The following is a 269987-nucleotide window of genomic DNA, read 5'->3' as shown; positions in this document are numbered from 1 at the left end:
GTCACGTGTTTTGCAGTGTATATAAAAGCTGTGTTTACACTACACTCTAGTTTATTAAGTGTACAATAGTATTATGTCTGGAGAACAATGGACAAACCTGAGTAAAAATACTTTATTGCTAAAAAATGCTCAACAGCATCTGAACGTTCAGAGAGTCATAATCTTTTTGCAGGTGGAGTGTCTTACCTCAATATTGAGGGCAGTAGACTGATCTGGATAATGGTTGCTGAAGACTGGGGCTTCTGGAGTAATTTCCTAAAATAAGAAAGAATGAAGTTTGCCACACTGATTGACTCTGTCTTTCATCAATCATTTCTCTGTAGCATGCAGTGTTGCTTGATAGTATTTTACCCACAGTAAAACTTCTTTCAAAATCGGAATCAATTGTCTTGAACCCTGCCACTGTTTTATCAACTAAGTTTATGTTACATCTGAATCCTTTGCTGTCATTTCAGCAATCTTCATAGCATCATCTTGAAGAGTAGATTCTATTTCAAGAAACTACTTTCCTTGCTCATCCAGAAGAAGCAACTCCTCATCCATTTTATCATGAAATCGCAGCAATTCAGTCTCATCTTCAGTCTCTACTTCTAGTTCTTCTGCTATTTCCACCACATATGCAGCTACTTCCTTCACTGAAGTCTTGAACCTCTCAAATTCATCCATAAAGATTGGAATCAACTTCTTTCAAACTTTCATTAATATTGATATTTAGGCCTTTTCTAATGAATCACAAATGTTCTTAATGGCATTTAGAATTGTGAATCCTTTTCAGAAGACTTTCAATTTACTCTGCCCAAATCCATCAGAGGAATCACTATTGATGGCAGCTATAGCCTTACAAAATGTATTTCTTAAATAATAAGATTTAAATGTTAAAATCACTTCTTGATCAATGGGCTACAGAATGGATTTTGTGTTAGCAGGCACAAAAACATCATTTATTTCATTGTATATTGCCATCAATGTTCTTGGGTGACCAGATGCTTTGTCAATAAGCAATAATATTTTGAAAGGAATCTTTTTCTCTGAGCAATAGTTTTCAACAGTGTGCTTAAAATATTCAGTAAACCATGTTATAAATAGGTCAACAGGCTCTTGACCTATCATCCAGGCTTTGAGGTTTCATTTATAAAGGAGAAGCAGTGGAGATTTAATATAATTCTTTTTTTAATTTAGTTTTTTATTGAAGGATAATTGCTTTATAGAATTTGTTGTTTTCTGTCAAACCTCAACATGAGTCAGCCATTGGTATACATATGTCCCCTCCCTTTTGAACCTCCCTCCCATCTCCCTCCCCATCCCACACCTCTAGATTGATACAGAGCCCCTGTTTGAGTTTTCTGAGCCATACAGCAAATTCCCATTGGCTATCTATTTTACATACAGTAATGTAAGTTTTCGTGTTACTCTTTCCATACATATCACCATCTCCTCCCCTCTCCCCATGTCCATAAGTCTATTCTCTATATCTGTTTCTCCATTGCTGCCCTGTAAATAAATTATTCAATACCATTTTTCTAGATTCTGTATATGTGCGTTAGAATATGATATTTATCTTTCTGTTTGACTCACTTCAATTTGTATAATAGGTTGTAGGTTCATCCACCTCATCAGAACCAGCTCAAATGCACTTTGTTTTATGGCTGTAATATTCCATTGTGTGTATGTACCACAACTTCTTAATCCATTCATGTGTCAGTGGGCATCTAGGTTGCTTCCATTTTCTAGCTATTGTACATAGTGCTGCAATGAACAATGGGATACATGTGTTTTTTTTCAACCCTGGTTTCTTCAGGGTATATGCCTAGGAGTGGGATTGCTGGGTCATATGATGGTTTTATTCCTAGCTTTTTAAGGAATCTCCATGCCATCTTCCATAGTAGCTATATCAGTTTACATTCCCACCAACAGTGCAAGAGCGTTCCCTTTTCTCCACACCCTCTCCAGCATTTAGTGTTTGTAGACTTTTTGATGAGGGCCATTCTGATTGGTGTGAGGTGATATCTCATTGTGGTTTTGATTTGCATTTCTCTAATAATAAGCAATGTTGAGCATTTTTTCATGTGTTTGTTAGCCACCTGTATGTCTTCTTTGGAGAAATATCTGTTTAGGTCTTTTTCTCACTTTTTGATTGGGTGGTTTGTTCTTCTGGCATTGAGTTGTATGAGCTACTTGTATATTTTGGAAATTAATCCTTTGTCAGTTGTTTCATTTGCTATTATTTTCTACCATTCCAAGGGTTGTCTTTTCACCTTGCTTATAGTTTCCTTTGCTGTGCAAAAGCTTTTAAGTTTAATCAGGCCCCACCTGTTTACTTTTGTTTTTATTTCCATTACTCTAGGAGGTGGTTCATAGAGGATCTTGCTTTGATTTATGTAATTGAGTGTTCTGCCTATGTTTTCCTCTAAGAGTTTTATAGTTTTCAGTCTTACATTTAGGTCTTTAATCCATTTTCAGTTTATCATTGTGTATGGTGTTAAGAAGTGTTCTAATTTCGTTCTTTTACATGTAGCTGTTCAGTTTTCCCAGCACCATTTATTGAAGAGGCTGTGTTTGCCCCATTGTATATTCTTGCCTCTTTTATCAAAAATAAGGTACCCATTGGTGCATGGGTTTATTTCCGGGCTTTCCATCTTGTTTCGTTGGTCTATATATCTGTTTTTGTGCCAGTACCATACTGTCTTGATGACTGTAGGTTTGTAGTATAACCTGAAGTCAGGAAAGTTGATTCCTCCAGTTCCATTCTTCTTTTTCAAGACTGCTTTGGCTATTCGGGGTCGTTTGTGTTTCCATATGAATTATGAAATTTTTTCTTCTAGTTCTGTGAAAAATGCCATTGGTAATTTGGTAGGGATCACATTGACTCTGTAGACTGTGTTTGGTAATACAGTCATTTTCACAATATTGATTCTTCTTACCCAGGAACATGGAATATCTCTCTGTCTATTTATGTTGTCTTTGATTTCTTTCCTCAGTGTCTTTTAATTTTCTGTGTACAGTTCTTTTGTCTCCTTAGGTAAGTTTATTCCTAGATATTTAATTCTTCTTGTTGCAATGGTGAATGGGATTGATTCCTTAATTTCTCTTTCTGAGTTTTCATTGTTAGTATATAGAAATGCAAGTGATTTCTGTGTATTGATTTTGTATCTGGCAACTTTGCTAAATTCACTTATAAGCTCTAGTAATTTTCTGATACTTTCTTTAGGGTTTCCTCTGTATTGTATCATGTCATCTGCAAACAGTGAGGGCTTTATTTTTTCTTTTCTGATCTGAATTCCTTTTATTTCTTTTTCTTCTCTGATTGCTGTAGCTAGGACTTCTAGAAACTATGTTGAATAATAGTGGGGAAAATGGACACCCTTGTCTTGTTCCTGATGTTAGGGGGAATGCCATCAGTTTTTTACCATTGAGGATAATCTTTGCTATAGGCTAATCATATATGGCTTTTACGATGTTGAGGTAGGTTCCTTCTATGCCCTTTTTTCTGAAGAGTTTTAATCATAAATAGGTGCTGAATTTTGTCAAAGGCTTTTTCTGCATCTATTGAGATCATCAGATGGCTTTTATCTTTCAATTCATTAATATGATAGATCACACTGATTGATTTGCCTATATTGAAGAATCCTTGCATTCCTGGAATAAATCTAACTTGATCATGGTGTATGAGCTTTTTGATGTGTTGCTGAATTCTGTTTGCTAAAATTTTGTTGAGGATTTTTGCATCTATGTTCATCAGTGATGTTGGCCTATAGTTTTCTTTTTTGTGTTGCCTTTGTCTGGTTTTGGTATCATGTGACGGTGGCCTGATAGAATGAGTTTGGAAGTGTTCCTTCCTCTGCAATTTTTTGAAAGAGTTTTAGAAAGATAGGCAATAGCTCTTCTCTAAATGCTTGATAGAATTCTCCTGTGAAGCCATCTGGTCCTGGGCTTTTGTTATTGGGGAGATTTTTCATCACAGCTTCAATTTCAGTGCTTGTAATTGGGTTGTTCACAATTTCTATTTCTTCCTGGTTCAGTCTTGGAAGATTGAACTTTTCTAAGAATCTGTCCATTTCTTCCAGGTTATCCATTTTATTGCCATATAATTATTCATAATGGGCTCTTATAATCCTTTGTATTTCTGCATTGTCTGTTGTAACCTCTCCTTTTTCATTTCTAATTTTGTTGATTTGATTCTTCTCTCTTTTTTTCTTGATGAGTCTGGCTAAAGGTTTGTCAATTTTGATTATCTTCTCAAAGAACCAGATTTTAGTTTTAGTAATCTTTACTACTGTTTCTTTCATTTCTTTTTCATTTATTTCTGCTTGGATCTTTATGATTTCTTGCCTTCTACTAATTTTGTTTTTTTTTTTTTTAATTCTTCTTTTAACAGTTGTTTTAGGTGTAAAGTTAGCTGTCTATTTGATGTTTTTCTTGTTTTTTGAGGTAGAATTGTATTGCTATAATCTTCCCTCTTAGGACTGCTTTTGCTGCATCCCACAAGTTTTGAGTGGAGTATATCTCTCTCCACAGATACATCAGGAACACACCTTCAGACACAGAAGTGCTTGCAGAACACCAGCTTAGAGCAGACAGGAGTGACTGACCAGCAGAAAAAAATATATAGACCCAGGCAAAATTTGACGGAATCTTCGTTCCTGACCAGAGATCAAGCCCTGAGCCTTTGGAGTGGAAGCACTGACTCCAAGACCCTAGACTGCCAGAGAACCAACACTAGGGGGTATCAAATAGTGAGAACTTTTTGATAGGAAGAGTTCTTTGATATGTTTCCACAAAGGAAACCACCGGAATACAAGACCTGGTATTACCCAATCACCAATAGCTCCCTGTGCAGGATGTCTCATCTAAACAGCAAACAAAACAAAAATACAAACCCAATCATTAGCAGACAGGATTAGTACCTCACTCAGCCTTGCTCATTAGAGGAAAAACAAACAAAAGAAAACTCAGAACAAATCTCACCCTATAAGAAGCATACGCAAACCATTGGACCAACCATAGAAGGCAGAAAGCAAAAGGAAGAAAGAATTCAACCTCGAAGCCTGGGAAAAGGGGACCTCAAACACAATAAGTTAAAAAAAAATAATGAAAAGGCAGAGAAATAGTACACATATGAAGGAACAAACTAGAAATACAGAAGTCCAAATAAATGAAGAGGAAATAGGCAAACTACCTGAAAAAGAATTCAGAATAATGATAGTAAAGATTATCAAAAATGTTGAAAACAAAATGGAGGAAACACAAGAATCAATTAACAAAGACCTAGAAGAATTAAAGAATAAACATGCAGAGACAAACAACACAATTACTGAAATTAAAAATACTATAGAAGGAATCAATAACAGAATATCTGAAGCAGAAGAACAAATCAGTGAGCTGGAAAATAAAATGGTGGAAATAACTTCTGAAGAGCAGAATAAAGTAAAAGGAATGTAAAGAACTGAGGATAGTCTCAGAGACCTCTGGGACAATATCAAGTGCACCAACATTTGAATTATAGAGGTCGCAGAAGAAGAAGAGAAAAAAGAAAGTGTATGAGAAAATTTTTGAAGAGATTATTGTTGAAAATTTCCCCAACATGGAAAAGGAAATAGTCAATCAAATCCAAGAGGTACAAAGAATCCCATACAGGATAAACCCAAGGAGAAACAGGCCAAGACACATACTAATCAAACTAACAAAGACTAAACACAATGAAAGAATATTAAAAGCAGCAAGGGAGAAGCAACAAGTAACACACAAGGGAAACCCCATATAATTAACAGCTGATCTTTCAGAGAAACTCTGCAGGCCAGAGGGGAATGGCAGGATGTATTTAAAGTACTGAAAGGGAAAAATCTACAACCAACATTACTGTACCCAGCAAGGATCTCATTCAAAACTGATGGAGAAATAAAAAGTTTTTCAGACAAGCAAAAGTTAAGAGAATTCAGTACCAGCAAATCAGCTTTACAACAAATGTTAAATGGACCTATATAGTCAAGAAATAGAAGAGAAGAAAAAAGATCTACAAAATCAACCCCAAACAATTAAGAAAATGGCAATAGGAACATATATATCAATAATTACTTTAAATGTAAATGGATTAAATGCTCCAACCAAAAGACACAGACTGGCTGAATGGATAGAATGAGAAGACCCATATACATTCTATCTACCAGAAACCCACTTCAGACCAAAGACACATATAGACTGAAAGTGAGAGGATGGAAAGATATATTCCATGCAAATGAGAAGCAAGAGAAAGCTGGAGTAGTAATCTTCACATTAGACAAAATAGACCTTAAAATAAAGAAGATTACAAGTGATAAGGAAGGATACTACACAATGATCGAAGGATCACTCCAAGACAAAGACATAACAATTGTAAATGTCTATGCACCCAACATAGGAGCACCTCAATACATCAGACAAACACTAACAGACATAAAAGGAGGAATTGACAATAACACCCCACTCACACCAATGGACAGATCATCAAAACAGAAAATTAATAAGGAATCACAAGTCTTAAATGATACATTAGATGAGATGGATCTCATTGATGTCTTCAGGACATTCCTTCCAAATGCAGAAGAATACACCTTCTTCTCAAGTGCACATGGAACATTCTCCAGGATAGACCACATCTTGGGTCACAAGTCAAACCTCAGTGAATTTAAGAAAATTGAAATCATATCAAGCATCTTCTCTGACCACAACACTATAAGACTAGATATCAATTACAAGAAAAAAAGTATAAGAAACACAAACACATGGATATTAAACAACACGTTTCTAAATAACCAATAGGTTACTGAAGAAGTCCAAAGAGAAATAAAAATATTTCTAGAAACAAATGACAATGAAAACACAATATAATTCTTAAGGGCCATAGGACTTTTTGAATGATAAATGAGTATTAGCTTCAACTTAAAGTCATCAGCTTCATTAGCCCCTAACAAGATTGAACTTATCCTTTGACGCTTTGGAGGCAGGCATTGACTTTTCCTCTGTAGCTATTAAAGTCCTATGTGGCATCTTTTTCCAATACAAGAAGATACAAATACAAATACAATACAAATCTTAATTGAAAACCTCCTGTTTAGTGTAGCCACCTTTATTAATGATCTTTTGCTAGATAACTTCTGGGTAACTTGTTGCAGCTTCTACGTCAGCACTTGCTGCTTCACCTTGCACTTTTATGTTATACAAATAGCTTCTTTCCTTAAACCTCATGAACCCACCTCTGCTTCAAACTTTTCTTTTGCAGAGAAGAAGGGAACATAGTTTTCTGTGCACGGCTTTGGCATGGGAGATTCAGGATCTCATTGGGCTCTGCTTTTGTATCAGCTGAGGGTCTTTGGGTAGGTACTTAGTCTCAAGAATACTGTTTTTTATTTAAAAAATAAGATATGAATTGTATATCTACCATAAGAAAGCTTTGAACATTAAATGAGATAAAGAATGCAAAGAGTATTGCACAGTGCTTGGTACATGGTAAGAACTTAACAAATATCAGATTTTTTTTTTAATGAACACCTTGTAAAATGTGTTCTGGGTGAGAATTATCTAATGAACAGTCAGTCCTTAGTGTGGCTGGCATGATGTGGATGGCAGTTTCCCTCATTGAGGGATCTCCAAACAATTGAAATACCTCACTATCACAAACTATTTCAAACATAAAACAAAGTGAAAGACTTTTACAAAGGTGGTATATTTCTACCAGCATGCTCATCACTTAGATTCTATCATTAGCATTTTACTAGTGGCTCAGTGTTAAAAAAAAAAAAAATCCCCCTGCAATGCAGGAGACACAGGTTCGATCCCTGGGCTGGGAAGAATCCCTTGAGAAGGAAATGCCAACCCACTCCAGTGTTCTTGCCTGGGAAATCCCATGGACTGAGCAGCCTGGTGCACTATAGTCCATGAGGTCACGAAGAGTTGGACATGACTTAGACACTAAACAACAACAACAACAAAAAAATTAAAGAAAAACCCTTGCTTTATCATATAGCTATACATTTATACATCTCCCAATTTAGCTATCAATTCACGGGTCTTTTGGGGTATATTTCACATCATTTTGCCAACAAAGGTTCGTATAGTCCAATCTAAGGTTTTTCTAGTAGCCATGTATGGATGTGAGAGTTGGACCATAAAGAAAGCTGAGCACTAAAGAATTGATGCTTTCGAACTGTGGTGTTGGAGAAGACTCTTGACAGTCCCTTGACTGCAAGGAGATCTAACCAGTCAATCCTAAAGGAAATCAATCCTGAATATTCATTGGAAGGACTGATGCTGAAGCTGAAGCTCTAATACTTTGGCCATCTGTTGTGAAGAACTGACTCATTGGAAAAGACCCTGATGCTGGGAAAGATTGAAGGCAGGAGGAGAAGGGGACAACAGAGGATGAGATGGTTGGATGGCATCACTGACTCAATATACATGAGTTTGAGCAAGCTCTGGGAGTTGGTGATGGACAGGGAAGACTGGATGGTGCAGTCCATGTGGTCACAGAGTCAGACATGGTTGAGTGTCTGAACTGAACTGAACAAAGTAGTTTGTAGACATCTGTATGCTTCCCTCTAAATATTTCAACATACATGATCAGTTACTAAAGTTTAATATTTATTTACATTTTTAAAAATTTTGAGGGAAAATTTATACACAACAAAGTGCACAAATATCTAGTGCACATTTGCAGAGTTTTGACAAGTGCATACAAACGTGAAAATCAAATCCCTCTGAAGCTCTAGAATATTTCCATCATCCTGGAAATTTCCTTGTGTCCCTTCCAAATCAATTCCTAACCCCATCCATAGGCAACTGTTGTTCCAATTTTTTTCCATCAAAGATCAATTTTAAATTCCAGAATTTCTATCAATGGAATTAAAGAGTATATATTCTTTTGTGAATGACTTTTTCAGCTCAATAAAATGCTAAGGTACATCCTTGTTGTTTTGTATAACTTATTCCTTTTTAGTATTCCATAGAATGAATGTATCATAGTTTATCTATCCTATTGATAGATAACAATGTTTTTAGTTTTTGTTATAATAATAAAGCTGCTATGAACATTCTCATATAAGTCATTTTGTGGGCATTTGTTTTAATTTTTCTTGTATAAATACCTAGGAATTATTGAGTCATAGAATCGGGAGTTATTTAGTTTTATAAGAAATCTTTCAAACTTCTTCCTGTAGAAGTTATATCATTTTACCTTCCTACCAATAATGTATGAATAGAAGGAAAGTTTTTGCTACTCTTGAAGGGATTTCTCTATGTATATGTGTGAATTTTTCTGTCTGGGGACATGGCTAGTGACTTCAGAGGCATAAGTATGGAATACAGGGTCACTTTCACCACCACCATCATCCTGGACTCCAAGGAGGAGGTCACTTGGATAAGAATCCAAGGACCAGCATGGGTTCCGGTCAAACCAAACAGCATTCAAGTGATTAGCACATAGGAGACCCTAGAGTCACTGGCACGGAAGCGTCTCAGGATAAATCATAATATCTGTGCCTATCAGGGCAGGTACACACAGTCTCTGTCCCTTCTTGGTGATCCTTGAAGATAATGATGGTCAAACAAAATAACATCATATCTGAAGAAACTCAGGTCTTGGGAAGATTTAAAAGAGGAATGTTTTTCCCCCCAGTTACATTTAAAAAAATAGAAGAGAAGAATGCAGGCTTAATGCCAAGAAGCAATGAATTGGCACCAAATTTAAGCCTCAAGGTCACAGTGTAGAGTCAGAAGGAGTGCTTTGGAAAAGGCCATCAGTTGTTTTTCCAGAGAAAATATAAGTTCTTTGTTTATTTTTCTCCCTGATATAGCCCATATGCTCACTTCAAACCCCTGAATGAGGTCCTTTGTTCAACCATTCCCTTAACATTCTTTAGATAAGAATTTTATGGCCATCCTTCATAGGGTTTGGCCTTAAAATCGATAAATCTATGGTTTTATTGCAATGTCTTGCCTTTGTTTCCTTTTTGTATGACAAAATCTATAATATGCACGTTTGCTATCTGCCTCCTCCCTTTATGCACACGTCAAATGAGCAAACATTTGGTCATAACACAGATGGTCATGGAGTTGCTTCAATGTTTGTGAGTACAGCAACCTGAGAACCTCCTATCTGAAACAGCCCTAGGAATGCCTGGGCACAGTAGAGAGAAGGTGTTCAACTGGCTACTTTAGGATATGCGCTTCCAAAATCAAAGTGATTGAAAAGGAACCAAACTTACAGAATGTCAAGGCCATAGGGGAATTTAGAGGTCATTGTTCCCTCCTCCTCATTTTATAAGGGAGATAGTGGAATCAAAGCAGGGATCAGACTTGATTCCTGCAGTCACAGTTCATTGGAGACTGTGTACAGTTGACGTTTTATTTATGATGGAGAAATCACCTCCAGCCAGTTCAAATTCAAGTGGGCTTATTGAAAGTACAGAGAGTATCTTGCATAAATAAAGCATGGCTAGGCCTTGTGGTGGAGAAGGCAATGGCACCCCACTCCAGTACTCTTGCCTGGAAAATCACATGGACGGAGGAGCCTGGTAGGCTGTAGTCCATGGGGTCGCTAAGGGTCAGACATGACTGAGCGACTTCACTTTCACTTTTCACTTTCATGCATTGGAGAAGGAAATGGCAACCCACTCCAGTGTTCTTGCCTGGAGAATCCCAGGGACGGCGGAGCCTGGTGGGCTGCTGTCTATGGGGTTGCACAGAGTCAGACACGACTGAAGTGACTTAGTAGCAGCAGCAGCAGCAGCAGGCCTTGTGGGCTCGCTGGGGAAATGAGGAGCCATTAGTGGCTGATGCAGATACTGACTCCAGGGTCGTCCAATGGTCTGCGGTTCCTTTGGGCATCTTTTGCTTCTTCTCTTAGCTTGACACTCTTTGTATGCTCCTCAACACATAATTGAACATGACTGCCCCAGGCCCAATGCTACCTGACCCTTCAGGGTCAAATCTGAAAATGGCTTGCATTTTATAACATGTCTGTTGGAATGACCATTGCAAACCCCAACACCCTGACTCCTGATTAGTGATTTATGCTGAATTTTCTTTTCTGAATGTGAGCACAGATGGTGGGAGAAATTGGACTCAGTCTTCTCAATGCTAAGTCAGGGATAGTACTCGTTCTACCCTACAGGGTTTGCTGATGACTAAACCCATCCAACACATGTAAAATGCATAGAACAATGCCTAGAACGTATATTAGTACTACCTAATGTATTAGCTGGTATTCTTCTGTTGTTTCACTCTCATCATCACCACCATTTGCTCTCCATGCATCTCTGTCCTGCTTTGTGACACTGAAGTCTGCTCTCCTTCAGGATGCATGCCCTGGACTCCCTTGTTTGCAGGCTCTCAGTTAGGTTTGGCCAATGGAAGGCACCAGAGGGAGGCTGGAAAGTGAGAAGAGAGTGAAATCAGTTTACCCCTCTCTTTCCCTGCTCTGGTACTGAGCATCTGACAGTAGCTGCATCCTTCTGTTATTACAGTGGCCCCTCTTCCCCAATCCCAACTCTCAGGAGGTCTGTGTAGCGGTATTTATCTGTTTCTTCGCCTCCCACCAGGGCATTAAGACATGCATGGATGAGAAGAGCACTGGTATCCAGAACAAGGCCTTGTGGTTGTATTGTCCGTAGTCTGGAGGTGATGGTGGGAGATGCTAGCACAGATCTGGCTTCCAACATCCATGATGTTGATGGGAATAATAGGGTTCTAGAGGAACACAAGACAGGTGGAGGCACTTAACTCCCTAGAGACAAGGTGGGAGTACCTGCCTGCAGGGACAGGGATATGTGGTGGTGATTAATCATCATACAGTCTCTAGGAGCAAAATAGACAAGAAGCCTGCTTCCAGGTAGCACTAGTTGTAAAGAACCCTCCTGCTAATGCAGGAGACATAAGAGATGTGGGTTGGATTCCTGGGCGGGGAAGATCCCCTAAAAGAGGGCATGGCAAACCACCTCAGTATTCTTGCCTGAGAATCCTGTGGACAGAGGAGCCTGGTGGGCTACTGGAGATCTATAGGGTCACAAAGAGTCAGACACAACTGAAGTGCCTAAGCAGGCAGGCACTACTTCAAAATGGTTTGATTTACATAATAATTAGAAAAACTCTGGCTGAGGAACAGCAACCTGATTGAGTCACTAAAGGGGAATCTGTGACCTCTCTTCCTGTTCTTGGACTTGGAACTCCTTGACTGAGAGGAGACAGTTTCTCTGAGAAGGAATGAACTCCATAATGCAGCCACAAATGTACGCTGTAAATCTTCCTCCAGGCCTTCTGCCGAGGGCTGTGGCTGTTTAGTTGCTCAGTCACGTCCAACTCTTTGCGACCTCATGGACTGTAGCCGGCCAGGTTCCTCTGTCCATGGGGTTGTCTGGGCAATATTACTGAAGTGGGTTGCCATTTCCTCCTCCAGGGGATCTTTCCGACACAGGGATAGAACCTGCATCTCCACTTCTCCAGCGTTGTAGATGGATTCTTTACCGCTGAACCACCAGGGAAGTCCATCTGCGGCCATTTCCTGAGGTGAGTGAGGAAAGACAAATACCCAGACCTTCTAGGGTTTATTCAATTCTGGCTTTCAGTAATGCAAGCATAGGAGGATATGTGGTGGCTATGAAAATAAGCCACTCATGTTTCAAGCTGCAGAAAACATAACTAATCAGCAAGCCCAGCAAATGTCCTCTAAATCCAGAGCCCTGACGTCTTCCCAGGTTCAGCACTAGCCCGTGGAAAGAAAGCATTTTACTTCTCTCCAACCGAGCACACATGATGAAGCTGTAAACTGTTTTCCTACGGTAACTCTGACTTTTCTCTCCAATCTCTTTTGTTTCTGTATATTAACTTATTAAGAAGAGAATAAATATTTAGACTCCCATGAATCTTTTATTGACTCTTGCAGTAAGAGAGTGATGTCAAACTTAAGGTGTTCCTATCTACTCTATATCATGTGATTGATTTTTCCACAGGAGCCACATGGTGCCAAATCTGTGTATACTTTCTCATCTTAATAAACCACACTAATTAGCTGAGGAAGAAACAGACCCAATTCAACTCAGCATAAAGGCATCCCTTCCCCATCATCTAGTACTTGTCACCACTCTAAGGTCTTTTTTATTTTATATTTGCTTCATTTCCTATTGTTGCATAACAAATTACCACAAACTTAAAGCTTAAGCAAAACTATTTATTATCTCACAGTTTTGATGGGTAAAAAGTCCAGAAATGGGTTAGCTGAGCCCTCTGCCTAAGGTCTCATAGGTTAAAACTAGGTTGTTATTCAGGTGTTGTTTCTTTCTGGATTTCTGGGAAAGAACTCATTCCCAAGATCATTTAGGTTGTCAGCTGAGTTTAATTCTTTGTGATTATGGAACTGAGATTTCCATTTTTATACTGGCCACCAGCCGGAGGCCTCTCTCAGCTCCTGGAAGCCTCCCACACCCTTTGCCGCATGCCCCCTCCCTCCAGCAAAGAAGGGGCCAAGAGGCTGTGCAGAGAGGTGGCCTCAAAATTCCATGCGGCTGTTTCGTGTAAATAGTTCACTGAGGGTTAGGCTGCCCCTGTACAGGAAAAGATGGGCTGAGGCTTAGCAGAGAGTGGCTGAGTATAGATCAGAGGTATTTGAGGTCCAGCAGTGTTGGTAAATAATTATTGGAGTTCCTGCCCATCCAGGGTGTGGGGAGATCTCATTAATACCTCATTTACACACCAGGTCGGAGAAGGCAATGGCACCCCACTCCAGTACTCTTGCCTGGAAAATCCCATGGACGGAGGAGCCTGGTGGGCTGCAGTCTATGGGGTCGCGAAGGGTCAGACATGACTGAGTGATCACTTTCACTTTTCACATTCATGCATTGGAGAAGGAAATGGCAACCCACTCCAGTATTCTTGCCTGGAGAATCCCAGGGACAGAGGAGCCTGGTGGGCTGCTGTCTGTGGGGTCGCACAGAGTCGGACACGACTGAAGCGACTTAGCGGCAGCAACAGCAGCACACCAGGTACTCACCAGAAAGGCTGTACCTTAGTAATAAGCACCATGCTTTAGAATAAAACCCATTCTAGATTAGCCTTATCAAAGCTTAAAATAATATTCTGCTAAATTATACACTAGTCAAACAACAAATCACAAAAAAACTGAAAAATAATTCAAATTTAATGAAAATAAAAACACAATATACAAAAATTTGTGGGATCAACTAAAGAGGCACCTAGAAGGAAATATATAGCTTTAAATGTTTATGTTAAATATAAAAAATATAAACATAAATAAGAAAGCTTTAAAGACAGTGATGTAAATTTCCATCGTAAGAACATAGAAAAAGACAGTCAAGTTAAACACAAAGAGAGTGGAGCAAAAGAGATAATAAAGAGCAAAAATCAATGAAATCAGAAATAAACAATGGAAAAATCAAAAGTTTGGTTTTGGAAAAGATGAACAAAAGCTGGTAAACAGCTAGCAAATTAATCAAGAATTTAAAAGGTGATAGATTCTGTATATACTAAAAGGATAAAAATTACAATGAACAACTTTATGCCCATAAATGCAACAACAGATAAAATGGGCAAATCTCTTGAAAAATATAATTCACCAAAAATGACCAGAGAAATATATAATAATAATTTTCCTCTGTATATGAAAGAGGTTACATTTATAATAAGTAAAAACCTAAAACAAAATGAAATCCATGCCCAGATGATTTCTTGTTGAATTCTCCCATTTATTTAAGGAAGAAATGATATAAATATTATATAAATTATTTCAGAGAATAGAGAGAGAAGAAACTTCCTAACTCATCTATAAGAAAAAACATTATACACAATTATTTCTCAAACACACATATGAAAAATCCTTTACAATTATTAGCAAATCAAATCCAGACATATATGAGGGGTATAATAAGTACATCCAGAACAAGCCTGATTTATCCACTATTGCAAAGTTTGTTCAACATTTGAAAACTAATCAATATTATTCACTCTATTAACATAATGAAGTAAAATGTTACACAAATCATTTCAATAGATGAAGAAAAAGCATTCAAGAACATCAGAACTCATTGATACTTTTAGAAAGATACTCTCCACAACTAGGAATAAGGTGAACTTTCTTCAATCTGACAAAATGTACCTATGAAGAACATACAGATAATACCATGGCTAAAGATAAAGTGCTGCAAGCTTTCCACCAAAGACAGTGAACAATGTAAGGATGTCTGTGATCATCACATCTACTCAATACTATTCTGGGGACCTTAGCCAATGGGGAAAAGTAAAGAGAAATAAAGGGCTTCCCTGGTGGCTCAGATGGTAAAGAATCTGCCTGCAATGCAGGAGACCTGGATTTGATCCCTGGGTAGGGAAGATCCCTGGAGAAGGGAATGGCAACCTACTCCAGTATTTTTGCTGGAGAATTCCATGGACAAAGGAGCCCAGCAGGCTACAGTCCAGGCTGTTGCAGAGAGTCAGACATGACAGAGTAACTAATGCTTTCAAAGAGAAATAATATGAAATAAAGCGTGGGAAATGAAATAAAATTGTCTGTTTGCAGAAAACAGGTATATAGAAAACTCTAAGAAATCTTAAAATTATTAGTATTAATTTTTAAGTTTATCAAGGTCAGAAGATTCCAAGTCTATGTACAAAAAATAAAAATTCTCAACAAATAAAGAGATATAACATGTAGAATAAATGTAAGGGGACTTTCCTGGTGGTCCAGTGGTTTAGACTTCTCCTTCCAATGCAAGGGGTACAGGTTTGATCTCTGGTCAGGAAAATAAGAATCTAGATGCTTCAGAACCAAAATACCAAAAAATATAAAAGAGAAGCAGTTGTGTAATAAATTCAATAAAGACTTTAAAAATGGTCCACATCAAAAAAACAGAAAAACAAAATTAAACTAAACAAAAAGAAAACTTGAAAGGCTTAATTATTATCAAATTGTTGCTGTTGTTTAGTGGCTAAGTCGTGTCTGACTCTCCCCATGGTCTGCAGCCCAGTCTCCTCTGTCCATGGAATTCTCCAGGCAAGAATATACTAGAGTGCATAGCCATTCCTTTCTTTAGGGGATTTTCCTGACCCAGAAATCGAACCCAGGTCTCCTGCATTGCAGATAGATTCTTTACCCTTGAGCCAACTGTGAAGCCCAGTGTTATCAAATACATCCTTTTATTCTTTACATTTCCTGGGTGTCCAGTGTTAGTTGAAAAATGTGTTCCTAAGTCACCATCATAGATATACTTTCTTAAATTTTCTTGAAAGTTTAAAATTTTTAAATTAAAAAATTTATATTTAAGGTTTAAATCCATTAAGAAATTTTTTTCCTTTTGAGTGTGAAGAGGCAAAGCTCTCACATTATTTCCTTCCAGATAAATAGATATCTAATTGTGCCAGCATTGGTTATTTTTTCTAAATTATATTTTCTTACTGATTTGATATGTCATTATTACATATCAATTTTTATAGACTATGATCTACTTCTGAGTTCTCCATACACTTCCACTTACCTACTTATTTATATGCCAATACCATGCTATTGTTCTTTTTAGAAAACTAAAATATTGTTGATGTACAATATTATGTCACTTTCAGGTACACTACACAATGACTTGACATTTACAAACATAATGAAAAGATCACATGATAAGTCTAGTAACCCTCTGTCCCCGTACAAAGTTAGTACATTGATACAGACAATATTCCTTATGTTGTACATTGTATCCCTGTGACTTATATATTATATAATGGAGCTTTATACTTCTTAATTTCCTTCACCTATACTGTCCATCTCTCATTCCCTTCCTTCTGGCCACTACCATTTGTCCTCTGTATCTATAGGTAATATTTTAATTTTGGTTTGTTCTCATGTTTTGTTTTTTAGACTCCACGTACAAGAGAGATCATGTGGTATTTGTCTTTCTCTGTCTGACTTATATCACTTAGCATATCCTCTATATCTGTCCATGTTGTTGCAAATGGCACGATCTCATTCTTTTTAGGGCTGAGTCATATTCCACTATATACATGTATATACATCTTTTCTTTTTTCCTATTCATCTATTGATGAATACTTAGATTGCTTCCATATCTAGGCTATTGTAAATGATGCTGCAATAAACATTAGAATCTATATATCTTTTTGAATTAGTGTTTTTGTCTTTTTTGGATATATATATATACCCAGAATGAAATTGCTGGATTACATGGCAGTTCAACTTTTAATATTTTGAGGAAGCTCCATCCTGTTTTTCACAGAAGCTGTATCAATTTACAATTCCACCAACAGTGCACAAGAGTACCCTTTTCTTCACATCATCATCATCAATACTTGTTATTTGTTGTCTTCATGATGATGGCCATTCTGATGGGTGTAAGGTGGTATCTCATTGTGGTTTTGATTTGCATTTCCTTGATGATTAGTGATGTTGAGTATCTTTTCTTGTGTCTGTTGGCCATCTTATGTCTTCTCTGTAAAAATGTCTATTTGAGTCCTCTGCCTGTCTTTTAATTGGGTTGTTTATTTTTATGTTGATTTGAATGAGTTCTTTGTATATTTGTTTACGTGTTTGTTTTTACTTGGAGGATAATTGCTTTCAATGCTGTGTTGGTTTTCGCTGTACAACACAAATTAGCTATAATTTTGTATATATACCCTCTCTCTGGAGCCTCTCTCTCTCTCCCTTCCCACCCCTCTAGGTCATTTCAGAGTGCCAGGCTGGGCTCCTTGTGTTATATATAGCAGCTTCCCACTAGCTCTCTATTTTACACATGATAGTGTATATATCGTGCGGTCATCCTCTCCTGCAAGAACACCAAAATCACAACTAGCTGAACAACCATCGACAGGAGGGTGTTGGAACCCACACACACACACACAAAGATATCCCACATCCAAGGACAAAGGAGAAGCTGAAACAAGAGATCTGCAGAGTTCAACAGAATAGCAAGGAGAGATAAGAAAGCTTTCTTAAGCCATATGACCCAGCAATCCCATTCCTGGGCATACACACTGAGGAAACCAGAACTGAAAGAGACACGTGTACCCCAATGTTCATCACAGCACTGTTTATAACAGCCAGGACATGGAAGCAACCTAGATGCCCATCAGCAGATGAATGGATAAGAAAGCTGTGGTACATATACACAATGGAATATTACTCAGCCATTAAAAAGAATACATTTGAATCAGTTCTAATGAGGTGGATGAAACTGGAGCCCATTATACAGAGTGAAGTAAGCCAGAAAGAAAAACACCAATACAGTATACTAACGCATATATATGGAATTTAGAAAGATGGTAACGATAACCCTATATGCAAGACAGAAAAAGAGACACATATATAGAACAGACTTTTGGACTCTATGGGAGAAGGCGAGGGTGGGATGATCTGAGAGAACAGCATCGAAACATGTATATTATCAAGTGTGAAACAGGTCGCCAGTCCAGGTTGGATGCATGAGACAAGTGCTTGGGGCTGGTGCACTGGGGTGACCCAGAGGGATGGGATGGGGAGGGAGGTGGGAGGGGGGTTCAGGATGGGGAACACATGTAAATCCAAGGCTGATTCATGTCAATGTATGGCAAAAATCACTACAATATTGTAATTAGCCTCCAACTAATAAAAATAAATGAAAAAATAAATAAAAATAAAAAAAGAAAGTTTTCTTAAGTGAACAATGCAAAGAAAAACAGAGGAAAACAATAAAATGGGAAAGACTAGAGATCTTTTTAAGAAAATTGGAGATACCAAGGAAACATTTCATGCAAAGATGGGCATGATAAATGACAGAAATGGCAAAGACATAGGAGAAGCAAAGTAGATTAATAATAGGTGGCAAGAATACACAGAAGAACTATACATAAAAGGTATTAATGACCAGAAAACCACTTTGGTGTGGTCGTTCACCTAGAACCGGACATCCTAGAGTGTGAAGTCGAGTTGGCCTTAGGAAGCATTGCTATGAACATAGCCAGTGAATTTCTAGCTGAACTATTTCAAATCCTAAAAGATGATACTGTTAAAGTGCTGCACATAATATGTCAACAAATTTGGAAAACTCAGCAGTAGCCACAGGAATGGAAAAGATCAGTTTTCATTTCAATCCCAAAGAAAAGCAATGCCAAAGAATGTTCAAACTACCATACAGTTGTGCTCATTTCACATGCTAGCAAGGTAATGCTGAAAATCCTTCAAGCCAGGCTTCAGCAGTAAGGGAACTGAGAACTTTAGATGTACAAACTGGATTTAGAAAATGCAGAGGAAACAGAGATCAAATTGCCAACATCTGTTGGATCATAGCAAAAGCAAGGGAGTGCCAAAAAAATCTACTTCTGCTTCATTGATTATGCTAAAGCCTTTGATTGTATAGATCACAACCAACTGTGGAAAATTCTTAAAGAGATGAGAATACCAGACCACCTTACCCGTCTCCTGAGAAACTTGTATGCAGGTCAAGAAGCAACAGTTAGAACCAGACGTGGAACCAGACATGGTTAAAAATTGAGAAAGGAGTATGTCAAGGCTGTATATTATCACCCTGATTATTTAACTTATATGCAGAGTAAATCACGTGAAATGCTAGGCAGGATGACTCACAACCTGGAATCAAGATTGCTGGGAGAAATATCAACAGCCTCAGATATGCAGATGATGCGACTCTAATGGCAGAAAGCGAAGAGGAACTAAGAGAGCCTCTTGATGAAGGTGAAAGAGGAGAGTGAGAAAGCTGACTTAAAACTCAACATTCAAAAAACTGAAATCATGGGATCCAGCCCATCACTTCATGGCAAATAGATGGGGAAAAAATGGGAACAGTGACAGACTTTATTTTCTTGGGCTCCAAAATCACTGTGGACGGCAACTGCAGTCACAAAATTAAAAGACGCTTACTGCTTGGAAGAAAATCTATGACAAACCTAGACAGTATATTCAAAAGCAGAGACATCACTTTGCCAACAAAGGTCCATATAGTCAAATCTACAGTTTTTCCAGTAGTCATGTATGGATGTGAGACTTTGACCATAAAGAAGGCTGAGTGCCAAAGAATTGATGCTTTCAAACTGTGGTGTTGGAGAAGACTCTTGAGAGTCCCTTGGACAGCAAGGAGATCAAACTAGTCAATCCTAAAGGAAATTAACCCTGAATATTCATTGGAAGGACTTCAGCTAAAGCTGAAGCTCCAATACTTTGGTCACCTGATGTGAAGACCTAACTCATTGGAAAAGACCCTGGTGCTGGAAAAGATTAAGGGCAAGAGGAGAAGGGGACGACAGAGGATGAGATGGTTGGATGGCATCACAGACTCAATGGACATGAGTTTGAGAAAACTCTGGGAGATGGTGAAGGACAGGGAAGCCTGGTGTACTGCAGTTCATGGGGGTCACAAAGAGTTGGACACAATTGAACAGCTGAACAACTGCAACAAATACTACTTTGGGAATTGTTTTCCCAATTTGGCAATGTATATATGTATCTCTTACTATATTACTTGTCCTCATACTATAACTTACTATTAACACGATAAACCTCCTTATTTCTTACTTATTAAAGTGCAGATTGCTTATTTTTCCAGCCAATCCTCTGAGCCTGAAACTGAAAGTAAGTCTTTCCGCAGACTATAAATCTCTCAGCAGAACATGCAAATGTCAAATATTCATTTTTTATGGCCAAGCAATATTCTATTCTATCTATCTATATGTCTGTATACATATTATATTTATGTATATGTACCACATCCTCTTTATCTATATATCTGTTGATGGATACTTAAGTTGCTTTCATATATAGGTCCTTTTTAAATTTAAATTTACATTTAATAGCATTCATTCATTATAAATGTATGATTCAATGACTTTTAGTAAATTCATAGAGTTGTGAAACCATCACCATGGTCCAGTTTTATAATATTTTCCTTACCTCCTCAATTTCCCTCATTTGATTCTTCTGCAGTCAATTTCTACTCCTTCCCCAAACCTCAAGCAACCTCTGCTTTCTGTCTATAAATCTTTTCTGTATGTTTTGTATAAATTGAATAAGATAATATAAATTCTATTACAAGTGGCTTCTTTCCCTTAGCATAATGTTTTTGAAGTTCATTTATGTTCTAACTTGTATTAGATTTTGTTGCTTTTTATTACTGAGAGGAATTCCTTTGTATGGAAATACCGTATTTGCTTATCCATTGATCAGTTGATAGGTATTTGAGTTATTTACAGTTTTTGGCTCTTATGAATAATGCTTCTTTGAACATTCCCAAACAAATCTTGTGTGAACCTATATTTTCATTTCTCTTGAAGATATTCATAGGAGTGGAGATACTAGATCATTTGGTAAGGCTACATTTGACTTTTAAGAAACCGTCAAAGTGTTTTCCAAAGTGGATATATCATTTACATTCCAACCAGAAATGTATGAGGGTCCAGTTTCTCACATTCTTAGCTACACCTGGTATTGTCTGTCTGTTTTAAAAAACATAACCCCATTAGTTGATGTAAAGTGATATCTTAGTGTGATTTTAATTTGTACTTTCCTAATAACTAGTGCATCTGCAATGCAGAAGACATGGATTTGATCCTTGGATCAGGAAGATCCCCCGGAGAAGGAAATGGCAACCTGCTCCAGTAGTCTTGCCTGATAAATTCCATGGACAGAAGAGCCTGGCGGGCTACAGTCCATGTGGTTGCAAACGAGTCAGACATGACTTAGTGACTAAACAACAACAACTAATGACATTGAGTACCTTTTCATGTGTTTTTATCCAAGCCTTCTGCTGATCTTTAAAACTGGGTTGCTCCTTATTATTGAGTTAAAATAATTCTTTATATTTTGTACATAGAAGTGCTTTGTCAGATAAATGGTTTGCAAACATTTCCTGCCAGTCTGTCATTTGTATTTTCCTTCTTATAATGTTTTTTTGAAACATAAAAGTTTTTAATTCAATGAAGTTCAATTTTTTTTTCTATTATGGCTTATGCTTTTGGTGTAGTGCCTTACAAATCTTTGCTTAACCCCAAATCACAAAGTTTTTCTCCTTTGTATTTGTTGTTGTTGTTTAGTTGGTAAGTCATGTCAGACTCTTTTCAGACCCCATGGACTGTAGCCCACCAGAATCCTCTGTCCTTGAGATTTCCCAGGCAAGGATACTGGAGTGGGTTGCCATTGCCTTCTCCAGTGTATCTTCCTGACCCAGGGAGCAAACCTGGGTCTCCTGCATTGTGGGTGGATTCTTTACCACCTAGCCACTTGGGATCCCTATTTGTATTTACTGGGACATTTTATACTTCTAAAAAAGAGTTATGTTTCTGTACACCAACAGTAAACTACTGGAAAGAGAAATCCTTCATTTGGAAAAACATGACTGAATCTAGGGGGCATTACACTAGGTGAAAAGAAACACAGAGATATACAAGCACTATACAGTATGACTAATTTGTGAAACATAAAACAAAATACCATAGTCATAGAAACCAAATAGCATGGTGGTTGCCAGGGGCAGGGTAGAGGGGAAAATGGGTAGATATAAGTCAAAGAGTATAATCTTTCAGTTATAATTAAAATAAGTTCTGAAGATCTAATGTACAGCATGGTGAACATACTTCATAATACAGTATTTTATACCTGATATTTGCTGAGTTGCTTGTAGGCATTCAGACTCCCTTAAAACAATTTAACTATGTGAGATGATGGATGTGTTAATTATTTGATCTTGGTAGTTATTCTAAAATGTTTATGCATACAAAAGCATCACATTGTACAACATAAATATATGTTAATATATTTGTCAATTATTCCTCAATATGGTAGGAAAAATGGTTAATATGATATATCACAGTTGAAAAATTTTTTTTAATTTACTAAGGTGTAGTGCTAAAGAATACACCTGCCAATGGCAGATATATGGTTCGATCCCTGAGTTGGGAATGGGGAAGGAACTGGCAACCCACTCCTCTTGCCTGGGAAACTCCATGATCAGAGGAATCTGGTGGGTTATAGTCCATGGTGTCACAAAGAGTCAGATACAACTTAACAATTAAAACAACAGCAATAAAATATCTTTATAGTTTCTAAATAAATCCTTCTCGCTAACTTCAATTTCCTGATATTCACATAATGCTCTTTTGATAATGTCATTACAGATCTGTAATATTTTAAAAAGTTCTTTTTTAAGTTAATTAGTTTATTTTTAATTGAAAGATAATTGCTTTACAAAATTGTGTTGGTTTCAGTCAAACATCAACATTGTTTCCCTCAATTTGTTTTTTGGAAAACTGTAAAATAATAATACCTACCTCACAGAGCTATATTCAGGACTATCCACATTAACACTGATGAAGTGCTAAGAACATTGCCTACCACACAGTCAAGTCACAATAAATGGTAACCACCATTATCAGTATTGCAGCTATAACTAAAAGTGCTTACTTTTTAAGGACAGTTTCTGATGGTCAAACTTGATAAATGTTAAAATTATAATCACAAGAATGGGGTTATCTTGGTCTTTCGCCCCTGAGTAAGAAGAATCCCCAAGTAGTCAGGACTCACTTTTTACCAAGAACCTGCCATGACATCTTTAGTCAGAAGAACTATGTGGCTAAGAAAAGAAGAGTCTGAAGTGGGGTATAGTTGAACTGCAGTGCTGCCTGGGGAAGGATGAGCCCCATGGAAGCTAAGGGAACAGCAGGAGGGTTCAGCCCAAAACAAGATCAAAACACTTCAGCTGTCAACGGGCTGGGATGATGACCAAGAGGTGGTCACTGACTCCTCTGAAGGGGCCACCCAGCCCTCCTCTCCTCCCAACCAAAGCACCAGGCAGAGGGGTGTTTGGAGGCAGACATGGGTGTACCTGGGATGAAAGGTGTTCCTCACTGCCCTCTGCTCTCTTTAGGGGTGTGGAAAACCTAAGGCCAGATATCCCCCAGCACACATTCACAAAAGTCTTGTCCCTGCAAGCAGAAACCCAAAGCACAGACTTCTGTTAAGGGTCTTGCCCATAGGATACTGCCAGGTCTTGTCATCATTTGTAGACTGTGGTACAATGCAGGAGTTATGATAGATTGAGATGTTATGGTTGAGATGTTATGGTTGAGATGTTATGTTATGGTTGAGATGGCCCTCAACCCAACTGAGGCCAACCCAAACACCGAGCCAGAAACCTGATTTCTAAAGAGCTACAGTGAACCACACACTCACTGTAACAGAGGAAGATCCTTAACTGAGGGACTCCCCTTGTAAACTATCACTTTATATATATATATAAAATATGGCAATCAATATTTATAGATCAGTGTGGAGCATAGACACAGATGATTTTTATTGATGACAGTGAGGGAGGCAGAGGGAAAGGGAGACAATGGCTTTGTTTGCTGGGATCTGAGAGACAGGATTTTGCCCTGATATCCACTGTAATTCTATGAAACTCACAATGCGAGTGTTCAGAAAAACTCCTAGGGCATTCTTTTAAGGATATTCAAAACCTGGACAGACACTAAAGGGAAAGTGAAATAGGAAAGCAAAATGCATTGATTTGATTCCAAATGAAGAATACAATTTATTTCCTTATCAAAACCTCAAAAAATTAGATAAGATAACTTGAAAGAGGAATGAAGATTGGTTTGGATAAATGAGAAGCTTGTTCAATTTATGACCATGTATAATAAAGGTAGAGTGTCAATTGCCTGATTACTTTTTTGGTGTTTTTCTCTTTTTCTGTCTTGTTCTACTCCAGGGTTAAAGGGTGGTATTTCTTTCTCTTTGGATTAGATTCATATGATTTTCCTATAGAACACAATAATCATTGAGATAATTAAGAAAATAAGGCGCATTAATATAAGAATCACAACCTGAAGAGAGATGGGCATGTTTGTCCTTAGTGGTCCTGGAGGCCCACTGTCAATGCTTCCTCCATATCCTGCCTCCTCACAGAATGGAGGGGCCCAACCATACATGCAGTGGCAGTTTCTGTTACTGTTGCAAACTCCTCGGCGGTTGCACTTAGCAGGGAAACAGTAAAAATTCAGGACTGAGCTATTCACACAACTTCTATTAAAACATACCCGCTCCTTACCACAGGAGGTACCATCATTTATCACACCCAGGTCAGGTAACCCCATAGGTACCATGGCTAGATGATAGCCAATGCCCCAGCACATGAGATTTTCTTCATGCAGATGAGTGGATATTAGGATAGTATGATCTGGCATATCAGGGAGGGTTTTGACATTTATACACTGGAGCCTGCCACATAAAGACCTTTCTTAGGGACACTGCTCATACTCACGAACTCCTAAAATCCCACAGTTCCCATATTGATCACCTATTACATTAACTGCATCATAGCACTGATGAGGAGCCCCCAAAGCATCAGCCCCCAAAATGTTTTGGCACTGCATAGTCCTGGATCGGCAGCCCTTTCTGACACAACGGGACCTGTACTTGCAAGGGGTTCTGTCCTGCTTATAAGTATCATTTGGACAGAAAGCTGAGGTCCCATTGCAGTACTCTGCAAGGTCACATTCATTTTCTTCCATCCGACACATGTATCCAGATGGACGAAACTGACACTCATGACAGCAAAGTCCAGTGCTACAGTTGGCTCCTTCTTTGAATCTACAATCTGGTTGACAACACCTGTCTTCTTCACACTCCTCTCCTGAACCACAATCACATTCCTCATTCTCTTCCACAATTTTGTTTCCACATCTCTTAACCACAAAGCCTAGGCCTGGGAGATTATTTAGACAGTTTAATCCTGAACTTACATGTGAATAAAATTCGGCATAACTACAATTACTAAACCCAGCTCGTCCAGTGCCCATGATACAACTATGCCTACCCTTACACTGGCAGTATTCATAATCATGGGTCATTCCCACACTATGGCCCAGAACATGAGCAGTCCAAGTGGCGGGTCCAAGGATGTTTCTATCTAGCATAGAACTTGTAGATCCTGAAGGCATCATACTACATACACTTCCCCAGTGATAAGCAAGTACATCCTTAAATGTTTTGTGAAGGTATAGGTGTGCCCAATCTGCTGGAATCCGAAGACGTAGGTCACGTGATCTGTACTGCACAAACTGGCCTAAAACTTGTGATAGGTGTCCGAAATTAAGTCTTATTTTGTCTCTGTCTGTCCATACTTCAACAGCTAATAGTTGTATTCTCATATGGACTTCTTGAAAGTAAGAGTCTGCAATTGAAGTCAGAAGAATGGCATCATTTATGACTTGAGTAAGATTGGAGTTCAAATATAAATACCTACTGTTATCAAAGACCAGGGCTAATTCCAAGTACTTTTGGTGCACATATGACTCAGTGAAATCTGGAGTCCTAGCCATGTTCTCATGCTGGGCCATCTGCTCTATTGTTTCATCATTAGTTAAGCCACAGATCTGATTAGGAAATTCCTCCTCTTTCTCCAGGAGGTATACCACGTGTTCAAAATTGGAAGAAGCCTTGCGGGGCTCAATTTGGTAATAATTGGCAGCAATTTTCAGGATGCCCCGGAGACCTCCCATGCATGTACTTATCGTAGTTTCAGAATCCTGATTTCCTTCAACCAAGCCCATATAGTTGCAGTCACTGGGTATATAAGGGTGATCTTCCAAGAGTCTCCCCTGTTCTGTGAAGGAGAAAACCTGCAGATTCCGAGGCAACAGAAACCTCTCGGGCCACAGGTGGAGGACGCGGTTCTCGCCTTTTACCTGCAGGAGGTAGGACACGTGCCTGGCCGTCCCCTGCACCCCTCCACTGAAGCTCAGCTTCTTGGGAATGGTGATTTCATAGGAGCCAAAGCCCCACTCCGGGTGAAAAATTAAATCCTTGCCAAGAGAGTCAACCAGGAGCACCGCCAGGAGTAGCGACCGGCCCGGGGAGAGGCAGGGCCTCACTGACCTCATGGCACAGCCTGTCCCCCCGTGAGTCAGTCCCTGCCACTGTGGCCTTGCGAGTCAGCCTTCCAGGGACCTCCGCTAGAGGCGCGGGCAGCAGTGCGTGGCGTGCGGAGCCCGCCGGTGCGTGGGAGCGCAGCCCTGGGCCAAGCTGGGTCAGGCTGAGGCTCGCTGATTTCCCCTGCAGGTGCACGCCCCGCCCAACGCATCTAGTTCGTTTTCTGGGCGGTGCCGTTGGGCGCACGTGGACGAGTCCAAGGAAGGTGCGTGAGAATTACATGAGAAGCCAGGCTGCTTGCAGGCTGGTGGGAGAAGGCAGAGAGCAGCTTGAGAAAGGGAAAGGGACTAAAGAGTAAGAAGAACAACAGAGAACTTGACAAAGGCTCACCATATCTTGGGCTATTTCTTTTGTTTCTATTGGCCTCAGGACACGCCTCATTTTTCCATGGGCTGATTCGGCTGTTTCACAGGTGCTGTGCCCACCTCACCGTTACACCATTTTCAGTGTTCACGGGGAGTCTCTTGCAGCAAAGAGGATATTTGGAGTCAACTAGAGGACCACCAGAGTCTGAGAAAATCAGATCTGACTCATGTCCCCCCTCCCCACCTGGCTTCAGGAAAGTGGATGTTTCTAAGTTCATTTTGCCAGGTGGTTCTTTCTGCTGTGTGTCCTTAGGATGCCAGGGATCGGCATGCTTTTTGGTGTGGGTGTGCTTTGGATATAGAATCTGGGAACAGTCAAATACTAGGAGAATCCGGAAGGACTAAAATCAATTCCAGCTGTATTACAGGGAAAGGTCAAAAAATAGGATGGGGCTTGTATCTGGGAGATTAGTTAAGATTATCTTGTAACAATCCACACAAGTGATGTTGTCTATGGAACAGAAAACGGCATGCAGTTCCATAAAATACACAGTATTTCTGGAAGGCTTATTGTGTACCCTCCACTCTTCTCAGCTCTTTTTATGAATCAGTTCATTAACTCTTCACGAAAATGCCTAGTGTGCACATAATGATAATGCTTATCATCCATACTTCACACATGAGGGAGCTGAAACTCTACTTTTGCTCTGATGGTGTTACTATGTGGCACTGTTCCACACACAGCCCTGTCCGCCTGATCCACACACAACCCGTAATGTTTACCAGTTGCCTTTGCTGTCACTCTGGGGAGGGACAGAAGTGGACAGCTTCAAAAAATAGGAATAAAGCAGCCTCTGCTTGATTTATATGATTGAATGAATTCTCCTAAATGAAAGAAGCAAGAATTAAAAAGAATATTCCCATTTCTGGCTTCTGTATTTTGGTCCTGACACTCAAGGAAGAAGAAAATGTCAAAACAAGTTGACTTACCTATGGAGGAGAAATATGACAAGCTCTTCTCAGGAAATGGAGATTTTTAAGGTGCCATTCTCCTGTGCTGTGAGAAAGCGCCAGAACACAGCCCTGCTTAGCTTCCAGCTGAGGATGGGGAATGCCTTGAAATGGCCTCCCTCAGGGTGTGGCAAAGGAGGAGGCCTGTGTACTGTGGAGATGACCTAGTTGGCAGGCAAAGCCCTGAGTATAATTAGCAGACAGTAAGGGAGGGCCCCTCTAAAGGTTTAGGTTCCCAGTCAAGTCAGTTGCTGAGCTGAGAGGCAGTGGAGGTAAAGGCCATGAAGAAGGGGAGAACTCAGCAGAGAACTGACTTGGGATAAATGAAAGTTTCACCTAGTGTGTTGAGCTCCTAATTCAGGTTGGGAACCAAAAATCACAGTTTCTTCAGCCTGTCAATCTGATTGATGTTCTTAAGTGCGCATCACCCTAAATTTTGGAGGACAGTTGAGATCTATCTTCTATATTCATTCTATTTTATCATTATTTTCATATGTATACCATTTACCTTTAGGCCACTGGAGTATTTCTTGATTGAAACACTAATTCTGAAGCTCCTATTGCTACAGTATTATCTTGGAGCTAAACTCTGAAACATCTGTTAACAAAAAGCTTTGTGGAAATAGCCTGCTTTGTCCTGTTTCTTCTTATTTACAAAATTGTACATATGTATTGTAAAAGGTGGAAACAATCCTAGGTGAAATAGAGTAGAAAATGCAAGCCTTTCCTTTATCTCCAACCTACATGTGATTTCAATAAACTTATTCTTTCCCTACAATACCAAGAAAAGTTGATAGTTGAGGGTTTTCTTCCAAATAGAAGACATCATGTGTATAAGCGTGGGGTTTGGTGTGGGGGCTGAGAATTTTGGAAGGATAAGCCCTCTGATGAGAGAACGTGAATAGTGATGAAACAAATCCCATTTTCATCTTCCATGCAGTTCACTTCATGTTCATTTGGGGAGCAGATGTTTTTAATTGTGTTCTGGAGTCCTCACAGAGGTATTTTGTTGGTTTGTAGTGGGAGAGGCAGTGTCAGGGCTTCCTAGTCTGACATCTCATTTATGACTATGGTCTCTTGGAGGGATCTTTTTGCAATGATAGAAATGTTACGACTGTTCAGTATTGTAGCCACTAACCACCTGTGTTTATTGACCACTTGAAATATGGCTATTGTGGCTGAACAGATGAATTTCAACTCAATTTGAAATTTTAGAGAATTTAAATTTAACTAGCCACATGTGGTTACTGGCTGCCATATTAGCACAGCTCAATAAGGCCTTATTTCTACAACCTTTCCAGTAGTGTTTATTATCCAGTTCATTTGTAGACTCACTTTAGAAAAAGACTATAGCTCAATTGCATTCTGGTTATTAGTGAGGTTGAACATATTATACTATCTCAACCAATCCACTTAAGTTTCTTTAATATTCAGCAAAAACTGCTGTATAACATTATAGTAGTTTCAGGCATACAACATAAAAATTCAATATATGTATATATTGTAAAACCATCACCACAGTAAATACAATTAACATCTATCACCACCCATAATTATAATATTTTGTCTTATGATCAGAACTTTTAAGATTTACTGTCTTAGCCACTTTCAATACACAATACATTATTCAATAATTCTCACATTTTTCTGTTCATATCCATTGCCCATTCTTCTATTACCAACTTTGCTCTGCTTTTCAATTTAATGGAGCTACTTATAAATTAGAAATCAATTCGGCCAATCTGTTATTTATCACTTCACTTTTTAGAGTGTCCTTTACTATACAGAACATTTTAAACTTTTCTAGCTTCTGAGTTTCTTGTCATTTTGCTTTCCTTCCTCACCCTCAGTTCAGTTCAGTTCAATCACTCAGTCATGTCCTACTCTTTGTGACCCAATGGACTGCAGCACGCCAGGCCTCCCTGTCCACCGCCAATTCCCAGAGCTTGTTCAAACTCATGTCCATTGAGTCAATGATGCCATCCAGACATCTCATCCTCTGCTATCCCCTTTCCCATGCTTTCAATCTTTCCTAGCATCAGGTCTTTTCTAATGAGTCAGTTCTTAGATTCAGGTGGCCAAAGTATTGGAGCTTCAGCTTCAATATCAGTCCTTCCAATGAGTATTCAGGACTGATTTCCTTTAGGATTGACTAGTTTGATCTCCTTGCTGTCCAAGGGACTCTCAAGAGTCTTCTCCAGCACCACAGTTCAAAAACATCAATTCTTTGGTGCTCAGCTTGGTTTATGGTCCTACTCTCACTTCTATACTGACTACTGGAAAAACCATAGCTTTTACTAGATGGACCTTTGTTGGCAAAGTAATGTCTCTGCTTTTTCATATGCTGTCTAGGTTTATCTTCCAAGGAGCAAGCATCTTTTAATTTCATGGCTTCAGTCACCATCTGCAGTGATTTTGGAGCCCAAGAAAATAAAGTGTGCCACTATTTGCCATGAAGTGATGGGATCGGATGCCATGATCTTTGTTTTTTGAATGTTGAGTGTCAAGTCAGCTTTTTCATTCCCCTCTTTACTTTCATCAAGAGGCCCTTCAGTCCCTCTTTGCTTTCTGCCACAGGGTGGTGTCATCTGCATGTTGTGTATTGTGTTGTGCTTAGCCACTCAGTCATGTCTGACTCTGTGTGACCACACAGACTGTAGCCCACCAGGATCCTTGGTTCATGGGGATTCTCCAGGCAAGAATACTGGAGTGAGTTGCCATTCCCTCCTCCAGGGGATCTTCCCAACCCAGGGATTGAACCCAGGTCTCCCACATTGCAGGCAGATTCTTTACCATCTGTGCCACCAGGGAAGCCCAAGAATGCTGGAGTGGGTAGCCTATCCCTTCTCTGGGGATCTTCCTGAAATTGAACCAGGGTCTCCTGCATTGCAGGTGGATTCTTTGCCAGCTGAGTCACTAGGGAAGCATATCTGAGGTTACTGACATTTCTCCCATCAATCTTGATTCCAGCTTGTGCTTCATCCAGCCCAGCATTTTGCATGATGTACTCTGCATATAAGTTAAATAAACAAGGTGACAATATATAGCCTTGAAGTACTCCTTTCCCAATTTGGAACCATTGTTTCATGTCCATTTCTAACTGTTGCTTCTTGATTTGCATGCAGATTTCCCAGAAGGCAGGTAAGATAGTCTGGTATTTCCATCTCTTTAAGAATTTTCCAGTTTGTTGTGATCCACACAGTCAAAGGCTTTAGTGTAATCAATTAAGCAGTAGATGTTTTTCTGGAATCCTCTTGCTTTTTCTATTATCCACTGGATGTTTGCAGTTTGATCTCTGGCAATTTCCTCACCCTATGATTGTAAAAATATCTGTGCAATATGCACTTTAAAATTATTGTTTAGTACCTCTCTCTTTTTTGTAGGAAATACAATGCTGTCTTCCAAGTGTGCTATCTTTCTGTCCTATCACTGAATCAAATAGTAAGTAATCCTATAACCAACACAGGGCATTATAAATATTAATACTTCTGACAAATCAATGAGAAAAAGAAGGATAATCTTTTTAAAAAAAATGAGCAGGTAACTTGTATAGATACATCACAGAAAATTCAGGGAGCCAAAAACATAAATGGAAAATTCTCAGCCACATTATTGAAAAGAGTATTGCCAGTTAAAGCTTCTATCTGAGGCTACACCTATCAGGTTAGCAAAGATTTAAGAAATTAATAATACGAAATCTTGATGAGGCTGTAGAATAGTAACTCTCTTACCTAGAGTGGCAATGTAAATCAGTAAAACCACTTTAGAACCATGTTTGTCATTAGCTTACATAGTTTAAAATAAGCACTATGATCCAGAAATTCCATTCCTAGGTATGTATCCAACAGAAATGTATACAATTGTACACAAGTATACATGGACATAGAAATACACTCCAAACTGGAAACAGTTCTAAATTCCACCAGGTGACTGTGGCAATGGAGATAATGAATCAGAGTTATATGCCACATCATGGATGAATATTACAAACAAAACCAAAAGAAAAAGGAAGAAATTAGGTAAAATTGAATTTTATTTTTTAGAGATACATACATAACTGATAAATATAATGAAAGGAAGTGATGATGAGAATTGTCAGGAGAGTTGATATTTCTAGCGTGAAGCCAAGGGGATATAATCAGGAATGGATGGTAGAGGGGAAGGTTATGATTTGTGTAGCTTCCAGGGGACTATGGTGCTGGTAATATAATTTTTAAGCACTAGTTTTGCTGTACATATTTGTTAAGCCATTCCAGGGCCCTTTATGCTCATTTCTGTACATACTATATTTCACAGTCAAAAAAGTAGAATCACAATTTTTTAAATCTATTTCTAAGATAAGACATCTGAACATGTTATGATTGATCTTTAAATTAAGAGATCAGCAGTTTAAAATGATCACATGTATATATAGATTGCTATATATTAACACCATGGTAATGACAAACCAAAAATCTATAACAGGTACATACACAAAACAACAACAATAAAAACCTAATACTAAATACAGTCATTGAATCACAAGACAACAAAAGAAGAAATGAACTAAAAAGACCAATAAGACAATCAAAAAACAATTACCTTCCCCAGTAGCTCAGCTGGTAAAGAATCCACCTGTAATGCAGAAGACGCTGGTTTGATTCCTGGGTCGAGAAGATCCCCTGGAGAAGGAATAGGCTACCCACTCCAGTATTCAATGGCCTTCCCTGGTGGCTCAGATGGTGAAGAATCCACCTGCAATGTGGGAAACCTGGGTTTGATCCCTGGGTTGGGAAGGTCCCCTGGAGGAGGGCCTGGCAACCCACTCCAGTATTTTTGCCTGGAGAATCCCCATGGACAGAGGAACCTGGCAGGCTATAGTCCATGAGTTCATAAAGAGTTGGACACAGCTGAGTGACTAAGCATGGCACAGCAAGATTGCAAGAAAACATACATATTAATAATTAAATAAAAATGAACTAAATCTTCTAATCAAAATCTATATAGTGGCTGAATAGATACAAAATTGAGAGCTGTATATATACCACCTACAGGAGATTCACTTCAGGTCTAAAGAAAGATGCACACACAGATTGAAAGTAGGGGGATGGAAAAGGTATTCCACACACATGGAAATCAAGAGAAAGCCAGATTACTTATATCAGACAAAATAGACTTTCAAATAAATTCTGTTAAAGAGACAAAGAAGGACATAACCTAATGATCAAGGGACCAATAAAAAGAACATACCATATTATGAATATATGAATATACAGTAAAGAAAAGACAATCTCATCAATAAGTGCTATTGGGAAAACTGGACAGTAACCTGTGAAAAAAGTGAAATTAGAGCATTCTCTAATACCATATGCAAAAATAAACTAAAAAAGGATTAAAAACCCCTTTTAATCTAAGGCCAGAAAGCATAAAACTCACAGGCATAACCCTCTTTGATATAAATCAGCAATATTTTTTAGTAACTGTCTCCTAAAGCAAAGACAATAAAAGCAAAAATAAGCAAATGGAATCTAATTAAACTTAGAAGCTTTTGCACAGCAAAGGAAACCATCAACAAGAAGACTACCTACTGAATGGGAGAAAATATTTGCAAATGAGAGACCGAGAAGAAGTTAATATCCAAAATACATAAACAAGTCATAAAATTCAACATCATAAAACCAACAACCCAATCAAAAAATGTCCAGAAGATCTGAACAGACAAATTTTTCCAAAGAAGACATGTAGATGGTCAATAGGCTCATGAAAAGTTACACACTATCATTAATCATCAGAGAAATTTCTTATTAAGACTATGTGAGATATCATGTCACACCTGTCAGATTTTCTGTAATTAGAAAAAGACCACAAATAACAAATATTAGCAAGGATAGGAGAAATGGGAACTCTCCTAAACAGTTGGTGGAAATGTAAATTGGTGCAGTCACTATGGAAAACATATGCAGGGTCTTCCAACAACTAAAAATAGAACTACCATATACTGTAGATTTCTATCCTGGGTATTTATTTTTTAAAAAAGAAGGAAAAGACTGAAGTCAAAAGATACAACCACCCCAATGTTTACAGCAGCAGTATTTACAAATGCCAAGATATGGAAGCAACCCAAGCATTCATCAACAGATGAATGGATAAAGAAGATGTGATGTACATAGTAATTTGGAAAATTCACCAATGGCCATAGGACTAGAAGAGGTCAGTTCTCATCACAATCTCAAAGAAAGGCAATGCCAAAGAATATTCAAACTCCCATACAATTGCACTCATTTCACATGCTAGCAAGGTAATGCTCAAAATCCTTCACCCTAGGCTTCAACAGTACATGAACCGAGAGCTTCCAGATGTACAAGCTGGATTTAGAAAGGTAGAGGAACCAGAGATCAATTGCCAACATCCATTGGATCATAGAAAAAGCAAGGGAATTCCAGAAAATCATCTGCTTCAGTGACTACAGGAAAGCCTTTGATTATGTAGATCACAACAAACTGTGGAAAATTCTTAAAGAGATGGAAATACCAGACCACCTTACTGAAAAAACTGTATGTAGGTCAACAAGCAACAGAATCAGACATAGAACAACAGACTGGTGAAAAATTGAGAAAGGATTACATCTAAGCAGTATATTGTCACCCTGCTTATTTAACTTCTATGCAAAGTACATCATGCAAAATGCTGGGCTAGGTGGATCACAAACTGGAATCAAGATTGATGGGAGAAATATCAATAATCTTAGATATGCAGATGATACCACTCTACTGGCACAAAGCAAAGAGTAACTAAAGAGCCACTTGCTGAGGGTGAAAGAGGAGAGTGAAAAAGATGGCTTGAAACAACTTTCAAAAAAATAAGGTCATGGCATCTGGTCCCATCATTTCATGGCAAACAGATAGGAAGAAAGTGGAAACTGGCAAATTTTATTTTGGGGGACTCCAAAATCACTGCAGATGGTGACTGCAGCCATAAACTTAGAAGACATTTGCTGCTTGGCAGAAAAATTATGACAAACCTAGACAGCATATCAAAAAACAGAGACATCACTTTGCCGACGAAGGTCTGTATAGTTAAAGCTATGGTTTTTCCTGTAGTCATGTATGGATGTGAGAGGTGGACCTTAAAGAAGGCTGAGTGCAGAAGAATTGATGCTTTTCAATTGCGGTGCTAGAGAAGACTCTTAAGAGTCCCTTGGTCTACAAAGAGATCAAATCAGTCAACCCTGATCAACCCTGAATACTCGTCAGAAGGACTGATGGTGAAACTGAAGCTCCAATACTTTGGCTGCCTGATGTGAAGAGCTAACTCATTGGAAAAGACCCTGATGCTGGGAAAGACTGAGGGTAGGAGGAGAAGAGGGTGACAGAGGGTGAGAAGGTTGGCTAGCATCACCAACTCAATGGACATGAGTTCTAGCAAACTCTGGGAGATAGTGAAGGACAGGGAAGCTTGACTTGCTGCAGTCCATGGGGTTGCCAAGAGTTGGACATGCTTAAGACTGAACACCAACAAAAGCAAAAATACATATTAAAATATACAATGGACTACTACTCAGCCATAAAAAGAATAAAATGTCATTTTCAACAACCTGAATAGACTTGGAGGGTAATATGCTAAGTGAAATAAGTCAGAAAAAGATGTTCTCTTATAGGTAGAATCTGAAAAATATACTTAGTGAATAAAACAAAGCAGAAATAGACTCACAGATAAAGAGAACAAACCAGAGGTTATCACTGGGGGAAAGAAAAATTGGTGGTGTGGTGGGGGGTGAGACTGGGGACAGGGATTAAGAGGTAAAAACTACTATATATATAATAAATAAACTACAAGAATATGTAGTACAACAGAAGAAATATAGCCAACCTTTCTAATAACTACAAAAGACTGTAGCCCATGAGGCTCCTTTGTCCACAGAAATCTCCAGGCAAGAGTATTGGAGTGCATGGCCATTCCCTTCTCCAGGGGATCTTCCCAACCCGGGGATTGAATCTGGGTCTCCTGCATTATATAACTGTCTGAACCACCAGGGAAGCCCATAAATGTACTATAACCTTTAAAAATTGTGAATCTCTATGTTGTACACCTGAAACTTGCATAATATTTTAATCAAATACATAGCAGTTAAAAAGAAAGAAAAAAGGAAAAAATAATTACTAACTATAACAGGAGATTGAAATAACAAGAGATTAGCTATTAAAATATAAATAAAATCTAAATATTTTGTAGTAGTGTAAGCAGCTTTTGGTCAGAAAGAGCTCTTTGCAGGAAAGGGTTCTCTGAAAGAGGCCCCTCTCATCTTGTCACTATAACCTTAGCGTATCTTTCCAATCTTTTGATCACAGATTGCTTTGCCTAACCTGTTGGTTCTTTCCATAGATCAAAGAAGTAGAAATAAAGAATAGGTAATTAGCATGACCAGATCTCTTCCCTAGTTTCTCTTCAGCAAACCTGTGAACAAACTGTGTGAACAAGCTCTCATCTAAGGAAAGATCACAAGAAGTCAACAAGCTTGCACGTACAAGGGGCTGGTGAGACTCTGAACCCCTACCTCAACGATTAAATGAGATTACTTCCCTTTTCCTCTTAAAAGCTTTCATGGCTGAGCAGACTCTTTGGAGTTGGTCTTGGGATGTGAATCCATCTTCTCCCAAGACTGCCAGCATTCTGATTAAAAGCAGTGTTCCTTTTTACCACCATTTGCTTCTCTTTCAGGTATTGACTTTTGAGCAGCAAGAAGCTGGACCTGAGTTCAGTAACAGTAGTGGGTACTGTTGATATAAAATGTATGATAAAATATATGATTTATGATATAGCCACCACCCGTAGGGGTGAATTTTAGCATCCATGGCCAGAAAAGTTAACCTCTGCTTAGGACTGAGATCCAGGTCTTCTTGGAGGGCACAGCCCAACTGAACAGCAGAGAAATCACTGAGAACCCCTCCAGTGGGTCTTGCCAGAAGTTCACCATCTAAGGTCCTGGGGAAAGCTGGTCACAGGAAGGTGTCTCACTGAGGCACTGCAGGGCACTAGAGAAAGTTGTTCATGGGAAGGTATATCCCTGGGGCATTCCAACATGCTCTACTACAGAACCACCTGGGGAAATGTGGGTTCCTGGAATTGCTATTAATGCTAGTTGCTGGATGCCTCTGGCTGCCTACACTGCAGACTCCAGACACTTTAGAGGCAGTCTACACTTCAGGTGCCTGGCACTTGGGAAACTACTTACTTGGCCAGAGGAGGCTGTGTAGGGAGTCACTGGAGCACAGAAAGCAAATCTCTCTTAAATTTTCTCTCTAGCACCTTCTCCTGAAAAAGGATAGCATAGTGCCAGCTAATAAAGCTAAGATATTTAAAAGCCCAGATCCATTTGCACAGAATAGGCAGAAAGGGTGATAGTAGAGCTAACTGGTAATAAATTGATAATCTACACAATCTGCTCTAAAGAGTTTTATATTTGCCAGTCAGGACAGGCAAGATTACAGAATTCAAGTTAGAGCTCAATTTGCTCTCACCAAAATATTTGAGGCTGGAATGAGGACTGCATGCTTTCAGGGTAGTTCTTCCTGAGGCACAAGTGGAATAGTTGAAACCCATTTTTTTTCCTCCATCAATGTTCTTCCCTAGGTCAACAGAGATCTCCAAATCCATACCCCTCAAAAACCCAGTTTTTCTCACTTGACATGGGTAGACAGACTCCAGTACTCCACAGCCACATGTAATGTCCTTCAGATCTTACTTAGATTTATCTAAACACCATAAGATCACAATTTTTAAACTTTATCTTCTCCTTGTTAACGGCAGAAAGTTCTAATAGTCTATACTATCTCTTTGACTTTCTGTGTATATGACCAGATGGTCTATAAGTAGTGATTGTCATTGTTGTTGTTTTGTTTTCAGGGCTAAAACTAGGACTTCCAGGTCAAGTTGAATAGAACATATGTGGTTGGCATCTGTTTTATACCTATTTATAAGTTCATCATTATTATTTTGCTGTAGATGGTGGTAGATACCATTTATTAGTTTTGGCAGTTCCTCTCTTTTCTAAATTGATGTGAGATTTAATAATTTTTATCACGAAGATTTAATTTTACCTCTTACTGTCTTGAGTCTATTCACATGATTGTATCAATCTTCCAAAGGTGATGCCATCTATTCATTGATTTACTAATGTTAACCATTCTTATATTCCTGAGGAAGAAAAATCCTGTGGTCATGATGAGTTTATATAATATTCATTGCTAGTTTCAGCTTGGAAATGATTTATACATTTCCCTCTATGTTTATAGATAAGATGATATATAATTTTTCTTACTTGTGCTGTCCCACTAGGAATTTTACTAACAAAGTCATAATAGGTTCATAAATTGAACTGAGATGTATTTTCCTCATTTTTAATTTTCTGGGGGGTTTATGACAGGGACTATCCTATTGGTTCTTTCCAGGTGAGGTGATGGATGTGTTAATTAGCTTGATCTTAGTAGTAATGCTACAATCTATGCATATTAAATTTTCATGTAGTGTACTTTAAATATGTTTGTACATTCTATCACAATTAAAAATTTTAAAACATTTATGTATATTAAATTTCCATGTAGTACACTTTAAATTTATATATTTGTACATTTTTATCACAATTAAAAATTTAAAATTATGTTTAAACAACCTTATGTTTTTAAACAAACTCTCCTCCCTAAATTCAACTTCCTAATATTCATATAAAGCTATACTGAATAATGTCATTATTAGTTATGTGATCTTGAGCATTTTATTTAAATTCATTGTCCTCAAATGTGCTTTGAAAAATGAGAAAATGAAAAGGTAGGTACCTGAGGTAGGTACCTCACAGAGTTACTTTTAGGACTATGCACATTGACACTGGTGAAGTGTGTGGAGTATTGCCTGGCCAGATTGAACATTCAGTAAATGGTAGCCAACATTATCAGTATTATAGCCATAGTTTTATCAGTCCCAAACAGTCAAAGGGGACACTCTTTTTCATGAACCTCCTACAACTTCTTTCCTTAGAAGAACTACGTGGCTAAGAAAAGAGTCTGAAGTGGGGTATAGTTGACCTGCAGTGCTGCCTGGGGAAGGAGGAGCCCTGCAGAAGCTAAAGGAACAGCAGGAGGGCTCAGCCCAGAACAAGGACAAAACACGGGCTGTCACAGGGCTGGGATGATGAACAAGATATGGTCACCGACTCTTCTGAAGGGGCCACTCAGTCCTCTCTTCCAGTGAAAGCACGAGGCAGAAGGGTACTTGGAAGCAGACATGGGTGTACTTGGGATGAATGGTATTCCTCACTGCCTTCTGCTCTCTTTAGGGGTGTGGCAAACCTAAGGCCAGATGTCCCCCAGCACATATTCACAAAAGACTTTTCCCTGCAAGCAGAAACCCAAAGCACAGGATTCTTCCACCAGGACCCTGCTGGGTCTTGTCATCCTTCGTAGACTGTGGTGCACTTCAGGAGTTATGGTAGATCAGAGTGCTGGGCTTAGTCGCTCAGTCATGTCTGACTCTCTGCAATCCCATGGACTGTAGCCTGCCAGGCTCCTCTGTCCATGGAATTTTCCAGATAGAACACTGGAGCAGGTTGCCATTTCCTTCTCGAGGTAATCTTCCCAACCCAGGGATCAAACCCACATCGCCTGCACTGCAGCCAGACTCTTTACCACAAGTGCCACCTGGGAAGCCCCCCACCGAACTGAGGTCAATCCAAACAATAAGTCAGAGACTACATGTAAACGGAGCTGCAGTGAACCACACAGTGACTATAGCAGGGGAAGATCCTGAACTGAGGTCCTTCCCTTGTAAACTGTGTGTGTGTTAGTTGCTCAGCTGTTTCTCTTTGCAACCCCATGGACTGTAGCCTGCCTGGGATTCTCCAGGCAAGAATACTGGAGTAGATAGCCAACCCTTCTCCAGGGGATCTTCCCGACCCAGGGACTGAACCTGGGTCTCCACATTGCAGGCAGATCCCTTACTGTCTGAGCCTTTTGAACTATGGCTTTCTATACATATTTTAAAAATGTGCTAGCCACCATTTATAGATCAGCATGGAGCACAGACACAGATGATGTCACTGATGATCCTGAGGGAGTCAGAGGGAAAGGGAGACTATGACTTTGTTTGCTGAAAACAGACACAGGACTCTACCCTGAAATCCACTGTAACTCTATAAAGCTCACAATACTAATATTCAGAAAGCCACTAGGGTGTTCTTTTCAGAATATTCAAAACTTGATCAAAAACAAGAAAGCTAAGAAAGTAAAATGCACTGATTTGTTTCTAAACTAAAAATACCTTTTATTTGCTGATCAAAACCTCAAAGAAAATTAGGTGAAGGAATAGTAGGAAGAAGGAAGAACTCTATGGATAAAGGAGAAGCTTGTTTCATTTATGACTCTGTGTAATAAATAGTGACTGTGTATTGCCTGAGTACTTTTTTTGTTTCTTGACATGTTTTTGTCTTGAATTATTCTGCTCCAGCATTAATTAGTGATGTTTCTTTTTAGATTCATAAGCTTTATAGGATTTTCCTGTAAAACACAACAATCACTGAGATAATTAAGAAAACAAGGCGTGTTAATATAAGAATCACAACCTCAAGTGAGGCAGACACCTCGTTCCGTAGTGGTCCTGGAGGCCCACTGTCAATGCTTCCTCCATATCCTACCTCCTCACAGAGCGGAGGGGCCCAACCATACATGCAGTGGCAGTTTCTGTTATTGTTGCAAACTCCTCGGCGGTTGCACTTCTCGGGGAAACAGTCAAATTTCAGGACTGAGCTATTCACACATCTTCTATTAAAACATACCCGCTCCTTACCACAGGAGGTACCATCATTTATCACACCCAGGTCAGGTAACCCCATAGGTATCATGGCTAGATGATAGCCAATGCCCCAGCACATGAGATTTTCTTCATGCAGATGAGTGGATATTAGGATAGTATGATCTGGCATATCAGGGAGGGTTTCAACATTTATGCACTGTAGCCTGCCACATATTGAATTTTGCTTGGTACACTTTCGAAATGCACGTAGTCCTGAAATCCCACAGTTCCCATATTGGTCACCTAATAAATTTGCTGCATCATAGCACTGATGAGGAGCATCTTTGGCATCAAGTCCAAAAATTTTTTGGCACTGCATATACCTGGATTGACAACTCTGTTTGAAACAACGGGCTTTGTACTTGCAAGGGGTTCCATCCTGCTTATAAGTATCACTTGGACAGAAAGCTGAGGTCCCATTGCAGTACTCTGCAAGGTCACATTCATTTTCTTCCACCCGACACATGTATCCAGATGGACGAAACTGACACTCATGACAGCAAAGTCCAGTGCTACAATTGGCTCCTTCTTTGAATTTACAATCTGGTTGACAACACCTGTCTTCTTCACACTCCTCTGATGAACCACAATCACATTCCTCATTCCCTTCCACAATTTTGTTTCCACATCTCTCAAGCACGTAGCCTAGGCCTGGGAGATTAGTTAGACACCTTGCACTTGAAGTTTTATATATGTGTGCAAAATAATGGGCATAACTACAATTACTAAACCCATATCGCCCAGTACCCATAATGCAACTATACCTTCCCTTACACTGGCAGTATGCTTCATCATGTAGCATTCCCACACTGTGTCCCAGTACATGAGCTGACCAAGTGGCAGGTGCAAGGATATTTACATCTTGAAAGACACTTACAGAGCCAGCATAAAACTGACTACACACATGTCCCCCAGACTGTGCAAGTAAATCTGAAAAACTTCTTTTAAGATATAGGTGTACCCAGTCTACTGGGATCCGAGTGTTTAGTACACTTGTTCGGTATACCAAAAACTGGCTTAAAACTTGCTCTATCTTTGTAAAATTAACTCTAATTTTGTCCTTATCTGTCCATACTTCAACACTAAATAGATGTATTCTCAGACGGATATCTTGGAAGTAAGAGTCCATAATAGAAGTCAGAAGAATGGCATCATTTATGACTTGAGTAAGATTGGAGTTTGAAAACAAATACCTACTGTTATCAAAGACCAGGGCTAATTCCAAGTACATTTGATGTGTATATAAGTCAGTTAAGTCGGGTGTCCTAGCCATGTTCTCATGCTGGGCCATCTGCTCTATTGTTTCATCATCAGTGAAGCCACAGATCTGATTAGGAAATTCCTCCTCTTTCTCCAGGAGGTATACCACGTGTTCAGAATTGGAAGAAGCCTTGCGGGGCTCGATTTGGTAATAATTGGCATCAATTTTCAGGATGCCCCGGAGACCTCCCATGCATGTACTTATCGTAGCTTCAGAATCCTGATTTCCTTCAACCAAGCCCATATAGTTGCAGTCACTGGGTATATAAGGGTGATCTTCCAAGAGTCTCCCCTGTTCTGTGAAGGAGAAAACCTGCAGATTCCGAGGCAACAGAAACCTCTTGGGCCACAGGTGGAGGACGCGGTTCTCGCCTTTTACCTGCAGGAGGTAGGACACGTGCCTGGCTGTCCCCTGCTCCCCTCCACGGAAGCTCAGCTTCTTGGGAATGGTGATTTCATAGGAGCCAAAGCCCCACTCCGGGTGAAAAATTAAATCCTTGCCAAGAGAGTCAACCAGGAGCACCGCCAGGAGTAGCGACCGGCCCGGGGAGAGGCAGGGCCTCACTGACCTCATGGCACAGCCTGTCCCCCCGTGAGTCAGTCCCTGCCACTGTGGCCTTGCGAGTCAGCCTTCCAGGGACCTCTGCTAGAGGCGCGGGCAGCAGTGCGTGGCGTGCGGAGCCCGCCGGTGCGTGGGAGCGCAGCCCTGGGCCAAGCTGGGTCAGGCTGAGGCTCGCTGATTTCCCCTGCAGGTGCACGCCCCGCCCAACGCATCTAGTTCGTTTTCTGGGCGGTGCCGTTGGGCGCACGTGGACGAGTCCAAGGAAGGTGCGCGAGAATCACATGAAAAGCCAGGCTGCTTGCAGGCTGGTGGGAGAAGGCAGAGAGCAGCTTGAGAAAGGGAAAGGGACTAAAGAGTAAGAACAACAGAGAACTTGACAAAGGCTCACCGTATCTTGGGCTATTTCTTTTGTTTCTATTGGCCTCAGGACACGCCTCATTTTCCCATGGGCTGATTTGGCTGTTTCACAGGTGCTGTGCCCACCTCACCGTTACACCATTTTCAGTGTTCACGGGGAGTCTCTTGCGGCAAAGAGAAGGATCCCTGGAGTCAACTAGAGGACCACCAGAGCCTGAGAAAATCAGAGCTGACTCATGTCCCAACTCATGTCCCACCTGGCTTCAGGCAAGTGAACATTTCTAAGTTCATTTTTGCTGGGTGGTTCTTTCTGCTGTGTGTCCTTAGGGATCAGCGTGATTTTTGGTGTGGGTATGCTATTTGGATGGAGAGTCTAGGAATAGTCAAATACTAGGAGAATCCAGGAAGACTAAAATCAATTCCAGTTGTATTACAGGAAAACGTTAAAAAGTAGGACAGGCTTGCATCTGGGAGACTAGTTAAGATGATCTTGTAACAATTCAGGCAAGTAATGTTGTTTGTGCACCAGAAAAGGACTATGGGCCCATAAAATACATAGTTATTGTGGAAGGTTTACGGTGTATCAGCCACTGTTCTCAGCTCTTTGCATGAATCAGCTCCTTAACTCATCACAGAGAAGCCTAGTTTGCAGATGTTATTGTCATGGATACTCCACACTTGAGAAAAATGAAACTCTACTTTTGTTCATGTGGTGATGTTAGGTGGCACAATTGCCACACACACTTAGGCAGTCACCCCTCCCCACAACCTGTAGTCTTTATCAGTTACCTCTGCCGTCTCTCTGGGGATGGACAGATGTGCACCCTGTGGACATATATGATTGAATGGCTTCTCCCAACATGAAAGAAGCAAGAATTAAAAAGAATATTCACATTTCTGGCTTCTGTATTGTGGTCCAGACACTTAGTGAAGCAGAAACACCAAAACAAGTAGATTTCGCCTACGGAGAATATGGCAAGATCGTCTCAGGAAATGGAGATTTTTAAGGTGCCATTCTCCTGTATTGTGAGAAAGCGCCAGAACACAGCCGTGCTCAGCTTCCAGCAGAGGATGGGGAAATCCCTTCAAATGGTCCCCCTCAGGGGGCAGCGAAGGAAGAGGCCTGGGTACTGTGGAGATGACCTGGTTGGCAGGCAGGAGAAGCCCTGAGTGTAATTAGTAGACAGTAATGGTTAAGGTACTGATTCGTTGGAAAAGACCCTGATGCTGGGAAAGATTGAAGGCAGGAGGAGAAGGGGATGACAGAGGGTGAGATGATTGGATGGCATCACCAACTTGATGGACATGAGTTTGAGTAAGCTCCGGGAGTTGGTGATGGACAGGGAGGCCTGGCGTGCTGCATGGGGTCAGAAAGAGTCAGACACGGCTGAGCAACTGAACTGAACGGAAGGGTTAAGCACCAGTCTGAAGGTTCAGGTTCCCAGTCAAGTCAGTTGCTGAGCTGAGAGGCAGTGGAAGTAAAGAAATGAAAAAGGGGAGAAGTCAGAGAGCTGACTAGGAATAAATGAGAGTTTCAGCAAGTGTGCTGAGCTCATAGTTCAGCTTGAAAACCAGGAATTACAGTTTCCTCAGACTGGAAATCTGGTTGATGTTGTCAGTTCTCCAGCAGCGTAAATTGTAGAGGGCAGTTGGGATCTATCTTCTCCATTCATTCTGTTTTATTAACATTTTCATACCTATACCATTTTCATTTAGGCCATTGAAGTATTTCTTGATTAAAACACTAATTCTATAACTCCTATTGTTATAATATTTTCTTTGGGCTAAACTCTGCAACATCTGTTTGTTAACACAAAGCTTTATGGAAATAGTATGTTTTGATGTATTTTTCCTTATTTACAAAATTATGCATATATATTTTAAAAAGTGGAAATAGCCCTGAGTTACACAGAGTAGAAAATGCAAGCCATTCCTTTATTGTCAACTTGCATATGGCTCCAATAAACTCTTCCCACACTGAGACAGAAATCTTAGGTATGATTATTTTTCCATCTTAGAAAATTCCATGTAATATAAAAAGTAAATCATATTTTAAAATAGTACATACCATTCATATACTTTTGACATTGCCATTTTCATATACAATATATTGTAAATAATTTTCTAAGCCATTGATAACAGATGTAGATAATTGCCCATAACAGATACATAATATTCTATACTATTCACATAATTATTTATTTAAACATTTCCTTTATGTATTCATGATACAACCATTGTTTCACATTTTTACATTTTTCTTGTTGATACATATATTCTATTCTGGTGATTAAGATAAATGATTGTGTAAATATATACAAGCACATACCTTCTTTGCCAGTTCTGATGGATTCTTAGAAATGTTAGATCAAAGAAAATGTGTTTCAATTAATTGAGGTCTCTAAAATCAAACAGAACTTAAAAAGTTCTGTATTGGTTTACCAACTATCTGTAAAGCAGTTTGTTCAATAACACAATTTAAACATCAAGGTTAAAAAAAGTAACATTAAATTTACCATCTTAACTGTTTTAAAATGTACATTTCCATAGTGTTCAGCAGCAGCAGCAGCAGCAACATATATTCACATTTTTGTTTACCAAATCTCTAGATCTTTTCCATCTTGTAACACTGAAACTCTATACTTAAAAATCACTAATGTCATTCCTATTGCCTATTCATAGGAAGAATCTTTCTGTTGCTATGATTGTGATTACTTAAAGTATTGAATATGAGTACTGTCACACTGTGTTTTTTCTTTTGTGAATGGCTTATTGCACTTAGCATAATAGCCTTGAAGTTTCTTCATGTTGTAGCATGTGACAGAATTTTCTTCTTTTTAAGCATGCATGCTCATCTATGTATGTATGTACCACACTTCTTAGTCATTCATCTGTTGGTAGATATTTGGGTGAATAATGCTGTCTTGAAAATGGGTGTCCAACTATCTCCTGGAGATCCTGCTTTGAGTTCTTTAGGACATATACCCAGAAGTTGAATTGCTAGATACATTGTCAGTTCAGTTCAGTCACTCAGTTGTGTCCAACTCTTTGCGACCCCATGGACTGCAGCACGCCAGGATTCCCTGTCCTTCACAATCTTCCGGAGTTTGCTCAAACTCATGTCCATTGAGTCAGTGATGCCATCCAACCATCTCAGTGTCTGTTGCCTCCTCCTCCTCCTGCCCTCAATTTTTCCCAGCTCAATGTCTTTTCCAATGAGTTGACTCTTCACATCAGGTGGCTGAAGTATTGGAGTTTCAGCTTCAGCATCAGTCCTTCCAATGAATATTCAGGGTTGATTTCCTTTAGAATTGACTGGTTTGATCTCCTTGCAGTCCAAGAGTCTTCTCCAGCACCACAATTCAAAAGCACCAATTCTTTGGTGTTCAGCCTTCTTTAAGGTGCAGCTCTATCCATACATGACTGCTGGAAAAAACATAACCTTGACTATACAGATCTTTGTGGACAATGTGATGTCTTTGCTTTTTAATGTGCTGTCTAGGTTTGTCATACTTTTTCTTCCAAGGAGCAAGCTTCTTTTAATTTCATGGCTGCAGTCACTGTCCACAGTGATTCGGAGCCCAATAAAATAAAGTCTGTCACTGTTTGCATTGTTTGCTCATCTGTTTGCCATGAATTGATGGATCCAGATCCATGATCTTAGTTTTTTGAATGTTGAGTTTTAAGCCAGCTTTTTCACTCTCCTCTTTCACCTTTATCAAGAGGCTCTTTAGTTCCTCTTCTCTTTCTGCCGTTAGACTGGTGTCGTCTGCATATCTGAAGTTATTGGCATTTCTCCCAGAAATCTTGATTCCAGTTAAATCATCATCAGTTCAGTCACTCAGTCATGTCCGAATCTTTGCAACCCCATGAATTGCAGCACACCAGGCCTCCCTGTCCATCACCCACTCCCAGAGTTTACTCAAACTCATGTTCATTGAGTAGGTGATGCCATCCAGCCATCTCATCCTCTGTTGATCCCTTCTCCTCCTGCCCCCAATCCCTCCCAGCATCAGAGTCTTTTCCAATGAGTCAACTCTTCGCATGAGGTGGCCAAAGTATTGGAGTTTCAGCTTCAGCATCAGTCCTTCCAATGAACACCCAGACTGATCTCCTTTAGGATGGACTGGTTGGATCTCCTTGCAGTCCAAGGGACTCTCAAGAGTCTTCTCCAACACCACAGTTCAAAAGCACCATTCTTTGGCGCTCATCTTTCTTCACAGTTCAACTGTCACTCCATACATGACCACTGGAAAAACCATAGCCTTGACTAGACGGACCTTTGTTGGCAAAGTTATGTCTCTGCTATTTAATATGCTATCCAGGTTGGTCATAACTTTCCTTCCAAGGAGTAAGTGTCTTTTAATTTCATGGCTGCAATCACCATCTGCAGTGATTTGGAGCCCCCCGAAATAAAGTCTGACACTGTTTCCACTGTTTCCCCATCTATTTCCCATGAAGTGATGGGACCGGATGCCATGATCTTAGTTTTCTGAATGATGAGCTTTAAACCAACTTTTTCACTCTCCTCTTTCACTTTCATCAAGAGGCTTTTTAGTTCCTCTTCACTTTCTGCCATTAAGGGTGGTGTCATCTGCATATCTGAGGTTATTGATATTTCTCCTGGCGATCTTGATTCCAGCTTGTGCTCCCTCCAACCCAGTGTTTCTCATGATGTACTCTGCATATAAGTTAAAGAAGCAGGGTGACAATATACAGCCTTGACGTACTCCTTTTCCTATTGGGAACCAGTCTGCTGTTCCATGCCCAGTTCTAACTGTTGCTTCCTGACCTGCCTATAGGTTTCTCAAGAGGCAGGTCAGGTGGTCTGGTATTCCCATCTCTTTCAGAATTTTCCACAGTTTATTGTGATCCACACAGTCAAAGGCTTTGGCATAGTCAATAAAGCAGAAATAGATGTTTTTCTGGAACTCTCTTGCTTTTTTGATGATCCAGCAGATGTTGGCAATTTGATCCCTGGTTCCTCTGCCTTTTCTAAAACCAGCTTGGACATCTGGAAGTTCACGGTTCACGTATTGCTGAAGCCTGGCTTGGCTGACTATCAATTATTATATCTTAACAACATTAAGTCTTCTATTGCATGACCTTGGTATACACCAAATCAGCTACAGCAATTTGGTATGCCTTTCCATTAATTTGAAGCATCTACAAGTTTTGCTTTTTGGGGGGGAATGTTTTGCAGTTTTCTACTTCTTTTACTGCTTTGGTTCAGAACACTTCTAAGTGTTTTATACTTTTTAAGGCTGAAGTATTATAGTATTTTAGTATAATGGGATTGTCTTCTTAATTTCCATCTGTTTGCTTATTGTTAACATATAGGAATGTCCCTAATTTTTGAGTGTTGATTTTGTATTCTGTATTACCAACTCAATGGACATGAATCTCAGCCAAACCTGGCATGCTGCTGGTCATGGAATATGATCGCTTTAATGTGTCACTGAACTCATGGGGTCGCAAAGATTTGGATACAACTTGGTAACAACAACAACAACTTTGATGAATTGATTTCTTAGTTCTAATAGGTTTTCTTTTCTTTTTTTTTTTTTTTTTGGCAGAATCCTTTGGTTTTTCTGTATATCAGACCATATCATCTGCAAACAGAGTTTATTTTAATTCTTCTTTTCCATTTTTCCATTTTATATGTCTTTTATTTCTTTTTTATGTCTGATTGCTCTGGCTAGAAAGTCGTATACTGTGGTGAATAGTAATGACAAGTGTGAACATCTTTGCTCAATTGTTCTTGATCTTAAAGGAAAAGTTTTTCCCATTGATTATGATGTTAGCTGCCAGCTTTTTATTTATGACTTTTATTATGCTGAGGGAGTCTTTTCCCTTCATAGTCTGCGAGGCATTTTTGTCATAAAAGTGTATTGAATTTTTTCAAATACTTTGTCTGTGTCTCTTGAGATGCTTATATGGGTTTTGTCCTTTGTTCTGTTAATAGGTATAGTACATTGAGTGATTTCTCATGTTTTGTACCATCCTTACATTCAGCATAAATCCCATTTGGTCATGGAATATGGTCTCTTTAATGTGCTGTTGAACTCAGTTTGCTAGTAGTTTCTTTAGGATTATTGTATCAATATTCATGAGAGATATTGCCCTGTGATTCTCTTTCCTTATCTTTCATCTGGTTTTGATATCATGGTAGTGCTGGCCTCATAGAATGAGTTTAAGAATGTCACTACCTCTTCAATTCTTTGAATGAGTTTAAGAAGCCTGAATGTTAATTATTCCTTAAATGTTAGGTAGAATTCTCCAGTGAAACCCAATTTTCTGTGTTGACAGGCTGTTGATTAGTCTTCAGTATCTCACTAGTTATAGATCTGTTTGTATCTTTTATTTCTTTGTTATTCATCCTTGGTAGTTGTCTGTTTCTTTATCTATCTATCAGAAATTTATCTATTTCTGAGGTCATCCAATTTGTTAACATAGAATTATTCGTAGTAGTCTCTTGTAATTCTTTTTTTAAATGTGATGTTAGTTGTAATGTTTCCTCATTCATTTCTATTTTAGATATTTGAGTCTTCCTTTTTCTTACTTAGACTCATTAAAGGTTTGTCAATTTTGTTGATCTTTTATAAATCAACTCGTTCCATTGTTTTTTTTTTTTAAACTATCTTTTGCAACCACCAGTCTGTTCTCTATGTCTGTGAGTCTTTTCTGTCTTGTAGATAAGTTCACTGTGTAATTTTTAGATTCCACATATAAGTGATATTATACAGTTGTCTTTCTCTGACATATCTCATTGTGTTCTCTAGGTCCATCCACTTGTCACAAATAGCAGGATTTCATTTTTTTTTTTTATCAGCTTAGTAATATCCTATCTTCCTAAGCCAATCATCTGTTGCTTGGCAGTGAGTTAATGCCACACCTTGGCTATTGTAAATAGTGAAGTTATCAACATTGATGGGCATGTATCTTTTTTACTTAGTATTTACATTTATCTAGACATATGTCCAGGAGTAGAATTGATGGGTCATATGGTAGTTCTGTTTTTGGTTTATTGAGGTACCGCTATACTGTTTTCCACTGTGGCTATACCAATTTGCATTCCCATCAACACTGTAGGAGGGTACCCATTTCTCTACACCCTCTCCAGCATTTGTTATTTGTAGTCTTTTTAAATGATGGCATTGCTGACCAGTGTGATGTGTTACCTCATAATAGTTTTGATTTGCATTTCTCTAATAATTAGCAATGCTGAGCAGCTTTTCTCATGCCTATTAGTCATCTGTATATTGTCTTTGGAGGCATTTCTATTCAGGTTTTCTGTCAGTTTATTGTTGGTTTTTTGTTGTTTTTTGTTTGTTTGTTTTTGATGTTTGAGACATTGGCAAATTTTGGATATTAACACTTGTCTGTTGCATCATTTACAAATATTTTCTTTCATTTTATAGGTTATCTTTTTGTAAACTGTGCAAAAGCTTTAGGTTTAATTAGATTCTATTTCTTTTTCTTTCTTTCTTTTTTTTTTTTTTTGACTTAGAAGGCCGATCAAAATTAAAAAATGCTAAGATTTATACCAAAGAGTATTCTGCCTATGTTCTATGGTTTCTGGTCTTATAACTAGGTCTTTTTTTTTTTTTTTTTTTTTTTTTTTTTTTTTTTTTTTTTTTTTTTTTTTTTTTTTTTTTTTTTTGGCTTTTCAGATTTTTTTGGATTAGAGTTTTAAAAAGTCACATATTTAAAAATATAGAGTCCTGGTAGATATAGCTATGATAATAATACTAGATTCTTTTTTTTTTTTTTAATTCATCTGTATTTGTTACAACTTTTTAAAGCAGAATGTGACTTGAGCACTGCATTTCCACTCACAAAACTTGCTCCAAGTTACTTTTCCAGCGGCTTTACAACATGCCTGAGCAGGCTTATAAGTTTGCTACTCTAAACAATATTTTTCTTTGGAAAACAAGCCCTATGTACGGACAGCGAATCCAATCAAGTTGGTTCAGCTTAACACACTAACTTCTAGAGGCCTGGCACATGCAGTCATAACTACAGGGGATGGAAGTTTTAAAAAGTATATCCCAGAAGATGAAAACTTGCTTTAACAAGTGTTTCTTTTAAACATCACGGTATATACTTCAGAACACTTCAGTGACAGAAAATTTTGGTCTACTAAAGAATCCGCTTGATAGCTAAACACTTCAGACCACAAAGTTAACACAGGTTACACACACACCTTACAACAAACGTAACTACTTCCATCTGTTAAAATAAGCCAACATGAAACTAGGAAAAAACTAGCTCTGCTTTAGTGCTAAAAGTATCACAGTATCACACTTAGTATAAAGAAATCTTATCCTCCCCTTATGTAGTTACCATGCCATTAGATTCTTATGCTGTTATCTGATAAGAATGTTAATAGGCCCACATTTAGATCTTTAATCCTTTTTGAGCTTGTTTTATATATGGTGTGAGGTAATGTTCTAATCTCATTGTTCTGCATGTAACTGATCATTTTGATTAATAATTTTGACAGTTTGATTATTATATGCCTCAGTATGTCTCCTTGTATTTATCCTTATTAGAGTTTATTGAGCTTCCTAAATTTGTATGTCTATTTTTCTCCTCAGATTTGGGGCACTTTTGGCCATTTTTTTCCTTCAAACAGTTTCTCTGCCCCTACCTCTGTTCTTCACATCCTGGGGCTCCTATTTGGGGACATTGTTTCCATGGATCGTATCTCCTAAGTCCCTTGGACTCTTCATCTTTCTTCATTCTTTTTTTCTTCCTCTGTTTTACTAATGATAAAAGTTCTATCTTTTAATTTGCTGACTTTTGTTTCCTATCTGGTTATGCCCTCTAGTGAACTTTTCAATTAAGTATTGAATTCTTTCTTTCCAGAATTTCTGTTTGGTTTTTCCTCTCATGGTTTTTGTCTCTCTGTTGATATCATTTGTTCACGCATCATTTTCCTGATTTTATATAGCTGTCTATCTGTGATCTCAGTTAATTCATTGATCAGTAAATTTGAATTCTTTGTCTAGTGCCGGGGTCCAGCCCCAGCAGCATCCAGGGGAACCCTCAGGATGAACGGCGTCGGCGAATGAGAGAGAGTGTGAGACAAAGCTCGGGGCTAAGTCTGAAGTTTATGTTTGCACTGCCCCTTTATACCCTTAACAACATCTTTTTGGAGGAAGTGCATATTGCTTACACACAGGTCATCTCAAAACATTACAGCAACTTGACCTTCAACAGAAACAGGATGTCACCCACATACTTTTTCGTTCACAAGAGTCTTTCTTATCATTTGGCCTTCAGGCCTGCTAACATTTTATGGCTTGCACCTGGTGTGACTTAAGCAACTTCAGTAGCCGACCCTGTTTTTCTTATAATTAATCTATTTTCTTTCTAATAAGCATCATCTCTATGGGAACTAGATAGGATTACATTTTTACAGAACAGAAATGCGAAGGACTGCAGAAACAGCAGATATGGCACAAAACAGGCTCTTAGTCTAAAAGTTAACCACCTGCAAGAAATCGCCAGCTAATCTCTATCTAAACTATTTTCTATTAGGCACATTTGTGGCTATCATATTTGTGGAGCTTTTCTCACCCTGTGAAGGGGCCTATGCTTAATAGTTTCTTTTGTTAGCATATTGTGCTTAGGATGTTTAGAACAATCAAGAGCATTTTTTGCAATGAGAGCACATATTTATCACACGAGCCAGAATGCCAGCAAAAGGGTTTGAATTGAAGCATTTCCTTCATCGCTGGCCCCTTCATAGGGTACCAGCATCCAGGAGATTTATTAATTAGGGTTTTAAGTTGGTCCTCATTCAGTGAAAGAGGAACAGGAGAGCTCTCGGCAGGCAACACAAGAATCTGCAACAGGGCAAACAAGAACAACAGCAGAAAAAGGGGGGAGGATACAGGGTGGGGTAGAGGCCGAGGCCAATCTGGAGGGTCCCTTATCCTAGACGGCCTTGCCTGCCCGCTATTTTCTTCATGACCTCGTCACAGGCGGGACCTCCCATAATGGCTCCCGGCAGTCTAGCAATTCATGTATCTCCATTTCTTTAGGTTTACTATCTAGAGATGAAATTCATTCCTTTAAACGTGTTATGGTTGCCTGTGTCTTTGTATGTCTTGTTTTGTTGCTATTGTTATTGTTCTGTTTAAGATTTTGACATCTAAAGCATCAGCCAACTCTCCCAGACTAGTGTTGACATCTAAAGCATCAGCCAACTCTCCCAGACTGGTGTCATACAGATGGATTTTTTTCCACACAGTCAGACAAGACGTTCTGGAGATTTCGTAAGTCTTTTCTCTGTGTGTGTGTTTGATGTATAATGTCTCTGTGCCCTTCTGGGCTTGTGTATGCAATATTGCTGATGAGATCCGGCAGTTTCCGTTTAGGAGCTGCCACTGCAGCACGGAAGCCTGTCTGTTGTGTTGTAGTCAGTGACCAACATGGGCTCCACCCAGTTTCTGCCTGTAGTGCTGCACACCCTGGGGCCTGGTTTATATCTTTGTTTGAACCCCCTTGAACCGGCACCCTTGTTACTGTCGGTATGGAAATACAGGCAAGACAGACATTTGTCCCTTGACCTACCCCCTTGAAAGTCACTTGTACTTACATACGACTCCTTTCCCTGCCCAGGGAGAACACGGGAGTTGAGGGTTTCCTCCGGGTTGTGCTGCGTATGTATGTCTGTGGATCAGGGGATAGTGGGGAGGCTCTCTGGTGAGAGGAAGTGGATCAAGTTGCAAATACTGTAGCCAAATGCCATGAAGATGGCTTCATGCTCACGTGGGGTGATAATCTTTTAACTGGTTTTGGATTTCTCATAGAGGTATTGTATCAGTTTATAGTAGAAGCAGGAGTGTCAGGGCTTCCTAGTCCACCATTTTGCCGATGTCTTTAGTCAGTTCAATGGAACTTTTTGTAATGGTAGAAATGTCATATAGTCTAATACTATAGCCACTAACCTTCTGCAGTTATTGACCTATCAAATGTGACTTTTGTGTCAAACCAACTGATTGTCAAACTTATTTTAATTATGGTTAAATTTAAATAGCCACATGTTCCTACTAGCCGCCATATTAGCCAGCACAGTTATGGAAGGCTCAATTTCCCACATTTCTAGCAGTATTTAATATCCAGCATTTTAATATGGGCTCATTAGAAAAAGATAGCTCATTATTTTAAATGACTTTCTTTGATTACTGAGAATGAACTTACTATAGTAGCTTAATGTCAATCTACTTCTAAACTGAGATATAACTGACAACATTATATAAGTTGTAAGTATGCAAGATATGTGGGTTTCCCAGGTGGCTCAGTAGTAAAGAATCCGCCTGCCAATGCAGGAGACATAAGAGACTCAGGTTCAGTTCCTGGGTCAGGAAGATCCCCTGGAGGAGGGCATGGTAGCCCACTCCAGTGTCCTTGCCTGGAGAATCCCATGGAGAGAGGAACTTGACAGTCTACAGTCCATAGGGTCACAAAGAGTTGGACACAGCTGAAGCAACTAAGCATGCATGCATGCATGCTAAATATGCAAGTTTGTCCTTGAAGTACAAAATGAAGCAGGGCAAAGGCTAATAGAATTTTGCCAAGAGAATGCACTGGTCATAGTAAACACCCTTTTTCAACAACACAAGAGAGGACTTTATACTTGGACATCACCAAATGGTCAGTACCCAAATCAGATTTATTACATTCTTTACAGCCAAAGATGGAGAAGCTCCTGATAATCAGCAAAAACAAGACCTAAAGCTGATTGTTGCTCAGATTATCAGCTCCTTATAGCAAAATTCAGGATTACACTGAAGAAAGCAGGGAAAAACCACTAGGCCAGTCAGTGAAAGTGAAAGTTGCTCAGTTATGTCCAACTCTTTGTGACCCCTTGGACTGTATAGTCCATGGAATTATCCAGGCCAGAATACTGGAGTGGGTAGCCTTTCCCTCCTCCATGGCATCTTCCCAACCCAGGGATTGAACCCAGATCTCCCACGTTGCAGGCAGATTCTTTACCAGCTGAGCCACTAGGCCAGTCTAGTATGACCTAAATCGAATCCCCTATGATTACACAGAGGAGGTGATGAATAGATTCAAGGGATTACATCTAGTAAACAAAGTGCCTGAAGAATTATGGACAGAGGTTCCTAACACTGTACAGGAGTCACTGACAAAAATCATCCCAAAGAAAAAGAAATGCAAGAAAGCAAAGTGGTTGTCTGAGAAGGCTTTACAGATAGCTGAGGAAAGAAGAGAAGCAAAAAGTAAGTGAGAAAGGGAAAGATATACCCAATTGAATGCAGAGTTCCAGAGAATAGCAAGGAGAGATAAGAATGCCTTCTTAAATGAACAATGCAAAAAAATAGAGGCAAACAATAGAATGGGAAAGACTAGAAATTTCTTCAAAAAAATTGGAGATATCAAAGGAACATTTCATGCAAAGATGGGCACAATAAAGGACAGAAACAGTAAAGACCTAATAGAAGCAGAAGAGATCAAGAAGAGATAACAAAAGTACATCAAAGAACTGTACAAAAAAAGATCTTAATGACCCAGACAGCCATGATGGGGTGGTCACTCACCTACAGCCAGACATTCTGGAGTGTGAAGTCAAGTGGGCCTTAGGAAGCACTGCTGCCAATAAAGCTAGGTGATGAAATTCCAGGAGAACTATTTAAGTTCCTAAAAGATGATGCTGTTAAAATGCTGCACTCAATGTGTCAGCAAATTTGGAAAACCCAGCAATGGGCACAGAACTGGAAAAGGTCAAGCTTCATCCCAATTCCCAAGAAGGCAGTACTAAAGAATGTTCAAACTGATAGTTGCACTCACTTTCCATGTTAATAAGGTTATGCTCAGAATCCTTCAAGCTAGGCTTTAGCAGTACATGAACTGAGAACTTCCAGACGTGTAAGCTGGGTTTAGAAAACAGAGGAACCAAAGATCAAATTGCCAACATTTGCTGGATCACAGAAAAAGCAAGGGAATTCCAGAAAAACATCTACTTCTGTTTCATTGACTATGCTAAAGCCTTTGACTATGTGGATCATAAAAAAATGTGGAAAACTCCTAAAGAGATGGGAACACCAGACCATCTTACCTGTCTCCTGAGAAACCTGTATGTGGGTCAAAAAGCAACAGTTAGAACCTTATGCAGAACTGACTGGTTCAAAATTGAAAAAGGAGTATAACAAGGCTGTATATTGTCACCCTGTTTATTTAAATTATATGTAGAGTACAACATGTGAAATGCTGGGCTGGATGAGTTACAAGCTGGAATCAAGATTTCTGAGAGAAATATCAATAACTTCAGATATGCAGATGATACTCTCATGGCAGAAAGTGAAGAGGAACTAAAGAGCCTCATGATGAAGGTGAAATAGGGCAGTGAAAAAGCCTGCTTAAAACTCAGTATTAAAAAACTAATATCAATGACATCCAGTCCCATCACTTCATGACAAATAGAAGGGGAAAAGGTGGAAACAGTAATAGATTTCTTCTTCTTGGGCTCTAAAGTCACTGCAGATGGTGACTGCAGCCATGAAATTAGAAAACGATTGTTTCTTGGAAGGAAAGCTATGACAAACCTATACCATATTAAAAAGCAGAGACATCACTTGGCTGACAAAAGTCCATATAGTCAAGGCTATGGTCTTTCCAATAGTCATGTACAGATGTGAGAGTTGGACCATAAAGAAGGCAGAGTGCCAAAGAACTGATCCTTTCAAACTGTGGTGCTGGAGAAGACTCTTGAGAGTCCCTTGGACAGCAAGGAGATCAAACCAGTCAATCCTAAAGGAAACCAACCCTGAATACTTATTGGAATGCCTGATGCTGATGTTGAAGCTCCAATACTTTGGCCACCAGATGCAAACAACCAATTCATTGGAAAAGACCCTGATGCTGGGAAAGATTGATGGCAGAAGAAGAGGGTGACAGAGGATGAGATGGTTGGATGGCATCGCTGAGTCAATGGACATGAACTTGGGCAAACTCTGGGAGATGGTGAGTGACAGGGAGGCCTGGCATACTGCACTCCATGGGGTCACAAAGAGTCAGACACGTTTGGTGACTGAACAACAACAAGTTGTGGGTGCACCACTTAATAATTCTCTACACAATACTCTTCGCAGGATTCCAAGGCCAACAGTGGATGCCTGAAACCACAGATGGTACCAAGCCATATATCTATTTATACTCTTCTTTACCCTGTACATGCATATCTATGGTAAATTTTAGTTCATGAATTGGCACAATAGAAGATTAACCAGAACAACTAATATTAAAATAATTGCAACAATATACTTTTAAGAAAGTTATGTGAATGTGGCCCCCCTCAAAATATCTTACTCTTTTGTACTCACCTGAACATATGAGATATTGCAGTTCGACCCAATGAGATCAAGTGAGGTGAATGATGTAGGCACTGTGAAGGGAATTTTCCTTTATAGTTGACCGTTGAATGATATGTGTTTGAATTATTGCCTAATAGAAGATTTTTTAAAAATAAAGGCTGTATTGTGTGATCTTTGGTTGGTCAAATTCACAGATGCAACAGATGCAGGACTGGTTCATTCATAAATATTTAAGATTTTTCTTTTTACATGACTTGATAGTTCATTTCTTTTTACCACTGTACAAAGTTGCAGTTATGTAGGATGAAGAACTAGAGATATAGTATACAACATGATGACTGTAAATAATACTGTATTGTATGCTGGAAATTTGTAAGAGAGTACATTTCATTGTGCTCTCACCACACTAACAAAAAAATGAGTGTGTGAGGAAATGGATTTCTTAATTAACTTGTTGGTAGTAATCATTCCACTGTGTATATGTATATCAAAGCACCGGGTTGTTCACCATAAATATGTACAATTTTAATTTAAACAAAGAACACAATCAGCAGAGAGAAGAATCAACTGATAGAAGAAAATATTTGTAAATCATACATTTGATAATGGGCAAAGAACCAGACTACATAGAGAACTCCTACTACCCAACAATAAGAGCAACAAAACCAAAAACAATCAAATTTAAAAATGAGCATTGTATTGTTGGAATTGGTTTGCCAATATTTTGTTGAGGAATTTTTGCATCTATGTTCATCAGTGATATTGGTCTAAAATTTTCTCTTTTCCATGGCATCATACTATCTTTGTCTGGTATTGGTATCAGGATGATGGTGGCCCCATAGAATGAGTTTGGGAGTATTCCTTCCTCTGTGATTTTTTGGAAGTGTTTCAGAAGGATAGGTGTTAACTCTTCCCTAAATGCTTGACAGAATTTGCCTGTGAAGCCATATGGTCCTGGACTTTTGTTTGTTGGGAGTTTTTAATCATAGTTTCAATTTCAGTACTTGTGATAAGTCTGTTCATATTTTCTATTTCCTCCTCGTTCAGTCTTAGGAGATCATATCTTTCTAAGAATTTGTCTATTTCTTCTAGATTTTCCATTTTATTGGCATATAGTTGCTTGTAATAGTCTGTTATGATCCTTTTTATTTCAGTGGTGTCAGTTGTAACTTCTTTTCCATTTCTGATTTTATTGATTTGAGCCTGCTCCCTTTTTTTTCTTGATGAGTCTGGCTAAAGATTTATCAATTTTGTTTATCTTTTAAAGAAACAGCTTGTAGTTTCACTGACCTTTTGTACTGTTTTCTTCATCCCTATTTCATTTATTTATGCACTGATCTTTATGATTTCTCTCCTTCTACTAACTTTGGGTTTTGTTTGTTCTTCTTTATCTAGTTGCTTTAGGAGTAGGTTAGGTGGTTTATTTGGGATTTTTCTTGTTTCCTGAAGTGATATTATATTGTTGTAAACTTTCACTTGCAAACCAAATCCAACAATATATTAAAAGGATCATATACCATTATCAAGTGGGATATATCCCAGGGATACAAGGATTTTTCAATATTTGAAAATTAATCAGTATGATACATGACATTAACAAATTGAAGAATAAAAGCCACATGATCACCTCAATAGATGCAGAAAAATCTTTTGACAAAATTTAATATTGATTTATGATGAAAACTTTCAAGAAAGTGGGCATAGAGGGAACGTATCCCAACATAATACATGCCATTATTACAAACCTACAGCCAATACACTTAATGGTGAAAATCTGAAAGCATTTTCTCTAAGATCAGGAACAATACAAGGTTGTCCACTCTCACCACTTTTATTCAATAGTTTTGGAAGTCCTGGCAATGGCAATCGGAGAAGAAAAAGAAATAAAAGGAATCCAAATTGGAAAATAAGAAGTTAAACTGTCACCATTTGTGGCTGACATGATACTACACAGAAAATCCTAAAGATTCTACCAGAAAACTACTAGAGCTCATCAATCAATTTAGTAAAGTTACAGAATACAAAATTTACTCACAGAAATTGCTTGAATTTCTACACAGTAACAATGAAAGGTCAGAAAAGTAAATTAAAGAAACAATCCCATTTATCATCATATCAAAAAGAATAAAGTATCAGGGATAAACCTACACAAGGAAGCAAAAAACTTATACTGTAAAAGCTATAAGATGGTGATGAACGGAATAAAAGATGACACAAACAGATGGAAAGATATACCATATTCTTGTATTGGAAGAATCAATATTGTAAAAATAACTATACTACATAAGGCAATCTACAGATTCAGTGCAATCCCTATCAAATTACCAATGGCACTTTTCAAAGATCTAAAACAAACAAAAATCTTAAAATATCTATGGAGACACAAAAGGCCCTGAACAGCCAAAGCAAGCTTGAGAAAGAAAAACAGAGCTGGAAGAATCAGGCTCCCTGACTTCAGACTATGCTACAAAGCTATACTCATCAAAACAGTGTGGTACTCACACAAAAACACAAATATAGATCAATGAAACAGGATAGAAAGCCCAGAAATAAGCCCATACACCTATGATCAATTAATCTGCAACAAACGAGGCAAGAATACACAGTGGAGAAAAAGCAATGTCTCTTAAATGAGTGGTGCTGGACAAAGTGGACAGCTACACGTAAAAGAATGAAATTAGAATGTTCTCTAATACAATGTGTGTGTGCATGCTCACTCAGTTGTGTCCAACTCTTTGTGACCCCTTGGACTGTAGCTCACCATGCTCCTCTTTACATGGGATTCTCCAGGCAAGACTACTGGAGTGGGTTGCCATTTCTTCTTCCAAGGGAGCTCCCCAACCCAGGGATCAAACCCATGTTTCCTGTATCTCCTTGCATTGGCAGGCAATCCACTGGGAAGCCTGATCCACCTGGGAAGCCCCTCTAACACCACAATTCTAACACAAACATAAACTCAAAATGGATTAAAAACCTAAATGTAAGACCAGATACTATAAAACCCTTATAGGAAAACCTAGGCAGAACACTCTTTTACATAAATCACAGAAAAATCTTTTTTTCCCAAACTTTAAACTTTTTATTTTGTATTAGGGTGTAGCTAGTTAGCAAAGTTGTGGTAGTATCAGATGAACAGCAAAGGGATTCAGCCATACAAATACATGTATACATTCTCCTCCAACCCCCCCACTTCCCATCCAGGCTGGCACATGACAATGAGCAGAGTTCCATGTGCTACACAATAGATCCTTGTTGGTTATTCATTTTAAATATAGCAGTTTGTACATGACCTTCCCATAGTCCCTAACTACCCCTAAAAAGAAATGATACAAATGAACTTACTTACAAAACAGAAAGAGACACATAGACTTAGAAAATAAACTTAATGGTTACCAGGGGGGTGGGCAGGGGTGGGATGGGAAAAGGATAGTTATTAGCAATATCTTTTTTGATCTGTCTCCTAGAGTAATGGAAATAAAAATGAAAATAAACAAATGGATCCTCAGTTCAGTTCAGTTCAGTTGCTCAGTCGTGTCCAACTCTTTGCAACCCCATGAATCGCAGCACGCCAGGCCTCCCTGTCCATCACCAACTCCCGGAATTCACCCAAACTCATGTCCATCAAGTCAGTAATGCCATCCAGCCATCTCATCCTCTGTCATCCCCTTCTTCTCCTGCCCCCAGTCCCTCCCAGCATCAGGGTCTTTTCCAATGAGTCAACTCTTCGCATGAGGTGGCCAAAGTATTGGAGTTTCAGCTTCAGCATCAGTCCTTCCAATGAACACCCAGGACTGATCTCCTTTAGGATGGACTGGTTCCTAATTAAACTAAAAAGTTTTTGCACAGCAAAGGAAACCATTAACAAGAGGAAAAGACAACTCACAGAATGGGAGAAAACATTTGCAAATTATGCACTTGACAAGATATTAATCTTCAGAATTTATAAACAGCTCATGCAACTCAATACAAAAAAATAACCCAATCAAAAAATGAGCAGAAAACCTAAATAAACATTGCTCCAAAAACATACAAATGGACAAGAGGCACAGGAAAAGATGTACAACATTGCTAACTATGAGAAATGCAAATAAAAACTACAATGAAATACCACCTCATACTGGTCAGAATGGCCATTATAAAAAAATTTACAAACAATAAATGCTGGAGAGTATATAGAGAAGAAGGAACACTCCTAAACTATTGGTTGGAATGTAAATTGGTATAGCCACTTTGGAGAACAGTATAGAGGTTCCTTAAAAAACTAAAAATAGAGCTACCATGCATGCATGCATGCAAAGTCACTTCAGTCATGCCCAACTCTTTGCAACCCTGTGGGCTGTATCCCGCCAGGCTTCTCTGTCCATGGGATTCTCCAGGCAACAATACCAGAGTGGGTTGGCATGCCCTCCTCCAGGGGATCTTCTGATCCAGGGATCAAACCTGGATTTCCTGCATCCGCAGGCAGGTTCTTTACCACTAGTGCCACCTGGGAAGCGCAGAGCTACCATATGACCCAGCAATCCCACTCCTGGGCATATATCCAGAGAAAACCATGGTTCCAAAGGGGATATACACTCCAATGGCATTGCTGCCTACAAGAGGCAAGTCATAGAAGCAACCTAAATGCCCACAGACAGATGAATGGATAAAGAAGATGTGGTATATATAATTTTTTCAGGAACCAAAAAAAGAAAATATAACGCCATTTGCAGCAACATGGCATTTGCAACAACATGGACAGACATGAAGATTATCATACTAAGTGAAATTTTAGAGAAAGATATCATAAGATATCATTTATATGCAGAATCTAAAAACATGATAAAAATCAGTTTATTTACAAAACAGAAACATACTAACAGGCTTAGAAAACAAACTTACGGTTACAAAAAGGGGAAAGATGGAGGCAAGAGGGATAAGTTGAAAGTTTGGGAATGACAGATACAGACTACTATATATGAAATAGCCTTCTCTGGTAGCTCAGTTGGTAAGAATCTGCCTGCAGTGAGGGAGACCTGTGTTTGATCCCTGGGTCAGGAAGATCCCGTGGAGAAAGAAATAGCAAATCAATCCAGTATTCTTGCCTGGAAAATCCCATGGACAGAGGATCCTGGTGGGCTACCCATGGGATTGCCAGAGTTGGACATGACTTAGCGACTAAACCACCATATATGAAACAGATAACCAAGAAGGACCTACTGGGTAGCACAGGGAACTCTGCTCAATAATCTGTAATAACCTTTATGGGAAAAGAATTTGAAAAAAATTGATATATACATGTGTATAACTGAACCACTTTGCTCTACACTTGAAACTAACACAACATTGTAAATCAATGATATTCCAATATAAAATAAAAATTGTTTAAAAATTGACAATGGACTTGGACAAAATTTGTCCAAAGGAAATATGCAAATGGCCAATAAGCCCACAAAAATATGCTCAACACCACTAATCATTAGAGAAAAGCAAATCAAAACTACAATAGATAACCACTTTATATCCACTAGAATGGCTATTATCTCTAAACTAGAAAATAGCAAGTGTTGGCAAGAGTGTGAAAAACTGGATTTCTGTGCACTGCTATTGGGAATGTGAAAGGGTGCAATTGCTATGACAAATAGTATGGTGTCTTCAAAAAATTAAAAATAGAATTACCAAAACACCTAGCAATTCCACTTCTGGGTATTTCTGCAAAGGGATAAGAAACATGAACAGATTTTTGTACATTCATGTTCATAGCAGCATTAACACAATAAGTAAAAGATGGAAGCAACCCAACTTTCCATCAACAAATGAACAGATAAACAAAATGTGGTAATACATATAATACAAAGAAGGAAATGGCAACCTACTCCAGTATTCTTGCCTAGAAAATCCCTTGGAGAGAGGAGCCTGGCAGGCTACAGTTCATGGAGTCACAGAGTTGGACATGACTAAGTGACTGAGCATATATATAATAAAACATAATTCAGGCTTTAAATGGAAGGAAATTCTGTCACCTGCATAAGAATGGATGAATCTTGAAGACATTATGCTAAATTAAATAAGCCAGTAGCAAAAATTACTATGTGATTTCACTTAGATGAGGTACCTAGATAGAAACATAAATTCATAGAGACATAAAGTAAAATAGTGATTTTCACAGGCTGCAAGGAAAAGAGAACTGCTTTTATTTATTGTGTATGGTGGTTCAGTTTTGCAAGATGTAAAGAGTTCCAGAGACTGGTTTCACAACAATGTGAATGCATCTCTAACACTACTAAACTATACACTTAAGAATATAAAGCCTGAAAGTTTAAAACGCCTAGAAAAAAACTTAGGGAAAAGATTTTTGACATTGGTCTTGGCAATGGTTCCTTAGATAAGGCCTCCCAAAAACACAGGTAGCAAAAATCTAAAAAAATTAGAGGGATTACACCAAACTAAAATCCTCTGTACAGCAAAGAAAGCAATCAATAAATTAAAAAGGTAACTTACACAATAGGAAAAAATATTTATAAACCATATATCTGATAAGGGGTTAATATCCAAAATATATGTACTATTCTTAGAATTCAACAGCAAAAAAAGCAAATAGTCCAATTAAGAAATTGGCAAAGGACTTGAATAGATATTTTCTCAAAGAAGACATTCAGATGACAATAAGTAGTTGAGAAGGTACTCAACATCACTAATTGTCAGGAAAATGCAAATCAAAACCACAATGCAATATCACCTCACATCTCATAGAATAGCTATGATCTTACAAACAAGAGAAAACAAAAACAAACGTTGGTGAGTAGTGAAAAAAAAGAACCCTTTAACACTGTTCTTTGAAACATAAATGGTACAGCCATTATGGAAAATACTATGGTGGTCTCTCAAAAAATTAAAAATAGACCTACTTTATAATCCAGGAATTCCACTCCTGGCTACATACCCAAAGCAAGTTAAATTAGTACCTTCAAGAGATATCTCATTCATTGCAGCATTGTTCACTATTACCTAGACTTAAAACAACCCAGATGTCCTTTAATGTATGGATGGATTAGTAAACCACACACATGTGTATACACAATGGAATATTATTTAGCCAAAAAAATCCTGCCATTTGAAAAATCATGAATGAATCGGGAAAGCATTAACTAAATATCTACACAGAAACAAAGTACTATATGGTATTACTTACAACTGAAAAAAATTTTTAAAGGGACCAATTTGGAGAAATAGAATAGAATGATGGTTGCTAGGGACTGGGGAGAGGGGAAAATGGGTAGATGTTAGACAAAGGGTACAAACTTTCAGTTGTAATTAAATAAGTTCTGAAGATCTAATATATAGCATGATAGATGGAGTTAAATGGTATTGTATATCTGAAATTAGTTGAGAGTTGCTGCTAAGTATCCTTACCCTCTGAGAATTGAAGTATGTAAGGTGATGGATGTGTTATTACCTTGATCTTGGTAGTCACTCTGCAATATATATGTATGTTAAATTATAACACTGCATGCTTTATGTAAATAATAATATTTATACATTTTATCACAACAGAAATGTTGAAAATATCTATGATGTATAAATAAGCTTAAGTTTTTAAATAAATCCTCCTCCCTGAATTGAATTTCCAAATATTCATATAAAGTTACATTGAATAATGGCATCAATTATTAGTTGTATAATCTTGAGCAGGTTATTTAACCTCACTGTCCTCCATTTCCTTTTTAGAAAACAGGAAAATAACAACACCTACCTCATAGACTTATATTCAGGACTATGCATATGCTACCCACTCCAGTATTCTTGGGCTTCCCTTGTGGCTCAGCTGGTAAAGAATCCACCTGCAATGCGGGAGACCTAGATTTTATCCCTGGATGGGGATGGTTCCCCTGGAGAAAGGAAAGGCTACCCACTCCAGTATTATGGCCTGAAGAATTCCATGGCCTGTATAGTCCATGGGGTTGCAAAGAGTTGGACAGGACGGAGCGACTTTCACTTTCAAGCATATTGGCACTGGTGAAGTGCTTAGAACGTTGTCTGCCACAGAGTAAACACAATAAGTGGTAGTTACCATTTTCAGTATTGTAGCTATATAACCACATGTCCTTGCTTTTTTAGGATGTTTTCTGATGATGGCTAAGTTTGATAAAAGTTAGAATTATGATGATCAAAAATTATCTTGATGTTCTTTCTACTCTAAGTTAAGAGGAGTCCCCAAACAGTCCAAGGGACACTCTTTATCATGAGTGTCTCACAACTTCTTTGTGTGTGCTCAGTCATGTCTGACTCTTTGTGACTCTGTGAACTGTAGCCCACCGGGCTCCTCTGTCCATGGGATTCTCCAGGCAAGAATAGTGGAGTGGGTAGTCATTCCCTTCTCCAGGGGATCTTCCCGAGCCAGGGATTGAACCTTGGTCTCCTGAATTGCAGGCAGATTCTTTACTGCCTGAGCCACTAGGAAAGCCCCACAACTTCTTTAGTTAGAAGAACTACATGGCTAAGAAAAGAGGAGATTGGAGTGGGGTATAGTTGACCTGCAGTGCTGCCTGGGGAAGAAGGAGCCCCAGGGAAGCTAAGGGAACAGGAGGAGGGTTCAGCCCAGAACAAAACCAAAACACTTCGGCTGTCACAGGGCTGGGATTATGAGCAAGAGGTGGTCATTGACTCCTCTGAAGGGGCCACTCAATCCTCTGAGCCCTCAACATGACCAAGGCCAACCCAAACACTGAATCAGAGACCAGATTTTTACAGAGCTACAGTGAACCACACAGTGAGGGACTCCCCTCATAAGCTATCACCTTCTATATATAAAATGTGGCAATCACCATTCATGGTTCAACATAGGGCACACAGACACTGTGCCCTATCATGTCCTTGATGACACTGAGGGAGACAGAGGGAAAAGTAGATGATGTCTTTGTTTGCTGGGACTGAAAGACAGCATGTTACCCTCAAATCCACTGTAATGCTATGCAACTAACAATAGGAGTGTTCAGAAAACCAGTAGGGCTTTTTTTTTTAAAGGAGATCCAAACTTCATCACAAACTAAGGGGAGAGCAAGATGCACTGATTTGTTTCCAAATCAAGAGTCCTTTTTATTTGCTGATCAAAAACTCAAAGAAAATTAGGTAAAATAAATTGAAGGAAGAAAGAGCTGTGTGGATAAATGAAAAGCTTATTCAATTTATGACCCTGTGTAGTAAACAGAGTTACTGTGGATTGCCTGATTACTTTTTTGGCTTCTTGATATATATATATATATATATATATATATATATATATATATACACACACATGTGTGTGCGTGTGTGTGTGTGTCTGTCTGTGTGTCTGTGTGTATTTATTTATTTATTTATTGCATTGAATTGTTCTACTCCAGTGCTACTTGGGGGTGTTTTCTCTTTGGCTTCAGATGTGTTCTAGGACATTCCAAAATAACACAAGAATCACTGAGATAACTAAGAAAATAAGGCGCATTACCATAAGGGACACAACCTGAACTGAGATAGGCACCCCTTCCTTTAGTGGTCCTGGAGGCCCACTGTCAATGCTTCCTCCATATCCTGCCTCCTCACAGAATGGAGGGGCCCAACCATACATGCAGTGGCAGTTTCTGTTACTGTTGCAAACTCCTCGGCGGTTGCACTTCTCAGGGAAACAGTCAAATTTCAGGACTGAGCTATTCACACAACTTCTATTAAAACATACCCGCTCCTTACCACAGGAGGTACCATCATTTATCACACCCAGGTCAGGTAACCCCATAGGTACCATGGCTAGATGATAGCCAATGCCCCAGCACATGAGATTTTCTTCATGCAGATGAGTGGATATTAGGATAGTATGATCTGGCATATCAGGGAGGGTTTCGACATTTATACACTGGAGCCTGCCACATAAGGATCTTTCTTTGGGACACTTTTTATACTTACGAACTCCTGAAATCCCACAGTTCCCATATTGATCACCTATTACATTAACTGCATCATAGCACTGATGAGGAGCATCTTTGGCATCAAGTCCAAAAATTTTTTGGCACTGCATATACCTGGATTGACAACTCTGTTTGAAACAATGGGCTTCGTACTTGCAAGGGGTTCCGTCCTGCTTATAAGTATCATTTGGACAGAAAGCTGAGGTCCCACTGCAGTACTCTGCAAGGTCACATTCATTTTCTTCCATCCGACACATGTATCCAGATGGACGAAATCGACAGTTATGACAACAAAGTCCAATATTACAGCTGGCACCTCGTTTGAATTTACAATCTGGTTGACAACACCTGTCTTCTTCACACTCCTCTGTTGAACCACAATCACATTCCTCATTCTCTTCCACAATTTTGTTTCCACATCTCTTAACCACAAAGCCTAGGCCTGGGAGATTATTTAGACAGTTTAATCCTGAATTTACATGTGAATAAAATTCGGCATAACTACAATTACTAAACCCAGCTCGTCCAGTGCCCATGATACAACTATGCCTACCCTTACACTGGCAGTATTCATAATCATGGGTCATTCCCACACTATGGCCCAGAACATGAGCAGTCCAAGTGGCGGGTCCAAGGATGTTTCTATCTAGCATAGAACTTGTAGATCCTGAAGGCATCATACTACATACACTTCCCCAGTGATGAGCAAGTACATCCTTAAATGTTTTGTGAACATACAGGTGTGCCCAATCTGCTGGAATCCGAAGACGTAGGTCACGTGATCTGTACTGCACAAACTGGATTAAAACTTGTGATAGCTCTGGGAAATTAAGTGCTATTTTGTCTCTGTCTGTCCATACTTCAACAGCTAATAGTTGTATTCTCATATGGACTTCTTGAAAGTAAGAGTCTGCAATTGAAGTCAGAAGAATGGCATCATTTATGACTTGAGTAAGATTGGAGTTCAAATATAAATACCTACTATTATCAAAGACCAGGGCTAATTCCAAGTACTTTTGGTGCACATATGACTCAGTGAAATCTGGAGTCCTAGCCATGTTCTCATGCTGGGCCATCTGCTCTATTGTTTCATCATTAGTTAAGCCACAGATCTGATTAGGAAATTCCTCCTCTTTCTCCAGGGGATATACCATATGTTCAAAATTGGAAGAAGCCTTGAAGGGCTGGATTTGATAATGATTGGCAGCAATTTTCAGGATGCCTCGGAGACCTCCCATGCATGTACTTATCGTAGCTTCAGAATCCTGATTTCCTTCAACCAAGCCCATATAGTTGCAGTCACTGGGTATATAAGGGTGATCTTCCAAGAGTCTCCCCTGTTCTGTGAAGGAGAAAACCTGCAGATTCCGAGGCAACAGAAACCTCTTGGGCCACAGGTGAAGGACGCGGTTCTTGCCTTTTACCTGCAGGAGGTAGGACACGTGCCTGGCTGTCCCCTGCTCCCCTCCACGGAAGCTCAGCTTCTTGGGAATGGTGATTTCATAGGAGTCAAAGCCCCACTCCGGGTGAAAAATTAAATCCTTGCCAAGAGAGTCAACCAGGAGCACCGCCAGGAGTAGCGACCGGCCCGGGGAGAGGCAGGGCCTCACTGACCTCATGGCACAGCCTGTCCCCCCGTGAGTCAGTCCCTGCCACTGTGGCCTTGCGAGTCAGCCTTCCAGGGACCTCCGCTAGAGGCGCGGGCAGCAGTGCGTGGCGTGCGGAGCCCGCCGGTGCGTGGGAGCACAGCCCTGGGCCAAGCTGGGTCAGGCTGAGGCTCGCTGATTTCCCCTGCAGGTGCACGCCCCGCCCAACGCATCTAGTTCGTTTTCTGGGCGGTGCCGTTGGGCGCACGTGGACGAGTCCAAGGAAGGTGCGCGAGAATCAAATGAGAAGCTAGACTGTCTGCCTGCGGGTTGGAGAAGACAGAGAGCGGCTTGAGAAAAGGAGAAGGACTAAAGAATAAGAGGAACAACAGAGAACTTGCTAAAGGCTCACTGTATCTTGGGCCATTTCTTGTTTCTATAGACTTTAGGATACACCCGATTTTCCCATGTGTTGATTTGTGTGTTTCATAGGCTGCTGTGCCCACTTCATCATTGCACTACTTCATCATTCCACTTTTCTGCTGGGCTCACTTGCGGCCAAGGGAAAGAGCATCTGAGGCGGCCAGAGTAGCACCGGAGCCTGAGAAAATAACCGGAGACACGACCTTCCCACCCTCAGCCCTGGTAGCACCTTTGGTCAACAGATGGAATATGAGCAGAGTTCAGGAAACGCTCCATTTAGCAAAAGGAAGTTATGGAGACTTTACTGAGAACTGTTGGAAGGAACTGCCGAGGATCCACATATCAAAAGGTTGTGACGTGAAATGGGGATTTGGAAGTCTAGACCACATTCAGGAAGTTTGATGTGAAAGAGGGGAAAGAAAGAGAAAAAGAGGCTGGAGAGTTCTGGGGAGTTTGGGATTGACTAGTACCCGTGGCTGTATATAAAACAGAGAAGCAACAAGGACCTACAGTATAGCACAGGGAAAGGGGAAGTGAAAGTCGCTCAGTTGTGTCCAACTCTTTGTGACCACAGGGACTATACAGTCCATGGACTTCTCCAGGTCAGAATACTGGAGTGGGTAGCCTTTTCCCTTCTCTAGGGGATCTTCCCAACCCAGGGATCGAACCCAGGTCTCCGGGAACTCTGCTCAATATTATGTAACAACCTAAATGGTAAGAGAATTTGGAAAGAAAAATAGATACACGTATTTGTATAACTCACTCTGCTATATACCTGAAATTAACATGACATTCTTTTTTTTTTTTTTTTACTGTTCAGAATATTTTTTTTTCTTTCATTTTTTTCCATTTATTTTTATTAGTTGGAGGCTAATTACTTTACAATATTGTAGTGGTTTGTGACATACATTGACATGAATCAGCCTTGGATTTACATGTGTTCCCCATCCCGATCCCCCCTCCCACCTCCCTCTCCACCCAATCCCTCTGGGTCTTCCCAGTGCACCAGCCCCGAGCACTTGTCTCATGCATCCAACCTGGGCTGGTGATCTGTTTCACACTTGATAATATACGTTTTGATGTTGTTCTCTCGGAACATCCCACCCTCGCATTCTCCCAGAGTCCAAAAGTCTGTTCTGTACATCTGTGTCTCCTTTCCTATTTTGCATATTTCTGTTTTGCATCATTACCATCTTTCTAAATTCCATATATATGTGTTAGTATACTGTATTGGTCTTTATCTTTCTGGCTTACTTCACTCTGTATTAAGGGCTCCAGTTTCATCCATCTCATTAGAACTGATTCAAACAAGTTCTTTTTAATGGCTGAGTAATATTCCATGGTGTATATGTACCACAGCTTCCTTATCCATTTGTCTGCTGATGGACATCTAGGTTGCTTCCATGTCCTGGATATTGTAAACAGTGCTGCGATGAACATTGGGGTGCACGTGTCTCTTTCAGATCTGGTTTCCTCGGTGTGTATGCCCAGAAGTGTGATTGCTGGGTCATATGGCAGTTCTATTTCCAGTTTTTTAAGAAATCTCCACACTGTTCTCCATAGCGGCTATACTAGTTTGCATTCCCACCAATAGCAACACGACATTCTTAATCAACTGTACTCTGATATAATACAAAAAATTTTTTTTCATAAATAAAAATAATTTTTTTAAAAGAGAGATTGTTAGAGGGAAGGGTCCTGGCCATTCTCAAGCACTGGTATAAAGCTTCCCTCAGCCTCCAGCAGAGGATAGGGAATCCCTCAAAGAGAACCACCTCCAGGGGGCGGCAAAGAAGGAGGCCTGTGTACTGTGGAAATGACCTGGTTGGAGATCCTGCTTTGAGTTCTTTAGGACATATACCCAGAAGTTCAACTGCTGATGGATTCCTAGAATTGTGAGTGTAATTGGCAGACAGTAAGGAAGGGCCTGTCTGAAGATTCAGGTTCCTAGTCAAGTCAGTTACCGAGCCGAGAGGCAGTGGACATAAAGGACATGAAGGAGGGGAGAACCCAGCAGAGAGCTGACTAGGGCCCAGTGACGGTTTCACTGAGTGTGCTGAGCTCCTAGTTCAAGCCAGGAATGACAATTTCCTCAGTCTGTAAATCTGGCTAATGTTCTCGAGTCCCCAGCAGCCTAAACTGGGGAAGGCAGTTGGGATCTGTCTTCTGTATTCATTCTATTTTATCATCGTTTTCATACCTATACCATTTTCCTTTCCACCACTGCATTATTTCTTGATTAAAACATTAACTCTGAAGCTCCTATTGCTACAATTTTATCTTTGGGCTAAACTCTGCAGCATCTGTTTGTTAACACAAAACTCTATGGAAATAGCCTGCTTAGACCTGTTTCTCTTTATTTACAAAAATGAACAACAATGCATATGTATTATAAAAGGTGAGTTAAATAGAGTAGAAAATGCAAGGCTTTCCTTTATCTTTAGCCTGCATCTGTCTTTAATAAACCCTTCCCACACTGAAACAGAATTTTTAGGTATAATTCTTTCTCCATCTTAGGATATGCCATAAAATATAGACAGCATGTTATATTTAAAAATATTACATACTATTCATTTATTTAAGACACTACCTTTTTCAATACACAATATATTGTAAACAATTTTCTAAGTCATTGATAATAACAGATGTAGATCATTTCTTTTTAAGCATGCATGCTCTTCTGTGTATGTATATAACATACTTCTTAGTCATTCATCTGTTGGAAGACATTTGGGTTGACCGCTGTGAATAATGCTGCCTTAAAAATCGGTGTGCAACATGTACCCCAATGTTCATCACAGCACTGTTTATAATAGCCAGGACATGGAAGCAACCTAGATGCCCATCAGCAGATGAATGGATAAGGAAGCTGTGGTACATATACACAATAGAATATTACTCAGCCATTAAAAAGAATTCATTTGGATCAGTTCTAATGAGGTGGATGAAACTGGAGCCCATTATACAGAGTGAAGTAAGCCAGAAAGAAAAACACCAATACAGTATACTAACGCATATATATGGAATTTAGAAAGATGGTAACGATAACCCTATATGCAAGACAGAAAAAGAGACATATATAGAACAGACTTTTGGACTCTATGGGAGAAGGCGAGGGTAGGATGATCTGAGAGAACAACAGCATCAAAACATGTTGATGCTGTGTGTGAAACAGATCAAGTGTGAAACAGATCGCCAGTCCAGGTTGGATGCATGAGACAAGTGCTTGAGGCTGGTGCACTGGGGTGACCCAGAGGGATGGGATGGGTAGGGAGGTGGGAGGGGGGTTCAGGATGGGGAACACATGTAAATCCGTGGCTGATTCATGTCAATGTATGGCAAAAACCACTACAATATTGTAAAGTAATTAGCCTCCAACTAATAAAAATAATTGGGAAAAAATCAAATTAATTTTTTATTACTGAGTTGAAGAACTGTCCTATATATTCTGATAGATGTGCATCTATCAGACATATGATGTGCAATTATTTTTCTCCCATTCTGTAGATTACCTTTTCACTTTCTAGACTGTATCTTTTGGTTTGCAGATTTAAAATTTATCAATTTTTTATTTTGTTACCTGTGCTTTTTAGTGTCATAACCATGAAATCATCCCCAAATCTAGTGTCCTAAAGCTTTATTTCTATGCTTCATTCTAGGATTTTAATAGTTTTTGTTCTTCCAATTAGTTCTTTAATCCACCTTGTGTAAATTTTTGTATATGTATAAGGAAGGTAAGGGTTCAGTTTTATTCTTCTGCATGTGGATATCCAGTTTTCCCTACAACATTACTCAAGAGACTGTCTTCTCCTTGTTGTGTTCTTGACATTCTTGTTGAACATCATTTGGTCATATATGGAAGAGTTTATTTCTGGGTTCTCAATTCCGTATGGTGTATATATCTATCTTTATGCCAGGACTAAACCGTATGGTGTATATATCTATCTTTATGCCAGGACTAAACCGTATGGTGTATATATCTATCTTTATGCCAGGACTAAACCATCATAATGACTATCAATTATTATATTTTACCAATTAATATCTTTCCATTAATTTGAAGCATCTTTGGGGGATTTTTAGCAATGTTTTATGGTTTTATGGTTTCCCACTTTTTTCACCTTTTTCCTCAGTATATTCCTAAGTATTTTATACTTTTAAGGGCCATAGTATTATAGTATTTTAGTATAATGGGCTTGTTTTCTTACTTTCCATCTCAGTTTGCTCATTGATTTTTGAGTGTTGATTTTGTATCCCATAACTTTGATGAATTCATTTGTTAGTTCTAAGAAAGTTTTGTTTGGTCATTGTTGTTTTTTTTGGGTTTTTTTTGGTGAATCCTTAGGTTTTTCTGTACATAAGACCATATCATCTGCAAACAGAGATTATTTAAATTCTTCATTTCCATTTTATATGTCTTTTATTTCTTTTTCATGTCTGATTGCTCTGGCTAGAACTTCCTGTACTATGTTGAATAGTAATGACAAGAGTGAATATCTTTGCCCACTTGTACTTGATCTTGAAGGAAAAGGTTTCCCATTGAGTATGATGTTAACTTTTTATTTATGACTTTTATTATCTTGAGTTAGTCTTCTTTCCTTCCTAGTCTGTGAGCATTTTTGTCATGAAAGTGTATTGAATTTTTTCAAATACTTTGCATCAATTGATATGGTCATATGTATTTTATCCTTTGTTCTATTAATAAGGTATAGTACATTGATTGACTTCTCATGTTTTGAACCATCTTTTCATTCAGTATAAATCCCATTTGGTCATGGAATATGATCCCTTTAATGTGTTCTTGAATTCAGTTTGCTAGTATTTTCTTTAAGATTTTTGTATTAATATTCATGACGGATACTGCTCTGAGGTCTTCTTTCGTTGTTATTTTTTATCTGGTATTAATATCATGGTAATGCTTGCCTCATAGGATGAGTTTGGGAATGTCCCTGCCTGTTCAATTCTTTGGAAGACTTTAAGAAGTCTTGATGTTAATTATTCTTTAAATATTTGTAACACTTTTTAAGTGTTCACTTTTATAAATATTTAAAGAATTCTTCAGTGAAACCCTCTAATCCTGAGCTTTTCTTTGTTGACAGTCTTTTGATTAGTCCTCAATCTTCTCACTTGTTATAGGCATATGTATACATTTTATTTCTTTGTGATTCATCCTTGATAGGCTTTCTGTTTCTAAAAATTTATCCATTTCTGAAGTTATACAATTTGCTAGTGTATAATTATTCATAGTAGTCTTTTGTACTTCTTACTTATGTAACATTAATTGCAATGTTTTCTCATTCGTTTTTGATTTTAGATACTTGAGCCTTCCTTTTTTCTTACTTATTTTCATTCAAAGTTTGTCAATTTCATTGATCTTTTTTAAAAAAAGCTCAGTTTCATTGTTTTTTTAATATTATTTTTTATTCTCTTTCATTTATTTCTGCTCTAATCCTTATTTTCTACTTCTGTCTGCAGAATTTGGGTTTGGTTTTCTTTTTCTTAGTCTAGTTCCTTGAGGTATGAGGTACAGTTATTTATTTTAGACCTCACTTTCTTTTTAAGTGTTCACTTTTATAAATTTCTCTCTTTCTACACCTTTTGCTACATCCCATGAGATGGGATGGTGTGGCTTCATTTTCATTTACCTGCAGATATTTTCCAAATTCTCTTATAATGTTTTCTCTATCTTATTGGCTTTTAAAGAGTGCATGGTCTCATTTCCACATATTTGTGGATTTTCCTGTTTTCCTTCATATAGTTTAAATTTTTAATTGAAAAGTAGAGTTTATTTAAAATATTATATTAGTTTCAGGTATTTCAGCATGGTGATTCAGTGTTTTTATGCAATATACTCCATTAAAATTTATTACAAAATAACAGCTATAATTCCATGTGTTGTACAATATACACTTGTTGCTTATCTCCTTTTATATATAGTGTTTTGTAGCTCTGAATCTTCTACCCTTAACTTACCCCCTTCTCCCTTCTCTCTCCTCTTTGGTAAACAATAGTTTGTTTTCTATATCTATGAGTCTATTTTAAATGCATATTTATTTGTATTATATTTTAGATTTCATTTATAAGCGATAGCATACAGTGTTTGTCTTTCTCTGACTTATTTCACACAGAGTAATAATATCTTGATCTGTCCACATCACTGAAAATGGCAAGATTTCGTTCCTTTTAACAAGTGAGTAATATTCCATGGCATATACATATCCCACATCTTCATAAGCCAACCATCTGTTAATGGGCACTTGGGTTGCTTCCGTGTCTTGACTATTGTAAATACTGAAGCCATGAACATTGAGGTCCATGTTTGTTTTGGAATTAGTGTTTTCATTTATTCCAGTTATATACCCAGGAATGGAATTGCTGGAGCATATAGTCATTCTATTTTTAGTTTATTGAGGCACATCTACACTGTTTCCTATAGTGTTTACACTAATTTACATTTCCACCAACAGTGTGTAAATGTTCCCTTTTCTCCACATCTTTGCCAACATTTGTTGCTTGTAGGCATTTTGATAACATCCTGATAGGTATGAGGTGATATCTTATGGCTTTGAATTGTATTTCTGTAATAATTAGCAATATTGAACATCTTTTCATGTGCCGGCGCACTTGCCAATAACGCGCTATCTGCAGGTGTCTACAACTCTTCTCAGACACAACTCAAGGTCGAGTCTTTTCCTCTGTTGTGGCTTTCCCAGACTTAGTGCATCATTGTGCCATGAAGTGGACAGGGTTGGAGTATTCCTTAACCTGGGCCTGGGGATACCAGTGTTGTAGTTAGAATTGAACCATCTGGGCTGCTGTCAGAAGTCAGGGCTGCTTTTATGATACTGTTTGAGTAAATACCAACAATGGCTGCTGCAATCCCAGCTGACCTCTCCCTGGGTCCTCTCTGTCTCCCTGAGTGAATGAGTGAATGTTGCATCCTCAGTTGTATCTGACTCTTTGTGACCCCATGGACTGTAGCCTGCCAGGCTCCTCTGTCCATGGGATTATTCAGGCAAGAATACGGAAGTGGGTTGCCATTTCCTTCTCCAGGGGATCTTCCCAACCCAGGGATTGAACCCACGTCTCTTGCACAGGCAGGTGGATTTTTTTTTTTTAAACCACTGAGCTATCTGGGAAGCCCTAGGTGGAGTCTTTATATGTAGTCACTAACCCTCTACAGTTATTGACCTATTAAATGTAACTTTTGTGTCAGGGCAACTGATTGTCAAACTTATTTTAATTTTGGTTAATTTAAATAGCCACATGTTACTACTAGCTGCCATATCAGCCAGCACAGTTATAGAAGGCTCAATCTTCTACTTTCTAGCAGTATTTAATATCCAACTCTCTAATACTCATTAGAAAAAGATGAGTTTCCCAGGTGACTCAGTGGTAAAGAATATGATTCTCTAAACGATACTTTCCACTTACCTATGGGGGATAGATTCCAACACCAGCAGTGGATACTTGAAACCACAGATGGTAACAAGCCCTATATCTATATATACAATGCTTTTTCCTATACATTCCTCCTATGATTTTAATTCACAAATTAGGCACAATAAAAGATTAACCAAAACAAGTAATATTAAAATAAAATAATTACAACAATATACTTGTTGTAATATACAACACTTACAACAATATATGAAAGCTATGTGGTCCTCTCTCTCTCCTCTCTCAAAATATCTTACTCTCTTGTACTCAACTGAACATATGAGATGATGCAATACTGACCCAGTGAGATGAAGTGAGATTAATGATGTAGGCACTGTTAAGGGAATTTTCCTTTAGAGTTGAACCTTGAATACATGTTTTTGAATTGTTGACTAATACAAGATTTTTGAAATAAATGCAGTACTACATGATCTGTGACTGATTGAATCCACTGGTGCAACAGATGCAGAACCAAGGATCCAGAGAGTAGACTAAGGGACTTGAGCATCCAAGGATTTGGGTATCTGTAGTGGATCCTGGAAGTAACTCCCCATGGATCCTAAGGGACAAACTGTAGTATTTTTGGACTGCAGTTGACCACAGGTAACTGAATCTATGGGAGGTGAAACTGTAAATAATGGAGGACTACTATATCTATATATTGCTAAATGATCACCATAAGTCTAGCTAATATTCATCACTATGCATAGCTATCCTTTTTTCCCATGTAAAAACTTTTTTAAATTTATTTATCTATTTTAATTGGAGGCTAATTACTTTACTATATCGTGGTGGTTTCTGCCATACATTGACATGAAACAGCTGTGAGTGTACATGTGTCCCCACATCCTGAAGCCCCCTCCCACCTCTCTCCCTATCCCATCCATCTGGGCTGTACCAGTGCGCTGGCTTTGAGTGCCCTGTTTCATGCATTGAACTTGGACTGGTCATCTATTTCACATATGGTAATATACATGTTTCAATGCTATTCTCTCAAATCATCTCACCCTTGCCTTCCCCCACAGAGTCCAAAAGTCTGTTCTTTATATCTGTGTGTCTTTTGCTGTCTTGCATATAGGGTTGTTGTTAGCATCTTTCTAAGTTCCAAATATATGTGTTAATATACAGTATTGGTGTTTTTCTTTCTGACTTACTTCACTCTGTATAATAGGCTCCAGTTTTATCCACCACACTTAAAGGTCTTCTACCTTCTGGGTTTCATGCCATACTTTTGTCCTTCCTCATCCTATAATTGTAAAAATGTCTGTCTAATATGTGCTTTAACAAATTCTTTTAGTCCCTCTCTGATTTTTTGTATGGAGTACAATACTGTATTTTAGGGGTTGTATAATTCTGTCTTATTATTGGAACAAGTATTGGATAATCCTATAACTGAAAAAGGGCATTATAAATGGTTTTAACAAATCAATTAGAAAAAGATAGATAATCTAATAGAAAAATGAGCAAAAGATTTCTACAGGCACATCACATAAGAGAACATTCAGCTAGCTAATAAACAATTGGAAAGGTTCTTAATCACCTTATTAAACAGAGTACTACAAATTAAGGCTGCTTTCTGATGCTACACCCATCAGGTCTAGCAGTGACTCAAGAAATTAGTAACATGAAGCTTTGATGAGGATATAAAATGTTAAGAACTATCTTACACTTCAGTGGCAATGAATCAATAAAATCATTTTAGATACTGGTTTGGCATTGTCTTATATAGTTGAAAATATGCTCTATGGTCCAGAAGTTCCATTCCTGCCCTACAAAAATGTGTGCAAATGTACACTTAGGTTAATGGATATAGCAATACTCCCCAAAATGGAAAAAAAGCCTAATTTTCATCAGTGGTGACTGATGGGAAGAAGCTAATGAATCTGGGTTATATGCAACACCATGACCCAACCGTCTTGGGTGGCCCTACATGACATGGCTTATAGTTTCATTGAGATAGGCAAGGTTGTGGCCCATGTGATCAGTTTGGTTAGTTTTCTCTGATTGTGGTTTTCATTCTGTGTGCCCTCTGATAGTTGAGGATAAGAGGCTTGTGCAAGCTTCCTGATGGGTGAGACTGGCTGTGGGGAAATCATCCCTGAATATTCATTGGAAGGACTGATGTTGAAGCTGAAGCACCAATACTTTGACCACCTGATGCGAAGAGCTGACTCATTAGAAAAGACCTTAATGCTGGGAAAGATTGAAGGCAGGAGGAGAAGGGGATGACAGAAGATGAGAAGGTTGGATGGCAACACCAACTCAACAGACGTGATTTTGAGCAAGCTCCAGAAGGACAGGGAAGCCTGGTGTGCTTCAGTCCATGGGGCTGCAAAGAGTTGGACATGACTGAGCAACTGAACAAGTATTTTTACTTCCATTAAAAAATTATAACTCAATGTATTGTGTCCCTCCCTATCTTTTCTCCTAAAAGATAAAAAAAAAATAGTTTCAAGTTTTTGAGATGGCTCTTATGATTCCTTATGTCCCTTTGCTAATAATTAATGTAAGTGTTATTATGTGGGTTTTAAAATGCTTCTACATTATTCATATTTAGGATAAAACTAAGCACAACCAGAGCAACATTTATTGCTCTTAGAAGTTACCTTCTGGGACTTCCCTGATGATCCAGTGGTTAAGAATCCACCTGCCAATGCAGAGGGCGCAGGTTCCATCCCTGCTCCAGGAAGATTCCACGTGCCATCGGGCTTCTAAGTTCATGCGCCACAACTACTGAAGCCCGAATGCTCTAGAGCCTGTGAACTACAACTACTGAGCCTGCACCCTAGGGTCTGTGCTCTGCGACAAGAGAAGCCACAGCAATTAGAAGCACCGCATAATGCAGTGAAAAGTAACCCCCATTCACCACAACTAGAGAAAGCCCGTGTACAGCGTGAAGATCCGGCACAGCCAAAAATAATAAGTAAGTAAATAAATAAAAAGCTACCATCTGAGTCTATCAGTCTGGGTTCAGTCAGCGGAAAGAAACTCTACCATAACTGATAAAGGAAAATGTAATGTAAAAAAATTATTAACTGTAACAAGAGAATGGAATGACTAGAGACTGGCTATTAACATGTAAAGACAACTCTAAAGAATATTGATTGAAGAATATTGAGCTTCCCTGGTGGCTCAGATGGTTAAAAAAAAAAAATCTGCCTGTAATGCAGGAGACTTGGGTTCAATCCCTGGGTTGGGAAGATCCCCTGGAGCAGGGAATGGCAACCCACTCCAGTATTCTTTCCTGGAGAATTCCATGGACAGAGGAAGCTGGCAGGCTACAGTCCATGGGGTCACAAAGAGCTGGACAAGACTTAGTGACTGAACAACAACAAGTCAGTGAAGAGAAAATTACAGAATTCAAGTTAAAGCTCTATTTGCTCTCATCCAGTTATTTGAGGCTGGGACTAGGTGTGAGGATGGCACTCTTCAAGGATGATTCTTCCTGAGACACAAATGAAAGAGCCAAACCCATTTTCCCCAATCAATGTTCTCCAGCTGGTCCACAGAGGTCTTCTCACCCATACCCTCAATTACCCAGTTTTTCCTCAGCTGACTTGGGTAGATAAACTCCTGAACCCTATAGCTAGAATACATGTAATTTCCTTCACCATTTGGTTGAATTCAACTAATCACTAATAGAAAACATTCTGATTTCTTTAAAAAGCTTTCTTGGTTTTTTAATGGCAACAAGCTTTAAAAATTTATATTAGCCTTTGGACATTTTTGGCTTCCCTTGTGGCTCAGCTGGTAAAGAATCCGCCTGCAATGCAGAAGACCTGGGTTCGATCCCTGGGTTGGGAAGATCCCCTGGAAAAGGGAAAGGCTACCCACTGCAGTATTCCAGCCTAAAGAATTCCAGTCCATGGGGTGGCAAAGAGTCACACTCGATTGAGCGACTTTCACTTTCACTTTGGACATTCTATGCGTATAATCAGGTGGTCTATAGGCAATAATAGTGGTTTTTTTCTTTCCTTGCTAGAATAGGATTTCCAGATTCACTTGAGGTTGAGACCGTATGAGAGCTGGCATCTGTATTATACTTTAAAGGAAATACATTTATACATTTATGATTAAGTATTATGTTTTCTGTATAATGTAGACACTATTAGTTTTAGGTCTCTATTTCTGTTTCTTAGTTTATTCTATCTTGGTTTCTAATTTGCTGTTATAGCCCGTAATTTTTATCATGAAGATTCAGTTTTACCAAATACTTTGTTAATTCTACTGAAATGATTGTATGAGTCTTCCTAAGGTGGTGACATCTAGCAATTGATTTACTAAGTGTTAACCATCCTTTCTTTCCTGAGGAAAAATTTAGTCATCGTGGACTTATATTCATCATTGTGAATTTGTTGCTAGTTTCAGTTTGTTAATAATTGATTTACAATTTTTGTCTCTATGTTTCTAGGTTAGTTAAATCTATAATTTTCCTCACTTGTACTATCCTTGTAGGGTTCTTCTATCAGAGTTATATTAGATGCATATATTGAGTTAAGAAGTGTTTTTTAATTCTCTGGAAGGTTTATGAAGGCACTGTCTATTCTCTTAAAGTTTAGGTTATTGTTATAGCATCCAGGACTAATTATTTCAAAACATATTAGAATAGATTTGTTTGTATTCATGTTTATCTACTGTATCTGCCAAAAGATTCTACTTTTATTTCCCTAGTGCTTGTTAGTTGTGCTTTCTTATAATTTTATTTAACCCTCTTTAATATTTTCTTTTAGTTATTTCATTAATTTCTGCTTGCATCGATTATTTTTTACCTTGTATTTCTTTAGATTTAGTCTGTGGTTGTTGTCTAGTTTCTTAAACAAGATGCTATGCCAAAACAATCTTGAGAAAGAAGAATAGGTTTGGAGTGATCACACACCCTGACTTCAGAAATAAACCCATGCACTTATGGTCAGTTAATCTATGACAAATGAGGCAAGAAAGTTCAATGGAGAAATGACACTCTCTTAAATAAGTGGTGATGGGAAAACTAGACAGCTACATGTAAAACATGTAATGGAGTAATGGAAATAAAAACAAAAATAAGCAAATGGGATCCCATAAAACCTTTTGCACAACAAAGAAACCAGCAACAAAATGAAAAGACAATCTCTAGAATGGAGCAAAGCATTTGTAAATGATGCTATAGACAAGGGATTAATTTTCAAAATTTACAAATAGCTCATACAGCTTAATATAAAAAAATTGAATCAATTCAAGAGCTTCCAAAAAAATTAAAAAAAAGAACTACAAGAAAAAAAATTGAATCAAAAAGTGGGCAGAAGACCTAATAAGAAATTTCTCTACAGGCCAGCAGACACATGTAAAGATGCTCAATATTGCTAGTTACTAGAGAAATGAAAATCAAAACACTTCACGCCAGTCAGAATGGTCATCATTTAAAAGTCTGCAAATAATAAATGCTGGAGAGTGTGTGGGGCAAAGGGAACCCTCCTGAATTGTTGGTGGGAACGTAAATTGGTACAACCACTATGGAGAATAGAGTGGAGGTTTCCTTAAAAGACAAAAGATAGAGTTACCATGTGATCCTGCAGTCCCACTCTTGGGTATACATCTGGAGAAAACTCTAAAAGATACATGTACCCCAATGTTCATAGCATTATTTATCATAGCCAAGACATGGAAGCAATCTAAATGTCCATTGACAGATGAACAGATGAAGAAGATGTATATGTATAGATAGATCTCATGGAATATTAATCATAAATAAGAATGAAATAAGACCATTTGTAGCATCATGGGTGGACCTAGAGATTATGAAACTACTAAGTGAAGTAAGCCAGGCAGAGAAAGATGAATATGATGTGGTTATATGTGAAATATAAAAAAAAAATGACACAAATTAACTTATTTACAAAACTCACAGACACAGAAAATGAACTTAAGGTTACCAGGGAGGATAGATGGGTGGGGAAGGAGTGTAGGATTAACATATATACACTGTGTGTGTGCTCAGTCACTTCAGTCGTGTCTGACTCTGTGACCCAATGGACTGTAGCCCGATAGATTTTCTGTCCATGGGATTCTCCAGGCAAGAAGATTGGAGTGGGTTGCCATGCCCTCCCCAGGGGATCTTTCTGACCTAGGGATAGAACCCACATCTCTTGAATCTCCTGCATTGGAAGGTGGATTCTATACCACTTGCGTCACCTGGGAAGCCCAACAAGGAATACTATATAGCACAGGGAACTATTTTCAGTATCTTATAATAACCTACAACTGAAAAGAATCTAAAAAAGAGTATATATATATATATACACATATATATATATGAACCACTTTGCTCTATACCTGAAACTAACACAACATTGTAAATTAACAATATTTCAACACAGTATTTTAAAAATGCTTAGGCTATTGATTCGGCCTTTCTGCTGTGATATAAATATTTAGACAAGAGTTTTTCTAGTTAAAAACTTTGGTTGCTTTCCCCTAAGTGTCCATCAGCAGAGGAATGGGTGAAGACGTGGTACATATATACAATGAAATATTACTGAGCCATAAAAAAAGAATGAAATAATGCCATTTGAAGCAACATGGATGGACCTAGAGATTATCATACTAAGTGAGGTTAAGTCATACAGAGAAAGACAAATATCATATGATATCACTTATATGTAGAATATAAAAAAAGTTTATAAAGTTTATAAAAAATATAAACTTATCTATAAACAGAAATGGAGTTACAGATGTAGAAAGCAAGCATATGTCTACCAGGGGGGAACATGTGTGTGCTCAATTGCTCTATCGTGTTCAGCTCTTTATGACCCCGTGGACTACAGCCCATCAGGTTCCTCTGTCTGTGGGGTTATCCAGGCAAGAATACCATAGTGGGTTGCCATTGATTTCTCCAGGGGATCTTCCCAACACAGGGATTGAAACTGTATTTCTTGAGTCCCTTGCATTGGCAGGTGGATTCTTTACCACTGTGCCAGCTGGGAAGTCCTCATATGCACTCTACTATATATAAGATAAATAACTAATAAGGACCTACTGTATACCACAGGGAACTCTACCTGATATTCTGTAATGGACTATATGGGAGAAGAATCTAAAAAAGAGTGGATATATGTATAGCATAACTGATTCACTTTGCTGTATAGCTGAAACTAATATAACATTATAAATCAACTATACCCCAACAAAATTTTTTAAAAACATTGGTTTCTTTCCATGCTTCTAATAATTAGCATTTCAAAAATAGTAGTAGTGGGACTTACATGCTAGTCCACTGGCTGAGACTGTGCTCCCAATGCAGGGGGCCCAAATTCAGTCCCAGGTGAGGGAACTAGATCCCATAAGCCACCACTGACGATTCCACTTGCCACACCTAAGACCTGGCACAGTATAATAAATAATAAAATAAATATCTTAAAAATTGTGGTAGTATTTGATAAGAATTTCTGTGTAGTTACTAAATACCTTCTAGCATATTTTATTAATAACTGATTTATTTGATAATTTTTCAAAGATACAAGGGTGTTGGTTAGATTTTAATTTTTGTTTCTAATTTGACAGATATTTAGAGATAACTCTCTATATGCTACTGATTCTTTGAAACTATACTAAGATTTTATGATAGATTTATGTAGGTATAGTTTTTATGAATGTTCCGGATATTCTTGGGAAGTTCATTGACTATTATTTTGAGAGTCAGTGCTCAGTCATGTCTGACTCTTTGTGACCCCATGGACTTGTAGCCTGCCAGGCTTCTCTGTCCATGGGGATTCTCCAGGCAAGAAAACTGGAGTGGGTTGCCATGCCCCCCTCCAGGGGATCTTCCCGAGCCTCCAGGAATCAAACCCAGGTCTCCTGCATTGCAGGTGGATTCTTAGCCATCTGAGCAACCAGGGAAGTCCCACTCTGTATATGACACAGTGTTAAAAAGATGTTCTTCCTGTCTTGGAGTGTCAGCACAGGCCTCTGTTGATGTTCCTTAGTCAAACCACAAGGAGCATCCCAGTGAGTCAAACAAAGATGGATTCAATGATACTTTTTGCTGCAGGGAAAATTACACACTAAGGGGAGATGTGGTGTCTGTTAGTGAGTGTTAGGAAGGGCTTGCTTATTATGGGATTTGTTCTTGTGTTAGGGGATGATACTGGGTTTCCAAGCTGGCTCAGTGATAAAGAATTTGCCTGCCAATGCAAGACACACAGTTTCGACCCCTAGGTCAGGGAGATCCCCTGGAGAAGGAAATGGTAGCCCACGACAGTATTCTTGTCTGGGAAATCCCATGGACAGAGGAGCCTGGTGGGCTACATACAGTTCATGGGATCACAAATAGTCAGACATGATTTAGCAACTGTTGCATGCACAAGCACATAGGTGATATTGAGATAGGTTTAAAAAATTCAGTGTATTAATGAACATTATCAAAGTTACAAGCATAATCAGATATACTCCTGATTTTTACTAGCAGGTGGGAAGAATAGGGCAGAACTAAGGCTTTAATTGATAAACAAGCAGCAGTGACTTCAGTTCAGGAGCCTGGGTATTTGTTACTATCTGCAGCTAGTAATTATTGTAAAGGTTGTTGCCGTGAGGTACGTGTGTGTGTGTGTTTGCTATTGTAAATGTGCTCTTCTCTTTAATTAAATCCTCAAATTGGATTTTGTTTACAACAAAGGTTTTTCTATAATTTTACACTGTTTTTATTCACTGACTTTCTAATGGTTTAGGTTAGGTTTTTAGTAAGTTTTCTTGGATTGTTTCGGTATACAGTCTTATTAATCTCAGAGGAAGATACTTTCTCTTCCTCCTTTCCAATTCTTCAATATAGTGTCCTGCAATAACTGTACTGATAAGATTCTGATGTAACATGATTATTATTTGGCGTCCATCCTCTGCAGGTCCTTGTTGTTAAATCTTTTCCAGGAATGAAGGGAAAGGGGTGATTGAGGAGAGAGAGAGGAGAAGGAGAGAGAAACATGGAACAATTATTGCAGAAAGATATAACCTGGGTCCTTACATCCCAGTATTTGCTGGCCCAAATTGTCTGAAATAGACATAAGAAGCAGATGATGATTTACAATGAAGAGCTTGCCAATCTCTAATTACAGAACCCAGACTCAACCCTAACAATTTATGCTAGGGCAGCCTGGCACCAGATGGTGTGCCAAATAGCAGTCAAGTTTTAATTATCCAGAATTCCTACCCCCTAGTCAACAGCTGACTTGCCTTGCTCACTTAAGTCATTTTGCAATTCTGCAGTTCCACAGTTTATATAACTGAATTTGAAACTATATTTGCTTCATGGAGTATCTATTGTAAATAACAATGTTGTTCAGCATGAAATAATCTCCACAAATTAAATTAATGAAAACCAGTAACTGAAAAAGGAAGGAGGGAGGAAGAACGGGAAGCAAATGGAATTAGTGAGGAAATATAGGCATATACTGTAAAATATAAAATATTAATGTTTTATAATTTTTAATGTAAAATTATATATAGTTACATATTATATTTATATTAGGTGTTTATACATTTCTGTCAGTATTGTAGATACATTTTACTAAAGTATAACTCACCATAGTAAAATTCACTAATCTTAAGTAAATTTTACATAAAATATTATATATGTATACATTCATGAAATTGCCACCAAAGTCAAGGTATTTCCAGTCTCCAAAACAGACTTTTCTTACTATCTTCTCAGCAAAGACCCCTGTCCCTCCAAAGTACCTTGGAGGTACCTCCAAAGTACCTATTCAGATCCTTATGAGCTGTTTGCTTTTCTGACTTATATCACGGAATCATACAGAATGTATTTTTAGTGTCTGGCTTATTTTGTTCAACTTTAAGTCAGTGACAGCTCTTCATATTGCTGCATGTTGTTCTTTTTCATTTCTGGGTAGTATTCCAATAAAGGGACAGCACCATAATTTATCCACCCTAACTGTCCTCAGTTTGGGTACTCAAAGACAAAGTGGTGAAGAAACACACTAGTTGATCAGGAAAAGAAGTTAAGTCAGGATTGTCAAAACATGATTTTTTTACTTTGTGTTTCTTGCCTTCACATGTCAATGGCAGGCTGTCAGTAGAAGTATTTTAGAGATGTTATCATTGGAACATGGTATTTAATTCAATTACCAGGAAATCAGCTTCCACATGAGCGATAAATATATATTCTTCTTCCAACTTTTTATTTTGTATTGGGGGAGACCTGGGTTGGGAAGATACACTGGAGAAGGAAATGGCAACCCACTCCAGTATTCTTGCCTGGAGAATCCCATGGACAGAGGAGCGTGGTGAGCTACAGTCCAAGGGGTCACAAAGAGCTGGACACGACTGAGCAACAATAACATACATAGCCAATTAACAATGTGAGAATTTCAAGTGAACAGCGAAGGGATTCAGCCATACATACACATGTATTCATTCTCCCCAAATTCCCCTTCCATCCAGGCTGTCACATAACATTCAATGGGGTTCCATGTGCTATACAGTAGGTCCTTGGTTACCCATTTTAAGTATAGCAGTGTGTACATGACCATCCCAAACACCCTAACTAACCCTTCCCTCCCATCCTTCTCCCCAGCAACCATAAATTCATTCTCTGTGTCTGTTTCTGTTTTGTAAGCAAATTCATTTGTATCATTTCATTTTAGATTCCACATATAAAAGATGTCATACAACAGTTCTCTTTCTCTGACTTCACTCAGTGTGACAATCTCTAGGCCCATCCATGTTGCTGCAAATGGCATTGTTTCACTTTTAAAGGCTGAGTAATTTTCCATTGTATGTTCTTATAAAAAATATAATCATTGGAGGGAAAATTTTTGGATACTGTTGTGTTTTCACCTTCCAGATCCACTCTCTTCCTTTCTTCTTTCTTCTTTTCTTCTTGAATTAAGAGATCTTTCTCCACCAAGATCTCTGCTCCAGGAAGCTGACCTGTATCAACAGTTCAATTCCAACAGACTCCTATATGTTCAGACTTCCACATGGATTCAGCAAATAGAAAGTCCGGGGTGGAAGTGTGGTGGGGAATGAGATCAGGGTGTTCATCTCTTGGCTTCCTTGTAGTGAGGGGGTCTGGGGCTCATGGTGCCCCTGGTAGAAGTCACAGCTTTCCTTGAGTTAGCTCATTCTATAGGACTCCTTCCTTCCAGTTTTCAGTAACCTCTCCCCGCCTTCTCCTGCTTTGGACCTGGGAGTAGTAACAGGTGCTGATGATAACCAGGACTTTTTGCACCACCCCTTAGGCTTCCCCAACACCCCACCCCACACACCCCTTAGGCTTCCCCAAACCCTACATGCATGCCATAATCACTTTGGTAAATAAGCCCTTCTTGAATTAAGTTTGCCTACACTTTGCCGTTGGGACCTGACTAGTGCAAACATTTCAAATGTGTTTTCTTAAGGTCCATTTCAAAAGAAGGAAAAGTTATATTCATTCTGTTTCACACACATTCACACTGCTACAAATGCACACCACAACCACACATGCTTGCGCACGCACACAGACACACTTCACATGCACCATCTCTCTTTAGGACTTTTGCAAGCACTTGATTCATATTTCATTTAAAAAATACTGTCGCAAGGGAATTCCCTGGCAGTCCAGTGGTTAGGACTCTGCACTTTCATTGTCACTGGCCCGGATTCGACCCCTGGCCGGGGAAATAAAATTCTGCAAGCTACATGGCTCGACCTAAAAAAAGAGAAAAATACTGTCACCAAATGAGGTGAATTTCCCAACCACCACGCAGCAAGCCTGAGAAAGTGTTTATTGGGAGAACTTGGAAGCAGAAGCAGTAACAGGCTTGTAGATTGCCTAGTGCCCATCACATCACAGAAAGTGTGCAGACATTAAAGATGACTGTTCAGTTATGATGTTCTGAGAAAAGAACTCCTCGCCCCTCCTTTAGCTGTGAGGGCTTTTAGCTACCTGACAGGGAAGCCCAGTCCCTCCTCTGGTGTGACCATGGCCTGGGGTCCAAGTCTACTGGTCCAGCTGTGTGATAAAGCACCCCAAGATATCCAGCCCTCCTCTCCCTTCTTGCATTTCATGCCCAGGAAAGCCCTGGACAGTCCCTGCATGATCAAGCACTAGGTTTCTATACTACCAGCTGCAGGAACAGGATATGATGGACAGTCCAGATCCATGTGGTACAGCTCCATGGAGCAAGTTTTCATTGTCACAGAATCTGAAAGGCTCTGAGAAGCCAGCCTGCAGAGAACCAGACTTGGGCAAGACATTCCTTAGTTCTCAAATTCATTTTTCTTTTACATCATTTCAAATCCCAACATGAAGACTCAAGTGTATTTTATATAAAATTATAGCACTCTCAGGATAACCCCAATATGATACCAATTGTGTTTAAAATATAGTATCAATGTCAAATATTTGTGTTCAAACACCTCACTGGTTGCCTTTACAAGTAAATGTATGAAAGAACTTGGTAATGTGTGTATGTATACATGTGTGTGTATATATACAGATGTATATATGCAAAATATTTTATAGCTGCATATGTTAATCTATACAATATTTAAAGAGGAATAACATTGGAAACTAATGGTTTAGTTAACAGCACAATCAGTATTATTAGTTATAGCCCAAATCTCAATTCTTGCTTTAGCAGGTATTCTACATTTCCATCAGAGGGCACTTGTCCTGAGCCACTGTCCATTCAATGCATGGAAAAGTAACTTAGTCTTGTGATGCTTCCTATTTAGCAGAAGAGCATTTATTTATTCTCTGCCTAGAGAAATAATGAGTGAGTGAAGGTCGCTCAGTCATGTCTGACTGTTTGTGAACCCATGGACTATACAGTCCATGGAATTCTCCAGGCCAGAATACTGGAGTGGGTAGCCTTTCCCTTCTCCAGGGGATGTTCCCAACCCAGGGGTCAAACCAATGTCTCCTGCATTGCAGGCGGATTCTTTACCAGCTGAGTCACAGGTAAGCCCAAAAATACTGGAGTGGGTAGTCTATCCCTTCTCCAGTGGATCTTCACAACCCAGGAATTTAACTGGGTTTCCTGCATTGCAGGCAGATTCTTTACCAACTGAGCTATGAGGGAAGCCCCTTATGGCAGAAAGTGAAGAACTAAAGAGCCTCTCAATGAAGGTGAAAGAGGAGACTGGAAAAGTTGGTTTAAAATTCAACATTCAAAAAATGGAGATCATGGCATCAGGTCCCATCACTTCATGCAAATAGATGGGGAAACAATGGAAAGAGTTACAGACTTTATTTTTTGGGCTCCAAAATCACTGCAGATGGTGACTGCAGCCATGAAATGAAAAGATGCTTGCTCCTTGGAAGAAAAGCTATGACCTAGACAGCATATTAAAAAGTAGAGACATTACTTTGCTGACAAAGGTCCATCTAGTCAAAGCTATGGTTTTTCCAGCATATTAAGAAGTAGAGACATTACTTTGCTGACAAAGGTCCATCTAGACAGCATATTAAAAAGTAGAGACATTACTTTGCTGACAAAGTTCCATCTAGTCAAAGCTATGGTTTTTCCAGTAGTCATGTGTGGATGTGAGAGTCGGACTATAAAGAAAGCTGAGCGCTGAAGAATTGATGCTTTTGAACTGTGGTGTTAGAGAAGACTCTTGAGAGTCCCTTGGACTGCAAGGAGATCCAACCAGTCAATCCTAAAGGAAAACAGTCCTGAATATTCACTGGAAGGACTGATGCTGAAGTTGAAACTCCAATCCTTTGGCCACCTGATGTGAAGAACTGGCTCATTAGAAAAGACTCTGATGCTGGGAAAGACTGAAGGCAGGAGGAGAAGGGGACGATAGAGGATGGGATGGTTGCATGGCATCACTGGCTCGATGGATATGAGTTTGAGCAAACTCTGGGGGTTGGTGATGGACAGAGAGCCCTGGTGTGCTGCAGTCTGTGGATCACAAAGAGTCGGACACGACTGAGTGACTGAAGTACTACTACTTGTTGTGTCAGGGGATGTTTAGCTTTAAGGGATCCAATATGTTATTTTTTCCTTTTGTGTGCCATTTCTCAAGGATTTTCTGTTTCTTATCAGTTCCTGGAAAGCAGGAATGAGCAGAGCTGCATGCAGTTCTCAGGACTGAGATCATGAGAAGGGGCACCTGCTTGGATTCCTTTCAGGGACTCCCTTCAGTGACTGCCTTCAGTGACCTTACTTAAATGTAATCTATTCAGTTATGCCCCTCTTACTCAAGATATGGAATGCTTTCTGGCCCTTTAAAGATTCTTATTTCCTTGGCTCTGTTTTTGCTCAATTTTTTATTTACTGCCTAAAGCTGCCTTTTAAGAAGGTATATAAACATACATTTATGCAAATAAAGCACCCTTGTTTCACTCGAGACTTGGGTCCTCTGCGTCCCTCTTCTCATTGACTCCAGTCCCCAGGTTCCGGCCTACAAAGATCGTGACAAGTGGCGCCCAAACAGGGACCTGGTGAATGCCCTTGGCAAGCGGACAGAGAGACTGTTAGGACCTATGGAGGTTGGTAAGTGCAGGGTTATGGGACAAACGCTTAGAAAGCCCCACCACTTTTCTACTTTACTTCACCATTTGTTTAAGGTTCAAGGACTTTCGGTTTCACATCAATGGATAGAGGTTTGTCTCCAAACAGTGGTTGAATATAATCCCTGGTTCCCCGATGAAGGCAGTTTCAATTTAAAAATTTGGAACTGGGTTTAAAAACCAAAAAAATTAAACAAGCCACAAGACAGGGAAAAAATATTCCAATAGATTTCTGGCCCTTGTGGGCCCTCATTAAAACCATGATCTCTTGCCATTTCAAGGCAATTCTAGCCCTTCTGATATTTGTCAACAAGCAGAACGCTTATTATATGAACATAAATTAAATGATAAGACTTTACAAAAGGCCCAATTAGAGCAACATAAAATGTTTCAAAACTTTCCCACCATCCCTGCTCTGGCTATCCCAAGCGCTCCTCCTCCTCTTGTAATGGACACAAAACCAAAGGTCCCCTAGATTAGAGGACAAGGTAAATCTGATGGTGATTCTTCTGATGCTCTCTTTGACACTAAAGCCAACAATACTTTTTTTTATGGCAATGATAAGCCCCTAACACACACTCATATTTATAAATACAGACGATCCACTTATTCTCCTTCACAACAAAGGCTTTCTGATTTACTAGCTTTGTAATCTCGAGTCTCTGAGGCTGATGATCTTTTTGCCTTTCCTGTGTTAAAAAATGTTAATGCTCAAAGACAACTAATACCTCAATAGAAAGATATTGATTTTTCTCACATACAACAAATAAAAAAGGCTGTAACTATGTACGGCCCTCATTCACCTTTTACTAAAGAACTTCTAAACACTATGACATCTTCTATTGAAAAATTTGTTCCTTATAATTGACAAATTTTGATAAAAGCTCTTCTTAAACCAGGAAAATGTCTTCAATAGATACTATGGTTTCATGACGTGGCCCAAGATCTTGCCAATTCTAATGCTCAAGCTGGCACTCCCGAAAACCAAATTACTTTTAAAATGTTAACTGGTTCGGGACAATTTAATTCAATGGAAGCTCAGGTACAGTGCCCTTCTTTGTTACATGAGCAATTGAAAGAAGTTGTCCTTGAAGCTTGGGATCAAATTACTCCTCAAAGAAAACTTACAGATAACTACACAAAGATATCACAAAGGCCTAATAAAGCCTATGCTAATTTTTTAGCTAGACTGGGAGTTGCTATCTCCCATAATGTTGTCGAAAAAAAAGCCAAAATGCAGTTAGAAAAACTGCTTGCATATGAAAATACAAATCAGAAATACCAAAGAGCCATTGCTCCAATTCATGAGACTGGAAATATTATTGATTGTTTGAAGGTCAGCCTACAACATTACAACCTTATGTGACAGATGCACCCCTTAATTTAATAGGAAGAGATTTACTTATGCAATGACAAACTCAAATATATATTCCACATTTTTCCTAGGGGCCACTGCTCATTTAACAAACAATTATTAAAATAACTTGGAAAAATGACGAGCCTGTTTGGACAAAACAATGGCCCCTTACAAAAGAGAAATTAGAGGCTGCTAAAAAACTAGATCATGGCGTCCAGTCCCATCATTTCATGGCAATGGGGAAACAGTGGAAACAGTGGCTGACTTTATTTTTAGGGGCTCCAAAATCACTGCAGATGGTGACTGCAGCAATGAAATTAAAAGACACTCCTTTGAAGGAAAGTTATAACCAACCTAGACAGCATATTAAAAAGCAGAGACATTATTTTGCCAACCAAGGTTCATCTAGTCAAGGCTATGGTTTTTCCAGTGGTCATGTACGGATGTGAGAGTTGGACTATAAAGAAAGCTGAGCACCGAAGAATTGATGCTTTTGAACTATGGTGTTGGAGACGACTCTTGAGAGTCCCTTGGACTGCAAGAAGATCCAACCAGTCCATCCTACAGGAGATCAGTCCTGGGTGTTCATTGGAAGGGCTCATGTTGAAGCTGAAGCTCTAATACTTCGGCCACCTTGGAAAAGACCCTGATGCTGGGAAAGATTGAGGGCAGGAGGAGAAGGGGACGACAGAGGATGAGATGGTTGGATGGCATCATCGACTCGATGGACGTGGGTTTGGGTGGACTCCAGGAGTTGGTAATGGACAGGAAGGCCTGGTGTGCTGTGGTTCATGGGATCTCAAAGAATCGGACATGACTGAGCAACTGAACTAATCTGAAAAAACTTATAGATACACAATTAAAATTAAAACATATTGAGGAATCTTATTCCCCTTAGAATTCTCCCATTTTTGTAAAAAAAAAAAAAAGAAATCTGGCAAATGGCATCTTTTAACAGATCTTTTAAAAGTTAATGCATCTATGAAACTCATGGGTACATTGCAACCCAAAATTCCATCACCTACCACTATTCCTCAAAACTGACATATTGTTATTATAGATTTACAAGATTGCTTTTTTACTATACCTTTACACCCTCTGGACCAAGAGAGATTTGCTTTCTCTCTTCCTTATCTTAATCATGTCAGGCCTCATAAATGGTATCAATAGACTGTGTTGCCTCAAAAAATGATGAATTCTCCCACCATATGTCAATATTATGTAGCCAAAGCCCTTAAACCTATAAAGAAACAATTTCCTGACCTTCTTATTATTCATTACATGGATGATATATTGTTTTCAACTCCATCTGTTTTAAAAACTCAACAGATGTTTGACATAGCTCAACAATGCTTAAAAGCTTCTGGATTAATCATTGCCCCTAAAAAGATTCAAACCTCTACACCTTACTATTACTTAAGATTTGTTGTTAATAGACAACATATCACTCCCCAACTAACACAGATTCATATTGATAAATTATCAACCTTGAATGATTTTCAAAAACTTTTAGGTGATATAAATTAGATTAGACCCTCTTTAGACATTACAAATTATCAACTGATTAATTTATTTAACACTTTAAAAGGAGATCCCGATTTAAATAGCCCTTGTTCACTTTCATAAGAGACACAAGAGAAACTGTCTGGTATAAAATAAATTGCAAAAACAGTTTCTTACTCATATTAGACTTGATTTACCTCTAGAGTTATTTATATTCCCCTCTCTCCATTCTCCCACAAGACTTCTTACTCAACAAGAACACCTGATAAAATGGATCTATACACATTTCAAGGAGATAAGGTCACTTATACCCTATCTTGATTTGATCGCTCTAATCATTATCAAGAAAAAAAATAGAGTTAAGATTCTAATTGGCTCCGATTCTCATAAAATTGTAGTACCTATTAATAAATCTCAATTCGAGAACATATTACAAACTTCTACCAATTTCCAAATAGCTTTTCTAGAATATTTTTTAAAAATTTCATTTCATTATCCTTCTAACAAACTCTGAAATTTCTTCAAAAATACTAAATTTATTATCTCTCACATTGTCACATCACAACCTATACCTCAAGCTGATGTTTTCTAGATAGATGAGACTAAAAACACCAAAGCCTCATTCTGGTGTCTCAAAGAATATAAAGTCTTTTATACTAAATTTCACTCTGCTCAACAAAACAAATTATATGCTCTCATTCAGGTTATTCACCTACATTCTTATCCTGTTAATATAGTTTCTGACTCCTTATATTCAATTTCTGTACTAAAAAATATAGAAACTTCTACCATAAATTCTAATCAATCTATTACCCAACAACTTTTTCTTGAACTACAACCTATTATTAGAAACCACACTTTCCCCATTTATATTACCATATTTGAACACATTCTTGTCTTCCTGGCCCTATGGCCCATGACAATGAACAAGCTGATAAACGTCTCTTTTGCTACTCCTGAAGAGCAGCATGCTCTGTTACACAATAATACTGGCTCATTACATCAAATTTAGAAAATTCCATACCGACATGCTAAAAAAAATCATTAATAATTGCTCTACTTGTAGGCCCCTACATCTTCAACCCATTACACAAAGTATCAATCCTCAAAGATTACAACCCAATGAACTATGACAAATAGATGTAACTCATTGCCCTGAACTTTCTCCCTCTTCCTTCTTACATGTCTCAGTTGATACAAATTCTTTTATATGGGCCACACCTCTCCAAGGTGAAGCCTCGACATGTTATAACCCACCTGTTATATATATAACACGGCATGTTATAACCCACCTGTTATAACCCACCTGTTAGCTTGCTTTGCAATAATAGAAACACCTAGTTGTATAAAAACAGACAATGGCCCTGCCTATATTTCTAGACAATTCAAACAATTTTTACAATCATTTTCTATTAAACATATTACAGACATTCCTTATAATCCACAAACACAAGACATAGTTAAACAAACTCATCACACATTAAAACTACAAATAAAAAAATTTAAAAAGGGGGAATACAAAGGAACACTTCTATCTTCCTTATCTTCCTTATCCAGAGCAGACTTTACTAGATTCCAATGCAATATGTTCTTTAAGCCTGTAACTATTGTTAATACAGCTTTATTTGTTTTAAATTCTTTTAACTTACCGCAAGGAGATATTTTGACAAAAACAGAAAAGCATTTCGAGGCATTGAAGGACACCTCCCTCCCTCTGACCATTTGGTATCAGGATGGGTTGACTCAACGATGGAAATCTGGAAATTAATATTACAGGGAAAGGGGTATGCTTGTATTTCTCCAGATGGATCCAGCGAAATCAGTTGGCTCCCTCTTCGTAAGATCTGCCCCAGGGGAGCCACTGGCGTTCAAGATAGAGAAGAAAGGGCGAAATCCCCAGGAGGAGGAGTTTCCAGTATAAGCCATGGCGGCTTTAAAAATTTCCAAGAAACGCTGCACTCGACGCCATCGACCTTATGATCTCCCTATTTGGGGACAGATAAAAACCCTCACTAATCAAGCTGAAAATCTGGTTTCTCAACAGGGGATGCCTTGGAATCCTGAACATATTTTTGTCGCTATGCTTGCTTTGCTTGCTTTTGCTTCCCCCGCTCAGGCTGACTTGATTAATCACACTTACTGGGCTTATATACCTAACTGCCCTTTATTGAAGGTTATAAAATGGACAGACATAGAACAGATCATATCCACTAATGATTCAGTACATATACCTCCTCCTTGAACTTGGAGGGGCCCTCTCATCCTGAGAAAGAAGGAAGACTAATTAACATTTCTCTAGGTTATTAAATCCTTCCTTTGTGCAAGGACCCAACAGAATTATGTATTAATGTTCGTCAACAAACGTGGACTTTCGTCCTACCTCCGAAAAAGAACCTCCACACGTTGCTTCGACTGTTTACTGCCCTGTCCTTTCATGAGAACCATGTCAGGACTACCAAAACTCCAGGAAAAGGAAAAAAGTTGGAATGGAAGGGGTTTACTTACAAGGACTTTAAATATACTCCTGTTTATTGGGGTTGATGTCAAGCTAAATCAGGGAAATTAATGTTTGTGGCCAATTACACCATCGTTGATTGGGGACCCTGTGGTATGTGGTTATCTAACTGCTCAGATGATATTAACAGTACTATGTGCTATTATGTCACTCAAGTAACAGAGGGTTACCAACAGTTCGATGAAACGCTTCCATGACAAAGGACTCCTTGGGTGGCTTGACGGCGGAATAGCACCTCCTCGCCCTCGGATCGTCCTCAATAAACAGATTGGGCCTGAACAATGGGACATCTGGAAACTTGCTGCGAGTACTGAAAAACTTGAAACTTGGACTAGATATTTCACAGAGACCAGTCGTAATCATAGTAACTATTCCTTCCGTTATAATCATTCCTATTTTATACAAGCTTGTGTTCCCCTTCCTTTAACTGTTATAGTCACAGGAAACTTACAATTTAATAAGACTTTATGTTCTGTGACTTGTATAGATTACAGATTGTATACTTGTCTTAATTCGTCTATTCTTCTAAAAAACAAATCCCTTCTGATTCTTCGATCTCAACGTAGTCTGTATTTGCCAGTAGATCTCCAACAACCCTGGGAAGAGGGTCCCATGGCAGGACTTGCTCCCAGTTGCTCACTAAATTACTCCGACGATCTAAATGAGTCATTGGATGGCATTTTGAGATTAATAGCCATATGCACCACTGCTGCTGTCACAGACATTGCTTTACAAACTTCAATTCAAACACAAAACTTTATTCAAAATTGGACTAAAGATGCTCATACTATATGGGTCATTCAGGTTCAGATAGATGAAAAAGTTCAAGATAAAATTCAGAAATTAAAAACAGCCATCCAATGGGTTGGGATCAATTAATAGATTTACAAAAACAAATATTATTAAATTGTGATTGGAATTCTACTCAATTTTGTATCACTCCTGTTCGGTTCAACCATAATGCTTACAATTGGGAACAAATCAAATTTCATCTGCAAGATATACATAATAACGCTTCCTTAAATGTACAATTGTTGCAAAAGAAAATTTTTGAAACCTTCTCTAAGAGTCTACCCTCTTCCAACAATTTGGAAACCGTATCTGAACAGCTAACTGATCAATTATCTGGGCTGGACCCTCAAGGATGGTTTCAAAGCATTACACATAGTATTGGATCAGGAACTATAGCACTAACTGTCCTGATTATATTTGTAGTACACTGATGCCTTTCAACTAAAATTGTTCAAACTAAACAAACTCAATTGGTCAAGGCCTTTTTCACAAAAAGTATCTACAGTCACCCCCAATTGTGAAAAAATAAAAAAGGGGGAATTGTCAGGGGACGTTCAGCTTTAAGGGATCCAATATGTTATTTTTTTCCTTTTGTGTGCTGTTTCTCAAGGATTCTCTATTCCTTATCAGTTCCTGGAAAACAGGAATGAGCAGAGCTGCATGCAGTTCTCAGGACTGAGATCATGAGAAGGGGCACCTGCTTGGATTCCTTTCAGTGACTCCCTTCAGTGACTGCCTTCAGTGACCTTACTTAAATGTAATCTATTCAGTTATGCCCCTCTTACTCAAGATATGGAATGCTTTCTGGCCCTTTAAAGATTATTTCCTTGGCTCTGTTTTTGCTCAATTTTTTTTTTACTGCCTAAAGCTGCCTTGTATGAAGGTATATAAACATACATTTCTGCAAATAAAACACCCTTGTTTCACTTGAGACTTGGGTCCCCTGCGTCCCTCTTCTCATTGACTCCAGTCCCCAGGTTCCGGTCTACAAAGACCGTGACATTGGAGAAAGAAAAAAAAGACTAGTGCTAGGCTATATGGGATTCAGAATGAAAAGAAAATGTTTTCTCTTTCAGCAAATTATGACATCATGAGTTAAATCATTGCAAAGTAGGGATTAAGAATGGAAAATAAAAACTGCAATGTCTGTTGAGCTTGACATGTAACTTTTTTATTTTATGATAAAAATGCTTCCATATAAATTTTGTCATAACTACTTTTAGAATGAAACTTTGAAAATTAAAAACAAATTGTGCATTTTCCTTACCATGTATAGTTAGGAATATGCAGTCATTTTATTGGTTATTGGGTTTCTCATACAAACAGATATCATATCACTTTTAAGAGAAATGTACACAAGTAAGAAGCCACAGTACCAAACAGTTATGAGTGGGAGCCTCTGGGCATATAAACTTGTCCTCTCAGTCATCATACATTCAGTATATTAGTTAAGGCCAAAATCCCCAAACCACTTGCCAACAGAATATTACACCTTTGGTTCTCTTTTATGCAAGAATTATGAACTAGCAAACTTAATAATGATGAGAATGGACTTGTGCATCATAGCTGATTGCTTACATAAAATCTTTAACTCTCACTCTCTCTTTCCCTCAAACCTCTCCCTTCCCTCACCAACATGTAAATCAGAAAATGATGCTTAATATAAAATAAAAGAAACAAACAAAAAATATACCCCCAAAGGCAGACAGAAGATGACTCAAAGGAAGAATTTATAAAGATAAAACAAGAATGCGAGGGGCAAAGAGGGTGACCTAGACCTGTCATAAAATATGTTTCCCATACAAACTTAAGTCTCTACTTCAGAACCCAAATGAGAAAGTGATTCTTCATCTTATTTTCTCTTTCACTCAATACAACTCACAAGTTCTTAACAATCTAAGTGACTGATAAATGCTTGAAAGGCAGTGTCTTCTTCCTTATCACTGAAGCCTGTTGTTTGTAATGGCAGCTTTCATATTTATTTCTGCAAAACCCAAAGGATCCCAAAGAGGAGCAAGCAAGTTAGGCCCACAGTGTGCTTACAGATGGAGGAAGCTATAAGGGGTCAAGCTGCTGGATCAGAGCTGACACTCTGAAGAAGGGGGGCCGGAATGGGATGACAGAGAAGTGTAGATGTGGTGAGGTCCACAGTGGTCCATGGAGACGGGTCCTCCCCATCTGTGAATCAACGAATAGGTCCAAGGATAAAGAATCACCATTCAGAATGATAAAATGCTTCACACTATGAAAGGGGTTGAGAGAGTTGCCACGTGAGAGAATAAAATACAGAGTGAAAAAATAATCTGCTTATATCAGGGAAAAATGAATTATATTTTTAGTTCAGTGAACTTGGGCAGGACTAGAAAAACTCTTTGTAGACTTCCATGCTAAAAGACACATAGGGTTTCCATATGAAGCCATGGACAGATAAATCTGGTAAATGGGAAGAACTGATGAACACTCTCAGGCAAGGCAGTAAGGAAAACTATCATTGAAGCCAACATGGAGTGGGCAGACCACGTATTAATAGCTACAAAATGCCCCCAGAAGAACCAATTTTCCATTGTCATGATATCATAGCACCGGGCAAAAGTGACAGTGTGGAGACAGAACCAGTTGTTAGCTAACTCAGGGAGAAGAGGAATTAAAACTACTTTTCTCCTCTTTCTAGTGTTGGATAGAATGCATGTCCTTGACAGAGGGTCAAAAAAGTTGCCAAGATCACAAACACAGGAAGCAGACTTGGGTGAGATGCAATCACACTCTGAACATTAAGATGACAAGACAGTAAGTCTATTTTTGTCCATTATCATCTAGAAGGTGACTCTATGAGAGGAAAACATCCCTGATAAGTGTCTATGTTACCTGCCTAATGGGAAATCTCATGACCGCCTGAAAGAAAAGGAACTGGGAACAGAAAATAGCAAAGGCTACCTCGTAATTCCTCCCTTTCCAACCTTCTTGTAAGACTGGCTTTGGCCACAGAAACTAGGCCAGGATTCTATTTCCCGCACTTGAACACAGAAAACCCAGGTGTTACTGGGTGCACCAGTAATCAGACCACGAAGTGTGGCAGGAAGATAGGCAAAGGGGCCTGGGATCAGAAAGAATGTCAGGAAGTAGAGACTGTGACCACCTGACTAGGGGAAGATGACTGTCAAAGGGGTTGGGGAGGAGGCCCTTGAGCAGATGAAAGTTCAGTTCTAAATGGCAAGGGAATGTTGTTTGAAGGCTCAACAATTACAACAGTCTCCATCTGCTGGATGTGTGAGTGAAGCAGGCCAAGGGTTCTAAGGCCTGTATCAATGTGTTTGATGTTGGCAGACAACAGAATGCTTGGCAGGGACCAGTTAGTGGGTAATCACTTCTTCAATGAGTTAGCTTATCTCTTGGCTCTCTTGGTCATTCCAACATTCTAAACCTTGGTCTGTTTGGGTTTTGTTTTTTAAAGGGGTCATATTAGCTACACTGCCAAGGATAAACCTTCACACTTACTAGGCAGACAAATGGAAAAAAAGAAGATCCTTACTTTTCTTCCTGGTAAGGTTTGTAGGAACCCAGAATGTAGGCAAGAGAATTTAGGGGCAGCTTCTTGAAGGGGGTCCTGGTCCCCTAAATGGGTTCAAAGAAAAATATTTTGCTCCCCTTCTTTTAAGAATGATATGTAGGAGAAAGGACTATGTCCATTTTCTAAAGAAACATACTTGAAAGGTTTCTGCTGGGACCATAAAGGTAAACCCTGTGAGGCTCCTAGGGACACTGGGAAAACAGGAGGGAAAGGGGAGGCTGCAGGTGCCTCCAGAGCAGGCATGATTCAAAGCACAAAGGTCCTGCCCTGGAACATGCAGGTGGGGTTCCAGCCACAGAGAGGTGCACAATTAAAGCACCAAATGAAGTCAAAAGAATTTTCCAAGGATAAGAATAGGAGACAGGTCACTTCTGGAAGAATTCCAGGGCACAATTCCCAGTAGGAATCTACTGCAGAATCTTCTCATGGATATGGCAGAAGCCCCCAAGGCTGAAAAATGCACTCCAGGCTGCAAGAATGTCTACAACAGGCATCCATCTTATTCTCTGTCTTGAAGAGAGGAAATGTGGTCCCAAGTCTTGTATTCATCTTGCAGTTCCGTGAACTCGGGGACTTGACGGGCAAGAGATTACAAGGAGCCTTGTCCCTTCCGTGTTCCACAGATGCACAGTGAAGCTAATGAACTCGCTTCTTCGCATTATCTACAAGATAAGAGCCTCTCCTCTCTCCTGCCTTCAGAAGCTGGTTCCAGAGATTTCTTCATTTCTTTCCCGGATGACCTTCATTTGTTCCTCAGCAGCATTTACAAGAGGAGTTCTGTGTCTAGGCTGGAGGCAGACTCTTTCATGCATAAACCTGCATGTTGCTGCGTGGTGGCTCAGACATGTGTGTCCCAGGTCCCCGTTGACCTCCTCCAGCGCCCCCAGGAGTGGGGCTGGTGGTCACATCTGACCAGTCAGAAGCAGAGTGGGGTGATGAACTTGACCACTGGTCAGGAGACTCTGGTGACGGTGTCAGGTAGGGATGCTCACCCTGGAGGTGACCACTGTGACTGGGCGTTCTCTCAGCAGCATTGGAGGAAGCATAGCTATGCTGTGACGGGGGTGTGGGATACTTGCCCACGGAGGCTGGGAAGGGGTGATAGGCTGGGAGAATGGTCTGAGCAACCTGCCCGTCCTGCTGGGGCATCATGGCAGTGGGAAAAGCCATACTGGGTAAGCGAGCCATTTCTGGAATCTGATACATGGTGGGCAGGGTGCCTGCAACGGCTGGAGGGCAGTTGGACGGAGGCTGGGCAGCCCCAGTTGGCTGGGCAATGCTGCCTTTGGGGATGAGCTGGAAAGTCACAATGGGGGGCAAGGGCTCTCGGGGGGTGGTTAAATGCTTCCCTTCGGGCGGCCTGCTCTGGGGAGCCATGCCAGGGTGGGTGCCCTCAGCTGGAGCCAGGACCATACCGAACATCTCGTTGTACTGGCTCTCATTCATCTCCACGCGGTTCATCCAGTCGGCCGGGACAGGGACTGGATGTAGCCTACCCAAGCTCCCTGCGGTGCTGCTGCCTGGGGGCACAATGTGGTGGTGGGACAGCAGCTGGCTCACCGAGGGAAGCACAGTGTTGGCCCCATGAGCCAGGGGCTGCATCTCATGAAGGTTAGAGAAAGACAGTGCATGCTGTGCATGGACTGGGGCAGCGGGGGCGGCAGTGGCCAGCATGGGGTTGGGGGAGGCCTGTAAGATTCCGGGAGATGTGATCATTGGCGAGGAGGTGGTGTCAGAAACATATGTGTGGGGAGATTCTAGGGAATCGACGGGGGACAGAGTCACTGAGCTCTCAGACAGCTGGCCCTTGTCACTCAGAGACTTCTTCCTCCTGTTCCCCTTGGCATCCTTGGCCTCCTTGGCAAGGTTAGGGAGGCTAGTGGGCACGGCACTCTTGGTGTTAGGCCGTCTAGACTTCTTGCCCATTGGGGTATGCTTCAGACTGAGAAAAGGTCTGTTGGGCCCACAGATGACGGGTGAGAGCGCAGAAGTCAGCACCGTGCCGGGAGGGCTGGGGGTCACGTTGTACTCGTCCAGCAGGCGCACGATGTCGTGGTGCATGCGGTCCCGGGCTACGTCCCGGGGAAGACGATCCATGTGGTCTGTGATGTCCCGATTGGCAAAATGGTCTAACAGGATCTTGGCTGCTTCATAGCTCCCCTCCCGGGCAGCAAGAAACAGGGGTGTCTCCTCCTACAGAAGAAAAAAGAAAAAGCCCATGCAGAGCGCATTTTAACAACACTCCTGAGGACACAGCCATATTTCTCAATCTTTTTATATCACTCCTTTAGACATTTTTTCCTAACTGCCTTCCCATATGAAAATTTAATGCCACAGATAAAAAGTGTGCACCTACCTATGTACAGAATGGCTATCTGTAATTTATACACAAAGAAAAATTATTTTACTCCTCCCCAAGAGCCAGCTTTGCCCTACTGAGGGCTACATCTACTTAGTGGGGAAAGTATGAAATAAAGCATGTCCCTGAGCCATAAATTCACCTGCAAGAGCACTGAGCTTATCAAAATAGGGTTCTAAAAGGAGTAACAGAAATAAAGGTATGAGGGGAAGAAGCTAAAGCAAGTAGAGAACTGAGAAAAATAAGGGAAAGTGAAAGAAAGAAAGACAAAACATCTGAGACAAAGGACAAAATAATGGAAAAGAGGAAATGAACAAGAGAAGAGAAGGTGAGCAAGAGAGGGAAGCATGACACAGAAGTCAGAGGAAGCAGGAAAACATCATGGAGCCCAAGAACAGGGCAGGGGTGGAGGACGCGGAGCATCAGGAAAACAAGTAAGAACAAACAAGTGAAAAGGAAGGAACTGTGTGTGAACAGAACAAAGACCAGGAGAAAGGGAAATGTAAAAGAAGGAAAGGCGGAAAGGTTACACCAAAGTTATGAAAGGGACAGCCTGGTGCAGACTGAGCAGGCCAAGGGTCAACCCTGACACTTCACTGGATAAGCCCAATGCAAGCACTCAGGCTCTCTGGACCCACTTCTTGCCCAGCCTGCTTCCATCATTGTCGGTCCTTCCTACAGAGCAGCTACAGGAGAAGAGGAATGGCCTCACACATAACCCAAGGCACTGCTGAACCTGCCCCCCAGCTCAGGGCCCAGACTGTACCTTGTTGTCCTGCATGTCCCGGTTGGCCCCATTTTTCAACAGCAAAAGGGTTGCCTCCACATTATTCACAGCAGCTGCCCAGTGAAGGGCAGATTTTCCTGTGGGGGAAAATACATTTTTATAAGCAGACAGAGTAAGAGGTCATGTCCTACTCCTCCCATCAGGAAGTGTCATGACTTGTACAAGGAAACCTTGAACTTCTCAGACAACAGCTGGAAGCCAGTTTTCTCTGGGGGCCCACAGGAAAAACCAATTTATTATCTTCATTTTCCCCTATTCTAGAAATACTTTGGTACAGGCTGCCTAGCTTTCAGAAGACCTCTAAGTAAAAGGATCATCTGTCTATGGTACCACATCCTTCGTGTGGCATAATCGACCCTGTCACACGCTTAAGACAACAGCCTGCTTATGTATTACATGCCAGGATATATAGTTAGAATATCTCACCACTGTACCCCTCCATGAAGTCAGCTCTCATATCCTCATAACAAGAGTGGTATACCTGAGAATCTACTCAGGGAAACCTCTCATAAACCTGCTCTGAGATCAAGAACTCTCACTAAAAATCCCTTCACAACTTCATCTGTGGACTTCGCACTGTCTCAGATCTCTGAACTCAATATTGCAAAACAAAGACAGAATGAATGAATGAATCTTCAGTGGATTTGGATCTGAGACAGCTCTTTAAGGATCATGCAACAATTTCTTTCCTTAGAGGCCTGCTTTGCAGGTAGGAATCTGAATCCCTGCTTCCCATCCCTACCATGGTCATCCACTGCGTTCACATCTGCTTGGCAGTTGATTAGTTCTGCCACCATTCCCTCCACAGCCAGGCGGGCAGCCAGGATCAGGGGTGTAGTGCCATCATTCATCCTGGCGTCTAGATCAGTTACTCGGTTGCGGATCAGAATCTAGAACACGAGAAAGTACAGAAAAGAGAGTCAGCCGAATACAAAAAATAATGAAGCTAAGATAAGACAGACATAAGAGCATCAGAGTTGAGGCAACACTGTAAGTTCCTGGAGGACAGGGAGTGTTTTGCTATCTTCGTGTCCAGGTTCTCCTAGGGTCAGTCAACTAATATTTGTTGAATGAATGAATAAAGGAATAGGATGAATGAATATACAAGCAAACTCAAGCTCTACAGTGGCTTTGTAAATTAATGTACTTCTGCTTTCTAAAGAAAGAAGAGGGAATGTGGGAAAATACCACAACCTCAATTATGGTGTACAAGTTAAGATGATACAGAATGCTTTCAATTTCCTCATAAGGCTAAAATAATAGGGCATCAGGTGTGCACTGTGAACTCATGTCAAGAAAATCACCAAGGAGCAGCTGGAAGCCTGTATAGTCAGATAAATGTAGAGGGAGAAGCTGACTGACTACTAGTCAGAGGCAGGTGTCATGCACCTGGTCTTTTCATCTGGGAGGTATTTTGCCTCATCAAAAACAAAACAAGCAAACAAAACCAAAGCACTGACTAACAATCAGAAGACTGGTGTTATCTGCTTTACCCTGAGCTGGCTGTATACGGTCAGCTTTGTCTCCTGCCTCCCTTTCCTGCTTTCCTATCCAGCAAGCATGGCTCTATCATCTGCCTTATTCTCTCAGAGAATCACTGAACAAATACAATGGGTTATTATGTGTCTTAATGACGGGAAAACATTCTAGACTCATCAGGAATCAACTCTTCACATGATCTCTACCTGGAAGACCCCCTGGGCGTCCGCGGCCACCGCGGCGTGGAGAGGGCAGCGGCCCATGTTGTCCTGGGCATTGGCATCTGCACCTGCATCCAGGAGACGCTTGGCAGCATCTGCCCTTGAGTACCGGGCTGCGAGATGCAGGGCCATCTCACCCGTCCGGTCTGTCTGTGCTTGGAGGCTGGCACCCTGGTACACTAAGTCCGTGATGATGTTGGCAGAAGAGTCCTCTGCATCTTCATCTTCATCACTCATGTCTGAGCTGCCTCCTCGGAGAGAAGCCAGCATCAGTGGGGTGCACCCATCTGGAGGAAAGGGAAATTCCAAATAGTATTCAAGGAGGGGAAGGACTTTCATGTTCATTTAACCCTACTGCTGGAAGAGCTCAATTTGAAGAAAATTATTAGTTTGGGAAAAAACCCTGTGCTTCTTATAATAAGTGGCAATTGATTTTTCCTTGATAGTATCCTTTCTGTAAAGAGGAGCTAGTCTCTAAGTTAAATAAGCTTTTCTGTTCAAGTTTCTAAGTGCTATGCTTTTTTAAATTGGACATTTTAAAATATCCAGTATTAATAAACTATATACATGAAGGTACGAACTAAACAAATTCTCTATTCCTCTGCTTTGGGATATTATTTTTTTATCCCACTAAAATCTATCCCAAATAATCAGCCTTTTTGTTGCTGAACATGCATTATGTGAGGGCCTCCCTGGTGGTTCAGTGGTAAAGAATCTGCCTGCAATGCAGGAGAGGTGGGTTCGATCCCTCAGTCAGGAAGATCCCTTGGAGGAGGGCATGGCAACGCACTCCAGTATTCTCGCCTGGAGAATTCCATGGACAGAGGAGCCTGGCAGGCTACAGTCCATGGGGTCACAGAGGCGGACACGACTGAAGCAACTTAGCATGTATGCATACAGAAGGTGAAGCAAATGAAATCCTGCCTCTTTTCTCATATAAATTCATAATTTCTGCAAGCCTGTTTTCCTTCGACATTCATTTCCTCAAGCTGATTTCCAGTCTGATTTCCTCGATCATTGAGTGGGGCAAACACAGGGATAAGGTGGAACCAGGGGGTGGGCACGGCACAGTGAAGAGAGAAGGCTCGCAGGCACTGACCTGGACCGCGGACGTTCACATCCAGCACATCCACCTCCTGCTCCGCCTGTGGAGGGGTGAGAGCCAGCGATGGTGTCCGGCGGATGTCTGCAGCTTCCAGGTGCTGCTGTGTCCACGGACGCCGATCGATGGGGTCATCTTCTTCTGAGAGCAGAGCCTCATCTTCAGCCTGAAAGAAGACAACTCTCCTGATCACTCTGGCCCAGCCCCAGGATCTCTCCCAATTCTTTGACTGACTAACTTCGAGTAGGAAGCAGACCTTAATTCCTCTTATGGGTCCTAAAGAGCACACGCTGCTCACTCCCCTTAACTACGCGTTGTGTTAGGTACTTACACAGCACTGCATGGCAGCTCCCACCGCTACCTGAAGGCTTCCTCAGCACAGGGAGCAAGCCGCGTTCAAGGCTGCCTCCTTGTACCCTGTCTCCACCCCAGTGCCCAGCACAGAGCCAGCATTTAGGAAGTATTTGCTGAATAATTATTATACTTCTAAAAGCAGCTGACCTCTACAGAATATTCAGTACGTGACAGAAAACAGGTAAGGCAATTCACCTGTATTGAAAGAATCATTATTATTTTCCCTATCTTACAGATTAAGGATAAGTAAATACAAAGAGGTTAAATAATGTGCCGGAGTCTTGGACTTGAATCTAGTCCTGACTGTAGTAATTTTCTTAACCATCAAGCCTGTATTCCTCAAGCATTTATTTCCTCAGAATATCTGTGGGATACATGTATATCCCAGCCACGTATGTCTATGGGTGAATGGTCTCCTTTTTCAGGTCAGACTCAGCCCAATGTACCTCTTACTGCTATCTGGCTTTAGTTTCCAGGGATCAAGATTTAAAGCCTCCAAACTCAGTGATCACTGGCTTTCCTCCACTGACTAATTCTACCTTCCCTTGAAGTATCCAGAGAATAAGGGAGAGATCTAGCCATGAAAGAAACTGGTGTTTACACATAATAGTCCTTATTCAAGTACCACCAACATGACATTTGAGGAAGGAAGCATGTTTGTTTTATTATTTTTAAAGAGCTCTTTCTGAAAAACTTACATAGTAGCCCAAGGCCATCAATAAATATTCCTGATTTTTGAGACAACCTAGGATAGTCAAGGCCTGGGCAACATGTACAGACTACCACCGTTCTCTCCCATTCATGATATTCTAGATACCCAAGGACAAAACTGTGAAATATGAGCAGACAATGGCTAATAATGGTGCTTCTACCATGGCCAGCTTACCTTGGCTTTCTTAGGCTGGGGCCCTTCATCGTCAACCCAGTGTTCACTTGTTCCAGAACCAATTAGGTTAGCCTCTGAGACTTGCACTGAGAGATTTCTGACATGACAGAATCATGAAGGTATAAAATAAGAGCAGGGTTAAACCATAAAAGAACGTAGAAATTTTCATAATTTTTCTACCATCACACATTCTCATGGCTACAGTCAGACTTTCAGGGACCTCGACCCAGGGGGAAAATGGGCAATATTACATCCCACTGCCTGAGTAAATATCATTTCCTTTCCCACTAAGCAAGAGCTTACAACAAAGGTGTGTCTCATCACAGAAGCTGAGCATCACTGTGATAATATGTACAGAACTGAAGCATCCAGATTCTTATTTTATAGCCACAAGGAGGTATTCAGCATCATGGTCAGGTATAGTAGCACGGCATGGCCAGAGCTCTGAATTTAAAATCACGATCCAACAAGATCTGATTTTCCACCTATCCGTACTTGTCATTACTGTGAACAGTAGCTTGTTGACAAGCTCTTACTTGAGGCCCACAGCATCCTGGCCCACTGGCTCACGACGTTTGTGGTTGCTGGAGTCACGGCGGAGGGTGAACCCTTCCGGCAGCCAGAGGGAGCCATGCTTGCGCTTTCGCTTTGCCATGATAACCCCCAGCAGGATAATAAACAAGATAATGACGACGGCAACGGCAAGCAGATAGAGAAGCTGAGTGGGTTTTGGGGTCAGAGATTCACCTGAAAGTGCAGAGACACAGGGAAAGTGATGAATACAACATCCACCTCTCAGTATCCCCACTATTCTCTCCTTCAGAGAACGACTCTGACCTCACGAGCCCCGAGAAACAGAGAGCTGCCCATGGTAAGCTGTGCCCCGTTCTCTCTGCCTGCAAGTGACATTCCTCAGCACACCTTCCCCTTAATTTCAGAGCTACTCACTGACGACAGACACAAGTGGGTACGACAGGGTCCCCTGGATGGCGTGAGAAGCCAGAAGAGCTGCTGCCGCATCTGTGTTCTTAAAGCACTGGTCTGAGTCTTGAACACACTGGCGGTTGTCAATCTCCAGAAATACCTGAGAGCTGAGGGGAGCCAAGGAGAAATGGCGAGAAAATGTCAACCCAGGAATCTGAGGTAGACCCCTTTCCTCACCCTCAGCCTCGGGCTCTCTACCTCTGGGATGCTGTCTCCAGGAAGATCCCGGAAATTAAGCTATGGCTTACATCCTAAACACTAATTCTCACTTAGGGTGTGCTAAGAGTCACAAAGAGTCAGACACGACTGAGTGACTAACACTTTCATGTTCCTTGGTTTGGCTGCCTCTAAGTGTTCTGACTTTTAGGCAACAGAAGACAAATTGAGAAAATGGGGTGAAGTTGCCTTTGGTGGGCTGCTTCTACCCCTTCCCCCTTCCGGTGTACTCAACGGTACACATAGCTACTCTAAAAACACACCCTGCCTTTTATTTTTTGTTCCTTACTCTCCTTTCTCTCTGCATCTGTACTCGAGCTAGCTAGCAAGCTGAACATTGTGAGATACCAAAAAACCCTGAGTGTGGACGACATAATATATGCAGAACATCACCCCTGTTAAAGAGACAGAAATGAAGGGCCTTGAAAAGAAGCCCAGGATTAATACAAAGAGGAGTTATCACTAGAAGGATTTACTCCAACTCTGGCAAATGGTTAGAGATTCTAGCACATGAGGAGCCCTTTCTGACATCCTGCCACTTGACTCGCTTCAGCCCACTTTTCAGGAGTCCGAGATCAAGGCAAACCTTTAGCACCAACCGTAAAGATTGGGATTACAGGCTTGTGTTACTTGGTTGACTGTTCTGTTTTCTGACCTTTCATCTCTATAGGTGCAGTTGCAGTTATGACATCTGTGTATCAAAGTGCTCGGCTTGATAAAATTAAGCTTTAAGAAGTTCAGAAATTAAACACCTACCCAGCCACTTCCTGTTCTTGATCTCCAGGAAGGGACCTGCGTGTCAATCTCTGCTTCTTCATGGCGGCTGACTTCCCACCATAATAGGGGTAGACCATGAGCTCCCCCTGGGCGTCCCGTTTGATGCGGAGGTTGGTGTGGAGCAGGGTGCCCAGTGCCCGCAGGAATCTGCGGGCGTCCTGGAGCAGCTGCTCAGGCGGCATCAGCACCACGATGACCAGGGTGCCCTCGGCCAGGTTTTCCGGCCGGTCAGCAGCACAGTCCAGCCCATCCCAGCCACACTCCTCACTGTTGCAACCCTGGTCACAGTGGTTGTCTTCGTAGTGGTCTGCACAGTATTTGTCATATCTAGGCAGAGGGAGGCAGAGAATATGGTAAGACCACAGGGGAGCTCTATTTGTTTTCCACTTGGAATGAATGTGGATTTTCCTACCCATCTTCTGTGGCTCAGATTAGATCCTGAATGTCCTCTGACGCTTTCTGTGACTCTCTGTGCCTGACTTCTTAGAGTATTTACAGTCTATACACCTTAGCATCAGTAAGTGCTCTCTGAATGAGAAACAAAACTACTCACTAAACTCATGGGCCCCTAGGCAGCTTGTCATGTTAAATCAGATTTGTAAACAAATTTGAAGCAAAAAATTTACCTGGTTCATGTTCCCTTTATTTTTATATCCATTGCCTCTGGGTTTTCAGCAGTAAAACAAGACTCTAGAGACTGCTTCCAGAAACTGGAAAGTAGCCCCATGCTAACAAGAGATGCTGTACAGTTGACCTTTGGCCCATTTCTTTTCTAATCAAGATTGAATCTTCACTGTGGAAGGTAGGTGGCAAGAAGTGTGTCCCACAAAGGATACCAGATCTAATTTATATAGCATCTTTCAAACATTGGGAAATGGAAATTGACTCCCAAAGCCTGTTGATGCAAAAATCGTTTGATTTCCACTCACCCCTTCTCCCTCCTCACTCCCATCCCCTGATGGTTACACCACCCAGTCCAACTGGCCTCTCTAGCTCAGTGGGGAGATCAGGAGTCAGGAGGAGCTATATGTGCTCTGGCAAGTTCTTGAACCTCCCAAGACTCCCTTCCTTGGCCTGTTAAAGGCCACTGACAACACCTATGCCTCACAAGATTGTTGAGAATTAATCAGGGTTGAATCAAATGGGATGACTAAATGGAAAGCTATTATGTAACCCACAAAGCCCCCTATAATTGCAGCAGTGAAGACCAGGAGGGTTAAGCTGACTAATCTAGCAGATGCTTCCCGATAAATCTGGAGGGGAAACCTAGTCTTAGGGAAAGGCACGGGATGAATAGAGACGGGTATAGACCTTTGCAACCATGCTGCAGGCAGATTATGTGAGAGGCTGCCTGACAGCGGGTAACACTTCCAAAAGTCACTTCCCCTGGGAACTTGTGACAGCAGCAGGCGAGGAAGCAGAGAGAGGCAGAGAGAGAGTGGCTGTGCAGTGAGCACTCCTGCCCCTCGGTCAGCAAGGGAGAGCACAGGTGGCGTGCGATGGGGCAGGGTGACACCAGGCAGAAGAGGGCAACTGGGTGCCAGTCCAAAAGGCAGAGGCGGCTTGGGCTGAAGTACTGGAGTGGCTAGGAGCAAAAGAACAAGAGACCGAGCGTGTCAGTGACAGCGCTGTCCCCCAGTTCTGGGGGCCCTGGGCACTTACTTGCATGTCTTGCTACTCTTCTGGCATTCAAAGTTGTCAAACAGGCACTCGGCCGTGTTGCACAGCTCGTCGCACTGGTTGTTGATGTACTCCCAGCAGGGCAGCGGGGAGGAGCAGTTGGCCCAGGGGTCCTCCATGGTGAGGGAACAGTCCCCCCCATCCCACTGGCAGGCATGGCTGTTGCACACGTCATCGCAGATGCCGTCCCGAGCTTTGTCGGCACAATACTGGCTCAGGCAGGTGGCGGGAGGGGTGCTGGTGGGCGCGGTGTAGAGTTCACAGTGGCTGCCCCGGAACGGCGGGGCACACTGGCACGAGTAGTACGGAGGCTGGCGCTGAGGGTAGCAGCTCCCCCCATGCTGGCAGGGGCTACTGGCGCAGCCCGAGTCACAGTCCTGGGGGTTGGGGCAGAAGCAGCGGGGGCCCGAGGCTGTGTGCACACACTGCTCCCCTCTTCTGCACTTCACCTGTCCGCAGCTGCTCTGGCACCGCACCCCAGAGAAGCCCTGTGGGAATCAGTGAACAAATGAGGATGGCAGGTGACTCGTGAGGGCAGGCCCCATTCTCCCCCCCAGCCCCCTCACCGCCACACCTCTAGGCAGGTAAAGACTAGGCTCTTGGCTAAGATCCCTCCAGGTAGTCTCCTGGACTGAGTTCTAGGAAGAGACTTCTTCAAGTCAACCTACAGGTCAGGGTGGTGGTTCCAGGATGAATACAGAACTTTTTTACTCTAAGAGCTTGCTTCTAGAAATGAAGTCCGGAGTTCACGTTAGGATAAGGTGACACTGAACCTATTAGCACCTTTCCAAATCATCAGTAGATCACTCATACAATGACTTTACAGGTGAAAAAACTCACTTTAGAGGATTTTAGACATCTGTCTAAAACATTTTCCTTTGTCATTTCATTCTTGGACTTTTTGCTCAGTCCAGGCCAAGGTTACTGGACAGGTTGCCTTTTGATATCCCTCCACTCATCTGTTAAGAAGCTTTTAGCCTCTGGCAGGAGCAAAAGTATTTGCACAGCAAATGGCTAACGTTAGACTTCCTTCTAGTTGAAGAAGCAGTCTGTTCCCAAATAACTGCTGTCAAGGGAGGTGAGCAGAGTAGCATTTCCAATAACTCTGTCCCAGTCTGGGCAGCAAGACCCAGAAGCCAAATACACTAGCTCTGTTCCCAAGGGAATATCCCATTGCCCTTAGTGCTTCTGAGGATTGACAGTCAGGGAGCTCACTGTTTCTGGGAGTATTTTAATAGTTCTAAATGGAAAACTGAAGCACTTTCTCCTAAAGAAGCTAACATTAAGAAACGTCCCCATCAAGAAAGTTCCCCCCAGAGCTCGGAAATGCCAGGTTTCGTCTCAGCTCTGTCACAGGCTATATGGAATTCAGTAGGCACAGTGGCACTCACCGGGGGACAACGGCAGATGAAACCATCGGGCATGTTGCTGGCCACAGCACAAGTGCCTCCATTCAGGCAAGGCATCTGGGGACACACGTCGACGAACGTTTCACAGTGACGACCTCAGAGTAGAAAATGAAAGGGGGTTTTAAAAGGTGGAAGCAGTAACTCAGGTTATTGAACGGGACACTACTGGGATGTGAGCTAGTCAAAGGATTAGAGAGGGAGCAAGAGGTGTGAGAATTGAATTCTAAGCCTAAGGGGACAGGAGAGGATGAGGAAGGCACATGCTAGATCCCAGCATCCTTGGCCCATCACCCACTCAGGACAGTTCCCTCATCTGTCTTGTCTACGGTAATAAGTGCAAATGGCACATGACTGAACTGACTCACAAAACAAGATGTGTACAAAAAATGACTAATCCCTCAAAAAAAAAAAAAAAGACACCTAAGATTTTTTGAAGGCACTTTAGCTTTCGTAAGTCAAAAACATTTGGCAAAAATTCACTGCATTTTGTTAACACTGTCTACTTCATAAAACAGGCTAAACCAGGCCAATACATCTAAAACAGTGATTAGCATATACATGCTACTATAGATAAAACCGGTAACTAATAAGAACCTACTATATGGCACAGGGAACTTAACTCAGTAGTCTGCAATGACCTGTATGGGGAAATAATCTAAAATAGAGTGGACTGATAAAAACATGTAACTGACTCACTTTGCTGTAGAGCAGAAAATAACACAACATTGTAAATCAACTATACTGTAATAAACATTCAAAGGAAAAACTTTTGGGATGGGGGACACATGTACATCTGTGGCTGATTCATGTCACTGAATGGCAAGAAGCACCACAATATTGTAAAGTAATTAGCCTCCAATTAAAATAATTTTTTAAAATGTTGATTTGCAGTTTATATTGAATTTTCATCAGTGACATCTGTTTTCAATAATGTTCCAGCCTTTCCGTAACCTTACTGGCATTGTTTTAAAACACAGCTTATGTTAGTGTTACCTACACAGCTTGTGTTAGTAGGAACTAACACAACATTACAAAGCAATTACATTCCAATAAAAATTTAAAGCAAACATACAGAAAAGCCCCACAGCTTAATATTCCCACCATAATTGTGACTGAGAGTCAAAGGATTTTTTAATTCACAGGTGTGGAAAATGTAGAAACACCACTTCTGGCTACAGGACCCCAATTCAAGGTGGTCTCCACTCCTTTCACCTATTTCCTTCTTTCTTTGTAGGGCTCATCAGCATTTCCAGATAAAGGAAGCCTCAGATGTAATGAAAGGAACAGGAGTCAGTTGTCTCCTAGTTCTCAAGCACATCACGACCAGTATGAGACGACAGATTGTTTATAGTCCTTCTGTCCAGGGTTGCCTCAAACGTATGACGTTCATAATGGATTGTTTCTCGTTTGATGCTGTACCGACATGTTTTCCATATTTCAAAGTCCATCCCCCTCCCTTTTTAAAATAAAATTCCAAAGTTCTTAAAGGTAAAATATCTTTAAAATTGCAGGGGAGGGGGATGTCTGGATATAATAAGCCCAGAATGTAGCAAAGTTCAACTTTCCAGATTACTAGTAAGTAGACTAATGTAGACTCTCATCTGACTTCCAAAGAATACTTATATAGCAAAAGATTTGAACTGACTCTAGGAGTGCAAGACAGATTTCCGGGTAACTGATGGTACTGCCATATTTAGATATAAACAGCTATTTTAGCCCCCCAAAGTCAGCAAGTTGCCCTTCTCCAGAAATAATTAGTAACTGTCTATGATAAAAGCCCTATTTTGAGGCAGGACTCACTCATCTTTGTAATTTGTGATGAACACAGCCAAGTCTTAGTGTGCAGGCCCTGCTTGTGACCTCTGAAGTTTTCCTGTTCATACCCTCATCAGTTGATTTTTGGTTAAACATAGCCCAATTTGAATCTATTCCCTTTAAGTGTCTGAGAAGACCATAAGCTTCTTTGGATCCCAGAGATGTAGAAAGGTCACTATGGCAGCGACCACCCAGTCACTCAAGTCGCTACATGCCATAGGAGGCAGGGTGACAAAACCAGAGTTAGATGTAAGGTTCCTGAACATGAGACGTTATTTTGCTCAGATGAAATGAGTTCTAGAGATGGATGGTGGTGGTGGTAGCATAACAATGTGAATGTCCTCAATACCACTGAACTGTATACTTAAAAATGGTAAAGATGGTAAACTTTATTTATGTGTATTTTACATTAATTTAAAAATATTACTTTGCTCAACTACTCCCAACATTCTATTTCTTTTTTTCATATTTCTGCTATGATATGATGTAATTAATGTATAACAAAAGAGCATCTCTCAGGAGACACAAACACCTGTGGAGCACAGACCTAAGAAAATGTTGGGCCCTTGAATGAAGCTGGTCCAGATTTTCACCCTTGCAGCTCTAAGGGCAGCCTGGACTGCATACAGCTCAACAACGACTACCTGTGGGCTTGCCTGGTGGCTCAGACAGTAAGGAATCTACCTGCAGTGCAAGAGACCCAGGTCTGATCCCTAGGTCAGGAAGATCCCCTGGAGAAGGGAATGGCAACCCACTCCAGTACTCTTGCTTGGAGAATCCCACAGATAGAGGAGCCAGGCGGGCTCTATGGGCCAGAAAAGCTTCCCTGGGGTCTGGGGTGTGTCATGCAGGGCATAGTTTCCTCACTGAAAGCCCCACCCCAGCTCGAGGCAGAGTGGCTGGGGCAGCTGGAAAGGAGCTCGGCTCACCAGTGAAGGTGCTGCGGCAGACGCACAGGTAGTCATTGGTGAGCTGTATGCAGTCCAGGCTGCCCTCGGAGCTGCAGGGGTTGGACAGGCACTCGTTGATGTCCCCCTCACAGCGTTCTCCAGCAAAGCCTGGCAAGCAGCGACAGCTGTAGCCCCCAATCCTGTCTACACACTGGCCACCATTAAGGCAGTGGGGGCCCCTGGCACAGTCGTCAATGTTCTCTTCACAAAGCAGGCCTGGAGGAGAAAGAGGAAGGAGAGAAAATTATGACAGTTCTTGGAATGCTGCCTTCCAGGAAGGGAAAACCAGCCCTGGTGGCATTTTCACAATTAGTCAGGCTACGTTCCTCAGCCTGTGGTGGGACCATTTCGGTCAGGCAGCGCATAATACACGCTTGACCCAGGATAGTGGCCATCCTCTTGGGCACCAGTAAGCAAAGAATGTACTCAGGGCTTCACATGCACTCCCCACACAACCCAGTGATGAAGCAATCCCTTAGGGCATAGTTAGTATTATTTTTAAACTTGAAAGGTGAGGAAACTGGAACTCAAGAGAGATTTGGTAACTTTTCATTAATTTATTCATTTTGATTTAAAATATAAAAAGTTAAAAAGAATATAACCATGAATAAATAGATTACAAGTAATCACTGGTAAGAATTGGGAGTAAATTTTGAATCACACAAATGACTTTTCCTGTAAAACAGTGTAAGTGCACAAATACCTTTTATCAAAAAAATAGAAGGGAAATATCCTGTTGAGAGCTCAAAGGTTATTCCATTTAAAACAGAATTCATTTAATGTGCTATAGATGTAAAAGAGCCATCAAGTATGAACATCTGTACATATTTTCGAGGAAGAAACAAAAGAAAGCAATGACTATTCTAGAAGTGATTTCATGATTAATTCAAAAAATTACAGAAGAAAGAAAAACAGTACTACTACCACTTGTAATAGCAAGACTATTGGAAAGAAAAGAAAAATGTTTTTAAAAAAAGACCTCAGTTTCAATAGCAATAGCAAAAGATAAAACATCTAAGAATAATCTTAACAAGAAATGTACTACACCTACATGAAGACTTTAAAGCAGACCTAAAAGACACAAAAGGAAACTTGAATAAACAGAAAGACACAATGGGTTGGTTAGGAAGACTCCTCATGCCAAAGATGTCAGTCTTTATATAAATTCATAACTTTAATGTGACCTCAATAAAAATATTAACAGGATTTTTAATGGATAATATTACCTCTAGAAGTAATTAAAATTAACCTCTGCTTCTCTTTCAAGTACTGAGCAGAAAACAACTCTCCTTTAATGGAACAAATCTTCAAATATTTAAAGGCTGTTTCTCCTTAGTTTTGTCTTCCCTGTTAATCTCACTGCTCAAATAACTAGCCTACTACTGGGGCACTTTTCCATTCTAATTTAGCCAACTCTGAACTCAAGAAGGAAACCCAAAATTCACTGACCCAATGGTTTAAGACAGTATAAATATTTCTCTAACATTCTATTCTCTTTGATGAGAATCAATTTTCCATCACTGTGGATAGCTTTTTCTTTTCACATGCTGCTCAGAGCAGGCACCACTGTAACTACATCTCTTCTAAAAAATAATACTCCAAGCTTTTTCCAGGAGACTGTTTGCAGGCAGGGGAATGCCCCTGGTGGAATGATGGCTTCACCATCCACCGTCTAGGGCTGTATCTCCTTAGGTCTTATTGTAATTCTTACTTCATTCTTGGACCATCAACCTTCTCCCCTTGGGCTAAAGAAAATAGGCAAATGTTTTCATTTCATTCATTTTCCCACTTTATGGAGGCAAGGCTTGGAAGTTTAGAAAAATACACGAGCTGGTAAATACAAATAATTTTTTCAAGAGGCTACTGGTTGTTTTTCCTCAAAGCACCAAGAGATCTTGCTAGCCAGATTAACTATGCTGCAACATTATGTCATTTGCATATTCTGTGTTTCATGGGTTTCCACAACAACCAGACAGAATTGAGAACAGGTGTCAGAACACCAGAGCTTGGCAAGAGAGCAATGAAATGGCTTGAATCTTTACGATTAAAAATAATGCTGAATCTTGTTTTAAAAATCCCTTTACGAGATTAAAAATGCATTTATAACTTAGAGAATGCCCTGGATGGAAGACAGGTAAGGCTGATTTCATACCCCGAGTGCCTGGTGGGCAGGAGCACTTGAAGTGGTTCACAAGGTCAATACAGGTGCCTCCATTCTGGCATGGCTGGTTCTGGCACTCATCCACTTCATACTCGCAGTTGACACCCTGATATCCAGGGACACACTGCCAAGAGCAAAGCAAAAAGAACAAGAAATGTTGGACTATTTTTGGACGCATATCATGAGAGCAAATGAAATCGGGTAAGTTACTGTGACCCTTTCCTGCCAAACCCCACCCAGCTCTTGTATGCTTCTCTGGTATCATCACACTCCCGACTCACTATCTCACAGCTCACTGGCGTTTATCACTTCTAGCCAAAAAAGCCACTTGAAAAGGAAGGCAAGGACTGAATATTCTGAGGGATATCTCAAATGGTGCCTGTGTGAAAGCCATCCATCCCTTCTGTGTGTAGGTTTCCCATCTTTAAAACATTCGTTCCTTTATATGTGATGAGGACCCAGTGGCTCACAGAAATGGTACATGTGGATGGTAGTAAAGATAACGCGTGTATTTACTGATCCCCAGGTTCATAAAACTACATGTTTATGTGTGAGAAACTGGCTGATGTAGGGGTGGGGGCAGCAAAAGGTGGGCAAGCTAGCTGTGCTAGATGTAGGCATTCTAGGGCTTTCAGGGCTGATCAAGGAAAAAATACTGCCCATGAAATGGCTCTATTTGGGCAATGCTTTGATTCCCTCACAGCAAAATTACTGTAATTGATTGCTGTATGCTTCCCAGTATAGCTATCAAATTTTATAAGTAAGAAGTGCCACCTTCTGGTTTAAAACTATGCAACATCTCCTTATTTTGTTTTTAATGCCATTTTTGGTGAACCTATAAAGCAACAGCAGCAGTTACAAAACGTTGTCTGAGTACTTCTGAGAGCTCAAAACAAAGCTCTGTGTATAGGCTGAATAAAAAGATGTTCAATTAATAGTGCAAACTGCATATGAATAACTTAAACATCTTTCATTGGACTTGTCATGCAAACCTTAATAGAGATGTGACTCCTAGAGATATAAAAAAGGATAAGAAGAGGAGGGCAGATGAACTCAGAGGGAAGAGGGTAACAGAGAGGGGGCTTACACGTTTGGTGATATGACTCAGCAGCCAGGCCAGAGTCTCTGGGTCACAGAGCTCTGAAGGACAGCACTGCCTTGGTATCCTCACATCCTGGGGCTCATCTTACCTATGGCTAGCAGTGGCAGGTGCAGTTTTGCAGAACATACAAAGCAGGCAATCCCTAAGTGAATAAATTCTACTTCTTAGGGCTATGTTTAAAACAATTGGATGTGTAAAAATTTGAGTTTGGTGCCAGTGGCTTTTGAGCTAAAAATAAGAAACAGGGGCCAATATACTGAAGCCATCTTTGGCTCATGTATGAGAAGCAGAGAAGCAAGAGTTTTTCTTAGTGTTGCTTGGTGGCTTAAACTGGTATCAAATTCATGTCTCTGGTCTTTTGTCAACAGTTTGATCTAATTATTATCAGCCCAGACATTAAGAAGACAATGATTTTGTTGCTACTGTTGTTTAGTTGCTAAGTTGTGTCTGACTCTTTGTGAGCCCATGGACTGCAGCATGCAGAAGACAATGATACATCCCTTAAAAAATACATACACCCTCAAATATACACATGTAACAGTATGATGCTACACAGTACAGGGTGGGTAACATTTTTTTGAGAGAATTATTAGTCGATTGACCAATGACTGTTTACAAAGATGACATGGGTCAAAGGGCCACTCCTCAAAGTGGCTTGTCCTATCTCAACTGCTTGTTCAGGGAAGTACCAGGGGCCACTGGGCTGGGTAGGCTGGGAAATGCACCCTGGCAGAGTATGTTAGCTCTGGATTCTGGAAGCAATCCTGTGGAAGTAAGATGGTTCCAGACTTCTGTGAAAATAGCTTACCAGAGCTCTCCTAACTTAATGCACAGGGTACTGAAAGAAACAGTGATTAGAAAACAATGCAATCATGATTGGTAAAAAGAAAAGAAATCTATAAATTGTGAAAAGTAGACATAGGCAGCTAAACTCAACATGTAAGAGGTATGCCATCTTCTGGAAGGTCTCTGACCTCTGCCTGCTCCTCTTACTCACCTCACATCTGTATCCACCAATGAAGTCCCGGCAGGTGGAGCCGTGCTGGCAGGGATTGGACGAGCACTCATCAAGCTGGTCCTCACAGTAGCTCCCGGTGTAGCCCAGGGGGCACTGGCAGTGATGCGAGTTGCCCGCACTGATGCAGACGCCTGAGTGCTGGCACAAGCGGTCAACGGGCACCCCTGGGAAACCCAAGAAGGAACATCACGGAACAGCACACAACACGTCAGGCTCAGGTGAACTAATCTAAGTTGGCTGACACGTCATATTTTATTCTTGTTAGTTCACAACCCTCAGGATCTGTTTTATGTTAAAAATGAATAAGTGCTGCATATATATGGAATTTATAAAGATGGTACTGATGAACCCAGCTGCAGGGCAGCAATGGAGATGCAGACACACAGAACAGGCTCATGGACCCGGAGCCAGGGGGCATTGGGAAAGGACAGGGTGGGACCAATGGAGAGAGAAGCATGGAAACATAAATACTACTATATGTAAACCAGGTAGCCAGTGGGAATTTGCTGCATGACTCAGGAACTCAAAACGGGGCTTTGTGACAGCCTAGAGGGTGGGATGAGGTGGGAGTGGGCAGAGAGGTTCAAGAGGGAGGGGACCTATGTATACTTATGGCTGATTCATGTTGTTGTATGGCAGAAACCAATACAATACTGTAAAACAATTATCCTTCACCTAAAAATAAATATGTTAAAAAAAATAAGCCAGTGCTGAAACTGGAACAAGCCGTCCTTCCATGTCAAATACATTCTTTTTGGAATCTCTAGACTTGCCCCCCAGCCTTCACCTTCCATTTCAGACCCCTTCTCCAGAGGCTTGCCCATTCATTCCTGTCTGCCCTTCCCTCTCCTCCCACAATAACAGCTCGTGCCCTACAGTGCTGCTCGTTATTCAGTACTTCCCGGACTGACCCTTGAGCCTCCGGGCAGAGCTCACCTCTGTGGGAGGCTGCCACCTCACAGGAGACGCTGGGCACATCGCAGTAAGCGCCAGCCCACCCAGACGGACACAGACACCGCGACTCTGCTTTATCCTGAATGCAGGTGCCTTTGTTTTTACAGGGAGACCGACTACAGAGGTTCACCAAGGTCTGAAACAGAGGCAGACACATACATCAACATTCAGACACCAGGAAAGAAAAAAAGTTACACTGCACTTTAAGAACTCAAAGGAAAGCACACTAATTAATAAAAAAAAAAAAAAGAGCCCTCACCCAAGTCTTAAACTTAGATTCACTGTCCCCAGATAAGCCAATCATTTTACACAGTCTAATTCTTTTAGCTCTGCTATTCAAAAATTCTTACCAGATAAGTTTAAGAATTCGAGGAACTTAATTGGTTAAGTTATTCCCTACATCACGCTTATGTCTAGAAACATGGTCACCCTGTGGGGCTAGAAAAAGAGTTAAAGCTGTCAGATAGGTCTATAGCTTCTACGTGCTACTCCTGAGTGAGAAATCACATGGGCTTGATCAAATCTGTCTGTGGTGAATATGAATTCAGGATTTAAAGGCTTAAAGCCTATTAATAAACCTAAAAACTGTCAAAAAGCTTACTTTTTTTACTGTTAGTAAAAAATAAAAAATAAAAACTTTTTTATTGAAGTATAGTTGATTTATAATGCTGTGCTAATCTCTATTGTACAGCAAAGTTACTCAGTTATACACATACAGACATTCTTTTTTAATAATCTCCTCTATTATGGCTTATCACAGGATACTGACTATAGTTGCCTGTGCCACACAGCAGGACCCTGTTGTGTATCCGCCCCTGTATGTTGACAGTACTACTAGTAGCACTATTCACAGCAGCTGAGACATAGAAATAACCTAATGGAGAAGGCAATGGCACCCCACCCCAGTACTCTTGCCTGTAAAATCCCATGGACGGAGGAGCCTGGTAGGCTGCAGTCCATGGGGTCGCTAAGTCGGACACGACTGAGCGACTTCACTTTCACTTTTCACTTTCATGCACTGGAGAAGGAAATGGCAACCCACATCAGTGTTCTTGCCTGGAGAATCCCAGGGACAGCAGAGCCTGGCGGGCTGCCATCTCTGGGGTCTCACAGAGTTGGACATGACTGAAGTGACTTAGCAGCAGCAGAAATAACCTAAATGTCCATTGACACATGAATTAAGAAAATGTGGTACATACATAAAATGGACTCCTACTAGAATGAAAGAATGCCATTTGCAGCAATGTGGGTTGAACTAGAAATTATCATACTAAGTAAAGTCAAGTCAGAAAGAGAAAAACCATGCTATCACATGTGTGGAATCTAAAATATGACACAAAAGAACCTAGCCACAAAACAAAGAACTTATTTGGATGGGAGAAACTCAGGCTTCTGAAAAGCAAGAGGCAAAGGGTGCAAGTGGACTAGCACCTTCTCCAAAACTCACATGTGGTGGCCTGGCTCCTGGGGAGAGGAAGGCCAAACTCACAACACTGACCATTTGTGAAGGAAGGGGAAGGGCAGAGGGCCATCACTCTGTAAGAACAGCAGAAGCCCCATGAAGAAGAGCCAGAGAATCAGCAATAAGCTGTTTAATATGCAGAGGTGCTTATCTGCATGTCCAATACAGCCAAAGCTTCACTGAAGTATACTCTGAAAGGCTAGTTACATTTGGGCATTTATTTATAAATTCTCTGGATTGCTGGTATGACATTCTGTCATTCCACCATTGTTTGAGAGGTAAAACTGCATAAAATTAAACACAATGCTGTTTCATGTGAAACCTTAAAAAAGTTACTTTGACCCTCTCGGGCTCAATGTATTCTTTCATAAAACGAAAGGCTAGACTAGTAGGCTCTGAGGGGCCCTTCCATCCTAAGAGTCTATGAAAATGAATATTAAATATTTGAATTTGAAAGACATGTGAATACTTTGGTTTTGAGATTGTTAACATTGTAGGGCATAATTATCATTATCTCCTTAGATGTTGTATCTGAATTTTAAAAACTGTATTTTGATTGTTCTTTATTTCCCTTTTTGTTTTCCTAAATGATATCAATGTGCTTATTTCCCATACGCATTTTCTGCAGCTCTAGGTTAGCCTTCTGTAACAATTTTATGTGTGTTAACCCACATAATCTTACCAGTATCACCATTTCGGAATCTACCAGGTTAAGAAGTTGGTAGTTCTTAGATATTATCTAAGAACTTAGATTAACTTAGTTATCTTAGAAGTATAATTAAGAAGCTGTCCAGATTTATTTTGGGTACATTCCTAAGACCCAGAATTTTCTCTTTTAGGTGGGGCTTATTTTGCTTAGGAAAGAACAGGTGTAACATTCAACCATTCTGCAGGAGCTGAATTAATGGGATGAAATCTAACTACCTGACAGTTTTTTCCAGTGTAGCCCAATGGGCAGATGCAGCGGTAGGTACCCAGGCCATCAACACATACTCCTTCATTCTGGCATGGATGAGAGTTGCATTCATTGATCTCATGGAGGCAGAAGGAACCGGTGAAGCCCACAGGGCACAAGCAAGAGAAGGAGTTAATCCCATCGATACACGTGCCACCATTGAAACAGGAGCTGAGAAGCACACAGGAAGAACAACATCAGCTAGATAATCTGGATCCTCTGACCTGCTATTTTAAAAGTAAGGTTCCCCACATCTAAGATATTACAGAAGGAAACACTCTTGAGCACCCCAAACTCCTATATCCAGTAAACTTTACCTTTTTCCAAACTAGAATGGGCACCAATCAGCGTGAGTCTCAGCTTCCTTTCCACAACCAAAAAGATCTGAGGAGTATTTAAAAGTCTGAGCTTATTAGAGACTCCAAGAGAAATTGAAGGCTTCCAGGTTTTACCCAGACCTTCTGTAGCTCTCCATGTATCACATTTCATTTTATCTCTAAGTCAATTTAATTTATAAGGAACTTATTAAATAAATAGCTCTTGATTCTATATTTCTTTATGGAAGAGAAACAGAACAAATTTGTTGATAATAAAAAAAGAAATCAAACCTCCCAGAAATTACTTAAAGAGGGATGATAAATCTGTAAAGAAGTAGGATTTTTTTGTCAACTGAAATTAACGAGACCAAAAGGAGATGAAATAGAACTATAGCACTTTCTGTTGCCTATGTAAGAAATAAATGATGATTCATCTCACTAAGTTTTTCAACCTCTGCCTTGAACTTGTAACTAGATGTCTACAAGGAATGAGAAACCAGAAAATAGGAGATGATTGTGCGGTGGGATCCAAGGAGATGCCTTATGCGGCCCCTCAATCCCAGTAGAGTGCTCTGCAGGCTCCGCCCCTCCCTTTTCCCATAAGGCACTGCGGCCCGAGGACGCCGGCTGCTCACCTCTCGGTGCACTCGTCGATGTCGTCCTCACAGTGGACTCCGCCAAAGCCAGCCGGGCACTTGCAGGTGTAACTGTTGACGTAGTCAGAGCAGGTCCCTCCGTTCTTACAGGGCTCACTCAGACACTCATTCATGTCTGTCTGACACTTATCCCCAGTGAAGCCCGGAAGGCACAGGCAGGAGAACGTATTCACTCCATCTACACAGGAACCTCCATTCTGGCAAGGATCTAGGCCACGGCACACGAGAATCAGAACTCTGAACAGCAGCATCCATTTAACCTTAGACTCGTAAAGGTGAGTACCCTGAACTGAGCCACACTAACAGGAACAATTCTGACATTTCTTTACGTCTATTTTGCCCTGACTCCTCCATTTACGAAAATGAATGTAGTAACACTTGCCTGAGATTCTTAATAAGAATCTGTTTAATAGCTAGGAAGAACTTTACCTGCAACACTCACTGCTTTGCAAAATTAATACTCATAAAACTAGGGATGGGATAGATATCAACCCTTGTGCTGACCAACCTTTTCTTTTCCCTCCCTCTATTCCTTTCTTCCCTTTCTTGTTTTTGTTTGTTGTTTTTTAGATTTACATACAACTAGGAAACGAGCATTTTTAAATTTTAAACATCACATAGTTTGATCTTAGGGAACACTTTATAGCCATAGCAGTTAATCAAGAAATTCTGAGCTATTGTCATAGCACAGTCCTCTGCAACACAGATGGCACTCGAATCAGAACAAGGAAAGTAAGATGTGACTCCTGGTCTTAAGGAACTTGAAATATAATTACAAGACAGGTCATAAACATAAAGAGAAAACAAAATACCAGATGAGTAATGCAGTCCTTATTTTATAAGAGAGATATTTATACCTTAGTCATCTATTAGGCTAATTTCATTCTAAGGCTCATTTGCAGTCTCTACTGGAACAACTCTACAAGTCATATATCCCTGTTACACGTAACAGTACACAGCTACTGTAATTTCCATAGCACTTTTCAAGCAACTCACAGTAAGTTACTGAATAATTTTAAACTAGTTGCAAATATTGTTAGTCCTACTTCAAATAGGAAAAAATGTTCAAATAGTAGAAATTTGACTGATATACTAATTAATGTGGGAAAAGAATCCAAATAGTGTGATCCCACTGCCTTAAATTTCTCCATCAGTTGTACCTTGGCCATATTTTTTTCACCATTAGTCATATAATGTTGGAATTATTTGTCTATCCGTCTTTATTTCCTAAGAGACTATGAGTTTCATAAATGTAAGGTTTTAATTATACTGGTACTGTCAGCCCCTAGTATAGTGCCATCCATATGATAATCTGAAATGATATATGCTGTGAATTAAGATGCCATTATTCTGGATGCACTATGATAAGCTCGTTTGAATTTAATGATTTAATCACCACACAAGTAACTGAATACAAGCGGCCCCCCATATTCATGTGTTCCACAATCATGGATTCAACCAACCAAGAACAGAAAAAAAATTTTTTTTAAATCCAAGAACGTTCCAAAAGGCTAAACTTGAATTTGCCATGTACCAGCAAATATTTACATAGCACTTACATTGCATCAGGTATTACAAGTAATTAAGGAATGATTTAAAGTATACAAGAGGATGTGCATAGGTTATATGCAAATACTATACCGTTTTATATAAGGGACTTGAGCATCTTCAGAGTTTAGTATCCACGGGGGGTCCTAGAACCAGTACCCTCATATACTGAGAGATGACTGTACTGATAAGTACAGCACATTCATATGTTGAAACTACTGAAGCTGGGTAAAAAACCACTAGAAAGGAGTAGGCAGAACAATCCCTGAAGTGTACACTAGGCTGAGCACAGTTCACGTTCATACCAGTCAGAGTGAAAAGATTCCCCTAAGATGTACAGGGCCAAGTAGAGCTCTCAGAGAAGAATAAAATTGTAAAAAAATTCACACAAATCTACAGTAACGGAGGTAGATCCCTAGTTGCCTGAGACAGGAAAGTAGAAAGGAGGGTTAAGTTACAAGAGATGAAATACATTCAGGGGGATGAATGTGATCAGTATCTTAAATACTGGTTTTGGTTGTCGTATGTCAAAACTTACTGGACTGGTTCATTTTAATACTAGCAGTGTGTTGTATACTTAATTATACTTCAAGAGATCTGCTTTTTATTAGAAGCTTTCATAGCATTGTCCCCACTTTGTACAAAAATCAGTAAGGCAATGGTTAAAAGTGACTCCCGTGTATTAACTCCTAAAGCCACTAGCTTCAAAATGAAGATTTTTAAAATACGAAGATTAAAGACAGGTGATAAACTGTTGGATGGCCAGCCTCAGCACTGAGAGGCATGTGCCCCCACCAAGCCCTCCTCTGCTCTCCCCCAGGGGCTCAGGAGCAGGCTGGCGTACTCACTGGCAAGGCAGTCATCAATGTCCTCCTCACAGTCCATGCCACTGAAGCCTGGCGGACATTCACACATGTAGCTGCCCTGGGTGTTATGGCAGAGACCGTGGTTCATGCAGGGCTTGGAGACACACTCATCAATGTCGATGGTACACCGCTGACCTGGAAACAAAGGGGCAATGAATGGTCCAGTCCTTGGAAGTCGATTCCCACACAGAAATTTATATGGGGGCTGGGCTTTAGCTGGGGTGGGTGGGGCTGCTGCAAGGATATTCTGTCTGGTCTCCCGCTTTGGGAAGTCCCTTTAGGTTTCTGTGCACCGAGCAAGTTGCCGTCCAGATGCTGAAATTCTACAGAGAACATCAAAGCTTCAGACTCTGGTTGGAGTCTTCCAGCCACTAGGGGGCAGCAAAGACATGTAAAATGGAAAGTCTAAAACATTCCAGTTAGCAGCTTCAACTTTTATACAAGGTCTGTGTTCTTGACAAAAAAAGGGCAAGCCTCAAAAGATAGATCCTCCATGTCATCAAATAACCAGATCACTCTGTTAAATGCTCTTGGTTTCTACATTCCGACACTGTTACCTTGCCAGCCAGGAGCACACAGGCAGGTGTAACTCTCAAAATTTGGTGCCTCTTTGCAAATACCAGCATTCTCACAAGGGTTTGGGGAACAGGGAGCCAATACGGTCTGACAGTTCTTGCCTGTAAATCAAATGACAGAGTTTATTATAGAGAAAAAGTCCAAGGAACTGAGGTTTCCCCAAATTCTACACCAAAGGATGCTTTCTGAATTCAGATCTAATGTAATGAATAAGTTTCAGGATCTGAGAGACCTATGGACCTTTGTGTCTTGGATCTGATGTGATAACACACAGTGTAATCTCAGGCAAGTTACATTCTCTGAGCTTCCACATAAATAAGATGGGAATTAGGATGCTATGTAACTCATAGAGGCTTTTTGTGGATTAAATGACAAAATGTTTACAAAGTCCTTACTAGCATAGGGCCCAGCATATGAAGTGAGTACTCAACAACCGCTGGCCTGCTGTCATCTTCATGTTGTTATCACAAGTGGTTATGTGGATTTAGAAACTGACATCAATCAGGTGTGAGAGTTTTTGCATCTTCGTAGCTAAGATTCAGCTACTCAGAAGCTTAGCCACATAGATCCATCTTGCAGAGAAGTAACAACACAGCCTCCTACTCTTAAAACCTCTGTAGGCCTGTTCCAGAAGGCAATGGGGTTGATCAAAGGGCCATCAGAGGTGGAAACCAGTGAAGTGATACTAACTGTCTAGTAACATCTCTCCTTATTTCAACATCAAAACATGACATTAATAGTTGCCCACCAACATTTCCTACCTGAGTATACTGAATATAAGATTCCAGGAAAAAATTAAAAGAATACTTTTATTAAAAGGGAGATGGGCTTTTTCCAAGATGGTGGAGGAGTAGAAGGACATGGAGTTTCTCTCTCCCCACAAATGTACCAAGGAGACATCTACACGTGAAGCAGTTACCACAGAGCACCTGCTGGACACTAGCAGAGGACCTTGGGCACCTAAAAGGACCAGAGAGACCCCCACGTGATGGGTAGGGTGAAAGGGAGAAGGCAAAGGCAGAGGAGAGGAAGCAGGATGACACCTGCACCCTCGTGGGGAGCCGAAGGCATGAAGAGGCCCCTGCGTCTGGGGAGGGCCTCTTACCAGCAGGGAGATGAGCTGGAGCAGAGGAGAGCCTTGGGGGTTCAGAGGGTAGTCCAGTAACTGGTCTGTCACAGACAGAACAGAGTGAGACCTGCACAGATGGTCCGGGCCACGGCCCTGCACGCCCCAGCCTGAGACAGGTGTTTGTTTGCCAGTGCACATGGATGCTGGGTGCTGGAACGTGGGGTTTGGAGAGTAGACCCGGGGAGGGGCCTGCTGTTGGCTTGTTAGGGAAATTAAATGGAAGTAGTCTTGTCTTGTTCGGGCTTGAGAGACAAAGAAAGCAGAGCAAGCCTCTGACCTTGCTTCTGACCTGCCTGGACACTGCCTTGCCTACCTTCCTGTGGTGAGTGCAAGTTGCATGGTATCATAGATGAGAAGGGGGCAGATCCTGGAATTGTTGAGCCCCTGGAGGAGGTCTGGCCAACCATACCAGGGGCTTAATAACATTCCAAGATTTACAAGACAAAACAAATGGCACCGTAAAAAAAAAAAAAAAAAAGATTAAACCAGAGCTGCAATCTACTCTCAGACTGATGACAATATCAGTTTGTGGCCTGGGATTAAAAGCAGGAACCCCCAACCTACAATTCTGAAGTCTCACCCATGGAGCAGATGCACCACCCAGGACCTTTTCCCAATTGGGCCTCCAGACTGCTGTCACACAGGACTTCCCATCACTGTTTGAGTCTGGATATTAGTCAAAACCAAATTTGGTGATATATGGACTGTTACTTTTCTTTACTGTTCTATTTTTCTTTTTTTTAAATGATTGTTTATTGTAAGATAGGTAATTCTCTACTAGATATTGAAATTATTTATTTGTGTATAATGAGTCTTTCTTTTGTTAACAAATATTTTGAACCTAAGGCTATGGTTTTTCCAGTGGTCATGTATGGATGTGAGAGTTGGACTATGAGGAAAACTGAGTGCCGAAAAATTGATGCTTTTGAACTATGGTGTTGGAGAAGACTCTTGAGAGCCCCTTGGACTGCAAGGAGATCCAACCAGTCCATCCTAAAGCAGATCAGCCCTGGGTGTTCATTGGAAGGACTGATGCTGAAGCTGAAACTCCAATGCTTTGGCCACCTCATGTGAAGAGTTGACTCACTGGAAAAGACCCTGATGCTGGGAGGGATTGCGGGCAGGAGGAGAAGGGGACGACAGAGGATGAGATGGCTGGATGGCATCACCAACTTGATGGGCATGAGTTTGAGTAAACTCCGGGAGTTGGTGATGGACAGGGAGGCCTGGTGTGCTGCGATTCATGGGGTCGCAAAGAGTTGGACACGACTGAGCGACTGAGCTGAACTGAACTGAAGGTGAAATTTAAACTTTTGGCAAAACACGGCTGTGAGGAGACAGCCTGAGAGGATGGGGTTGCAGAGCTCTGCAGGTGAGAATGCTCGTGGAGGAAGCCTGGACGACCACAGAAATGAAGCGCCACTGGTGAGTAATGCACAAGGGGGAGGGGGTTGCCATTGTAAGCTCTCTCCTCATATACCAACCCCTGCCTCCAGAGCACTAGGAGGGCTCCTACCGGAGCTGGCTTGCACATCCCTGTCACTGCCTCCTCTGTTCCCCCTCCTCAAAATGTGTGACCAGCTCACCCCTATCGCCACCTGAAGGGTACCCATATTCCAATCCCTACCCCAGCACCCTCCTCCCTGGGCAGCGTGCAGAGAATACTGTACTTTGTGAGCCCACACAACAGGCAAGAAGGGACAAAACAGCACATTCACAGGTGAACAGCCCCAGAGAAAGAATACGCAGTAGCTGCTCTCCAGTGGAAATGCTCCAACCCTCACACCACAAATCAGAAACACAGCTAAGAAACAGATCTAGGGGCTTCTACCTCCACAAACAGAGAGCAGATCCTGTCTCTAACAGGACAGTGACAACCACAGAGCAAGGGGTGGCCTTGCTTGATACCCAGCGCAGGCTCTAGTCACAACATCAGTCAAACTCCTTTCAAGGGGAGTCCACAAGCTTCTGGACCAACTTCACCCAATGAGGGGAAGACGCCAGAAACAAGAGGAATTATGATCCTGCTATCTGCAGAAAAGAGACCACAAACACAGTAAGTCTGACAAAATAAAAAGACAAAGAAACATCTAGCAGACGGAAGAGCAAAATAAAAATCTAAAAGAACAACTAAACAGATAGGCAATCTACCTGAAAAAGAATCCAGAATAATCATAGTAAAGATGACCCAAGATCTCAGAAAAAGAATGGAGGCACAGATCAAGAAGATACAAGAAATGTTCAACAAAGAGCCAGGAGAACTAATGAACACACAAATACAGATGAATACAAGAACTGAGATGAAAAATACACTAGAAGGAATCAACAACAGAAAAACTGAGGCAGAAGAAGGGATAAGTGACCTGGAAGACAGGGTGGTGGAAATCTCTGTGGTGAAACAGAAAAAAGAAAAAAGAATGAAAAGAAATGAGGACAGGGACTTGCCTGGAAGCCCAGTGGTTAAGACTCCACACTTCCACTGCAAGGGGCAAAGATTCAATCCCTGCTTGGGAAACTAAGATCCTGCACGCTGCAGGGTGTGGACCAAAAAAATCTATATGAAATACATAAATAAGTAATTTTTTTTTTTAAAGAAATGAAGTCAGTCTCAGAGACCTCTGGGAAAACATTAAATGCACCAATATTTAAATTATAGGGGTCCAAAAAGAAGAAAAAGAGAAAGAACCTGAGAAAATATTTGAAGAGATTATAGTTGAAATCTTCCCTAAAATGAGAAGGAAAGTGGTCACCCAAGTCCAGGAAGTATAGACAGTTCCATAGAGGATAAACCCAAGGAGAAACATGTCAAGACACACATTAATCAAACTAACAAAAATTAAATACAAACAAAAAGTATTTAAAGCAACAAGGGAAAGACAACAAATAACATATAAGGGAATCCCCATCCCCATAAGCTGACTTTTTTAGCAAAAACTCTGCAGGCCAGAAGGGAGTGGCATGATATATTTAAAGTGATGAAAGGGAAAAACCTACAATCAAGAACATCCAGCAAGGTTCTCATTCCAATTTGACAGAGACTCAAAAGTTTTACAGACAAGCAAAAACTAAGAGAATTCAGCAACACCAAACCAGTTTTACAACAAATACTAAGGGAAATTAATTCTCTAGGCAGGAAACACAAGAGAAGAGAACAAAAGAGGAAAGAAAAAAAAAAAAAGGACCTAAAAAAACACCCCTCAAATTTAAAAAATGGCAATGGGAATATACATATCAAAACTTATGTAAATGGATTAAATGCTTCAGCCAAAAGCCACAGACTGGCTGAATGGCAGCAAAAACAAGACCCACATATATGCTGTCCACAAGAGACCCACTTCAGACCTAAGGACACACACAGAGTAAAAGTAATGGGATGAAGAAAGATATTACATGCAAATGTAAATCAAAAGAAAGCTAGGGCAGCAATCTTATATCAGACAAAACAGACTTTAAATAAAGACTGTTACAAAAGACAAGGAGGGACACTACATAATGATCAAGGGATCAATCCAAAATGATGTAACAATTGCAAATACATAGGCACCCAACATAGGAGCATCTCAGTATACAAAGCAAATGCTAACAGCCACAGAAGCAGAAATCGACAGTAACACAATAATGGTGGGGAACTTTAACATCCATTATGCCAATGGACAGATCATCCAGATAGAAAATTAATAAGTAAACATAAGCCTTAATTGGCACATTGGACCAGATAGACTTGATTGATATTTATAGGACATTCCATCCAAAAGCAGCAGAACACACTTTCTTCTCAAGTGCACAGGGAACATTCTCCAGGACAGATAGCAACTTAGGTCACAAATCAAACCTTAGTATATTTAAGAAAACAGAAATCATATCCAGCATCTTTTCCAAACACAATACAAAGCAACTAGAGAAAGAAGAACAGATAAAGTAAGTAGAAGGAAAGAAATCATAAAGATCAGACAAAAACCAAATGAAATAGAGACAAAGAAAAGAACAGCAAAGATCAACGAAACTAAAAGCTGGCTCTCTGAGAAGAGAAACAAAATTGATAAACCCTTAGAGTCATCAAGAAAAAAGAGGACTCAAATCAATAAAACAGAGATGAAAAAAGAGAAGTTATAACGAACACCATAGAAATGCAAAGGATCATAAAAGACTACTATAAGAAACTATACACCAATAAAATGAACAACCTAAAACAGAGGGATAAATTCAAAGGCACAAACTTCCAAGAATGAACCAAGGAGAAATAGAAAATATAAACAGACCAATCACAAGAACTGAAATTGAAACTGATTAAAAATCTTTCAACAAACAAAACTCCAGGACCAGATGGGATTTATCCCAGGAATGCAAGGATTTTTCAATATCTGCAAATCAATGTGATACTCCACATCAACAAACTGAAGAATAAAAGCCATAAGATTATCTCAATAGATGCAGAAAAAGCTTCTGACAAAATTCAACATTCCTTTATGACAAAAACTCTCCAGAAAGTGGGCATAACGGGAATCCACCTCAACACAATAAAAGCCATATACACCAAACCCATAGCAAGAATCATTCTCAATGGTGAAAAACTGAAAGCATCTCCTCTAAAATCAGGAATAAGACAAGGATGTCCTCTCACCACTTTTATTCAACATAGTTTTGGAAGTTCTAGCCACAGCAATCAGAGAAGAAAAAAAGGAACCAAAACTGAAAAAAGAGAAGTAAAACTGTCACTGTTTGCAGGTAACATGATATGATACATAAAGAAACCCTAAAGACACTATCAGAAAACTATTATAGCTCATCAATGAATCTGGTAAAGTTACAAGATCCAAAATTAATACACAGAAATATGTATTTCTAGACACTAACAAGAAAGCTCAGAAACATTATCAAGGAAACAATCCCATCTACCATTATATTAGAAAGAATAAAGTATCTAGGGATAAACCTACCTAAGGGGACAAAACACTTGTATGCAGAAAACTATAAATATTGATGAAAGAAATCAAAGATGACACAAACAGATGGAGAGATATACCATGTTCTTCAATTGGGAAATTAATATTTTACCCAAGGCAATCTACAAATTCAGTGCAATCCCTATCAAATTACCCATGGCATTTTTCACAGAACTAGAACAAAAAAATTTTACAATTTGCATGGAAACACAAAACACCACAAATAGCCAAAGCAATTGTTAGAATGAAAAATGGAGCTGGAGGAATCAGGTTCCCTGACTTCAGACTATACTACATAGCTACAGTTATCAAAACAGTATGGTACTGGCACAAAACCGGAAATATAGATCAATGGAACAGGATAGCAAGTCCAGAAATAAACCCACACACTACTGTCACCAAATCTATGACAAAGGAGGCAAGAATATACAATGGAGAAAAGACAGTCTCTTCAATACATGGTGCTGAGAAAACTGGACAGCTATATGTAAACAAATGAAATTAGAACACTCCTAGCATTATACATAAAAATAAACCCAACACGGATTAAAGACCTAAGTGTAAGGCCGGATACTATAAAACTCTCAGAGGAAAACATTGGAAGAACACCCTTTGACATAAATCACAGCAAGATTTTTTTGATCCACCTCCTAGAGTAAGGCTTCCCTGATAGCTCAGTTGGTAAAGAATCCACCTACAATGCAGGAGACCCTGTTTCAATTCCTGGGCCAGGAAGATCCGCTGGAGAAGGAATAGGCTACCCACTCCAGTATTCTTGGGTTTCCCTTGTGGCTCAGCTGGTAAAGAATCCACCTGCAATGTGGGAGACCTGGGTTCAATCCCTGGGTTGGGAAGATACCCTGAAGAAGGGAAAGGCTACCCACTCCAGTATTCTGGCCTGGAGAATTCCACAGACTGTATAGTCCATGGGGTCGCAAAAAGCCAGACACGACTGAGCAACTTTCACTTTTACTTTCCCAGAGTAATGAAACTGAAAGCAAAAACAAACAAATGGAACCTAATTAAACTTAAAAGCTTTTGCACAGCAAAGAAAACCAGTAAACAAAATGAAAAGACAACCCTCAGAATGGGAAAAAATATTTGCAAATGAAGCAACTGACAAGGGCAAATTTCCAAAATATACAGCTTATGCATCTCAATATTAAAAAAAAAAAAAAAAACCACTGCAATCAAAAAATGGGCAGAGGATCTGAACAGACATTTCTCTAAAGAAGATATATAGATGGCTAAAAAAGCACATGGAAAGATGCTCAACATCACTAATTATTAGAGAAATACAAATCAAAATTATAATGAGGCATCACCTCACACCTGTCAGAAAGGCTATCATCAAAAAATCTACAAACAATAAATGCTGGAGAGGGTATAGAGAAATGGAACGCTCCAACGCTGCTGGTGAGAGTGAGCTGGTACAGCCACTATCAAGAACAACATGGAGGTTCCTTAAAAAGTAAAAACAGAGCTACCATATGATCCAGCAACCTCACTCGTGGGCATATAACCATGGAAAACCATAACTCTAAAAGATACATGTACCCCAGTGTTTACTGCATCAGTATTTGTAATAGCCAAGACGCTGAAGCAATTTAAATGCCCATCAACAGAGGAATGGATAAAAAAGACGTGGTATATATATGCAGTGGAATATTATTCAGCCTTAAAGATGAACAAAATAATGCCATTTGCAGCAACATAGATGGACCTAGAGACTGTCATACAGAGTGAAAGACAAATACCACATGAAATCACTTATAGCTAGCATCTAAAAAAAGCATACAAGTGAACTTAGTTACAAAACAGAAACAGAGTTACAGATGTGGAAATCAACCCTATGGTTACCAAGGGGAGGGGAGGGATGAATTAGAGACTGGGATTGATATATACACACTACTGTATATAAAATAGATAACCAGTAAGGACCTAGCACAGGGAATTCTATTCAATAATCTGTAATGGTCTATATGGAAAAAGAATCTAAAAAAGAGTTCACTTTGCTGTACACCTCCAACTAACACATTGTAAATCAACTATATTCCAATAAAAACTTTTTTTAAAAGGGAGATTAAGTTGTTTTGGAAGTCAAATTACAACTCACGCCTGTCAGAATGGCTACCATCAAAAAGTATACAAATAAAATATACTGGTAAAGATGTGAAGAAAAGGAAAACCTTGATGCTATTGGTTGGAATGTAAGCTAGTGCAGCCACCATAGAGAACGGTATGGATGTTACTTAAGCTAAAAACAGAACTACAATATGATCCAACAATTGCACTCCTTGGTATACATCTGAAGAAAATGAAAACAGTAATTCAAAAAGATACATGCACCTCAATGTTCAAATCAGCATTAGGTTATTTATAATAGCCAAGCTATGGAAGCAACCTAAGTATCCATCAACAAAGGAATGGATAAAGAAGATGTGATTTGTGACTCTTTCTCTCTCTCTGTCTCTCTCTCTCACACACACATACACATACACAGAAGAATATTAATCAGCAATAAAAAAGAATGAAATTCTGCCATCTGCATCACGGATGGACTTAGAGGGTATTATGATTAGTGAAACATATCAGACAGAAAAGACAAATACTATATGTTATTACTTATCTGTGGAGTCTAAAAAACAAAACAAATGAATATAATAAAATAGAAACAGCCTCACAGGTATAGAGAACAAACCGTGGTTACTAGCAGGAGCGGGAAGGGGGAGGGCCAAGGTAGAGGTGGGGGATTCAGAGACAGAAAGTACCAGGCATAAAATAAATACTCTACATGGATACAGAACAGGGAATACAGCTATTATTTCATAGTAACTTTACATGGAGTATAATAACTTGAATCACTATAGTGTACACCTGAAACTAATACAACGTTGCAACAAAATAAATAAGGTCAAGTAACAACTAACTCAATTTAAAATTTTATCCTAAAACTTTGCATTCAAAAAGAAAAAAATATTACCACAAATTTTCATCAATGTCCCTAACCATTTTTCCTTTTCTTAAAAGGTTCTTTTTGATGTGGACAATTTTTTGTGCTGCTGCTAAGTCACTTCAGTTGTGTCCAACTCTTTGCAACTCCATGGACTGTAGCCCACCAGGCTCCTCTGTTCATGGGATTCTCCAGCAAAGAATACTGGAGTGGGTTGCCTTTCTTCTTCTTTAGGGGATCTTCTCCATGCAGGGATCAAACCCATGTCTCTTATGTCTCCTTTACTGGCAGGCGGGTTCTTTACCACTGGCACCACCTGGGAGGTCCCAGGACCGTTTTTAGAATTAATTAATTTATTTTTGGGTGCTGCATACGGGCCTTGTGGCAAGTAGGGGCTACTCTCTAGTCGCAATGGGTAGTAGGCTTTTCATTGCAGGGCTTCTCCTGTTGGGGAGCATGGGCTCTAGGCGTATGGGCTTTAGAAGTTGTGGCATACGGGCTTAGCTGCCTCGAGGCATGTGAGATCTTCCCGGACCAAGGATCAAACTCATGTCCCCTGCATTGGCAAATGGATTCTTAACTGCTGGACCACCAGGGAAGTCCAATGTGGACCATTTTTAAAGGCTTTATTGAATTTGTTACAAAACTGCTTTTGTTTTTTGTTTTGGCTTTTTGGCCATGAGGCATGTTGGATCTTAGCTCCCAACCAGGGATCAAGACTGTTACCTCTGCACTGGAATATGAAGTTTTAACCACTGGATCACCAGGGAAGTTCCCCTAACAAGTTCTTAATGTGTCTGGTCAGAACAGTGGCTCATAAGGAAAGGCAACATTGCTTAGCTCCCTTCATGCTGGCCAAATTTAATGACACTCAGAACCCTTAGCAACACTCAGCACTGAAATTTTAAACTGTAATATCTAATATAATTTCCCAGAGGTCACACATAGTAAATTCTTTTAATAAGATCCTAATATGTAGAAAAACCAACAGCCAGCACATAGTCATATATTCTTACTGTGTTGAATAGCAAGAAAGCAAATATTTTCCCAATGAGCTATGTACCTTAGTCACATTCAGATAAGCCTATAATGTGTCAAAGCATAATGACACCTGCTTATATCTCCCTACTACCATCAGTTCTCAGTCTTTATGGTTGTAAATGATATGATCTGCTCAGTTCCAACAAGTGTGATTGCTATTGCTATGGAACGACATTATTTAGACTGTCTGGGGACAGCTATGGATCTCCAATAATTTTGATTTCTTCAATCAGGATGGCTAAATGCAGTTTCTCTGCATGAATGTTTCTTGTAAAGAGGTGACAAAGACAGCAATGTAGTACCAAGTCTTTCAGGTAAAAAAGTCATGCATCTGGCCACTCTAAACAGCCTAGAGTCACTAGCAATAGCTATTATCAACAGGCCAAGACTCCAGGGGAGTAAGAACTCAGCCATGCTCCTGCCTGCATGCAAGGCACTGGAGAAACATGCAAAGCCATTAAAGGGATGACATGAGGCAAGCGAGCCACACAAATACAACCAGTCACAAGACGGCAGTAATGAGGCAGGAGAATACAAAGAAATGTCCAAGCACACTCCTGTAACACCACCTGAAACAAAGTCACCTGATACGAAATGAAGTCACATCCATGTCTTCTGTGTGTGATCGCCATCCAAGGGGTAGTGCCTCTCTGCAGAGGACGCAGTGGCAATCAAAGTGAGGAGAGGAAGGACAGTTAAGAGGACAAGCTTCGGATTCAAAGACTTAGGGACAAATCCTAGATTTACTACTTACCTATGTGACCTTCAGCAAGTAACTTCTCTTTGCCTCAGCTTGCTCATGTATAAAACAGTGACAGGAATACGAACCTCTACTCTATAGAATTATCGTGAGCACTAGAGCAAATACTCCAAAATATATAAAGTGTCTGGCACATAGTAAATGACCAAAAAGTGGTAGCTGTTGAGTTGGCAAAACTAAGACCAAGAGCAGAGGCCATATAGTCCCTTCAGATAATGACTAAACCATTAGCTATGTGTCAATTCAAGACATGTATAATTAAAAAAAAATTTTCAAACCCTAAAAAATAAAGGCAAACAAGTATCCCCACCACTTGCATCTAGAGAGGCCACAGTGTTGTCTCTGAGCAGACGACCTAGACAGTGAGAGCAGGAAAGGTGGTCAGGCCGTGATTCCTCAGGGCAGCATCACTGCCCCCACAGACCCCATCTCTGAGACTCCGAGGTTTGGAATGACAAAGCAAGACTGAGCATCCCTTCTGGCCCCTGGACCCCGAGACTCACCTGTGTATGGCAGTACACAGTGGCAAGTATAACCGCTTACATCATCAAAGCAGGTTCCTTGGTTCAGACATGGATTCGAAGCACATTCATCAATATTCACCTGGCAGTTATAGCCTGCAGACAAAAAGGGGGAAAAATCAAAGACAGTGAAACTTTCTGTGAGCCTCCTCAAAATCTCAATTACTAAGCACTGCTCTCAGGGATAAACATTAAACACCTCAGAAACTGCATTAATTTCTTCAGGCCACTGAAACACCTGTTCATTCATTTCAGTGTAAAGTCCCTGACATACAGTCAGTCAGTAAAACTGCTTAATCAAAAAATGAATGGAAGAACAATATATTCTAATAGCTTTAAAGTTTAATGAATGTCCAAATACAAGTAATTTCTCTATAGTGGACCAAGAAGTTCACTAGGGTAAAAAGCTACTGCTATATCTAAATAGAGGCTTCTATACAAAGTATCTGGTCAGGGCTTAAAAACAGGCTAGAAGTTATCAAGGGATAAAATATTTGAACAGTTACTCAAAGCTGCTTGATTTATGCCCACTTTTTCAAATGCACAGTATCTACCATCAATGTGGTGGTGCTCTCTGAAGTCACAAAGCTCCTCCCCCTGATCCAAGACACAAAATCTACTCCCACTAAGAAAAAAGAGAAAAGTAAGGAAGCATTCATGGGGGGACAGGACATTACCAAATGTCACCACCTTTATACCTGCAATAGAGCCTGACACAGAGTCTTAAAACTGAGGAAGTACAGCCGTGTATAAAAAGAAAATAATGGCCTAAAAGTATAGAGGTCTGAGTTCAAACTGTACTCTGTTAATCACTAGACATGTGATTATGAACTATCTTGATATTTATTTTGTTGATCAGCAAGTCTCAAAGAGACAAAGGAATAAAAGTGCTTTTAAATCTGTAAGTTTCTTTACAGATGTTATATATCTGAATGTCAAAAAGTTAATGACTTAAAACATGATCTTAGAAAAATGTCAAGTTATCAAATAAAGTGACACTGAAACATACTGACCTATCACAGTAGCCTGGCACATCTTTGAGTTGTGAAATAAATGACTATATGGATCAAGGAGTACAAATATGTATGATTTACCCACAGCTTTCTCTCTCAAGGGTTAAAGAAAAAAGTGACAGGAGAAATATAACAGAGACAACTCAAAAAGTGATTTTACACAGTACTCACTACTATGCATTTTTCCAGAAGCCCATAGGTGACTACATATCATCTAAGAATATCTCAATGTTTAAGAGAATTTGTTAGAAAGGTTTTAAATACATGGATTCTCCCATGATATTATTGCTACAATTACAGTAAAACAAGATTTTCATTCTCCTACCAATATCTCTTTTGAATTATCATAGAATCAAGCCTACACTGGAGCTTACAATTAGAATACCCAGTTAGAACATCCAAAGTTGTATGAGTGGAGCTCTAGTTGCGCACCTTAAATGGTACTGTTTCAATAGCTCACCTCTCTGCTAGTCTGAAAATAGAATCCATGTTTAAATTTATTTGTTTTTATTCTCCAACTGCCCTATAAATAATAAGTGCTCAAATTAAGTTTCCTATATGAATGAGTAGGAAAAAGGGGAAAGAAAGAAGTGAGTCAGGCTGTATGCACCAACAAAAAGGCAGAAAAAGGCCATAAAAATATGCACTTCTGCATCACCTTTAAAGCCTTTCTTGCAAGTGCACCTGTATCCATTCACCAGATTGTCACAAGTTCCCCCGTTCTGGCATGGATTAGAAAGACATTCATTTTTGTCCACTTCACAGTTGATGCCAACCCAGCCTGCATCACAGAGGCACTTGTATCTGAAAGAAGACAGAAATAAGTTACTGTTGTGGTATGAATGAACAATTAAGTCACAGTTGAAATACAAAATTCTGATGAAATGAAGGATCAAGGAGCTCCTGGGTAGGCTCATTTCTGTTCCTCTTCAAACCTACACTTGGATTACCTTGTGAATCATGTGGGCCCATCTGAAGTATTTAGTAAACACAGCCTCCTGGCCCACCAAAAATGCTGGGAAAATAAGTAAGTATAGTGGGCTTTCACACGTAAAGAGTGGTTGGTACAACAAATTGGGACAAACTGAAAGACTCATTGCCATTGGTAAATCTGCAGTTTCTTTTCTGCTAAATAAATGTAAAGAAACCTTAGATCACTTGTTTCCGGTGTAAAACAGATACTCAGAAAGTCGGGTAGTATCAGAGACTCTAAGTGACCCCAAAGGGCTCCTGGGATATCTGACTTCTGAGACATGCTTTGTTCTGACCTGAAACCCTGCCCCCAGAAAGCACCAAGGGTGCGGAGTGGGAAATGGAACAGAAATGAAGGCATCTGAAGTGCATGCATATTGTTCACAATCTGAGCACCATCAGCACTTAGAATGTGATGTCGGGAGATGACAGCCTCCTTGTCTGGTGATTCTTTTTTTAAAAAAGTAAATGGGTTGGGATGCTTTGAAGGCTGCTATACTCTGAAACAGGAATACTGAGTTAATTCATCTTGGAAATCACTTGATTGCCCATTTACCTCCAAATGTACTTTTCATTCTCTCACCTGCTGTGAGCATGGCAAATGCTAAGTCCTGGCCAGAGTCCCGTCCTCTGGCAAGCAAGGCAGGAGCACGGGGCTATCTCATGGAACCAAACGTCACACTCTGTGATTCTAGAAAACTACTTGCCAACACATTGCACAGCTCTCAGGGGCTTGCCAACTGTGAACACTTCATCAGGGCCAAGACTCTAGCTAGCTGAAACCAGCTCTACCTCAGAGGTACCCACTGGTATCATTATGAAACAGAGTTGGGTTTTCTTTAAGCAGGAGGTTAAGTCAAACAGAATATCCCTCAGAACTCAATCTTGCAGTTAGTACTAAAAGCACAACAGCTAAAGACTCAGAAAATAACCCTGGACTCCTCCCATGTGCTGACTACCCACAAGAGGAATGAAACATTCCTCCTTACTTTCCATCTACTCAGACATGGAAGGCAGGGAAGAAGTGGTGACTTGGAAGACTATGATGTGGATTACTGACCTCTTCAGCCTAGTCTCAGCTCAAGTCCTGACTGACTGCTACAGGGTATGGTCAGTACTAAAACTCAACTGGCTCAACACAGGTCAATAAGAAATGATGAATACATGACAGCTACTCACCCAGTGAGGCCCCCAGTGCAGTTTCCATGGACACAGGGATTGCTTAGGCACTCGTTCACCTGTGAGTAGCAGCTGGGATGGTGGGGCCCCTCAGGGCAGATACAGCGGAAGCCGTTCACATCATTGATGCACGTTGCACCCTTGCGACAGGGATTGGAGGCACACTCATCAATGTCAATGTTACATCTCTGCCCTGCAGAGAAGGGGGACAGTTTCTGTCAAATCCAAAATGCTTAGGGAACAGACCCAGGACCATGAGATCTATTGTGCAGGCACCTTTATCTGCCTAGGCTATAAAATGCCGTGGGCACCAAATGTCAAGATTGAGGAATAAGACATCCAGTAGCACTCACAGCCCTGCAAGGAAGGAGCAGAGAGCCTTGTGCTTCGGTAACTTAACAAAGTTAACAAAATACTGGAACGGTGTTGTAGTGTTTCGACATGTGTTTCTTCACTCCAGTTTAGAAATGGGGAAACTGTACATCAAACATTCAAAAAGAGAACATCACATGCTATCAAAGTTGCCTGCTCCTCTTGCTGCTGTTCGGAGAACTCTCAAGCTTCCCTTATCACTGCTGCCAGCTGGTTTACTGCATTCATTCTTGTAAGAGTTAGTCAATCTTTTACATTTCTATATATGGTAAATCTCAATTAACAGGAAAGTTCAGTGAGTGGGCTATTAATGATTAAGTTGCTTAAAAAGAAAAGCCATTTGTTTTCACTTTCAGAATTGTATTAATCTATTTTCTGCCTCAGGAAGAAGAGAAACCTAAATATAATTTTATTGTTCTCTGATCATTGAGAAAACCATTCAGGGTCTCTCAATATAGACCAGTGGTTCTCAAATTTTAATGTGCAAGGATTGCTAAAAGTACTTGTTTTAAAAGAAGATCCTTACAGCTCCAAAGTAACATTTTAAATAATGTAGGTTTTTCAGATACTACATTTTGAGAAATTCTGATGTAGACAATTTTTATTTCATCAAGTTATAATATAAATGTTCAGAATATATAAAATTGAAATGAATATGTTCTTCCTCTAAAACACACCCAAGATTGCACTTTGAAAAGATGTCTGCTATAAAGTGGAATAAATGCCAGTTACATATGAGTTTTGCTTTGTTAAGTTTTGAATAAATGAGATTTAACTATATATTCCAAAATGATATAAAATTTTAAAATAACCCATAATTCTATAAATGACTGGTGACAAGCAACTGCTATGAAGGAATTATAAATTTCAAAGAATACAATTTTCTGATTCATATAAAACTAGGCATTTTTATTTAAGAAAGAGTAACCCTGCAATTAGAACAGGAAATTCCAAATGAAATAGATACACACCCTTTTAAAGTATGGGTATTAACATTTTTTCACTCTCTATTACTCTCTAAACCATTATTGGTGGTTGGTGTGGTAAAAAACCCACAATTTGATAGTAGTTGCTATTTTCCTTTTAAGTATTTTATTAATAACCAATTCTACAATACTACTTTCTTAGCTTCAACTTCTGATTTTTTTTTAGATGTTTGCCACTGGCAGAAAGATAAGAGCCACAACTCTTTTAACTACAGCACTATCCTCTGTCTGAAATCCAGTGGAGAATGAGAAGAAAAAGCTTTTTCAATTCTGTCTTTTCTTGGGAAAAATCTTCTCAGAAGTCACACTTCTCACATTTTCTTTATTTGCTTTTAAAGCTCTCAGCAGAATCAATTTTCAAGTCATCTGTAGCTGAGAGGGTTAAGTGCCTCTTTGTGTGGTCTACCTGGTGAACTGACAGCTGCTTTGCTAGCAAATTCTCATCCTTTAAGCAGTATCGGAAATCCCAGCATTTCATGAATTTCCAGCACAAGGCTATGCACCTTGTTGGGCTCAGTAACTACTGAATGAGAAATCAGCCAGTGTTTATCATCTTGTAGGTAGGTGCCTAACAAATCAGTATTTAATGAATGAAAGCATGGTATAGTCCAGACTCAAGAGTCTAGTGTTGGATGTCAGAGGTTCCATATGTGAGTGCTGGTCATTCATTCAGCAATATTTTCTAAGTGCTCCCTGAGTGCTATACAGTTTTAGAAAATGTTGGCTAAAAAGACAATTAGGGAGTTGCCTGCCTTCTGGGAACTCACAGTCCTAACAGTGAGACTCACTAGCTAAGACCACGGACATACCAAGCTCTTTCAGTTGCCTTATTTGTTAAATGAGGATAAGAAAAGTCCCTATCTACATTTTTTGTTAATTTTTAAATTAAGACATGATTGACATATAACATTGTGTAAGTTTAAGGTATATGAGGTGTTGGTTTGATATATTTTATATACTGTGATATGATTACCTCCACAGAGTTAGTTAACACTTCTATCATGTCACATACCATCATTTCTTTTTGTGGTAAAAACAATTGAGATCTACTCTCTTAGCAATGTGAAAGTTTATAATGCTATAGTATTGCTGACTATGCTATGCATTCAATCAGAACTTATTTATCTACTAGTTGCAAATTTGTACCCTTAAACAATATCTCTCCAATCCCCTACTCTTCTAGCCTAGACCCTGATAGACACCATTCTACTCCCTGCTTTCATGAGTTTGGCTTTTTCAATATTCTACATTAAGTGATACCATACAGTATTTGTCTTTCACTGTCTAATTTATCTCACTTAATGTCCTCAAGTTCCATTCATGTTGTCACAAATGTCAGGATTTCCCTCTCTCTCATGGCTGAATAATATTCCATTGTATACGTACAACGTATCTCCTTTACTCATTCATCCATTGATGGACACTTTGGTTGTTTTGATATCTTGACTATTGTGAATAATGCCGCTATGAACATGGGTGTGTGCAAATACCTCTTTGAAATATTGATTTCAATTCCTTTAGATACACAAGTGTAGAATTCCTGGACCTTATGGTAGTTCAATTTTTAATTTTTTGACAACTGCCATATTGTTTTCCCATAATAACTGTAACATTTTACATTCACATCAACAGTGCCTGAGAGTTCCCCTTTTCCCACACCCTCACCAACACTTGTTATCTCTTATCTTTTTGATAACAACCAATCTTTCAGGTGTGACATGATATTTCACTATGGTTTTGATTTTCATTTTCCCAATGATTAGTGATGCTGAGCATCTTTTCCTGTACCTGTTGGCCATCTGTATGTCTTCTTTGGAAGAAGAACGTCCTTTGTCCATTTTCCCCCTGATTCTAAACATTTGTTTTCCTTCATCGCTTATACTTTTTTGAATGTCTATACCTTGCTTTAAACTACTTCCCTTGTCTTCCGTCATTTTCTGATGTATGCAGTCTGTGTTCCTGATCATACTTTAAATCCCTTTAAAGGCATGAACTCATTGTCTACCATTTTTCCCATAACCCAGTGCTCCTCTGTGCTTAGCAGTGTGCCTTCACCAACGGCTGGAGAACCAAAAACAACTGCATGTTCAGCATTTACAAAGTTATAATTTATAAATATTTATTCACTTTACTCCTGATTAGAAAATCCTATAAGAGACTGAAAGAAAGATGAGATTGTAAACCTCGAATCTATTTTTTTTTTCATTGAATTTGGCGATTTTATACAGCTGCATAATGACACTGTGATGAGGATTAGCTATATTGGTAGCTACTCATCATCATTAGCATTTCAAATGCCATTTGAAAGTCACTAGGGTTTGGCAGATTGTAAAGCTTTTAAAACTTTACCTGTTTCAGTTGATACTGGATTTCAAAATACAAATAATGATTTACAGCCTAAAAATATAATCAGAATGTGGTTAAATCAGGTAGCTCTTGAGAATTAGAGTGAACATTATTAGTATCTTATGTCTGGAAATTATTGGGAATTTTCCAGTAATATTTTCTTAAATTGGGTTTCCCTACTCCTGACTAATGTGTTTTCATTTTTGAAGTGTTAGTCGCTCAGTCGTGTCCGACTCTTTGCGACCCCATGGGCTGTAGCCTGCCAGGCTCCTCTGTCCATGGAATTCTCCAGGCAAGAAGACTGGAGTGGGTTTTATAATTGACATATAACATTATATTAGTTTCAGGTGTAAAACAATGATGTAATATTTGTGTATGTTGAAAAATGATCACTACAATAAGTCTAGTTAACATCTGTCACTATATATAGTTACTGAATTTTTTTCTTATTATTTGTTCAATTTTTAATTGAATTATTTGCTTCTTTACTATTGAGTTGTATGAGTCTTTATATATTTTGGATATTAACTTTTTGGTAAACACATAGTTTGCATATATTTTTATCCGTCTCTGTAGGTTAGCTTTTCAACATATTGTTTTTTTGTCCCTCAGAAATTCATTTTAGTTTTTGTTACTTGTGCTTTTGGTTTCATTTACAACCTATCTACTTTTATGGACCATTCTAAGAAGTCAGCAAAATAATGGACATGAATGTGAAACTAAAAAGGTAGTTTATACAAGTGAAAAGTAGTCTACTGAAGTACCACATGATTTCTTACTTTTCCTATTCAATCAGTAAGTATAAAGTGGTCTGCGGAGAACAGAGAGTTTTGTCTGAAAAAAAATTCCCTTAAATCTGTTCAAGCTGTTATTAAAATTGCAATAAACAGTATTAAAATAAAGGCAAGACTAAAACACCTTATATTTATGGGTCATGAGTATATAACACAGTTGCCTCTGATATTTTCAGCAACTGACTTGAAAAAACAAATAGAAAAAACAGATGTAGAAAACAGTTCCAAGAACAGGGTACCACCCTGTAACCAAAACATTCCATTCCTTGGTTATGCAGTTTCATGCTACACCTTAAGTTTATTTTAGAATATTTTTAGCTTATGTCCTCCCTCCATGACCTTCCTGATTTGCTAAATGTTAAAAAGAGAGAGCATATGATTCACTGACATTTCCAAAAAATTTAAGTTGAGTCTATGCATTGGAGAAGGAAATGGCAACCCACTCCAGTGTTCTTGCCTGGAGAATCCCAGGGACAGGGGAGCCTGGTGGGCTGCCGTCTATGGGGTCAGACACGACTGAAGCAACTTAGCCGCAGCAGCAAGGCTTATATATCTAAAAAGAAACCACAGCAGGCACCCACTTACGCTGTCCAGTCAAGTGGCAGAGAGTATGAACTCTATAATAGAACCTCCCGGGGTGGAGTGCTGGCCCTAGTGCACTGGTACTGTTACTTAAGCTCTCTGAATTCAGGGTTTCTCATCAATACTGTAGAAATAATAATAGTAGTGACAATTAAATGAGACTAGGCACTTGCCTACCTCAAAACAAGGCCTTAAGAAATGGTAGCTATTCTCTTCTTATTACCCATGTAAAAGAAGTATATATGCCATTCCGTCTGAAAGGAATTCAGTCGGCTGTGAATGTTGGAGTAACATATTTCAGGATACAGAAGTACATCTGGCTCCACACCAGCAGTGCTGGGTACTAGATATAAGGGCTCTCATCATCCTGGTCTTCTGAGTGATATTCTACTGAAAAGAGATCACAGTGACCACACAGGCCACAAACGTTCCTCTCTTGTGTCCACAATCACACCAAGCAGTGCAAAGGACTGTGAAATACAGAGAGAGGTAAGTTCCCAGCAAGAAAGAGGCATCTTTTGGCTTTCTGACATTGTAGTTTAAAAAGTTCTGTGGGAAGTTTCTCACATTGGTTGCAAATGACCACATGGTATTTATGAAATGGTAACATCATTATGTAAGTGCCTTACTGTGTGTGGCATTGTCTAGAAAGAATGGGATTGGCACATCACACACCCTCTGATGGTGCCTTTGACAAACAGATCTATCAAAAAGAGGCAGTTCCTAGTACTTTTTGATCAGGAAGGTAAAAGGTAAAGGTAATCTTATTAGTAACAAAAGAGATAAGAGAAAAGATGCATGCGAGTTTGTGTATAAATGTTCTAGCTGGGGGGTGGGCGTTAATTAAGAGGAATTTAAGAAGAATTATAACCAATTTTATTTTAGTCACTTACTTTCTCCCTCCTGGAGAGAAAATAAAACCCACTATGCTAGCCAAAAATAGGTTGCTTTGCTAAGTTTTGACCTTACCCAAGTACTTGTAAGAGGAAGTACTCAGAAAAAATCATGTAAGGTGTTCACAGAATTTTACCTTGGCCATGCCTTTATAGAAGGCATTCACTACTAAGTATAGAAAAACTTGAAAACTATATAATTTAAGCACAGTGATGGAAACTCATGGTCTGAAAAGAAACTCTTTTTAAGTAGCTATAAACACATGGCCTAAAAACCGTAACTAATGAAAAGTTTCATGTTACAGTTCAGGGAAGGCCTGTAAGTAGAAAAGTGGGCCAGAGAAGCACAGAAACAACCTTCTAACCTTCCAAGAGACAAAGAAGTCAGATATATTTGAAAGTAACTAACCTTTAGATGCCCTTTTCCCAAAGTGAGGGGGCTGAAGAAGGAGTCTCCCAACAAAAAGGACCATTACCTGTGAATCCTGGTGAGCAAACACAGCTGTAACGATTAACGCCATCCATACAGACTCCATGGACACATGGGTTACTTGCACAGTCATCAAAATTGATTTCACAATTAACGCCTGCAAAGATGAAAGCAAAGAGAAACCGTGCAATATTAGCACAGAAATACCAATGATCTTTGTTTGTAATGCTGGGTGTTAAGAAATCTGATGAGTATCTAGCCAACCCTGAATACAGGAGAGTAACATTTCTGAAAGTTCAGTCCTCCAGACCTAGTCAAAGGTATCATGAGGTCAAATGATTATATTAATCACACTAAGCCACTATTTGTCTTTTTTATTGTGTTGGCATTTGCACTGTTACAAAAGCAATGGAGGCAATTAAAATAAATTAATTGATTAAAAAAAAAAAAGTCCACCAGACCCTGTGACAGACAGAGTCTTCAGAACCTGGCAACAGTTCTTCATGATGTATGCTCCATCAAGGCAGAGATTTTTATCTCTTTTGCCTCAAGCATCCAGAGCAGTTTATAGCATATGTTGCCTCATTTTAAGTACAAATTAGGGATCCAAAGTTAATATACAGCTGCAATGACAATCAGATGAACTGATCCCTTTTACACACTGAACAATTCTCAGTCACAGGCAGCAAGGAGTCTGTCATCACTTCTGCCTTAATTCTGAGGCTGACAGTTTTCTACGACCTTGAACATAAGGTGCTTCCTAATTTCAGAAACACTGAAGATTTAAAAAAAAAAAAAGTGTGGCTCAGTATTGAAGAAATCTGCAAGGCAGCTGACAGCCAGCAGTGGGCACAGTAAGAGCCGCACTTTGATTTATTTAACCCCAGGGGTGGGACACATGGACAAATGGTGAGATGAGAAGCATAAATGAAGGGACCCCACTGAAGGGGCCCTGGTTAGCAAGCCAATGATTTGGAGTGGCATGAAAGGTCAACGTGAATGGTGTGGGATGGATTAATGTGAGAAGAACACTGGGCAGGCCATGACATGGAGTTGGTTTAAAGAAATGGTGCCCAAGGCCAAGGACATGCCAGTAGGAATGAAAGCAAAAGGATCAATGTGAGAGGTCATAAGAGTTATAGTCTTTATCACTTGGAAACTGAGTCAATGAAGAGAATAAGGGAGAAGTCATGGAAATTCAGTTACCATACCTGGATGTCTAGGAAAATATAATATTCTTGACAGACGTCGTGAATGAGGAAGAGGAGTTGGTGTTGGAAGACAAAAATCCTGGTTTTGGATCTTTGAATTTAAAACATTAACTGCTTATATAGGTCTTATTAATTGATCTCCATGGACATGATTGCTTTAGAATATCAGACTGTACCCAACCAAATTATTACCCAGTTCCCACATCTCCATCTTGATGATAAAGCTATGGCTTTAGATTACAATAAATATCTTACTGGAAAAAAAAAAGAGCAATGGCGGCATGACTGCTGGCATCTTAGCAGGATCCAGAAGGTGCCGAACTGCACTGTACTGGTGTACTTTTTACTCTTCACCTCCATGTACTCAGTTAATACAAAAAAAGATAGTTTCGCTTAAGAATGACTTTGATGAAGCTTCCAAAATTATTAACTTTATGATTTGATTATACCTTGACCCTTGAGTATACCTCTATTGTTTTGTGTGATGAAATAGAAAATACACATAAAGCTATTCTGTGGCATGCCAACATACAGAGCAGTCTCCAGGAAAAGCAGTTGTGTGACTGAATACTGAACTGAAACTTTTTTCACAGAATCCCATTTTAATTGAAAGAGCAACTGACAGACGAACCAGGACTATTCAGACCTAAGTACTTAGCAAATAGTTAAGTGAAAGAAACAAGCCTGCCACTTCAAGGAGAACAACTGTGACAATACTGTGCTCCAGAGGTAAAATTTAAGCTTTCATTAGAATTTTGGAACTTGTATCTACTACTATAAGCTTGATACTGACTGTTACTATTAAGGGCTAAAGTTCACGACAAATCTTATGGAGTCATAGCTTTCTCCTGGGGTATGTTGCCTTCCTTCTGGCCTATTCCCCAGATGAATGGCAGAGTTTGACTATGTTCAGGAAAGTTTAATTATAGATATAGGTAACTAAATACTAGAGATATACCAATCCCTACTGTTACCACTATTCTGTAAAAATACTGTTATATTACTTAACATGAATTTAGTGATGAATTTGGATATCATAAAAGAATATCTTGGCAGTTTAAAAAGTCTAAAAATAATCAGTCTATGAAGCCTGATAATTAGGATATAAACTAACAAATGAAACTTCCTCAACAAAATGCCATAATATTTATTCACTCAAACTTTATGTGAATATTTATTAATAATTATTATATTGAAAATGTATCGAGTCATTATTGTGAGCAAAATACTCTGCTTCCCACTTGATATAACTTTATTTTTCTCACTTCAGTGCCAAATCAATTTGTGTTACACCCATTTTATCATGCACTTGCACAATTACATCAGCACAGCTAGGACGTGAACCCAGCTCTCTGGATTCTATACACTTTACCGCACCACACTGGTCACTGTGATTAATGTGGCTATGCTGCCTTGCTAGCCACAGATGAGGCAAAGGTTTCAATATTCCTTAATTACAAATGGATACCTTTAGGAGATGTGTCTAGCCCTTGATTGACAATCCAATTAACCCACAATAGACCAAGGCAGGCCCCAGGAAGCCATGCAGTTTAATGGGACTCTGCCCCCAAATCCATGTTGTATTCTAGCAGGAACAGATACTCAGCTCAAGCTGGGCCAATGAAATTATCTCATTGGAACGTTGGAACATGAACTGGGTGACCTACAGTCTGCATGTGGCCCTACTTCCCGCTAATCCCCCCAAAGCCTCATTATTCAATTCTCACTTGGAATCTGTAAGATGCTTCTGTGTGCTTTCACAGAATTCCTTCTGCTTGTCTGTTTTGTAGTTGTTGTTTGCTGATGATTCTTTTAGCTAGTCAATGCAGTTTCTATAACTTGAAACTCCCCAAACTTTTAAGATCACAGGTGAAAAAAGGTATTAGAAGTGATTCTGGGTAGTGTACTGCGCTTTAAGTACTTAGTGAGTGAGAAACCACAATTATAACCTGCAGATTGAAAAAGTATCCCTTCTATCCATACACTCATCCAAACCCCAAGCTACCAACTTAGACTATATTATGAATGGGTTGTCGACTCTTAGATTACAACTCAAAAGTCTATTCATAATGGTTAATTGAATGACTCCTTTCACCGAGGCTCCTTGTACATGCCAGGTCCTTCTACACCCATTACAGACCAAGATGTCTTTATGCAGTCTGCATCTCTTTGCGTGAATTCTCCAAACAGTCACAGGAATGAATTTGTCAGTTTTATGAAAGAACCTGTGCCTTCCTCCTCTATGCTGCCTGCACACCACTGATATTTACTGCCTGCCTTTCTCACTGACAGCTACTTCCACCTTGATTTCTCTGTACTCCCCAGGTAACACACCTGATCCATCCCAGCATAATAATATAATCCCAAAGAAAACAAAATGCTTGCCAGCCCACCACTAACCCAGGTTTCCAGTACATTTTTATAATGGGAACGATAGCAAAGCCTAAAACAGCCCCACCATTCTAAAGGCATCCATTCAATTGCTTGTAAATCTCTCAAATTTCTTTTCGTACTGCAATTTCTCATGTCTGGGGACCAGCCCGGAAGCAAATTGCTTTTGGAAGGTTTCACAAAGATCTATTCAGCTCTTTTAGAGAGTTATCTAAACGTGGGGAGGGGGAAGGCATTTTCAACTGGGAAGGCATGGGATGTTTTTCGTATGCTTGAGCAACTCAAAAAGGACTTTGTTTTCAAACTTGGCATGTACGAGTTCCTGGATGAAGACCAGGGCCTTTGACAAGTTTGAAGAAATGGATTTGGAAATAACAAAATAAAATAAGGGCAGCTAACCGCCTCCCCCACCTTTGCCCCCTACACAGGCCATTTTCCTTAAATGGAGAATGAGTTCTCAATAAATCACTCCTTGTATTGGCAGGTTCCCTTCTAACAAAGGCACACACTAGTTAATCTTCCACTAATACATTTTCCTTTGATCTGAGACACAGAACTTCTCTGTCCATTAACCACAGTTGTGACCATAATTATTCCTCAAATAAGTAAAACAGAATCCACTGAAACCTGTGAAATGCTGCTGCCTGAGAAAACAGCTCAACATTTCCCCAGCAAGGAGTAGCATGCCCTCATGACTAACAAGCCGTCATTCAACTGGAGGCAGGAAACAGCCATGAACTGGGGATGGGAAACGACAGCTCTGCATTCTAATTGACAATGACCCAGACATGTTGCAGAGTCTCTCCTCTCCCTCTGAGTCCCCCCAAATGCCCAAAGCCCAGCAGAGAAAAACAGCAGAAGAAAGATGACACATTAAAGATAATGTGTTAGTTGCTTAGTAATGCCTGACTCTGCGACCCCATGGACTATAGCCTGCCAGGCTCCTCTGTCCATGGAATTCTCCAGGCAAGAATACTGGATTGGGTTGCCATTTCCTTTTCCATTACAGATACTGGACTCTAAAAGAGAGGAAAAACTACTGGAAGAACGGGAGGGATGGAGAGGGAAGGACCAACTTCATTAAACTGAATAAGGTGGAAGTTAAAACAAAAAAGACAATCCAATCGAGCCACAAAAGTAAGAAGGATTTCAATTTTCAATAATAATTTCAATTTTTTGAAGTGGTATGCCTCCTTTTGATGAGAAACACATACACAGAATCATCAGCTTTGTGAAGCTATTGTCTCTGACTTCCCTACTGGCTAGAGCTATCTGCCTCTGAGATGTTCCTGGCTGTGCTTCTCAGAACCAAGACTATATTTTTGGTATCTAAACATGTGCTGAGAAAGTCTGAGACATCTGTGTAAACTGTTTTAGAGAAACAGTGAAAACTCCAAAGGCAGTGAATAGTGGGCTTACCTGACGTGCCTGGCTGGCAGTTGCACTGGTAACCATTCACCAGGTCGATGCAGCGACCCTCATTCAGGCAAGGGCTGCTATAGCATTCATCTATCTGGTCACTGCAGATGGCACCCATGTAGCCCGGATTGCAGATGCAGGTGTAGGAATCAATGCCATCCTGACACTGGCCGTGGTGGCAGGGATCAGGGTCACAGTTGTCGATGTTTTCCTCACATAACACACCAGTGAATCCTTGGAAGGAATTGTACCCAAGATACTTAAACCCAAAGTGCACATTCCACACCTGAGCATACATGTAGCTCTAGCATCCTCTAGTCCTACACATCCCATATCTTAAACAATTCATACTGTGGGCCATAAGCAATTGGAACTGACTATCTGCACTGATGTACAAGGCAAGCCTAGCGAGTTTTGTTTAAAATGAAGTTCACATCAGATCTGTAGAATTCAAATAGCTTCTTCTAAATGATCAATAATTTCACTGCAGAGACATTTTAACTGCATCTTAATTGCATACTAGACTTCAGTGGGGAATAGCTCTCTATAATTTTCCTTAATATATTTATCTCTATATGCCTTTCCTCCCAAACCAGTCTGCAATATAGGTACTAAATTAATGACTTCATGTACCTTATCTTTCCAATTCTGACCTGAGAGGTCAGAGAACTTTTCTTTATTCCTCCCAACCTTCCAGGAATCTATGCAAATATAGTAAGTTTTTAACCAATACTTGTTAAATAAAATGACCACGTTAAGACAGTTAAAGGGGGCAAATAAGAGTTCCTTTATCCAACCTTAAATCCTTTTAAGAGACTTTAGAAGGACTCTCCTCCCTTTTAAACATGAGCTCAAAGTTTAAATTCTCTCCAGTGAAGGTTATACTCCATAAGCATAATCTAGCCAGAAGAAGACCTAGCCTGAAACTTTTCCAACAGAGACCAGAGTTTGTGAAAAGAAAAGGAGGTTGAGTGGATCATCTGACAGGGCCGACTCTGAGAAGGCCTAATAAGTGATAATATTCTAATGCTATTGAAATACTAATTCTTTGTTTATTTTTATGACTTAGTTTGCTTTTCTGTGATCACAAAAAAAATCATGCACATGATGCTTAAAATCTTTTAAGAATCCATTTTCTAAAAAATAAGAAAAAATGTCTTGAATTATATTCGTAACTTCTTTCTTAAACAGTCAGATAAAAAAGAAACTGGGAAATCATCTTTTCTAATAATTTCTAGTCCTTCTCTACACAGTAATGGTCTGTGCAGAAGCAAATGTGTAACAAGAAATGTCTGGCTTATTCAAATCCACTCCCAAATTGGAAATGTTGCCACAGATCAGAAATGTAGAATATTTGTAAACATTCTTTTTGATTCTAGTAGCAGGAGTCAGGAAAGAGGCCCCAAACTTTCCCAGACAGAGCTCTCTCCCATGTTCAGATACACGTTTGACTCTCAAAGCATCAATCATATTTATGCAGAAAATCTCTGCACTTGCCTACCACTGCATTTCTGAGCCTTTGTTCAATCACTTGCCTCAAGAAACACAGAGACAGGCCTCCTGCTGAGAAGCCCCAATGACAACTGGAATTCTTCCCTTTTCCAGAGGAATAAGGCAAGCCAGCTGGAAACTCACCATTGCCAAAATCTGCCCTAGAAAGACGGGGACACCAAGTGGAAATGTCCAGGCCAGGCCATCATTGTGGTGAAGAAAGCAGGTGTTGTAGAAGGAACTGAGAGCAGCAAGAAAGAGCTGGAAGAAGCCCCTTCTAAACACAGAGCAGCCCACTAATAGACTGGCCTGGCAGGGCAGCTAGAAGAGGACAGTCTCCTATTTAGGGCGGATGGACCTACCAGGGGAATAAGAAGTGAAAAGTTCTTACCTGTGGCACACTGGCACTCATAACCATTCGGGTGATCTATACACTTTGCCCCATTCAGACATGGAGTACTAGAGCAGTCGTCAATATCGATCTGGCAAACGGGCCCCGTGAATCCTTAAAAGGGCACATGATGACACAAGTCAAAGGATTAGCTTATGTTTTCCTTACTATCAGAATGATGCCCAAGAGGAACTGGGTAGTTATTGGCAGGGTTTATACCCCTGGATCAGCACATGGAGAATTATTCTCCTGAACAGGTACCTGGGATAACTGGGTGAGGCTCAGGGCATCAGAGGCCCATGGGTGTCTCTCTCACCTCTTTTTCTTCTCAGTATAGATTTCACTTCAACTTAAAGTAGGAACTGAATGCATACAGGGAGAACCCCCTAAGAAGTGAATGTAGCTGCACAGGAACTGGGACCTTCTCTCTGAAGAAACAACAAGAGAGGCTACAGCCTAAGGCAGAAAATTCAGCACGTCTTCCATAAAGGCTGTAGGGGGCCAAAGGAGAGACACAGCATTCTTTGGAAAGAACTGACTTGTTAATGTACCCATGGGTGAAATGTCTAAAAATAATCATCTCAGAGAAGGGTTTCAAGAATATGACTCACGGGAAAAAATAAAATCCTGAATAACCTAGAACTAAGGGCTTCCATGAGGTATGAACTTCCTGAAATGTACACACAGACGGCGAGGTCATGGGCCATTCAGAATAGACTTGGACTTCTGGCCACAAAGGATCTGGAAGATATACTAGCTGAAACCAATCCCCCACGTCTGTACACACACACTCCTATCCCGAAGCGCTCGCTTTAATGACTTCCTCATGGAGAGCCCACACACATTCTCTCCCTCCTCTCTTCCCTGCGGTCAGTCGGCTTTGTGCTTTCAAAGAAAACAGGGGCAGGTGGTGGGCACTTACCAGGCGGACACAGACACTGGAAGCGATTGACTTTATCCACACACTGTCCATTGTTCACACAAGGGTTGCTCTGACATTCATTTATCTCCAACTCACAATGCACACCTTTGAAACCTGAACAAAATGGACCACACAAGTGGCTTAGAAAAAGACAAAGGCGTATTCTAGCCAAGAAAGCACAAATTCATAAAGATGACTACATCCTCTATGAGTATGAACATTTCTGCAGAGGGAAAAGAGGACTATGCCGTGATTGAAAACAGTCACTGTGAGCATCAGTCAGACACGGGCATATCCTGGGATATCCATGTCACTGTGGAGACGGAGGAGAGGTTACCTCCAAAGACCTTGGTAAGACCTAGCATGGCAACAAAGACTGAACTACATTCTCGGATCAGTCCAGGCACTGCTTTCAGGACAGTGCCAGGCTCACGGGGTCCCCAGTCCTAAGGACCAGCTGAGTGAATCAGAGATGCTATTGTACTTGGGGTGCAAGTCAAAGTCAGGAGGGCCTGCCAAGGCTAGAGCGCTTAGCACCCGTAATCAGGCCAAGCAGCCCCTGATAGCTGTCATTTTAAGCTAAAGTTCAGCTGTGCTAAGGATTCAAGCAGAGGTCTCTTCAGAAGAGTTCCAAGATATAACACAGCATGTGTATCTCACCATGAGATAAACAGCAAGTTCCTATACAATTATGGGTAATATTATTTTCTATAAATGGAATGGTATGCTATTTGTAATATATCAGGGGATAAGGAAAGCTTGCTATTTAAAGAATTTTTATGATAAATACTTTATTAAATCAAAGTATACTTGCATTTTAAAAATCTTCTGAATTTTTCTCTCACAAGTATCTGGGTTTTGACATGATGGGATTGTTTTCCACAGTTCTAAGAAGTTTAACATGGGTCTTAGTCCTTAAGGGTCCCCTTGCATATGTGCATGCTAAGTTGCTTCAGGCGTGTTCGACTCTTTGCGACCCAATGGATTATAGCCCATCAGGCTCCTCCATGGGATTCTCCAGGCAAGAATACTGGAGTGGGTTGCCATGCCCGCCTCCAGGGGATCTTTCCAACCCAGGGATCAAACCCACGTCTCCAGCGGCTCCTGTACTGCAGGCAGATTCTTTGCCACTGAGGCACCAGGGAAGCCCTAAGGGTCCCGTGGCTAGGGATTAAATGCCAACAGAGCTTACGGAAACGCCACACTGTACTGAGTGCTCTGCCTAAGACAAGCACAGGGCAAGGTCTCCGGCCTAGACGCCACACACCGACGGCCCATGTACCTGGCATGCACAGACACGTGAAGCCTCCGATCTTATCCAGACAGGTGGCATCATTCTTGCAGGGGTCTGAGTGGCACTCATTGATGTCCATCTCACAACGAGGTCCTGCATAGCCCTTCAGACACTCACAGTGGAAGGCACCATCTGTGTTCACACATTTTCCTGCATGCTCACAAGGATTGCTGTTAGCTGGAAGACACAAGCACCCATAACCAGGATCAAAGCACTCGAAGGAGCTTCCACAAATGTGGACTACAGAAGTGGGTCAGATTAGTAGCATTAGGGCCAGTTCTTTTTTTTTTTTCTTTTTTTTAGGGCCAGTCCTTTAATAATCTGATTCTCAATTTCTTATGTCCTTCTAATCAATCAATCAATCAGAAAGTAAGTAAATAAATAATTAAATGAAAAAGGAAGGATGGAAATAGGGAAAGAAAGACAAAAGAGGGCAATCTCAACTCTCATGTGTGTCTGCTGTTCTTATGCCCAGTCACTAAGGTAGGGATCCATGTTAAGAGTCAAGCACAAACCTTGTTATGTATTTGAATTCCCAGCATAGACTATGTGGTTACACTGAAAGGTCAGTTGTAAACAGAAGGCATATAACAGGTCTGAGGTTTGGATGAAATGGGCTCACAGAGTGAAATGTGCTTCAGCTGAAATGTCTGCTGAGCTCAGCTGACAGGAACAGGAAAGGTTCTGTGAACTCACCCATGGCACACTCATCCACATCTTCCGTACAGTCACTGCCTTTGTAGCCTTGTGGGCAGGTGCAAATATACTGTCCATTCAGAGGGTTGGTGTCGCACAGCGCCCCCTTGTGGCAGGGGTTGCTGATGCACGCATCATCCAGATGACATAAGAGACCTGTCACAGGGGTGAGGTAAGGAGAAGAAAGAGAAAATGTCCCTTACCTGGGGAATGAGTTTCTCTTTCATGGAGGACTGAACACCTTAGGAATGGCACATCAGAATCCAGTGAAGATTTAGAGGCAATTTCCCCTTTGCCTGATCCTGCCTTAGGGACATGCTGCAGCTAACTGCAAAGCAAGAAGCTTCTGCAGACACCTCCCTCTATACCCTGAATCTGAGCCTTCAGCTGGACCCCTCCTCAAGGGTAGATAATGTGAGGGATTTGTGAGATGGTTAGGTGTTGGAGTCAGGAAAAGGGAGACATCCTTCCCACTGGGCTGTCATGTCTAACACATGAAAACCAAGGCTGCCCAGTTCAATCTGAATTTCAGATAAACAATGAATAATTATTTACTCTATGTCCCAAATATTACATACATCCTATATTTTATCTGGCAACACACTTTCCCAAGATCATGCTACCTGATGATCTTGGGGCCACCTGCATTTCATTAGTCTCAGAAGAAAAAAAAAAAAACCCAGCTGAACATCATCAGCCTATACTTGGGCAGCTTTTTAATAGTGTCAACATTCCTGGCTCAAGTGCCCTCAGGACTCTGAAGACATGACTAGGCCCAATGTTCTGCATAGTTCACATGGGAACTGGATTTTCCAGTCTGCAATTAGCTTAAGAAGAGGTGACTAAGGCTTCTTCTACAAAGCTGGAGGCGGGGCTTTTGAAAAGGCATAGATACAGGAACATTTCAAAACTGCTGGGCACCAAGTTCTATCGCTGAGCAATCTCCTTCTGTAACATTCCTCCTCTCACTGATTGATTCCTAGACCCAGAACTGTTAAACTGAGAGGCTAGAGCAATGTTAACTTTGCAGTTGGTGAAAACCTTTCGCTACAGGGCAATATTGAGAGCTGGAATACACTTCATTGTTTCCCTCTTGCTAACCTTTTCTGAGTAAATGGATTATTTCTTCTTAAAATTAAGTGCCTACCTCCATTTGTGAGTAATTTTGTCTTAATTTCTGAGAATTTTGTCTTAATTTCTGAGAAATTTACCTTAATTTCTGAGCAGTCTTTTAGCTTAAAATCTTAAGGAGGTTACAGATGTTTCCAAGCAAGAGTTACTTTCATTTTGGGGGGATGAAACACTGAGGTACATGGAATTGAGAGCTAAAAGTCCTAAGGAAGAAGACTGACTTCACAGCACTCTGGCTACCAATTACACTTCCAGAAGAATGGCTTTGAGTGCCATGTTCCAAAGGATGAAACTTAAAAGGACATACCCCAAAAGAGATCAAAGAGATGGAGGCAGAAGTCCTGAATGCTCACCAGTCCTTTCCCCTTTCCAGCTCTGTTCTTCTGCCAGCCTTACCTGCCTTTCCTTCTGGGCACATACAAGAGAAGGAGGCCACACGATCGATGCAGGTAGAGCCCGGGGTGCAGGAGGCGAAGGCACAATCATCGATGTTCTCACTGCAGTCGTCCCCACTCCAGCCATTCACACACACACAGCCGTAGCCCCCATTGCGGTTGGTACAGGTGCCCCCGTTCTGACAGGCATTGGGTTGCAGCAGGCACTCATCCACATCCTCTGTGCAGAACTGTCCTTTGGGGGGAAAAGTGTCTTTGTTTAGGGCTCTGAGTCTCAGAGGATTAGTACCATACCAGCCTCCACACGTTCTTCACCCTCATGTGACCTGGGTGAACTTATGGCAAAATTAACTCACAAACAAACCCAGTTCTCACATGACTTTTAAGGCCACCTAGAGACATCCAAATTCTAGGCAAATAATTTAGGGAAGGCAAGTTCTATCCCTAGAAACTCTGACAGCATGAAGTCTAGCCAGCCTATCAGAGAGAAAATTGAGTCTTGTAAGAGCCTTAAATCAGGTTTGGTTAAATCCCCGGGACAATGAATGTGAGAAGAGCAAGGAAAGAAGGGTCTAAGAGATGAGTAAGGATGAGAAGCAACCTTAAAAATCAAAATGTTAAGGCTACCATTATGTATCTTGACTATATCAATGTCAATATCCTGATTATGATATTAGACAGTAATCTTGCAAGGTGATGATGTTACCATTGGGGAAGACTTGGTTAAAGGTAAACAGTATTTCTGTTAATACTTATAACTTTCTGCAAAACTGCAATTATCTCAAAATAGAAGGTTTCATTAAAAAATACATGCAAGAGCAAGAAAGGGCAGAGAGAAAAATCAAGGAGTTAAGAACAATAAAAGCCTTGGTAAAATATAAATGTGAAACACAAAGCCAAGATGAAGCGACTGGAGCCAAAGATGGAGCAGTGGAGTAAGATGTAGAAAGTTAACCTCATGCAACAGAAGATGGAAAAGATATTCTGCCTGAGGAAGCAAACTAAAGGATGATAAACATGAGACCACCAATGGATATACCACAGGTCACTGCAACAGCAAAGGATAGGGACTATGGCAAACGCTCTCGGGCCTCATGACAGGGAACAGGACTTACTTATAAGCTACTTAAAAGCAAGGGATTTGTAATTAACCAGCAGTTAAGTGCTGGGTTACCTGAGTTGTAAAACAAGTTGATGAACCTGTCTTATAATAAGTTGTCTTTTAATAGCTTTAAGAAGCTACCATAGGGGATGAATATTCAGATCATATGAATTCTCTAAAACAACATGACAAGACCCTCAAGATATACTTAATTTTTCTTTGTAAAAAACTCACTGAATGATTCAAAAAGGCACTCTGATGTAGAGGCCTCTTAACGACAAAGCACAGGGCATTCATACTCAGAAAATGCCAGGGCTATACCTAGTCCCCAGATAATAAGTCAGCTGGCTCAAGGGCTTTCAGAGTCTGCAAGGTGCCCAACTGTGCAGCCATTATTGCCAACAGGGGCTTCTGTGTCTGAGCCAACCTAACTGACCACCTATTCTTTACTCCTATTTAACCAACGCATCCACTATTACAGAACCAACATCATTCTATTGCACTTCAATTGTACATCCATCTCCCATCACTGGGCTGCAAGCAAACTCGGTTCAAGAGCATTTTTTGTATTCCCAGCTAAGATCCCACTGCCTAAGATGGCAGTGTGTGGGCAGCTCTGGAACTCTGTGCTCAGGGCCCTCCTTCTGTGCTGCTCTTCTCACTCCACTTCATCCATATAATACCTGCAGGAGCCACCACGTATTTACATGATCACAGCTTCCTGATCCAGGATGGGCATCTGATACAAGCCGTGTCTCTTTTCCAAACTTTTGGACTAGGGACCCTTTGCCACATGGACTAAAAGAAAAATGTGACCAGTCTACACATAGTATGATAACAGTGAATCAGAAGTGCACAGAAAAGAAAAAACACAATCTGGTGACATTCAAGTTACTAGCTCCAGCTGTTCCCAAAGACTGACTGTTTCTAAGCCTATTTACAAGCATAGCCACTCTTCCAGCAGGTATCCCTAATTTGAGATGGGGATCTGTCTATTGCATCCGACAGTATTAACTAGTACAGAGGGAGGGAGGAAGTGCAGGAGCAATCATTTCCCCCAGGATAGATGATGTCAGTATAGAAAGCTTTGCTCCCTTACTTTACTGGCAGAAATGCTACCTCACAGTAATGACAGATGTGTTGTTAAGATGCAGGTGGGATACAGAAATGAAAACATAACCAAGAAGCAGGTGAAGAGTTTCTGCAACCTGGGAATTCCTAAGTCTTGTCTCTTACACTAATGCTAACTCAAAATACCCATGCTAGCATCAAACTTAACTGACTTGCTGAATGTGAGAAATTTGGAAGTTGTTTTTCTTTCTTATTGGTTCTGAGTACAAGATTTTAAAAAATCTCATATATATTTCATATACATTATATAACACCCAGACACTTAAATATTATAGTGAAACAAACTAGGTTAACGAAATAATGTTTGGAATAAAAATTTTGTATTCTTGGGAAAGGAAATCAAGAGTCACTGATTGCTTACTGTGAACCACATATTGGGCTTGAGGTCTTGCGATCACTGTCTCATTGAGGAAACGGGCTCAGAGAGGTGACATAGCTCACCTATCATGAGGCAGGGGGTACAGGAGGGCTGGGATTTGAACTAGAGCTGCTGACTCTAAAATCCTTAGCAAAGACTTAAGGTGTGAATCTCACCATATCAAAACAACCTCTCTGCATCTCAGTTTTCCCAAGCACACAGAGGCATGGGGAAGGAGAGAGGGTGGGGGAGGGGAGGATTAAAATCATGACCCATATGATGGGATTACTGGAAAAACTTATGACTCCAAATTACTATCCAAAAGTCAAATGTATTTTTTGAGTACAGTTGACCATTTTTCCAATGAGATTGATTTTTGAAGGTCAAATACCTAAGGCGTTTTGTGTTTGGTGTCAGATACTGTTAGAGAAATCAAATCTGGAGAGTCAAAAGAATCCTGGCTTATATGTAATCTTTCATAGAATAGATCATTTTCCTCTAAGGCTCGGGCATATTTCTCCAGAACAAAACAAAACCCCTCCCAGGCATATTTATGCCAGAATTTTTTCCTCATTCCAATTCCAGCAACCAGTTATTACATTTGGAATGTTAGAACAGTGACCAGGGTGCCACAAAATTGCTTGTTCCAAAATTCCCAATGGAAAGTCTACTAACATACTGCACTTCTTTCATGTCACCTCCCTCTTGGCAAAGGAGGAAACCAATGCAGAAGCCTAAAAATAAGAAACATGAGGCTCAGAAAGGTTAAGTAACCACCAACCCTACCACCCCTGCCCAGGGTCATAAACTGGTAAGTCAGAGGCACTGTCATTCAAACCCAGATCAGTTTGACTCTAAAACTACTGTTCTTTCCACTACAGCAGAGTTAATTATCCAACTCTGGGTCTGATCAATAAGACCTACAGACTAAGTCCCTGATTCTAGGGTCTTAAAGCACACCTAAAAGGGATGGAAGCATGAGTCAGGGAAAGAAGACCTTGGTAGAAACTGACAAAGACAAAAAGTCACCAGATATTGAAACAGTAAAGTTTCCTGGTGATATTCTAGAGAGGCTGCATTCAGCTTTTCCCGCTACTCCATGGCCAAAAAGCATCAGCCTGGGCTGGAGGAAGAAGGTCCACTCAGGTTTGTGGGGTTAGATCTTGAACATATCAAAGGGACTGGAGTATATTCTTGAGTTGGGTTTAAAACAAGAAAAGGCTGGAGATCATTTGAGGCTCTGAATTCTTATATGAATTTTGAACTTGATATGACAAAGGAGAATTATTGCAGACTCACAGGTGAGGGAAGGTATGATCAAATCTGCATATGAACATTAGTCTGCCAGTAGAACACAGGGTGAACTAAAAGCAAATGACTTTGTGTTAGTTGGGAGAAAAGGAGAAGGCACTAAGTTAGGAGCTAGCTATCGAGCATATAAAAGCCCCTGGTGAAGACAGAGCTGCGTTCTTTCCACGCCCTACCTAGCTGCTACACCTTCGATCCAAGCAAGTCTCAGCCTGTACCACCATCTGTGCCAGCACACAAACCTTGCTGGTGAACTCCCAAAATATGTTGCACAAAGCTCGGCTGGGCAAGTTTGTGAGGGCATCAATTATCCCTCTTACTAATCTCACCTGCCAATTATTGCAGGCTACTGGTATCTAACATTGGGATTAAGGCAGTGGGCTACTAGGTTTTACCCATCTCCTATTAGAAAGGAAATAACTTGTTTCTAGAAACTACTTTATCTACTGCCATATAAACCTGGACTAACTTGGTATGAAGGCTGACACCTTAAACACTTAGCATGCTAAGTCGCTCAGTCATATCCAACTCTTTGCGACCTCATGGACTGTAGCCCACCAGACTCCTCTGTCCATGGGATTTTCCAGGCAAGAATACTGGAGTGGGTTGCCATTTCCTCCTCCAGGGGATATTCCCGACCTAGATCGAACCTATATCACTTAAACCCATATCTCTTGTCTCCTGAATTGGTAGGTGGGTTCTTTACTGTTAGCGCCACCTTAAACACTCAGAGCCACTAGTATATACTGATAATTCTCTGGGTGATAGCTTTTGCCTTCTAAATCTCAAGTCTCTATCTTTCCTTCATATATATTTTTTTTTCCCTTTTTTTTTTTCCTTCATATATTTTATTCTAGCCACATGGCTTACTGTTGGTTCCTCAAACAAGTTCTTTCCTACCTCAGAGCCTCTGCATAACCTGTCCTCTCCACTTCAAATATTCTTCTTCCTCTTACTTATATGGCCAATTAACATCTCATACCTTGACCTTCAGCCTTCCCTCATAGCTCAGTTGATAAATCATCTGCCTGCAATGCAGAAGACCCAGGTTCAATTCTTGGGTCGGGAATATCCCCTGGAGAAGGAAATGGCAACCCACTCCAGTATCCTTGCCTGGAGAATCCCATGGACAGAGGAGCCCAGCAGGCTACAGTCCACAGGGTTGCAAGAGTCAGACACGACTTCATGACTACACCACCACCACCACCCTGACCTTCTATTCTTCATAACTTAGGTAGATCTTCAAGCTCACATTTCCTCTTTTTCCTCCTTCACTGCATCTACTCCATTCAGTCCATCTTGTCATTTATGAAATGGTATAATTTTATATTCACTTACATTTTACAGTCTCTGTCAAACTAAAAGTTCCATGAGAGCAGGAATTCTGTTGGTCATTCACCTCAGTTTATATATCAGCCACTGTACCAGACTTGGCATCACTGATGAAACAGACCTTAGATTCAATCTAATGTGCTCATTTTACAAACAAAACTATGACCAGAGCGGCATAGTGACTTACCCACGTTTACACAGCTAGTTAGAAAAAGAATCAGAAATAGACAAACTTGGGCTTCCCTGATGGCTCAGCGGTAAAGAATCCACCTGCCAATGTAGGAGACACAGGTTCAACCTCTGAACCGGGAGGATCCCAAGTGCAGTAGAGCAACTAAGCCTGCGCACCACAACTGCTGAACACGTGCTCTAGAGATTGGGAGCTGCAACTACCGAGTCCACCGGCCACAGCTACTGAAGCCCATGTGCCCGAGAATCTGTGCTCTGGAACAAGAAGCCATGACAATGAGAAGCCCGCACACGGCAGCCAGAGAAAAGCCAGCACGGTGACAACGACCAAGCACAGTCAAAAATAAATAAATAAATAACTTTTTAAAAAGAAACAGACCCACTTAAAAGTGGAAATCAAGTGCTGAAAAGGAACACTGGGGTGTGTGATCACAACATTTCAAGTTAGTCTTCAAAACTATCTTGAGGGAAGAATAGGACTGAGAAATGTATAGGAAGAGCAAGTGCTTCAACTACAGACAATACTACTAACCCACTGTTAGAAAAATAAGCATGCTATTTTGTACATAGGAGCGTGTGTATGTTAATCCCAACCTTCTAATTTATATCTCCCCCATCCCCCTTTCCCCTTTGGTAGCCATAAGTTTGCTTTCTATGACTGTTCTACAAACAAGTTCATTCATACTTTTTTAGATTCTACATGTAATTAACATATATGATATTTGTCTTTCTCTGGCCACCTGACGTGAAGAGCCGACTTACTGGAAAAGACCCTGATGCTGGGAAAGATTGAGGGGAGGAGAAGAAGGGGCCAACAGAGGATGAGACAGTTGGATGGCATCACCAACTCAATGGACATGAGTTTGAGCCAGGAGACGGTGAGGGGCAGGGAAGCCTGGCGTGCTGCAGTCCGTGGGGTTGTAGAGTCAGACACGACTGAGCGACTAAACAACAACTGTCTGACAGACTGTGACAATCTCTAGATCCACCCATGTTGCTGCAAATGGCATTATTTCATTCTTTCTTATGGCTGAATAATATCCCATTGTATATATATGTGCCACATCCTCTTTGTCCATTCCTCTGCTGATGGACATTTAAGCTGCTTCCATGTCTTGGGTATAGTAAATAGTACTGCAATGAGCACTGGGGGGCATGTATCTTTTCAAATTATGGTTTTCTCTGAATATGTGGCCAGCAGTGGGACTGCTGGATCATATGGTAGCTCTAGTTTCAGTTCTTTAAGGAACCTCCATACTCGCCTCCACAGCAGTTGTACCAATTTACATTCCTACCAACAGTGTAGGAGGTTCCTTTTCCTCCATACCCTCCCCAGCATTTATTATTTGTGGACTTTTTATGATGGCTATTCTGACTGGTGTGAGGTGGTACCTCACTATAGTTCGGACTTGCATTTCTCTAATAATTAGTGATGTCAAGGACCTACTGTATGGCACAAAGAACTGCACTCAATATTTTGTAATAACCTATAAGGAAAGAGAATCTGAAGAATATGTACATATGTGTGTGTGTATATATGTGTGTTTGTATATATATGTGTATGTGTGTGTGTGTATTATATATACACATATAACTGAATTGCTGTGCTCTATACCTGAAATCAAAATGATATTATAGGTCAACTACACTTTATAAATAAGACACAAATCAACCTACCTACAAACAAAAATGGACTCACAGACACAGAGAACAGACTTGCGATTGGCAAAGGGAAGGTGGGTGGGAAAGGGAGTCTGGGGTTAACAGATGCAAACTATTATACACAGGATGGATAAAAAACAAGGTTCTACTCTAATGCAGGGACTGTATTCAATTATCCTCTGATAAACCATAATGAGAAAGAATTTAGAAAAGAATGTATACATATGTACAACTGTAACACTTTGCTGCATAGCAGAAATTAACACAAAATTGTAAATGTACTATACATCAATCAAAAAATAAATTTATAAAAGGAAAACAAGAAAAAAGAGTACACTATATTGATTTTGTAGGAGTGGGGTCACTTTCATAATGATCTTTTCTTACTGCGCCATCTAAGGTCTTAAAAGCAAAGGATGAATGAGTAAGATTATGAGCAGCACCTGTGGCAGAAAATATAACAGAGTGAACCCAACAGGACTGTACTGAAGTGGAAACTATGACCTGAGCCTCACTATCATCAAGTTCTGGCCATGTGAACTGAGGACCACTACACAAGACACCATTTTATGAGCTGCAACACATGAGGACACAGACAGTTCACTACGGTTTTCTCAAGGCACCACACACAAAACATCAATCTGACTTGAGTTGCAAGTGACTGGGAAACAAGAGGAGGAAGGGCGGAAAGGAAAGAGAAGAAATGATCAGTGAGCCTTAGCACTTCTGGAAGAAGCCCTGGCCCTTCATAGTCATCTCTCAAGTGTGAAGTGTGTGGGAAAAACTTTTACCACATCAGTGGCCCTGTTAAGGGTCAGCTCTCATTTGCAACAGTCACCACATGAACAACATGTAAAAAATGAGCTTGGCTGACCCTTGCCCTGACCCTCTACCTCCTCTTCTTTGGTTAAATCAAGAGAGTTTGGTCTCCAATATATCCTCCCAGCCAGCAGTCACCCAGGCTCCTGAGGTGTGGAGTTTCATCTTTTCCTATCATAGCAGGGCATTCTTTTAACCTCTGTCCTACAAACCTTCTCCTCTACACACAGAAGATTTTCTCTTCCTCTCCTGAAGTGAAAGGGCAGAGGACAAGCTTGACTATTCTTCAACCTCCCAGGGTTGAAATATTTTGTACAAACACTGGAGTCTACAGGGTCTGCCTGATGAGAGACTGTGTGCATGCACTAATGTACAAGCACACAAATGTGCCTATGAGGCTGGGGTTACAAGTGTCTAACAAGATCCTGTAGGTATAGTAGGCGTAGGAGATAAACATGCAGATAAATGCAAGAATCTCGGTGAATGTTCCTGCTAATCCTAGACACCATCATCTTTGCCAGACTCCTCAAAAGCGTGGTTTCCCTGCATCCTGATCAATATAGTATCTATCAATGTAGTATCTAAAGAATCACCAGCTTGACCTCAGGAAATTGTGCCATTTCCCTGTTCAAACCCTCTGAGGCATGCTATTACTCTTAGGATAAAATTCTAAATCTTCTCTACATTTTCTGACTATCACTCCAGTCTTTCCCCTTGAAATATGAGTAGTGCTGGGCACTCTGGCTTTTTATCATTTATCAACATGATTACAATCTTTCCCCACTATGGATTTTTGCCCAGGACCCTGCACCTGGAGCATTTTAGGCTCAATGATCCCCTAATAATTCATACCCTCTATCCACAGCTGAAAGACAGTACATGCTGACGCCAAACTCAGATAGTTTTGCCTGTTAATATGTTCTCCAAATAACCTCTACTTTTCCCACTAGATATTCATTACAGTTCAAAATCTTACAGATAAGTACATGCTTTATGCCTATGTTCCTCACTAAACATATGCTAGACACATGCTCCAAGTTCCATGGAGAAATGGGTGGTACCATTTATTTCATCAGTAAACCTTTAGCACTTAGCATAGTGCCTAGCTAATAGTATTCCTTGAGAAGTAATCAAAATATTTGTTTAAACAAATTTTATTTGCTCTTTCCCCCCCTCACTCAGATCATTCTAAACTTAATAGTCATCTTTCAACTCCTATTCCTAGTAGAACAGGGTGTCTCTATTCTACTCATACTGCCAAAGTTTTCATCATCCCCTTATCTACATCCCCCCATCAATATACATGTCTCTCATTCCACTCTCTTCCTTAGCTGCTAAACTCCATCTCATTTATACCACACCAAATTTATCTAGCCTTTTGACCTTAATCCTTCAACTATGTCTCGAGGTGACTCTACATTGTTGGAGTACCTTCTTCAATTGAAACCTAAGACTTCCCTAAAGACTACATCTCAGTTGGCAAGCAACCCTCCTCTTCCAGTTGCCTCCATCTGCATGAAGGTAAACAGGAAAAGAGCCACTCCTTTATTTCCTAGTGGTGCTACTGACTTCAAATAGTAAAAATAGACGTATTTAGCTATTTCTAGGTGTTAGACACTGTGATGAGTGCTTACAATGATAGACAAATGTAATCCTCTCATACAAAATTAGTCCAGATTTATAGACAACACAGACCTGGTCCACGATGAAGAAAGATATTAATGTATCTCAGGGAAATAAGAAGAAGAGACCCTGACAGGACCCAGTGATAGTCCTGAATTTGGAGGCATGATGTTGGGCCAGAACAATGAGAAAATTTAATGCTCCATTCATTCATTCAACAAATATGTATAAATTATGTGCCAGGTCTGACCTATACACACTGGTAAACAAAAGAGTTGTGGATTCTACCCAGAATATACAGACAAAAGAGGGTTTTACAACCAATCAAATAATTATAATAGAGGGTGAGAAGTGCAGTAATACATGCATGTTGCCTTAGGACCACAGAGCAAGTGAACACAGAAGAACTATGTCCTGCAGGTCAAGTGGGGGATGATTAAGCCAAGATTATGGCCTAATGGCAGCCTGCATCAAGGCAGTATTTTTGTGTGTGTTTTGAAAATTCATATTCCTACAGATTCCACCTTCAAACCACCTAAAGTTGTATTTACAAGAATTTACCATCCAAATATTAAGAGTAATAGCAGCATATGTATTGATATTCTAAGATCACAATGTCCTCCTGCTTCAACTGTTTACGAAGTTCTTTTTTATCCATTGGTTCAATGCTATGTCTTCCAAACCCAGATGACCCCCGAGTGCCAGGGACTGCACAAATCTATAAAATGACAGAGATAAATACAAGAGTAACCTCAGGAATCTCTGGAATGGACCCAGAAGTATGCCATGTGACGCCACCTTAAAGTCAGAATAGGTACATTACAGTTGAATAAATCGTAAATTACTGTTGAAAGAGAGACAAAGACTCTACATGTTAACCAGTTTGTGCAGGAATGTAGGAGGATGGTGTGGGGGTACTTCAGGCAGAAGGAAGTGTATGTGTACAGGTAGGAATAGAAGGTAAAATATGGCTCACCTGAGGCAATGAAAAAACCCACTGTGGTTCATTATAAGGCACATATTAGTGGAGATAAGGTTGGACAGGTAGTTTGGTGCAGAGCCTTGGAACTCCATCCAAAGACAAGCGGGACCCACTGAATCATTTCAAGCAAAGAAATAACATGATCCAATTTGTGTTTCAGAAAGCTCACCCTGCTCCTGTAGGAAGAATGGACTGAACTCCATCCCACCATTCCAGGTCAATAGCAATTTAAAGCACTGAGGAGTCCCAGGGCTCCTGTGGTCTCTATAGCACCAAAAAAGTCTGTGGTGCTTTGGGGGCAAATTTCAGATGCAATAGCACCAAAGAGCAACCAGGCTCAGCCACTGTATGGAGAACTGACGCCTGGCACAGAAGCCTCTCTACCCAGAGGAAAAAATGGTACTAGGCTTCTGTATTCCAGCTAGGAGAAAAAATACACACTCTTGCTCTCTCCCACCTCTTTGGGCTGCTGAGCTGTTAACAGTTTACAGAAAGAGCCCCTCACCCCCCTGGAAGTAAAAACTAACTGTACCAGGGATTCCAAAGAGAATCAAACTACTCTATTTATAGGCAAGGCATTACTAATGAGCAGAATGAGTAAGCCAAACAAACAAACAACAACCTGGTGTTCATTAGAACATTTGCAATATAAAAGATGTAGATATACCATGTAAAATGTAGATGAAAAGCATACAAGAGAAAAATACACACTTCCTGAAACGAGTACATTATAGAAAGAATTGGTTCTATATTCTCAAAAATTTTATACACATGCAGTGTATGTGTACAATTTATACAATCTTTCAAAAGAAATGAAGATGCTGCTGCTGCTGCTAAGTTGCTTCAGTCATGTCCGACTCTGTGAGCCCCATAGACTGGTAAAATGGGGCAGGCTGAGAGAAAGGCAGAAATAGACAGGACCTAGACAGAAGGAGTAAATATTATCAGAAAAAAAGAATGCAGTTCAAATACAAATCAGAATTGGCAACTATAAGCAACAGAACTGACAATGAAGAAAAACAAATCAGTTATGTAAAAAAAAAAAAAGCTTAAGAAGCTCTTATGAAATGCAAAGGAAAAAAAGATTAAAATATCGAGAGAAAAGATTTTAGCTCTGGGGAAGAATGAAGACCTAGTTTAACAGTATTCTTAAAGACACAAAAACAAATCAGAAACAATCTTTTCTGAGATGAGACTGAACCTAAGTTTGCAGATCCAAAGAACTCAAAAAAAGACTAGGAAAAAAAATGACAGGAAACATGCCTATACCAATATTGGTTAAAGTTCTGATTTTAAAGGAGGAGGAGAGAGAGAGAGACAGACAGAATAACTCAGAAGACACTGGACTTCTATCTATAATACTCACTACAAGAAGCAAAGGAATAATGTCTAGGAACTTCATAAGAATATAATTTGTGACCCAAGAGTTCAATATCTATACATGATGCCATTTGTGTATGAAGGCAACTAAATTAAAAAATATTTTTCAAATATTCGTGAGCTCTGTAAGAAGGCTGTGATATAAATGCACTACTAGTTAACACAGAACAAGTTACACATATAACTAAGTCTAAAGTCTTATAAATTGAATTTTAAAACAGTATGAATATCAGTAATGTTAAAGAACATGAGTAAGACTTTAGGTTTGAGTAATAATAATACTATAATATAAATTTTAAAATCCCAGATCCTATAACAAAATCTGGAGAGTTAAAAGAAGATTAAAAGAAGGGGTAAAATGAAAAGTGGAAATGTTAGTTGCTCAGTCGTGTCAGACTCTTTTTGATCCCATGGACTGTAAACCACCAGGCTCCTCTGTCAATGGGATTCTCCAGGCAAGAATCCTGGGGTGTGGGTAGCCATCCCCTTCTCCAGGGGCTCTTCCTGACCCAGGGATTGAACCCAGGGTCTCCTGCATTGCAGGTGGATTCTTTACTGTCTGAGCCACCAGGAAAGCCCTGGGAAGAGTAAACCACTCCTAAATAACCCACCTCATTAACCCACCCCTCCTAGCTGCCTTAACTCCTAGTCTAGCCAAGGTTCTAGGGTTGGTCACATGAGTGAAGTTCCTGTCCCCTGAAGCGACTGCCCAGTACTCCTCTCTGTCTTCCTCCCTCCCCTCCCCTTTTTTCCTCTACAAACTCCTGAATAAGTGGCCCATCCCACTCCTCCCTTTATTCCTCCCTCAACGCCCACGTTTCTCTCTAACCTCTCGCAATCTGGCTTTCTTCTCTCCTTTACAGAGAAACTCCATTTTAGAAGATTTCTAAAGACCTCAAAAATTCTGACTAACTCTCTGCAATTAACATTAATATTTGAGTCTCCTGGTTGCCATTCTTTCAATTATCATCATTTGTTAAAATTCGTCTTGGAAATGCCAAAATAAGTAAGATAGGTTCCTAAGTCTCTAGAGGCTAAGAGTGTATTATGTGAGGTAACTATATAAACAAGTAAGATCAGTATAATGTTGCAGGTGCTATAACAGAGGCACATAGAGCTGAGTCAAAGGCACAGTCTTAAAATGCACTCCTGACTCAGTGACGCTATGATGGCAGAGCTTCTTCTGAACTCTCAGTCCTCCCTCCTCTCACCTTCCTTCTTTAGATCCCCTTCCTCATTTCTGAAGCGTAGACTTAAGATCCAAACAGGTCCAAACCCTCTGGCCTTCTCAGCCCACACACTCTCCTTACAGACTTCCCAGGCAACCACAAGTAAGACTCAAAGTCTGAATCTCTAACCCCTACCTCTATTTTGATTGCCTAGGTCTTAGTGCTGAATATTTTCACTTGGAAAACTCATCTCAAACTCATCATCATCTCTAGCCTATTTCCTTATCTCTGTCAAAAGTCTCCATATTCTCCCATTACTCACATTTAAAAACAGATGTTAACTCTTCTCCATCTTCCCCCTCATCCAACCAAGTACTTAGATGGTCCACAAATCCTATCCATGCTTCTTTCAAACTCATGATCACTCCCACTTATTAACTTCTATTGTGGCTATGTGTAGACTTTCTTATTTCTTCCTAGTGAATGTGACCATTTATCAAAGAGAGGAATTGATTTATTTTTTCTTTGTGTCTCTTATAGCATCTAGCATAGTGTATTGGATATAACTGTTAATTATTCAACAAATATCTGTTATTGAAGCTACCTTACAATCATTGTGTAAGGGCTTGAAAAGTCACGAAGTAAGAACTGGATCTTTTCTGGGATAGAGCAAAAGTCAGAAAGTGAGTCATGGACACGAAGACAGAAAAGATTCCTCAGTCTCACCTCCTGCATCTTGTGTTGGGTCATAATAACTACTCACCCCTATTCCTACTAACATGACTATTAATCGGCTCTGAGACCTCTGGGATGAAAGTGCCTCAGGTTAGCACTCTTGGCACTCTGCCCAACTGACAGCACACTGAAATTGGGAGGGGAAGCAGAATTCCAAAAACCAGGCTTAATTCCAAGTCCCCACAATCAATTTGACAGCAGATAAATTGTAATGGGAGATGCATTTTTCCATTCCTCCATGCAGAATACAAATGAAAAAAAAAAAAATGTCTGCAATCCCAGATATACTTAGTTTCCACTCTCAACCAAAAAGCTCCATTTCTATAATATTAAAAACACAGAAAACTAGTTTAGAGAAAAGCCTTATTCTGGATAACAGCTTGAGAGCACTGAGTTCAAAATAAAAATATACCATGAAAAGACTCCATTCCCAGACACAATCTCTGGCAGTATATATACTTTCTGATTCATGCCAAAACTTTTTTGCTGAAGTTGGAGCAACTGACAGCAAAGGGAATCTTAACTAACACTTTAGGCTCATCATGCCATAAAGGAGAGCCGAAAGAAAATGTGGTCGGTTTTATTTGACTCGTGTCCACCTAACTTCCATTGTTCACTTCTGCTTAGTGTCCCAAAGCACAATTCCAAGCCCAAGTTGAAATTACATTTCTGAGTTAATAACAAGCACAGGAAAATAAATCACGTCTGCCCTAGGAGTGAACCCAAAACCAAAAGCTGCCAGAGAGGAATTTGTGAGTTGAGTTTAGAGTCAACTTTAATTCTGAAGGAAATGAACCTTTAAAAGGAAAATTCAAATAACAACCTATGTAGACAAAACATTAGTCTACACTGCTTCGATTAATTTGGGGGCCTTTTATAAATTTTTTTTTTCCCTTAAACGGATATCTGCCAGAGCAGAATTGCTCTTGTAAGATGGCTTGGAGCCAAATATGGTAACAGTATAGATATTTGTGCTCAGGCTTCATCAAATTCTTAGGTAAACTTCCACTTCCTAAAGAAAAATCTAACTACTGACTTGCCTCTATAACAAGAGGTAAGTTGCCTTACCTCTTATAAGTTGCCTATATAAGTTGCCTCTGTAACCATTTGCCCAACTCCCAACATCAATTTCTTTCTTCCACCTGGACTTCAGTTTGTCTGAAACAGTGGTAACCTTTGTAGGTACAAATAAGTGCTCTGAACAGAGCTTGGACACAGTTCTGTCCACACCTGACATGGAAACCAATATACTTTCCCCCAGTGAGGCCAATACAAGGGCCCCTGGAGGGCAATTTCATGTCCATCCCTCTGCCACTCAGGATCAAAGAGGATGCTTCTACATAGAACCTCTCTGCATCAAAGGAATGCTGTCCAATAGAACTATCACAAGAGATAGAGACATCATTTAAAATTTTCTGGTAGAACTTAAAGGAAAACAAGGTGAAATTAATTTAAACATTATATTTTATCTAACTCAATGTATTTGAAACATTATTATTTTAGCATCTAATCAATATTTAAAATTAGTGAAACATTCTACCTTTTTTTCATACTGAGTCTTCAAAATCAAGTGTTTTACAGTTGAGGCACTTCTCAGTCTGGACCAGTCAGATTTCAGATGCTCAACGGCAAGATGTGGCTAGTGGCTACCATATCAAACAGCATGGACCTGAAATGTCTTACATGATAACTGTCTGCTTAATAAATGAAAAGCTTGAAAAGCTTTTTAACTGCACCATTTATTTTCCCGATACCTCAATAAGAAACTAAGAGATAGCAGTTCTGTGAACAGTAAATAAAAGCTTCTGAAGAAAGGAAATGTGACTCATTTATTCCAAATCAAACCATGAGTAGACTTGGAAAAAATTTCTGGTCATCTTGAAGTCTAGAACTTGCTACAAAAGATCAAAGCCTTCTTTGTAGGTGGACTTATGAAAACAACATGGTACCTATCAGGCTCTTCTCATTAAAAATGTGGCCAATTCCCAAATCTCCGTTTACTTCAAACTGATACATAGGTTTTTTTAACTACACAATTCCATTCTCTTTTTTTTTTTTTTTCCAGATAGCTGGCAACTAAATTTCCTCTCTTAGCTGGCTCCAACCCTTCCTTCTCAATTTTGTCAAAAGCCAGACAAACAGTTCATACCTCAACTCTATAGCTGAAAATTGTAAAAGGAATTCTGAATAAAGTTGCAATAAGCCTTTGAAATATAATGAAAAAACCACCAGATTGAATATAAAACATTTACTTAATATTAACTTCTAATCTCTAGTAACCAGGAACACACACACACAAAGAACAAACCAGAAGATCCTACCTAGAATAATAAAACTATAAATTAAATGTTCAATCTATTAAAAAAGACTCAAAGCCCTTAATAAAAATATTTTTAAAGATAACTCATAGAGTCAGTCGATCTGTAGTTTAAAAAAAAAAGACCAAAGATTTGAGCACAGACTTGAAGTACAACAAGCCTAGATTCAAACCCTAATCCAACCACTATGAGCCATGAGTATACTGTTTAACCCTTCTGAGTATCTATCATCATCTGTAAAAAGAATAACTAAAACTCTACCCTTCATACAGTTATTGCAAAGATTACACAAAATAAAATATTGTAATCAGCACATTATTTAGGTGCTAATAAGCATTAGTTAACTCTCAGCCCCCAGCCACATTCATTTCTTTAATTTGGACAAAGCAGAAAATACTTCTGTGAATTTATTTATAGCTCTAATACCAATATAAATAGGAACCCTACAATCCCTAATTTTTCTACTCGTCTCAGAATGATGTTGGGGCTGGGATAAAGAGTAGCTCAGCTATATGCTACTGACAGCAAAGATCTGTAAAGAGCTCTAGTATCTGCTGTCATCAACAGTTCAATGACCTCATTCCATGACCTCAGGCCTATAATAATGCCAATATTAATGCAGTGAGCATTATCACAGAGAAATGTGTGGGGTAGTAAGGGAGCCCAGAAGATAACACTTGGCTTAGCCTGGAGAGAGGGCATGGGGGGCTTCCTGAAGAACGTAACCATTTGATTTGCTCCTGGCAGGCAAAACTGGTGAGGACTATAGGGAAAGGAGTGTACAAGGAAATCTAGAGGCAAGAAATGGTGTGGGACTTCCCTGGCGACTCACTGGTAAAGAATCTGTTTGCCAATGCAGGAGACACAGTTCGATCCCTGGTCCGGGAAGATCCCACATGCCACAGAGCAACTAAGCCTGTGTGCCACAACTACTGAGCCAGTGCTCCAGAGCCTGAGAGCTGCAACTACCGCACCCACACGCCCAAGAGTCTGTGCTCCATGACAAGAGAAACCACTGCAATGAAGAGCCCGTCACTGTAACTAGAGAGTAGATCCTGCTCGTCGCAACTAGAAAAAAGCCCATGCAACAACAAAGACCCAGCACAAGCAAAAATGAATAAATAAATAAATATTAAAAAAGAAATGGTACGAACGAAGGCATAGGATGTGGTACAAACAAAAAAAACAAGGTTGTCACTGGAAATCAAAGACTGACACCAGTGAAAAGAGGAAGGAAACGTGGGAAACCAAAGACTAGGTACCTTATATGACAGCAGGTCAAAGGAAATAAATACTGACACCCTGAACATATTTATCCTTTCTACCATCTAGAAAAACAATACAAAAATACATGAAACAAGAAACAGCTTTTAAGGACTTTCATAGGGGAAAAAGGTATCTATTAAACAACCTGGGGGAAGAAATTTTGGTAAAATATAATTTCACTGGGAAACCTTTCCCCAAGATTGAGCTTTCCTAATTAATATCAAAGCAGGAAATCGATTGGTGTTTGTGTCATCGAAGAAAAATCAACAATGAAATCACAATTATCATTTAATCTTCACTGGCATCAGGAGCCTTGGTACCACACAGAGTCACTCTCTCCCAAGGAGAGACTTGGGAGAGACTTCAAATGAAGTCAGGTTCCTAACATGTATCTCATCCTGCCTAATACTTCTGGAAGGATCATTAAAAGAGAAAAATTAAATATTTCCAGTTACTATTTGTCACATAATTAACTTTACAGTAACCATTTCTATTTATTTTTTAATTAACTTTATTGGAGTATAGTATATTAGTTTCTGCCCCACAGCAAAGTGTGTGTGTATACATATGTGTGTGTGTATATATATACATATATATAAATCCCTCTCTTTTGGATTTCCCTCCCATTAGGTCATCAAAGAGTAATCTTTTTAAGTTGAAAAAAAAATGGCCTATGAAAAAAAAATCACCACAGAAATAGCAAAATCTGAAGAGAAGAGAGAATATGACAGCAAGACCAGAGCGTTGGGAGTGAAGTCCTAGGATCAAGATACCAAGAAGAAATTCTAGGGGAAGTCCAACTTTAGGGAAACCCAGTGGGAAAGTATTTTTTTAAACAGTTTGGGGATTAAAAGCAGAAAAGCCCTTCCAGGAAATCATGTTACTGAAGTTCTAAACCCTTTTAGTCTTTTTCTATTCATAGGCTACAGCTCTAAAGAGTACTCTAAATAATTAGCTGCTGCAGATGAGGGAAGGTAATTTGGAGATGGTGAAGAATATCAGGTAGTAACAACAGCAATACAAGATCAGGACTTCTTTGCTGGGCACAATCCTTCGCTGGTACTATAGCTCCTTCCTAATAAAATTAGCTTGTTCTTGGGTTTCCATATTAAATCAAACAACTTCTCTCCAAAAGGCCCAGTTCTTAATTGCTTAATCAGTTCTTACTTGCCTCCATTTTCAGTTAGATAAATAGATACAAACAGAAATTGGAACTAAAAGTCTACATAGACTCAATTTCAAAAATAAGAAGAAAAGAAGACAACATTATAAACTTCCAAATGGTTGTATGTTTAAGCAAATCTATTCTTCTAATGTAAGAGGCAGAAGAATCTATGTGCAAAAAAGGATACAAAAAAGGAAAATACAGAAACGTAGACATAAAAATAATGTCTTCAAGAGGACCTGCTCAAGCCTCTGCATAACTATGTCATAACAATAAGATGAGATAGATTTCTGTGTACAGACAAGAAGCTCTGAACTCTCCCAGTCTGTACAACTTATTTTCAGGGTTTTTTTAGCTTGATAACAGAAGAGCAGAAGGAAGAGTATTCTAATAATCTTTTCATATAATTTAGAATATTCATCGATACTACACTGGAACTTGACAAGTTGTAGTTTCTCTTCCTTTTCCAGCCTTATTGAGCTATATTTAACATACAACATATATGTAAGTTTAAGCAGTATATACATGATGATTTGACAGACATATTTAGTATGAAATGATTACCAAAATAAGATCAGTTAGCACATCTATTATCTCACACAGTTAACATTTTTTGTTTGTATATGGTAAGAATATTTATATTTTTGCATTTAACTATGTTCTTTTCCTCTCAAATATTTAATAAGCATGTACTATGTTCCAGGCAATGTGCTGCTTTTCCAGATAATAATTTCAGAGTCTTTCAGTAATGCTCTTTCTCTACAGTAGGGTCCCCAACCTCTGAGATTTGAGGTGGAGCTGATGTAATAATAACAGAAATAAAGTGCACAATAAATGTAATATGCTTAAATCATCCCAAAACCATCCTTCTCCCACTCCTGGTTCATGGAAAAAACTTCCACCAAAGATCTTCCAGTCTCTGGTGCCAGAAAGGTCGGGGACAGCTGTCCTACAGCACTTAGCAGGGTACTGAGTTCAGAACATCTGCCCAATAAATGTCCGTGAGAATATTTCTTTAAGTGAACAGAGGGGGAGGTATGGGGTTAGCACTATACCCAATGACGTAGCACAGACACTCTTGTAAAACGGGCCCACTTCAATAACAGCCTGCCTCTGCTTACTGACCCATGCCCCACCCTGACTGATTAGTCACACCATACATACCTGTCCACTGAGGGGGACAGCGGCAGTTGTACGTATTGACCCCATCCACACAAACCCCTCCATTCTGACACTTGTGGTTAGGACAGTCGTCTATGTTCCGCTCACAGGTGACTCCTTCAAAACCTAGGAAGAGAAGGATTAAAGGAAATGATAAATTCTCATAGAGATGATGTGATCTGTTCTTCTCCACAGGACATGGTCATCAGAACAGACTGACTTCATTATTACAGTTCAACAGACAGCAGATGGTCAACCCAAGACTCACTATATAAAAATCCCCCAAACTTCTGTCTTTTCTTGCCTCAGGCATAGACAGTTAAAACGAATCATTATGCCAATGACATGCCTTCATAGTTACCTCACAAGTATTTCAAAGTGTTTTCATGAAATAAAATCCCAGTGAAGATAAATGTCTACTCAGGACAGCTGGTTCTAAAAAAAAGGGTATTCGATTTTCCCCAGCTCCGTGCTAGATTAATGGGAAGAACAAATAAAAGATTACCTAATTAAATTTAAATTCCTTTTTGTTTTTTTCTTGGGAAAATCATGGGGGAGAATATGAAGACATTAAAAAAATACTGAACTGAAAGTCTGAAGATAAGGGTCAAGTTCTAACCTCACTGTTTATAAGCCATTTAATACTTGGTAAATTACAAGCTCTAAAGTAGCTTCCTCATCTGTAAAATAAGTCTGGCTGCACCTGCCCAGCACGTCTTTCGAGGTTGTTATAAGTGCCACATTGTAAGTACAACACAATATAAATATAAAAAGCTATCTGAATATGGGGTGGCATGATTACTAACTAAACTTGCCAACTCTTCAAATTGTTCATCCTCCTTTTCACACAAACACTACTTCCTTCCTCTTGATTTTTCCTTTTTATGAAAAATGAAACTAGCACATCAAACTTCACCCTAATTGCCCATAGTATGTTTCCCTATATAATTTACACATTGGGCTTTTTTCTTTCTCTTTCCTTGCTACCAAATCTCTTAACTACTAAAATGGAAGACTATCAGCTTTAAGAATAAGAGAGGAAGTTTACTGAACATTCCCTTATTTGAAATACATATGACTAAGTATTTGGCCTCCTCAGAATGTCCCTTAAGTTTCTCCCTTTTACTCAAAACACATATTGGGTCTTATATTGGCACTGGTATAGTTAAGTAAAAGAAAGAGTTCCTGCTTTCAGGACACTGCAGTCTGGTGAGTGGGCAGACATCAATCACGCCTTTTCTTCATTCCTCAGCACAAACACTGAGGTGTTCTACATCTGCCCTGTTATACTGCAACATAGCTGGTTTCTCTGAATACAGTAGCAGTCATGTACATGAGTATGAACCACGTACCCAAAAATCTACCCAGAGACCAAAGGAAATCACTTTAGAAGATGGAGATAAATGAACGCTTCACTGAAGAGAATTCTATTTCTCCAGGTATTTGGTAAGAAGTCCATGCAAGCAGATGAGTCATTAAGTAAGCTTGAGAAAGACTACGAAAAAATTTATATAGACTCAGATTTTTAAAAAATTAATCATGTTACTCAAATATCTTCTGGGCTTCCCAGGTGATGCTAGTGGTAAAGTACCCGCCTGCCAGTGTAGGAGACATAAAAGATGAGGGTTTGATCCCTGGGTTGGAAAGATCACCTGGAGAAGGAAATGGCAACCCACTCCAGTATTCCTGCCTGGAAAATCCCATGGACAGAAAAGCCATGCGGGTTACAGTCAACAGGGTCACAAAGAGTCGGACACGACTGAAGTGACTTAGCATGCACTCATGTATCTGTTTAATCATATGACAATCTTACAAATGGATTGAGTCAGTAAATGCTGAACTGCTTAAGCCCACCCAAAATTATGATAAAGTGAGAGCAAATCTATAGATTCACAAAGTACAGTCCCTGAACAACAACTAAAGGCTCTGTTTCTAGTCTAGTGCTCTTAAATGGAAACATCCTTTGGAAAAGTTAAGACACTTTCAGAATGTGGGAGAGAAATAAGGAGTCCTGGCCCACCACAGCTAGAACCTGTGTGGTTTGGTGGTGTCCTAGAACTGATACTGGCCATCCTCCCCCAGCTTGATCTCCCTGGTGACTAAGACTAAATAAGGTTGACTAAGATGTCAAGGAGGTGATAAAGCCTTTGTAGCCAAACTATAAGGAACTGACTGTGAACTTGAATTTTTATTAGCCAGTGTTACAACGAATAGAATTTGCCAACCACAGACAAATTAAGAAAGCAGAAACATTTCAACATAACCATAACATATATAAGAAATAAAATGTTTTCTTTTCAAGACTATTTTTGAGATAGTTCTTACCTGTCACTATGTAGTTACTTAGGCAGAAAGGCAAATGGGTGAAAGAGTTAATTTATGGTTGAAGCATGGCCTCTGGGTTAAACTGCCTAGATTCAATTCTCAAACTTCCCATGCAGTAGCTAAGTGAACATGGGCAAGATATTATATATGCTTAATACTTAAACTCTCTTTCCTCTCTGGACTAATTAATAGGACCTACCTGAAAGGTTGTTTTAATGATTAAAATGAGTTAGACGGAAAAAAAAAATGTAATAAATTGTGCTGGAACAACTGAATATCTAGATGCAAAAGAATAAAGTTGGAGCCCTTCCTCATACCATAAACAAAAATGAACTCAAAAATGTATGAGTTAAAATTATAAGATTCTTAGGATAAAACATAGAAGGAAATCTTTGAGACTTGGGCTAGATAGAGATGTCTCACACATGACCAAAAGCACAAGTCACAAAAGAAAAAACTGACAGTTTGGAATTCATCAAAATTAAAACCACCTGGGTTTCAAAGGATACCAATCAAGAAAGTAAAAAGGCAGTCCACAGAAAGGGAGAAAATATTTGCAAATCATATATCTAGGAGATACAAAGAATTCTTACAACAAAATTAAAATATCCATAATACAATAATACAAATAACCCAGTTATAAAATGGGTAAAGAAGCTAAAGAGACATTTCTCCAAGGAAGATATACAAAAGGCCAATAAGCACATTAAATGATGCTCAGCATCAGCCATCAGGAAAATGCAAATCATGACCACAATAAGCCATCACTTCACACCCACTAGAATGGCTATAATTTAAAAGACAGATAGCAATAAATGCTGGTGAGGTAATGAAGAAACTGGGAATCCTCATACACTGCTGGTTGGAATGTATTAATAAAATAGTGCAGCCACTATGGGATATAGTCTGGGAGTCCTGAAAAGATTAAATAGGGTTACCATACCACCCAGCAATTCCTCTCATAAGTAAAACCAAAAAGAAATGAAAATATATGCCCATTCAAAAACTTATACAAGAATGTTCAGAGCAACATTATTCTTAATTCTCAAAAAAAAAAACAAGCAGAAGCACCCCAAATGTCTATTTTGTGATGAATGGATAAATACAAACTGGTAAATCCATATAATGGAATATAATGCATACACAAGAAGCATACTACTTGTTCCCATTTATATGAAATGTCCAGAATAAACAGCTCTATAGAGAGAGTAGATGAGTAATTGCCTAGTGCTGGGAGGGAGTTGGTGCAGGGGGTGTGGTGGGTGGGGGGAGAAGGTAGTGGGGGTGGGGGGCAGTTAGGGAGTGACTGCTAATGGGAACAAAGTTTCTTTCAAAGTCATATAAAAATGAGCTAAAATTTTATTGTGGTAATGGTTACATGTATCTGTAAATATACTCAAAACCACTGAATAGTGTGCTTCAAGAGAAAATTATATGGTATGTAAATTGTATCTCAATAAAACTGTTATATTATATTAGAAGGAAAAGCACTTACAACAATGCCTGATGCACTGTGTTTTATACATATTAGCTAATACTATTATATATCAATGGGATCAAAGCATCTCTTAGAGATTATCTACTCTAATCCTTTTATGTTACAGATGAAGAAGGGCCACATGGCTGACTTACTCTACATGGCTAGGAGGCAGGAAGCAGTCCTAAACCAGAAACTTTACCTAGATTCAGTCAGTATGGTCTCTGGGACCCCAAAGTTCTCTTCCAAAAATCTGAAAAACTGACCTTGGGTCAAAAGTTCCCAAAAGTTTGGCTGAGGAAACTCTAGCCAAATCAGTTCTCCTTGAAAATTAAGACAGGATTTATGCTTTAAAAATAGAGATACAGGCTCTTTTTGGAAATAACTAGCAAATTCTTATAAAAAGTCTACCCAAGATAGGGGTAAGGGGGTGCAGAGGATGGATATGGGTTAAATGAATAAGTTACAGTGCAATCTCTTCTTTAAAATGTTTTAAGGTTTTAAGGGAAAGGGAAGCAGACCAGTCTGCAGACCTGTGGGTGGGATGGGTGTAGCCGACTTATGGAAAGACTCACATGACTGTACTAAAAGGAGTTCGCTGCTTGAAGCCAACTCACATCCTTAAAAGGCCAAAAAGAAAGAAATTAAACTCAGAAGGAACATTTTTAAGACTGTGCTGTTATACACCATGGGCCACGTAACTGATAAACGATGACAGGGAGGGTGGGGAGCAGAAAAGTGTCTTTTGAACTTGTCATCCCACACAGATACCAGCATCTCTCAAGAGAGCTTCCATATCTTTTCATTTTCAGTCCCTAGGAGGTGTGACGGTGGAAAGACTTGGTGCAGAGGCTCAAAGAGGAGAGCAGAAAGGGGAAGCTGAGATGACACACCTGGGATTCTCCCAGGCCAGGCTGAAGGTCCTCAGGAACAGCTTCCGTGCAGAGGGATAAGAGAGTGAAGAAAACCCAGGGATACCTGGGACTGGACAAAGTACCAAAGGTAAACAGCTACAGGCTACCTTCTCTCCCTGCCCTCCGGAAAGAAGCCTGTTAAATGAGCAAATTGGTCCCAGTTCCATCCCACTGGTTTCCTTGGCACACTTTACCCATCCTCTGAATGGGCCCCAGTGAGCTCACTGACCCCATGGCTGGCCCCACCACCCACCCAGGCTGCTGCTCCTACCCACCTCCCTCTGTATCTCCCAAATGAGCTCTACTTTCCTTTCTAACTTTTCCTCCAAAGAAGTCAGAGAAATGAGTAAAGGGATTCAAAAGAAATAACTTCAGAGCTTTTTTTTTTTTAATTACAGAATACGGGAATGCTCTTCTCTATCACATCCAATTCATTCATTTGTCAAATATTCACTGAGTCTCAATTTGTGCCAGGCACGAGGTTGGATACTGGGGGCGAGGGTAGGGGGGCGGGTAGTTAAGATGAGAGTGTCTACTGGAAAGGATGAACAGGAAGGTTAGTAAGTGTTGCGCTAGAGGTAGGTAGGTTGCGAAAGATCTTAAGAGAGTCTCTAATCCCCCCAGGGGTGAGGAATACAGAAGGCATTGCAGTGAAATAGATGCCTTTGGCACATCACAAGGAATAAATTCTATACAAAAAGGCAGGGTGAGAAGGGGAGGTAACTGATAGAAGGCTGAGAAGATAGCAGGGGCAAAACTGTCAAGCATGGGAGGATAGGAAAAAACCTGAAGGAACATCAAGAAAAAACTGGAATCAGGGCCCAAACTAAAGGGGCTAAAAGAATGCGCACTGCAAAACGGTATGATAATTTCTGCATCTGCTTCAGAGAAATCTGCCAGAATATGATTAGTATAATACCCCAGAGAACGTCACATGCCTTGTGCATATGAGAATGCAAAAGGGAATTATTTCTAAGAGTTGTTAAGCCCAGCAACTGCAGAGCAGACACAAAAGCCATAGAATGTGGCTAAGCTTTATTTTAATGATACAGGGATATTACATATAATCAAGCCTGTAAAGTATAGGGGCGATTTACAAAGGATAAACCTTCTTTGTTTGGAGAGAACAGACTGGGCAGCTTTTTATGAAGTTTAAAAATCATAAAGGAATAAGGAGGTGCAGGAGAGAAAGAAAAAGGGAAAGTCCATCAGGGATTGTCCAGTCCACCTGTGAACTCGCAGGCAAAGCCAGGAGATGCAAACAGCACATGGCTGCTTCTTAATATATCCACAGACATACAACCAACTTAACTCATAAACCCCAAAATATTGGGAGTCAGTGATTCAAGAACGTATCGTCCATTTTGTTCTTTAGCTAAAATTATTCTAGCTGAGTACTCCTCCTTACAGTTTCTGCTAAAAACTTTACCTAATGGTAGTTTATGAAGGATCTGGGTTATTAACAGTTGCTGAACCAAGAAGAAGATGGAATACAGTTCCTTGGTTTCATTCTATCAGCTCCCTCTTGAATATATTCCTCTTTTCTTCCCTCTATTGAGAAACATTTCTTTCTTTATTACTCAGGATGAGTCATATTTACAGTTTTAATCGCCCCATCAATCTTAATACTAAAATCATCTCAGTAACTATAGTGCCCTTTGCAGGAAAAAAACTATATCATAACCATTCAAATATAATCACTAACTTATGTGGGGTTCACTGAGTCTTAGAGTTGAAAAGAATTCCAATTCTTTTTACTCAGTACTAGTGTAACCCAGTACAGAAGGAGAAGCTTAACTAAGTCTAACAGGTATGTTACCAGGAAGAAAATAAGACCAAAGTTATGCTCTCAGTACTACCATACTATACTAAACTCAGCCTGTAAAGTCAGTAGGTGTGTGCCTATTATATACCTGTCACGGTTTCCATGTGCTTGGGATACATCACCAAACAAAAACAGAGATCCTAGCTTTTACTCTGGAGAGGAGAAGAGGCAGAAGAATTTGGAAAGACAGACAATAAACAATAGTCATAATGAGGTAAATTATATAGTGAAAATTATACAGTAAGATGATGACAAGTGTTACCAAAAAAGAAAAGAAAAGGTAGACCAAGGTCAGAGATGAAGGGGGAAGGGAAAGGTTACAATCTGAAATAGGGTGATCAGGGCAGACCTCAGTTAAAACTGCCAAGATTTGAAATGTGGTGGGAAGCAGCCACCTGAGAATTGCAGAACCTGGACAAAAGTGACTTTACCTGTCACTTGCTTGGTTTCCCCATCTTTAGAATGGAAATAATGATTCTCTTCAAGGGTGCTATTTACACTGAGATAGTGATTGCTATTTTAAGTGATATTTTAGTCTCTTGACGAGTGTTGGGGGCAATGCAGGAGGGACAGGGGAATGGTACTCCACTATAAAAAGGACTCTGTAAAAGGAAATCATCACCAGACATTATTTCCCTATGTGGAAATAAAGTTAATACTTTGCAAACTCCACCTGGGACATGAAAACCAATGAGCATAAAGTCTTACACATTGTATAAATATGTATTTATTCACAGTGTTATTGCATCATCTATTGTTTTTAAGTCTTTTTTAAATTTCCTTCTATATATTGTCCAAGCTGACATCATCTGTTTCAGATCATGGGACCCTGAAAGGCAGCAACTAGCCTACTTTACTATTTTTAGGTATCTGCATGATGCCATACACAGCCTGTAGGCATGTGCTCAGTCACTCAGGTTGTGTCCGACTCTTTGCAACCCCATGGACTGTAGCCCCCTAGGCTCCTCTGTCCATGGAATTTTCCAGGCAAGAATGCTGCAGCAGGTTGCCATTTCCGACTCCAGGGGATCAAACCCACATCTCTTGCATCTTCTTCATCAACAGGCAAATTCTGTACTACTGTGCTACCTGGGAAGCCCATACACAGGCTGGTAAGTAACAAGTACTATCGATCATAATTAGAAGTATCTCCTTTTTCTTTTAACATGAACCTACTTTTTTTAACCCGTACATCCCTAAACATTTAACAAAAAGTCTTAGACATTTCAAAGCACCTTCAGGGGCAGACAAGCAGTTAACAATTGGAAATAACCTGCCTGGATTTCAGGACTCGGCCTAACCACATGTCATCTGTACAACTTTGGGTAAATTGCTTCACATCTCAAAACTTGAGTTGCTTCACCTGGGAAAACTTGAACAATACTACTTATCCCCAAGGATTTTGTGTAATAGAGCTAATGGCTGCAGAAGTACCTGGCACAGTGCCTGACTTAATAAAAGGCATTAAATAAATGTTAGTTTGCTCTTTGCCAAATCTTCTGCCCCCAGCCTTGCACCCCAATCCCAATCCCAAACACACACACATACACACACTTCATCAGTATATTAAAGAAAAAAAAAAAAAGTCTTGTTTTAAACTGTAAGCAGAGTGTAAGAGACAGCCAAGATGTCCTTACTCCATCCCACCAGCCCTGGCAGCCTCGAGCTGTGGAATCCCTGGTTATTTCCTTTCTCAAGGAGGAGATACTATTCTGGTTTGACAGATCCTTTCCTGGACACACTCTCAGAATTCCCTAAGGTTCTTATCGTGGCTAATGGATAACAATGCAGAGGCTATGGGAGTGAATAATCACTCTCTCCCAGCTAAAAACTTCCTTTATTGACTTCTCTAACTTCCCGTTAGTACTTTGCTGCCAAATCAACCTCCTGTCCTAGGCAACTATTAAAACTAATTTTCTTGAAACTAAAAGACACGTTTAGTGGTCAGCAATAAATTGCACTAACCTCAATTACTGGCCACTTAGGCTATTAGAATACCAGACTATTAGAATATTCACAAAATTAAATTGTTTACATTTCTGTTTCCTTCTTTTAACCCTTAAAATGCAAACAAAAGCAGGAGTGAAGAAAGATACCTTTTAGTTATTCCTTCTACAAGATAATGTGGATGACAATAATATTAGGTAAATAAATATTTAGTGTCTAAAATGACAGCATTAATTATCTATTCTTCACTGAAAGGGAAACTGAAAGAAAGGCAATTAAACAGCTTGTTTTTGTGGCTTATGGTTAAGTGGTATCTTTTCTATTATGAGGCAGTCTCTTGTATTGTGTATTCCAAGTACATAGGATGGTGCCTAGAACATAGCTGGCAGCCAAAAAATTTTAACTGAATGAAATGAATAAATTACCATTTACTTTTATCCTGAAGACCAACGTATGGCCTTTAATCCCCAAAAGAGAAAACACACGATCCCATTACGTGTGACCCATATCCACAACACCAGAATCTAAGATTCCTTCTCCAAAAGAGTGGCTACAACAGCTTTTTGAGGCAATTCTGCTTACTCAGCACATTATTCCCCCCTACGGTTTTTCCTTCTTTTGTTTTTGCACTAAGGATATTTGTATAAAAACAGAATCTTTGTTGCTTAGTAATTCATCTGCTCCAGCCACTTGGGCTCTGTTCTCAATCAAAATTCTCGGTTTTCGGCCTCCTCATCAGTTTTATAAGGAGTTTAGTGAACTGGCCAGCCTTGCTCCTTTTTCCATCCTACGGAACAAGGGGCCCCAAGCTCCCACACATTGCTCCTCTTTTGCTTCTATCTTGAGTTATGTGTCATTGTGCCATACATAATCTATCAGCGCTCACCAAAAAGTGCTCACTCATTAACAGAGCACTACCACCACACCAGTTGCAAAAGTCTCCAGCTTCAAGTCTGGGTAGGGTGACCCCAAAATCAGAGAGGCTACACAGAGAGGGTTCTAAGACCAGAATTTCAAGGAAAATTATAAAAGAGTAGGGGGTGCAACCAGGTAACTAGTAAAATAATCCATTATTCCATCAGAGGTAAAAGCATATAAGAAAGCTGATCATCTATTATTACTATCAATTCAGTTTAAAGCATTTTATTAATCACACATATAAATTTGTCAATGTCTAATTCTCCTTATGTTCCTTTCCATTCTATAGACTTATCAATCCTTTCCCAGGGCTCTGTTTCTCTTATTTCTCACTGTTCCTCCAAAAAGGACAATAAACAATTTCCAAGTCACTCATCATCATAAACTCTGACATGTTAAATTACCCCCTGCTCAGTTTATGGACCACACTGGGCCCATAAAACTCCTCTCTCACAAGCAAACCACCCCACACAACATTCTCACTTCCCCTTTTCCCTGCTGGGAAGGATACTTCCTCAAGGAACACTGAACCACACCCCATCCCCTTCCTTCCCACTGGAGGTGCATCCCCCAACCCAGGACACTAGGGGGACTCCTTACCTGGAAGGCAGCTGCACTCAAAGGTAAAGTCGCCGGTCTGGCGGCAGGTGCCCCCGTTGACACAGGGGGAGGGCGCACACGGCACGTAGGGACTGTCGCAATGCTGGCCTGTGAAGCCCTGGGGGCACTGGCACTGATAGGAACCCGGGAGGTTGAGGCAGGTGCCCCCGTGCTGGCACTGCCCTGGAACGTCACACTCATTGACGTCAGTCTCACACTTCTGCCCCGTGAAGCCTGCGAGGCATGTGCAGGAGAACTGGTTGGCCACAGTGGTGCAGGTACTTCCATTTGCACAGGGGTGGGACAGGCAGGCATCAGTCCACTGGCACAGTTTACCTACAGGAAAGATAACAGACATAAGCACTGCCCGCAGAAATGGGTGTCAGCCCCATCCCACCTCACATCTCCCACCCAACAGGTGATGTAAGGCAGCCACTGCGTGGAGGATCCCTAAGCTCTCCGAACTGTACAGGAGGCCCATATCAGAGCCTCCCCGAGTTCACCTGACAGGAGCACTCTCCAGGGCCCTTAGCTGAGACGCGAAGACTTGGCAAAGCACACGAGTGACTGTAGGGGAATCACGGGAAGCCCACAAGAACCCCTGCAGCACAGAAGGGTCTGGATCCATCTCGTGGCTCACCTCCTTGTTTCTCCCTAAGACACTCCTCTGTTTGGAGATATCTCCCTAAGATATTCCGATGTCTTCCTTGTTGTTCACCCAGTGGGCGCCACTGTTTGACAATTCTACTCCTAAGTCACCACGGCCACAAAGTCATCCTTAATGCTCCATGCAGGTACCCAAACCCCCAGCCCCTCTCTTTCCCTCACATACACACCCCTACACATGCAAACACATACCCCAGGTTTGCTGTTTCCTTTTATTATGTCACCTGTCACACCAGCAGGGCTCCGATCCCTAGAGTAGGCTCTCAAATCATGTCTTGTGAATGAAAATAAAGTGTACTGATATCTTCCACAATACACTGTGGCTAAACAAACCTCTTAGATGATAAAAACAAGTCAATATGACTTCTACTTCCCTTAAGCACAACACACATGCACACGTATTCCAGGAAACATTTTGTTAATTGTGGTCTTGACAAAAATAGTGCTGGATGTATTTGAAGAAGATTAAGAATCTCTGGCTTCTTAAACATGAAAAAAACCAGAAGCTGTCATAAGAATAAAGGCCTAGAAAGGTAATTCTTATGGACTCTCTCAGGTAGGAAAGCACTAGAAAGAATCAGGAAGACAGTAATTGATCTCAAGGAATCAAAACAGATTCTCTGAAGTAGAGAGAGAGGGGGGAAAAAATACTCCTATGCTACTAGTAAATTCAATATTCATGTGGCTTTCTATTTTCATGAGTTTGAGTTTTTTCAAAACTAAAGACCTGAGAATCTCCTGAATGTGTTAATACTCCAATTGGGTGTCTAGGTAAACATCCAAATCTTTGACCCCACCTCCCCATAGAAAAGCAAGTGAGAGTCATGACAGACTCTCTAAAAGGGAGAGAGAGGTGACACATGAGTACATAAACGTGCGCTCTGTCTACCAGGAATATCAAATCAAAGGGAAAAGGTGAAAAAAAAATCTAGGCACAGCATGTATACCTCAGGGAAGACAGAATGAAGGAGCCTTAATTTTTCTCCCTATTTTCCTTCATTCTACTGAGAGTACTTACCCACAGTGGAGAACAGATAAAAATGGTTACTTCTGCCAACAGTGTATATCAGAGTATTTGCCTACAACTGAAACAAAAAGGTTGCTGGCCTTGGTTTCCCATATATGTTTTCTACAAGCACTAACCTTCTGCCTCTGTTTTTTTCATCTATGAGTGAGGTGAGCTCATAAGGTCTGATGAGGTAAGGGAGTGAGTTATCCCAAAACTAAAAGAGCGAGCTTGACCTATGGTGGCCCCTAAAGTGGTAGATGAAAATGGCAGACGTATAAAGATGATTAGCACCCTGAGGACCACCAAGAAGAGACCTTTTTAATAGCAAGGAATCCGCTTTAATTTGAGGGTTATTTCAGAGTACATTTTAATTATGAAGAAGGTATCAGTGCCATTTCCACTAGTCAGGATTAAAATGTTTTAAGTGGACATGCCCTCCCTTGCCTTGTGAAGCAAAACAACTTGAAACTGACAATCAGGAAAAATTATTCTCTCAACCACCAAATCTCTTCAGTGACTCACAGTATCAATGCTGACATAGTCATGATACGGAGATATAACTGTAACAACACCTTTTAATGAAAAACCAATAGAACAAGCATTCCAAACTGAATGAGCCAGTCTAATTTTCTGAGTGTGTTTTTCATTTTCTAATTAGATTTACAGAATTGTTGATATACCGGAGGACAAAACAGTGAATAGTTCTCCTTTTCACAACTAAGTTAATAAACACTTATGGTTCATTTTGAATAAAGCTCAGACCCACCTTTGAAGAACCCATAATATGGTCAGATGAGAGACATGTAAAAATTAATTACGATAAACTATGACACATAAACTAACAGAACACAGAGACTAACTGTGTAAAGGAATCATGAGAGGGTCACTGAGAGGTCACAATAACATTAGGCAATCTCCAAATGTACAAAAAGGCATTCCAGCAAAGGGGTATGCAATAGCATGGAGGCAACAGGAAGTATGACATTTTCAGGAAATGATGAGAACGCTGGCGTCACTAAAGCGAGATGCTTGTGGGAAGGCGAGGCTATAAAAAGACGCAAGGCCTAGACTGTGAAGGGTTGTGAAAGTCAAGTAAAAGAGTCTGCAGTTTACTCTGCAGATGATGAAAAGTCACTAGGCATGGTAAGCAGGTGAGTTTGTGAGAAGATTTGCATGTATAATTAGATGTGGCAATGTGACAGGTAAACAAGATGGGGAGAAAGTAAAGGTAAGGAAACCAATTAGGGAACAGCTGCAGGAGTCCGGGTGAGAGAGGACACGGACGTCGCTCCAGAGCAGAAGAGGAAATGGAGGGCAGCAGACGGGTGAGAAGTAATTCAGATTAAAAGGCATGCCTGAGTCCAAGTGGGGTACAGATAAATGAGAGGGAGTTTCTAGCTTGGGGTATTTGGAGGGTACACTGGTGTCACTATCTGTATCAACATGTTGAGTTTCAGGTACCTGTTGAATTTCCAAGCATAACATGCAATAGATAGTTAGAAATATGAGCCTGATTGTCAGAGTTCGTGTGAAGCAAAAAGGATGATCGTGAGAGTCATCAGCAGGGGATGAAGATGATGACAGCTGAAGAAACTGGAGATAGTGAGATTCCCTGGGGAAGGCTGTCATATGGCTCAAAAGAGGGCTCAAAACAGAGTTCCAAAGAACACAAAAATTAAATGCATAAGGACAAGGACAAGGCAATGGAGAAGCAGAAGAAACAATCGGTTTAGAAAACCAGAAAAGCCAGTGACCTGAATGTCTGGGGAGAGAAGTTTTTAAGGAATAAGTTATCAATAACACAAACAACTTTTCTTCCAGTGACACGGAAGTGATTATGATCCCCAGTCCTGATATATACACTTCAGGCAGTCAACCACTGCTGAGCATTTGACCCTTTTGCTTTCTCTTTCCCCCCTTTCAAAAGCAAGTTAAGGATAGTTGACTGGAACATTCCAGTTCCTTCCCATAATGCTAAATATGTACTATAGAGGGGGACCCTAAAGAACCAGATGAGAGTATCTGAAAGGCACTAAATGGAAGTACCTGCTGAGAATAGGAAAGTATGGGCCTGAGTCCCACTTGTTACCTGTAAAGCCAACTTGGCAGGTGCACTCATAGGTGTCCCGGCCAAGCACGTGGCAGGTGCCTCCGTTCAGGCAGGGCTGAGACACGAAGCAGGGGTGAGTAGTGGAGTACTGGCAGTCCTCGCCCGTGAAGCCCAGGGCACATCGGCACGTGGCTTTCCCCAACATAGCCTGGGCCACACACGTCCCACCATTCTGGCAGCGATTCTTCTCACAGGGGTCTCGATGTTGACAATATTCTCCCAGGAAGCCCTCTGGACATCTATATGGAAAAGAGAGGAGTCCGTGAAAACATTTGACTTTTTATAAGTCCACAAACTTACAAGATAATGCAATTCACTCAAGAAAATACTAGACTGTGAATTGAGAAACCTGAAGGCACAATCTATAAGACATCTCACTTTAGGGGAAGTGTTTAGAGTACTTAACCACACACTCTCATGTCTTTCTAACCATGATCCTTATGCAGAGGCAAAGCACAACCATAGCTTTATTCACGCAGGCGCAGGCTGTGTGCTGTAACAGCGCTGTTTTGTGCAGCACGGTGGAGACTTGTCTTCAAATCCAGTAACTTTCTCCTTCTGACTAAGGCAATTGACAGAATTAAGACACACATGATAATGCATGGACTGATCCCCTTACCCTCTCAAATTTAAAATCTGTAAAATATCAGGTGGCTTCAATTAAGCACTGAGGAATAATAAGTTTTTCTTATTTCCACTGAGATGGCCTATATCTAGATTTCTGGATCATGTTCAAGGGGTTGAGACTGTGACAAGGGAAAAGGAGGTACAGGAATGGGGAAGAATTCAAAGAGACTTTTCAGAAACTTAAATCTGCAAAGATACTGGTAGCAAGCCTCTTTCCTAACCAAAAAAGTGCAGCATAACATCAAAATAACATTAAAAATATGTAAGGTACAATACAAATACCAAAGTGAAGAAGGGAAAACAATTCAAGAACAACAGTCTACAACATTTCCCAAATATTATGTTGAGAAATCTTTTTATACGCCACCACTGATTCGTAAGATGCACAACCATCCCAAAATGTGTGTAGTGTTTATAGCAATTTTCTCCACACACCATAAAAAATGCATAGAAAGTCGCTATTTTCATAATGAAGAGGTTGTTTAAACAGGATCTCTAAGAAGCATTTAAAAGGAACAAAGTCTTTGATTCTAACTATAAATCTTGCCATTTGGCTGTTGCCCCAGATACCTGGTACAACCTATCTCTTCATTTGACTTTTTGGAGGATAGAAAACTAACTACAAGGCTGTTCCACCATTACCTTGAAGATAATACATTTAAACCAAACCAAATTCTCCCCCTCAAAACCAACCCCTATTGCATCCTCTGAAGCTCAGCCACTGTGTCTTGACTCTCCCAACCACCCAGACTTTAAGCCCTGGGGTTCTGTTTCTTTCCTTCTTATCTTTGCCAACCTGTCCATAAAGTTTAGTAGCCATTGGTTAACCACATAAGGTCTTTAGAGGTCATAGTTTTGAGGAAAGAAGGAGGACCAGATATCTGGGGACTAAGATAGAATGGAAGAGGAAACAGAACTAGTAAGTAGCTTCAGTGGCAGTGATGGAGGCAGCCCCAGCCTCCTCATCTTCTCTCAGAGCTCTGTACAGTAAGCACAGCAGAACCAGGAGCAGCTAGGGCTCTGAGCATCTTTGTGAACAGGTAAAGCTAGAGAATGAGAGGCGGTGAGGAGAGGGCACAGCACTGAAGCCAAAGGCTGGCTGACGTTTCCAATGAGGGGTGTCCACCTCATGTCGTCAGAAGGCCTATCTGGAGTCCTGGTGGGACGACCTTGAATAAATTACTTAACTTCACTATCAGCTCTTTCACATTTTAAATAGTTAATAAAGCTACTTCCATCATGAGGCTCTTGTTAGAATTGAACAAAGTATGTGAAAAACTTTATAAATCTTTTTAAAAGTTTTACAAATGAAAAACCTTTTTTTCTCTCTTTGTACTTACTGAGGAAAATATCATGCTTTATTCAAATCACAGCTTGATTTTATAATAGAATAGGTTATTTTCTAATTATTTTTTAAGTAAAGCAGCAAAAATTGCCAATGTAGTACAGCTAAAATTAACTATATTATTAAAAGCATTTGCAACTTATTCGAGAAATCTGTTATGGATGATGTTAAAACTGCAACACAATTCTCATTCACAGTAACAGTCCTCTGGGCATTAAGCTTGGCTGACAACTCCTGATTCTCCCATATGGGAATTATTTACCTTATAAATAATGACAAACTTTGAAGCCTGGGTGGGCTTTACCCAAGCTTTGCTACCATCATCACCACCTCCCCAACACTATCATGTGGAATCTGCTCAGAGAACACAAATTCACTTAAATATTAGCTTCATAAACAAAATGAAAGAGTAAGGTTCCCAGGAAAACAAAAATGAAGCAATATGGAAGATTCTAAAGTAAACTGAAGTCACTCAGTCATGTCCAACTCTTTGCGACCCCATGGACTGTAGCCTGCCAGGCTCCTCTGTCCATGGGATTTTCCAGGCAAGAATACTGGAGTGGGTTGCCATTTCCTCCTCCAGGGGATCTTCCTGACCCAGGGATTGAACCGAGGTCTCCCGCACTGCAGGTAGACTCTTTACCATCTGAGCCACCAGGGAAGATTCTGGAGCCAAACAAAAGTATTCCTGAATTATCTGTTACTGAGGTTTAATCTACATTGTTGCTTCCCACCACTAAAGGAAAAATGTTTCTACTAAGATATGGTTAAGAAACCAGTAAAAATAGAGGTGACAACTACAACTTGTGAGTCTTGTTTTTTTTTTTTTATGGCCTGAGAGCTATAAATGATTTTTACATTTTTTAGCGATTGGGGGGGAAAAATCAAAAGAAAATAATATTTTATGACATTTGAAAATTATGCAAAATCCAGATTTCAGTGTCCACACATGGACTCTTATTGGAATACAATCATACTCATACAGGGATTGTCTACGGCTACTTTTGCATTATAGTAACAGGGTGGAGTAGCTGTGATGAAACCATACGGTTCCAAAAAGTATTTATATCTGATGCTTAACAGAAAAAGTCTGCCAACTCCTGAATAATAGGATATATGAAGCCTAATTCTAGATATTGGAGAAGGAAATGGCAACCCACTCCAGTATTCTTGCCTGGAGAATCCCAGGGACAGAGGAGCCTGGTGGGCTGCCATCTATGGGGTCACACAGAGTCGGACACAAATGAAGCGACTTAGCAGCAGCAGAATTGTATATATAGCATCCAAAATGCTTATTAATAATGATGTTGATGATGAAGAAGAATATTTTTATATCAGTTTCCACAAAGAATATTACACTGGTTCATTCATGCAACAGTTAAGTTACTAAGTGCCTATTAAGTATCAGGCATTGTTCTAGAGCTAGGAAAATTCTTGAACTCACAGTTTAAATTCTAGTAGGAGAAGACAAAAAGCAAAATTAATAAATGAAATCTATAATTTGCTATGTGGAGTTAAGTGCTATGAAAAACAATAAAACAAGAAAGAGGCATAGGAAGGGAACGAATTGGGGATAACAGAGGTAGATAAATGAGGTATTTCAGTTAGAAATAGGAAAAGCAGAGAGGGCCTCACTGAAAGGCACATTTCAGTCAAGAGCTAAACGAAGGAAGAGATAGCTATGCAGGTATCTAGGGAAAGCATGTTAAAGGCAGAGAGAACAGCAAATGCAAAGGCCCTTAAATAGGGAACAGTCCTGGCATGGTTGAGGAATAGCCAGAAGACCTCTGTGGTTCCACCAAAGGCATTAAGAAAAAGAATAGCAGAATAGAGATTACAGTTACAAGTAGGAGGCAGATCATGAGGAGACTTTAGGCCACTGCAAAGAAGGAGTCAGGGTCTTACTCTAAATGAGATAATACTAAGATAGGATGTACAACTGATTTATTCTCCTGAAATCCATCTATAGAAACACAACTTATTTTTATGGGAAACTAGACTCACTGCTGATATAATAATAAAGACTTTCTTATTTAAAATGTTCTAGATAGCTAGACATCAGCCTATTCCTTTACCTTAAAACATGTACAAGTCTCTTTTAATCTACATTTTTCACTAAGCCTCATTTCCTTTTCCAAATACTTCCTTCACAAACAAACTTCTATAACTATAGCTCAACTTCACAGCTATTTTCCCTTTCTTTTCCATCTTATTTGTTCCTTTGCAGTAAAACTTGCATTCTTCTTATTGGCCAGAAACCATGTCCTAAGAGCAATGACTTTTCCCTTGTCAAGTTCAGTGGTCTCACCTGAGATTTTTTCATAAGGAAATTCTTAGAGGAGGCATTGCTGACCATACCTCCATCACTCTAATTGGTTTACATTTGGCTTCTATGACCCCCTCTGTACCTCAAAGCTTGGCAAATTCCTAATTCAGATTGTGGAATCCTTTTCGTCTTCCTCCCCATCAGTTTACGGCCACCTGAAGTTAAGTCTGGGTTGGGCTGCCCTTTCCTCCCTTGTGCACTTGCTGTTTTGGTGGTTGTTCACTGAGTTTAAAGCAACTACCTTCACGTATCCAGTGCCAGTTCCATGTGTTCAGTTTACTAAAAGTCATCTACTTACCCTAACATATCCTGCCAATACTTGAAATACACATTTCAAAAGTACTGTCATATTTCCATGAAACTTTGATTTCTCCATTTTTCTACAGCTTTCATTCACCATCTCAAAAGTTATTTTTGGTTCATCCTTTTACATTATATATAACTTATGACTACGTTCTGAAGTCTTGTTAAACTGAATTCCTATAGTACTTATCAAAGACACTCGCCATCTCCTTTCTGATAAATTCTGATCAATTAAAAAGCCTCAGGTCAGACATCTTGTTCCTGGCTTTTCCCCCCACTTCCATCCATCACTGTATAATAATAAGAGAACCATGGGATTCAAGACATCCTAATGTAATTTCTACCCAAAGAGATAATTCTTTCTAAAATATCCCTGAAAGATGATCACAGCCTCTATGTGAATAAAAGCAATTAAGTATGATGTCTAAGAAATAGAATTTAATAAATACTTGAAGTTATCTTCTTTCTACTATTAAAAGTGCAGACACTAGAATTAGATCACCTGGATTTCAATCCCATTTACTCTGAGAGTGATCCTGAGCAAGTTATTAAACCTCCTTGTTGTAAATTAAGTTAATAACAGTGCCTACCTTGTAGGGTTTTAAATAATTGTAAAGCACTTAGAACAGTTATCTAGTGCATAGTAAATGCCATGCGTTCGTTAAGTAAGATAAAATATTGGCTCACTACTTCAATAATAGAATTGTCTTCAGTATGGGTAGATCTCATTGTCCGGCAGCCTTTCTTTCTGATGTCTTCAAATTCTGCCTTCCTTCCTAGGTATGTATATACCAAGAAGGATAAAATGTAAATCAATGCAAAAATTTGTAAAGAATGTTCACAGTAGCATTATTTATAATAAAAAGTGGAAACAACCCAAACATCCATAGCTGATGAATGGGTAAATAAAATGTGGCATATCCATACAATGAAATATTATTTGCCATAAAAAGTAATGAAGATTTGATACATGCTGTGATATGTATCAAACCTTGAAAATATCATGCTAAGTGAAAGAAGCTTAACACAAAATGCCACATATTGTATAATTTCACTTTTGTGAAAGGTCAGAACAGGCAAATCTATAGAGATAGAAAGTAGATTAGTGTTACCAGGAGCTGGGAAGAGGAGAACTGGAGAGGGACTGCTAAAGAATAGGAGAGTCTCTGGAAGGTAATGAAAATGTTTTGAAACTATATAATGCTGATAGTTACACTTAACTGTGGATATACTAAAAACCACTGAATTGTACATTTCAAAAGGGTCAATGTAATAGTATATGAATTACTGTTGGTGGGAATGTAAATTGGCGTAACCATTATGGAAAACAGTATGGAGGTTCCTTAAAAAACTAACAACAGAGCAATATGATCCAGCAATCCTACTCCTTGGCATATATCCAGACAAAACTGTAATTAGAAAAGATACATGTACCTCTGTGTTCAGAGCAGCATTATTTACAATAGCAAGACATTGAAGCAACCTAAATATCTAACAAGAGATGAATGGATAAAGAAGATGTGTTATACGCATAAGAGAGAATGAAATAATGCCATTTGCAGCAACATAGATGGACCTAGAGATTGTCATACTGAGTGAAGTCTGAGAAAGACAAATACCATGTGATATCACTTATATGTGGAGTCTATTATACAATACAAATAAATTTATTTACAGAACAGAAACAGACTCACAGACATAGAAAACAAATGAAAAGGGAAGAGAGTGGGGAAAGGATAAATTAAGAGTATAGAGTTCCTAGATACAAATTACTATATATAAAAATAGATAAATAATAGGTCCTACTGTGTAGCACAAGGAACTATACTCAATATCCTATAACAAACCACAAGGTAAAATAAATATATTAATATATATATATAACTGAATCACTTTGCTGTACACCAGAGACTAACACAACATTGTAAATCAACTATATACTTCAATATAAAATCTTAATTAAAAAAATTTTAGTATGTGAGTTATATCTTATTTAAAAAAATAATTCTGCCTCCCTATAATCTCCATTTGCTGGCTATGCTTGTCCTCTAGAACAAAAAGGAACAAGCTTCTCTTACATATGGCCCTTCAAGAATTTACAGGTAATTATTTTGTTTTCTCTTTGTTTTCTTTTTCCAGGATTCCATGCTTTGGACTATTCCAGACTTCTTCACCATTTTAGTGGCTCTCCTATGCTTCAGATAACAATAGTAACAATAATAAGAGTGACCAACATTTTTGAAGCACTTACTATGTATTATGTATTTGTTAAGCATTTTATTACTCCCTCTAACAGTTATGCTATATCATTATGTCCATTCTGTATGTGAGGACACTGAAGCTTAGAAAGATGAAGATTTCAGAGCTAGTAGATATTAGAGGCAGACCTCAAATCCAGGTATGATTCCAGAGCCCACATACTTCAAAACTGGGCTATCGGCCTACCCTCAACTAGATGATTCTAGTTTATCAAAAACCTCTTTGAAAGGTAGGACCCAAAATGGGAAAAATAAAAAACAAACCCACATAATACACATGTTCTTACCACTACAGCATAGAGTTGGACACTATTGTTTCTACTATTGCAGCTTAAAGCTGTGGTGGCTTTTATAAAAGTTACAAAATCCAGATTCAGTTAAAAAGTCCACACTTTTTTTTCCACATGAACTACTTTTATGCCATATTCAACCTACCCTATATTAGTACACCATGTTTTTTTAATGTAATAATTGGTCCTGTAATTTCTTTCTTTTCATCTCAACATGCTGAATCTTTACCCCAAGTTTCCTTTATTTAGATAACTTTACACTTTATTCATATAATCACAGAATTTCAACACTGCACCAAATCTCAGAAGTCAATTTGTCTGAACCTATGTTGTACTGATAAGGACACCAAACTGACCTGCCGCAAATTCGTCTGTAAATCCAGAAATTTCCCCTAGTTTTGGATCACCTACAACTGTATTTCTATCTTTACCTAGTCTTTATCAAAATATAAACCATCACTTAACTGAAAGTATTCTATGAAGTCTTACCCCAAGATTGGCTCCTATTCAGTCCGTTCTATTATCTCAATTACACCAGCATCCTGTCTACACCTCTTCATTAAATTCAGGGAGAAAATTGCCCCCTGAAAGTGAGCACACTACTTAAAGAATGATCCTTCTCAAGTATAATTTTGATCATGTCACTCACTTTTCTGCTCAGAAGCTAGTTTCAGCGCCCAGCCGTTCTTATGATCTATTTGTCTGTCCTGCTCCTATCATCCAACCTACTCCTTAGTGACCCATAACTTAAGCACTCCAGATTATTTCCACACTCAGGTCTACTGTTCCTTAATAAAAATCTTCTATCTAATCTCCAGTGAGAAGTACCACATTTTACCATCTGATATGTCTAATTTACTTTCCTTTCTTCTATCCTTGTTTCAAAGATCTGTTCAAAACCTATATCCTTTATTAAGCTTTCTCCAAACCATCTCACCCATCTCTGATCTAACAGTAGTTGTATTCCATGTTATATACTACATTATTTCTACCAATATGGCTCTTCTTCATTAAGCCATAGTGAGGTCTTCCCTGTGTCTCTCTCAAACTGATATTTTTGTGGGGAAGAGTAAGTCGTCAGACCCTGGGGTGGGTGGCTTGAAGACCATGACCACCTATGTTGCAAAATCCCCTCTCAACCTCATGTGGCTCTGCCTGGTAGAACACAAGGCAAGGCAACCAAAAAAGTCATCCTGGGGTACAAAATCATCCCTCACATCCCAGGGATGAATTATGGACACAGGAAGAAATTATGGACGTAGGAAGAAAGGGGAGAGATAGGTAAGTGAGACAGCCAGAAATAAAGGACCCCATCTCCTAATACAGGAGACCTTTCAACTTTGCAAATCCATGTTCAACTGTAATAGGAGTACACCATACGTCCTGTTAGCCTCAGTGGGAACCGGGACTCTCCGCTGAAAACAAGAGATTAAATAGCTCTCTTCTCGAGATGGCTCAAGTTGACTTTATCACCCAAGTTCCCTTACAAATCTACAGTTCTATTAAGTTACCCCAGTACCATTTTTGGAAAATAGCCTACATCTTGAACTAAAGGTGTATGTTAAAAATCTTCTAAAAATATAACAAAACAAAAACAAAAACAAACCTCTAAAAACTGCATTTGGTTCCTGAAACTATATGAATGCCCTCCTCCGGAGGAAATCTATAACTTATTTAAGTAGTTTTCTCAGTGACTTCCTCCTAGTCTCTTCCCTTCTCTGGCTTTGGATCTCTGAAAGAACATAGTTCACAGAGGATGCTCTGAGTACGGGGAAAGTTTTGCGGGAGGGGGCTTTTTCCCTGTAAAACAATTTCATAAACTAATCTGAACACTTTATCAGCTCCATACAGTAACGTATTTTTCTGAAAAAGTCTGCCATTTCTGACACGAAGAGGTCCACTCTTTCATTGTTACTATTCAAACACACACATGGGGAATGAAGTGAAGGGGGGGAACGAAGGGGAAAAAAGAGAGGGAAAAACAGGGGATTCCTTCTAACGGAACTAGAAAACATTCCAACTGAATGGATGCCCATAAGTCCCCTCTCAATAAAACAGATGAAAACCAGACCCCAGCTCTCACATGTCACCAGCAGCCTGGATTCGTTTACATGTAGCCACTTTACAGATTTCAACGAAGCTGGGGTCTGAATAGCAATTCCAATCTATCTAGCAATGGCTGTGATTCAGGATCAGTCTCTGTAGCAATACAGGACAGAAAAATTTGTTCTTTCAAGTTTCCTAAGTGAATAGCCACTCGTCTAGAGAAAAGCTTAAAATACTGTAGTAGCTTGTGTCAGCTCCAAGATGACCAAAGTTTGAGCAGGAAATAAGCCCCTTTTCCAAATAAAAGCCAATGTTCTCTCTCCTTGTTTTCTCCACCGACTGTTCTGTATCAGCAGGGTGAGCCCAAATGGCACCCAGGGCTTCTCTGCAGCTCTGCCTTCAGCTTTTTTCTAGTGAGGATTTGGTCATTAAAAAAATAAAACAACAAAGCAAAACACCACCACATAGGAGAAGAAGAAAAAGAGAGGCGTGCTTTACAAAACAGCTATTTCAAAATCATGATTTTTTTAAAAACTACACAGAATGTGGAACGGAGCGGGGAAAAATGTCTCATGTGGGTTGCGTCGGCCCTGCAGCTGCTCCTCATTAAAGCTCCTCTTTACTCCCTCTGGGCTGGTTTCCAGCAGAAAATTCTTTAAACAGAACTCTGCTTTCAACCCACTTTCTTCTTGCTCTAGGCCTCTCGGCCCCCCAATCCGCAGTGGCAGCCTGCCCTAGCTGAGCTCGAGAGGGGGGAGCTGTTGTTAAGGTAAATGAGGTAAGGGCAGAAGGAAAAAAAAGTACAAAACCCAGAAACCAAATTAAGCACTGGTCAGTAACAAAGGTCTGCATTCTGAAAAGGTCCCAAATCAGTCTGTTCTTTCCTGTGACCATAATGCCAGCTTAGTTTCCTGCCCCCTTCCCGCCCCTCGGGCCCCTGTTAGAGTAGATAAAAATGATTGCTAACAGCCAAAGCTAACTGTAACCAGTTAAAGTTCCTATATAATGCTTAATTCCCAAGGCTCTGGCTTACAAACTCCTAGATGCCCAAGAGTCTCCAGAATCAAGTCTAAACTCTCAGATTGGAATTCAAGAGGCCCAACCTACTAGTCCAACCTCACTGTCACCCTCCTCTCAGTAACTCCAGTTGAACATCTCATCAGGCTGTCAACATTTTGATTCTGTAACTCTGTGTAAAGGTAACCACTGGGTTATGCTAATTACTGACTTTAAAAAAAAAAGCTACAGGAAGACGTCTTGCTAACTTCCTGGTAAGGAGGGAAAAAGGGAAGAGTTCTGTGATGTTGACTTCTGCTTGCCATTCCCACTCCCCTTCTCACCTCCCTTCCCCCAAAAAAGAAACAGAAAATTAAAAAAAAAAAAAAAAAAGGAAATACTATAGCTTACTCAGCAAGAAGGAAAACAAAAAGAACTAAAAAAAGTATTCGTGTACAGAGTTAGGGCCCAGTTCTGGGCTGTCTGTGGTAAAACACACTTTCTAGGGCTTTGCTGGTTTGATGTAACGGAAACAAAGACCAATATACAATCAATTTCTCTCTCCTCTCTCTTTCTCTTTTTCTTTCTCTCTCTCTCTCTTCTCTCTCACACACATGCACAACTTTTTTTTTTTTTACCACAACTAATAAAGACTACCAAATACTGTAGGACAGCCCATTTTTCTACTATGTAAATTCAGCTTCCTGAGCAGAACATTTCTGCTTTTCTTGTAGTATTTCAGAAAATGTTAATCTTGGTTCCCACATTAGGCTGAATGCTTCCAAATTAAAAGTTTCCCACAGGAAAAGAATTTCACGGGGAATTGTGAGGCTGGGAATTATCTTCTGAAGCTCCACCTCACTTGGTTTCCATGCATTTAGGTTTTTCAACACTACCCCCCATATGAATAAAGCAATAAACACACACTGATTTTAATAAATCCAAACCAGAAAGAAGCTGCCGTGGTATACACTTCAAAACTGTTAATTCATAGCACTGTTCATCTTCATCAGAAACTATGAAATCAGTAACCACTGCAATGGGAAACCATGCTTTATTTACACAAGAATTTGCAAACACCCTTATCTTCCAGTTTATAGTCTGGGCTCATTTATCAGAGCTCAAAAGCTGAACTGAGTGCCTGGCCTCTTCAGTCATCACTTGCAAGAGTGGACAAGGGCACACAGACAGCATTGGAGACCTCTGCTGCTGCCGTAACAGAAGGTGGTCTTTCCTGTCTTCTAGCATACAATCTGTACCTTTACCAGATTTCACTGAGTGGACCCTGAGAAAGCATCTACTTGTGATTAAAAGATGGCAAACGTATTCTAAACACATGACTTTACAAAAAGCACCCTTCAGAGTAATAGGCGAAAACAAATGAGTTAAGCCAGTTGTCCCCAAACATTGTACAGTTACTGTAAGGAGTTTGCAAATGCTTATAAATCACTTTCTAGACTATTAAGTAATGTCCTCTCCATATGAAATGGACTATAAATGCTGTTACAGTTATTAAAATGTGGAGACATTATAAAGGGTTATTGAATTCTCACTAGATTTTGACATTATGCATTGTATACAAACAAGAAACAGAACTGCCTGCATCTCAAGACCATCAACCCTTCATTCCTTACACCCTCGCTAGGCTCAGGGTCTTTAGCTCCTAGAACATGTTCTAATGCACCTCCAGAACTTTGTACATGCTGTTCATTCAGTCCAAACACTTTTCCCTGCCCTCTTCTCATAGTTAAGACCTAAAATTCCTTTAAGCTTCAGCTCAAATTTCATTTCCTTTGAGAAACAGGCTGATGCCCCCTGCTGTATATTCCCATAATCCTAACATATATCATTCATTATCTTATATTATGATTTATTTGTTTCTTCCCCAAGAGACCAAGAATTATTATCACTTTATTCATGGTGCCTAATACAGGAACTGGCATACAGAAGGCATTCAACTATTCAGTGCTCATATTCTTAACCAAAGCCAAAAGGCAAAATACAAGGGTCCACAGAATCCTTACACTGTCAAAAGACTTTAATTATACTCAAAGTTTGGGAACCACCAGGTTGAGCTATTTACCCAAAGGACTATCAGTACTAATTAAGATTCCTGATACATATAGGACTTTTTAACCTTCACTTACCTCTAAATCATTCAAAGTGAGTCAGTCAAACCTATATGGAGTAGACTTTTTAAATCATACTTTCTCCCCAAATAAGAACACTCTCTCCCCACCCCCCACTCACTCTCCCTCTCTCTCTCACACACACACAGAGTCTGCATTTTCTCTTGTACTTTTATTAATCTTTAATAAAACACTGATTACATGAACCATCAGGGTCCTGAGTGATAGAACATCCTACAAAGTGGCCTCAGTAGCATAAACTGCTAGATTATCCAGACACTGGGTGTAAAAATTAAACAAAATTTCAGAGAAAAAAAACTGAGTGTGTTTGCTTTCTGTTCTCTAACATGAGGAAATGACCACCTGTAAAATTCTGAAGTCCAAAAAATATCTGAAGGCAGACAGTTCCAAAAGCTTATGGTTTGGCCTAAAAGGATTCCTAGTTGAAAAATAACTGTACTCAAATCATATCAAACCAAGCCTGAATCCGAGAGTAGGCAGGAGAAAAACCTGCATTTTTTCGAACTTTGAGAGATAAGTTTGAAGAGAAATAAAAAATATTTCTTTGTAGATTCTGAATACATCATGCTCCCAAAAAATGTAATAATAACATGTATAGGTATGCAAGACCATTCAATAAATAATATATTGAAATATATATAATATATAGGAAAATATAATTTCAAAATGCCCTGAAACACTATAAAATCTCATTTAAATGGGCTTACTTAGACTAGAACAACAGGTAATAAAAATAATGGACAGCATGAGGAAATAAATAACAGTGCCTTGAATCCTACTTCAAGACCAAAACCACTAGTTCCCATAAAAGATAGGGCTGTGACCCAAAGCATAAAAATAATGGTTCCTGGGGGTTAAAGAAAAACCTTAGTTATTATAATGGTCTTCCAAAGGGCTACAATAGATAAACTGATACACAATATATCTATGGTATTAAAATTGCATGGGGTTGGGGTAGAGAGATTAGGGGAAAAAAACTCTAAAAATGCTCCTTTGGGGCAAGGGGGTGATAAAGATAAAAAGGTTGAGAAACACTGAGATAGCATATCCAAATAAAGTAGTTTTTAGCTTAGTATCTGGCACTCATAACACTCATAAATGTTAGCTGAATTAAACAGAAAGGTTTCCTACAAATGCTGCCTATGTTTGTATATATTCAAACTCACACACTTCTGAAAAATTGTTTCTCAGCTTTGGAGTTTCCTTCACCTATGCTTGATCTGCTGCATGAAATCAAAGTTTATGCTTCCACAGGGACAAAGTGGAAATCTTGCAAAGCTAAACAGTGGTCTAATGAGAAGATTTATATACCATACATCCAGATACCATAAAGATGATTTCTTTTAAAAATACAATGCTATCATTATTTTATGTACTCTTGCATTCTTATAACAAAAACAGCAAAACCTTCAATCCTTCACTGCATGGCTGATGCTGGCAGTACATGTGAAAGTCTTAGCCTGCTGCTGCTGCTAAGTCACTTCAGTCGTGTCCGACTCTGTGCGACCCCATAGACGGCAGCCCACCAGGCTCCCCCATCCCTGGGATTCTCCAGGCAAGAACACTGGAGTGGGTTGCCATTTCCTTCTCCAATTCATGAAAGTGAAAAGTGAAAGTGAAGTTGCTCAGTCGTGTCTGACTCTTAGCGACCCCATGGACTGCAGCCTACCAGGCTCCCTGCAGCCTACCAGGCTCCCCTGTCCATGGGATTTTCCAGGCAAGAGTACTGGAGTGGGGTGCCATTGCCTTCTCTGAGTCTTAGCCTGGTGGTGTCTATACTTGGAAGCATGCTCTATCAACAACTACACAGTTGGGACTGGATTTGGTTTGTTATCTGTTTTCCTCTAGATTGTAAGCTTTTGAGAACAAAGATAATTATTGAAATCATCACTATCACTATAATCACCCCCAAAGGTTTTCCACACAAAACATAACTTTCATGAAGTTAATGACATCTCACAACACTTATTACTTTTATGACAATAAGAGAACAGTTACTGTCAAAGAAAAAATGTAATTTTTTATTTATTTTTTAAAAACATTCTTTATTTAACAGGATCTTGGCTTTGGTGCAGACCTCCAGTATAGATCATCTCAACTAGAAAAGTCGCATCAACTAAAAACTGATATAGGAAGATTCAGGTATAATTCTTTGTTCTAATTTCAGCAATAGCTGCTTAAAGAATTCCTTTTGTATATTTAAAAAAAAAAAAGCTTAGCACAAAGAATGGTTCTTCCATATCTCATGCCATCCAAGGACATGAAGCATTTCAAATGGCTACTATCCTCTAAGATAAAGGTCAGCAAATACTGCCCTGGGCAAAATCTACAGGCCACCTGTTTTTGTACCTCCAGCCCAGGGGCTAAAACTGGCTTTTACATGTTTTAATGGCTATGTTTTAAAGAGGTATATAGGTATGTACATCATATCCTTAATTTGTTTCTTGGCCAGCAAAGCTTAAAACCTTTATAATCTAGCACTTTAAGAAAAAGTTCACTGATGCCTGCTTTAAGGTCAGGACAGCATTAAAGTATACATAGGAGAGTCCCAGTCCATCCTAAAGGAAATCAGTCCTGAATATTCATTGGAAGCACTAATGCTGAAGCTGAAGCTCCAATACATTGGCCACCTAATGCAAAGAACTGACTCCTTGGAAAAGCCCCTGATGCTGGGAAAGATTGAAGGCAGGAGGAGAAGGGGACAACAGAGAATGAGATGGTTGGATGGCATCACCAACTCAATGCACCTAAGTTTGAGCAAGCTTCGGGAGTTGGTGATGGACAGGGAAGCCTGGCGTGCTGCAGTTCATGGGGTCGCAGAGTCAGACACGACTAAGGGACTGAACTGATCTGAGGCTAAAAACACCTTCAAAACATGTGCTTGCAATTTAGGTTACTTTTTTTGTTTATTGGAAGTCAGTCACTTTAGGAGCACTTGTTAAGAACCACGTTTAATTTCAGAAAGGCAACCCAATCATCAGAGAATCACCACTGTCAACTGTTATACCTCTGCATAATTAGAACCAATAATAATAAAAAGAACAGACATTAAGGAAAAGAATTAGAGTATATAAACTTAATGTGGTGACTCAAGACAAAAACTACTACTTCCCTTAAAAGATGGGATCAGGCCCAAAGAGTCAAAAAAAAAATTTTTTTTTAAGCTAAAGATATTACAACGATTTGTGACCTTCCAAACCAAAGAAACTGAATATCAAAAGAATCCCCAAAGTATGCATTCAAGTTCACACAAAGTGAAGATAAATGCATCCTGAGAGGCACTTCACTTACTAAACGGAGGCAAGGCAAAGCCACACCTGATGTGCTATATTCTCCTACATCATTCTGCTTTAAAAACCCATGTCTACTGGTAGGTGAGACATACTCAGGGCATACTTAAAGACAGGTAGGTAGGTAGGTAGGTAGATATGTCCTGAGTCTGTTTCTTATCTGAATGAGACTAAAAATGTAGCTAAAATATTATTTTCCAAAACCCTCACCGGAGACTTGAGCATATTCTCAGAGCTTTTGATTGAGTGGCTCTCCACAGACCTTTCCTCTAGATCAAGCCCTGGTTCTTCCACTAGGTGTGAATCTTGAAAAAGCCACTTTACTTCTCTGAGCCTCAGTCTCCTCATGTATTAAAACAAGATGCTAGGCCAAATAACCTCTCATAATACCTTTAACTCTAAAATTGTATGATTCCATTTAGGTATATTCTACAGCCCCTGTGGATATTAATATCCTTTAGGAGAATTAAAGACCTACTTTAGGAGGAACTCAAAAGAACTTCCACATTGTTTTGTTTCGTGGAATATTAAAAAATAAAACGTATAGCTAGAGTTAAGATTCTTGGTCTTTCAAACTGCCTCATAAGAGCCCTAGGTTGTTTGTTTTTAATTCTGCTTCTCTCTCTCTTCCCCTTCTCTGTTTTCACCCTGAACAGCAGTCCCTTGAGAGTTGGGACCAAGAATGAAGAGAAACAGTGCTGAGTCTTTAGGTCACCTAACGGGGCTGAGAGACAGCTTTTAGTCCCTCTCTAACATTCCAATCAGCTATGTAACACGGGACAAGTCACTTGGCCACATTAAGCCTTGGGTTCCTCATCTTATAAAACAAGATGAGTGGGAAAGGTGCTCGACAAAATCCCTTCCACCTCCTGAGTTTCATGACTCTACAATTTTGGTTTTTGAATTTCTTCAGCAATACTGCCCGAGAATGCAATGATGTTTGCTGATGGTAATGCTTGGGGTCAATGGTTGTGTATGTCTTGACCATCAACCCACTCTAAGCAGGGACTCCCTGGGGCAAGAACTGTGCATGTGTCTCTTCTTTTACATTCTTCATGCTACCTAACTCTCATCCTTCTAAGCACACAGACAATTCAATACACACTTGTATAAAGGAACTGTTGCACAACCCACACTTTCAGCTAACCCCTTGCAGGAAGCATAAGGAAGCAAAGAATAAGCAAAAGAGAAAGAGCGAATAATTTAAACAAGATATGGAGAATAAAGAGGAACCATGAGCCTAAAAGGGAAAGAAAGGCCTCTTCCCCAAGTCATATGGCCAACATGAAAGCCTGTTTTCCTCAGGACGGAATAGTGGTAGACACTGCAGTCCCTCCCTTTATGGACCCTGATCCACTAACAAATCACACAAGACTAAAAATGACTGTGTATGTCTGGGAAGAGATGCACCAAATTTAAGCTTGCAGGGAATCAACCACTTAATTAAATTCACGTAGGACCTTTTTCCAGACATAACTTTTATATATCATCTCAACACAGCATAAGTACCTATCTTACTCATTTTCCCAGCTCATAATGCTCTCATTAATTTTTATAAAATTTAGGAAAGAATAGGTGATGATGTCCCATAATTAGAGAGTATGCTTCTCTAAAAACTAACTATAAACTCTGATTATCAGTGTCAGCCTTTGCCTAAGAGGAAATGAGTCAACTTTTCATTAGTAATCAAGTTCTGTCCATTTTTTAAGAGTGACCCAGAAATTCAAGGCCATAAGTTTTAACAATATGAGACAGAAAATGAGACACCACAAATATTACTTACAAATGCAGCTAAGAGGAAAATTTAAGTCAAAAAGGTTCCTGAGGTACTTTTCAGGCTGAGTGAGATTTCAGAAGAGGCAAGTTGCCCAGTAAAATAATTCCTTAAGGAGATGTCTCTGGCTTACACAATAACCACCAGCATTTCAAAATTTTAAAGGGACAGGCGGTTAAATGGCCAAGTCACTGCCATGGTCTAGGCAAAGGAATCATAACCACTATCAAATGTTTTCCACACAGAATAGGCATCCCTGGTTTATTCTGTATAATTGAAGGTTTGGATATGTACTATATAATCAGAGGAAACAAGCAGAAAAGGACATGAGCTAATTTGGGGTAACCAGAGATGTGTCTAACAGACGCTTGCTTACTCTGGATCCCTGAAACAAACAGGATCAGGACAATGATATGCTGTACAAAAGAGATCTGAGGTTGGGATGCCTCAGATCAAGAATGCACTATGCCTTATATGAAGATTGATCCTGCTCCTGACATCTCTGTTTTTCCATCACTCCTCCTAACCCTTTTTTTTTTCTTGCCTCAGAGATTCGGAATTCTGAGTTTCCCTGTAAATGATGTCCACAAGCCTACCTGGCCACTCTGTTCTGGAAGCAGCACAAAACTCAACAGTCAAGGCCAAAAGGCAGAGGGAAGGAGAGATGATTGCTCCCAGCTGCTCCCTCTTCTTTGTCCTTGGTCTCCCCCCTCATCCCTTAATCCAGATCGCCTACCTCAGGCATTCAAGCCAACATGTGCTAAAGGAATGATTTTTCAAATCAGTTAGCTGTCATTGTGAAACAGATTAAAAATCCACAAGCTAGTTGAGCAAAACCTCACATAAACTGAAGTACAGACAGAGAACACCCGCGATGTAAAAAAAAAAGTTTTAAAACTATGTCATTAAGGAAACAACAATGACAATATTGGTAATGATTATTTCAGTTAATCATAGCCTTTTCTAGTTGCCTCAGTCTCTCTACTTCCATCCTTCTGCCTATCCATTTCCTAAGACACAGTCAATATTCTCAGATTTATTCTCAGGTTATAAGTGAACCACAAAAAATTCTCTGATTTTAGTCTTACATCCCATAGCAGTCGTTCCCTTGTCTCAATCTCCACAGTTCATATACATACATATATTATATATATGTATACATATATATGTATGTATATGCCTCATCCCCCCAATAAGATGGCAAGACATCAGAGAACTGCCACCATGTCTTATGCAAGAGAAACACAACATTCATTAACAGACACTCCCGAGGTATAGATACTTGTGAATAAGAAAGTCAGATAGCACAGGCCTCCTCAGCCTTTATGTTTGACTACAATACCCTGCACAGTGCTTAATCACAGTAGCCAGTTTAATAAACACCAGTTTGGTGAAAATTAAACTTTCCTTTGAAGAGGGCTATGGACTGAGTGCACCCCTTCAAAATCCTTATATTGAAACCTTCATCCCCAATGTGATGTTATTTGGAGCTGGGGACTTAGGGAAATAACTCAGCAGATGAAGTCAAGAGGGTGGGGTCCTCATGAGGGGATTAATGCCCTTAAAAGGAGTCAAAGGGACCAGAACTTTCTCTTCCCACCATGTGAGGATATAGTGAGAAGCTGGCTGGCTACAAAGCAGGAAGAAAGTCCTCACAGGGAATTGAGGAAGCCAGCACCTTGATCGTGGACTTCCCAGCCTCCAGAACTATGAGAAATAAATGTCTGTTGGTTAAGCCACCTGGTCTTTGGTAGTTTGTTATAGCAGCCTGAGTTGACTAAGACAAACAGTGATGATCCTAAAGTGTCTTAGAGTCTGTCTTTCAGTGTTGAGGATTCAGGATAATACATATAGTACCTGTTGGAAAGTAGCCTGAATCCACATAGACTCTGTGCCCTAAATGTTACTATTCTACAGAAGGTTTAATCAGCCTCTTTTCTCATTAACACCTACCTTCTCCTCAAACTTATGTAAAGAAAAAAAAATGGATATAACATTCCAGTTGGATATGTATTCTGAGTAATGCCACCTGTTATTTAAATAACGCCTTTATTAGTTTTTGCTTTCACTTTCTTTCCATAAAGGCCTTTTTATTGGATACAAGTAGAAGATCGTTTAGGAGCAGAACATTTTAAACAGAAGGTAACTGCATTAATAAGAGAAGACTGAAGTCATCAGTATGAGAGTCAGTAATACATTTTCAGACACAGAGGATGAAGTGCTAGTGAAGATTACCGATAATGAGTGAATAGGGTATAGAAAACTTCGGGACTCCCCAGAGAAATTGTAAATGACACTGAGATGTAAAACAAAACATAACTAAAAAACTGAAAACAAAACACATAATACACACACACACACACATATACACTCACACAATGAGGGGATGGGGGTGGCAGAAACACTAAACTTCATTCCTAGCTACAAAATTCCTAGCTCAGGATGCTGAGAAGGAGGCTTAACGAAAAGCTTCATCACGCCCACACATTTAAGCTAGCTTAACAGAGAAAAAAGTACTTGGAAATTTTTAGATAATTACATTTTTATCACATTCTGACTTCCTCAAACCCTTTGTATTCAATCTTGCTAGCCTTGATAAAAGACAGCCAAAATTTTAAATGAAGGATTTAATTAAGTTACTCCAGATCATGAAAGAGAAATATTTCTCATCCTGCTTAGTCAAAAGAAAAGGGGGATAAAGGAATTACTACATGAAATTAATGGTGCTGACATGCCACAATGGAACAATGAGAAAGAAACTTTACTTAGGATTACAGTTAACCTGTGTTATGGGGACTGTGTTGAAAGAAGCCTAGCTAAACTCCTAACTATTTCTGCCAGGTTTGCAGGCCAAGATTAGCTGGTTTAACACACTGCTCTCTTCTTATATTTCATCTGCATTAACTGCACTGAGCTCTTATGGTCAAGGTCACTTCTCAGAAATGCAGCATTAGCCAAGCCTGGCCCATGTATTCAGCTGGCAAAAAACTTCACATGGGTTTTTCCATAAGATGGTACAGAAAAACCCTAACAAAATTTTGGCCAACCCAATATTATGAGCTACCCAGATCTACCTATGTCTCTACTTTAAAGGAAACTATATAGAATTTTAATCATAATCCTGATCTGAAAAGCTGCATTTCATGCACTTTCAAATGTTCCACACTGCCTTTTTAGAAGATCCTGTTTAAACTACCATTTAGGTAGTTTAAATAGGTAATTTTGTCCCATTTTACTGATAAGCAAACTGAGACTCAGAGAAACAGTACATTTTCAAAGAGCACACCTCAGGTCAGATACTTAAAGAGTTATGTGATATTGGGAAAAATATTTAACCTCTCTGAGTTTTCATATATTCACTGGTAAACAGGGATATTATCTACCTGAGGAGGCTTCCCAGGTGACTCAGTGGTAAAGAATCAACCTGCCAATGCAGGATACACAGGAGACACAGATTCAGTCCCTGGGCCAGGAAGATTCCCTGGAAGACGAAATGGCAACCCACTCCAGTATTCTTGCCTGGAGAATTCCATAGACAGAGGAGACTGGGGGGCTACAGCCCATGGGGTTGCGGAGTCAGACACAACTAAGTGACTGAGCACGCTCAACCTTACCTGAGGACTAGAAAAATACACGTAAAGAGCTTAATTGAGCACAGAGTACGTAATAAATGCTCAAAAAATGTTAGCTAGTATAATACTCTTCAACTTGCCAAAGATCTAATTATTGACAGTACTTGGGGCTCAACTTCAAGTCTATCTGACATGAAAACTTGTCCTTTCCATGTCACCAAACAGGGCTCTTCCAAATGTGTTATTTCACTCACCAGTGCCATACTAACTATACAGGGGCCTGGAGCAAAAGAAAAAAAAATCAACAATACTGATTTCATCTTTTTTTTTAATGTGCATATTTCAATCATAATTTTTGTATTAATTTTGAACTACTGCCTTCAAATATTATTTATCAAGATTGAAGGAACCTTGCTGGCAAAACCAGTTTCAGCAGGAAAAGAGAAAGCGATTTAATAGTTGATATTTTTCCCAGGGCCTTTCTTTGATCTGATACTGCTCCTGAACAGCACGGAGTGCACCAGCAAGGTGAACAAAAGTGGAAAATGCTGAGTCAGGCATGACTTTTGAAAATGCCTTTCTAGGGCAGTACACCACAACACACTGGTGATGCACCCTACACTAACAAGTCAGGCTCTGGAGTATTTTGAGTATCTCTATTCCCAGTTGCTCAGTCATATCCGACTCTTCGCAACACAATGGACTGTAGCCCACCAGGTTCCTCTATCCGTGGGACTATCCTGCCAAGAATACTGGAGTGGGTTGCTATTTCCTTCTCTCTAGAGGATGAAGAAGGCAATGGCTCTGATTTTCTTGGATGGCTTTTGGAGGACTGGACCACCAATGCTACTTCCTAATCCTGGCAAGGAAAACTGTTAGTTGTTTAAGTTTATTGTTTCTTAGCATCAGTAGATAAATTTTAGGTGAAATGTGACAGTTATGCTTTATAAAATTTTTTATTTATAATAATTTACTTTAAAATGTTTCTACTTAGATACTTTGGCAAAAAGTAGAGATTCTCAAAAGGAATCAACCATTCACAGAAGCTATATAACTCATGGTGATTTTCTACTGTTTCACAAATACTGTGCTAGTTACCTCTTAAGTGGTATGCAGAAAATTTTGAAAGACTCTTAAAATTTTAATTTTTACTATTAAAAATAATGGCAGAGTTGCTGTTCAGTGGTTAAGTCATGTCTGACATTTTGCAACCCCATGGACTCCAGCAAGCCAGGGTCCCCTGTCCTTCATTATCTCCCAGAGTTTGCTCAGATTCATGTCAGTTGAGTCAGTAATGCTATGTAACCATCTCATCCTCTGCTGCCCCCTTCTCCTTTTGCCTTCAATCTTTCCCAGCATCAGGGTCTTTTCCAATGAGTAAGTCCTTCACATCAGGTGGCCAAAGTACTGAAGCTTCAGCTTCAGCATCAGTCCTTCCAATGAAGTAATGGGCAGAGTAACTTAGATCAACTCTCTCATTTATAATAATTATAAACTTCAGGCAAAATATTAAAAGGTACCAGAGAGCAATCAAAGCAGGTAAAAACTAGAAGGGATATGAACCTCAAAGGAAAAAACAAACTACATCTATGAAACCTACATTTATATACCTTTTTCCCTGAAGGTATTCCCCAGTTCATGAAGCACAAGTGAATGGAAGTCCTGTAAGAGCCAAGGAGTCAAAGGTATCTGGAACTGTCAAAATTCTTCTGAAAACTGAGGAAGAGAAACCCTGAACTAGACAGAACCAGTTTTGTAACCAGACGTGTTACAAAACATGTCATGTAACTCCACAACAAGATGATATGAGGAACACAACAGAAAGCAAGAGCTGGAAGGCTGAAAAGCTGAGCATGGTTCTGGGGAGTCAGACGTTTGAATTCAAGTCCTACCAAATTAGAGGGGCTTGAGATACATCCCAGTATGTGGTAAACACCTCATACTTTCCACTGAATTCACTGAAGGGTCATACCTTGGGAATAAGGAGTGTATCCAGCCTCCAAGTCTTGCCTAAAATACACCATCAGACTAAGAGCAAAACAGACCCACCATACCAGAACCGAAATACAAGCCTCCATAGCATCAAGCTGATCTTCCAGTAACATTCTTTAGTAGAAGATAAATTTTAAAACGCATCACTTATAACGTCCAGGGAACAATAAAAACTACCATAAACATGAAGTAAAGGGAAACTGAAAGAGCTGTTGATGGAAACACACCCAAAGACAACCCATATGTTAAAAACTGGCAGGCAAGGACTTTAAATAACTATGAAAAATGTGTCCTTAAAAATACGCATTTTGTGAATTTTGCAAATTGTAACCTCACCCACCCCCAACACTCTAGTGAACTTGAGTTGCCCACGAGTTTTAATCAAAGCGGGATTTGGAATGGTTTATATTTGAAAGCCTGAGAAAACAACTTGAAAGTGATTAATGACAGCCAAACTTAATTATATATTTACACCTCCCAGTAGGACAAGGGAGAGAATGAAATGTCTTACCTCTGTGTAGTGAGAGGGCTTTATTAAGAGCTGACAACAACTATTTAGGAGCAATAATTGAGTTTTATGCAAGATTACACAGGTTCTTCTTGTCTGGCTCCCAATCTAATCACAGACTGATAGAATACTTAACAGTTAGAAAAAAACAGTTGAGCTGTGTACAAAATTAACCTTTAAAAGTACCTGTCCTCATCTGTCAATGTGATCTTATCAAGGATTTCTATAACTTCCATAAACAACCACTATAATTTAGCTAAGTCAATAACATTATGCTCTTTAAAGAGACAGTCAGTTGCCTTCTACTTTAAAACATTTTCCATTAACTCCCACCCACTCACCCCAGTAAAAGAAATTTGGCCTCAGCTCTCTTTCCTTAATCCACTAAGCAATCTCATGAATAAAAAGACAGTCATTAAGTCCTGTATATCTGATGTGATTTTTATAAATCTTCTAAGCGTTCTAATAATCATATACCATTTTGTGAAAATAATATTTACTGAGCAAGCCAGAGTAACTTCTTTCCCTAGGGAAAAAAAATAAAGGTGGTGAAGATATACTGAAAGGTCTGCTAAGTAAATGTTATTTTTACTTAAATTTTGCTTAACATGCTGTGGATGTTGGCTGGCGTGCCACTGTAGGACGAGTGACCTGGCATCCCTGATATTGTTCTTGCTTTTCCTGTGTCCATTTATGTTGATTCTTCTACTCCTGAAGATGCTAATATTACTTTCACTGAAGTAGAGAAACAACCACTTTTTACAAGCTTTGTTATCCATGTTGGTCTCCCCAGAAGGTGGCCATGCCCATTTTTCCCCTTACTCTGCTTTTCAGAAGGTTGTTTCCCTCACAACAGGGTTGGAAGTCATCTGAGGGACGTCTAGGACTATATCTAGAACTATATCCATAAGCAATCCACCCCATCAATAATTAACACATATTCAGCAACAGAATTCTGGCAGCTCCATTTTTGTCAATCACAAAGTGAGTCCCCTGTTTCCTAGCAATGCTTCTTCTGAAAACTGGGGGCAACTTTGTCTCTCTCACCTTGGTTGGAGAGCCTGAGACTCACAGATCTGTTTTTCTCTCCTAAAATGACCCTTAGTGTCCATTCCTGGTATGCGCTCAGAGTTTAGTCTCCTCTAGAATCTTCTCTCCCCATGTCAGACCACAAATATGTAGGCTAAGACTTGGAATGTATTTGAAATTCTCCCTACATAAGTCACCAAGTTGAATTATCTCTAAATAATTTAGAACTAAATTGCCTCTCTGTATGGTACCGACCGCAGAAGGCAATGGCACCCCACTCCAGTACTCTTGCCTGGAGAATCCCAGGGATGGGGGAGCCCGGTGGGCTGCCGTCTATGGGGTCGCACAAAGTCGGACACAACTGAAGTGACCTAGCAGCAGCAGCATGGTACCGACATCCTGAATACTACATGAAGCAAACAAAATTCTCAGAGGAAAGGTCCAGTCTCTACTTATTTAAGACAAATAGATTTAAAAACATGTGACATGTATGGGAAGAGTACCATGGAAACTTACATTACATATAAAATAGCCAATGGGAATTTGCTGTTTGGCTCAGAAAACTCAAACAGGGGATCTGTATCAATCTAGAGGGGTGGGATGGGCAGGAGATGGCAGGGAGGTTCAAAAGGGAGGCGACATATGTATACCTATGGCTGATTCATGTCGAGGTTTGACAGAAAACAACAAAACTCTGTAAAGCAATTATCCTTCAAGTAAATAAATAAATAAACAAGTGAATGATGATACCTGTTGAGCATCTTTTGGTTCAAGAAACATATTGTTGAGCACTAGCTACATACCAGACTGAAAATGCACAAGACCAGGACCTCTCATACTCTAGTGGGAGAAACAACATTATCAACAAATGATCATAATATAATGGGTTAACTACCATGAGATAGCTAAATAATAGAATGAAGCAAGTAACTAAGACACCAGATGCCAAAAAGAGACTAAACAAGATTGCAGTGGCCAATTCTAACATATTAAGTTCCTTTCCCTATTATCTCCAGTTGTGCTTCCATTCTTATAGGAGACTACATCACATGTTTTTGGTTGGATTTTTTTCCCAGCTAGAAAAACTAAGTGAACAGCCTATAATCAGCTACATAAAAAATTTCATTTCCAATGTTATTTTTATTCCAATCCAAATAACCTATTGTTAAGCTTTACTGTCATCACAGCTTAAAATATTTTCACTTTGGTGAAGAAAATTTTTTCTGACTTGGAAAAATTCTTGTTCATTACATTAAAGAACTTAAATCCCGGTGTCAGAATAGACTTGATTGGAACAAATGTAATTATTACAGTTAAGTTATTCAGCTAAATATCCAGAAAAGAAACAAAACTATGTTGCATAAACTCACTTAAAATGCTTATCAAGCACATACTTCTACCAAAGCAAAGAACAAATACACCCCAAAAGAAGTATTAAAGAAGATAAATGTCATACTACCAAATCTTATTTTCTATTAAAGAAATAGAATGGATACATGTTCCTATCAAAAATTTTCAATTGAGGTAGAATCGGGGGAAATTATCCATAGGAAACCTAGAGAAGCAATTTAAAAGATTACCTCACAGGCTTCCTCAAACAAAAAGTATGGCTACACTTCATGATCAGACAGGAAGAAAAGAAACACTCCTGAGAACTAGCCTATACTCCCTAGTCCTACTCCTCATCCTAATTCTTCTCTAGCGTGGCTAGTGTGTGCATGCTCAGCCATGTTCAATTCTCTGCAACCCCATGAACTGAAGCCACCAGGCTCTTCTGTCCATGGAATTTTCCAGGCAAGAAATACTGGAGTGGGCTGCCATTTCCTAACCCTAACCCTTATTCTTTTAAATCCATATAATGACCTTCACCCACAGCCCCTGCTCCCTACTCCATCCCTACAGGCAAGTGTGCATTTTCTTCTCTCACAGACTCTCCTTCAAAACTGGATATTTTACATTAGGAAAAAAAAAAAGTGTTACATGGCTATAATATTTACCTATGGTAGGCAGAATTAAAGTTAACATGCATTTGGTCTGACTTAAAAACAAGATCAGAGCTAACACATTGAGAATAGATTCTAACCTGAAAACTGAAATTTTCTTACCTGAAAGATTTCTTAACTTAACGATTAAACTGAAAAATGTTAAAGAATATACTCTCTGGGCTTCCCTGATGGTTCAGTGGGTAAAGAATCTGCTTGCAATGCAAGAGACACAGGAGACGTGGGTTTGATCCTTGGGTCAGGAAGATCCCCTGGAGGAGGAAATGGCAACCCACTCCAGTACTCTTGCCTGGAAAATCCCATGGACAGAGGGGCTTGGTGGGCTACAGTCCAAAGGGTCACAAAGAGTCAGACATGACTAAGCGACTAAGCACACAGGCAGGCAGACACACACACACACACAAGCTACGCACTGAAAGTCTTTATCATTATGAAAAAGATAAGGATAAGACAGTAAATTCTTATTAACCATTTATCTGACATCCAAATCCTCATCTTCCAAAAAACTACATCAGAAAAGTTAGTGAACCAGTAACATTTCACAGAGGTATTAAGTATACGATAGTAGAGCCAAATTTTGCCCAATTTTCTACTGAGGAAAAATAAGATACATGAAAAAAAAAACAGAGAAAAACTTACTTGCAGTATCCTGTACCATTGTGGTAGGTAACACATATTCCTTCATTTACACAGGGCTCATAGCCATCCCGACATTGCAATGCTAAAAATAAAAACAAATGCACATTAGAAATAAGTCACTAATCATAACCGTTAGACATTAAAGAAACATCCAATTCAGATCATCTTTTTATCTTTTGGCTTCTGGGGTCATAAAGTAGAAAAGCTCATCCCAAGAGTCTCTTCCCATAGCAACTGCTCTGTGGTCTTGAATGGCATTCTTAATTCTCTGTGCTTCTATCTCTCTAGGCTGCTACATCCCTTTCCCAATGACACTATGAAAATTAAAGTTATGCTATCCAATCCATGATATTCCACAAGCATCTTGGGATTTGGACACTTCAGATAAGCAATGTAAGGATTCATCAATGAATATTCAGGAAGACTGTAGATACTAGGTCACCATGATATCAATGAATTACTTAAGCCTTCACGTGAAGTTTCAAAACAGGCCACTTTAAGAAGTAAACAGAAACATAAATAATATTCATTCAATAAACTATATTTGAGAGCCTAATGTGTACTAGATGCTGTATTAGGATCCAGAAGAAAAGGCAGAATAAAAAACATAGAGAAATAAATAAAACATAATCTCTAACTAACTTCAAGGGGCTCAAACAAAGATGGGGAGTAGACCATGAATAGAGCTTGTAGAAGAGGGGGGATATCAAAGTAAAGAAAATGAAAAGTTAATTTTATATATATATAAATAAAATAATAATTCTCAAATTCTTGAATCCTCATTCCCATAGTAAAAAGGCACTTCACCATCCTAATTCCCTCCCAAAAGAGACTGCTCAGAAATAAACAGCAAAAGCAGAAACCTTCATTGAGTTCAGCCGAAAGAGTAGGAAGTCTACCCAAAGGCTGCCACTTGTATGCTGGATAGTTACAATACCCTGATAGTTTAGCTTTTAGAGTTAGAATTTTCATCACCAAAATGCTTATCAAGAATCCTAGTAACAATTAGAAAGGCAAGACAGAAAGAAACCTTGTCAAACAATAAAAACCAAAATGAAAGTCCATGAAACATTTTCTAGAAGATTATGAAGATATTCATCTCCTAGGATGGTTCATATAAAAATACCTGAAAGCAAAAAAAAAAAAAAAAACACCTGAAAGCAAAATTGAGAAGGCCCTGGTTTTGAGTTTCCTCTGTGCTTATCACTCTACGAATAGAGTGTGCATATCACTCTATGAATAAATTACAACATTAGAGGCTCTAGGTCTGCCCTTCTGGGGCATACTAGCTTCTTCTCACAGCAGGGCCCATGTACAAGCTAGATATTAGAACAACTCCTCTACTAACAATTGCTGCATGAGAACCCTTTGCTTGTCCACTACTGTTAGCAACTGGTGAAAGTTTATAAAAATCTCATCTCTTAAGGTAATAATATTTTTTAAAACTAGTAACAATAGTTAACACACAGCAATATTGTTCTAAAGCACTTATATAGACTAATTAAATCTTCCCCACAACCCTAATGAAGTAGTTAATTTCATTAAACTCATTTCCACAGAAAGCATAAGTGACCTACCTATTGTCACAACCGTCAGTTAAAGAGCCAGGATTTGAACCTAGGGAGACTGGATCTCATGAGAGAGTCTGTCCTCTGAACACAGTAATATGCTGCTCCCCACTATGACACTTTTCTTCCCAAATTTGGCAGAATAGGTATTAATATACCCATATATTGGAAAGTGAAGGCCAAGGAGATTAAGAGACCACCTCATGGGGCATTCCACCCTAGCACTAGCTATGACACTGCAGGGCTTTACTGAGTCCAGCCCCATCTCCGTGACAGCTGTTGGGATCACACAAGCAGTCACTAGGTTGTAATCCGAATAGGCATATGCAGGAACAGGGTCATCTTGCTATCCATATCCCACTTCCCTGTAGGGCTCAAATGCTCCCTCTTCCCACACTGATAAGCCCAATGCAACAACTATAATTAAAACAGTTAATGTCAGGTTATTTCCTCCATACCAAAGTTCTCAAACTGATTTTTTTATTCTCTTTAGACATTTTTATTAGTTTCAATGAGAACTTCCTGACTTTTTTTTTCCTATTTGCTTTTTTCTTTAAAAAAAAAAAAAAAGGCAGCCTCTCAGTAGGAAAGGAATGTCCTGCAGGCACAGAGCAAGCCACAGCTCTGTCCTCCCCCTGCAGGAATCCTGGTGCAGCAGAGGGAGTCAGAAGTCCTGAAATCCTGTCCTCACCACAAATGAGCTACACCCCTGCAAGAAAAGCAGAACCTTGTGGGGGATCAATCTCCCAACCTGTAAACCAAATGGGGGTGAACTAAATACTCCTGCAGGGTCCCCTGTGACCAACAGTGACAGCTCCCTCATTAACAGAACATGAGTGCCATGCCTGGTGCCTAGACAGCTTTATCCAGAAGGATATAAGAGGCCAGCCACCTGTGACTCAGAAAGCCATGGATGCAAAGGAAAAAAAAAAATCAGTCTGTTCCTATTAAGTGTCCTGGCAAATCATTACACTGACAGGTTCAGAGAAATATAAACAACCTAAAGTCAATATGTGGCAATCAATATAGAAAATAACTTTACAGCCTAGTCTCAGTGAACCAATCAAATTCAGTGACAAAAAGGAGGTGGGCTTACAAGGCTAATAATTAATGCTATGTGACTGATCTGCAGGATCATGCTACCTTGAACTTTTAACATTTAGTAAGCCACAGTTCTGGGTGTTCATTGGAAGGACTGATGCTGAAGCTGAAACTCCAATGCTTTGGCCACCTCATGCGAAGAGTTGACTCATTGGAAAAGACCCTGATGCTGGGAGGGATTGGGGGCAGGAGGAGAAGGGGACGACAGAGGATGAGATGGCTGGATGGCATCACTGACTCGATGGACATGAGTTTGAGTGAACTCTGGGAGTTGGTGATGGACAGGGAGGCCTGGCATGCTGCGATTCATGAGGTTGCAAAGAGTCGGACACGACTGAGTGACTGAACTGAACTGAACTGAAGCCACAGTTATCAAACTGGTGTGTATCAGAATCATCTGGAGGGCTTGCTAAAACACAAACTGCCCAACTGCATTCCCACAGTTTTTGAGGGAATCAGTCTAAAGGGGGCCTGGGAATTTGGATTCCTAACAAATTCCCAGGTGATGCTAATTCTGCTAATTTGAGGAACCACACTTGGAGACAACAGCTGTATTAAGGCATGATAGTCCACTTTAAGGAATCTCCTAAGGCTGTATAATACATTGGAAGTCTTGGATGATGTACATGACAATATAGTGCCTGAATGAATGAATGACCAATAAAAAAAAAAGTAAAATTTGGACACTACTTTGTTCAGGGGCTATTTCTAAAAGAATACTGTAATTATTTGTCATAAAAACAGAAGTTAAAACTTTGATAACTCAAAACCATGATAGTGAGATTATGAAAGACCTCATTTCAAAATTCAACTTACTGTTTCCCAATATAAAACAGTTAAACTTCATAAAATTTAAAGCAGCTTTATATCTGCAGAGTAGAAAGTGTTCAATCACACTAATCAAAGAAATGATGCTTAAAGTGTTGTTTTAAGAGACTCAGAAAAACTAGTCACTCACAAAAGGAGTGACTTTTTCCAGAATTTTCATCTTAAACTACAGATGTTACTCAATAACTACTGCTTGATAAATATCAATCTGATATACTGTGTATCTGTATGTGCATGCCCCTGCCCCCCAAAAGGGCAAAAACAAAAAGAAGCAGTAGATTCCAATTTCATCACTCCATCACTTGGCAATGTGACACAACATCTAGATGCTAAATTTCACACATTTTCTTTTTTTTTTTTTTAATTTTGTGGCTCTTGGGCTTTTCTCTAGTTGCAGTGCAAGGGCTTAGTTGCCCTGCCGCATGTGGGATCTTAGTACCCTGACCAGGGATCGAACCTACATCCCCCATATTGGACGGTAGATTCTCAACCAGTGGACCACCAGCGAAGTCCCCACATTTTCTGTGTATTTGGGGACTAGTTTTTCAATATTCAGAAACATACAGAGGGAATTCCCTGGAGGCCAGCGGTTAGGACTCTGCACTTTCACTGCCCAGGGAATAGGTTCAATCCCTGGTCAGGGAACTAAGATCCTGAAAGCCACAAAAGCAAAAAGGAAAGGAAAGAAAGGAAGGAAGGAAGAATGAAGAAACAAACATAGTGCATCTACTATCTGAGATACAGGCCATGATGTCAGAAAAATCATGTTTTATTAGTCCCTGTCCACATGAACCTTATTTCTACTAGGCAAAGACATAATAAATGAATAAATAAAGTTAACTCACAGTGGTAAGTGATAGATTCTACTGGAAGCAGAACCCAGTTCTGGGATACAATATAACCAGGAAGGCCAGAGGTAGAGGGACCTACTTTAGATAGGGTGACGAGGCAAGGCCTCTCTCAGGTGATAAGACCAAGTATCATGATGATACGGGGAAAGAGTGATCCCGAAAAGAGGAAACCAAGTGTAAAAGCCCGAAGATGGAATGAGACTGGTATTCCATGTTTGTATGGCTAGAAATTATTAAACAAAGGGGAGACTAACAGGAGATAGCAAGGAAGGTGGGCAGGGATTAGACTACAGCTTCTACTTTAGGGGTGAGCACAGACTACTGGGCTGCCCTAAGCAAGAAAAATAATACAACCAGATCTGTGTTTGAAAAACTCAGGACCATTAAATGCTCCAGTGTCAGGAAGGGTTTTTTTTTTTTCCTTTCTGATAAAAGCTTATGCAAGGTACTCCTTTTTAGACTAGGCTGAAGCTACCCATTTTTTCAGCTCCCCCCAAATGGTAAGGATTTTATTTTAATCACCTCTAACCTCCCAGAAGTATCACTTGCAATGTGTCCTTCCACCACTTGCCCGTCTACATATAGTGGCTTTCAGTTCTTATTCAATTCTCAAAAGTTATTTTCAGCTTGGCTTTAGAAGAACCAGCTGAAAGGTCAGTGCAGTTCCTTGGGTGGATACAGTGCCAAGCCTGGCACTTTTTCTTCCAGGGACAAGTTGCTTCTTAATTCTTCCAGTCTAAGCCCTCACCTGTGCCTTCAAGATCACAGCCCACAATGGGTCCAACATTACCAGGAACCGCTTTGAATGCAGCCTTTAGCTCAAATAGATCACCACAAACTCAGTTCCTTGCCTCCACTAGTATCTCAGCTTCCTCTTGATTGCTACTTCCCCTTTAGTATCTAAATTCTGCTCCTTCCTCCCAGCACAGCTTGCCTCCTGCCCAGCCCAGAAAGCTTCCCCTGGACCATTCTGTCCTCTCAGGCCAACCCCTACTCTTGTAACACTAATAACTCACTAATAAATGCTAAAAAGTTTAGCATTTAATTCTGTACTGTCTTCTAACTCTCTCAGCTTTTATACTTCTAAGTTTCTAGAGGATAGAAACTACTTCTCTTCTGTATAATTGAGGCAATCTAGTTCAGTGATTAAAGCATAAATGCTGCAATCAGGATCTCAGCTGGAATTCTAGCTCCCCCATTTACTATCTCTCATTCTCTTTGTGCTTTCATTTCTTACCAGAGCCCTGATAAGAATTAACTGAATTAATGCATTTTAAGAGCCTAGAACAATGTCTTACACATAGTAAGAACTCAAAAAAGGACTGCTCACATAGTAGGAGTCCTGCAATGCAGGGACACCCAAGTTTGATTCCTGGGTCGGGAAGATCCCCTGGAGAAGGGATAGGTTACCCACTCCAGTATTCTTGGGCTTCCCTTGTGGCTCAGCTGGTAAAGAATCTGCATGCAATGTGGGAGACCTGGGTTCAACACCTAGGTTGGGAAGATCCCCTGGAGAAGGGAAAGGCTACCCACTCCAGTATTCTAGCCTGGAGAATTCCATGGACTGTATAATCCAGGGGTGGCAAAGAGTTGGACATGACAGAGCAACTTTCACTTCACTTACTTTCACATAGTAGGTACCTGAATTCTTTATAAATTGATTTCATTGTAAATGGTGGCTTTAGAGGAACTTCTTGTATCAGTCAGACCCCACTTTACACAAACTGAGAAATCAAGAGTCCTAAGAAATTTAGGTCATATTATAAATAAATGGAATAAATGCTTTCCAGCTGTCACCAATAAAGGTCTAATAAAAGAGATACTAAACTGCTATCTAAAAAAAAAATCAGTCACTCATTGCTTTAAAAAAAAAAAAGGTATAGCACTGCAAGCATAAGGAGAAGTAATTCATGAAAGGTAAAATAACACTATATATGAGCAAAAATGTCATTCAGGTTTAATATGACGCTTTTAATATTTGTTAAACAACTACTCTAGAGCACAGCCCATTACTAATCATTGCAAGAAAGTCAAACAGAGAAAAAACAATTCCTATCCTCAGGGCCCACACAGTCTAGGGAAGTTAGGAGTAGGGACAGATAGAATATGACCTGCCTCAATGACTCTAAGATAAATAGGAATGAAATAAAAATTGCTTTTATTGTATACCTTTGGCAGGCCTTCTCTCAATATCAATTTCAGAATCACTCCAGAAAGAACCTTTAAGAAATACAACACAAACCTTTGTTGTTTAAGTATAACTCAGTCCAGACAAGGTTCTAGTATTTATTCATGTTTATCAGCTTCACTTGTATATAAATACAGCAAACAACAAAATAAACTGTCATTGATTTTAACCAGTTCCAGTGCCTCAGGAATTTACCCATTTAGGGACAGACCTCAGGTATCCAACTTACTGGAATTGTCCTTAAAAATTTCTCTAGGCATTTACCTAAGTTTTTCCAAGGCTTTTCAGTATCATGTCAGGTACGTATCACTGGTCTAAAAGCCTCCCTTTGTTTTCGGAATCTCTAACATGAGTAATTAAGTCTGCACCCCAGCCAGTGTAATCTGAGCAGCCTTCAAATGTGTTTCACTTGTTGCATTAACATGTAATCGCTTTAAATTGGCATTACTTGCTGCTTTGTAGCCTCTTCAAATAAGCCTCTGTCTGCTGTCTGTCTCACATGATTTTTTTTTTTCCCATATCCTGCTCCCTCTGTCTGCAGGATGGTATCTATTTGTGCTTTTATATCCACAGATGACTCAAAAGACATTTTACTGCCTTGAATGGCTGGGGTTCCTAAAATATGTGAAGAGGAGGTACAGAGGGCCCTTTTAATTTTCTTTTCAACATTTATGCAAATTTCAAGTGGCAGCATTTGAGAAAGATGAAGTCTCAGCTTACACCCTAGGACCTTGGCTGTGGCTGGCTGCTATTGCTTCAGGCACATGGTGTCTGGAAGAAGCTCAGTAAAATGAACAAAGCAAAGTTTTCTAAAATGACTGCTTGCATTATTACCAAAAATAGGAGAATTGAAGGCAGACAGGGAGACATTAGGGATTTGCAGTAAGTCTCACAGCACCCTGCAATTTCAAACAACAAAGCTTTCACTAAATTTTTCATTCCATTCTTTTGAGATCAAGCCATGAAAAAAAATCCAAACAAACAGAAGAAGTGCAGAAGCTTCAAATCCCAAGTAGTACATTTCAATAAAAACAAAGTGGAGAAACATCTGTCTTCCTCTTTGAAATCTGCCTTTATAAAAAGGCACATAAATGCAACAAGGGAGATACTACTTTTATTTCCCTGATATCATTTTGAGGATTTCTATGCCCCTTACAGGTATTATCTAATAGGACATTTGTTTTCTACTTAAGAGATACCAGACCCACAGAAATTGACTTAAGATATAATATTCATAGCAAAATATTTCCACTTTTTAAAAACTGGTATGCCTTGATCCTAAAGGAAATCAACCCTGAATATTCACTGGAAGGATGGATGCTGAGGCTGAAGCTCCAATACTTTGCGAAGTATTGACTTCGCGATATGACAGACACCTGATGCAAAGAACTGACTCACTGGGAAAGACCCTGATGTTGGGAAAGACTGAAGGCAGGAAAAGAAGGGGATGACGACAGAGGATGAAATGGTTGGATGGCATCACCCACTCAATGGACATGAGTTTCAGCAAGCTTTGGGAATTGATGATGGACAGGGAAGCCTGGCGTGCTACAGTCCATGGGGTCACAAAGAGTTGGACACGACTGAGCGACTGAACTGAACTGATTGATTTGGTTTCCCAGGTGGCACAGTGGTAAAGAATCTGCCTGCCTGCCAATGCAGGAGACACACAAGAGACTACAGTTTCAATTCCTGGGTCGGGAAGATCCCTTGGAGTAGGAAATGGCAACCTGCTCTAGTATTCTTGCCTGGAAAATTCCATGGACAGAGGAGCCCAGGGGTCCATGGGGTCACAAAGAGTCAGACACATTGAGCACAGGCATACACTCACATGTCTTGATTTAAGAAAATATAACCAACAAAAAACTGAATTTATAAATAAGGGTATTTTTTATATTATTTATAGCATTTTTGTTTTATAAAACATTCATCCCGGTGAGTTGATGAATCTTGAATAATCTTTGACTTTCCAGTTTTGTCCTATTTTATAATATTGGATTTACTGCAAAAACAAAATCCATTAACACTTGCTGTGCTATATTGATGTATGCTACATGCTATGTTTTTTCCTTTTTCTTTTGTTTTGCTGTATTTTTTAAGACTGTAGAAAAATTAATTTGTGAGTTAAATTTGAATTTCTTAGTTTGCAGGTGAAAATGGACTTACTCTTCCATATGAAATGCAAGATGTGAAAAGTACACATACACTTTTAATTCAGATGTCTTTGTATAACCAGAACCTAGAACAGTGCCTGGACCATAGGAGGTATATGCAATACTCGTAAGATATTCAATGAACTATCTATAACTCAGACAAAACCTATTTAAAAACTCAATCATCAGTTTATGTGTCTCAAACATTCTAAAGCTCCAATTTTAATAAGTGTAGGGATACCGTGCTTAATAATTCTGATTTCATATTGTGTAAAAGTAGAAAAGTAAAAGAAGAAGGAAAAAAGGATGTAAATTTTCTGACCTCTAACAGTGATGAAAAATTGAGAGAGATCTTCACAAATCTAAAACATCTTTGGAAGTTCCTGTCTTAAAATTTGCATGAATGAAGATACATCCTCACCCATGAATCTTTTTTTTTTTCCACCCATGAATCTTAAGCCATGTGTATTATGGTAAGAATTGATTTAAATGGTTTGAATAGAAGCCAAATAATTTACATCTAAATGACAAATGAAGAGAAACATAGTTATAAAAAATTCCAAGTGAATGCTAAGATAGCATGTACTACTTTCCAGTACCATTTTCCCCATGAGTAGATTCACTGATTTGCACGTGTGCTAGGTCACTTCAGTCATGTGCGACTCTTTGCAACCCTATGGACCATAGTCCGCTAGGCTCCTGTGTCCATGGGGGGTTCTCCAGGCAAGAAAACTAGAGTGAGTTGCCATGCCCTTCTCCAGGGGATCTTCCCAACTCAGGGATCGAACCACTGTCTCTTACACTTCCTGCATTGGCAGGTAGGTTCTTTACCACTAGCACCATCTGGGAAGCCCAGATTCACTGATAAACATCCACAAAACAATAAGCACCAATATGGTCCAAAGTAGCTCCAATGTATTTCTTCACTGTAAGTATCTGTGTGCTGTGTTCAGTTGCTCAGTCATGTCCAACTCTTTGCAACCCCATTCTGTCCATGGAATTTTCCTGGCAAGAATACTGGAGCAGGTTGCCATTTCCTACTCCAGAAGATCTTCCCACCCCAGGTATTGAAACCACATCTCTTGTGTCTGGCATTGGCAGGTGGATTCTTTCCCACTGGCACCATCTGGTATCTTTTTGTAAAGTGTCACTGACCAGAATAGTTAACAAGGTTTTCATGTCCAAAAGGGTCAGAATCTTGGTGTAATAAAACCCAACAGAGGGTAAGAAGTTATATCATATTTGGATTAAAATTATTCTCTACACAAAGGACTAAATAGTTTTGCATTCCTTGGTGGCAAAAAAGGCCAGTTGAGGTATAACTCCATTGTCTTATATCTTCTATTATCTTTCCTGTTCTATGGTCTCTATCTGTTCTGTTATCAGAGACAAATTCTGCCTGTCACCAATTTCCTGTACTTGCAGTAAACACTCCCATTTTAAAGTTTTTAAAAGACTATTTTGTTAAGCACAGTTCATTTTTCAAAAAGTCCTTAATTTTAAATACATGCTTTTAAGTACCCTTGATGGAAAAGAATTTTATAAATACATATAATCTTCTTGCTACCCACCCAAAAGAAACAAAGCATCCTTTTAGCTTAAATTGTTCAGAATGCTTTTCAAACAGAGCAGACAATTTCTACTGTTTGTTAATTTAGAGGTATATCCTAAAAAGAAAGAAATGAGGGACAAAATTATGTCAAAAATGAAAATTTAAAAACCTAAATTGTATATGTTATTATATAAAATTATGGAAACTTCCCCAAACCAAATAGGGAAAACCCAGAGAACAGCTTCAGATTTCCCCATGGGCATCCTTCCTCACAGGAAGGATTTTTAAAAATCGCTGGTTGGCAGCAATAAATGTTACTCCCAAGAATCAAGTCACTGGAACACCATAATCAGTGTATTATGCTAATACATAATAGGAGGTCTGAATCTTATAGAAAGTCCCATGAAACATCCTGTAGTTAGAGTTTGCAGAGGCTAAATTCCTAACATTTGGGTTATTTCTCTATTATTATCTGGCTCACAGAGGCCCTATATCTACAGCCAAAACTAAACCCTATTCACCTGTGGACAATATTCAACTCAAAATTCCTTCACACATCACTGAGAATTGTCTAAACCCAAGAGTTCAGAAGGTCCTGAACCATAGGTTCATACCCAGAATATTCCAGATAAGCCCACAAACCAGCACTGCAAGGAAAATATCTAAGTCTGGAGATAATAAGTGCATATAATTCCCATTTCCAGAGAACATGCCTGGGGCAACAATCTTGGAACAGGGACAGGTAACAGAAGGAAAATATAAAATCTTTATTAAATATCAAGGGGAAATGAAAACATGAAACATAGCCCCAAATTTCTACTTTTATTTAGTTTTATTTTCAGTCTCTCCCTTCTTTTGGTTCTTCAAACACAAATCTATGTCAACTCACACAAACAAAACTTTGGCCCCACAATCAACAGGAAAGAATAATAATGCATGTTTAAAAATATTTGATGAAGAGCTGCTAATTTCAAAGTTTAATCAATTTCTCTGAAAAATCCTAGTCCTTCAACTCCAAAAAACTTTCATCTACTCATATTCTTTCTTTACTGTGTCTATAAGCAAGAATTTACCTCTAAGATTACTTAGATTTCTGTGGAGTCACACCAGGCATTTTAATAAAAACAGCCCAGGACACTAACAGTCACAATTTGGCCTGCAAGTGCTTGTGTCCATTCTTGCTCTTCTAATTGTTTCTGCAAGAGCCAGAAAGACAGCAAACACAAAATTTTGTACACAGGCTTATCTCATTGTACTGTATTTTCCTTTATTGCACCTTATTGCATTTTTACAAGCTGAAAGTATATGGCAACCCTGCATGGAACCAATCTGTCAGTGCCATTTTTCCAAAGGCTACTCCTCACTCACATCTCTGTGCACCCTGAGACGTATTTTGGTAATTCTCACAACATTTCAAGTTTTTTCATTGTCATTTTCTTTGTTATGATGATCTGTGATCAGTGATCTGATGTTACTATTTTGTCTTGGAGTGCCATGTATTGTCCCATATAAGACAGTGAACTTAACCAATAAATATGTGTGGTCTGACTACTTCACCAACCAGCCACTCTCTTATCTTTCTCCCTCTCCTTGGGTTTCTATATTCCCTGAGACATAACAAAAGTGACATTAGGTCAGTTAATAACTCTACAATGACCTTTAAGAGTTCAAGTGAAAGGAAGAGTCACACATCTAGCTTTATATCAAAAGCTAAAAATGATTAAGCTTAGTGAGGAAGGCAAGTTGAAAGCTGAGAGAGGCTGAAAGCTGAGCCTCCTGCACTAAATGCTTAGCCAAATTGTGAATGCAAAGGAAAAGTTCTTGAAGGACATTAAAAGTGCTGCTCCAGTGAATACATGAGGAATAAGAAAGTAAAATTGCCTTGTTGCTGATATAGAGAAAGTTTCAGTGGTCTGGACAAGAAGAACAAACCAGTCACAACACTCCCTTAAGTCAAAGCTTAATCCAGAACAAGGCCCTAGCTCTCTTCATTTCTATGAAGCCTGAGAGAAGTGATGAAGCTGCAGAAACAAAGTCTGAAGCTCGCAGAGGTTGGTTCATGAGGTTTAAGGAAAGAAGTCATCTCCTTAACATAAAAACAGAGTGCTAAGTAGAAGCTGTCCTAAGTTATCCAGAAAATCTAGCTAAGAAAATTAATAAAAGTGCTTTTCAAAGTAGATGAAACATCCCTATATAGAAGATGCCCTCTACAACTTCCACGGTTAGAGAGAAGTCAATATCTGACTTCAGAGCTTCAAAAAACAGATTCTTCTGTTAGGGGCTAAAGTAGCTGCTAACTTTAAGTTGAATCCAATGTTTATTTACCACTCAAAAAATCCTAGGGCCATTAAAAATATGCTAAATCTACTCTGCCTATGCCCTATACATGGACCAAAGCCTAGATAAGAGTATACCTCTTTACAGCATGGCTTACTGAATATTCTAAGTCCACCATTGAGACCTACTACTCAGATAAAGAGTCCTTTCAAAATAACACTGCTCATTGACAATTCATCTGAAGTTACCCTAGGGCTCTGATGGACATGTACTATGAGATTAATGTTGTTTTCATGGCACCAACACAACATCCTTTCTGCAGCCCATGGATCAATATGTAATTTTGATTTTCAAGTCTTATTATTTAGGAAATACAGTTTGTAAGGCTACAGCTGCCTTAGATGGAGATTTCTCTGATGGATCTAGGCAAGGAAATTGAAAACCACCTAAGAAGGATTCACCATTTTTAAATATTATTGAGAACATTTGTGATTCATGGGAAAGAGGTCAAAATATCAACATTTAGGAGTTTGGAATAAACTGATTCAAACCCTCTTGGATGACTTTGGGAGGTTCAAGACTTCAGTGGAAGCCCTGCCCTCCAGCAAGCCAGTGCCAGCCCCAGAGCCCCCAGGTCACATGGTCAATTGCATGGGAACCCTAACCTGCCTTCAAGCTGGCCTACATCTACTGAATGAGACATGACCTGCAGTCAGCCAGGCCAGGAACCAGTCCGACTAATCAGCCTGCACACAAGAGTTACCCCTGATACAACAGTAGAGTGGACACGGCCTACACAGGCGATACCCTAGGATATATAGCTGCAGTGATCAGAGTAGAGCATGCTGTTGGGCCCAATGGCACATCTCTTACATAAGGCTACTTCTCTAAAATCAGGAAACATAACTGACATACTTAACACAGAGAAATAAACATGGCAAATCGGGCAAAATGAGGAGACAGGGGATATGTTCCAAATGATGGAACAAGACAAAAATCTTAGAAGAAGAATTAAACAAAGGGGAGATAAGCAATCTCCCCAATAAAGAGCTCAAGGTAATGACCATAAAGATGCTCAGCAAGCTCAGGAGAAGAATGGATGAACACAATGAGAATTTCACCAAAAAAGTTACATAATATAAAGAAGAACCAAGCAGAGTTGAATACAACTGAAATAAAAAAATACAATAGAAGGAATCAACACTGGATTAGATGATACAAAGGAAAAGATAAGCAATCTGGAAGACAGAGTAGTGGAAATCACTGAAGCTAAAGAGAAAAAAGAATAAACAACTTCTAAAAATGCAGTTTAAGAGACCTCTGAGACAACATCAAGGATACTGATATTTGCATTACAGGCATCCCAGAAGAAAGAGAGAGAAGAGCACAGAACTTATCTGAAGATTGATAGCAGAAGACTTCCCTAAACTGAGGGTGGAAACAGACATCCAAGTATAGGAAGCAGAGAGTCCCCAAACAAAATGAACCCAAAGAGTTCACACCAAGACACACCATAATTAAATGGCAAAAAAAAAAAAAAAAAATCTTAAAAGCAGGAAGAAAAAAGCAACTAATTAAATACAAGGAAACTCCCATAATACTATCAGCTGACTTTTCATCAGAAACTTTGCAGGCCAGAAGGGAGTGGCACACTATATTCAAAGTGATGAAAGGGGAAAACCTACAACAAAGAACACTCTACCCAAAAAAATTATCATTCAGATTTGAAGGAGAGATAAAGAGTTTTACATATAAGCAAAGGCTGAAAGAGTTCAGCACCATTGAACAGGCTTTCTGGAGAAGGAAATGACAACCCACTCCAGTATCCTTGCCTGGAGAATTTCAAGGACAAAGGAGCCTGGTGGGCTACAGTCCATGGAGTCACAAAGAGTCAGATACAACTGAGCAACTAACACACACAAATAGGCTTCACAGTATAAGGTTAAATGGACATCACCAAGCAGGAAAAAGACCACAACTAAAAATATAAAAATTATGTAAGAAAAAAATCTCACTGGTAAAGATAAAAATACAGTAAAGGTAGTAGATCAACCACTTATAAAGCTAGTATAAAGGTTGAAAGACAAAAGAAGTGAAATATATAGATATCTATGTTGTTGTATATGAGCCTTAGGGTAACCACAAACCAAAAATCTATAATAGATGTACAACAAAAGAGAAAGGAGTCCAAATACAATACAAAAGATAGCTATCAAATTATAAGGGAAAAGAACAAAAAGAAAAACAACCAGAAAACAATTAACAAAGGGCAATAAGTACATATTTATCAATAATTACTTTAAATGTAACTAGACTAAACACTCTAATAAAAGACACAGCGTAGCTGAATGGATGCAGAAGCAAGACCCATATATATGCTGACTGCAAGAGATTCACTTCAGATCTAAAGACACACAGAGACTGAAAGTGAGAGAGTGGAAAAAGATATTCCACACAAATGTAAATGAAAAGAAAGTTGGGGTAGCAATACTTATATGAGATAAAACAGACTCTAAAGACTAACAAGAGACAAATTAGAGCACTGCATAATGATAAAGGAAGCAATCTAAGAAGAAGGTATGACAACTGTAAACATGTGTGCACTTAGCAAAGAAGGACCTAAATACTTATGTATGTATTAGGTCCTTATGTATTAGGTCCCTGAAAATGAAAGTCACTCAGTCGTGTCCAACTCTTTGTGATCCCACGGCCTATACACTCCATGGAATTCTCCAGGCCAGAATACTGGATTGGGTAGCCTTTCCCTTCTCCAAGGAATCTTCCCAACCCAGGGACTGAACCCAGGTCTCCCACATTGCAGGCAGATTCTTTACCAGCTGAGCCACATTAGGTCCTTATGTATTCAGCAAATATTAACAAAGTGAGAAAAAGACAGTAATACAATAATTGGGGACTTTTAACATTCCACTTACATCAATGCACAGATCACTAGACAGAAATAAGTAAGGAAATGCTGGCCTTAAATGACACATTATACCAATAGATTTAATAGATATATATAGAACACTTATTCCAAAACAGCAGAATATAATTCATTCCAAGTGCCCACAGAACATTCTCTAAGAAAGATCACATGCTAGGCCATAAAACAAGTCTCAATAAATTTAAGAAAACTGAAATCATATCAAGCATCTTTTCTAACCATGATAATATGAGACTAGAAATCCATTACAAAAAAAAAAAAAAGACAGTAAGAAAGCATGCAAACACATGGTGTCTAAACAACATGCTACTAAACAATCAATTGGTTACTGAAAAAAATCAAAGAGAAAAATAAAAAAATACTGAGAGACAAATGAAAATGGAAACACAATGAGCAAAATCTATGAGATGCAGCAAAAACAGTTCAAAAAGGGAAGTTTACAGTAATACAACTCTACCTCAGAAAACAAGAAAAATTTCAAATAAACAATCTAACCTTATATTGAAAGGAACTAGAAAAAGAAGTACAAAATCTACAGTTAGTAGAGGGAAAGAAACAATAAAGATGAGAGTGAAAATAAATGAAATAGAAACTAAAAAACAACAGAAAAGATCAACGACACTAGGAGCTGGTTCTTTGAAAAAATAAATAAAATGGATAAATCTTTAGCCAGACTCATCAAGAAAAATACTGAAATCACTAAAATCAAAAACGAAAAAGAAGTTACAACAAACACCACAGAAAAACAAAGAACCATAACATATTACCACAAGTAATTACATCAATAAAATGGACAACCTAGAAAAAAATGGATAAATTCCTAAAACTGTAAAATTTCCCAAAAATTGAATCAGGAAGTACAAAATATAGCCAGACTAATTACCAGAATTTAAACTAAATCAGTAATTTAAAACTTCTCAACAAACAAAATTGAAGAATAGAAATCATATTATCATCTCGATAGGTGCAGAAAAAGTTTTAGACAAAATTCAACATCCATTTATGATAAAACAAACTCTCAATAAATGAATACAGAAGGAACATACCTCAACATACTAAAGGCCATATATGACAAGCCCTCAGCTTAATGGTGAAAAGCTGAAAGCATTTATTCCAAGAGTAGGAACAAGACAAAGATGCCCACTCTTGCCATTTTTATTCAATATAAATAGTATTGGATGTTCTAGCTACAGCAATCAGACAAGAATAAATAAATAAATAAAAGGAATTAAAATAAAAGAAATGTATAACTATCACTGTTTGCAGATACTGCTACATTATACTATATGTCTATATACTATACTATATATCATTGTTACTTTATACTGTATGTAGAAAATCCAAAGAGGCTACCAAAAAGAAGAAAAAAACTATTAGAATAAATTCAGTAAAGTTGAAGGATGCAAAATACAGAAAACTGTTGTAATTCCATACACTAATAATAATCGGAAAGAGAAATTAAGAAAACCATCTCATTTACAACTGTATCAAAAAGAATAAAACACCTAAGAATAATGCTAAAAGATAAAAGACTTGTACTGGGAAAACTATAAGACATTAATGAAAGGAACTAAAAATGACACCAACAAATGAAGAGATATACCATGCTCATGGATGTGAATCAATACTGTTTAAATGCCCTAACTGTAGAAAGAAATCTACAGACTCAAGGAAATCCCTATCAAAATATCAATGGTATTTTTCACAGAACCAGAATGAATAATCGTAAAAATTCTGTATGGAACCACAAAAGACCCTCAATAGCCAAATAATCTTGAGAAAGAGCAAAGATGGAGATATCATGTTCCCAAACTGAAACTATATTACAAACTGTAGCAATCAAAACAGTATGATATGGCACAAAAACAGATACACTGATCAATGGAATAAAACAGAAGGCCCAGAAGTAAACCCACATTTATATAGTCATTTAAAAGGAGATAAGAATATACAATAGGGGAAAGATAGTCTCTTCAATAACTGCTGTTGGGAAAACTAAACAACTGCCTGCAAAATAATCAAACTGGACTACTTTCTCACACAATATACAAAAATAAATTCAAACTAAATGAAAGACTTAAATGTAAGACCTGAAACCATAAAATTCCTAGAAGAAAACATAGGTAGTATGGTCTCTGATACTGATCTCAGCAACATTTCTTTGGATTTGTTTCTTCAGGCAAGGGAAACAAAACAAAAACAAATGAATAAGACTATATCAAACTAAAATGCTTTTGCACAGCAAAGGAAACTATCAGCATAACAGAAAATGAAAGTGAAAGTCGCTCAGCCATGTCCAACTCTTTGGGACTCCACAGACTATACAGTCCATGAAATTCTCCAGGCCAGAATACTGGAGTGGGTAGCCTTTCCCTTCTCCGGGGGATCATCCCAACCCAGGGACTGAACCCAGGCCTCCCCACTGCAGGTGGATTCTTTACCAGCTGAGCCACGAGGGAAGCCCAAGAATACTGGAGTGGGTAGCCTATCCCTTCTCCAGCAGATCTTCCCAACCCAGGAACTGAACCAGGGTCTCCTGCATTGCAGGCGGATTCTTTACGAACTGAGCTATCAGGGAAGCCCAGAATAATAACAGACTAATACTCAGAATAATAATAATAGTAACAACAGAATAATATTCAGCCATAAAAAAACTTGCCATTTGCAAACAACATAGATGAATCTGGAGAGTAGTATGCCAAGTGAAATGTTAGAGAGAGAAAAATACTGTAAGATCTCACTTTATATATGGAATGTAAAACACAAAACAAAATGAACAGGCTCACAGATACAGAGAACGGATGGTTGCCAGGGGAGAGAGTGTGATGAGGTAAAAGCAAAATAAGTGAAGGGGATTAAGAGGCATAAACATCCAGTTATAAAATAAATAAGGCACAGGAGTATAACATAAGGGATATGGTAAGTAACACTGCAAAAACTTTGTATGGGACATATGGTTACTAGACTTATCATGGTGACCATTCTATAATGTATGCAGATGTCAAATCTCTATGTATTAAACCTGAAACTAATAAAATATTGCATATTAACTATATTTCAATTTTTAAAAAAAGACCTCAGTGGACAAAACAACTACATATGTGGTCGATATAACAAGAGAACTTTCATTAGGAGTAGAGCCTGAAGATGTGGTTATATTGATCAATTTCATGATAAAACTTTAACTTAAGCATACCATGATTATGATATGCTTCTTACAGATGAGCAAAGAAAGCAGTTTCCTGAGACAGAATCTACTCCTAGTGAAGATACTGTGAAGACTGTTGAAATGACAACGAAGGATTTAGAGTATTTTATTGAACTTAATTGATAAAGCAACAGCAGAGTTTCTTCTCTTCTCGACTGATTTCAATTTTGAAAAAAGTTCTACTGTGGGTCAAATGCTATCAAACAGAATTGAGTGATACAGAGAAATCATTCACAAAAAGAAAAGTCAATCAATGCAGCAAAATTCATTATCTTATTTTAAGAAATTGCTGCAGCCATCCCAATCTTCAGCAACCACCACCCTGATCAGTCAGCAGCCACCAATACTGAGACAAGACTCTTCACCAGCAAAAAGAGATTACAATTTGATGAAGTTCTCAGATGGTGGTCAGCACTTTTAGCAACAAAGTATTTTTTAATTAAGTTATATATTTTTTTAAATAATGCTATTACACACATAGTAGACTACAGAATAGTGCAAATGTAACTTTTATATGCCCTGGGAATCCAAAAAATTCATGTAACTTGCTTTATTGGGATGGTCTGGTACTGAACTCACAATATCTCCAAGGTATATCTGTACATCAGTAAGTGACCATATCAAAATTTGTTTGTGTCTTCAAACAAGGGAAGGAAATCTAGGTTTCTCTATCTGCAGCAACATCTGATTTGGCGAAAGTTACATTGCCTTTAACAAAGGTTTTCTTGGTTCTAAAGAGGCTGAAAGACTCCCCTTGTCCCAGTTTCAATCCAGAGTTCTCAGAAAAAGCAAAAGCAATGATCTAAACTCCAATGTATTAAGTTAAAATTTGAGGGGTAAATCCAGTAAGGGGTGTTGACTTTCTGGAGTTCAGTGCTTCCCCTACTCTCATAAATGAGTCATAAATTCCTAGAAGAATTTTTTTTTAAGCAGATGCCCTGGCCTACCACTCGTTTCATCTGCTTTGCTGCACTCCTCCTGCCTGGCGGCCAAGGGAGTTCCAGCAAAGGAGAGAGACTCTGGACTGGGCAACACCTGCAGCTTGTCTGCTCCACCTAGCTTCAGCCCAGCGACGATGCCAGGCACAGGGAAAATGCTTGGAAAATCTTTGCCAGCCAAACTGTTGAAGGAGCAGGCCGGTCACTTTCTATCTCCCTCAAAGACAACATAAACAAGTCCTTAATTTCCCACAAAAGAAGACAAAACTAAAATCTGCAAAATGATAGTTTGTTCTGGCTAAGGTCACAATGACCTGACAGAGGAGATATTTTAATCTCTTTGTTTATCACTCTTAAAATGCTCTCCTCAATAAAAATTCATTCCATTTTGGGAACATGGGAGTGACACTCAGGTTGAACAAGAGAGATTTACAAAGGGAGTTTTACCAGTTATGCCACTCCAGGCCTAGTGGAAATGTCCTTCTCACCATCACCTCACCACATTAATAGGATTAAGTCTTTCGGGAAAATCAGCATTAAAGCAAGTAACCCTTAATTCAAGCACAGGCACAAAAGATTTAGTGAATGTAGTTATTAGTGTATTAGTGTTTGCTGGTGATTAAATAACATCTCTCCTCCTCCCCACCAAAGCACACATTACCTCATCAAAAACATGAAAACCAAGGCATTGTAATCACTTTGGCAGTAAGCCTAAATATAAGTTACCACACAAAATCTCAAATACTCTTAAGTTTTATACTAAAAACATCAAATGAGTCAAGTACCCTTTCCCTCAACGTAATCTGGCTTCAGAATTGTTAAGAAGAACAAGTTTATAAATTTAAGCACGTGAGTTTCCACCTCCCTCCACAGAAAATAACCCCAAATCATCAATCTTCCAAAGACACAATACCTTACCCCTCAAATTCTAAAGAAGTGAATTTCAGAAACTGGCCAATTGTATCCTAATTAAGTTAGCTGGTCAGTGTCCTCCCCAGTAAAATGAGACTAACAAGCAACTGTTGTGCTACAGTCCACAAGATCACAAAGAGTCGGACAGGACTCAGCATCAACAACGAGCACTTACAGATGGAGTTGGTACTGATTGGCAACACGGGCTTCCCTAATGGCTCAGACTATAAAGAATCTGCCTGCAATTCAGGAAATCCAGGTTTGAACCCTGGGTCAGGAAGATGCCCTGGAGAAGGAAGTGGCAACCCACTCCAGTATTCTTTCCTGGAGAATTCCAAGGACAGAGGAGCCTGGCAGGCTATATATAGTCCATGGGGTCAGAAAGAGCTGGACACAACTGAGGAACTAACGCCTTCACCCAGGATTAACATCTCAGCACAGCAATTTTCATCTTATTTCTACCTATGTCCTCCCACCCAAACCTACAAGCACTCTAAGGCCAATGTGAACACTGTGGCCAAACAAATCACAAAGTCAGCTCCCACCCTCAATTTCTCAGCCCTGAGAAGGCTGAATATACCCAGATCAACTGGCCAAAGATAATATATAATAAAAGAACGTTTCTACTTTACAAAACATTTTCATAAAAATGATCTCATTTGATCCCCAAAACAATCTTGTAAGTATGCAAATCATTATCTGCACCATTTTACAGAAGAGGAAACTGCAACTCAAAGAAATAAGGGACTTATTCAAAGTCATTCAACACAAGATGGCCAAACCAGGACTAAAATACAATTCTTTCACCTACTAGTTCGGCATCCTTTCACTCAGTACACCTGTTGCAATGCAGTCAGAAGAACTTGATGCCCACAAAACCCTGCAAGCCTCTATCATGCACATGTGTGACTGTAACATTTTCATGTATATAAGCACCCACATACCAGCTACATATACAAAAAACACTCATGCCAAAGATCAGCTAATGACCACAGGCTTGTCAAAAACAAAGGCAAGACTGAGTTCCCAGGGTAAGACAGGCCATCAATGCTGCCTTTCGGAACACTCTTCATGCACATGCCCTAACAAGGACTGACATCTATTCACTAGTATCACTCCTACCTCCACAACAAAAGAAATACACTTTTGAAAACTTGCCAACTCTAGGATTCAATATGCTACTATGTATTATTTCTTAGGAAAAAGACAAAACAAACTTATCTATAAGAGAACAGGTGAAATTGTATAGAGTTCTTCCTTTGTAAAATTGTAACCAGATGCCACTTCTTAACAATACAGTAGCATCACAGAAGCAAAGGGAAATTACAGAATCAGATCATAAGAATGATCACACCTTATCTTGATGAGTTTTACTTCTACAAACGATGACCCAATTAAAAGCAGGCAACCTATCATCATTTGATGAAGCTACCCATAATTCAAGTGATCAGAAATAAATTCCTTCAAAGAACACATGTGTGGTGAAGTTAATAAAAACTGAACCACTGAACAGGAAAAGTGTGGCCTGCTACTCAGAGAAGATGGGTAATAACTAATGTGGTAAACCAAGAATCCATGAGAGAGAGAATATTTTCCTCATCTGGTCTGCTTCTCTCTAACTAAAGATATCCACTGAGAGGAAAAAAAGACAAAAACTCACCTTCCCAAACCAAGAAATAAACTATTCAGACACATACCCATAGTGATATTGGATCCCACTTGAGAAAACCTCAGAAAGCTAAGAGCACTGTTTTTCCTTAAGACTGAAAATATAAGACTCTTCTCTTCCAAAGCCAAAAGGATAAATTTCATTACTACAGTTTGATATTTTGTTCCATAAAATAGCACCTTACTTCATATCCATACCACTAAAGAACTGTAGAATATAATGACTTGGTAAAACAGGTTAATTTTCTGTTTCTCTTACTGTATTTTTTAAAGGATCTCTGACACCATATATACTAATACACCATATGCCAATCCTGGTCCATAAATTGGTGGAGAAATTAAAGTTTTAAACCAGAATTGGTCTATAACAAATAACATATTCTCTGTAAATAAGTGTTCCATCAAAATTCAGGAAATCTGATGACAAAAATCTAAGAAAAGGGTTTTTTTTAAAGGTTCAGGCAAAAGAGAACTAAACAGCTGTAATTGAGAGAGGAAATGGGCAAGTTTTTTGTTTTTTTTTTTCATCTAAGCCCTGTTTCTGAAATACCAGCTCTTTGCTCAGCTGGAGGAAAACCACAGCACTTGGAATAACTCACTTAATGTACTACCCCTCCTTATGTTAAAATGACACTGTTGACTCACCCTCAGTAGGACATGTGCTTGGTTTAACTCGTTTTTCCAGTAACAGTAGTGAACTGAGCTGCTCTAATTTTGAAATGATTTGCATCCTCACAACTGAAATAATATTAGGAAATACCTGCATGTACATAATACATGCCCCTGAGCTTGTCTGGCTCTGTCGTGTAGCCAGTGACTTTTCTCTCTCTCTCTAATTTGCTCTCCAGCATCTCTCCACAAATGACGACCAGTGTTATTCCTTTTTATTTCACTACAAAAATGGAGTTTCTTATTATCAACGTTAATTCTCACTGCATTTACTCAAAATATCTTTGTCTTTGATAATCTTCACAATCCTGAGCTTCCAAACTCTGAAATGAAATGAACTAATTTATTTTCTTTACTTCTAATTACAAATCTTGCACAACTGTAGGTAATATTGCAGGCCTAAAACAAATCAACAACCCTTTCATGCAACCAGTAGTATTCGACAGCATTCCACAGGAAAGTGTGGCATATTCTCCATCTTACTGCTCTGTCATTTCTAACTGGCTTTCTAGTTAAGGCTGAAAGTATTGTTTAAAAAAATCAGCAAACATTTATGGAGCCTTAATATGAACTATGTGCGTGTGCGTGCTCAGTTGTGTTGGACTCTTTGCAGCCCCATGGACTGGAGCCCGCCAGGCTCCTTTGCCCGTTGAATTTTCCAGGCAAGAATACTGGAGTGGAGTGCCATTGCCTACTCTAGGGGATCTTCTTTACCCAGGGATCAAACCCATGTCTCTTGCATCTCCAGCACTGGCCAGCGGATTCTTTACCACTAGCACCCCTGAAGAAGTCTCTATGGACTATGAAGCAGGTTAACAGCAATAGCAGTGAGGAGGGAAACCTTAATTAATAACATCAAAGAAGGGTTTTGCACCAACACAGACCATAAAAAGGAAAATTCTTCATTCTCCTTAGATCAAAAACAGCAATCTTTCTTAAGGAGAAATTCAACCTATACCCTCCATCCTTATCTCTTCTACTCTGAAAACATAGCTTTTTAATTCAAAACTTCAAAAGCTATTTTGTAGAGAGACATTCAAATTACCAGGAGTGAAAAATAATCTATCTAATGAAAGAACCAATAGTTTTGACATTGAACTGTTCAGTTTTCAGTCTGGACCAGTGGTCTACAAAATCAGATCTGTATATCCCAGAGGTAGAAGAGGTACAAGACCATCCACTGGGGTACCAGAAGAACTTTTAGAATGTGTACATATTCACAATATAAACACATATAACTGAACTCTAAGATTAACATGTGCACATATGGTTTAATAGTTGTACAGGCATATAATTTATAAATATTTACTTACATGGAGGAGAGGGTCCATACTCTAAAAAAAAAAAGAAGTTTTTCTTGGGGCATACATTTTTTTAAGTTTGGAGGTTCCTCTACCCCAGCATTTCACAAACTAGGACACACATAGCCCTGGGGGGATCACAGCATTTGGGGGAAAATGCAAAGAAACTAAATAAGCCTGGTACATGTTCCTGGTGTCTTTATTTCATTCACACTGGGGTAAGGAGAGTCACTCTTTTCTGTAATCAGGTGCTTCAGAAGACAAATCCAAAAAAAAAAAAAGAAGACAAATCCAGTAAATATATCTTAGGATGAAAGGGGCCACAGAATGAAGACCTAAGTTCCATGCCTGGCTCTCTACCATCTAAGTTGCCACTCACTTCACTCTTCCAGGCCTTTCAGACTCCTTCTAGTTCTAATTTTAAATTCATGATTGAAGGTTTTCACCTCATCCTTACTTACTTCTACATGTCATTCTTCTAACTGGAACGTGTTAGCCTCCCCTTCCTACGAGGGGTGGCCTTGACTTTGCATTCCTTCAACTTCCATGGATTGTTTGCTCGAAGAGTTTGTAAGCACTCTCAAGTGATTTCCAAGTGTTCCCCAGTACTCCTGGACAGACTGTAGTAAGCTCCTTCGTGCACAGTGCTGGGACAGCATTCTGCATGGGGGACCAATGTCTACCATCACCTGTTCACGCTGACAATCCACATCCCTGCCCCTGATGCAAATCAGTGATGCACTAATTTAAGTGGAAAAGTAACAGGAACCTAAATTATCCACCTACTAAAGGTAGGTGATCTGAAACCAGAAGATAAAGCTGAGATCATGCTCAGATAAGCTCAGCTATGAGAAGAATAGCTCTGAACTCAGCAGGAACAAAATGAGGAACTGGAGCCAGCATAGAGAAGTGTTAACTCATGCTGGTAGGATGCCCCTTCTCACTCAAAACAGCCGAGTTCATGACCCAGCCATGGCAACCCTGTCAAAATAATTACTACTGAAATTAGTTAATATATGAAACATGCTTACAGCCTGGCACTGTTAGTTAATATTATTATCCTCATTTCATTGAGTATACCAGAACTAACAGGAGAAATGTGAGAGCTTTATGTGTAGACTTCGGGGGCTCCATGGCAGAATTTTCACCTACCCAGAGGAGGCTGAGATTCAACTTCCCTTTTCAGATTTTGTCAACATCTCGGAAGGTTCCATGGCACATTTCCTATCACATGGAAAGATAAGCCCCAATTCCCAGGTAATACAGAGCACTTTTTTTTTTTTTTTTATAGAGCACTTTTAAGGAGGCAGCACGGTGTGAGGGATACAGCAGTAGACAAAGAGCTGAAATGGGCTACCCAGGTGGCTCAGCGGTAAAGAATCCACCTACCAATGTAGGAGACATGGGTTTGATCCCTGGGTCAGGAAGATCCCCTGAAGTAGGAGTGGAAACCCACTCCAGTATTCTTGCCTGGAAAACTCCATAAACAGAGAAGCATGATGGGCTACAGTCCATGGGGTCACAAAAGAGTCGGACAAGAGCACGCACACAGGGACTGAAAAGTCAGACATCTTGTCTTTGTACTGCCACTAAGGTTCGTGCTCCTGAAAAAGTTACTTTGCTAAGGCCTAAATTTTCTACTCTGTTTTTTAAAAAATTATTACATGACATAAAGTTCCATAGCCAAGAAGGCAGACGCATACAAACATGTTTACTGTGATCTACTATAACAAATATATTCTTGAGTCAGAACTCAATACTCACATATGTATATACCCAGCCAAAACAAGAATTTCAAGAAACAATGCTTATCCTACCTTGTGATTTTCTACTCTATTCAATTTTTTCCCCAAAAAAGTGCAGTTTGAGACCTAACAAACTGATTTCATGACCCACTAGTGGTCACAATCTGTAATTTAAAAAGCCTGGTAGTAAAGAGTATGGATGGCCTCGCAGTCAAACAGACCTAGCACTGCTGTTAACTAGCTGCATAATCTTGGGTAAGTTACCAGTCTTTTTAAAGTTCTTCATCTTTTACATCTAGATGAAAACAGCAGGATCGTTCTAAAGATTAAATGGGATAATGAACGAAAAGCACTTAGCTGCACAGTATCTGACATAGAACAAACACTCAAAAGTGATGGTGATAATTAATACCAATGTCCTTATTGCCAAATTTGAAAATTCCAAAAGACAGTAAAATAAGTAGAAGGAAACTAGGAGGAGAAATAGGCTCACCTGCAAGCATTGATAACCAGAAGAACTAACATCAGGTTAATCCCTGCCTATGCTCATAGAAGTTTCACAAATGGAGGTATTTTTTGTGTGCTTTCTCCACAGTATCCTCTAACAACTGAAACATTCACGCTTGCTGAATGAATTAATATACCTGGAAGCTCACCTCCACACACTGGAGGAATTATGTAAAGATCCCAACTAACCTTGCATAGCTCCCCAAACTCAGACACCTGAGGATGCTCTAAGCCAACGGTTCTCAAAGCGTTGTTCCCAAAACAGCAGCAACATCACCTGGGAACTTGACAGAAATGTAAATTATCAGGTCCCCACGTCAGGCCTGCACAATCAGAAACTCTGGAGGTGGTCCCAGCGATCTGTGCCCTCCAAAACTTGATGCCCATTCAAGCTGGACAACTACTATTTCAAACAGGGATGACCTGGAACTTACAGCAATCCCAGGGAGCTGTATGTACAACCAAAAGGACTCCTGCAAAGTTCGCCTGTCCTAGGAACTAGTTGCTCAGGTAGTTTAACCAAGACTCTGTAGAGCCAGTTATAACCTTCATGAAGCTCTCAAGAAATGCTTCTCCTCCTCTGCTTCTCCTTAGCTCACCAACAGGAATCTAAACTCAACAAAGAAGCAAAGGCCTCACCCTCAGAAGCAAAGAAAAACCTATTTCTTCATGGTCTCTTACCTAAGCACATTCCCCGGCCTCACGCTGTCCCATGCCTGGACTTCTGTAGCAGAGCTCAGAGCGCTTCCTGAAACTGTGTGCATGTGTGCGCAGCGGTTCAGTCAGGTTTCACGCTTTGTAGCCTGGCAGGCTCCTCTGTCCATGGGATTCTCTAGGCAAGGATGCTGGAGTGGGCTGCCATTTCCTACTGCAAGGGATCTTCCCAACCTAGGGCTTGAACCCACGTCTCCTGCATCGGCTCTGAAGTGATAAGCTGGGTCTCAGCCAGTGTGCACGCAGCGACCGTGGCGTGCCTGACCACTTACCAGGTTAATGAGAACCTGCTAAGAATCCATTTTGTGCACAGATATACATGCTCCAAAAAGAAGTCAATCAAACATTGAATTAACACCAAAATCAACTCTGTCATCTGTGGATAAGTAAAAGAATACATTTGGGTCACTAGATTGAGTCCACTCCTTCAGAAAGTCATGGAAAAGCTCATTAATTTCTATAAAACTTTAATTTTCCAAAAGGCACCTTCAGTCAGAAGCTGTACAGTGCCATAAGACTCTAGTTAGTAACAAAAACATTTAGAGAAAACAGTGATTTTTATCAAAAAGCAGAAAAATATTAACTACTTTCTCTCTGCTCTAGAAAGAACTGCTAACATAACTTCCAAAGGTAAAAGGGTACCTTTTTAAAAAAAAAAAGATCCCATGTTTCTGTCAATAAAATAATGACCCAGTTACACACCAAAGAACAGACAGAAGACCAGATTTCGGTTCTCCAACTATCCCTGGTACCTACAGTATGACCTTAGGCTTGGTCTCACAAGGTCTCTGCCTCAGTCTCCACAAATGAACACGTGACCTTATAAAAGAGATAATGCACATGAAAATGCTTTGCCATCTATTAGATGTTATCTTCTCAACATGACAGTTTATTCCTATGAACTGATTCCTTCCCTCTGACTCACAGTGCCCAAAATGATTTATTTTAGAAAGTGCTCATAAGTGGTTTGACAACAGGTATAGCAAAGGTGTAAACCAGAAAAGATACTGAACACTTTCATACACATAAAGCAGCATGAACCCACTGATGTGAACTGTATCCCAAGGAAATGGGTTAGCAAAATGACCCACAGTACACTACCCTTCCTGGTTCTAGCAAAAATTTGAGCTGGGAAGACACAGTATCTAAAAAGGAAAGTTAATGACATACAAGAAATAAAGTGAATTGTTTCAAAGCGTCACAAAATGGTGGCTTGAGGGCAAAGGGTCAGGGAAGACTATGTTTCCGTCAGGTCTGACTTGCCCTCAGCTATGAGTACACTGTCTTTTCATGTGGCCCCAAAGACATAGTTGAGCCATTATTGTTGTTGATAATGATGAGCAGATGCTGATGAGATGACTGCACATCAACAGTTCTCAGACTCAGGTCTTGTGTAATTGGGTGTGTCCCTCTATGTCACCGTGCAGATGGTTATTAAACTCATTACAACTTCCCTAAACCTTTTCACTAGAACTGAATAGCATTCTGGATAATTATTCTCTGATGCCAATTGAGACTATGCACTATTTTAAAAGCTTTTAAAAAAAACAGTTTCAAAGTTTATCTCTTTTCCTTCCAACACACACACACACTTAAAGTCGGGATGTTTGTTTAAAAAATCCAAGTTATCAAACTACCAAGACCATAAATATTTCTTTACTACAGCAAATATAACAAGCTTATTCATTTCAATCTGACATAAATTAAAAAATATAATCAATTCCCAATATCCTACGAACAAATGATATGCATTTTGAATAATCTATGTGCCTCAGGAACAAAAACAGTGCTACTATCAACACCCTCCTCAGGATGATGGAGCATGGGGAATCCCAGCTCTCAAGATATACAACTGCCAAATTCTTCCTAGTGAAAGAGGTCCCTCCTAGTGAAAAAGGTGCATTCCCCATGTAGTTGGATGACAGTGGCTCTTATTGAGGAAGCTCTCAGCTGACCACAGGGCATGGCCAAATGTCCAATCGGACTGCTAGAAGAGACAAAACGGTCATTTGGCAGTCTGTTGACACTGACATGTCAAAACTTCAACTAACTCGCCCCTCCTGGCAGTAAGCTTTCCTGCACTATACACATGAAAGAGCAATTGCCGAGACGATTCCCTTGACTGAGAAGTACAACTTGTGAAATGCATTTTTGTGGAAAACCCAGCATACTTTCATATCCAAATGTATGTAAACAAGTCGCAGACTCATATGTTTTTAGCCTCAGAATTAGTAAGCTAAACTGAAGTGCAGTATGTGTTTCATCATTTTGCTTTCTTTCCCCATGACCATTTGGCAGAGTTAAAATTTTAGCTATCATGCATTTTCTTCCCTAAAATGTATCAGTTACAGTTCCCACAGAAGCTAGCTATGCATTTCCTTGTGGGTGTATGCATAAAACTACCATAACAAAACATTTTCTATTTCCTCATTTTGATCAAAAGGAAAAAAGAAATGCTAAAACACACTTACATAAGTGACAGTGCAAGACCGACACACCTATCTGTATACACAATTTACATTCTGTTTAAATTTAAGGTTATGATGATTAAGGAGAGAAAAGCCAAGGGTGATAAAATTACACAAAGGAGAAGCCCATGCTGTAAGGAACAACAAGGAGAAAGGCATGGCAACCCACTCCAGTATTCTTGCCTGGAGAATCCCATGGACAGAGGAGCCTGGTGGGCTACAGTCCACAGGGTCGCAAAGAGTTGGACACGATTAAAGTGACTTAGCAGGCAAGGAACAACAAAGACACTTCAGGCCATTCAAGGAGAACTAAACTAAGGTTTGAGACATTAAAAACAGCTGAGGAAAAAATACTATGAAACAGACACCGGAACACATAAAATGCATGAAAAGGAACACAACAATATGTACTCACTGGCAGAATATACGGAAGTTGTGATGGGTTGAGATGAGTTAGCCACACTCTCCAGCCCGTTTCACTTTGGATCAACATCCTTTCCAGGCAACAGGGACAAATGGTTACTGCAGGCACAGGACAGCTTTAAGAAAAGCTAACTGATCCACCTGGGGAAAGAATCCTCAACCTCTGCTTCACTGCTGTCAAGCTCTAACTGACACAACTAATCAAACAGAAGAGAAGAGGATCCTTTCAAATCACGGGGGACAGAACTCAGAGTTAGTGACATTACAGAGCAAGCAACGTGATATAATGAAACAAGAGCTGCCTTAGAAATCAGACGTGGGTTCCAATCACGGCTCTGCCATATACTCAGCGTGTGACTGAGAGGCGTTCCCTTAAGCTATGAGACTTAATTGTTCTCATCTGTAAAAATCAATAGCCCTTCCTCCTCAGTTGATTTCATTGGTGGCTCAAATAAGATCATGTTTACAAAAGTGATGATAAGCCAGGAAGCACTACTTAATGTAAAATATTATTGTATGTAAATCCAAAATTCTATGAAACAAAAAATCTTTACCATCTGGCCCCAAAATGATAAACAATTAAGAGATTAAATTAGATCACATAAACCTATATAATGAGACCAGCCTAAATGGGGATGGGACATATTATGTGTGTTAGGCTGGTGTAGCCAACTTCAAAATTTTTTTAAATGTTTCCCCACTGCTCTCCTAGTGTCTCAACAATGCCCAGGAATTACAAGCAGGAGCGATAATCTCCTAAACCTCCCCTAGCCTTCTCTGGCACAGAAATCTGACATAGGCCACTTCACATGCCTGATTAGATAAGCTTTCCCAATGCTGAAAGCCACTGCTTCTAACATTTCAAACCTGATTTCCATGAAGACTCCGGGGTGAAAGATGGAAACAAACAAGCCAACCAAGTAGATCCTCCTTATTGAAAGAGTTCCCTGACTCTGACTTGAAGTATTAAACAATTTTTTTCTATGAACCAATTCCTTCTGAGGTGAAAGGAGTAAGATGCTGTAAACTGGGCAGATACAAGTATTAGAAAGGCTTTTAATTTACACAATTAATCCTGTAAACCTTACATTACCAGATGATAGTGCTTTAGTCTGTTCTTCAGGTGGTCCATAATCCTGCCTTGGCAATGAAGCAGTGCAAAGGGAATCATTAAAAGAAATTAAAACAAGACAAGTATTCCCAGACTCATCTTCCAAATGAGGAACTGACAAGATGCTAATCAAGTTTAAACTCTGGGGCCACCTGTACTTGAGCACCTATTTTTGTACCCAGAACCAAGCAATTAAGTATGCTGTTTCCAATACATACAAACAATCCTGCAAGTTAGTTATTATTACCATTCCTGTTACATAAAACTGGGAACTGAGACTTAACAGAAACGAAGTGACCGCATGATACTCTTAGCTGAGACTCAGAGCAAGGCCTAACTGGCTCCAAAACTCAGCAGCTATGCTAAAGTGAACATCAAAATGGAGTTGGAAGGGCATCTAAAGTCATAAATAATCAGCCCTTACTGTCACTATTCTCTCATCATCCTTCATATCCTGGGCATTCTGTCCTTTACCATTCAACAGGCTGCTAAACACAACTGAATCTGAAGGAGAAAGTCGACTGTGTCTGAAAAGACCCACACGTCTGAGCACGCATGTTTAGGAGTGCATTTTAAAACAGAAGGCATTATCTGGGATTATCTGTTGATGTCAAACATACTTCTCTCATCTGTTATTATAGATGACCACCAATTTTCAGTGACAAAGGAGATAATATGGAAAAAGATTCACAGAAAAGAAGAAAAGCCAAGGTTATCTCCATGCTTTTTCTGTAATAACATATGTAGAAACACTACACACAGTTAATTTCAAAGTTCCCAGGCCAAGATAGGTTAGTCCTGGGCAGTTTTAGTAATTGGTTACGTCCACTTTCATATGCTGAGGCATTCCAATCATTTTATTAATACATGGTTTTTTATATCCCTTTCAGAAAGATACAATAAGAATACAAGTGCCCAGTCAAGAAAAAGCTATCTGCAATTTAAAAGGCTGGCACACATAGGACTCTGAATTGCTATTCTAAGTCTTCCAAAATGTTTTTTTTTCTTTAAAAAAAAAAAAAAAGAGCTACACATTCATTCCTAGTCTTAATCTACTAAAGAATTTCTTTTAAGATCAAGAAGTAATCAGGAGGGCAATTCTAAACCACTTTCCTTGGTTTACAACAAATATAAATCTATCCTTCCCATTTTCAAGAAGATTTAGAAAGAACTGCAACTCCTCAGAATGCAATTCTGACATTTAAATTGTTTCCACATTATGCAAGTGTCCATTCAGAGGTAGGATGGTAAGAAGAGTAAAACTTAAGTCAATTTAATGCAGAAAATATTACTAAACCCAAAGTTACATTATCTGTAGGGCTACAGGATTCCACCTAAGAGACAACGGCATCTCTTACAGTGAGTAAATGTGTCAGCTTTGGGGTCAGGCAAAGGGGGTTCCCGCTCCTGGTCCACATCACCTACTGGCCTATATCACTAACTAGGCGAGCTGGATGACCATGCCTTAATCTTTCACTAAGCAGGAATTATAACACCTACTGTGCAGTCTAAAGCCAAACAGGTGTAGCACTTTTTCCCCCAAGCATCTGTCACATAATAAACCCTCAATATATGGAAACTACCGTTACTTCTTATAAGCTCCAGGAAGGCAGTTTTTTGTTTTGTTCACTCTATTAATGAAGAAGCATGCCCCAGTCAGCTTTGATGCAAATACTCCAGTTCCTCCAAAGTGACATTCCCATTTATCTACATTAATTATATTCAAATAACTGTTACCCTTAGTATATACCTCCTCTCTTTTAATGTAAGTGGCTGCAGCTGCCCTTGGGGGGAGATTTAAGTTATTGGAAAATATTTTAAGTGTTTTAAGGGTATTTGAGTTAACATATGCACCACTTAGATTTTCTGTAAACAGTGTGCTTACACAAAATTATAAATATCTCAGACTATAAAAGAAAACCTTTCATAGTACTTCCACAACTGAAAAACAAAGTTTGAGAAATAATTACAGAGGGGGCAGAAAGGAGTGGTAGGTAGAATACCATTTACTAAATTGGCAAAATAAAATTTGGAGTTTTGTCTTAAAACAAAACAAAACAAAAAACCTGACAACCATTTGCTCGTGGCTGCCAAAACTTGAGAATAAGCAAACTGTCATGGGAAACAAATGTTAAAATATGAAACCATTTTCTGAGAAAGTAATTCCACCAGTCCCGGCTAATCCAATTCTGAATCACTAACGACTCCAGCCCCATTGGGTTGTCTTAACCACTACAAAGAAGTCCAAAGAGACAGGCAGGGTCTCACAGGCAAATATTTTCTCTGCTATCACTGACATTTTCAACATAGCCACACTTTTCCCCCACCCCACCCTTCCCACTGCTTCATTGGTCCCTTCTCAGATTTCAAAAACAGAGGGTCAACATACTGATACATCATTTGACTAATGAGTTTGGAGGCTTTGCTTTCCTCATCTGTAAATCAAGGATGGACTAGATGGGCGGTTCCCAGTCTGAGATTCCAAAATCTCCGGGAGCCCTTAAAGCTGTAATAACAGACCATGAGGTACTTCTGTTATTTCAAAGAGATAGTTCATTTGGTGCTATAAGTCTAATTAAAGCATCAAATGCATGGTGACACCAGATGGCACGTGATGATGTTTATCATGTCATAGGAAAGGGGGGAACAAGAGTGTCCCTCTGATATTCTCCTCAAAGCTATATCTCAGACAAAAAAAAAAAAATCATAGTTTCTGTACTAAACTAATCCAACCACAAATGTCTGGTTAATAAATAAGGGGAAATGATTCAGCACCTATCAATACAATTTGTATGGTAGACAAATTCTCCAAATTGGAAGTATACCCCATTAAAGGAACAGACTTAAATACAATACCCCTAAATATTTATAGGCTCACAGGAAACCAGTGAACAATCTACATGCTGCAAACATGAAGCTCCTATTTCTCACCAAGGATCTGAATCACTCATCCACTTTTGATTAAAAAGAAGTGAAAGCAACAAAAAGCCAGTCTATACTGCAACACAAAACATCACCACCAGTAACTACTACTTACTGCACTCTCAATACATGCCATGAATGTAACACTTACTGACTTACTGAATCCTCCTAACAAGCCGAGCAACTACATGCTCCTATTACCTTCACTTTAAAAATAATGAAATCTTGGCACAGAGTGCTTAAGAAACAGGGACACAGGGCCAGTGAGTTAAGAGCCTGGGGTATCCCCACCCTTTCTCCCTCTGAGCTGACAACTCCCTCTCAAAAGAAGTCTCTCAAAACACAAACAGAAAATGTCCCCCAGCAGAGCCCTCAGGAGCTGGGCCACTGATCTTGAGAGCAGGCTTCTGAAGAGCTCATAACTGTGGCCCTTTCTGGCTTAAAGACCCCCTTCATTGGAACTCCCTTCCTCTCAACCCAAATTCAATCTGCTAGTCCCGGTGACAGAAATCAACTGAGAAAAGGCCAGAGCCATTAGCCAACTAAAATCAATCCTTTTATTCAGAATATACCAATGATTTCTAACAGCTGGCTCCCATGTTCAATGAACTGACAATCTTATCAATATACAATGATTAAAAACATGTATTTTGAGTGTATAGAAAGAGTAAGGGTTATGGAGACAAGTAGGCTAAACCAATCATTCAATCAGTCCCAACTCTGCCACTTACTAATTCCATTATCCTGAGCACGTTACAGGTCTGTTTCCCCTACTCTCAATCTCAAAGGTTGTCATGAGGCATGATTGTATGAATGGGAACAAAGTGCCATGGTTGACTACAGAGGCCCAAGAGCCAGAGGTCTGAATCCTGGCTCCATCCTTTAACCACCTTATTATTCGCCCCAAGACCCAAAGCTATGAGTCTAAGCTCCTATTTCCTTACCTGTAGTATAGCTAAGAATCCCAGGAACCAAGGAGCCTGGTGGGCTGCCGTCTATGGGGTCGCACAGAGTTGGACACGACTGAAGCGACTTAGCAGCAGCAGCAGCAGCAGTATAGCTAATTACTGTCTACCTCAAAGGACAGCCATGTGAATTAAATGAGAAAATATATATATAAAGCCCTAAGAGAATGACACATAGTAAGAATTAAACATTTAAAAAGAAAAAAAAAAAAAAGCTGAGGTTTTAAAAGTCAAACCACAAGTTTAAGTCCCAGCTCTGTCACTTATTATCTAGGGCTAAACAATGGTATACAAGCCAACTAACCCCTCAGAGGCTCAGTTTCAACCAAGATTTTGTGAGATTAAAGGAGGCAATTGTGTAAGAGTGTTCTGTAAACTCCACATTGCTATGTAAATGTTAGGGTCGTTTTATGTTTTATGTTAATTGCACTGAGTGGTCCTTTCAAATACTATCTTCATCTTTAAAATGGAAAAACTGAGGCAGAGAAATTTTAAGCCACAGAGAGAAGGCTGATAATTTCAAAAGTAGGAGGGAGAAAAGGATTGGGCCAAAATAAATTCAGATCATGACAAAGCAGAAAAGTAATAAGGCTTCAAGAAGAAACATAAAACTGTTTTTTAACCTGTTTTTAAGCAACAACTTCACCTGCTGATTAAGCCTCTCGGTGCAGTCTATGAGTAAGAATTCTCTAATTTCCTCCCAGAAACAGTATAAATAGACTTCAGGGTGAGAAAAAGCTTCACCATCAAACCTCTTTTCCCATCCATAAGTTAATTTTGTGGATGGGGCAGAATATCAAAGACCAGGGGACACAAACTGGAATCTCACTCTAGCAATTCTCTTAACCTATACCTTAAAAAAAAAAAAAAGTTGCAATCCTTCAGAGAGGTTTCCTTCTTTGGTTGGTCAGAAATGTCCTTGTTCTCCAGGTCTCCTCATGCTAAATATGGTAATAGCTGGCAAACAACCAGCCCAGTAAATTCCAATGATACTTAAGAAAGCATTCATATTGCCTGAAATTACTCTGAATCAAACACTTAAGACCCACAGAGCTGCCACATACAGCAGTTCAGCTGGAACTCTTATGTCAAAAGCAGCAGGATGCCTTAAGAACATACAAGCGTGGGGAAAAAAAGCAATCTACTCTTCTTTATTGCAACATTCTTCAGCAACAACAAGGATCTCCTACCCACTGTGCACACAGCACTGAGCTAGGTCAGTGGGAGGCTGGAGGGAGAAATCTAAGAAACAGGTGGTGTTCCTGGGGTGCCAAAACAACAGGTTGATTGAGTCAGTTCTATCCCACAACTAATCAATTTGGTGAAGAGAGAGGAGAAAGAATCTTAGTCATCCTGCTGGCTAACCAAATGGATCAGCTAGACCACTGCACAACTATAAATTAGGTCAGAATGCCAGATTTAGCAGTGAATATCAGGTCCACCTTCCAGGGATGTTCCAAGATCCTGGATATCTAAAAAGACAAGACAGAAGCAGGTTACCCTCCACCCACCACCCAAAAACAGAGCTTGCTTCAGAATAGACTGTTTTTTTTTTTTCTTCCTCCAGTATCTTTTTATAAGATACTAAAGTAAACGTGTATTTTCTGAGCACACACAACTGACAGCTTGTTGATTTATGATACAGTCAGATTAGAATTTTAAAGTAATTACAGAAAATACCAGTTAACAAATACACAGAAAATTGACAAAGCGCATTAGAAATCAAAGGATTTTTTAAAAGCTATTAAGTAATTTTTGATATATCAATACTGGTAGCAATTTGATATTATGTAGTTTAATGTATCCATGTGTGTTTTGACACATTTAAGATAAAAAGAATACCTTTAATATTTAAAGAAGTATTCCAAATCAGTAACCAAAAACTAAGAACCTTGATGAATAAAAGACACAGTTTACCAAAATAAATAAAAAGAAAAGGCAATAGAAACGGCCACTGATCACATGAAAAACATTCAAGATCACTGCAAGCAGAGAGACCAATTAAGATGAGGTAGCATTTACCACTTACCAAATTGTTAAAGAGTTGTAAAAATAAAACCAGTGTTGATGATGGTTAGAAACATGGACAGTCTCATATTCAACTAATACAGTATAACTTGGTCAAACTATATGAAAAGAAATTTGGCAGTGTGTATCAAAAGCCACACAAAGGTCCATCATCTTTGATAAAATAATTTGACTTCTTGGAATTTATGTTAAGAAAATATATATTCCTACCATTATTTACACATGAGACTGTTCATCACAACATTATTTATAATTATGAAAGCTGGAAACCAAGACTTGATCTCAGTTTAAATAAAATATAATAGAATCTTCAGATAAAACAGTAGGCAGACTTTAAAACCATGTTTTTAAAAAATATTTATACACAGGAAATATATATATATATTTAACATCTTATAATAAACTATAATGGAAAAGAATGAGAGTATATATATTCTCTTTTAATTATTTTGCTGTACACCAAAAGTGTTAGTTGCTCAGCTGTGTCAGATTCTTTGTGACCTCATGGACTGTAGCCCACCAAGCAACTCTGTCCATGGAATTCTTCAGGGAAGAATATGGTGGGTAGCCAATCCCTTCTCAGGGGATCTTCCTGACACAGGAATCAAACCCGGGTCTCCTGCACTGCAGGCAGATTCTTTACCAATGAGCCACCAGGGAAGCCCTACTAATACAATATTGTAAATCAACTATACTTCAATAAAAAGAAAGAAACATAAAGAAAAAAATTATTTACATATATAGGAAAGTGTTCACAATATTTTCAGTGGTACAGAAGTATATTGTAAAACTATAATATGCTAAAATCTTAATTACAGTAAGAGGCACAGAAAAACAACTGTATGAAACGTAACAAAATATTAAGTGAGGGTTTTGATGAAAGGTGATGGGATTATTGGAGATTTTAATTTTCTCCTATGTTTTTCTGCTTATTTCCCAATTTTTAAAAATCACTCTTTGGCATAGTAATTTCTCTTCTGGAAATCCAGCTTAATAGAAATATCCTAAAGAGGGGAATTTCTGTATAAAGATCATCTATACAGAATGGCATTTAAATGCCAGATTTAAAATCTGGCATTTATAAAGTGTCATTTATGCAGGGAAAAAAATGATGGAGACAAATATGTAACCAAAGCAAAGGAGAAATCAAAGAAAGGCAGAACAGAAAACTGTATATACATTATAAATCTACAATTTTTAAGAGTTGATAAAAAGACCAAATGATGTACATCAGAATATTAACAGTGGTGTGACTGTGGATTTTTCTTATACTTTTCAAAGGTCCTTCAGTTTAGTCGCTCAGTTGTGTCCGACTCTTTGTGACCCCATGGACTGCAGCACGCCGGGCTTCCCTGTCCATCACCAACTCCCAGAGCTTGCTCAAACTCATATTTATCAAGCTGGTGATGAACTCCTGAACCACCTTTAAATATAATTACTTGAAAAATTGTTGTTTAATTGCTAAGTTGTGTCTGACTCTTTTGTGACTCCATGTATGTAGCCCGCCAGGCTCCTCTGTCCGTGGGATTACCCAGGCAGGAATCCTGGAGTGGGTTGCCATTTCATTCTCCGGGGGATCTTCCCGACCCAAGGATCTAACCAGTCTCCTGCACTGGCAGGCAGGTTCTTTACCAATGAGCCACCAGTGAAGCCCAATACCTCCTGGCCAAAAAAATTCTTGTAGAGATGCCAGAGAAAATCAACAAAGCATAAATATGAGTTAATTACATGTAAACATAAGGAATAATTCTGTTGCTATGTAAACCTACCTTTAAATGTTACAATGTTTGTTTTCAGTTACAACCAAATTTTCCTTAAATCTCTTAAAAGTTTATGTCACAGGAACCATGACATATTGTTACTACTTTATATAGTAACATCTCAAACCTGCATGATTTACAGACATTTTTTTTCTCTAATAATCCTCATAAGATTAGAGAGTGCTTTAAATGTTGTAATAAAGTAAATGTCCTTCATGTTCCAATTTAAAAAGATCTAGCAAATAAAGGCATATTCTCAGCAAAGAAAACAGTAAAAAGTAATAATCAAAATATACATGTCCTCTAACTTCAGTGAGTCTCTGCACTTTATAGACAAAGGCACATGAAAGCAGAGAATTAAACAAAAGTTTCTTTGCAGCATACCACTTTACCATTTAGAGAAGTTAACAATTTAACACTATCTAGTGTTCTGACTATTCATATTCAGAAACTCAACACAACATATTAGTGCTTAAACAGTATCAATTTTTCTCTTATTGGAATGTTGAATAAGTAAGCCAGCATAGCAACCTCTCCCTGTTAGGTACTAGTTAAAATAGATTATTTAATCTTTGAGGCTTAAAAGCCTCCCAGAATCTCCTCACAAAACAGAGATGAGAGTGAAAAGAGACGAAAAAGGAGCAAATACCAATGTTAAAGTGCACCTGTCTCTGAATGAGCTAGTATACTTTAGAATGTAACCACAGCTTCTTGTATACACTTCAGTCAGCAAGCAAAACTGTATTTTAAAGGGATACTATTTGTTAAAAGATATCACATTATTAGGAAGACAATATCTGAGTCCAACCAAAATATTATCATCATGTTTTCCTTACCTCACAAAATACACCAAGGCTTTCTTCCTATAAATAAATATATGAGGTGAGAGCACTACTCTTAACCCAGAAACAGGTTTCACAATGCCCATGGATACAACCCGCCTTTGTGAGATGATGACTCCATCTTGGCATGATGTTTGGTTGATACAAAGAACTAGAGTCACTGCCAATATCCTGCAGACAGAACTGACTTGAAGACCAGAAACTGCCCTAGAGGTCTCTGGGGAAGGTCCTTCAGTCCAATGGGAAGAGAGACACAGCCCCCTCACCGCCTGATTGGGAGATCAAGGGAACCAGAGCTGGACTGTGGTAACTGGCCTACAGTTCAAGAGTGGCAAGAGACAGTAAAATGAACCCCTTAAGAGTTCATTCAATCATCCAGTAAAGCCCAAACTCTGAAGAGCCGGTAGGACAGGGTTTTGCCAAGACAAGCACAAGAGGGTGAGGGAGATGTTGGCATGATTAATCAATGGAACCTGAGGCAGCAACTCGGGGTGTGTCCACATTGCACTTCAGTCACTGCCTGACTGTGACCAGAAGTTCCTTCAGCGACTGCCACTGAGAACCACATCTTCCAAAGGAGATACTTCCACCTTAACTTGTCCAAGATCAGGCTAGGCATCCAAGTCTGAGAACACAGCCCTCTCTCTTGCCACAAACCCACTAACAGACATAATAGACACCACAACATGTGCCAAATTTATATTTACACCCCCACCAAACAAAGCGCTCTTTGTCTTTCCCCCAAGTCAAGTTTTGATACTTTTAAATTCCAACAGAGAAAGAGGAGAATAGCAGACAAGCCCAGCAGGGGTGAGCTGGGGGTGGCTGTTCCCTGGTGCTTCTAGATTTACTCCCCCCAGACCCTAGAGCTCTTAGTCACTCTGACTGCAGGAAACAGCTCTCAGCCATTACAGATAAGTTACTAAGTAACTGTACTTCATGCTCCTAACTGTGTGTGCTCATCTGTCTTGTCTGCATGATGATGTCAGCTCCTTGGGGGCAGGTCTCTATCTTCCATTTGGTCAAAGACTCCTACACAGCTAGAAAAGTAGAATCCCCTTACTGCCTACCATGTGATGCTAGGGGAAACACAGAAATTAAGGTTGACAACACACCACAGTCCTCCCTAACACACCACTAAGACAGCACAGCTTCACAGATAATAAATCTTATAGCTCAGGGCTTAGAGCTAAGTAAGGCTCCTACTAGAGTTATATAGAAATTTATATATTTATATATATAAACAAATTAATACAATAATTGCTTTGTTTTGCTCACTCCTAGCTATGGCTTGTACCATTCCCCGCTTCTTGGCTTTACTATTCTTTTTAATGTCACAGTGTATTTTCTGCCACACAGCTGGTTCTCCAGGGGAGGAGAAAAGAAAGAACAGACCTATAGCCAACTTCCTACCACTGCCAACGAACACTGCTATTTGTCCCATCTAGAGGCCATGAGCGTATCCTTTCAGATCTGAAGCCACTTCCTTCTTCCTATCACGAACAGCAAGACCAAGTGTCTTTGTTAGAGGCGCATTTCTGAGCCCCTTCTTGCAGACTGCTCAATTCTGCTCAAGAAGTCCTCCAGACCCCCTTTATCTTACCTTCCTTATTGTATTTGCTGCAGCAGCCCAGACACCCCAAAAGCAGGACTGCCTGAGAGGAATGACCTTTATATCTTTTTCACTAACATATCTGAGGGAAATCCCTGACACCAGATATGTGTTCATGGGTTAACAAGACAGACATCCTCAAAGACAGCATCATTCACAAGGGCTAAGGAAAGAATTCCTTAACAGACACCAAGAAAACTGGAATTTTTATGTATTCTGGCATCTCAGGTAATATCCTGATGGAGGGATAAGGAGGCATCCACCAAAGTCATACATGATACACACATGGCAGTCCTAAGACTGCCAAAAAACCCCACTTTTTTACAACTAAATAATTTTATTAGCCTTTTGAGGATACCAGAGTGGCTTTCTTCTCCCTAGTGAGCTAGGCATTCAATAAGAAGCAGGCACTTTCAAGGGAAAAAAAAGTGACCACAGGACCCACAGTCAAAGCAACCCATCTCTAGCACTTTCAAAGACTAAACAAACAAAAACAAAACAAAAAAGCCCTTAGCCTTCCTAGATTCTCTGCAGTGATTCCAAAACGTCCCTAGTATAAAAGTTACCTGGCCATTTCTTAAATATACAAATTCACAGACACTATTCCAGACTCACTGAATGAGAATCTCCAGGAGAAGACCCCAGGTGTTCTTTTATAAGAGAGGTTGGGGACACACTGCTCAACAAATACTGCCCTCCCACCACTGCCATCTGGGAAGGGAGGTACAAAACGCATAGGGCTCCAATGATTAACCCAAGCAATCACCTCTGATGGGATCATCTTCAAGGTCCTCACTGGGTTTAACTCCTTTTACGGAAGGCTGGGTGTCAGTTCAGTAAAGGGTGCCTCTGGATCCCTAACACAAAAGGCTCAGGACTCTTTGAGACAAATTCCTGAGAAGATGCCAATGGGTGCAAGTCATGAGGAGGAAGATTACAACTGAATATAAGAAGATCTTTCAAAGAATTACAGCTGTCCAAATCCAGACTCATCTGCCTCCAGAAGGAGGGAGCTGTCTATCAGAAGAGGTGATCAAGGAGAAAAAAGGTAGGCTACACCTTAACCAGGATATTCTAAGAGGGTCAGAATCACCATGGGACAGATGGAAGGACTATGTGAATTTTTTAAGTTCCTCCCAACAAACAAGTCAACAAAGAGGAAACTTTCAACTACCCATTAATTAATAAAAAGAGAGAGCATAAAAAGTATAGGTGGGGTCCACCTTTAACTGATCTTTTCAAAGCAGAAAGGACTGTAAAGACACATCTCTGACTCACCATCACCTGTCTTCCAGGATGTCCCAAAGCTGGGGCGGGCAGAGCAGGAGTCACAGGTGCCATGACCAGGAAGGACCTGCTGCCCGGCTGACCACATGCTGGGCACAGGCCAGGGAAGGGATGCGTGTGACATGGTCTCTGCCCTCAAGGAACAAATTTCATTCTGGAGATAACTCACCCTCTGTGGTTCTCTGAAAAATGTACTTACCATGTGTCACCTTTTGCTTTTTATTGGTGATGGTGATTTTCAATGGAACCCTCTTGGAGGGGAAAAAACAAATATACTAAATGTAAATATCTGCTCGGTCTAGTTCAAGTTTACAATATGCAGCTCACAAGGAAATAAATCTCAAAAAAAAAAATCATCTAAACAAATTATCCTCAATTTGGGAATGACATGTACATACTACTAAAGTAGATAACCAATAAGGACCTACTGTAAAGCTCAGGGAAACTTGGATCAATATTCTATAATAACCTAAATGGGAAAGGAATCTGAAAAACAAAAGATATTTGTATGGGTATAACTGAATCACTTTACTGTATGCCTGTAACTAGATCATTTTTTATACAATTTTATTTATTAAGTTTTGGCTGTGCTGGGTCTTCATTGCTACACAGACTTTTCTCTAGTTGCAGAGAACGGGGGCTACTCTCCAGTTGTGATGCATGGGCTTCTCACTGTGATGGCTGCTCTTGTGGAGCACAGGCTCTGGGGCGCACCAGCTTCAGCAGCTGCAGCACATGGGCTCAGTAGTTGTGGCTCCCAGGTTCTAGAGCAGAGAGGCTCGATAGTTGGGGTGCACAGGCTTAGTTGCTCTGCAGCATGTAGGATCTTCCTGATCAGGGATCAAACCCATGTCTCCATTGCATTGGCAGGTGAATTCTTTACCACTGAGCCACCAGGGAAGCCCTATACATCATTGTTAATCAGCTATACTCCAGTATAAAAAAGGGTCTTTTTAATTGTAATTTTAAAAATAATATAATCCAAGAGTCCTCAAAATGTCCAAATTACAATAAGGCGTGGCAATTCTGGACAAAATAATAGAAATTGCTGCCATAATAATACAGTAATACAGGAAGCAGTAGAGGCAACTCAAGTGAGAGGCAGAGGGTGGATGCCAGCATCTTTGAGGTTAAATTCCAAAGTAAAAGTGACCTTTATGAATTGCAGAAGTGATCAGAAAAAAAAAGAGAGAGAAGAAACCAGCACACACACACACACACACACACACACACACACAGAAATTCAAAATGGCAAATTTAAATAAAACATCTGGGGAAGGGAAAAATTAGGTTTTCCCCCAAAGGTAAGGTAAGCAATACTTGCAACTCTTGCAAATACTACTTTTTTAAAAAACTGTCTTGAAGTATTGTAGTAGTCCAGAATAAGAAAACTACTAAAAGCAATTGTTCAATGAAACAAATGTGTATTGAGTGCCTATCAGATGCCAAGGCACCATACTAGGAACAAGGGTTGTGTGCGCTGTGTGTACGCAGTCTCATCCAACTCTTTGAGACCCCACGGTTGGGTGGGGGTATTAGAACACACACAAATGAAAAGACACAATTCTTTTCCTCAAGAGGCACACTAACAATAAGCACTTGAGGATTTGTGTGTGTGTGCATGAGCTCATTTGTACAAAAGATGGAAGAGGTGTGGAGAGTGGACAGGGCACTAGACTGAGGACCACAGGAGAGAGATTCTTGTCTCAACTTGTCCATAATGGGCTCAGTGATTATGAACAAAGTGCCTAAGCAAATGGAGGACCAAAGTAGTGGCCCTCCCACAGGATCACAAGACCAATTAACAGCTGACCTGGAGGAAAAATTTTGGTCTTCTGGCTCCTAGACCAGTGAACTTCCCAAAATACAATGCATATGGCAGACAGATAGAGAAAGAAAAGTAGAGAAGAAAACCCTTTGGCTTCAAGTCATCTGCAGAGAAAGGAAAGAAGGAGAATAAGGAAAGAGTGGGAGTGAAATAAAAGGTTCAAGTCATGGTTCAAGAGATGTCAAGAAAGAAGGACTTAAAAGTGTATGCCTCAGGATAATGTAAAATCTGATTATATTCTTATTCAAATCATAGCTTAGAATTTTTTGCTCTAAAACCATTAAGGACCAAGTGTCCAAAAATGATACATGTGAATGAAACTTGAAGAAAAAGAGATAACAGAGAGGAAAGGGAGGGGGTAGCTTATAATAATATCATGCAAATATATACGAAGCCCTTCTAAAGAGACAATGTGGACCCACTGTGCTCAGATGAACAAGAAGAAATAGTACTTATTATTTCCTATGTATTATAACATATTATTTACTCTACAGCTTTTATGTCACCAATTTCAAAAATCTTTGGGAGTCAGAAGGGTTAAGAACTGGAATGGCTGATTAAGGATAATATGTTAATAATTTGTTAATATGTTAATATTAATAATTATAATATTATATTATATATTATATTATTAATATAATTTGTTAACATGTTAATAATTTCTGGAAATCATTAACATTATTAACATTAAAAAGGAAAGTATCCCAGGTACACACCTGAGGGAGAATAATGAAATATCACTGGGCTCCAACCAAGTTACTGCATTAGAATCACCTATAAACCTTGAAAAATACAGAATCTCAAAATACGGAATCTCAGACCTACTGTGCCAGAATCCCTGAGTGTTGAGGCAAGAGGCAGCCCGGGTGTTGTAGATACAGCCAGGATGTGGAGCTTTGCTCTATCACAGTGGACCAGGTAAGGAGTGAGACCACTAGGAATGGCATCAGAGAGTGGGAACTAGATCAATGCAAATTTTGTGGGCAAAATAGAATTTCTGCGGGTGTGATATTTTTTAAATGCATTGTAAGGCTGGTCTGAAGCATCCAAGCATATCCCACTGAATTCAAACATTTTCTAAAGGTCCTAAAGTCAGTGACTACAGTTCAGGTGAACCAAAAGTTACTGTTCTAGGCTATAAGCAGCTCACAGAAGAGGCAGCAGAGTGGGAATGGCACAGAGATACCAAGAATGTGGGTAGATATTTTTTAAAAAATCAAAAACATCAGGAAAAAGAGAGACTAAAAAAAAAAAAATCACTCTCATCCTCCCTCCCCAAAAAGAAATAATAATAAAACAGAAAGAACAAGAAGAAATAAGTTCTAGGGTAAATTTTATCTTCATCTGAAAGAAAAAACAATTACTCTTTGTGATTTTTTTTAAAAGAAAGAGAAGAATTCAACTGAGAAATCATCTAGCAGGCAGCAAAACCAGGGAGTGACTTCCCACTGCAAAGCAAAAGAAAACAACGAGCAAGGGGTGGTCTTGGGTAGCTGTTTAGACAATCAGACAGATGGGCTGACAGCTCCTTGCTTCAGGAACTCAGTGATGTTTAAATTAACAACTGGCCACTAGCCAAATACAGGAACACTCAAAAGTTTAAAAGGGTGTGTTATAATTGATACCTTGGCAAAGCACAATGATAATAAATTGAGAAGATTCAAGAAGCTTTCACTACTAGACTCTGAAAAGTTTCAAGATCTGTACCAAGAAAAGGACTTTTTAATCTCTTCTATTCCCATGTAGTTTAGCTTCTGAAGAACACCTGTCTAGAAATCAAAATATCTAAATCCTGTCTTTGAGCTAACACTAACACTCGACTTGTCCATCTGAAAGCTAGCTAGTAAGAGCAGTGCCTCATCGGGGCAGAAGTATAGGTCCTAGAATGAGAGAAGCCCTGTGTGTCAGAGTAATCCTATTCCTGACATGTCTTATCATTAAACACTTAATTTAGCAAATCACTTTGCAAACATATTTATTATTCCCTCCAACTCTCTAAAATAAGTGATTTCTGGTTCTCTTTGATAGGTGAGGAGATGACAGAACATGAAGATAATTTACTAAAACTAAAGCTAATGGTAGACCAAGGATTACAATGTTCAGACTAGCCCATTGTTTATACTCCTCTATCCTAAATTTACACTTTACTAAAGCTTTCGCTCAAAGAAAAAGGAAAGGCAAAAATATTACCATGTGTTTTGATTCATCATCATACAGCATCTTGGTCCACTTCTGAAATTCTTAGGGACCCGGAGGTGTATGGACTTTGAACTTTCCAAGAAAGGTTTGGTGTTGAACAACCCAGCACTGTGATAAATAACTTTGGTGTCTTTTCAACATCTGTGATTGGCATGTCAACTGCCTGTTAACAATGTACAAAGAGCAAATCTTTCTAAAGCCCAGCATCTTCATTACTTTCTCTATTTGCAAAGAGTCATAGCTCAAGTACCAGGTTTTTTGGTAAAGGAAAAACTCTTTCTTCAAATTAGGCTAGGAAAAAAAAGGGGCCACTTCCAGTTCAACAAACATGCACAAGCCACCATCCCACTGGAAGCAGAGAGTTCACCAAACACACACACACACACACACACACACACACACACAATCCTGCCTGCAAAGGACTTTCTGAATACCTTTTGACTGCCACCAGTGTAATATACATTCTCGTAATTAATCCTATTAGTTGGGTAATTTCATTCCCATTTTATTGGTGAGCTCATACAACAGAGCTGGATTTGAACCCAGGATTACAGCGCAGAGCTCCAAAGCCCAGGTTCTTTCCACGAAACAGTATGGAAAGAAATTCGGATCCTACGATTGTGGGTGGGATGGGTAAGATACGATTGGATTTCCTTTCCTCGATCCAACCGTGTTCTGAAAGACTGTTGCAGATATCCAACCAAAAAGAAGCTCTGGAAGGCACCACTTTGAATTAACGTATCCACTCTTCTTCACCCGCCCCTGCCCCACCCCCAACCATGCCAAAAGAACAGCCTTAGCTGCTGCCAGGTTGGAGGAGTTGGTGATCGTCACACCACATTCCTGAGGCTGGACACAGACTGAAACTGCGCCCGAGCTCTGCGCCTCGGAAAGAATAACAGCAGTAGAGATTTTTAAATCATGTGGCTCAGCATGCAGCCACACCAGTTTTCCTACTGCTCCTGCCTCCACCTTTCAAAGACTCGAGCCAAACTTTACACATCGGATTCGTGGCGAACCGGGGAACTCAGAGCGTCAGAACTCGGGCGCGCCTCAAAAGCCCGTCCCCATCCAAACCAAACCCACCCATTCACACCGTGGGCCTTCCTTCAGCATTGCTGAGTCTGGCTGTGAAGGTGCAAGCCGCTGGGTTGGGACGCCCTGCCCCCGCTCCCTCCACGACAGAATCTGGCATTCCTGCGCTCAGCCCATCTGCGGTCCGCGGCCGGCGATGGTTGTCCCAGGCAGCCCGCCCCCGGCTCTCCCCCAACCCCAGGAAACACGAAGCCAAACGGGCGAAGTTTCCCAAATCCCCGAACTCAAGTGCTCCAAGAAAGGGAGTTCCTGAGGCTTGCTGCCCGGCGTCCCTCCGGCAGAGGAGGCGTGTGTGGGACCCAAAGGCGGAGGGGAGCTGCAGGCGGCGAGGGGCGAGGGGGAGGGGGCGCACCCAGGGAGCGGTCCGAGGCTGTCCAAACTTTAGGAACTAAGTGGCCTCACTCCACGCCGACGGCCGAGCCCGGCCTTCTCGCAAAGTGGAGGACGGAAGGGTGGCAATGGTCGCCCCAGGTGGCCGGCCGGGCCAGAGGGGCGTGAGCCGGGGCGCCGGGGACAGCACCCTTCGGTCGGATACTCACCACGCGCCGGGGCCGCGCGGCACAGCCACAGTGCCAGCAGCGCCCACAGCGGAGCGGGGCGCAGGGCGGGCATCTTCTCGGTCGCCTCCTCCTCCGCCGCCGCCGCCTGGGCAGATCCACATGGGGAGGGGGGTCCCGACAGGGGAGCCCCCGCTTTCTCCTCCCCTCCTCCTACTTCCGAGGCTCACGGCCTCGCGCGGCGCCCCGAAGCTCAGGCTTCAGTGTCTCCACTCCCTGCACCCCGAGTCCGCCGTTCCTGGGCCGCCGCAACAGCCGCCGCCCGAAGTTTGGCTGAAACTTTCTCGGGTGTGCAGCGAAGCAGCCTCGTGTGTCCTTCCGCCTCGGCCGCCTCCTCCCACCGCAAACCCCGCCCCGCTGTCGCCGCGGCCAGGCCCCGCCGCCTTCGGCACCCAGGGGTTTCCCGCAGGAAGAAGCGCCGGCCCGGGCTGCGCGCGGAGGGATCTACTATGAGTCCTCAGACACCCCTCCAGCCTTGCCAACCCGCGTCGAGTCCGGACGCGCCTTAACTCACTCGGCGCTGGAGAGTCTCCCCGGGCCGGGCCTCTGCCAGGGGTGGTGTTAGGGCTCTGAACTTGAATCTCTAGGGTAGTGAACTTTCCGGGAGAGACAGACATCATCCAGCGAGATGGGTATCGCCCACATACATCCACACACTCCCCGGCTAGCTGGAGGAATGCGACAGTGAAGGACCAGTGCTGTCAAAGAAGGCTATGGGAGCAAAAGCGCCAAAGTCCATTTAAAATGAACAGAGTCATCGAATGGGTTGTGTTGCACCCTTCATTCATTCAGTCAGTCATTCATTTAGCAAACATTTCTTAAGCGCCCTTTTTCGTGTAGCAGTGTGCCTAGTACAATGGACTGATACTAAAGACACATGATGCACAAGCTAGTTTTGAGGACCGAGACTTTGCCGCTTCTTTCATAGAGGAGCTGGGATGAAAGCCGAATCTTAAAAAGTTAGTAAAATTTGCATAGGATAAGGAGATCAGCTAAGGATATCCCGTTGTAAGATGAAAATATCTGAAACTTGGAAACA

The 269987-nt window shown here is 39.8% G+C and overlaps 4 protein-coding genes across 5 annotated transcripts; all 4 read right to left on the bottom strand.

The window, feature by feature from the left end:
• Window positions 1–24637: 24637 nt before the first annotated feature.
• On the bottom strand, window positions 24638–28340 carry LOC122428565 (disintegrin and metalloproteinase domain-containing protein 30-like). The gene is given in 2 exon segments (XM_043448601.1): window positions 24638–27195; window positions 28247–28340. A coding segment is annotated over 1 exon segment (2265 nt). The 5' UTR covers window positions 26903–27195; window positions 28247–28340.
• A 12438-nt stretch (window positions 28341–40778) lies between these two features.
• LOC122427608 (disintegrin and metalloproteinase domain-containing protein 30-like) lies at window positions 40779–42920 on the bottom strand. The gene has a single exon (XM_043447205.1). It carries the CDS (start codon window positions 42918–42920, stop codon window positions 40779–40781), a length of 2142 nt encoding a protein of 713 aa, XP_043303140.1.
• A 24081-nt stretch (window positions 42921–67001) lies between these two features.
• Window positions 67002–69199, bottom strand: LOC122428549 (disintegrin and metalloproteinase domain-containing protein 30-like). The gene has a single exon (XM_043448600.1). It carries the CDS (start codon window positions 69144–69146, stop codon window positions 67002–67004), a length of 2145 nt encoding a protein of 714 aa, XP_043304535.1. The 5' UTR covers window positions 69147–69199.
• Window positions 69200–98780: 29581 nt separating this feature from the next.
• On the bottom strand, window positions 98781–269256 carry NOTCH2 (notch receptor 2). Of its 2 annotated transcripts, none has more exons than XM_043459398.1 (34): window positions 268931–269256; window positions 220728–220809; window positions 193559–193818; window positions 189795–190130; window positions 179792–179914; window positions 160090–160323; window positions 158563–158718; window positions 157855–158043; window positions 156573–156686; window positions 155651–155764; window positions 153769–154002; window positions 148794–148904; window positions 142345–142537; window positions 140852–140997; window positions 139163–139276; window positions 127815–127934; window positions 127240–127392; window positions 124823–125051; window positions 123840–124041; window positions 121436–121589; window positions 120479–120663; window positions 118371–118503; window positions 116198–116434; window positions 113436–113548; window positions 112027–112532; window positions 110344–110691; window positions 109336–109478; window positions 108924–109134; window positions 108388–108484; window positions 107145–107313; window positions 106031–106332; window positions 105088–105235; window positions 104325–104422; window positions 98781–103392 (listed from the first exon to the last, which is right to left on the bottom strand). In XM_043459398.1, the coding sequence occupies exons 1-34, from the start codon at window positions 269001–269003 to the stop codon at window positions 102004–102006; spliced, it is 7416 nt and encodes a 2471-aa protein (XP_043315333.1). In that variant the 5' UTR covers window positions 269004–269256; the 3' UTR covers window positions 98781–102003. The 2 variants fall into 2 exon arrangements, with proteins under 2 accessions (XP_043315333.1, XP_043315339.1); XM_043459404.1 differs by lacking the exons at window positions 220728–220809; window positions 268931–269256 and adding exons at window positions 198078–198080; window positions 201264–201268.
• Between the last annotated feature and the right edge of the window lie 731 nt (window positions 269257–269987).

This window comes from Cervus canadensis, chromosome 2 (genome assembly GCF_019320065.1).
Source record: "Cervus canadensis isolate Bull #8, Minnesota chromosome 2, ASM1932006v1, whole genome shotgun sequence".
Classification (NCBI taxonomy): Eukaryota; Metazoa; Chordata; class Mammalia; order Artiodactyla; family Cervidae; genus Cervus; species Cervus canadensis.
The sequence above is the reverse complement of the archived record's forward strand: the minus strand, read 5'-3'. Positions and strand labels throughout refer to the sequence as shown.

Coding starts and splice junctions, on each gene's coding strand:
- LOC122428549 (XM_043448600.1), bottom strand. CDS start 69,146: ATGAGGTCAGTGAGGCCCTGCCTCTCCCCGGGCCGGTCGCTACTCCTG.
- LOC122427608 (XM_043447205.1), bottom strand. CDS start 42,920: ATGAGGTCAGTGAGGCCCTGCCTCTCCCCGGGCCGGTCGCTACTCCTG.
- NOTCH2 (XM_043459398.1), bottom strand. CDS start 269,003: ATGCCCGCCCTGCGCCCCGCTCCGCTGTGGGCGCTGCTGGCACTGTGG. Junction 160,324..179,791: donor CTGTCCCCCTCAGTGGACAG/GTATGTATGGTG, acceptor TTCCCCCCAAAG/GACAGTTCTGCACAGAGGAT. Junction 156,687..157,854: donor CACGTGTCTGTGCATGCCAG/GTACATGGGCCG, acceptor CATTTTGTTCAG/GTTTCAAAGGTGTGCATTGT.